The sequence below is a fragment of the Anolis carolinensis genome, chromosome 1, assembly GCF_035594765.1.
Source record: "Anolis carolinensis isolate JA03-04 chromosome 1, rAnoCar3.1.pri, whole genome shotgun sequence".
Lineage (NCBI taxonomy): Eukaryota > Metazoa > Chordata > Lepidosauria > Squamata > Dactyloidae > Anolis > Anolis carolinensis.
The window spans coordinates 309,086,017-309,374,374 of record NC_085841.1 but is presented as its reverse complement, the minus strand read 5'-3'; the positions used below and the strand labels follow the sequence as shown (position 1 = coordinate 309,374,374).

Here is a 288,358-nt window from a genome sequence, read left to right as displayed (position 1 = left end):
AAGAGACTTGAATCATGAGAACGCAAGCTGAATCTATGGCACTGTTGTCTGCTCTGGAGACCCGAGTAAGCATCACTTAATTTAAGCTCAAGCCTGACCAAGAAGCCATGAGGTCATGCCTTTGAGACCTGGGTCTCAAGGACTTCTTACAGAGTTTTTCTGAACACCTAATTAATCTATCCTTGACTCCCTCTGTGCAGAGGCCTAATCTGATATCACGGGGAAACTCCCCATCTGCACCTGCAGAAGACCCTGAAGGTCTGTTCCCAAGAGAAATGGATTTTTCCCTTGTTGCTAAGGAACTGACATTGGAATCCCAAATATATCTCCTCAGTTAGAAGGTGATGGGTCTGTGTGTGAATGCATGTCTGACAATATGGGCACACAACATTTAGGAATCGATACCTTTTAATAAATTTAGAAAGAAGGCCCAAATACTGAAAAAATTAAAAATCTTATAATTTAAACAGAGATACAATGTGTCTGACCTCAAGGTTCCTGCTTGCCCTTCTTAAGGTTCTTGGTCTTTTCACTGGCTCAGATTGGATAGCACTTTAAACAGAATACGCATGGAGAAATGCTGCTCCTCCAGATGCTTTGGACTGCAATTCCCCCAATCTTTTACCATTGGCTACACTAACCAAAGATTCTAATAGTTGTTGTTTAAAGCATATGGAGAGCCAAAGATTCCCAACCTGAAAATACGACATGCTTTCAAATAGAAAACTTTTATCTCTAAGGTAGGTGCATGGCTACCATGGCAAATGAATGTTCTGGAAGAACTTATGTAGATGTCTAAGCATGGGCTTCTTTCACATAAACTGGACCACTGGATTCACCATTCAGTTCCATTAAAGGAAAATAATCAGGATGAACTGCTAAGAATTGACAGGTTTAACTGTAATGAATAAGGAGATTTGTAGCTATACCATTTCCCTAGTATGTAATGCATGCATTATACTCTGAAGCCTATTTGCTATTGTGAGCAGGAAGACTCTCTTAAAAGTAAGTTTTAGCAAATAGCTAGCACAGTTGACTTCATCCCTCCTGCTGACAACACAGAGATGCATCAATGCTGCTCTTGGACAAGTCAAGCATTTTATTGTAGAAGGCAGGAAGATTAAACGTTTAGACATTTTTTTCAGCAGCAGGGGAAGATGGAAAAGAAATCCAGAGGACGAGAGCTATGGCCCAGATGAATGTGTCTGGAATGAGTTTGTCTATCTTTGATAAAGCCTGTTCTGTTGATTCCAAAAGCACCATCATGGTGTGCTCAGGGCCGACCCTAGGTAATTTTCAAGTGTAAGCGAACAGAATTTTGGTCCCCCCCCCCAACCAATCACTGAAAAATAAAAGCATTGGATAAGCGAAAATGTTGGATAATAATGAGGGATTAAGGAAAAGCCTATTAAACATCAAATTACATTAAGATTTTACAAATTAAGCACTAAAACATCATGTTTTACAACAAATCAACAGAAAAAGCAGTTCAATACCTTGCGGAGGCCGTCCTATTCCTGTCATATTTATGATGGCAGCATAATACCACGTCTGTGAAACGAGGTGACAAGATTTCCAAAATAGTCACTGACAGCTCTAGGGGTTGATTCCCCCCCCCCAGCTTCTTCTGCTCCATTCCATTCAACTGAGTTGGAAGACAAGTCGGATGGACTTCATAGTCAGGAACATGAACAAGACCAAGACCAAGTAGAACTGTGGTTCTCAAACTGTGTGTCCCCAGGTGTTTTGGCCTACAACTCCCAGAAATCCCAGCCAGTTTACCAGCTGTTAGGATTTCTGGGAGTTGAAGGCCAAAACATCAGGGGACCCACAGGTTGAGAACCACTGAAGTAGAAGAACACAGAATTCATCCATATAATGTCTTTAGTCCGTCCTTCAACAAGTAGAAACCATGCAGTAGTTCAGAACTCTCCAATATGCCTCAGGTTATGTCACGACCCAGGCTGCAGAGCACCAATAACCATACACAGAGGCCAGAATCTATCTAATATCTTTATTAAGGAAATATATAAAGTTAATAAAAACAAGTATAGGAAATAGTCCAGAAGTAGACCTTTCAGGAAAGGTCAAAATTAGTCCAAAAAAGCAATGTCCAATATGAAATATTAAGGTCCAAAGTTGTAATCCAATAACCGAAACACTCACTTGCCAAGCAAGTGAGCGGAGATGACAAGGTCCTTTAGTCCATGAACTTGAGCAAGGCTAGGAAATAACTTGATTCTTGGCACACAAAGCTTGATTCAAGGCAACAAGGAAACGAGGAGCAAGAACAAGATCCGTGGTAATTACTTGGCGAGGTCCGGAAAACAAGGCAAGATCCGGGGAGAAAACAAGGCTGAGAACGAAGGCTTGGAACAGGAACAAAGGCTTGAAAGCAGGAGTAGCTGTCCACACACGCTGCTCCGGTAGCTGACGAATTGACTCCGCAAGATTCCTTCGGGAGCAAGGAACCTAAATAGGCCTCGTTTTCCCACCAGAGAACACTTCTCTGGGGAATCAGAAACGAAAGTCAATCTCTGTGTCCAGATGTATGACTCCCTAAAATTTCTCATGGCAGCAGGCTTAATCATCTGAATGCTTTGCTGCAATTCTCAAGCTCCTGCGATTAGCTTGTTGCACTCCTTTTTGCTGGAGATAATAATTACGGCGCGAAAAAGGGGGAGAACTCGACTCAGGGCTTGTTTGGCAGATTTCTGGAAGACAAGCCTCCTGCAGGTGCAAAGGCTCAATTTCTGGCTGGGATAGTTCCTTTTCTGGCTGAAATGGTGGAAAACCCAAGTTTTCCTCTTCATCATTCACAGCAGCACTAGGAACGGGACTACATGGCCCATGAGTCATCACAGGTTATAGTACTCTCTCCACTCACACAGTGAATTGATAGTTTATATGCCGGTTACAAAAGTAAAGAAAGAAATGAAGTGTCATGTACAATCTTTTTATTTCTGTCTTGACCAAAGTTACACAGTACAGTAGACAGAGTGGCAATGATGAAATACGTATGCATACAAACACACACACACTTAAACATCTCAAAGTAAAAACACTCTTTTTGACAGGTTATCCTGCAGATATTCCATAATATCGATTGAAGGCAAACGTACTTGATGATACATGCATCTTTACACTACATGAATGTTTTTAGATCTGCTGGTAAAGCATGAGGCAGCAGTCATGTGTTGGTGGGCACAAGATATGCTGAAGTTATTACTATTGCTGTTGTCATTATATTTATTTATATCCCTCCTTTTTTCGCATATAAACTTTCAATTCACTGTGTGGGTGGAGAGTACTACAACCTAAGGCAAAGTACTACAACCTGAGGCATATTGGAGAGTTCTGAACTACTGCATGGTTTCTACTTGTTGCAGGACAGACTAAAGACATTCTGTGGATGAATTCTGTGTTCTTCTAAACAGATAACAGCTAAAAAATTTACATCATACAAAAAATTTAAATATAAGAAAGATATCAATAAAATGAAAAATAATTAAATTCATAATTATGAAAATGAACAAATAAACAATATCACTACTCTGAAAGCCACCCTGTCCTCAGGAATCAGTCATCAAAGGCCAAATCAAAAAAGTCTTCAGCTTTCTGGTAGCGGGGAAGGCCCTAGTCTAACCTCTTTATGAAGGGATTTCCAGGGTCTGGAAGCAGCACCCAAGAAGGCCCTCTCCCATGTTCCCATGAAACATGCTGGTGAGAGTGAAGGGCCTCCCCTGAAAGTTACCCAAAAAGTTGGAAGTGGAACCATCATATAACTTTTGTTGCATGTCATTTTTCAGAAGTTCATGGGTTTCTGAGCTTATCTTTTAAGCTTGACTTAAAAGTTCATATTCTTGATGTATAGTTCAGAAAGAAATAAAGTGAAATAAGATATCTCAGTAAAAGAAATATTTGACAGCATGTTCCTGCTTTGAGCGGCACAAAAATATTATCACAACTGTTTTCCAGTCTCTAGTTGTTCAGGATTCTTCAAAGAGGTGGACCGAAATGCCTACCAGCAATGTACAGTATCACTCCATTTGCAGGAGTAGAATTATGAGTAGTTTTGTGTGTGTGTGCAATTCTGCCAAGGAGAGGGGAGATGTAACAGTTCTGACGGTGGGAAAATACTAGGTATTGTGTGCCTTCAAGTCATTTCTGGGCAACTGCAAGGTTTTCTTGGCAAGATTTGTTCAGAGGGATTAGAAATTGTCTTCCTCTGAGGATGAGGAAGAGAGAGAGAGAAAGAGAGATAGATTTGCCCAAGGTTGGTTTTGAGGCTGAACAAGGATTCACTCCTTGGGCTCCATACAACACTGAGACACAACACTGTGATGCCTCCTGTTGTGAAATATTGCTTGTCTTTTCCCCTTCTACTTAAAAACAAAACAAAACCAACAGCTTTGTGGCAGATCAGTATACAGAAGCAGTATAATTAAGGCTTCAAAACTAAATGTCCCCCCATGTCTGCCTGATCAATACCCACGGTTTCATTTATCCATGTTCACCAAAATGTGACATCTTGAAGCATTTCCCAGGTCCTCCAGCATGACCTTATGTTATTCTTTAGTTAGAAGGATGTCATTTCAATAGGGTTCACTATTAGCCATAGCATTGTGTATCCACACAAAGTCCAGGAGTGTATCCCCAATAGACAGGGGGATTGTTTTGTACTGTACAAATATGTTTAGGGTCTGAGGATTAATGTGAAATAAACATTTAAGCCCAATAACTTCTAATATGTTTGGCAGAGCACTTTCTAAAGATCTGCTTTGCTTTGTCATGTCATATTTCATTCAAATGTCCCTAATACTGTTAGCAGAAGCATGGAATAAAAGAAAAAGTGAGATGGAACAGGGAGATAAGGAAGAAAAAATAATGTAGAATAAGTGATGGGTTCAGAGTGCAAGTGAAGTGAATGGTGGGGAAGAGGAGCTAGAGGAACAAGATCTGAAAGATGACAGAAGAAATGGAGATAAGGGATTTTCTTCGCCTTTGCAGTAAAATGTCTTCCATATATAGAATTGTGTTACATTGTGTAAATCCAGAGAGAAATTATCCTCTTATCATTTAGATGCACAAAGCCATCAGATAAATTCCTCCCTTGTCTCTCCAGTAAAATCTATTGTTATAACGGAGTGTGTTCAACATGCACCGTTCCCTCTGGAAATGCCTGTCAGGTCTTCAGTGATTGGCAAATGGAGATTAAATTGCCATAATGCCTTTGTGTTAGTAACTCTTGAGGGAAAATGCTCTCAGAGATAATAAAAAACATGCTGCAGTGGAAAACACAAAATAGTTGAATAGTGTCATATCAACTATTCTAGCAGGAGCGCAGTGGGTTAAACCCTTGTGCCGGCAGGACTGATGACTTGAAGGTTGGGTTGCTGACCTGAAGGTTGCCTGTTCGAATCCAACCCAGGGAGAGCGCTCCCTCTATCAGCTCCAGCTCCATGTGGGGACATGAGAGAAGCCTCCCACAAGGATGGTAAAAACACCAAAACATCCGGATATCCCCTGGGCAATTTTCTTGCAGAGGGCCAATTCTCTCACACCAGAAGCAACTTGCAGTTTCTCAAGTCCCTCCTGACACTGACACACACACACACACAAATTACACTAGCTTGATTCAAGTTATTAGATACAACTAGAGTAGATATACACTGAATCAATATGTATTTTAATTACAGTAAATACCTAAGTAAGTATTATTGATTCAGCATGTATATTCTTGTTGGGACTAACAATTGGATTATAGTTAGGAATAACAGTAGATCACTAGGAAAAAAAGAAGCTTTCAGTACCATGGATAAAGTGACACTCACATGACCAAATGCCCACCATATGACAATTATCTCTTGACAAACAATTGAGTGGCATGGAGATTATTACTCTATGAATTTGGAAAAAAAGACCAGCTTAGTCAGCTTAGCTCCTGTTGCACTCTATGTTGGTACCAGAGCTTGAAGAAGTTCCTTTTTTTGGATTATATTCTATGAATCTCCACATCCGCAAGGTCATTGTTGAATATACCAACACTGGCCATTTTAGGTAGAGGATTTTTAAAATTTTAAGGTTTAAGAAAAACTTTTCTGAAATTGACAAGCCATTTTTGTTCACCATTCTTCTCCACTTCTTCACATGCAGACAGCCTGCATTCTGAAGATCAGAGTGATAGTCACGGACAATTGGGAAGAGAGCTAAATGCTCACTTGTCTTCTTCTCACATATGTAAAGGAAGAAATTGCAGCTTTTCTTTTCACTTGTATGATGGCAAGATATCTTCTTCCGACCTCAAAAAAGTGCTCACATTTATGAAAAAATGCAAATATGTGATAGCTTCTGTCTTGTTTCAGTCTTTTTGGGGAAAAATGAGAAGCATTTGATGAGAAGCATTCTTTGGACCAATCTGTATATGTTTCTCTGCTTGCATGGTTTCAGCAAGGGAAAAAGAGATTTGCTGGAAGAAAAAAATGAAGAAGAAAGAAATATGATACCCCCGTTATGGGAAACCTCAGTTGGAGAAGGGTGCCTTTCATTCTATACAGAAGGGGTCATGGAGATGGCAGATTTCTTGGTGGGCTGTTTTGATATGTTAAGAAAACCTAGTTCATCATCAAGAAAGCATAATCTGCGGGAAATACTTCAGCTCCCTAACAAATGGATAACAATCCCCCAGTTCCCCAGAATCACATTTTCCTTTCTAAAAGAAAAGAATGATCTGCCTGTCCTTGAAGTTTGCAGCAGCATTTAGCTTTTTACATAGTTTGCTGCATTGCCATACATTGTTTATAAAACAAATGCATGAAACATATGAAACATGTGAACACAACCTCTGAGGAGGCCTACCATAGATATGGGGGGGGGGGGGACGTCAGGAAACTACAAATGGACTTCTGTATACTTACAGCTTCCCATCCATTTGTTTTGTGTCTGTACATATTTGTGTATTTTTAACAGTCAAAATAGCCCCAGAGGTTTCCAGTAGTATAATATAGTCTGAACCTGCCCACTTTAGACTAAAATAATGGCAACACTCCAGACATGGGGTTTTGTCTTGCAGAGCACCTTCATAGTCAACTGGGAACGTGCCCTGCATGGCTGGCTTAGGATAAGGACCCCGTGGGAGGAATTGTCTTATAATATTTCCATGTTTGAACACTGTCAACAAGCCTACAGATCTTAAACTAAAGCACCTAATCAGTTGCAGTCAGAAGAACTAGCACTGTTTTCATCACGAAAAGCAAACAGGCATGCAAGTAAAACCAGTATTAGCAGCTGTCTGAGTATTTATCTACTTGACAAGACCTTTAACACTATCATAGTCAGGGACAGTCTCCGACTTCGTGTTATTGATCAGAGCACAGTGCCAGTGTAGGGAGATGGATATGTTATACAGGACAGAGACTAATGCAGGTCTCGAAGGCAGAAACTTTCGGGCTTCTATGGAGATAGAAAATGTATTGCCTTCTTTTTCTGCCTTTGTTCTTGGTTACCTCGCAGCCCAGGATAGATTAACTTTTTTTTCCTGGGCAAACTTTGCTATTGCTAGTAACATCTCGAGCAAGGAAGGAAGAATTAGAGTTTCCAGGCACAAGATGTCTGTTCCTTTAATGGTTGGATAGAAGAGGGATTTGATATCTGGGAACTGCTCAAATTCCTGGGAATTTCACCTAACAATTCTAGCAAGAATAGGATAATGACTCTAATACCAGAGTGTTGGGTGGTTTCTGGGCTGTATCTGAAGATGCCAGCCACAGATGCAGGCAAAACATCAGGAGAAAATGTTGCTATAAATGGTTGCACAGCCCGGAAATCACACAACACCCCATGAAAGCCTTCGATAACACCAATACCATCATTTTACTTCCTCTGCATATTTTCCTGCCATATTTGCTAATGGATTTCGAGGGATCAGATAGCAACATTTGCACCTTCTGGCTGGCTTAATAAAGGATATCACAGCAAAGTGTACTTGGGTTTTGTTTCATGGTTATCCCTGAATTTTTATGAATTATTCAGGTGATGCCAAATGCCATTAATAATAATAATAATAATAATAATAATAATAATAATAATAATAATAGCATCAATGTTTGATTTATATTCTGCCCTTGTCCCCTAGGGGACTCAGAGCAGATTACAGCATTTCTAGCATTACAGCATTATAGGCAAACATTCAATGCTTTTACAGTCAAATACAAATGAGACATGCAAACAAAGGCAAAGGCTTCTCCTTTCATTTCCGACTTCTGGAGGCAGTGCTCATCTCTGGCTCCAGGGAGGTGTTTTTCTCAAATTTCAAGCCAAGGAGCCTGTGTTGTCACCTTCTGGTCATGTGAGCGGCAAGAAGCAGTACCTATTTATTTACTTATATTTGCATGTTTTGAACTGCTGGGTTGGCAGGAGCTAGAGCTTGACAGATGGGAACTCACCCTGTCCCATGGATTCAAACTGCCAAACTTCAGGTCAGTAGTTCAGAGGCACAAGGATAAGATACGATTTCACAGCCCCCCATACTATTAATAAATCTAATCTTAGGGGCCACACGAGTTGCGGACATTGTACGTGTTGCACCCAATCTTTTAAAGTGGAACAATTCTCACACTCCACGATGCAACTCAGCATACAACCCTGTTCGCTACTACTGCATACAGGTATGACCTCCAGACCTTTAAAAACTAGAATTCTCGAACATTGTTCCCTTATTAGGAACAAAACCACAGACTCCACTTTTTATTCCAGTTTCAGTGAGAAATCCCTCCCCCCCCCCCCCCACACACACAAGTTTCAGATTTTGCGTTTTAGCAAAGGTAACTATGCAACCTCACCAAGATTTTAAAAGAATTTTAATTCAGAGAGAGGCATTTTGGATATTCAGGCTACATACCATTTCCCCAGGTGGGTTGAATGACAGATTCGATCTCTCTTGTTTTCTGTAATCAATCTGTATCTTTATAAGGGAGGCTCCTCCATGAGTCCTTTGCTCACATTTGAAAGGCTTGCAGACTCACAGCTATTGAAAGTCCTAGAGCAGAGCCATTTACTCCTCAGGAGAAAGTAAGTGTTTTAATTTCATACATTGATTAGTTTTACTGTTTTGGGTGCTATATCTATTCTGTTGTCCTTTTGAATTTAGTCTGTAAATTCCTTTGAAGATACCATCTTAAATTGATGAAGTAGCAACCTGAGGGAGGAGAGTTTCCCTGAACCAAGGTTTACACTACCGGCAACCCTTGTCGTTGCTATCACCCCATACATCAAAAGAATCTCTACAAGAGCTATCACCACATACTTGACAAGAATTTCTACAACTACTTGAATCTACATAGGATTGAACTTTAATTACATAACACTCTATAGAAGATACAGAGTTTGAACTTTAATTTAATATCTTTCCAAAGAAGAAATAACAAGGAATTGTAGAGAACTCACAATTTTATGAACGAGAACTTAATGTTTAATATTGATTATGGTTGTTTTTCATGACTGAACAATTTGTGTCTATATGTATTTTTCCCATGATATTAACATGATAATAATCAAATTGTGCATATTACTAGCATTGTGTAAATCAGTGTTACAATAGATATAACTACAGAACTACTTAATACTAATACAGAGCACAAGGGTTTGACCCACTGTGCCACCATGGCCATTGTATCCATGCGTGCCACATGTCTCAATTTTAAGGAAAACAAGATCCTAGGTTAAAGGCTAAATAGCTTTGCAGGTAGGGTAAAGTATTGAGAACCAATTATGGGAATATGGGGAATGGGGTTATATATTGAGAAGCTGCATATTGTACCATTTAGAAATACCATTTTGCCCTGCCTATACTGGTTGCTGGTGCCTGTCCAACTGGACTTTTTCATATTTGATAACCTTCTTCAAAAATCATGAGAATTAGCATTTAGCTGAATGAAACAAATTCTATCTCCCAGTAAGGGGTACAATGGCAGCTAAGCCAGTTTGCAGCTACTATACTGAGATATTTTTTACCTGGGGGTGTGGGGTGGGACGTACAGTACAAAAGAAGCTCATTTTTCTCTTTTCATTGCACAGAAAACTAAGATTAGGAGTGGACAAAGATAGGTACAGTAAATCAATGCTTAGATATGTGATTGTCTTTGCTTATCAATTATCTTCCCCTCAGTACGTTTACAAGGTCAAACTTTATTCCTTAAAGGACACGATCAGACCATCTCCTTTGGGATTGGTTGCTTCCCATTGGTATTCAGAAGCAGTTGGTGCCCCAGTGGGTGAGCTAGTTGTTATTTATTATGTATGAAAGATTTATTAAGTATTAATGATCCCCTCATTCAAATATGTCACTTTCCTGTGTGCATCCATTAAGTTTCAGACTTTCCTGTACTTTCTTAGCTGAAGAAAGGAACAGGATGCAGCTTGCAGCATTCTTTTCGGATATGATTGGCAGTATGGTGATCCTTGTTTGGTTGCTCTAGCTTTTAGGCATAGATTCTTGATTATCTTCCCTTTACTGTGGGCCCTGCACATTTGCTGAGGTTAGGGCCTAAGGAACAATGCAAAAGTGAGAAAAGCATGGATTTTAAAAAGTATTTGGGGTTTTTTTTACACCAGAGAATGCCTTTCCAGGAATATCTAGGTCCTCCAGCAATCGGTTAGCTCCCATAGTGTCATACTAGATGACCTAGAGCAGTGGTTCTCAACCTGTGAGTCCCCAGGTGTTTTGGCCTTCAACTCCCAGAAATCCTAACAGCTGGTAAACCGGCTAGAGGTTCCTAAAGAGAAGATATTTTAAAAAGCCGTAAAAATTCAGATCTGCAAATGAGAAATGGGAGAGACATAAAGACTATCTTCAACAACTACAGGAACTCCTCTGAGTTTATCCAGAAGAGAGAAAGATGTATTGAGAGTTTCCAGAGTTTTAAAAACTTTTTGTTTTAATTCAACCTTCATATTCCCAGGTTTACATTCAAACATTTGAAATCTCAGCTTTTTCTCCTTCCCTCTCAACTTCTCCACTGATCACATGTTACATCTAGATCAGGCATGAGCAAGCTTCAGCCCTCCAGGTGTTTTGGACTTCAACTCCCACAATTCCTAACAGCTGGTATGATAAACCAATGGTCTGACCCAGTGTAAGGCAGTTTATTATGTTTTCTATGCTGAAATTCCAGCAATCCTTAATGGCTGGTCATGCCAGACAGGCCTGAGAGAAACTGTCATTCATCTAGAGAAGGCCAGTTTGCATGGTAGCACCAAAAAGAATCCCAGGCTAGATTCAAACTTTAACCCAGACATAGACTTTGGGTGAACGCTCCATTCATTTATCAGTGTTTATTGGTTGGCTCCATTCGTGGTGTTCTTTTGGACAAGTGAAAACATTTTGATGTAAAGATTTAAAAGCTTTTAGAAGATTTAAAAGCTAAAAAAGATTTTAGCTTTCAATTGTTGATAATTTAATTATATTTCAACAATTAGTATGTTTTACCTAACATCAGTTTTTATCTGTATCCCATTTAATTTTATGCCTTGAGTTCGAGGGTTGGAGGCAAGAAGATAATATCCATTGATCAATGAACCAGGCAACTAAACATGAACATAAACAACCAAATGTTGATCAATAACAAGAAAGGATGTAAATGACTTCAGAATGTTTTTGACAACTCCAGAATTAATACTGATCTACCAAAATATTGGGATACATTTCAGAATGCAGAATGAGTTGCACAATGCAGTTCAGAGTGGACTAAATGTGCCATGAGCGCACTCTTTAGCTTTGCAGTATGACTTCTTAGCTACTGACACTTTTCATAATTGGATAATTCATGAACAATTTTTGCAAAATGTGGCATACCTCATAGAGTTAAGTGTGAGCCTTCCCAAGTGTTTACTGGAAATGATGTTAAATCCTGTTTCTTGTCTGGGTAGTCTTTTAGCGCAGCATCAAAGTAGACTATAATTCTTAATCATTATTTAAAAATTGATAATGTATTCTGTTTGTAAGATGGTCTTAAATTGTTTCCGTTTATCATGAGTTTAAGGGGTTGGCTGAGTTTTTCATTCTAAAAAATGAAATAAAATTTGGCTCACAATGACATTAATGTTTTTCATATTGATCTCTTCCGCAAAAGCTAGGCTCCCCCGCCCCCCCCCCCCCCGACTTTCCTTCCGCTGGCAGTTGGAATGCTGTTGAGCATAATTTAGAGTTATGTGATTCTTTCATATTCACTCCTGTGTAGCCCCTAAATTAGGAGCTACACAGGATCAGGAAAGTTTTACAACTCCCAGGTTCCTTGATTGACAATGAACCATTCCCACATGGATCAGAAAGCAATCTCACATCCTCTCCTTTGAGTGGGAATTGTGACAGTGGTCTTGCTTCTGCTTGTCATACCAGAGATTTCTCATAGGAGGGGTGGGAATACCAGTCAGCTGCTTCATGAGGACAGGCCCAATGGGTGTCAGGGGCTGTTGCCTGGTAAGGGTTCAGGTGGCATTCACTGCACAGCACTGTAACTACAGTGTTTACATCCATATAAATCCCCAGCAGGATTCCATCCTTTTTCATTTGGTAATTAACTTCTTGTGGTGAGGGTCTTATAATGGGAGACAACTTAAAGACTTCTTTCAAAATGCACCCAGGATTCACCAACCTCCACTTTTCTTATGAATTCAATTTTGGTGGCTACATGAGGCAGGCATTGTAGATGTGTGCATGCCACTACTGGTTTGCCTCCCCCTGTGACTCTCCCATTGTTAGTTATTGACAGCTAAAAGCCATCAATAGCTCCCAGTTCCATAATGTTCCTGTTACCTGTCTTGGTGCAATGGGTTTTTTCCACTTCTGTGCCAGCATGCCATTGGTAACATGACTTCAGGGCCATAGTGGTGCAATGGGTTAAACCCTTGTGCCACTGAACTGCTGACCTGAAGGTTGGTAGTTTGAATCTGCAAGAGGGGATGAGCTCCCGTCTGTCAAGCTCTAGTTCCTGCCAACCGAGCAGTTTGAAAACATGCAAATGTGAGTAGATAAATAGGTACCGCTTTGGCAGGAAAAGGCAAAGAGATGCTCCAAACAATCTTACCAGCCACATAAGCAGGAGATGACAACACAGGCTCCTTGGCTTGAAAATGGAGAAAAAGCACCTCCCCGAAACCAGAGATGAGCACCACCTCCGGAAGCCGGAAATGAAAGGAGAAGACTTTGCCTTTGTTTGTATTTCTCATTTGTATTTGATTGTAAAGGCATTGAATGTTTGCTGTAATCCTCTCTGAGTCCCATAGGGGAGAAGGGTGGAATATAAATATAGTTGTAAGATGGTAATTTTGTCAGCGTCGATTGTGTTCAAGTGCAGGCCCAAGGTTGTTGTTATCATCATCATCATCATCATCGGGCTGGATTCTCCTCCTCTCCTCTCGTGTCATTCCCAATCAGGACATTTTCCTTTATGTTATACATATATTTGTCTTCTTTGAGGGGAGAATCATAGAGTTACAAGAAACCACAAATGTCATCCCGTGCAACCCCCTGCCATGCAGGAATACACAATCAATTTGGGTTGTGGTTTTAATGCTGAAATTGTGCAGTTGCAGTGATGATGATCACTGCATGATGATGATGGGACCACAGTAGTGTGGGGAGATAGGGTTATGAGGATATACAGAAGTGTGATTGTAAAACCACAGAATGATGTGTGGGCTCAATTGCGATATCTGAAGAGAGGTGCTCAACATGGTATGTATCAACTAAATCCACCAAATATATTAAAAACAGGGAAGCAATTATTGTAAAATTAATTGGTATAATCTTGGTTTTAAAAATCAATATATGTCAGTTGGGGTGGTGGTCAGAATGTAGCAAATTTGTCTTCCCATCCTCAAGATCACATTTTTAAAGCAGAAAATGGATACATTACTTGCTATGGGATAGGATTCCTACACATTCTTTTCAAAGATCAGCATATAAAATGGGGAATATGAGATTCAGAGAACAGAAGATAATAAACTAATGTATGCTTGTGACATGCAGATTCCTTATATTAAAGATTCCTTATTTTAGTAGTCTAAAAAGATTCATTTCCATTTTCATACTATTCAACTCAACAAATGGTAGTCATGCTATTAAAAGATTGTGCTGTAGAATCCAGATGAGGCCATGAAACAGTACTGTAAAATTAGCTTTCCTTGGTCCTAACAGAAGTTTAATGTGTGCAGCCTGGGGTAATAATTTCTATATAGCAGAAGAGGATTTTATACAGCAGACTGGATCTGAGTTTGACATACTCATATGAACTTTCTTTTAACAGTATACATCAGTGGTTCTCAACCTTCCTAATGCCGTGACCCCTTGATACATTTCCTCATGTTGTAGTGACCCCCAACCATAAAATTATTTTCATTGCTACTTCATAACAATGGAATTGAACCAAATTTGGCAAACAAAACTCCCACGGCCAACAGAAAATACTGCAACGGTTTGGTGGGTATTGACCTTGAGTTTTGGAGTTGTAGTTCACCGACATTCAGAGATTTCAAACAATGATGGATCTGGACCAAACTTGGCACAAATACTCAATATGCCCAAATGTGAATGGGTTTTCTGATGGTCTTTAGTGACCCCTCTGGCACCCCCTTGTGACTCCCCCCAGGGGTCCCGACCCCCAGGTTGAGAAACGCTAGTATACATCACAGTGGTCAATTTAGAAATGAGTGTTATTTCCAAGAGGGGTTTTTTTGGTAACTAGTTAATTTTTGCAGTAATGACATAGTAGTTGGCATAGTAGCTGGCATAGTAGTTGAGAACTAGTATGGTTTGACTATGCCTCTGGAGGCCAGGATTTGACTTCCTGTTCAGCAAAAAACCAAAAACAAACAAATTATTGGGTGACCTGTGTGAGTCACAGTCCCATATAACCCTGTGATAGGTTCACATTAGGATCACCATAAGTTGGAAACAACATAGGCAAACAACAATAAGATGGTGGTATTTGTTCACTGGTACTGGCCGTTGGTTTAACTCACTATTTTTCTATGTCTGTTACTTGTTATTGGGAGTGTTCTGACTCAGCTTGAGCAATGGGAGGCAAAGGTTACAACTGCCTTCTGCGGCTAGAGAGGAGCAGCAACAGGGTGGAAGGGACAGGCGTGGAGAAAACTCGGGTTGCACTACAAATTCAGGTTAATTGGAAATATAATTTTTTTTAAAGTTAACTTGCCTTTTCTGCTTGCCCTCATTCTACATCAATAAAAAACCTGATTCCACTGTAAGAACAGGGAAGAAGGAGTCAGTGTGAATGTATGAGTGCAAGGTGGAGGAAGACTGCTTTGTCAAGCTGGATGCTCCAAAAAGCAGCACCTGGCAAGGATTTGGACTGGCTGAGTTCATGTCAGTTGTAAGAGCATAGAGGAGGAAGTGCTTTTTTATACTTCTAAAAGCTGGTTAGTATTTTTAAAACAATTGTTTGTAAGAAAGGAAGAGAGATTAGGAAGCAGGATTAACAGAATGACTGCATCTGCTGTATTTATTGCACAGGCAGCTGCATGCTATACTCATCTGTGCCAATGTGGGAGGGTTGGCCAAGGGAGCTCAGAAAGAGAGGTCCACTCAGAATTCTAATTATCAGAGATGAGGAGAACAAGAGGAAATCTTTCTGTATGTTTCAGTGGTAAAGATAATAGGTTAATAAGGGGGATTTTTTGGAGCGTAATAACAGTCATAAGTAAATATCATAGTGAGGAGTAATGTAACCAATTCCTTTTAAAAGTAACTTCAAGGTTTTGGAAATTACTACAACTTGCTTACAACTTTGTTAAGTCATGGATTGCCTGCAATTCGCAGGTACACTTCCAACCACATATATGTGGTACTTGTGCACACATCCACAGACACAAATCCATGTTATCAGGTTGTCAATTATGCATTCTCAAAAAAGAGGACAAAAGAAAACTTAGATTTGTGTAACATGCACTTAAAAGGATTTATATGTATGGATACATCATTGTTATTTGGTGACTAGTCTATATCTATTTATGACCTGCTCACATCTTGCAAATGTAGGATCATGGCTTTCTTAATTGAATCAATCCACCTTAATGCATTCTTCCTATTTTCCTACTATCTACTATCTTTTCCCAATGAGTCATGTTGTCTCATGGTATGTTCAAAATACAACAGACCCAGCTTAGTCATTCTCACTTTAATTGAGAAGGCAGGCTCGATTTCCTCTTAAGACCTTTTTTTAGAAGGCCATCCATGGTGCCCTTATAATCCTTCATCAGTACCACATTTTAAATGCATTGGGGTTTTTTTTCACTCTCTCCCTACTCTCCATTTTTTATACCCACATAGAAATCAGAAATACTACTTGGGTGACTCTGATTTTGGAATCGACTTATACATTTTTACACTTGAGGATCTTATCTTTTTTCATGGCACCCCTTCCAAGGTTTAGGACCTCTTCACATGAAGCAAAAATGCCCTGTTTTGCCATCTTATTTCATGGCTTGAATGAGACCTGTTGTGCGCCATCACACAACGCATGGCAGGCCCTGCAGACTTTCCTCCCAAAGTTGAGGCAAAGGCTCTTTGTCCTCCACCACGGGGAGGAAAATGTTCAGGTAGCGCCAACAAAGCTAACCGTATTTTCCTCCCCAAATCCCTGTGTGATGGCAGAAAGGGTGGCGGGGCAACACGCATTGCCACCATTTCTGCCATTCTGATGAGAGGAGGGAAAAGTCACCAAAGCCTCTGTGTGATGAGAAAAGGAGGGAAAGCGTGTGGGGCACCGCGAGCCACCCAGTGCACCTTCCTTTTCGCCGGCCTTTTCGGGCCGTGTGAAGAGGTCCTTAGTCTTCTGATTTCCTGATAACAGCCTCTTTTCATTCATGACAGAGCCTCGGTGTACAAAATCTTTAGCAATTTTGATGTCTTCATTACCCACTTCAAAGTTGCATGCTGTGAACACATTCTTGAGGAACAAATGCTGTAGTTTGAAGCAGCTGTATAAGCAGAAGCCCGTTTTTTTTGTTTTTTGTTTTTGTTGTTGTTTTTGCACCCATGTGCCCCTGGCAGGCCACAGAAATCACATTTGAAATGAGAAAAAGTGATATGATGTGTCACTTTTGCAGACTCCATAGGAAAGTAAGTTCCATATAGTATGTGTATGGGAGAGACGAGCAGAGGTTATTAGAAGATACAGATACACTATGAGCAAGCATTACAAAGCAACATAGGTAAAGGCAAAAGTTTCTCCCTTGACATAAAGTCTAGTCGTGTCCAACTCTGGAGGGTGGTGCTCATCTCCATTCCTAAGCCAAAGAGAAGGCTTTGCCCAAAGACACCTCCAAGGTCATGTGGCTGGCATTACTGCATGGAGTGCTGTTACTTTCCCGCCAGAGCGGTACCTATTGATCTACTCACATTTGCATATTTTCAAACTGCTAGGTTGGCAGAAGCTGGGGCTAACAGCAGGAGCTCACCCCTCTCCCCGGATTTGAACCACCAAACTTTCGGCCAGCAGGTTTAACCCACTGTGCCTCCATGGGCTCCACAAAACAACATACTTGGAGTCATTTTGCAAATATCCACAGGGCTGTAGAGAACTACAGAGCTATTTCTCTCTGAGACCAGCATCCACCCTGCCAAATTATAGCAGTTTGACGCTACTTCACCTGCCATGATTTGATCCTAGGGAATCCTGGGTTCTGCAGTTTGTTGTGGCACCAGGCCTCTTTGACCAAGAAGGGTAAATATCTCACAGAACTACAAATCCCAGAATTCCATAGCGCTGAACAATGGCAGATAATGTGGTGTCAAAGTGCTATAATTCTGTAGTGTAGATGCAACCTTTGAGAAATAAAGTGATTCACCTACATAGATTGTCAAGTGCTAACCCGCAATCTTATTTGAGGTATAAGATACGCTTTAACCTATGTAATTTCCACATTCTTCTCTGCATTGAAAATATGTAATCCCATGTAACTTTGTTTCTGGGCATGAGATTCCATAAAGAATTGGTCACATGATACTGACAAATTAGTTCCTTGTGTTTACTATGAACAGTTTTCTTTGGAGAGTTTAAACATAGTGGTTTAATTAACAAAAAGAAATGCAGCTTCTGTTAGAACTGGCAACTGTTTTCTCCAACTTAGTTTTGCGCCAATGACCACCTATAGGTTTACTCAGCCCAGGAGGGTAAGAGACCTTCATGCATAGAACAATTGCATTGAATGCGCTCTTTAAACTTGCATAATGACAAAGAGCTTCATTTGGCTTATTAGGTAAAGAAGAAAACATGATTTAAATGTGATTATACTGTTTTACCAAGGCTAATTGGCTTTGAAAGGTCACTCTCATTAGGAGTTCTTCAGTGAAGAATTCATTGAAAAAAAATTACATGGCTTTTTTTAAAAAACATGTTGATTTCCTTCCTCTGTTTTCCACATTAACAGCTTAGCAGAGAAGTGTAATTATGGCGAGATGGGGGTACACTCCAGACTGATAGAAAAGCAAACTTATCTGGCTCTGTTTCCTATATTGTGTTCAGACAGCCTGCATTTGCACAACATCACTGCCTAGACTTGTATATATTGTGTGGGAATTTCCAGATAATCCATCATTTGTTTGAAAAAAAGACTAGTGATTAGAAAGATGTTGGGGCCAATTGGTTTGAGAGTGGAATCCCAACACTTCTGATCACTTTATTTTTCATATTAAAAATATGATTTTGAATTAGCCAGTATAAGACAAATGCATCTACACCAACCCTGCCTTTGGCTTGGTGAAGATGCCCTCCTTCTCCATAATGGAGGATTGACCTAAGAGAGCTATCGTCTTCATACAGTCAAGAGTATGGGCTTGTCTATCCTTTACTGCAAAGTGGAGCAGAAGTCGAACTTGGATGTTCAGATGACGTGCAGTTCCTTGGCACATAGTAATCTGGGCTGAACAGGTTTAGCCCTGCAATAAGCAAAATCGCCCTCCCTTCTTCCCAGTTACATGGGCACCTTTACTATTGTCACCAAAGGCACCTGACAATGAACAGGGGTTCTCTGGCTGGCTGCCGCAATGGTAGAGATGACAGGGCAGTTGATAGTTTGCTAGAGTTAAATTGGTTTTGGCCCCATTGGATCATTTGGACTCTTCCTGTACTATTGCTATGGGATGAAGGTGGTACGCCTGAACAGTTCCGCAAGATCCAGGGCCATTTCTGCTCTGGACTGACCCCAGATTTTGGGATAGGAGCAGACAAGCCCTATGTATACATACTTATTATAGCCACTGGTTGATTAGAAGGACTGCACAAGATGAAACATTTGGGGAAAAACAAGGATACTGCAGCCTTTTAAGTCCTCCATCTGTCAAAAGTGAAAAGTTTGGATTCTTCCTCACATAATGGAATCATAGAATCATAGAGATGGAAGAGACTATGTGGGGCATCTATAATTGTAATACTTTACTTATATTCCACCCTATCTCCCCAAGGGGGCTCAGGGCGGATCACAGTACACTACATGGCAAACATTCAATGCCATTTAGACAGACAGAATAGATAGAAAGGAGGTATGTTGTGTCGAGGTCCAGCTTCGATGCCTTGGTGGTTGTGTTTGGATTCAGCTACAGGGGTTTTTGTTGCTCCATTCTCTTTGACGAAGAGCCATCAGGACTTCCTCCTTCCTTTTGGTCACCGCATTTCTTGTATTTTTTAATTTTATGGTGTTGTAAAATACCTCTCCTGCTTAATTAGTGGTACCTAATTTCTCTACTTACAGCTCTAAGCTGTTTTCGCACTGCTTAGGTAAACAGTGAGCAAAGCTTGACAGTTGGGTGCTCATCCCGACCGGGCTTCGAACTGGCCACCTTTCGGTTGGTAAATCTTATTACTGCTGGTGATTTACCAGCTGTGCTAAATACCAGTTTAACCCCCTGCCATGCAGGCAAAGCACATTCAAAGAACCCTTGACAGATGGCCACCCGGCCTCTGTATAAATGGAAGGACTCTTTATCATTGCAGAAAAGTCCCTGACAAAAGTGCAAAAGTGCTTTTTATCCATTCCCTCCCTTTATATAGACCCCAAAAATGTATCCCAAACCTCTGGAACAAATTCTGAATGACCACAAGGAGCTGACAGGAGGAAAGGACAACCAGCAAAAATTTATGTTGGTGGGAGAATTCACTGAATAGACTTTCACACATAAGAACATAGAATCCAACTCATTGACCATCTAGGTATTGTTCATTTAGTTCAAATAAATCTGCTGTCCTATGTCAAGGGGTGGAAAGATCACCAAACTATATTGGAGGTGTTAATGCCCTACTTCGATTCTGAGGAAGGAAGAGAATACGAATAATTATGTCTTGAAAGAGGAGGCATCTCCTGTCAATCTTTTCTGACAAGAGGACTGCTTTCTGTCAAATTCTGCTTGAGTGATTGTCAGCTCAATTTGACTTTTAAAAAACCATTAAATTAAGAACACACATCTTTTTTTGGTTATAAAGTACCATGTTTTAGGGACATTCACAGATAACTATGCACTCTAAGAACCGTTCCTTGTACCTGAAACAAGAAAACATCACTCTTGCGCAACAAAGCTGCATGCCTATTTTTATCCAAGAATCTTATTTTTGGGCATAATGCTTTTTTAATGCAGGGTTTTATTGATCAAGATTGCTGCTTTTAGCACAAGACTTTTGTTGTACAAGATTGCTACATACGAGGGTTTTCTGTTTTTTGCACAAGATTTTGAGTAAGATTTTTGTTTCTCAAGATTGGGTAGAAAACAATCTTGCACGTGGGGCTGCCTGAAAACCTTTTTAGCTCAAACCCTCACAGATTTTACATAAAGTAACTCTCTAAATCACTTTAGGATATATGAATACAGGGCAAACGTTGCCCAAAATTCTCAGCACTGCATTATTCTTAGCACATGGGTTTTCCCAAGTGTTAGCAAACAAATTTTGCTGCCAATAAATGAAGAATGGTGAATTTTCGTTCCAGCTCTTCCATGGCACAATATCCTGTGGCGCTGCACTACCGTTTGCAGAACATGCTTTGAAAGTGGCGTGGGAGACATTTCCTTTCATTGGGCTTTCCTCTATCTGGGTGTTATATAAGTAGTGGGAACACTGATTGTCTGAAACTCATACAAAGCAATCGGCAGAGTTCATGACAAAACAGAAATTTCAAAGGGACTCTCAAACTTTTGTCAAACGTTTTTCCTTAGAAGAACTTTTAAAATAATTTCTAGATTTCAGGGAACATTGTAAGAAAAGTTATTATATCTAAAGTAAAAAAAATTATATATCTTTACAATTACAGGCAGTTACAAAGATACCACTTACAAATGACTCATAGATAAAGATGGGGGTGAGACAACAGGAAGTGAGAGAAATCTACTTCCAGGAAGGGAAATTCACTCCTGAAAGAGTTTTTATGGAGAAAAGGCATCTCAACTAAAGCTTTAGCAAAAATATACCTGTTCCAACCTATGTACAAATTCATCTTAAGACCAAACCTACAGAATCTATCTTGTTTGTAATGTGGGAACTGCCTGTATAATCTGTCATAAAACCTCCAGTGATCTCTCTTGGAATCCTAGGTTTCTCAGAATACTAGTTGAGAAAACCAAGGCATAGGCTTAAGACATCTATAATTGGCTCCCTGTTGAGCCATAAAACTCATTGTACAATTTTGGGCCAATTATTCCCACTCAGGCCAATATACTAGTCAGCAAGGCCACTGGTGATGCTGGGTGATCAATTCTCACAAACATTTTCCAAAAAGTGCAACCTTTCCAAGTGCAGGCAATCGTGAGCATATAATGGGGAGGAATAGAGTCATGTATCATACCTTAATCTCATTAGAAAAAAATATATAAATGTAACAGTAAACAGATACATGATAACAGCTGAAGAGTGAAAGAGATTCTAAGTACATTGGACTAGTAACAGCTAAACATTTTGGCAAATATGCCAAATGACTAGCCCTATATGCTACCTATATTTTCAAGTCAAGTTGAAAGCATAGGAAATATATAAGTAGCCTGCTCTCTATTCTTCCAGTACTTTGGTGTGGTCTTGCCTCCAGTTAGGAGTGGGCAGATTTGATGGGTCAAAGGTGTGTGTGTGTGTGCTTTATTTTTTTTGCCCTGCAATCATTTTTTTGCCCTTTCAAATACTGCCAAAAAAGGGGAGAAATCACAAAACAAAGTCAAATGTGACCATAAGCATGTGTCTGTTTTTGAAAATAGTCTACTTGATAATGTAATTGTTATATATTTCCCCATAAATTCATTTCCAGAAAAGGCATGGTTTGAGAAAGGACAGGGGAGCTGCGAATATAGCATGCAGGCAGTTGTGGCTGAGCCATGGATTTTGCCAATCTTTCTTCCAAAACCAAATATAGAAGAGCAAAACTCTCTTCTATATAATCGTGGTAATGCTTGACACTAACATGATATAATGAGACTTGTTTGTGAGAACTGTAGTTCACCATTATAGAGTAAACTGCTCCACTTAGTGGCAGAAATAGGGCACACACCAGGCTGCATTTGGGAGGAGAGAAGTGAAGTTAGAGATAAGCCTGGAAAGGAGACACTTTCCTTTCTCTATACCAGACATGGGCAAACTTTAGTGCTCCAGGAGTTTCGGACTTCAACTTCCAGAATTTCTAACAGCCTATTGTGGAAGTTGAAGTCCAAAACACCTGGAGGGCCAAAGTTTGCCCATGTCACCAATAACAGAGCAATATAACACCCCCAAAGGGTATCTGTAGGCAAAACCCATTCCTCTTTTTGGTTATTCTTATTTTAGATTCTGAGCAGCATAAAATGACTGTTAAAAGGCCACTTTTTAAACTTCCCCTAACATGTTGTGAATATGTTAAAGGATTGCTGGACTTAGCTGTCCTGTATGGCATTGCGCTCAGTAAAGTGAGATTGCCAAGGCCTGCTGATCAAACAGGCCCTGGCAAACCTGGAACTGCTTGTACACAGCCATTATGTTATTCTCACATGTTTGCAGTTTCCCCCCCAAAAGGAAATGAGTAACCCTTCTGATGCTAAGTTTGCAAAGAAATACATAACCAAGAAGGGCATTTCCAGGTAAATCCAGTACAACCTCTGAAAATGATATGACAGTATAGACTTGTTTTCTTAAAACCAGTAGCTGGATGGACTACTTGCAGTGCAGGGAACACTGAACTATACCAGGACCATAGCTTTCACAGTTGAGGGACATGAGCCAAATAATGCTTGTGAAACTTACATTTTTGTGAGGAGGAATGAGAAGCTCTGTGGTGCCATGCTGCTGCAAGCAGTAATTTCCCTACTATGAGAATCTGACCAATGAACGCATGGGGTCCAGCATGCAGTCAGTGAAAGATAGAAATGCCATCCTAAACAACCAATGATGTACACACTATGCCTAACCAGCAACCCAAGTCTTGATGGCTGTTGTCTATGGGTTCACTAGGCTAAAGTACATATCATCATCACCATCATCATCTTTATTTTTAACCCACCCTCTCTTCCCAAAGGCACTCAGGGCAGCTTCCAAAGGCAAAAAATGGTAAACATTCAATGCCATGTGCAGCTGCTGGTGACTTTCTACCTCTGTGTTCTCAAGAGTGTCCTAACCTACTGCATCTGCACATGGCCTGGTAACTGCACAGTGGCTATAGATAGGCAAACAGGTTATAGATAAGAAGGCACTCCAAAGAGTCATCACTTCTGCACAGAGAATTATGGATTGCCCTCTTTCTTCCCTTTTTGGGAGAACTTTATCATTACCGCAACCTTAAGAAAGCTCAGAGCATTTGGGGGGATCCGTCTGACCCGGCATATTCTTTTTTTGAACTATTACCATCTGGCAGGTGCTATAGGGTTACAAAGGGAAGAACAAACAAACTGAAAGGCAGCTTTTAACCTAGAGCTGTGGCTATGTTGAACTCTGTGGTTTCACACTGATGTGGCATTGGGGGCTGGGAGTGTGGATGAAAGGGTGTGTTGTTTTTGTGGTGTGTGCTGGGGAAGGCATCCCCTCCTCCCAGGTGAAGCTGACAGAAGATTGACTCCTGAGGGCTATGGAGAGCGGAAGCGACATTAGTGTTCAAGTAGTTCCCATCTCCCCCTGCCATTTGTTGTCTGTGTGCCTTATGTTCTCAGCCAAGCTAATGTAAACAAATATCAAAGTGACTAACAATTTTTTAGCCCTTTCATTGGACAGCTGTTAACATTTGGCCATGATACCAGCAAGTGTACTTGAAAACCCATCTGCCTCATAGCAATGGCAGAAATCACTACAGGGACTAGTATTCTCCAGTATTTATTTATTTATTTATTATTTACAGGATTTATATTCCGCCCTTCTCACCCCGAAGGGGACTCAGGGCGGATCACATTATACACACACAGGGCAAACATTCAATGCCCATGAACACATCAAACAGAGACCGAGACAGACAGACGCAGAGGCAAGTTAACCTTCTCCTGAGGTGATGTTCGATTCTGGCCACAGGGGGGAGCAGCTGCTTCATCATCCACTCTGATAGCACTTCCTCATTCCAACGTCGTAAATTAGTTAAACTTGCCAGGAAGCATTACTATATTTGTGTCCCTTTGCGTAAATTGTGTTTTTGCCTTGGAAACTTATCAAGGACCAGCACTGGTGCATGGACCAATAGTTCAAACATGACTAATCTGAAACATATATCCCCATATGAGCCATCCTAGGCTTTGAGTTCTTTGTGGGAATATTTTCCTCTACTTCCACTGAAGCCACAGATACATTTGGGCAGAGTCTTCACTGCCATATAATCCAGTTTTTGAATCCAGATTATCTGCTTTGAAATTGATTATATGAGTTTATACTGCCATAAAATCCAGATAATCTGGATTATATGGCAATGTAGATGGGGCCTTGGTGAGGACATAGCAGAAGTCTTTCTCCATGGCTACTGCTTCCCTTTCATATGAAGCAAGGTTGGGCCTCTCTCTGCTCTCCTTCTTCAAACAAGAGTTGTTTCTATAGGGGCTTTTAAATTGAGGGGCGCTATTTTCTACCTCTGTCTGCTGTGTTTTCAAAATGTTGTTGACTTGTTCTACTTTTAATGCGATTGTTTATTTACTGAATATTGGTTAATTAATAGGATGGAACTATGGCAGTTTATTTAGTTAATATTATGTTTGCTTTCTGTTTGAAATTGTGTTTGCTTTTGGGGAGGATTTTGTTCTCATCTATATTGTAATCCACTTTCAGTCCCACACTGGGAGACAAACAAATGTAAAATCAATCTATCAAACAGCAAAGGAGAATATGTTGTGTTTCTCCTTAATACGGGTAAGGACAAAAGGTTTTCCGCACTTAAGCTATATCTGAAACCTGGCATTTCATATCTCACTTCGCCTATTCCTCCCAAATCCTTGCAGAAATCCAAATATGTATGGCTTGGTGTCTAACTATCAATTCTTCTTCAGTAGGATTTTTCATGCACAGGTGTCCTTTTAAGGCCAGCCAGCCACAGATGTTGCCTTTGTTATAGCTGAATGAATCTTAAGCCCCTCTGGAAATTATGCTTCTGCCAGCATGTCATAATGTGCAATATGCTGTCCTCCTTCTGGTGAGATATGTCAGAGCTGAGTGTGAGCTCCTCCATATACAATAGCTTTCCATGATCCTAGAAAATTTGCATTTGGCAGAGTGATAGAGGGGAGCAGCAAATGGTTATGTTTTAGGCTGGATCTACCATATATCCCAGGATCCGATCGCAGATTATCTGACAGTGTAGATTTAGGCCCCTTCTACATTGCTAGATAAAATCCAGATTATCTACTCTGTACTGGATTATATGACAGTGAAGACTCATATAATCCAGTTCAAAGCAAATAATGTGGATTATCTGATTTGATCATCTGGATGATATGGCAGTGTAGATCCAGTCTCAGTTCCCTTTCACCACTGAGATCTTAAATCCAGACTGAAAAATATTGCCTGTTTACCCCATACTTTTTTGGAAAACCCAGGCTATTTTACATGTGAGCTCCGGAGTAAACTGCAGTTACCTTTGTGCCAGATTCATGACAGATACTTCTGCTAGAAAAGCAACCGTATGACATGTGGACTCCTCACAGCAGTTGCAAACTGAGTCTGTTTTATTTGTCCTGTATAAACACATCACTTCATCACATTTACTAAATTCCACTGAGTGCTACACTTAAAACCTGGGAAGCCACTGTTCTCATCACATTAGTATGGCTTCAAGTGTAGGATAGAGAATTCTTTGCATATTTTAAGTGTGGGGGCCAGCATTCTTTTCAAATGTTTGAGGAGATGGTAGGGAAGTGGATTTGTTGTAATGATCCGGATGTTTGGCCAATTCTCTAATGTAATGGCATTTGATGCTCCCAGGCTTAAAATGAAATGTTTCCTCAATTTGTGGGAGGGGGATTGTGTGAGGAACCAAAAGTACCCTTGTTAGGGAAAGTATTACTTTCCCTAACAAGTTTGCCAGAACAATTTCTTTTTAGTTTTTAGTTTGCCCGAACAATTTCTTTTTAGTTTTTAGTTTGCCCGAACAATTTCTTTTTTTTTAAAAAAAATAGCCTTTCCGGGTCTTTCCCTTCCCTTATATGTCTGTGTCTTGTGTTGCATGGGAAATCCGGGAAAGAAGGATGATGATGATGATGATGATGATGATGATGATGATGATGATGATGATGCCATCTCTCCATGCTGTACAGTCCTGGGAGTTATAGTTTCCCAAGGTCCATAGCCTTCTCTGGATGCCTCTGCACTGGAGAATAAATGCAGTTGGGACCCATTTTAAATGCCGTTGTTGTTGTTGTTGTTGTTGTTGTTGTTGTTGTTATGCCATGTCTCTATGTTGTGCAGTCCTGAGAGTCATAGTTTCCCAAGGTCCATAGCCTGCTCCTGGCGCATTTACAGTATGGAATGAATACCCTTGCACCCCACTTTAAATGCCATGGCTCCATGTGATGGAGTTCTCCTGGGAGTTATAGTTTCCCAAGGTCCATACCCTTCTCTTGATGCATTCACACTATGGAATGAATGCTCTTGGACTCCACTTTAAATAACATAGCTCCATACTATGCAGTTCTAGGAGTTATAGTTTCCCAAGGTCCACGTCCTTCTCTGTGGGACAGCCAAGAGAGAGAAAGAGGAGGAGAGAGGAAGAGAGCATTGCTGCTTTCCCTCCCTCCCTCCCTGCTTCCTTGCTTCCGAAATTGAAGACACGTAACAGCTGACATTTCAAAGAGAGGAGATTTTCCCCCCAACAAAGAACAGTAGGGGAAGGATGGTGGGAGGTGTCTAGCGATTAAAGTGTGATGGCAACTGTACTGAAAGAATGCTGAGTGCCACTGATACATTTAATAGTGTGATGAAGGTAGGGAAATCATCATTCATTCCAACACTGAGTCAGACTGAGCTCTACACTTCCCAGCTTCAATGTGATGAAGTGGACAGTCTGGTCAAGCAAACCTTGCTTAAGTAACCAAAAGCATGTAGAACCTTCTAGAGACCTTTGAAGACTTTTACTAAAATGCATCCAGTGAGGTGCTTTTTCTTCTCCTACTTTTCCTTTTCTATTTGGGTGGTCAAACTTAATAGAAGAGTTATACCTTTCTTAACTTGCAGGGATAGTTGCTGAGGCAGCGCCATTGTAGATCCTACACACAACCGTGATGGGATTGTCTATTGTATTATCCTGTTTTCTCCTAGCTGACCTCAGGGCTGTCAAATTGTAAACACCTTGAAGATGCACAAGAAGAAGAACAGTGAGTCAACACTTTATGAGTTTACTTCTCAGGAAACATGCACAGAACTGTGCTGTCAGTAGGACAGACCTGCACACACGTATACTCATGCTGAGATAAAACATACAGCTCACATATCCCTTATTCAAAATGTTTGGGACCAGAATTTTTTTGAATGTCAGAATTTTTTTTATTTTGGAATGTTTGTATTTTCATATATGTATAAAATGAGATATTTTAGACCCAAGTCTAAACATGACATTCATGTGTTTTTCATATAGATTTTATACACAGGCTGAAGATAACTTTATACAATATTTTAAATAATTTTATGCATGAAACAAAGTTTGAATGAGCAGAAAGCAAAAGGGTCACTGTCTCAGCCACTCATGGCAACAATGTCGGATTTTGGAGTATTTTGGATTTGGGAATGCTGGATTTAGTATGCTGAACCTGAATTTGCTTCTTGATCCCCTTGATGGATTGTCACCTTGTCGTGGTGAGGGGGCTTGTGTGTTCCAATGAACCTGAGGGCACAACCACTGGAGTCATGCACTTCCAGGAGTGGCCGCAGGGGAGGTTCCAGACCAAGCACAATCCGAAGACCCGAAGACCTCAACGGTGGAGCAGGCAGAGGATAACATGGTACATGTTACAACGGCTGTGAAGGCGGAAGAAGGCTGCAACAGACTGAGAAGCCACTCTCATTGTGTTAATCACACCACTGCTGGGACCTCAATCAGTGAAGACTGTGTGTTGACCGGCCCCATGCACTGACCTCCACACATTACAAAAAAATCACGCACAGGTGTCTTCCGAAGTGGAAGACCATCGTCCTCGAACTACGAGGGATCGCCTAAGTAAGTTGCTTCTTGAGTTTCCTCAGGAAGAGTTGTAATTGTGATAACCAATATCGCCATGAGGTGGTGCTAGCAACCTTTGCTTGGCCACTTCCTTCTCACTCTGTTGCCTCCTCGCTGTTTTCCATGGGGAATGAAGGGGAAAAGATTCCCAGAAGAATCACAGTGCAAATAGTGTGATTAAAATTAGCCTCTCTATGGAGAATTCAGAAAAGGCTTCAGTGAGAGTTACACGAATGGTCAAAGCCATTCTTTGTTGCTGTGCATAAATGCCCGTGCTAGTTAATTGGCCAGTCAATCCTTTGCTACTAGTCTGACATTGATTATTCCATTAATGATGAATTGTTTTAGGCTAACAGTCTTTTCATCATTTGTCTAAAGTGCCAATACTGTAGCAGATGGGTAACCCGCTGAGGCATAGGTCTTCTTCCCAACTGCAAGCACTGAATGGCTGCCTTAGAGGCAACTCAATCATACTATTGCAGATTCTCTCCTCCTTCCTCCTAAGCAATGAGACATTTGAAGGGTGCAGTACTTACCCAGGGAGCGTTTTTTTAAGGAGGAGAAGCTCCCAAGAAGCTCGTGACATTTTAGGAATATTTGAGTTTGACTCCTTTGATATCCACTGGTGTTTGATTCCAGGTCTCCTCATGTATCCATATGTGGATGCTCAAGTCACCTTATATACATATCCCTTATATAAAATGGGAAAATCAAGATTTGTTTTTGGACTTTTTAATCCATTGATGGTTGAATCTGTGGATATAGAATTTATGGATATGGAGGTCCAACTGTACACAAATGGAGGGTTGTTGTGTCTAGGGGTCTTCAAGTTTACTTCAGGCAACTCTATCACAGGAAGTTGGCATAACCTTCTTTCGGATGTATGGGGTGTTTCAAAATGATGGACCCAAGGTCTTATCCCCTTAAACAGCCTGTTTTCTCAAATTGTTGGTACCAATGACAAAATCTCTTTGGCACTGGTAGATCAATTCCAAAACACAGTTGAAATGCACAATGCACAACAATTACAGATTTAATCTCACTGAATTGCAGAACACAAAATGCCTAATGTTGCAGGGTCATCATCTTACAAATGAATACAGTAGTGCACTGGGAGGGGCATCTAGCAGTAATCATTTGAAACTCTATGCCTCACCCTTTAAAATGGTAAGTGTTTCATTCATGTTTGGTTTGTGATTGCAGAGATATGGCAATTTCAAATTGGCTTCATCATTTCGAAACACCTTGTAACAAACAGCATTTTGTGTTCTCTGGAGTTTCTCTTCTAAATACTAAGCATGGTCATAGAATAGACTCATAGAGCTGGAATAGACCCTAAGGCCCATCCATCTAACCACCTGCCATGCAGGAACACACACTCAAAGCACTTCTGATGGCCATCCAGCCTCTGTTAAAAAGAGCCTCCAAAGGAGGAAGCTCCACCACACTCCCAGGCAGTGTATTCCACTGTCAAATAGCTCTTACTGTCAGAAAGTTTTCTTATAAGTACCTGCAAGTAGCCAAAATTGGAAACAGTCTACCTTCTAATGTCGAGCCTCCTCCCACACACAAACACCTTGACAAACAGTTCCAGATGCTTGATTGTAAGATGAAGTAGAAAAATAAATGCAGTTAATACATGGTGTCCAAGATTATCAAAAGTTTGGAAAGCAAGTCGTATAAGAAATGGATTAGGAAGCTAGATATATTTAACTTGGAGAAAGCCGAGAGGAGACATTAGCAGCATTTTAAAATATCTGGAAAAATGTCACGTATGACATAGAGTACCCTTATTATCTGCTGCTTCAGAGATGAGAACATGAAACAATATGTTTAGATTACAAGATAATATATTCCAGCTAAACGATAGGAGAACTCTTTTACTGTAAGAGCTGTTTGATAGTGGAATAGACTCTCTTGAAGATTGTGAGCTACCCCTTTTTTTTTTTTGAGATCTTTAAACAGAAGTTAGATGATTGCCCATCTTTTGGGGGTGCTGTAGTTGTGTGTTTCTGCGGAACAGAGGCTTGGACTGAATGGCCTTTGTGATCCTTCCAATTCAATGATTCTGTCTATTCACAAGCGAAAACATAAGAGCCTTACAGGTTGAGACCAAAACTGTAGCACCTCCAGCATTCTGTCCATACCGTGGGTAAATCTCACGAGCAAGACATGAATAAGCAATACTTTCCACAGCAAAACTACTTCTCTGACGGTGTCCCATTTGGAAAAAAAAATCCCTCATAGTGAGTTTAAAAAAATAATTGGCAGAATCCTATGACAATAATATACTACATAACACTGGGATCTGTTCTCCGATGTTTCAAAAAATAACCATCTGATGTTCCCTTTCGCTCCCATGAGTGATTACTGCACAACAAGCAGAAAAATGATCCCAGTTGCCAATCCCTTCATGTCAGGAATCATTCATGTCTGGCTTGGGTCCAGACCATGCCTCCCAATATTAGTCCACATGAATTTTAATATTCTTAATCCCACCACCATCATAAGTATAAGGTGAGCTTATTGGAGAGACTTCCCAGACTGTGGGAAACTTTGCCTGTTTCTATTGTCAGATATGTTGTTGTTGTTGTTGTTTATTTGTTTAATCACTTCTGACTCTTCATGACCTCATGGACCAGCCCACACCAGAGCTCCCTATTAGCCATCGGCCACCCCCAGCTCCTTCAAAGGTCAAGCCAGTCACTTCAAGGATAACATCCATCCATCTTACCCTTGGTTGGCCCCCTTTCCTTTTTTCCTTCCATTTTCCCCAGCATCATTATCTTCTCCAAGCTTTCCTGTCTTCTACTTATGTGGCCAAAGTACTTCATCTTTGCCTCTAACATCCTTCCCTCCAGTGAGCAGTCGGGCATTATTTCCTGGAGTATGGACTGGTTGGATCTTCTTGCGGTCCAAGGCAGTCTCAGAATTTTCTTCCAACACCACAGTTCAAAAGCGTCTATCTTCCTTCGCTCAGCCTTCCTTATGGTCCAGCTCTCGTATCCATAGGTTACTACAGGGAATACCATTGCTTTAACTAGGCGGACCTTCATTGCCAGTGTGATCTCTCTACTCTTCACTATTTTATCAAGATTGGTCATTGCTCTCCTCCCAAGAAGTAAACATCTTTTTTCATGGCTGTAGTGTGCGTCTGCAGTTATCTTTGCACCTAGAAATACAAAGTATGTCATTGCCTTCATGTTTTCTCCCTCTATTTGCCAGCTATCAATCAGTCTGGTTGCCATAATCTTATTTTTTTATGTTTAACTGCAACCCAGCTTTTGCACTTTCTTCTATCACCTTGGTTATAAGGCTCCTCAGTTCCTCCTCTCTTTCAGTCATCAAAGTGGTATTGTCTGCATATTTAAGGTTGTTAGTGTTTCTTCCGGCAATTTTAACTCCAGCCTTGGATTCATCAAGCCCCACATGATGTGTTCTGCATACAAGTTGAATAGGTAGGGAGAGAGGATACAGCCCTGCCGTAATCCTTTCCGAATCTTGAACCAGTTTTTTGTTCCGTGGTCTGTTCTTACTGTTGCTACTTGGTCGTTATACAGATTCCTCAGGAGTCTGCAACGTTCTTGCAAATGGCCAATTCTCACTCTAGAAGCGACTCAAGTTGCTCCTGACACGAAAAAAAAGGAGTAAGACCTAGACCTTCTCAATTCCTCAAGGCATTGATAGCTAACTGACTGTATTTCAGTCATCATTATTTTAAAATATTTTACATAAAAATACATTTAAGTCTTTATTTAATTGGCTTTTAAGCATTGTATTATATATTGTTTTAAATTAATATAGTTTTTACTTCTATTGAGAGCAACTTTGCATTCCAGATTGAACAGAGAATGTAGGATTATATTATATTAAAACTACAGTGGGAGTTGCAGTTCAAAAAGACTTTGACATTCATAAGTCAACTGCCTATTATCAATTAATCCGCCTCTCCAAAATGTCTCACAACTTGATGAAAATATTACCTTATTGCAATGAAGTGGTCTGTATCGGCAGTAATAATAAACCTGTTATGTTAAAGGTGCCTTGTTGAATTCACTCAATTGTGATTCTTTGTTGCTCACATCCATTGCCATAAAAAAGATCAAAAGAAAAGACAGTCATTTGTCCTTGCGCGTTATACTGGATTGCCATTATAATGTGAGACATTTGTAGGATCCAATGCAGCCAAATATCGGATTTAGAAAGGGTCATCAAGCCTTTGTAAATTCAGCCATATCACCTCTAAGTATGTGAGGGTGGTAGTTATTTGTTCTGTACCATAGAAGAGTTTTTGACTCTTTCTGATTGCTTGGCTGCCCTTTTTTGGGTCCCATGCTTCCATGGGGGAATTACTGTGTATTCCAAAAGCATCTATTTTATTTCTGCAAACTGCTGACTATCCAAGGTAAAGAGTATGTGCAAACCATAATCTTGCTATAATTTTGAAGATTGCTCACTTCTTTCACTGAAGGATATAAAGCATCTTTTGGCAAAAAAGTGGGCAATATAGAAACATGGAATTAAATGCATGTACTAAGCCAAGGTTGAAAAATCCCTCCTAGCAGTAAACCGGGCATCAGTAAGTTTGTATGGGGCCCTTTAAAGCTTAAACTCAGGCTGTTGAATAAAAAATGTGGATAATGGAGAAAACATTACAATATTCTCAAGTGCCAACTAATTCCCTGAAAAGGGTTCAGAGATGTATCAGATACTAATGATGGATAAGACCTTATTACACCCACATTATCCTGGGGGAGTGCTCCAAGATATGTCAGAGGGAAGACCGCTCTGTTCCAATTATAGGTAAGTCAGCACTAATTATTTTCTTCATTCACTAAAAACTCTGAGAATACAAATGTAGGATATAAATGCTTCTGTACAAAGCAGTGACATTTATTTAATTCATTCATTCATTCATTCATTTACAGTATTTATATTCCACCCTTCTCACCACAAAGGGGACTCAGGGCGGATCACAATGTGCACATATAATGGCAAACATTCAATACCATATAAACATAGAGACAGAGACAGAGACAGAGACGCAGAGGCGATTTAACATTCTCCAGATTCCAGCTTCCTGATGGTATGCTCAATTCCGGCCACAGCGCGGCTGCTTCATCATCCATTGTGGCATCTTGATGGATACTTCCTCATTTCAAATGGGAGCTGGATGAGTTTTATGATGTCGTAAATTAGTTAAATTTGCCTCCCTGCAGAGCTGTACCTAAATTCCTACTTGATAGATGCAACTTTCTTTCGGTTGCTTAGGTCAACAATGAGCAGAGGCTATTTTTATTTTAAAATTTAATATCTAAGATTTTTCACGGAACCCCTATGATGCTTTTGCAGAACCCTATGAATACATGAAACAAGTTTGGGAACCACTGCACAACATGTTTTTCTTTACTTATGCAATGTCTACTTGGCTTAGTTGCTGAACTATGCAAAACTTCTTTTCTAGGGGAGGTATAAACAAATCAAAAATAAACCAATCCAATATACTTTGCCTGTTATTTTTGCCTCATGTACCAAATGTTCTATCAAGAAATTAATGCCCAGGAACACATTTGCTTCGTTAACTGGTTTATATTTTTACAAATCCGATCCAAGAGTGTAAAACATACAAATCCAAGAGGAAGAACACACTCAACTGCCTTAAATCAGTCAGACATTTTGACTTCTAGTCCAGACAGACAAACTAAGCTGGAGGACCTAGAAAATGCTTAGAGGATATATTTTGTCAGATATGGATGAATGAAACAGCAGATACCACTCCTGCAGATACCAAGGTAATACTGTATTTGAGTGACCTTGATTTAGCTACATGTTAGGCACTAAGGTGGACTATAAGTGTAGTAAATAAAATAAATTCCGAATTACTGGTGCTAGTAGCCCCTAATTGGCAACCGCAAGTAAAACAGCCTCACAAATCTCGGGTAATGCTACAAAGGAGCCTTGATTTTGTCAGAGCTATTTCAGCTTAGTGGCTAATGCTGCAATCCTGAGTCAGCTACACTTACCTGGAAGGGAGGCCAGTGGAACATTCTGAGACCAGAGCCAGGAAAAGTTGACCATCTTGGCCGGTGACTATAAGTAATGTGGTCCAAGAAGTAACTTTCTCAATCTTGGATGAGGCATCCAAGTAAACATGCACTATAAAGAAAGAAAACTCCAGCCAGTTGAAATCTTGCTTTTATAGTAATGTCAATTTGTGGATTTGGCTAACTTGTCAGAGCTAGTCGTGATATACAAGAGAGATGCAAGTCTGTGATCTCCAATGCTATGTGAAATCTGAAGTCCTGTTTTGAGGGGTTACTTTTTGAATCTTACTTCGTCATAAATTATATGGGTGTGAAATTGACTCCTTCCTCAATAATTACCTTCTTCTCTATGTTTCATTGACAAATGAAAAAAAATCTATTTCAGCAAACTTCTATCTGTATTTAATTTATTGATTAGCTTTGACTATGTTCTTGCTTTTGGCGGCAGGCAGTGTGTGTGTGTGCGGGGGGCTGCTGTTTGTCTGCTAACTATTTTAATGATACATTGTTGTGCCTGTGCTTTTGTACATTGCTTTGGGCAATGGCTTTTTGGGGGGAAAAGATAGCATATGTTTGTATACCCTCACCACACCCCACACTAATGAGAACAGGAAAGCATTAACACTGATTGCAATGGATAATAAGCCAGTAGGTGGGGAGGCTGCGGAGGCTTAAATTTTCCACAATAACAATTTTCTCATAGTAAACATCTACTCCCATCAAGATGCTAGCTTTATTTATTTATTTTTATTTATTTTGTGTCAAAAGCATTGCCTAATAAATAAGTTTAAAAGTGATTAAATAAAGGAATCACAAGCAGCTAAATAGTTTTAGACCAAAAGTGGGCAACAGCGACCACATTGTCCGTAGCTTTAAACAAGTCCTCCTCCATACATGAAGCAGGACATTGTGGGCAAGCATACATATGCTGAGTTGTTTGTTCTGCTCCATATTCATACAAGGTGGAGGATTCCTCCAGGTAGTGCCAACTTGCCAAGTTGTCTTTTGATCTGCCCACTCTGCTTCTGAGTCTGTTTAGGGACTTCCAAGTTGCCAGACACTAGCTGGAAGGAAAAATAAGCAAAGGAGAATCAGCAGGCACTAGAGCAGTGGTTCTCAACCTGTGGGTCCCCAGATGTTTTGGCCTTCAGCTCCCAGAAGTCCTAAAGATGGGTTGTTTAACTGTAACCATGTTTCTTCAAGTGGTCATCTGTGAAATCCGCACATATGGTAGAAAATCTCATGCATGCGCAGCAGTTCAGAACCAATAACAAGCTCTCTGGCTCTTTAACTACAGCCCCACCCTTCCTCCCCAGAGGATATATAAGAAACAGGTGGGGATGTAGGCTTAGTTCCTCCACCGTACAAAGGCAGAGTCACTGAGGTATGACGTCAGCGGGGAGGCTGGGTGGGGATGTGCAGATTTCACAGATGACCACTCGAAGAAACATGGTTACAGGTAAGCAACCCATCTTTCTCCTTCATGGTCTCTGTGAAATCGCACATATGGTAGACTGGCGATCTACATACTGTGATAGGTAGGCATCATGCCAGCGCTGAAAACAGGACCACTCTTCCAAAGGACGCGTGTTGCTTGGAGAGGACATCCAGTTTGTAGTGGGTAGCGAAGGTGAAAGGAGTAGCCCATGTCGCTACTCTACATACTTCTTCCAGCGGCACACTGCTGAGGTACGCTACCGAAGAGGCCACTGCCCTCATGGAGTGGCCTTTAATCATTACTGGAGGATCTTTCCCCGCCAGCTGATAAGCCAAGCGGATGGTGGACTTCACCCAGCCCGAGATGCGCTGGGAAGAGACAGGAAGGCCTGTAGTAACAACTCAATATTGCAGAAAGAGCTTCAGGGTTTTACAGACCCATGTGAGAAGGGGAATAGGAGGAAACATGTAAAGGAGAGGACTGTGCCAACTGAATTGGAAAGCATCCCCCAGACAGCCTTGGCGAGAGCCGCGAGGCATCCTTGTACAATAAAGTTCGCACTTTGCATTGTGTGGTGCTGCAAAAACATCTATTGCAGGTTGTCCCCACCTGTGAAAGAGAGTGGAGATCTCGTTGGGGTGCAACGACCAGTTGTGCGTTGATGGCAGTCGTCTGCTGAGCTGGTCTGCCAGAGTATTCTCTTCTCCTGGCAGATAGATGGCGGTGAGATGTATGTTCCTGAAAACACACCAGTCCCATATGTGTAAGGTGAGTCGAAGAAGTGAACGGGAGTGGGTGCCTCCCTATTTGTTGACATACCAACTCACAATTGTGTTGTCTGTCAGAAGCTGCACGACTTGACTGTGGAGAGAGGGCTCGAATGACTTGAGTGCCTTGAAGACCGCCAACAGCTCTAGGAAGCTTATGAGATCTGTGGCTTCTTGTTGGGACCAGTGACTGTGGGCAGTGAAGGTCCCCATGTGTGTGCCCCAGCCTTGCATCGATGCATCCATTGTAAACGGAACTGTTGGCTGCCATGGCCGAAATGGCATGCCACTGCAGACATTGGGGTGGTGCAACCACCCCAATGGAGTGACGTACACTTGCAGGAGTGACGTACACTTGCAGGGACACGCAGGATGCGGCAGAGGCTGTGACGAAGAGGGTGAAAGACGTGCAGAAACCACGACTGGAGTGGCCGCAGATTGAGACATGAGAGCGGAGTCCCTGATGTCGTGGAAGCCATATGGCTGAGAACCAACTGAATATGGCTGGCCAGCACCTGATGCTTCCTGATAATTTGAAGCAGCAGTGACCGAAGGGCCTCGAAATGCTGCTCTGAAAGGTAGGCTCGTGAGGTCATGGAGTCCAGGGTGGCTCCAATGAATTGAATGCGCTGAGCCGGTTGCAAGTGCAACTTGGCTTGATTTACGACAAGACCCAGATCCTGAAAAAGGCATAATGTAGTGTTTATGTCTTGGAGAAGATGTTCATGAGTCTGGGCAACTAAAAGCCACTCGTCAATGTAGGGGAACACTCTGATTTCCAGGAGCCTAAGGTGTGCTACCACCACCACCATGCACTTAGTGAACACCCATGGTGCAATGGACATCCTGAAAGGAAGAACCCTGAAGGAAAAGCTTGGTCGCCAATCATAAATGCCAAATAGTGGTGGTGTTCTGCCACAATGGCGATATGAAAGTAAGCATCTTTAAGGTCTATGGTTGCAAACCAAGCACCCCGTGAAAGAAGGAGGAGAATGGTAAAGAGTGTAACCATGCGAAACCGGCGTGAATGAATATGCCTGTTAAGGCCTCCGAGTTCCAAAATCGGGCATTGTCCACCATCTTTTTTGGACACAAGAAAATATCTAGAGAAATAAGCCCGAGAAAAAAGGAATGGGTGCAAGGGCTCAATTGCACCCTTCTGCAGCAGGGTACGGACCTTATCCAGAAGCACTTGGGAGATAGGGGTGGAGCGAATGCACCCAACCTTTGGGGCAGATTTAAACTCAATAGAGTACCCGTTTTGTTCTACACCCAGCACCCAGGCATCTGAAGTAATGGATTGCCACTTCGGAAAGAATGGCACAAGCCATGTTCCAAAATACACCACCGGAGGCGGTTGTTGTGGTGGAGTGGAAGGTAGAGATGCAGGAGGAGATAGATTCCCCAAAGAACCTGACACTGTGTGTGTAGAAGGTGAGCTTTGTGATGAAGATGATGAAGAAGCACTAAAATCGCTGCCTTGGTTTAGTCTGGAACTTGCCCTTACCAGGCTGCCGAGCTCTCCCAGACTGAGACTGTCTGCCCGTGGAGGGAGACCGAGCTCGAGGGAACGAGCGCTGTAATGTATATGAACGGCGAGAAGTCATAGGAGGTGGCTGTCAACGTGGTTTAGGCTGAAATGATGTTTGTGACAAAAAGCCATACTTACTGGCTGCCTTTCGTGCTTCCTGCTTGGTCTTAAGATTAGTATCTGTGTCCAGATTAAACAAGGTGTCAACACACCAAGGTAATTCTTCTGCAAGAGCCTTTCCAGGCTCAGAGAGAGTGGATGTCCTCAGCCAGGCATGTCTGCAAATGGCAGTAGCCATTGCAAAAAACCTTCCTGCTGTCTCTGCGGTGTGTTTGGCCATGGCTTTTTGGGCCCTGGCCAAAAGCAAAGCCTCTTGCTGGTACGCTCGAGGAAGAGCCTACTGATCTGCAGGCAGGAGATCTAGGTAAGGTGTTAATTTGGTCCAAGGAAAATGCTGGTATGCAGCCATGTAGGCACCATAATGGGTGAGGCATGCAACAAAGCCTCCGCCTGTGTGGACCTTCTTCCCAAAAACCTCCATTTTCCTCCCATCCTTATCCAGTGGAGTAAGGTAAAGGTAAAGTCCAGTCGTGTCCAACTCTGGGGGGTTGGCGCTCATCTCCATTTCTAAGCCGAAGAGCCGGCATTGTCCGTAGACACCTCCAAGGTCATGTGGCTGGCGTGACTGCATGGAACGCCATTACCTTCCTGCTTGATCTACACACATTTGCATGTTTTCAAACTGCTAGGTTGGCAGAAGCTGGAGCTAACAGCGGGCACTCACTCCACTCCCTGGGTTTGAACCTGGGACCTTTTGGTCTGCAAGTTCAGCAGCTCAGCGCTTTAACACACTGAGCCACCGGAGGCTCCCTATCCGGTGGAGTAGTGAGAGTCTTTTTGGAATTCTTTCCCTGGTGGACATCCGCCACAACAGAATTTGGCTTGGGAGACCTTTCTATCCATTGAGCCTCTGCCAGGTCAACACGATACATGGCATCATAGCGTCTTGCCACCGGTGGTACATTTCCAGGTGATCTGGCCAGCTTAATCAAATAAGGAAGCGATGGTACTGTGGAAGGTGGAGGCGCATATTCTTCCTGTTGGTCGGAAGGAAAGAGGGGATCTTGAACCACCCCTAGTGCCTTTGCTGCTGGCAAGTCTAAGGCTTGTGTAAGCCGAGTCATAAGGGCCACAAAAGATGAGGTATCTTCAGGAGGATTAGACTCTTTCTCTCCAACATTAGCCTCTGGCTGTGGAGGGGTATGGCATGAAGGCGAGGAACCCTTGGATTCATCATGAACTGTAGCATCTAGTACCATAGGACCTTGCCCTAAGGCAGCTGGTGTGGCCACAGGCTGGCGCTGCTTAACAGAAGGCTGGCTGTGATGAGGCACATCAATTGGAGGGCCAAAATAGTACACTCTATCACTAGGTGAGTGGTGGATGTACTGATGGCTCAACACGGTGATCAGCATTGTAATTGCCATGCATTGCAGAGGGCATCAAGGAGGCGTCTGGAATCCATGTGAAAGTAGGTGGGCTTTGAGAATAGGAGGAATAGGAAAGTGCTCCCGAGGAGCCTGACCTGGATCCATAGCCGGGCCTTGGTATCGAAGCCGCTGAAGACTGGGAGCCATGGTACCAAAGATCCTCCAGGGGGTCTGGCAGCGACAATGCCACGGAGGCAAGGTCCAGCTGGCCAGCCCCAAACTCCGGCTCTGCTGCCTCTATGCAGGGTGTAGCAGGCACAAGGAGTGTTGGTGGTGCCGGGGGGGGGGCTGTATCCACAGCGGGGAGCAAGGCCACCCCCGCACGCTTCTCCTGTGTTGCTCTCCGGAGTGCGTGTGCCATCTCGGTGGAAGTTGAAGGCCTCACTTCCGGTGAGGGCTCCTGGCTCCACCCCTGCTCTTCCGGCTGTTGAGCATCCAAGATGGCGGCTGCTACAGGCATCTTTGGCATCCTCTGCTTCTTACTGGAGCTGCTCTTCTGAGGTGAGGCTGTGCGGGGGACTTAGAGCGGCGGTGTTTTGCCGTCGCTGTGGGCGCCGACGCCGCCAATAGTGTAGAGACGGGAGTTTCTGCCTCTAAAAGCGGCAGCGGCTCTGAGGTTGCACAGTGTGGAGATGCCACAGGGAGAAGTGCCTTTTCATACAACAAAACTTTCAAGCAAGCCTGGCAGTTTTTCCTTGCCTGAGAACACGAAGGAGAACAGCTAGTAAAATGGCTGGGATAATAATAATAATAGCAACAACAACAACAACTTTATTTTTCTATCCCGCCACCATCTCCTCATAGGGATTTGGGGCAGCTAACATAGGCGAAACCCAAGAACAATAGGACATAGTAAAACAGATAAGAAGCATATTCAAATAAGTAAAACACAGTAAAATCAAGCATGAATACAAATGCAATACAATAACGATAAAAACCTATTTAAAACATGTAATAAAGAGATATAAGACCACCGATTTGGAGAAAAGAGTAACATGAGAGGGCAAATAAACTATAGTGCAATAATGAATTATATTATGAGGTGTGTTTGGGGTGAGAAAGACAAGGTGCAAACATTCTCAGCATAGGAGCGAGGCAGGATGGCCAGTTAGATCTAGGAGAGGGTGGAATAAAGTGTGAGTTGTAATGCATCCATGTAGGTAAGATTTGAGTTGTGGGGACTAGGTTATTCAAAAGCGCACTGGAAGAACCAAGTTTTTAATTCCTTTTAAAAAGATGTTAGGGTGGGTGCTTCTGGGAGTTGAAGGACAAAACACCCAGGGATCCACAGGTTGAGAACCATTGCACTAGAAGGATTAAGCCAGTTTTTACTAACCTACGTTCCTCCTAGATGGACTACAAAATCCACTTTCCCCAACCTGTATGGCTACAGTGAAGAGACTAGATTAGATACTCCCATTTTTCCCCTTGCCAAGCTCCCCCTCCACTGCTACATTCCTTGCGGGGAAGTAGGACTATATAGTGATAACATCTGCTTTAATCATTAGTAGCAGCATCTCCACAAAGAATGGGATAATAGCGTAGGAAAGAAATCCAGTGCCTTGCGTTCATTTATTTTCAGTTGCCAGTAAGCTGTATTGGAGACTCATTCATCAGAAGGTCTTCTCAAGTATCTGTTACGAGGCTCCGGGAGTCCCTCTGGTCTCTTTTTCTGCCGACTCTTTCCTTTGACTAAGTACGTACAGCCTATAATGCAGTGTCGAATTCTTTGAACGCTTCTATAATTCATGATGTTTATATACATACATTTATGTGTTGCTCTTTACACATTTTATTGCCCCCTGAAGGAGGCTTTGAAATATTAACCACTGAAATGAATCAGGCTTTTTAATAATAAAACACCATTTCACAGTGTCTTGAGACATGACTTTTTCACACTTGGGGTCCATTGGGTGCTCTCTGGTTTTGTATTTGATGTTCTAAGGATGACTAATTTGATGTATGTAAAGATCTTAGAACAGTCCCTGTATAAATAAAGACTGTGCTGCCTTAAGCACACTGACTGAAAAACACCGTCTGATTCAAGGAAATCAATTCCCATGTATTGTAAATAGGAGGACAGGGAAACCAGCTGCCCTTGAACAATGGCAAGGGTTTCTAAAATTATTACAGCTTTTAAAAAAGGATTTGGAAAATATAAACATGAACTGAGCAAGGAAAACAATGCAAATACATTAAAATATAAATAAAATTTAAAAAGCAATTAAACAATTTATGACATTAAAGCCATTAACATTAAAATTAAAAATGTATTAAAACTTTATACTCATGTTAAAATCCTAATCTTACCATCTTTAAAAGGCCAACCCTATAAATGCCTGATGGTAGTGGAACGCTTTTAATTTCGTTTCCCCGAAATTAAGACACACTCATAAAATAAGCTGTAGCAGCATTTCTAAGCATTTGCGCAATATAAGCCATACCCCGAAAATAAGACATAGTAGTAGGTATGGCTGTGCAGCATACAAGGCTGGCTCCCCATTTCAAATCCTGGTCATTCTGTGTGCGCTGAAAGCTGAGGCATAGAGGGAGACATAGAAGGTGAAAGTCTCCCCAGTGAAATGAGGAGCAGGATGCTCAGCTTTAGCTATTGTGTGTCCTCAGGGGGAAGAAGTAAAGCTGTGGCTCCCATTTTACTCAGCACTGTGGGTCTCTCTCCCCTAGCACCAACTAGCAACAGTCTGTGGGTCTCTCTCGCCTCTCACAAACACCAGGGGATCGGGGAAAAGCTTCAGCAAGAAGTCTGCTACTGAGCCCAGAGAGATCATCCCATAAATACATATTGTTGTACTATACTTAATAACAATAAGACATCCCCTGAAAATAAGCCATAGTGTGTCTTCTTGAGGAAAAATAAATACAAGACAGTGTCTTATTTTCAGGGAAACATGGTACTTGCTGATGAAAGGTGAGCAGGGAAAAAACCCTTTAAAAGGATGCTGTATTGTTTTAAATTTCAGTTAGTTACCTTGAGTTCTAGGAAGGGTTTGGGCCTAATTTGTTCCAAGACCACATTATTTGTCCTTTTAGCAGCCCATGGTATCCACAGAATTTTCCTCCAGCATCACATCTCAAATGAGTTTATTTTCTTCCTATAATTTTTTATTGCCCAGCTTACATAAATTGTATGTAGAAATTGAAAACACAAAGGCATGGATTATCCTAACTTTAGTATCATTCAATGTACTTTTCTGATTTGGCTACTTCCTTCAAAGCTGCACTTCCAAGTCCTACCCTTCTTCCGATTTCTTGATGCAGTTTCCATTGCTTGAGCCAAGATATGAAAAATTTTGAACTATTTCAATATCTTCGTCATTATTTTTTCCCCTAAAGATTCAACCGTCAACCTACCTATGTACCTTCTTCTTGAATTTCTTTAGTAATTGCTAGTTTCTGCTATCTTCTAATTTTTGCTATTTTTGAATGTTTGCTAATTTAATTTACACTTGCTTTATTTGGCAGAAATGAGAGAAAACAGCATTTTAAAACAAGAAGAAGCAGGATGGAGGATAAGAATAATGAACTCCAGGCTGCAAGCATGGAGATAAATCCAGTGCTACTCAGGAGTGTTTCATTGTTTGGATTTGGTGTTTGCAACTATAAATTACTATAGGCATCAACTATTAAGGTGCTACATAGGGAGTTTACACCTTCAGTACTTATCAAGTCCCAGAAGATGAATGGCTTTCCCAGAGTACTAAAAAAAATCGATGAGCCAAGGAATCTGCTTTAATTATTAGGAGCACCATCTGTTCAACATGTCTCACAGATGTTGGCCCATATCCACTGTAGGTAATGGAGTAAGCAGCAGAACTTGGGAAGAATGCATATTTTATGAAAAACAGAGCCAGTAGGATGACAACTGAACTTATGCTTACAACTGCATGTGCATAACTCCCCAAGGAGCATGTGTGTAAAGAGGCAGACTGTGTAGAATTCATCAGCAATTGTTTTCCATGCTTGTTGTAGTATTGGTTGCTGAAATTTTCCATATAAAAAATTAGTAATAAATAACTCAGGGGGGGGGGAGTGAATTTTCAGAACTTCAAATGTATTGGAAGTCCTTTATTACTGTATAGGAGTCATTCTGAAACTTGGATCTCTAGAGCAGTGGTTCTCAACCTGTGAGTCCCTAGGTGTTTTGGCCTACAATTCCCAGAAATCCCATCCAGTTTACCAGCTGTTAGGATTTCTGCAAGTTGAAGGCCAAAACATCTGGGGACCCACAGGTTGAGTACCACTGCTCTAGAGGGTGTTGAAACTGTTGCAATGAGGTCATTTAGTTCTTGATTCCCTACTAGACATGAAGTGCTGCATTAGCTAAATTTCACATGAGACAAAAATATCTGGTACAGGAATGAGGAAGTCTAAGTAACCCAAAGACTCCAGATCCCATCTGATCTAGAAAGCTAAACAGGATCAAGGCTAGTTGGGACTTGAATGAGGAATCACACAAGAATATGAGTTCAGAGGAAGGAAACGGCAAACCACCTCAGGGTATTCCTTGTGTAAGATTGTCTAGCTAAGCTTATCTACTATCATTTCAGTCAGACCCAGTAAACTAAAGGTTTAAGGAGATGATTCTTGGACCATTTCAGAAGACAGTCTGGGAAGGTGATTGATAAAATTGTTGACAACAAAAGTAGCTATGTTTGCATCAAGTATGATTTGCAGGGATTTTCTGAGGACAAAATCAATTGTTCTAAAGAAAGAATATTAAATCAGCCTTGTTTTAGATTTGTACCTATTGTTTGCTTCCAAGCATTATAGTGTTTGCTGGCTTAAAAAATATTGACCATCCAATTTTTAAAACCTACTGATCTACATGTCAGAGTGGGAGGAAAATCACTTGCTTTACCTAGATATTCACTTTTGTTTTTAGCTGACTGCTCAAAGGAATACTAGAAAAAAAAATGTGTTGAAAATAATCTGCCAGATAGGTGTAATGATACTGTCAGAGTTCCTGTCAATCAATGAGATAACCCATCTCTGTCAGGAAGCGCTCATGCTCCAATACACAAATACTCTTACTTGCAAAATGACATGAGAACAATGGTCTGAAGAACTGAAAAAAAAAGACCAAGCAGTCAAACAGCTAATGTCTATAAACGGGCGACACCTTCATGAAAAACCTATTTGCTTATGCAGTGTAATGCATACCATGATGGCAAGCCCCATATTCATCTATGTGGAACAAGCTATGATTTTTTTTACCTCTACTCTAGCCAGTGTATCAGAAAAATTGTTCTGTCTTGGGTAACGACACAAGCAGCATTCACTCCTTTCCCTAGTCAAGCAATAGCCCATTCTACAGGCTTTTAGTAAAGTGATAGAACATCAAGTGAACAAGAAATGCACCAAGACAGCTCTCTGCCATATAGAAAGAAGCACATACATCCCTCACCTAATGCCCAGGTTTATCTTACCCAGATGTGGTAATCATGTGACCCTTCAGAAGTCCGACAGGCAATATTCAACCTTCCTCAATATTATTACAGTTGGTTTGGGCTGTTGAGGCTTGGTCTGAAAACAAATTCAACTGAAACCAAGTGGCATCAAAAAACTGTCAGCTTCCCATTAATGTTATTTAATAAGTGCTCATCGGTGGTGAATATTTCATCAAAAAGCAAAATGAATATTAAAGAGTTATTTTAAAGCCACAAATAAATGGGAATGTTCTAAATTATAGAGCAGGAGACATGAAAGCTGACAAAATGGTGTATGTACTAGAATTATGCATTAAAATCACTTTTTAGTTCTTGTGTCTATGGATTCTGATGTGAATGTATGAATTCTGATGGTGAGAGGCTTTCACATGAAGAAAATTCAAAGAACAAAATCAAACAAGAGTATTCTTTCTAGAAGAACCTTTAAAATGAATTTTATTGTCAGTTTTTTACAAGTAGCCTTTCAGAGGCTTCATACAAGAACTCTGTTGCAAAACTCTAATAAATAGTCTGCCCAAAGTCCCAACATGTTTTTTTTAAAAAAAAACTAAAGAGAGAAAAAATAAGTCAAGATACTTAGAGATGTTAGCAATATTTCCCATTTACAAATTACATCAGGCATTATATAGTTCTCCTTCATACAAGTTACTGGAAAAAGAAAACTCTTAAGACATTCTAGCTTTCTGTAAAATCATTCCAGAAATACTTTCAAACCAATCCCCTTTCATGACTAAATATTAGAAACGCATCCCAACTACATTGTCAACACAAATGAAACTTTAGGTCAAAGCAAATCATGTGGATTCATACAGTTATTAAGAATTAAGAGAATGCATGTCAGTGAAGGGGAAGACGACTGGATGGCTGAGGCTAAGGAGATTTTTAATAAAGAAAGATGGCTGAAGCACAGAGAACAAAGGAGGGCTCATGAAATGGATAGACATAAGACAATTACTGTTGGATCTGGGAATGTTTAGGGAAGACTATCGTGGATGCATGCAGCGGAGCTTATGAACTAGGTTCACATCATGCCACTTGAAACAAAGCTTAGGCAAGCTGCAGCACACAGATGTTTCCCCCCAACCCCATATTCAGAGTGTATTCCTGAAGATGTGACATTTCATGGTAAGTTAACTTCCCAGCCCATAGACATGTCATGTAAGCCAGTTTTACTAGAAAATCCACACAAAGAACAAGAGAACAGGTTCTTTCCTTGATTCTATAAAGAAAGGGATGACTTTGTTCATGTTAATATGAGTCATTCAACTGTCTTTTTACCTGGGGCACTTAAAGCAAAGATATTAAAAGTTTACAGTACAGCCCCGTCTGTGGGGAATATATTCCTGAAGCTCACATAGATACGTGAAACCATGGATAATAGCACAGCCTATTATTTTCAACTGCATGAACAACAGAGGTACCAAGAAGAGGGTGTAGCTTGTACAGAAGGCCCTAAGTGAATAATAGATGAAACTGTATACAGTATATCAGTTCTGTGAATTTGGGACTCATACTGTGCTTGTGCAAGTAACTGCCCCTCTAACTTCTTATTGATAAGTAGGGTCCTAAAAGAGAATACCACAATAAAATTGGAATGTCACAGAAGTTGCTAGTATTCAGGCACAGATATCACTGTGTGCATCCTTATAGTATTATGCAATTTATAAGCTGCAGCCTGTATTTGCCACATTGTCGTTAATGGATCCAGCAATTAGTGAGAAGGCAACTAGTAATCGACGGTCCTTTTCAGGCAAAGTACATAGAAGGATGCTTGTGCCATTCTCTTGTGCTGTGTGCATTAGAATTGGGCAGGGAATGGCAGAGCATAGTGTAAACATTCTGCAGGTGGAATTATGTTACATCTCACTGGACTCATTTTATAATTGCTGCAGTTTCCTCCGGACATTTGGAGCCAGCTTGGTGGGAATAACAGAAACATCTGGCTATGTCTCCACAGTTAGACACAGCCTGGTTATGTTATCTGGTGAAATATGCCAAGGCCCTTTGGAGGACTTGGCAGACGATGTGCAGTGGAGCCTTGGTATCCTCAGGGGTTTGGTTCCAGAACACCCCTCCCCGCCATTATATACAATGGCATAGCCAAATGGTATTATTTATATAAAATGGCAAAATCAAGGTTTGGAATTTGAGAGGGAATATTTTCAGGCCATGGATCAGTGGGTAAGGAAGGTCAACTGAGATCATGTTGTGTCTGGTTAAGGGGAAATAACCAAATGCTGATTCTCCCTGGTCTCCAACAGCCAGTGACTGGGCTGGGGAAGGTGGTCTGTAGCAACTAAACAGTGAGCAAGTGGGGCTTTGGTCAATGTGGAGAAAGAGGATACCATCTTCTGCAACAGCTAAAGAAGTCATATGCAGGGACATACTGTCTTTACGCCTGCATAGGTCACTAACAGGATGCCTAGTTCTGTGTAACTAGGGGAAGACAGTGCAAATGTGCCTGAGATATAAGCAATAGCCAGGTGTCAGAAGCCTTTTTTGGCAGGCAGACAAAACCAAAGAGCTTCCTTCTTTAATGAAGTTTAGTGTCGTAGTAGATTTAGAGTTACAGATACATATAGGGACTGGCGCTCTTGGTGTTTAGGAAAGTTCAAATGTAATATGGACTTAAAAAGGAACGGATAAGAGAAAAGTCCCAAACTAGGAAGATGCCATTCTGAAAACTACACTGATTCTCTCAAGAAAGCAACGAAAAGATGTCAATTGAACATACCAAATTAATGCTGTCTGTCCTTTATGTAGCTGGAAGCTCTTTCATCTCCATGTGCAAGTACTATTCCAGAAAGATGTGCAAGAATGGAATAAGATAACTTGCCATATCTGGTTTCTGCTAGCTAGACTGTACACAAACTCATTCAATGAGCAATGGTTCCATACAAAAAATGGGGAGAAAGCACTACAGGTGATGAAGTGCAAATCATTAATGAGGCACCCAAAACATCATCTTGTTCCTGTGAAACAACAGAAAGGAAGCAGCAAAATAAACATCTTTCTAGTCTTCTAGAACTTGTAATATTTGTTAAAGCAGCAAGAATAAAGCAGATTAATCTGAAACCGATACAAAGTCTTGAAGAGAAATAAATAGAGGCAAATGGACAGTTATTCTGGTCCACTCTCCATGTCATTTTGTACAGAAAAGTTAAAGAGAATGTGCAAAAAAATAAAGACATTCACATTTTAGCGGTTAATTTTTTATTTTCTTTAAAATCACTTTTTGCTTATTTTCTACAAAAGGCAGATAATGATTGTTAATCTGGGTGTTTGCAGAGATGCAAAAAACAAAAACAAAAAAAACAAAAAAACAAAACCCCATGTAATCAGAGTATGAAACATGTGAAAGCACTCTGACTAGGCTTTCAAAGGTCATGGTTAGGGTGGTATTAAAGCTTCAGTCCCACTACAGAGATTTTATTTATTTTTGCCAATGTATTTGTTTCATGTGTGCCATTCTCAGTTCATATCAATTGTGTTGAAAACCCATTCAGTAAATTTCTTCAGTTTCTCAGAGGCATTCTGGGATTCTTCTTGCAACCGTAAATTGTCTTCACGCAAATGCTGCACTTCAGCTTGAAGGTTGGCTTTGTCTTCTTTTTCCTGAGAGATAAGAAAAGGGCACATGGATTTTTTTGGTCAAGAACTCTACCATGATTATCAGGTAAGACCTGCATTTATTTCCACCTTGCCTTGGCTTCTTGCCCTCTAATTTATTACGTGCTTGAAATGGTTTGACATTTGTACTCAACACAAGGAAATCCCCATTTTTCTGGATTCTATCCATCTCCCTATGACACAGAAATCCCACTGGTATTGGTTAAAATTGAAAAAAAGAATCAACCCAATGGCAGTATTTCCATGGGCAGCACTTCTCCTTAGTCAATGGGAAACTTATTGGAGGACAATAAGCAAGATCTCCCCTAAGTAGCAAGCAGCCAGGCTTTGAAGTAGTGAGACTATTCATTGCAATTCTACCAGCCCAAAAACCATTCCCTTAGAACGCAAGTACCCAGCCTTTCAAGCAGCAAGCCTATTCCGTTGTATTTCAGCTCATCAAACAAGGATTCCTATAAAAAGAAAAAGGCCAGGCTTTGAGGCTGCAAGGCTATTCACTGCTATTCCACCTGGCCAACAAAGGATTCCCATAAGCCACAGCAACGTGTGGGCGGGCACAGCTAGTAAAGAATAAAAAACAACCACGGTATTCTATGCAAGGAGTTATTATCATATTTGCTTTGAACATACCTTCTCTGATTTCATCCACTGTCTTAAAAGTTTTAGTTTTAGGGTTAAAAACAGCACTGGGTTAACAATGGAAAAAACCCAGAAGAGCATGTTTTGAAATCACGAGAACATTACATATTAGAGCTCATAATGACATTGCTATAACCTGGAATTTAAACAAAAGTGTTTCTTTTGGTACAAATATTTACCTTCTTTAAATCTTCCTGCAGCATTCTCAGCATACTTTCCAGCTGGTTCACTTTAGAAGCAAGAGGAGGCGACTCTTTTCTGTCAGAAGAATGAGATAGCTATCAAGTTAGAAGCTTTTATTACCAATCATTTTCTTTACCACCATATGCAGGAAAGTAATGGGGTTGTTTTCCTTAAAGATAATGCAGTGCATTGAGAAAAGTTATATATCGGACTATAACTTCCAGAATCCCCTAAAAGTTATTTTTCCAAGCTCTAGTAAAATGTAATGTCTGTACATAGGAAGAATAAGAGAGCAAAAGAGCCCTGTTGAGTCAAAGAATGGCCCATTTAAACCAGCATTCCTTTTCCGTGGCAGGCCAAACTGTAATAGCAACACCATTGTTTTCAGAGCTATCAGCAACCATGATGGTTCTGTTTCATTATCATTGCTAAGTGCTCACCATGATTTATTGAGCTTGTTCAAAAACAAACCAACCAAAAACCACCTCCTTGGGCTGGTGGTTGTTACCACATCCTTTGCCGCTAAACTCATGTAGGTTAATTATGCAATGTAGAAGAACACAATCTTTTGTCTGTTCTGAACCCACTGTGCTAAGCAAATTATGGTTGTATTATACCTACACTAAAAATAATGCAAATTGTCCAGCTCCTCTTTTTGCAAGGTGACAACCTGTTTTCACCAGTTCTGTTATGTTCTGAGGGAAATAACAGGAAACAAAACATCTTTATTTTATGTTTGTAAGCTTAACCAGGGCTAAGGCAATTCATATGAATGGGCTATGCTTATATTGGGCCTCAGTGAGTTTTAGATCAGCTGTATACACTTTCAGGAAAACTTGGCATTTGAGGACAACAAATTTGGCATTTTGAATACTTTTTTGGGAAAGTCTGAGTGAGCTATAAGTATATATAAGATCCCCTAAGAGTGGATCCATCTTGAGGACAGAATCACAGAATTCTATGCTCAAGATGGATCCATCCTTAGGGTATCGTAATATACTTGTAGCCCAAACTTTGGAATATTTAAAACACCTAATTTGCTGTGTTCCGTGCTGTAAACAAACAATGACAAGGGTTTTAAAATACAGTAGAGTTTCACTTATCCAAGCCTCGCTTATCCAAGCTTCTGGATTATCCAAGCCATTTTTGTAGTCAATGTTTTCAATACATCATGATATTTTGGTGCTAAATTCGTAAATACAGTAATTACAACATAATATTACTGCGTATTGAACTACTTTTTCTGTCAAATTTGTTGTATAACATGATGTTTTGGTGCTTAATTTGTAAAATCATAATCTAATTTGATGTTTAATAGGCTTTTCCTTAACCCCTCTTTATTATCCAAGATATTCGCTTATCCAAGCTTCTGCCAGCCCGTTTAGCTTGTATAAGTGAAACTCTACTGTATTACCAAAATACTCCAATGGAAAAATATTTCTTTTAATTTTCCAGAATTGAAGGCACCAGGGGAAAAAGTTGAAAATAACTGCCCTTGCTCCTATTTCTTCATATCTAGAATATACACATGATTCGACATTAACAAAGCAATAATTGTTAAAATGATGAATATCAGCTTCTTGAATGTCTGAAATCCGCCTAGGGAAAAAGAACCATCTGAATTATACTTCCCTACACTGTATGTTTTGTGGTTTGTAACAATGTGTGATATCCTACATTTCTATGTTCAACACTTTATTTACCCAGTGTAAGGCTTCATCTGTGCAGAAAGCTGGTCATCGCCATGATCATTATGAGAAGCAACACTGACAGGTCTGTGGTTTTCGTCACCAGTTGTAAAATATGAGGCTCGCTGAACTGGAGAGACAAAAACAAAACTAAACAAACTCAAACAAATGAATGTACATCCCACAAAATAATTAATTTTTCTCTTAAAGCAGGAGAACAAGCCTTTAAAGCAGGAGAACAAGCCTTTCTCTTGCAAGAATAAAAAACAGGAAAACATGAATGGCAAGGGGAACATTTCTAACACTAAACCAAGTAAGTGATGACACCTAAGATTACATGTGAATTGCTCATGTTGCTCCCGGGAGGGCATTCCTGGAATCAAAAGAACTAGTAAAAGACAACAGTATTTTATTGAAACACACACAACCAGTTAGGATTACATGAGCAAAACTTGGGCTCACCAGCAGTTCTCTTTTCTTCTCTGTCACAGCAATGTCAAGAAAACTGGAAACTTATAGTCACACAGGTTCAGCGTTAGGCTGAATTAAAGTTTACTGGAACAGACAACACTGAGCTTCGTAAAGTTGCCTTGTTAAGATTAACCACAATTTAAGATACACACTGTATTACAGTGTTTGAAAATTGAAAACTCAAGTGTAAATTTCCAATCTCCTCGCAAGAAGGATTGAATACAAACTCGAAGCCCACATTGATTCATTTCCAAGGTAACCTAACCTATTGTTAGGTCCCAACATGAACACTGTTGTTGTTTTTGACTAGCAACTGTGCAGAGTTCACAGGACAGTGGCAATATATTTCCTCCTTCTGTTCATCCTCTGAAACCAATTCAATAATATAAAGGGGGAGATGACTATTTTCTACTTAACATGGCTGCAGAAAAATGTTTCAGGTGAGTTTTCAAGACTTTCCTATGTGAATCTTCAATACTGAACAATTTGCCTGTTTCCACTTTATTTTAATTGACATTTTGATGCTTTATTTCAAACTCTGATCAAAGATTCACACTAAGATCCAATTCCTTTTGAAACCTTTTTTCTGCCTCTATGGCAAAAGGCAATGATGCAGGTCTCTTTAAATGCATAAGGATTAACTAAAAAGACTCAGATCCACAGCAAAGCAATGAAGATATGTTACATCTAGTTAATTAAAAAAATAGCAACACAAGAATGTAAATGGACATACAATTGATTTAAAGGAGTGGAAGTAACATGACAGTGGCAGGAATCCAACAATATGGAAGAATTTGGATTTCAGAACTGGCACAATCTATGCAGGGATAAGAACAGGTTATTAAAAGCTCCTTAACGAGGGTTTTTTTTAAAAGGAGGAGCTTCTCCAATAATGCATGGCAAATACCTACCCTCAAAGGCTTTGGCAGCATCTACCAAGTTTGACCAGTCTAAGTCAGAAGCAGAATCGGGTAGGGGCATAAGACCTGGGTCTGGCATGGGCTGCCTCCTCTGCTCTTGCATATCTGTGAGGGAGCTGTCAGAGGCAGAGAACTCTCCTAAGGCAACAAAGAATGCAAAAAACAAAACAAAACATGGAAAATAAATAAATAAACACCAACAATGACATTAAACTGGACAAGCATTCTATATAAATGGCCTGCCCACTTTTGGCTTAATACCGATTTAAGTATGGGAGCTACTCAAACATTAGCAGAATGCTGGCCTAAGGTGTCCCTTTGGTCAATGGGGAGTGGAGCAAGCACACTTCTCCTCCACAAAAGGCAGGATGAACTTGGCAGGCTTCCTGTTCTTCATGAGGAAAAACAACTTAGCTAAAAACATTACCCACTCAAGCTGCAACCAAAGTAGAATAAAACAAGTGGAAACACTGATACAGGTAGAGAAGAGGAGTTCAAGAAGTGTAAGAATATACATTTCTTGAATTTAACCATTTCAATGGCTGCTTTACACATCTATTGACAGAGAAATTAAATTTATTTGGCATGAGCACCATACAGTATGCTATATTTCAGAGGAAGTAACTGGCAGAACTATCTCTGAGCTGCTTTGCCTAAGAAAACCTATGAAATTCATGGGAGGTACCATAAGTCAACAAGTGACTTGAAGGCAGGCACGCACACGCACACACACACATCTATACCATATATTCAACTGTTAACTGGACTTTGAATCAAGAGGAGCTTCCTAAGTCAGCATTCACATAACTTGTATTGATTTAGAAAATCTACTCCAGTTGAGACCAACATTTGGACAGGCCTATATATTTGAGGATAGAAAATGCCTCTAGAGCAGCGGTTCTCAACCTGTGGGTCCCCAGATGTTTTGGCCTTTAACTTCCAGAAATCCTAACAGCGGGTAAATTGGCTGAGATTTCTGGGAGTGGTAGGTCAAAACACCTGGGGATCCACAGGTTGAGAACCATTGATCTAGAGATATTGGGCTTGTTCAGATGAAGTTCCAAAAGTATGCGTACAAGCATAATAACTGAGTGCAGGTTATTATGCTTGTATGCCAACTCCATTCACTGAATATAATTGGATACCATAGTTTTTGAACATGAATAACCTTCTTCTTGAAGCCCAGATCCCTTTAGAAAGCAAGTTTTCTAAGGAGTTAAAGCAGAGCTTTCCAAACATTAAATGTTGGTAACACATTAAATAGATCTAATAAGAATGCTTTGTAATGTTTCTTAAAATGAGTATAGATTCAGATGGAAAAATCTTGAAGACTTATGGAAGCTGCTGGCAATACTGTTATTTGCACTAACAAATTCCTTGGATTTGTCATATCTGTGATCTGGTCAAAAGAAAGAACATTGCTGAACTTAAAACCTGTTAAGTTCTTAATAGATTCTCAAGTATGTGGGGCACAAGCTATGTGGAGTATTATAGGTCAAACCAATCACCTTCAATTATGTATTGCATATAATAAGAGCCAAGCATATGCTAGGGGCACTGGATTAATGTGCTCAGAGTGATTAACCCTGTCAGATTCTGTGACAACTAAAACACAATAGGAGGAAGACCAAAAGAAAAAAACCCCAATGTAATACTGTATTTCATTGCATAATAGTTGCATCTTTCAAGGAAAAAAGGGGGTACAACTATTATGCAGTGGCGACTATTACGTGGTAAAAACGGTGCACAGGTACAGGGCTTCCCTTGGCTGCTAGTCAAGGGAAGCCCCGATGCTCTGAGAAGAGTGGTGCACGGCAGACGAAGCCTCACCCACTGAGTTACGCTATTTATTCACTCACTCAGGCACAGGTGAGTGAATAAAGGGTGTGACTATCGTACAGGGAATAGCAAAAATACAACTGGGCCTCTCCAAAAATGGAGGTGTGTCTTGTATGCAGTAGTGATGAAATATGGCATAGTTTCAATATTAGAATAGAAATTACTAAAAAATGGCAGACAGAATGTGTCCATGTGTACAAGAGTTAGCAAGTTGTTTTCTAAATTTATTTGACCATGCAAGTAACAACAAATAATTGAATTGATTTTCTTCCTGTTCATAGATGGGTTTTGAAAAATATGTGTTTTTCACAGACATTTTGCAGTGGGCATAAAGACTTCAGGAGCTGGACTGGGGATGTCCTCTGGTCTGCTTCTGTGTGACATGGGAAGAGCAGCAAAAATCTGAAAGTTATAGTCTTCCAGGATCCTCTCCTGGAATGTGATATTGGAAGGGTGACACTGAAGGGTGGGCGCAGCTATCCAAGGAACAGTAGGTCTTCTTGGATCTACTCCTGTTTTTCCCTGCTCACTTTGCTGCACAGTGCTGCATAATGGTAGGGGAAAAGTTGAGTACTGGGGAGGTAGAGCATTGTAGGATCCTCTCCTGGCATCCTCCCCACCTCAACCAATACATTGTGTGTGTGAGAGGAAAAAGCCAATCCAGGATCAGAAAACTATAGCTTTGCCATTCATGCTCTGCTATCCAGTTTACAATGATGAAAATGACATTGTGCTTTGTTTTTCCAATAGCTGGCTCATAATGATGGTGTCAACATTGTACTCCAGCTAATTGAACACATCATGTGATGATCCTCCTCCTTACTGGGCTGCTCTGCCTCCACAAGCCTGGGAGGTCAGAAAATGTGTGTCTGGAGTGGAGCAGGCAGCAGTGGCTTTTAAGGATGATATCACATTAGGGTTCTTAAGTGCAGGTCCCATTTTTCCAATCACCCAGTTTGCTTCTGCAGAAATCTGGGAAATGTAGTTTAGGGAAGCTGAGGATCTCTCTGGCTGAGAATTCCAAAGGTTCCACCCTAAACTACATTTTTCAGAATTCTGCAGGAGCCAGACATGTAGCCGGGGGGGAGGGGGGGGGGGAGGGGAGGGGGGGGCTGAGCTCCCCTCCCCGAAATTCTCAGAGTGGTCCGCAAAAAGGCCTTACATTTATTATTTAAACTGTTATGTTTATTGATATCATGATCTGATCACCATGCTCAATATATCCCATATGCATGGGGGTGTTGGGATAACAATACAAAAGGTTTGCTGGGTAGATCCTCCCTCCCCCAACTCAGCCCCCCCCCCCTCATGAAGCAAAATCCCAGCCCCCCCCCCCCCCCCCCGAATCAAAATCCTGGCTACGGGCCTGGCAGGAGCCAACCAGATGATTGGAAAATGGGGACCTGAGCTTTAGAGCTTGAATATGATATTGTACTTAGTCTATTCGATGACTGGAAAAACGAACCAAGAAAGGAGCCTGGGAAGGATTAATCTTATTAAAGTTTTTTCATTACTGAAAGAGCTCATTCCTGCCCCCCCCCCCCCCCCCCGGTTCGATTATTCAGATATTCATTCTATCTTTTCAAAAAAGCAACACAGAGATAAACTTAAAATTATGAAGGAAGCTTGATTACCCTCAGTCCATAGAACAAAACAAGACGGAAGGAAGACAAGAAAAACAATAGAAAAAAATACAATTTATTTACAGTGATATTGGAAACATAATTACCATGTAAAGATTTCATTCCTAATGTGTATGATGGTCTCCTTAATGGTAAGGACTTGGGGAGAGAAGGATATGTGCTGGTGAAAAGGACATCATTTGGAAGGGCTTGGTCCAGAAGAGAAGCTCGTGAAGGGAAGAAGTGATCCCTTTGACTGCTGTAAATACTCTCATCTGACAGAGTCCTGTGCAAGGCACGCCTTGAGGTAGGAGTGCTTGGAAATGGAGACTGAAAGAAGAGAAAAGAAATGTGAGAACATGTACAGTAATAGTTGAGTTATCATACTCAACTAAAATCCACTACAAATCAAATAAAATCCAATAAAAACATATGCATACATGCACACATGTCCATTTACGTTCATACAATCAGGTTATAATCTGTTAAAAAAACGGGAAGGTTTCTATTCCGCAGGGAAAATGTCTGAAGTTTTTATATGGGAAAATAGTTTACTAGCAGAGAAGTCCACCATTCAGAATTGTTCCTGTGCAGACCTTTGATGGTATCATATCCTCAGCAGGTGCTTTGCTTGCTGCTACAGCACATATGAATTCCCCGATTTCCTGTTTTGAGACTGGTAATTCCAGTAACAAAAGCCTGATTACTAGGTGAATCATTCAAATTAATAGCTACCTCACTTTCAAAAGTATTGCTAAATAAGTACACAAAGTATCAGCTGAAGTGCGTGGGATTAAAGCTAGTGAAATAAAGTTCCAAAACTATATTTTGGTCCCTTCCAAGGCTATGAGACTCAACTCTTTCCACTGAGCTTTTTCTTTCTTAACACATTTTTATAACTTTGGTAAGGTATCAGGAAGCCAGTGCATCAAAACCAGTTTTCAATTACAGGTCTATCTACACTGTAGAATTAATGCAGTTTGATCCCACTTTAATTGCCATGGTTAGTTACATTCTTTTTGGCTTGCCTATACTCATTATCATACCAACCCACTTTGCCAGAGGTCATTCTAGGCTGATGGACAATTCCAGTTAAAAGTAGCCTTAAGGCAGTGGTTCTCAATCTGTGGGTCCCCAGATTCATTGGCCTTCAGCTCCCAGAAATCCTAACAGCTGGTAAACTGGCTGGGATTTCTGGGAGTTGTAGGCCAAAACGCCTGGGAACTCGCAGGTTGAGAACCACTGCCTTAAGGCAACCCCCTCCCCTCAAAAAAACCCAACAGATAATACAGTCTACAGTACTTATTTAGCCTTTGACAATTTCCTGATACACACTCAAAAGGTAGAACCTATTTGGATGGTCCCGAATGTTCAACAAAAGAGGACCATTTTTAGTGGTTCCCCATAACAATTGTTCCCTCAGTTAAGGGAACATCTAAGAAACTAATAGATTGACAGAACGATAACTAAACAATCACTTTCTGGGTGATCTAAAATATAGTGGCACATTCTGTGGGACAATAAATTGAGGAACAGAAGATATAATCAATGGCATTACCTACTCTGTTGTTAAAAATGTAAAATATCAATTGGAATTATATCAAGAATTGCCCTGAAGGCATTTCAAACACAGACAGGACATTAACTAAATTTCACACCTTTGTTATTTACCATATTGGCCACAGAAAGTTGATAAGGTAAAAAAAAACACCCTAATTGTCATACAGTACAAAAGCATTTCCCTATGGCTGTCCTGGCATACTACATTTCAGAAAGATTCAGAGCCTCTTCCAATTCATCTCAAAAGAACCCTGAGCTCCCAGATGGACAGTGTATTTTAAACAAATTAAATAATCAATATCTGGCCCCAATTACATCTTAATAACACAGACAAAATGAAATTGCTTTTAGACTGATGCAACTTCAGAATGCAACAACCAATTTCACTGAAACTGAAGTAGCTCTACCCCCTGCCCCCCCCGGCTCTTCCCTTGTAAAAATTTGTTCCAGGGAGCAAACCCCCCCCCCCCAAACCCTTGTTTTTTTTAAAAAAAAGACACAACTGACATTTAGATTTCTTAAGACATAAAATGTCAAATGATGAAGGAAATTCCCCAAATTCCTGGTCCGCAATGTTATTCTGCCACCCAGCAATATTCTAAGATAAAACTGAAAAGGAAAACTGTGATTCTATAGCCTGTCTAATCTGGAAAAGTGGATTAATTGGCTCTTCGTAACAATACAGATAGCTTGGGTGTCCCCTAAACCTTCCTTAGTTTTTCCCTTCTTCTCAAATCAAGAAGGTTAAATTCTTGTCAAATTTATGTTGGAATCAAGCAATTCCATCAATAGGAGTATAGTGTCTAGATTGTGGGAAGTCAGTCTCACTTTATTCTGCTTTGGTGAGACCTCACCTGAAATACTGTGTCTCGTTGTGTTCACCAAAATTCAACAAGGATATTGACAAATTGGAAGGTGTCCAGAGAAGAGCAATCAAAATGATCAAAGATTTGGAAGCCAAGCCCAGGAGAACAGCTTAGGGAGCTGGGGTATGTTTAGCTTAGAGAAAAGAAAGCTGAGTGGGGTAGCCATGTTTAAATATTTGAAAGGATATCACACTGAAGATGGGGTAAGCTTGTTTTCTGCTGTTTTAGAGGCTAGGACATAGAGAGATGGATTCAAATTGCAGGAAAGGAAAATCTACCTAAGCATTAGGAAGAACCTTCTGACATTAAGAGCTGCTCAGCAGAGGAACTTGCTGCCTCGGAATGTGCTTGAGTCTCCTTCTTAAGCAGAGGCTGACTGACCATCTTTTAGAGTAGTAGTAGTAGTAGTAGTAGTAGTAACAACAACAACAACAACAACAACAAGTTTATTCTTGTATCCTGCCTCCATCTCCCCGAAGGGACTCGGGGCGGCTTACATAAGAAAAACAGTCCATAAATGTAAAACACAATATAATAACATAGTTATAAAACATAACATGACAATTATTAAAACCAAAACATCAATTGCCACGTACAGAGGGTGATTAGTGCACAAACTCTGAGTAAAGTCCATGAGTAAAATTGAGATGGGTGGGGAAGGACAAGGATCCGATCACGTTAAAACACTAATACAGTAGAGTCTCACTTATCCAACATAAACGGGCCGGCAGAACGTTGGATAAGCGAATATGTTGGATAATAAGGAGAGATTAAGGAGAAGCCTATTAAACATCAAATTAGGTTATGATTTTTTACAAATTAAGCACCAAAACATGTTATACAACAAATTTGACAGAAAAAAATAGTTCAATATGTAGTAATGCTACGTAGTAATTACTGTATTTATGAATTTAGCACCAAAAAATTACGATATATTGAAAACATTGACTACAAAAATGCGTTGGATAATCCACAACGTTGGATAAGCGAATGTTGGATAAGTGAGACTCTACTGTACCTATAAAATGGGGGCAATAATAAAGTGCAGCAGAGTTTGAAAACCAGATACATGGCTGGTGGCCTCTTCACTCAAAAGTGCACCGAAACATCCATGTTTTTAGACTCCAGTGGAAGGTGGACAACAAAGGAGCCAGTCTAATCTCTCTGGGGAGCGAGTTCCAGAGTTGGGGAGCCACTACCAAGAAGGCCCTCTCTCTCATCTCCACTTATTTAGTACTTAGGTTGTGTGTTCCTGCATAGCAGAGGATTGGCCCTTGTGGTTTCTTCTACCTTTAGGAGTCTAAGCCTGTTTGTATCTGAGGTGGATACTCCTTTGATGAATTCCAAAGGGAATCAAGGGATTCCCTGGAAAGTGAGTATACCTGGTGCCTCTGGCCCTTCCAGGAGACAGCGATGGCATTTGGGTAAGTTATATATGAAGAGATGACATTACTACAAATACTACCATTATATAAAGATTCCTTGTGAAGTGTGAGCTTTATTTGGGCTGCTCAAAAAAAAATGAGTAGCAACATTTTGTGTGTGCGTGTGAATAAGCAAATTTGGAATTTTGGCCTACAGTTTTGTTATCCCACTTAAAAGATACATATTCCAATGCTCCAAGTAGGCGAAAAACAGTCCAATGATACCTCTTATTCTATTTTGCCTCAAGGAATACAAACACAAACAGAGCAATCCTCCTAAATACATTCTTGAAATCCCAGCTTTTGATAATATTACAGATAGCACCTTTGTACTTTCTTTCCATGAATCATCTGCTTGCTTTAATGACCAATTAAATAGAGTCACAAAAGTCAGGCTTAGACTGAGATTCTCACTTGGAGAGGTTCTGATTAAAATCTTACTTGGTTAAAATTCACCCTAGAATCCTCACATCCAACTTCTAATCCATTCTGCTCCTAACTACATCTGCTTCATCAGTCTCCACTGTTTGATCCTTATGCCATTCACCTATAATCAGGTCAGGATCAGAAAAAAATAAGATCAGACGTTTAAAATATATCATGCTTCAATTCTCTTTTGTCTTGCTTACCAATCCAATTAAAAATTGCCTACACAACCCCAGCACTCCCCAAATTCCACTCATTACTGAAGGAAGCATCAGTCTGAAGGTCAACTGAAGCAAAGTTATCAAGCTCTTGGAGCCCCTGGTGGCGTAGTGGGTTAAAGCCTTGTTACTTGAAGGTTGGACCTAAAGGCTGCCAGGTTCGAATCCAACCCAGGGAGAGCGCAGATGAGCTCCTTCTATCAGCTCCAGCTCCATGCGGGACATGAAAGAAGCCTCCCACAAGGATGGTAAAAACATCAAAAACATCCGGGCATCCCCTGGGCAACGTTCTTGCAGACGACCAATTCTCTCACACCAGAAGTGACTTGGTACAAGTCACTCCTGACACGAAAAAAAAAAAAAATCAAGCTCTTGACTGAGCTGATCAGGTTGAAATTACCTTCCCCATTTCGGCCCATTTCGGCACATGTTGCACGCTGCCTGTGTTCTATGAATTAGTCTCCAGTGTTAATATTGTATGTTTTATGTTGATTTTAACTATTGTTTTTACTGTAATTGATGTTTTTATTGGATAACTGTTTTATTGCTGTGTTTTGATATTTGATTGTTTTATCGGGCAAGGCCCCATGTAAGCCGCCCCGAGTCCCTTCGGGGAGATGGGGCGGGGTATAAAAATAAAGTTATTATTATTATTATTATTATTATTATTATTATTATTATTATTATTACTGCAGCAGGGACTATTGTCAAAATCCCCATCAAACCCATTTAGACTTGAATATTGGCCTAAAGAATTCTTTCTTTAGGATATCCAGGCTTGGGAAACTTTTCTTAGTTTGAGCTGCAAGAAAGGATTTAAACACTTCTGCAAGGATTTTTCACTCTGCCTTTTCTGTATTTTATCTACAGATTGAGCCTGTGTGTGGCCTTGAGCTTGAGTTATCCTTACCAACATGTATTGTTCATTAACAGTTGATCTTTACTAACTTTATTGTTCACTAAAGAAACAAAATTCAATGCTTTGGGTGTAGTAGAAGCAGAAATGAAATTGACCTTACTTGAAATCTCCTTCATTAATATGCCTCTGGTTTTCCACTGGCAGCCAATATTTCAGTAAAGCCTTTTGTGTGCATACAGACACAGATTCTTTACATTTCTGCTGCCTTCTTTAAGTTCTGGTCACAACCATAGTTGCATGTTCTCTAAAAAAAACTCTAAACACACACTGCTTTTCTCAGAAGATAAGAAATCTGTTAAGTTCTTAGAGTCTTTTTCTTTCTTTTCCTTTCTCCACTAACATCAAGGCTATGGACTTTATCACTTCAATCCACTGTGCTGCAACAATTACATTAGTGTAGAAGTAATGTTCACTGTGTGGGTAACAGATACATATAGAATTGAACAATATTACATCTCTCTCATTTGTGAAACTGTGCTAGTTCACTAATTTTTAAAAATTATTTTTATGTTTAGCATGACTGCACAATTCTAGCATTAAAATGATTGGCAAAGATATGAATTTAAAAAAAAACAAAACCGTCATCTTAGGAATAGCAAGGGGGACAGGGAAGAGAAGGGCGGAATATAAATACTGTAAATAAATAAATAAAAAATAATAATAATTATGCCCCCTGATGTTACGTGACTGTCAGCTTACTGGCAAAGAAGTGGAAAAGACCAATGACACTAAGGTGGGTAAAGGAAACAAAGCAGTATGCGGAGTTATTGATGGAGCAGGATGCACATGACATGGTGTGATAGCAACTCTTATCAAAGGTGATGGTCCAGCTTGCAATGCTGATTTGCCTGCCTTGTGTGATACAGTCCTAAATGGCAAAATTATATTATAATTACACTTCGATCAAAGCAATGATTTTATGATACCCACTTTAAAAAACAGCCCTAGTTGCAAATTATGGTTTAATTATATTTTAAATGAGTTTTATACTGTTTTCACCCAAGTGTTTTTTAATATAATTGTTTAATTATTTTTTTAACTTTTGGAAAATATTATTTTAGCTGAACTTTCTTTTAAAGTGCTGCAAGTAGTTTTGGATTCTGTTAGGAGAAAGTCAGGGTACAAAGTAAGCAGGCAAGCAGAATTTAGTGTTTTACATCTGTTGAAGTATTTTCAGAGTTATTTCACTGCATGTCCAGAAAACTGCAACTCATCTGCACCAACCAAATGTTTACACGTGTCTGCATTTATCTGAATTTTAATAATACTGGAAATGGGTGGGTCCAACACCAGTGGAGGACAAAAGCCAGATACTTCCTCCCTTCTCATATCCCCTGTACTTCCATCTCTTCTTCCCCTTTTAGTGGTCTACTAGGAAGACCACTGGGTGGGTCCAACACCAGTGGAGGACAAAAGCCAGATATTTCCTTCCCTCTCATATTCCCTGTACTTCCATCTCTTCTTTCCCTTTTAGTGGTCTACTGGGAAGGGACAGCTCACAGTAACAAAGGTTGGCAAGGTCTTGGAATGGGTGGGCAAGGTCTTGGAGCGGGTGGTTGCCTCTCAGCTCCAGGGATTCTTGGATGATATGGATTTTCTGGACCAATCACAGTCTGGCTTCAGGCCTGGTTTCAGTACCGAGACGGCTTTGGTCGCCTTGGTGGATGACCTCCGCAGGGAACTGGACAGGGGGAGTGTGATCCTGCTGGTTCTCTTGGACATCTCAGTCGCTTTCGATACCATCGACCATGGTATCCTTCTGGGACGTCTCTCTGGGATGGGCCTTGGGGGTGCTGTTTTGCAGTGGCTTCAGTCCTTCCTGGAGGGGCGTTCCCAGATGGTGAAGCTGGGGGACACCTGCTCAGACCCCTGGCCATTGTCCTGTGGGGTCCCGCAAGGTTCTATTCTGTCCCCCATGCTTTTCAATATCTACATGAAACCGCTGGGCGAGGTCATCCGGGATTTTGGAGTTCGGTGCCATCTCTACGCGGATGACGCCCAACTCTATTACTCTTTTCCACCAAAATCCAAGGAAGCCCCTCGGATACTGGATCAGTGTCTAGCCGCTGTGTTGGCCTGGATGAGGGCGAACAAGCTGAGACTTAATCCTGATAAGACAGAGGTCCTCCAGGTCAGTTGCAAGTCTGATCGGGGTATTGGGTGGCAACCTGTGCTTGACGGGGTCGCACTCCCCCTGAAGGCGCAGGTCCGTAGCTTGGGGGTCCTCCTGGATTCGGGGCTGACTCTTGAGGCTCAGGTGTCGGCCGTGGCCGGGAGGGCCTTTGCACAATTAAAACTTGTGCACCAGCTGCGACCATACCTTAAGAAGTCTAATCTGACCATAGTGGTCCATGCCTTAGTTACCTCTAGACTGGACTATTGCAATGCGCTCTACGTGGGGCTGCCTTTGAAGACGGCTCTGAAATTGCAACTAGTACAACGCTCGGCAGCCAGGTTTCTAACGGGAGCAAATTACAGGGCACGTTCAACGCCTCTGTTTAAGGAGTTCCACTGGCTGCCATTTACCTTCCGAGCCCAATTCAAGGTGCAGGTTCTTACCTACAAAGCCCTAAACGGTTTGGGACCCGCCTACCTTAGAGACCGCATTTCCCCCTACGAACCCGCACGATCTCTTCGCTCGTCGGGGGAGGCCCTTCTCTCGCTTCCACCACCCTCGCAGGCGCGGTTGGTGGGGACGAGAGAGAGGGCCTTCTCTGTCGTGGCCCCCCAGCTTTGGAACTTGCTCCCTAGGGAGATTAGGCTGGCCCCCACCCTCCTCTCCTTCCGGAAGAACCTGAAAACCTGGCTTTTCCGTAAAGCCTTTGATGAGTGAATTCTGTTGGTTCAAGTTGTCTGCCTACATAATAATAGACCCACTGATTCGCCTTCTTATTGTCATTATTGTCATTTCTAGTACTTTAATGACTATGTCAATTACTTAACTACCTCCCCCTGATTTGACACATTCGCCCTTTGGCCTAGACTTGTGTTTTATATCTGTTCTTAATGCTTTTTCCTGCAATATTGTTTTTATGATTGTTTTACTGATATTGTTGATTTATTGTTGTAAATTTATGTGTTTTGATTCATTTTTATATTGTGATGTTGGGCAAGGCCACATGTGAGCCGCCCCAAGTCCCTACAGGGAGATGGGGCGGGATACAAGAATAAAATTATTATTATTATTATTATTATTATTATTATTATTATTATTATTATTGGCATGGACATATTGCTGCGAGGAGGTGAAAGGCCCATGTGAAACCCGATTAATGGTTGGCTACTGTCTGGCTGATGGCTGCTGTACATGCAATGATTAACTGAACTGTGTCGAACTTGAAATACTGGGTCTAAAAATTAAAGTGAATATTGACTACAACAAAAGTTCTGCTACTCACAGTGAATTATTTTGCTGAATGGTGCTAATTAATTAATGTGGTAATCTATTGCACATTAACACTAATGTTAATTCATTAATGTGTTAATCTATTCTGCATTACGGTGGGCAACAGAAAGAGATGAACAAATAAAACAATAATAATAATAATAATAAAACTTTATTTATACCCCGCCACCATCTCCCCAACAAAACAATTTACTGATTCATATAAGTAAATAGTTTTCAGTAGCCACAGGGTTTATAAATTGACCTCTAGAGACAAATATGGTTATTGGCTCTTTCCAAAGTGCTTTGTCATTTTAAACTTACCTTCCTCAACCTGGTATTTTTTTCCAGATTCACTACAGGGGATCTCATATTACAACCTATATTAGCATTGTGACTGTTTTTTATCTCACTTTTCTGGCCAAGTATAAAGTTAAAGAGGCAGCAGTTATTGTAAACTGTTGTGTATAACCATTTACAACAGTTCTGTAGAATGCTTGTGTGTGCTGACTCTTTAACCCCACATAAGCAGATGTATGAATGCGTACTTCCACCTCCTTCTGTTTGCTCATCTGATCTTGCCTTGTTTCATTTTATGATTTGTGTTGTGTATGATTTGAACAGGATAAGTCACATCCTCCAAAGTGAAAGTTGATTGAAACATTTTACAAACATCTTTGCCAACTGTGAGAGGTGTGCTATCTTGTTATGCCCTCCTGTAGTCAGGCATTTTGCCCAAAGGGAGGTCATGATACAGGTCTTCAGTTTTGAAGTGAAATACTTTTGCCTTTTTAAAATGAGATGCACAGCACAATCTGTCCTGCTTGTTTGGCAAAGTGGAAAGTGAGAATTTAGGGACAATTATGTGCTCCTTAATAAGCTTTTTCAAGGGGTCAGGGAAGGATCGTCATACTGTCCTGGTCTACTAAAAGCAGATGTTTCTAAAGAAAGAAATGGAAACAGTCTAAGATTCATACAATTTGGCAGATCATTAACCAAGTGGCAATCATCTATCATCTAAATAAGAATTACTTGAGAGAGAACAGACTCCATTGATCATGAAGACTTCCAAACAGAAATGCACTAACAGTAACTGGGATAATCAATCATTTAAATGGATAGGTATTTTGTGCAAAGACAACAGTCCTTGTTTGAAGAGTCACAAGAAAGGTGATCATCCTTTCCCCCAGCATCAGGCATTTGAAGGAGGGTGTGGAATAGAGCAATTTTCTTTTGCTTCAGCCTCAAAGGCAACACTAAAAAATAATCTGTATATAGAACCTCATACTTACACGTTTTAATAAGCCTCTTTGGGTTTTGACAAGCACAGAAAGAAGTTGCAAGTGCCCTCTTTTACATGGTTGCTGTGGAAACCATTTAATCTCTGACAACCATGAAATGTTAAGCAGTGTTTTCAGTACAGAGGTCTCAAAAATCAGGGCTCTCTCTTAAATATTATTTACTGGGTGTTTTAAGATCTTTAAGCCATTAGTACTTCTGGTGAAGATTTAAGGAATACATCTTTGTGGACTTACTTCATGTGCATATTCACTTTTAAAAGTTTGAGAGGCAATTTTGGTTGTTCGAAAACAAGGCACAAAATATGGTACAAAAGTTCAGTCAACAAGCTCTGTTCACAGGTGGAAGAAGTACTCAAGTGAATAAGTTGGCATTTGGAACTCAATTTTCCATGAGGAACAAGCAGCTCTTAAACAAGTGGTATCTCTCCCTTCCCTAGCTGCATGTCGAAATAAGCTAATTTTTGCAGCTGCTGTACTGAAACTTATCCTATGTAAACTTGTAAAATAACATGCTATGCTAAGTGACAGTGTTATTACTCAAGGGGGAAATTCACATATTTTCTGTCGCACTTCATCATAGTTGTCAATATACTGTATTTCTTCAATTCTAAGACGCACTTTACATAAACATCTCTAAAACAGAGTGCATCTCAGAATCATGAGTGTGTGTCTTACAATCCATGGCATCTAAGAAATACAGTAATAGAAAATACTGCTGAAAGTCTTCAAAACAAAGTAACATTACAATTCTTCCATGTAGTCTTTGGCGTGGAATCACAAATACATTACTCAGTAGATGCTACGCTATTGGTTCAGCTTTTGGTTTTATTCAGATTTGCATTATTAATATTATTTGTTTATAATTATATACTCCCCTTAACAAGCAAACGTTAGAAGATTACTAGGTAAAATAATCAGCAATAATCATGGAAACAATTTCTTTAAAAACAGAGCCTGAAAAGTCTGTGGAAATATAGCTTAGCCAGCTTTCTGCAGATTACCAATAACATTGTTAGCCATGTTTGGAAGGCCATTCAGTATTGGGGACAAACACTAATAAAATGGCACTTTCGGGAGGCACCTGCCATAGTGTATCTCTATGCAATGGGAATGCACTCATTAAAATACTCTTATCCAATGTCATGCAAGGCTTTTAAAGGTCAGAACTAGGACTTTGAATTGAGCTTTGGAAGTTAGCATAATTCCCTGAGTTAGCATAGTCTCTATCAGCAAGACTTGATTAAGAGTGTTAATCCTCCTTGCTGTCCTTCTATCAGCAGAAAAAAAATCTTTCTACTCAGACAAGTCTCTCATAACTGATCCTGTACCACTAGAAAGATATCCCATTCTGGGAGAAAGTATATTTCTTTTTTCTAAAAAAAATTCAGCTTTTGTGTTTTTTATCTGTAGTTATACTATTGTATGACAAACTGTCTTAAGTCCCATTCATGACAAAAGTCAGGATATAAACAGAAGAAAAAACAAATAACATGTACCTTAAAGTTTTTCTGAGATTCTGGTGTTGGACTGTCTAGATCTATCAACTTCTTCAATTCTTCTTCAATATTTGATTTAGAAGGTCGCTTTGGTGAGGCTCGAAGATCTCTGGCCGAGGCACGTAATCTAGGATGTGCCATTTCACTGCCATCACTCTGGTGACGCCTTCAAAGAAGGAAACATACTTGTTTAGAATTCAGAGGGCTTGAAGCAGAAGACTTCCAGTTATTCACAAAAGATTTAGAAGGGAGGCAAGTATTTCGATGAGTGAAGGTACTGAATGTAATTAAATGCCTGTTTAAAGGAATACACCTTCTATGCAGTGATAATAACCCCACTGCAAAAAGAAGCGAACCTAACCACATAATCACCAGAAGACTTGCTCAGCATCAATTGCGCTTAAATTGGAAACCTGTTTATCACTGTAAATAATTTGTCTCCGCTTTCCCATTTGCTAGGCCATCTATTGACTGGTCAATCAATCAATCAAAGTTCTGTCCAAAATTTTCAGCAAATACAACAAGGTACTTAATTTCCATTGTTTTACTATGCTCTCCTCTTTCCCCATGTTGTCCTTAGAACAAATCTGTCACTTTGACGGTATGATTTTCTGATCACACAGCTTTCTCACTCTATTAGGCTTACATCCCATATTGGCATATCAGTCCTCTGTTCACTTTAGCTTACTGTATTTTTAGGGCTTGGCCTACTCATTTCTGACTGCAATTACATTTCATGTATATTGACTGTGTATTCCTGCATGGAAGGGGATTGGACTTTTATGATTTTGTATGAACCTAATTTTGACTCAGTTAAGATGTTGCTTCTTATAACTATGTCATATTTGATATAAGACTTATCTCAAATAAATAAAACACTATTTAGTAAATTCTTTTCAAGTAACAGAAGATAATTGCCACAATGCTTTTGAAAACCCATGCTTCAAAACACTGTTGCTATGATGTATTTTGCTACCATTTGTCTTGTGCTCAAAGGGGAACACCTTTTATCTGGGACTGTTTCTCTTTAGGAGGCATCTAGAAATCCACCTGCTAGTTCTGATGAGTAGGGAGGCTAGCAAATATGAATTCTCTCCTCCCCTTTTGTGTTGTGGTTTGGAGAACAGAAGAGATGACATGTCTAAGTACAAATATTCTTATATTCTCCAAAACATAGCATTTTTCCTATTCTCTGCCTAAGTAAGGTACATTTGCTGGTAAATTTACCTTGTACACGACTAACATTATTTGAAACACTACACACTTCATTTAATTTAATAATGAAAAGCAAAAATACAGATCTTCTAAACGAAACTGCTCTTCTCAAAGGGCTTGTCATCTCATCTTTCACCTCCGTACAATGCACCTTTCATTTTATAGCTAGAGGAGGGGGCCCAAACACTGGTTCAAGTTTTAGAATGTTTTAAGTTAATTTCAAAATCCTTCCATAGCAAAAATGAAAGAAAGAAGAGAGGTTTTTTAAAAGATTCAGCAAATTAAACAATATAATGCAAACACCTCAATAGGCTTCACAGACCGTAACACAATTTCTGTAGAATTCTTAGATTTTGTTCTACAATAAGTTTAATTGGCTTAAATCACTGCTGCACTTAAATTTCTTATTTTCTGTAAGCAAAATGCCTGTTATGCATAGTAGAAGCTCTTGTCAAAAATTAACACCCACCAAAATAGAACCAAAATGCTCTTACTTTCTTGAATCCATAAACCCCACAGAGTTTATTGTCCCTTCAGGCTTTTTCCATCCAATCAGGTACTTGCTAGTTGCACCCTGCCGTGGATAGAAAGTCCTAGGGCCGGAAGAGGATGAAGAGGAGGAGGGGAAAGGTGGTGCAAGCTGTGGAGAAGTGGCAGAATGAAGCTCTTCTTTAGGTGAACTTCTGGCACTGGTGAAAATAACAGGGCTGGCAGAGTGTCGGGAACCCACGGTACTGGGAGAGAAACATAATAAAGACAAAGCTTGACTTAAATGTACATGTTGAGACTGTGTACAATTAATTTCAAGGCTGCATTTTGTCATGTGGTCAAGTCCTTGCTAAGTGAAATTTAACCTAAGGACTTCTTTTTCAGAGTTATAAACTAGAGCATACACTTTATTAAAATAGGAGAACAGAAAGATGTTCTTAGCAACATTTATTTTGAAGAGATTTGTTGTTGCTTTTCTATGAGGCTGGGAGAAAATGATTTGCCCAAGGTCAACCACTAGGTTTCCATGGCTGAGTGGAGATTTGAACCACTCAGACGATTACACCACTGTTCTTTCTTTTATACAATCTTATATAAAATGCTGCAATGTATCTGGGTAACAGATTGTCAGCACTGAAAGAAAAGCATTGCTCCCTACAGTCTGCCAAGATGCGTAGTTTGCCCTTTCCTTCCTGCTTGCATTAGAAGTAGATTTGACATTATAGAATTAGTGCAGTTTGGCACAGTTTTAACTGCCATTGCTCAATGATATGGAATCCTGGGAGTTGTAGTTAATAAGGCACCAGCATGCTTTAGCACAGAATGCTAAAGACTTTGTAAAGTAACTTCAATGGTTCCACATAATTGGGTCACTACAATTAAAGATGGGTCAAATTGGATTCATTCTACAGTATAGAGATGAACTCTTACTCTACAAAAGTTTATGCTACCAACTTCATTCTCTCAGTCTCGAAAGTTCTACAAGACCTTTTTACATATTAATATTCCATACTAACACAGTTATGTTCTTGAAATTCCTTCCTGCTGTTAGCAGTGAGGAAGAAAGCAGATGAGGTGATGGAAAAGATAAGTGATCTGGACAAAGAGCATTATTCCAGACTGAATGACCACTGGTAGAATAGCAGAATCTGGTAGAAACTGGAGGGGATATTCCTTGCTTTCCTCTTGAACTGACATATGCCCCCAAACTTGGCTCAGGAAAACAGAGAAACCCTTAGAACTGCTATTTTTGGGCAGTGGAGAGAGCTCCAGGTGGGGGAGACAGAAGAGGTCCCATCATATTGGTCAAGGTGGTATTGGATTTAGGCCCACAGTATTCAAATATTAGATTAAAAGTGTTCTGTATTGATGACAAATTCACTAACACAATCAATATTCTAAATATGTGCTTTATATATGTACAGAGATGCACTGCTTTTAACTAAAGTCCAAGGATGGGGAAATAGTGTCATGAACACTTATTACAAATATAGATAGAGCTATTACTGTTAATAAAAAGCAAATTTACATTTCTATCTTCCAGTTTATTATTTTTAAACATTCAAGAACAAATTCAGACTGATGGATTTATCTATCATTGGTTAATTTCTAAAAATGTAATTGAAGAGGATAACGGGATCTTACTGACACATGGCGACAATTAGTGTTAGGTTTCAAAAGTACTAAATACTGTACCATTCTGCCATGTTCACATCAACAAAATGAAATTAAAGGAATATATATATTAATATTTATGGATAGGATATGAATAGGCATAGACATTAATTTTTTATACTAAAAAGCACCTTGTATGAATGGCTGGTCTGTACCCATAATCCCAATATCCATAAATAAATGACATGGGAATTATGTTGCAGAGGAGTATTAATTCTGCTCCCCTACCCCTACCCCACTCCAAAGAATAGATTAATGGAAAAATTATTTATGTGTCTTAAATATCAAATTCATGGAATGGAACATTGGTACCCAATGTGGCAGTTCTTTTTCTGCAGTTACAGGAAGAGAATCCATTAAAATGGGTCTGGTTCCTTCCTCATGCTTCACAGGAAGGCCCTCAACTTGTCAACCAACCTAATAAGCCTAAGAGAGAAGGTAAATCTCACCTTCCCAGTGATGGTATGATTAAGCTCCAGACATCAAAACACAAACCACCAAAAGTCAAAACAAACCTCAACGAAATAGAGTGGGAAGCATTCTTTCTCCACACCTACAGAAAATGAACCTTCATGGTGAATACCATTCTTCTGCAGTGTGAGGAATCGATTCTTCAAGCTGGGACCTACACAACTGGTCACCTCACTATTTGGGAGGGCAACTCTTCACTTACAATGACACAACCTGTTGCAGAACACACCTACCAAAGGTTTTCATTCATGGAAGAAAACTTGTATATAAAATAAATAAATAAATAAATAATCAATAGCATCTAACAAAAGAAGTCAGGAAAGCACAAATGGTTGCCCAACAGATTTCCAAAAAAGAAGCAGAAGAACCAAAAGCTAGCAGTATGAGTGGGTCGTGCCTAAATCCCTAATACAACTGGTACTGTAGTACAGTACCATTGGAAACAAAACCTCAAACACTGAACCAAAGTGGAAGAAGACATGTCTTTCTTAAAAGGAAACAAACAATAAATTTTACAATACTCCTTTGTCCTACTGAATCCTATCAAATTAAAAATTAAGATCTCTCTGCTTATCTAACCTATGGTACTCTTTTTTCCTGCAATGCCTTGAGATTTGGACTAAAAGAAGGTAGAATAATCTCCTGAGAATGATGGACAGTAAATTCATTTTAATGATAAAAGGAGGGTCTAATTTAAGTAAAACCAAATCCTTGCGACATATATACAATTCCCTCTCACACTGACAGAGCCTTCAACTCAACACTCTGTGAGCTGAAGTAACCTGCAAAACAAGGAATTCCAATTAACTAATCACAAGGATTTTAACTTGCTTAAGACCTAGGATTACATGCAATCTCCATGAATGGAACTGATAAACTTTTCCTGATCAAAGGCCACCCTCTTTTAAAAAAATCTGCAGACCTTCCAGAAATGATCAGAAGGTTTCCATGGAACTTGTGGTTGGCCTTGTGAAGATTCAGAACAGCCCTCCAGACCTTGTTTTTCATTAGAATCAAGAGGAACAGAGTAAGAGCCTAAAAATCTCTCCTGAGAGGGAACAGGCTCCACGGCCCTTATATGAAGCTGTTATTCTATTGCCTGAAGTAGCAGAGAGTGCTTCTCTGCAGACCTGATATTGTGAAAATAAAAAAACTTGGAGGCTTTTGAATGTAATTGATGTGTAGGCCTTTCTTCAGTCCTGCCCACTCACGCACTGAAAGGTGTTTCGTTACCAGTGATGGGCAAAATGTAGAAGTCCTTACAGAAAATTGCCTCAGTTCAAAGAGGACTAACTGGTTCTTACTCAATCCTGCAGACTGCTGTGATGAGAACTATGAGGAGGCTTGCAAAGGTTTTCAATACCTTTTTTCTTGACACTTAATTCACCTGCATTTTGAAAGATCAACTGACTTATTGCCGTTTCTCCTCACCCCTAGCCTGCATAGTCTGCTTGGTTAAATCCTTCCTCTGGTCTTGCAAGGTGGTGGTTAGCATGGTGGCAGCCACATGAATGGATGCAATGGATGCTCCAGCTTCCTTCCCATGCTACCTGTTAATATCAAGATGGATTATCCTTTGCACTCATTCATGCAGCTGCCACCATGCTAATCATCTCACAAAGCTTGGAACCACAATGCCCTCTTCCATCAACTTCTCAGTATGCACAAGACCTAACACTGGATACTCTAGGACAGGGGTCCCCAAACTAAGGCCCGGGGGCCGGATGCGGCCCTCCAAGGTCATTTACCTGGCCCCCGCTCTCATTTATAATATAATATTTTTATATCAGTTTTAATAATATAATATATTATATATACATATGATATTGATAATATTATCATGTTATACAATGTAATACTAATACCATATAATAATATTAATTACATGTTATATATTACATATAATATTACAGTATAGTGGTATAGTTCAATATAGTAATATATAATGCTAATATTGTGCTATACTAATAATATATTGTATATACATACAGCTGCTCTGAGAAGGGTGGGATATAAATGTAGTAAATAAATGTAGTAAATGAATAAATAAATAATTTTAGACTTAGACTCGCCCACTTGACTTGAAGGCACACAACAAAAACAACAATCCTAATTAACTTGACTATCTCATTGGCCTGATAGGTTTATGTTGGTTAAAATTGTTTTCATTTTAAAATATTTTATTGTTCTTTCATTGTTGTTGTTGTTTTGCACTACAAATAAGACATGTGCAGTGTGCATAGGGATTTGTTCGTATTTCTTTTTCAAATGATATTTTGGCCCCTCAACAGTCTGAAGGATTGTGGACCGGCCCCCTGCTTAAAAAGTTTGAGGACCCCTGCTCTACGAGAACTGAATGGTCTTGTGAACCCTGACAATACCTCCACCGCCACTCAAGTTTCAATGGACTTCTCATCAAAGGAAAGCTCTGAGCTGTGTATACATTCTACCAGATAGATTAATCATTCACATTAGGGTGGCAACATTCAGAAAACGGCTCTAAAGCTATGCTCATTAGGGTAACACCATTAACAGTAATTATTATGTTAATTGTTATGTTTATTTATAGCCTGATTTTTCTCTCTACAAAAGAGACTCAAAGTGGCTTACAATAAAGCCAACGCAATACAATTTAAAACCTAAAAAATAAACATTAAAAGAGAATTAATGTTTGTTAACTGTTTTAACAGTTAAAATGCTTAAAACTGATTAAAAATGTATTCAGAGCTAAAAATGATCCTTGCACAAATCAATTTAGTCGGTTCACTAAAGCCTGTCCTAATCTCAGGAAGAAAAAGAAAGAGGGACTGGCCCTTTTTTAGGGAGGTTAGATTGATTAATAGAATCAGAGTGTTGGAAAAGATCACAAAAGTCATACAGTCCAAACAGGATTGACAGGCTGAAATCTTGTCTGTGAAGCACAAAGAAAAAAAATCAGAGTAGCTTGAAGAGCTGCATCCTCCACTGCAGATACTGCAGGAAAACACCATTTTGGAATACTATCTGTCCTTGAAAATAAATATCTGCACTATGTGGATAGCAGCACCATTATCAATAGGGGAAGCTGCTTTGAAAGTGAGGGTGATATGACCAATACTTTACCACCACTAATTAGTTACAGGGTGCCAATAAGTTCTTTACTAACACAAACAACTTTCTCCCATTTATTTATAGATTAGCTTGGGAACCTGGCGATGCCCGGGTCATTTGAGAATGTTATTTTTGGCTTTTAATGTTATGTATTCTGTTTGGAGTGGGTGAACTACAATTCCCAGAATCGTGGCTGAATCCTCCCCAAACCCTGCCAGTATTATGTTGGCCATTTTGGGCGTGTGTACCAGGTGTGGTGGAGTACTCTCTGGATGGGGGTGAACTACTGCAATTTCTAGATTCCCAGGGCAATTGTCCCGAAATATCTATCAGTATCCACAGCAGGCAATGTTCAGTCTGTGTGCCAAGTTTGGTCTAGATTTGTCATTGGCTGGGTTCAGTGGTCTTTGGATGGAGGTGAACTACAACTCCCAAAATCAAGGCCCCTTCCCACAAATACCTGCAGTATGTTCAGTAGGTCATGAGGCTTCTCTGTGTGAAGTGTGGTTCTAGTGCATTGTCAGTGGGGGTCAGTGTTTATCTGGCTGCAGGTGAACTATAACTCCCTTTTTCCCAAACTTGTCCAATATGTTGTATTGGTTATGGGGGCTCTGTGTGCCAAGGGTGATGCTCACTAATTGCAGGTGAACTATAAATTCCAGTACCTACTACTCCTCAACTTCCAGTCCAGTTCCCCTCCAAACCCAACAGTGGTCAAATCTGGGCATATCGGGTCTGCATGGCAAGTTTGGCCGAGAGCCATCATTATTTGGGTTAATAGTATTCTGGGTGAAGGTGAACTACAACTCCTCTATATTCCCCAGTAGGAGTGACAGTGCTCTGACTTGATGCAGGGTGAACTACAACTTCCACCATGTGGAGTCAATCCCTAAACTCCTCCAGTAAGTTTAGTTGCAGCTCAGTTGTGCTCTGTTTGTTATGCAGAGAGATTGGAAAGGAAAGGGTAGTGGGCGGGGCCATGCAAATTCCACAGCAATTGAGAACCCTGGGATGCCTGCCTGTGGTCCAAGAAAAAGCAGAATCTAGGATGAAATGATCCCCAAACGAAAGCATTCCTTGGGTGGTGGGCTGTAGTGTTTGGGAAGGACATTGGCAGGGGCTGGGCTGCATGTTCATGGCGCTCGCTGTAACCACAATGTCAGTGGAAAAGAGTGACTTGCTAGATTCTTAACCCTGGGAACTATAGCCTGTTTGTGGAGGCCGGAGGCTGTCTGTGTGAGCAGACATCCGTGCCACATACACACATACAGGTTTTTGCTTTTATTATAGATTTAGATTAGATTTAGACTAGCTGTGCCCGGCCACGCGTTGCTGTGGCGAAGTCTGTGGTATGGGAATTAAAGTATTGAGGAATTGGTGGTAGTTAAGGTAAAGGGTAAAGCTTTTCCCCTGACATTAAGACCAGTCATGTCTGATTCTGGGGGTTGGTGCTCATCTCCATTTCTAAGCCGAAGAGCCGGCATTGTCCGTAGACTCCTCCAAGGTCATGTGGGATGACTGCATGGAGCGGCGTTACCTTCCCGCCGGAGCAGTACCTATTCATCTACTCTCATTTGCATGTTTTTGAACTTGTGGGTTGGCAGAAGCTGTGGCTAACAGTGGGAGCTCTCTCCGCTCCCCCAATTCAAACCTGCGGCCTTTCGGTCCAGAAGTTCAGCAGCTCAGCGCTTTAACACGCTGCGCCATCAGGGGATATTATTTCCTAAAGGTTGTGAATATACAATATTTCTGATTGGTTTTTTTTTCTGTTGGAGGCAAGTATGAATGCTGCAATTAGGAAAAATGATTAGGATGTAATGGCCTTGCAGCTTTAAAGCCTGGCTGTTTTCTCCTTGAGTGAATTTTTTGTTGGGAGGTGTTAGCTGGCCCTGATTGTTTCCTGTCTGGAATTCCCTTGTTTTCAGAGTGGTGTTGTTTGCGATATTTTATGTGCTTCTACTGTCTGTGGCCCTGAGAAAACAGAGGATTTGCCAGACTTTGATGATGGGAATACTTTGTTGGGAGATGTTAGCTGGCCCTGATTGTTTCCTGTGTGGAATTCCCCTGTTTATTTACTGTCCTGGTTTTAGAGATTATATTGTTCTGCATTATTCTATCCCAGTAATTATTTCATATTAAAGTAGAATCTCACTTATCCAACATTCACTTATACAATGTTCTGGATTATCCAACGCACCAAAACATCATGTTAGACAACAAATTTGGCAGAAAAAGTAGTTCAATACACAGTAATGCTATGTAGTAATTACTGTATTTATGAATTTAGCACCAAAATATCACAATGCATTGAAAACATTGACTACAAAAATGCATTGGATAATTGTAATTACTACCTAGCATTACTGCACATGGAACTACTTTTTCTGTCAAATTTGTTGTATAATATGATGTTTTGGTGCTTAATTTGTATAACGATTACCTAATTTGATGTTTAATAGGCTTTTCCTTAATCCCTTCTTATTATCCAACATATTCACTTATCCTGCCGGCCTGTTTATGTTGGATAAGTGAGACTCTACTGTTTATTGATAATCTTATATTATCTGCTTAGAACTGGATTATATGAGGCCCCTTCTTCACAGCTGTATAAAATGCACACTGAAGTGGATTATATGGCAGTGTGGAGTCAAGATAACCCAATGCAAAGCAGATGATATAAGATTATAAATGGGTTATATAGCTGTGTGGAAGGGCCTTGAGTCTACACTGCCATATAATCCAGTGCAAATTAGATAGCCTAAGTCTGCCTGTCCCCTAACTGAACCCTGGCTGTCCCTTGGCTTGCTAGGAGTTGGTTGCTAGGAGACGAAGTGGGCAGAGATTAGCCCTCTAAACTGGCAGCAATTGGATAAAAAAATTATTGCTCTCCCTCTAATTAGGAGTTTGTTTTTCTTTTATTTTTGTTGTATCAACCTGGAGGCATGGATGATGGGTTGTGTGGTCAAATTTCGAGGTTGCGGGGCCTGTACTTTTGTTGTTTTGTGAGTCGCCGTGATGCCATCACTCTTTTATATATATAGATTGGTAATCGAGGGACCAGGTAACTACTTCTTACAAGACCTCATTTGGCTAAGGACCTGTCTATTGACTGTTAGCATAGAATCTGTAAAAGATGTATCACCTAATTTATATATGAATGATGAAAAACCTAAATGACAAGATATTTTTTTTAAAAAAAATACATCAGTTGCTTTAACATAATTAACACAATGTCATTTGAGGATAGGTACAGCAGTGGGTGCATGCCTATCTGAAGGAGTGAATCTAGAAGACGGTAATAGAGAATTCCTGTTTTAACTCTTTGATCAGTGGCTTGTGAGGTTTCAGAAGGATCTATTTTGTCTTAAATGAGATGAGCTAAAGAGGGGAAACCAATGGCAGTGGCTGTCTCCGAGTTTTGGGTTCTGGTGCCATAAGACTGGTGATTACATTCAACTCTCTCTCTCGCCTTGTCACCTCCATCCAAAAACGCTATTTCGGTTCTAAATCAGTATGCAAGGACAGTAATAGACTGGATGAAGGCAAATTGAAACTTAATCCAGACAAGACAGAGTGTTCTTGGAGAGTCACAAAACAGATCAAGGAATAGACACATATATTTTAAGAATCTTTCTAAAATACTACAAGATATAGCTCATTTTGTAACCTTTGGTCTTTTGGAACATGTGGAGAGCAATTACTGTTAAAGTGCTTCAAATTCCAATAGACCAATGGCTACATATCTGCTATATATATATGTTGCTAATTTAGCTATATATTTAACTTGTTTGTTAAATGCGTGGGAGCCTGCAACCCTAATCACATCATTAAAAAAGCATTATTGTAACAGAGCATAGAATTTGCCTGTTGTAATAGAGCATAGAAATTTAACATTTGTTCAACTGTACTATTCAAAGATGGACAAAAGCCTTCTTACTTCCCTATCCTCTGTACTTCTCATAAATATATTCCGATGTTCATATATTTTTCTACTATCTGTTAAAGTTGGTGCCTTGGAAATGATTTTACTGAGATTATATAGAAACTTATAGAAAGGAAAAGCCACAGGAAATGTGAGTGTTGAATCTTGTGTCTTTAGAAGACATTAGTAGCAATTAAAGAGCACATCTGACAAGCTATGATAGTGATGAACAGCTGTCCTGTTCAGTTCTAAATTAATCTGAGTTATTATCTTGAATGTCCAAAAATTATTTGGTTTTCTTTCCCCTAAAGGAGTTTCAAACTGAAGGATGCACTTTGACCTCATTGGTCTTCTGATAGGAAAGACAGCTATCAGAAGACCAATGTTCAAGCTTGATTTGCTCACAGGCTCTTTTATGTATCTTTTTGGCCATTCTCTGGCTCCACATTTCAAATGAATTGATTTCCCCGCATCAGTTTGTTTGAGAGTGTCTACTTGCACATCCATACATAGAAAGTGGAAATACCGTGGCATGGATAATTCTGATTTTGGTATTTAGTGACATTTCTTGAGACTGGGGAATCTTATCTAGTTTCTTCATAGCTGCCCTTCCAAGTCTCCTCACTTCATCACTACATTCTCTATTTTGATAAATATGGAACCAAAATATATATATGTTTAAAATTTTTGATTTCTTCATCACCTGGTTTAATATGATATATTTTGTGGCCATTTTTTTTCTTCAGCCCTAACTTTGCTTTTGGTCTGTCTTTTGTTTATTTCATCTTTTTGTGATTTCTGCTAGTAAAATGTGTCAATGCACACCTTTGTTAATTGTCAAGTCAATTTTGACTTATGGTGACCCTATGAATGAGAGACTAAATCCTCAAAAGTCTTGCTCAGATGATGTACTCAGGGATGTTGTATATTCATCTGTAATGAATCTCCCTCTTTTCCTATAGCTTTCAAGCCTTATCCAAATGTTGTTGTGGTTTTCGTAGTGAGTCATGTCCAAAGTACAGCTGTCTTAATTTAGATATCGTGGCTTCTATAGACAGTTCTATTTCCTCAGTGCATTATCCAACAACTTAATCTCGCTCAGTCCCAAAGGTGCTACGAGATCCCTTTGCAAACTAACATGGCTATGTCCTTGAATTCTACCACTTTATTTATTACTGGAGCAAAATACTAATTCCTTGTGCATATGTAATATACAGTAGCATGAATTTTTCAAACCCAGAATACCTGTTTGTACCAGTGAAAAATCTTACTTTTAATATCTTTATCTTCTGTGTATAGAATTTTGGGAATGAAACACATAAAATCAGTGTTACAGCTACCATAACACTGTTTTCCATGAGATAAATGAAAAAAAATACTATCACAAAAGTAAATAATCTAAAAAATAACTTTATACTGATGCATATCAAATGTAAGAGAAGCTATGGAAGGAGTAAGAGTAAAAGGGCCAGTACATTTTAAGACATTCAGAATGAAAGAATGATTATGTGATTAGCTTTTGTACAATATGTCAGCTTAGAGACAAAGTGTTCTTTAGGGGATAAAATCGTAGCAACCTATGGATTTTACTTGTTTTGGTTTCATGTCCAGATACAGTATCTTACTGAATGGGAGGAATAATGGGGGAAATTGCACCAGAAAGTAAAAAGAAGATAGAATTCCGTAGTCTATTCAAAACTCCTAAAACCATGTCTAAAAGATCAAGAATGTCATGTCTGCACTGCCTTACACATATAAAATGTGTGTGCACTGCTGTGGGAAGAACCTAGAACAGCCAGTCCCCAAGTTACAAACAAGATAGGTTCTTCAGGTCTGTTCTTAACTTGAATTTTTTTGTAAACCAGAACAGGCACCTTTTAGGTGTAACTCCAGCCTATCTATCTGTCTGCCTGCCTGTCTATCTGTCTGCCTGTCTATCTACACACACACACACATACAAGCTTTGGATAACATAGGGAAGGGTTAACACCCCTTTGGTGATTGTTTTGATGTCTGTAACCCTCTTCAGAAGATTTCATCTCATTTTCTGTCCCTGTGATGATAGTCATTCTTAATTATGAGTCATTTGTAACTTGTGGACTGCCTATACCCATCTGCTCTCAGCTCTCCCACAAGTTTCTCATCCACAAAAGCAAATATCTAATCTTCTATTTTCAAATTCTCTGCAGAGTGCTGCTTTTCAAAGTAAAGGACTGCCAAGAAACATGAGGATGTTATTTTCCATAACACCCACTCCTCACATCTGCTAGAAAGATATAGAAAGTGACATCCATTATGATTCTAAAGAAAATTACCTTGCATGGGAAACAGCATCACTAAGGCTATAAGCACTGTTCTCTCTTGATAAAGGGTTAGAAGCTGGTTGACTTTTGCTATGAATGTCCAAGCTTAATGAAGATTCTGTCTTTCTGTCCATCATGTGACTCTCTTTTTCTAAAGTCCGGTCTGCAAGACAGACGACTTCACTGGAACTGTGCCACAGTGGGGACACTTTCTCTTTCATAAGTCCTGATCGGGGCGATGTTGCTGAGTTGCCCAGGGAGACTGTGCATCCATGGTTGGGTCCATAGGAGGTGGTATCGATGCCACTGTCAGCAGACGTGCCTTGAAGATAATTATAGCTATTCATCTCTGACTCTGTCCTGTCTCCACTCTCATACCACTTCTCATCACTATGGATGCTAGAGGCATTGCTGGACAGTGTATTACTGCTTGAATGGCTGGAGTAGTGGCTATCGGACTATATATATAAAAAAAATCAGATTCTGCATTAAATTTAAACTGGAAAGGAAATAAAGCTATTCATTAATGATGAGCTTATGTGCATACATTACTGAACATAAAATTAAGACAGACAAGATGCATAAATACTCAGCTCAAAACTTATGTTACATAATTAGTAATCTGCCATAATCATCCATGTACTTTATAAAAGAAAACACCATTCCACTATAATTTTCCATTAATTGGCTTTCAATATACCCATTCTAAATTTGTCATGAAACAAATACTAATTTTAGAACATCACAGCAGAAACGTTTGTCACAATTCATAATATACTTACAGATGTAAAAATCATTACTGAAAGCTAAGTGAAGTGAAATGAATCAGAACGATGTGAAAAGAGAATGCAGATATTTGAGATATTCTAAAGTCTACATACAATGGTCATCCTCCAAGTTTTACTGGAGTGCATAGTAAGCAGCTAAAGCAAATAATTAATGAATTAATTCAGTAAGCAGCAACAGAGTGCATAGGAACCTACAATGTATGGAAATATGCAATATGTACCCAAAAAACAGTTGCTTTGTGTAAAAATGTTAGATTATATTATCAGCATCCCGATTTCCCCCCAAAATTGGGACTACAAGTCAACTGGTATTGAAAAGTGCCTACCATTTAAAGCAGTGGTTCTCAACCTGTGGGTCCCCAGGTGTTTGGGTCTACAATTCCCAGAAATCCCAGCTAGTTTACCAGCTGTTAGGATTTCTGGGAGTTGAAGGTCAAAAACAACTGGGGACCCCCGGTTGAGAACCACTGATTTAAAGGCATATACACTTAAATCCCATAAGGGGTTAAGACTTGGCCTATAAACACAGAAATACAGTAGAGTCCCACTTATCCAACATTCGCTTATCCAACGTTCTGGATTATCCAACGCAATTTGCCTCCCGCCCCGATCCACAGCTGTTTCTCTAGGCAGCAAGGATTGAACTTTTAATGGATTTGATTTGCAACAATGTTGCTACTGTAAGTTCATTTTATCCAATTCATCTTTATATGTAGTCAATTTGTTAGTAGCCAATGTTTTTGTAGTCAATGTTTTCAATATATTGCGATGTTTCGGTGCTAAATTCATAAATACAGTAATTACTATAAAATGTTACCGTGTTTTGGACTGCCTTTTCTGTCGATTTGTTGTAAAACATGATGGTTTTGGTGCTTAATTTGTAAAATCATAATGTAATTTGACATTTAATAGGCTTTTCCATAATCCCTCCTTATTATCCAACATTTTCGCTTATTCCCACATTCTGCCGGCCCGTTTATGTTGGATAAGTGAGACTCTACTGTATTAAAATTAATGTATCTGGACTAACTGCATCAGATCATTCAACTTTTTGATGTAGAAAATGGTAGTAAGTCACCGATATTTTGCATGTGGAATATAGTACTGAGTAGAATAATTTGAACAACACTCTTATTTCTGGAACAATCAAGGTTCCCATGAATCCTTAGCCTATCACACAGTGCTTTGTAGCAAAGCTTTGCTTCTGAATTGACAAAAATTGTTTCTATTAATGTTAAAGTTGCAATTAGCCTTAAACCACCGGGAGCAGCTCTGTTGCTGCCGCCTCCATACTCTAACAAGGAAGTACAGTTCAGAAGAGTACAAGCTTCTAAAGGATATCTTACCTTTTGAAGAACTGCTGAAAGAGCAAAGTGCTTTAAATAGCAATTTTGAAAGAAAACTTACATGGCCCTGCTTATTTGGAGACAAGTGAACTACTGGATCCTGCCTCATCAATCTTCCAGTGGGGCTCTCTCTGAAGGATGGCAGCACCTTTGACATTGCAGGGAGATGGCAAGTTGGTTCTGCAATATAGCATGGAATACATTTGCCTTCAGGAAGCTCACTTTATCCACTGCTCAGCATTAAAAGAAAGTTGAGATACTGCTGTAGGTCTGCTGAGAACCAAAAGCAGAATATGACATTCTTTCACTAATGTTGCTGACCTACATTACTGCTTTTCATAAGCTGAAGAATCTTAATTAGTTTTAACTGCATAGGATTGTATCTAATTGGTGTCCTTCTGCAGACAACATGCAATTTGATCCAGTTCTGTCAGTGTAATATGGAGGGAGGTGATCTCTGGTAATTTCCCCTCTCCATCCTGTTTTTCCTTCCATTGTTTTCTTATGGATCTCTCATTTGATCAGAGAAAACGTGTGGCTGGGTGGGTGGTGGAAATGTGTGGCTGGGTGGGTAATGGAAAGGGAAAGACTACGGGGAGGGGGGGGGGGGGAGAAGTAGCAAAAATTGCATTTCTCCCGATTCTAGTAGTATAAGTGCCCACTGCATCAAAGAGCCTTCTGTCAATGCAGGCATACCAACTGGACACAATCCATAATTACTACAGTTGGTAATGTAATTTGTTACGAATGTGAAATAATACTTGTAACTGCTTTAAAGCTAGAAACTACTCAAAGTGAGACTGACAGGTAGTACCTTTCTACCCAAACCACAACTTTTCCCCCCAACCATTTCAATTTTCTCCAAGTTGGTATTAGGGCATTTTACTTTCACAACATAAAAGCAGCTATGTTAACTGCCAGCATCAACACACAACAGAGGATCTGCAAAAGTAATTATGAAAAGGATTAAATGTACACGTGTTGTTATCATCTCAACAGTATGAAAGCATATGTGATTAAAGTATTTTGCCAGAATGGAAACTAGAAATCAGTATAATCACAGGTTTTTCCTTTTAAGCAGATATGGGGGATGGGGAAATTACCAGATGGCACCAGATACCAGATAAAACACCACTCACTGAGCCTCTGAAATGGCTAGAACAAAAGTGTATCTTTATATCTTTTGAATCTCAGAATTGTATTTCATTTCACCAACTTCAGAGACATATGCTGAATACTTCAATCTTCATATTTATACATATATTGTGATGACAAGAAAAACAGTAAGAGCTGAGCATCTTCCCTTTTTTAAAAAAGTCATTTTATAACATTAAGCTAACATAGGAGGACAGAACCATCAACAGTCCAATCCCTCCCATGACAACTCTAACTGGTAATTATTGATACTTGACAAATCATAATTACTCCAGAAAGTCACAAAAACTTTTTTGCTTTTCATGGCAGCATCATGAGGAAGTTAACTCGTTGTTGGTATCTGACCTTCTAAGTTCTACATAGAAGCTGAGTCTGCTTTCTGCCATTTATTTTGGAAATATGGCTATTGTTGTATCAAAATTCCTTTGGCTTTGTTTCTAAAACATCCAAATCAAAAATCTCCCTTTGTTGTTCCTTTGTCTATACCTCCACTGTATGGTACAGGATATTACGAGACCATTTAACCTGAGTATTGATGATACTGCAATGGACCTCCCAGGCCCAACAGATACCAAAGCTGCCATCCTTGATTATAGCTAGTCATCCTGCATCAGAATCACTACTGTGTAAAATTCTTATCAACGCTTCAGTGGGACCTACCCGTGCCAGGTCACTGCTTCAGTGCACAGCAGCTACAAATTAAGAAGAGGTCTATGTGCCGAAAATCCAAATGAGGACTTAACAGTCTAAATTACAGCTGAATGCCAAGGATTTGCATTGTTAAGCATGTCTCTTTCAGTTAACAGCTTAATGGCAAAGTGCACTGAAAAAACCCCTCACAGGTGGAAAGTGATTCTCAAACAACGATAGATTCATTTACACATATTTTGTTTACACTCTTAAGGTTTTTTGAGGTTTTTACATCTTCAATGATGAAACGATTAGTTCAACTGTAGAAATTGAATATCACAAAGGGAACTATAAACAAAGTGAAAATTAAATTAAGCCGATGCAATATTGAATGGAGTCGAGGACAATCAATCAGCAACACCAGGTAGTAACTGCATTTTCTTCAACAGTGTCGTAAAAACCTATTTTATGAACTGGTCTATTATTGTTGTTATTTTATTGGTAATAAACCCCCCAATGCAGTAGGTGGTTTGAGATTTTTTGGTCGAGATCTTTGATGTTAGATTGCATATAGCCCCGAAAGAAAACTTTAAAGAGTACACAACCTGAAATGTGTTGGGATTTTTTCAGCAATAAAAGATCATTAGAGCATGTTTCCAGTTTTTCTCGTGGATTTTGTCAGATGGTTCCTGCTTTTGCTTTCTACATATGATGCTCATTACTCTTAAGCATACAAAACACGGAGTAAAATATAAATGAAATGATTAATAATTCAGATTAATTTTTAACAACAAAGGAACAATATACTGTAAGAGGTTATTTTGACGGAATGGGCTCCCAATGTCATATTGTGATGTCATTTAATTTCTGAAGTAGATGTTTACTTACCCATTTGGTCAAGAATACTGTCTTCACTTCTCTGCCAACTTGGAGTAGATTTGCCACTTCCGCTGGTATCAGTGTTCTGTCGGTCAATGGAGGCAGGGGATCTTCGACTCATTCCAAACCTGTGTAAAAACATCACAGCTCCTATGAAATCTTATAAATGGAAAGGAAGGGTTGCTTACCTGTAACTATGTTTCTTCAAGAGGTCATCTGTGAAATGCGCACTGATGGTACCTCCTCTGCCAGTGCAATGTGCTTCGTAATCTTCTAGCAAGCTCTAGAAGTCTTCTGGCTGCAGCCCTCCCCACCCTCCCCAGAAGGCATATAACTAACTAGTGGGAGGGCCTGAAGCCTCTGTTCCTATGCCACTGACATCAGCAGTGACAGAAACCAGGCATGACGCAAGTGGGGAGGAAGGGCAGGGATGTGCAAATTTCACGGATGACCACTCAAAGAAACATGGTTATAGGTAAGCAACCCTTCCTTTTTCTTCATGGTCTCTGCGAAAATCGCACTGATGGTAGACAAGCAACATGCTCACCTAGGATGGCGGGAGACATGCCACTGAAGATAGCAGGACAGTTCTGCTAAAAACTGCATCTTTCCTGAAAGCAACGTCCAGCTTGTAGTGTGTAACAAAGATAAGTGGGGAAGACCAAATGGCTGCCCGACACACCTCCTCCAGCGGAATGCAGTTGATGCAACTATAGCCCTGGTGGAATGACCCTTGGACTGTGAAGGTAAGTCCTTTCCTGCCAGCTTGTAAGACAAGTGTATGGCTGACGCAATCCATGAGGATAGTTTCGGAGAAGAGACAGGAAAGCCTCTAGAATCTGCCCTGTACTTCACAAGCACCCCGGGGGCTTTTCTCACCTCAGCTGTTCTCTGAATGCAAAAAGCCAGGGCTCTCCTCACCTCAAGGAGCTGCAACACTGTCGCTGACTTCTGAAAGAAAGTGGGCAACACTATGTCTTGGGACATGTGAAAAGCAGAGGCCACCTTATATATATTGAATACCTTCAAGATACCTGAAAGTTATCTGACAAGCCAGCATCTTTTGAGAACCGCAGCTTTAACATTTTAGTTACTATCTTGAAATCTTACGTTAGATTTCAGAATGGTAGAAACGTAATGTCTCTGTGCAAGACAACTTTATCTTTGTGGAAATGCAGGTAAGGCTTGTCTACCCTTAACACACATAATTCACTTGCTCTACATGCCAATCTAACGAGAAAAAAGTCTTCCAAGACACATAAGACATGTCTGTGGTTGCAAGCGGTCAAAGGAGGGCCTAGTCAACCCTGAGAGAACTATTTCCAGACTCCAGGGTGAAACCGGTGGTACAATCGGTAGCCTACAATTCCTATATCCCTGAAGAAAAAGTTTCACCAGCATCAGCAAAACACAAGGGGAGGCCTACCCTCTTCCTATAAAAGGAAATAACAGCGAAACAACAAATAAAGAGAAAGACATGTTTGTGTTTGAAAATGAAGTGAAGTCCAAGATGAGCAATGTTTGGGCAGTAAGTGGTTTTGCTCCTTTCTGCTCCATGAAGGTGCTAAACCTCTTCTATTTGTATTCATATGAGTATTAAGATATGCCGGGGAGGCCCTTCTCTCGCTCCCAGCACCGTCCCAAGTGTGGCTGGTGGGGATGAGAAACCGGTGGCCGCCCGGTTTTGGAATGCCTTCCCCAAAGAGATCAGACAAGCCCCTACATTGCCCTCTTTCTGCAAGGAACTGAAACCCTGGAGGTTCTGGGAGGTCCTTGAGCAAGATTAATTGGCTGTTCTACATGTTGACCTTACTCTATACACTATCCACCCCCGGGTCCTATAATACACTGAAGTCAAGTCTTTACCTATCTTTTAATTGATAATGTCTACCTCGCAGCCCCGATTACTGTACTGGACTCCTTCATGTTGATTGGTATTGTAACTGTGTTCATTTTAGACTGAACTGTTTTTACTGCTGTTTTATGATATTGTTTTTATTATGTTTGTTCATTCATGCCGTTGTACGTTTTGACAACTTCATGTTTTGTAAATGCTGGAAACCGCCCTGAATCCTCTAGAGGAGATGGAGTAGTATATAAATAAAGGATTATTATTATTATTAGGTGGGTGCTCTCTGTACCGCATTGAGGATTGCCCTTACTGTTGTTGGCAGGGAGGCGGGGATGGAGCAGGGTGCCCCTTTTCTTTTCTTTGAAGCCTTCTTTCCCCCTTCCTTCTGACACTGTGGACTGAAAGCCATAGAGGGTTTATTTTTCTTTGGTAGGGAGAGGGAGCTGTCTGTTGAAGCCCGGTAAGTTTGCCAAAGGCTTAGAGGCTTCTCGTTTCTTTGAGTAGGGGAAAGTAGCAGTTTGTCCTGATTTTTGTGTGTTTGAGGAACAGAGGTCCCTTCCCCCAACACAGCAGACACCTATCTTGCCCCCCTCCCTCGTGTAGTTTTCCTCCACAGGAGGAACAAATCTTACACTTGGGAGTAGCCATTAGAGATAATCCAACCACATCAGTGCAAGGAGGGCAGGAGAGAAAACGTAGCCAAGCAATCCAAGTCAATATTCCAAAGAGAGCAGTCAGAGTAAATCCCAATTGGGTACAAAGGAAGAGGAGGCAAACAGTCTCATTTAAGAAGCCAGAAATGCAACATGGTCAAACTAGTCCAAGGTCAACACCAGTACAACACAACGTAGTCAAAGTTAATCCCAAAGTCAACAAGCCAGACGACACAAACATAGTCAAAACACGAGCCAAGGTCAAATTTAAATATGAAAAAAAAACAACCAAGCATGGTAATCTCATGGTTGAAGAGAAGCTGCTGAGATAACTGAAGCTGCTGTGATGTCAGCGGATCACAGGAACTGAAGCCTCAGCCCTCCCACTGGTTATATGCCTCCTGGGGAGGGTGGGTGGGGCTGCAGCCAGAAGACTTCTAGAGCTTGATAGAAGATTCTGAAGCACCATGCGCATGCGCAAAAATTACCATCAGTGCAATTTTCACAGAGACCATGAAGAAGAAATAGTGTTTACACCAAACAGCTCTACTGAAAACAAGTAGAAAACAAAACAAACAACCAAAGCCCCAAAATGTTTTCTTTACTTTCAACTACCCAAAAACCTATATGATATATACTAAAATATTGAACATAATTATTAGATACAACAAAGGCGGTTATGTAATAAATGATATTCACATCTTGTAAATTTTGGTCTTTTCATGACTACAGATTTTAGAGGGAGATCATATCTGATTGTTAATATCGTTAGTCACTGAAGTGGCTGTTCATGTAATAATTTCTCCTGCCTGCTTTAGTAACTTGACAGCTACATTCATTGTGTTTTATTCCTGTTTGTATGAAACAACGGAACTCTATTTGCTACATGCAAACAGATTAAGCGTATAAACTTGTAACCACTACATTTCAATGACTTTAGCCATTCAGAGCTGTTGTTTGCAATCAAATGTATCATTCATTTCAACAATTACATAATCCCCTGAGAATCACTGCTGCAACACTAGTCATTAGTCACAGATTGAGATAGGATGAGGGCAAGCAGACACAAGCCGGATATAAAGTAAGATGATAATGGACCACAGTAGATACTTCTGCCACTGACAGCATACCCTGGTTACTCATCTGTGCAGGCTTATGAGCATAAGGGACCACACAAAAGCTTATCTAGGATAGCACTCTGTTACACTCTGTGGCCAAGCAGCTGCTCACTGGAAAGACACAAGTGAGAAGAGGGCAACAGATCTCTTTCTTGCTAATGTTCACCAACATCTGGTATTTAGAGACACACTGCATCTATTTCTGGAGATAATATCTAGCATTTATGGCTTTAGTAACCACTAATATGTTTAAACTTCCATGAATATGTGTGATCTCCTTTCAGAGGATCTGCGAAAGTGAATGTCATATGTGTTGTTAGAACAGGCATGGTTTCCTACTTCTATCTCGAGGTTCTTCATCATCTCTTAACTAATCTGTATCTGTTCAGAGGTCCTTGTTAACACGAGATGACTGCCTGGACTTCGCAACTCATAAACCTCAGTAAAGTCCAAATAGGCAGAATTACCATCAACACTCTACTAAAGCAGCATTAAGTCTCAGAATCTGAGGATATTAATATGGGGAAACAAGCAGTTCCTTTGCTGTCCTTTACTGTCATAGCTATATAAAATATACTCTAAGAAAAAGAACAGATTTTTCTGGGTCTGGGCACGTTACATTGCAAATAGGTAAGGTGCATCTTACATAAAGCTGGGGTGTTCCAGCCTATTTACCATCAGTGGTGGATGCATACAAGCATGCATGGGAGATAATATATTTGGGGATTGCTAGACATAGCAACATTTGTTATATATTTATAAACATCCACAACGGGCACCCATCATATATATGTAATGGACATTTATCTAGCTAGGTAAGAATTATATTCATGCTGGATAGCCAGGCTCTTATCAGCTAGGAACAGCCTTATCAGCATTAAGGCTGTTATGAACAGCTGTCTTCGTACATGGGAAACACTCAGGTCAGTCTGGCTTCTGTCTCTCCCGAGCTGGTTTTGTATCCTTCTTAGCCTCCAATTGCCCAATCAGTTCAGAGCGCTCAACTGATCTCTGCTTATGATATATTCTTCTGCCTTCCATCAGACTGCCTCAGCCATCCGAGAGTAGTAACTCCTTATGATTGGGATTGTTATAAGCTGGTCATTTGTTTACACACCCTTTCAAGTTATAATTTTGTTTCTGTCAGGTTGGTTTCCCATCTGGAATAAGTTACTGCCTATGCTCTTAATATTACACAAAAACATTTTGCTTTATAATAATTTATGCTACCTTTATAATTTACAAACCGTTATCAAGGCTTCAATGACTTCAATTTTGTGAAATGTAATTCCAAAAACATTCTATCCATGCATAATGCTACACATCTCTAATATGCCTTTGTTTTATGCCTCCCACCCACCACAAACTGAATTAGACCAAAGACAGTACACTTTATTGAGTGGAAATTATTCCAGCTTCTTTTCAGTACACTTTGTTCTATTCTACATCTTTTAAAAACTGTATTCTAAGCATGATCACATCATATATTTGAAGAGACATTGGCAGCTAGTGAAAAATACAGGCTTCTGAGCAGTCACAGCTTACAAGTTAATGTTCTACATTTCTTAAGAAGTTTACGATGGTGTTTTAAATTCAGACATAGTAACTGTTATCCACATACTCTTTCATAATCTTGAACATGTACTACCATTGTGAGGTGACATTGTAAATTGAATGAATAAAAAGCTGGGGAATACAAGCAGCCCCTAAATTAGGAACAAGATCAGAACAGATTTACAGAACCTAAGTAGAAGAGGTACTTTTAAAAGTGTAACTCCAGTCAGATATATAAAAAACTTTGGATAGCATGGGGAAGGGTCAACATCTTTGGTTTTTGTTTTGCTGTGTCCCTGTTCCAAAGATTTCACTTCACCTTTTGTCCTTGTGATAGTTGGCTTTTGAAAAATTTGGTCTGTTAAGGAAAAAGGAATTGGTGATAAAGCTTCAGTAGAGACACCTTTCCCCCATGTTAACATTTCCAGGACTGAATTTCTCTTCCTTGGGGTAGATTTCACTCACCTTCTGTTGTCTCAACCCTATTTGTAACTATGAGTAATTTCTAAGCCAGATGTTTGTAATTCAGAGACTGCCTGTACTGCATTTGCTTCTCACTGCCTTATTTTCATCTGAAATCTTAAACTACAATGTGGAAATGCCAATATCAAACACACAGTTCCAATAGATTATTCAGGATGGAAAAAAGAACAAAAATGTGAGAGGTAACTCTGAGCTATTTTTAGTTTATGTGGCTCTTAACTATCTTAGTTTATTTAAAACATTTTACTGTTTGAAACCTCTTTAAATGCTGTTTTAAACATTTAAAATGCTTAAATGGGGACTGCCTGTATTCCACTGCTTTTTATTCACCCCATTTACAGTGTAACCCCACAATTGTAGTACATGTTCAAGATTATGAATCTCTTGATTGTGGAAGACTGTGAAACAGAATACAAATATTTCATAAATAAATGAATACTTCTGAGTAAAAGCAATATCAAGAAGCAGCCATCTGCTAAAAAAGACTTAAATCAGTCTGACAAGTGTTTTATTCCAACACTTGAAGATATATATCTATATCTTTCTCTCTCACACAAACACAAATATACACAATTGAAACAAACTTTGTGTGAACTTACTCACCCCAAATTGTGATAATATGATAGATATTAACTGTTTTCCATAGTTTTCAATTAACATTTTAAAATCTGTGAAGACAATCTTATTCCTTTCAATGAAGATGGCCATTTTGGATACGCTGTCTCTGTACGATTTGAATCTCTTCATTTAAAAAAAAATATAATGGCTACTATTTAGTTTGTGAAGTCTCGTGTGGAGTTTGCACAGGACAAAGGCTTAGAAAGTAAGTAAAGAACTGGTACTGTTTTATTATCTGGGCAGAGGCCAAAAGGGGACCTGGACAGACAAGGACAGTCCATTTTAGGGGAGGAGTTGAAAGATTGAAATCTTTCCCCACTTTTCCCTGCTATTCCCCCCCTCCCCCATGCTGCCGTCGTGGAAATAACCCTCGCTTATGAAATGAGAAGTGGGGGGAATAGCCAGCAAAAACATGGGAAATGGTTTTCCCCCTTCAGCTACCCCCCTCCCACCCAATAAAATGGACTGTTCTTCTCTGTCTAGGTCCCCTTTTGGAGTCCGCCAAAATAATGGAATAGTACCAAAGAATCAAAATGAATTAAGGAAAAAAAAAAAGATAAAGTATCCTTCTAACTAATATAAAATACAAAACTTGCAAAGCTAATTGGAGGCAACGTCTGAAGGAGTTGAGTCTGATTGCATGGGTTCGGCCCTTTAATTGGAATAGATACATCAAATGCCCCCTGCTTGCATGATTTCTCAAACACACTTTAAGCCTCTTACATAGGAAGACAGGACTATTTAATTCCAACAAGTTCTCAGACAAGTATAAGGACTGCAGCACAAGCCTCAGTAAGTATCATCAGGATACAGACTTAGGGAAGCTTCTGCTAGATGGTTAAAGATGGAAGAGCCCAAGCTGGGATAATTGGATGTTGGCAGAGCTTGCAGGAGCCAGCAAAATAATCAGCAATTGAATCCCTCTCACATATCTGAGAAAGGGTGCTTCATTTCAACTACTCGCAGTCTATTTTCCTGGCTTCTTAGTAGGGCCTTCTCATTGGGAGTAACGCCTGTCCTCTTCCAAGTCTATCTCAGGGCTATCTTGAAAGACCTCTCAAGTACAGTAGCCTGAAAAGCCTCAGCCCACTTGATACATGTTTCCATGAGACTATTCCATTACATACCTTGGGCTCAGGTCCAAAGGAGATACCTGCAACCCATCTCCTATCATGTAGTTTCTACTGTCCAGCCTCCCTCAATCGTTTCCTGATATTCTTTAATTGTCTTCTTATCACACCTTTCAGAAAAGCTTTAATTGGGGTCAGCAACTGGTCCTCCTTTGGATGTTAAAAAAACAACCTTGCACATGCGCAGAGCTAAACTGCTCCGTATTACCCTCTTCTAGACCTTTACATTTTAAATACAAAATTTGCCAAAGATATGTAGCCACATTCTATTCAACGTGCTTAGAGAACTTCCACGATCCATATCTAATTTATGGGAGTATCAACAGGTGAGGTACACACATACACTTTTGCCCAAGTGTCCTCCCTGCCTTTGGCTCTAATTGAATGCCTGCATGGGGCTAACCAGTTTGGATTAAGTGAGATTATCCTGTACGGACAAAAAGAAGAAAGCCTTTGCATTGAAATAATGCTGTTATTACAGCTATACTTTTTGTAAAGATTGTCTCTGCCATAGGAAGACAAAATAAGGAACACCTAGAAAGAAAAACAGCAATTCTGATCACCTGCTAGAGCAGAGGTTTTTGACCTTCAACTCCCAGAAATCCTAACAACTGGGATTTCTGGGAGTTGTAGGCCAAAAACATCTGAGGACCCCAGGTTGAGAACCACTGGGCTAGAGAATTACCTAATGTCTGGCCTTTGAGGAGAAAATAGAGATTCTCGAGGTTAATACATGCAAACCATGAAAAACCATGAAGTGGCTCTGAACCTGTGAGTCCCCAGGTGTTTTGGCCTACATTTCCCAGAAATTCCAGCCAGTTTACCAGCTGTTAGGATTTCTTGAAGGCCAAAAACATCTGGGGACCCCAAGTTGAGAACCACTGGTTTAGAGCTTCCTTGAGTCCCATAGCTGGAAAAAAGGTGATATAAATAAACATAATGATGATGATGACAGTAGCAGATTGTTGGAAAAACATCTGAGGAATGAAAGTATTGATGTCATGTATATCAAGTGTAGATGGATATCTTTCCTTGAGTGTCTGAAGCACAACAGGAAGTAGAACCCAAGTCAATATTCTGGGAGTGAGACCTGTCTTATATATCTTGTCAGCCAACCGGAGAGATTTTTTGGTCAAATCCAAACCAGGAAAAATGACATGGGAAGACTATCCCTGGAAGGTTGTGAAATCTTAGTTTTGTTATGTTCAAACACTAGTGGGTCCAAAGTGACAGAATTCTATAAAAGCAGAAAACTGTCAAAGTGGATAGAGACATACCTGAGTTTATTAATTATTATTATATTTATTTATACCCTGCTTTATCTCTCCCAAAGGAGAGTCAAAGCTTCTAGCACAAACATGGACAAACTTTGGCCCTCCAGGTGTTTTGGCTTCAGCTCCCATAATTTTTAACAGCAGGCTGTTAGGAATTGTGGGGGTTGAAGTCCAAGACACCTGAAGGGCCAGTTTGCTCATGGGTGTTCCAGCAGAAAAAATCCTTTTATAAAGAAAAACGCAAGAATATGTGCTCCCACCACCATTCACACCTAGCAAAGTGAGCCCAATGGGCCATGCAGGAAGGGAGGATTGCTCTGGTTCTTTAATGTTTGGGTTTGGTGATTAGCTAGAGTACCGTCTCAACATTTCTCCTTATAATCCTGGACACAAGATTGCCATCTGCACAACAGTGCAGGCTTTGTAACACAGCTGACCCTGCAGCCTATTTCCAGATTACTAAGCATCGGTGCACAATGAGATTTAAACCTTCCCAACTCACTACTACCTGTCTGCTTTTGTTAGATGTACACAGGACAGAGACCTCAGTAGCAATATGTATATACTGGTAGCCTTGGAGCACCTGCCTGTCATGGCAGATCTCTTCTATTAATATCTAGCTATTGTTGCAATACTAATATACACAGCGATTAATGTGAATTTGTTCATTAATAGTGGTGAACCCAAGTTAATCAAAATGGCAAGGAAAGAATTACTCTACTTAAGAAACCAAAGAGAAAAAAAAAGTTCCTAAAGAACTCAAAGGGAATGGAAAAATATCACCAGTAGCCATCTGGATTCCTGATGGGGAGAAAACCAGGATAAAGATAAAGTGAGTAAATAAATAAATAAATAGAGAATGCGCCTAATTATGCACAGAAAATACATCTGAATGGGAAGGTGATTACACAATGTTTGCTTTTTGTATGGTTGGTCTTGGGGTTGATCACTGAATGTTCCAGAGTAGCTCTGTGTAGGTGTGGAGCCCAAAAATGGGATGGTGTGGACATTAAGCGGTCTGCAGATGAAAAGAACACAGATATGCCACTCAAGTACAGCAGATACAGTGGCAATGCAGGGTTCCTTTTCTGTAGAACTGTACTTTGAGAACCACCAGAGACTTTGAGTGCACTAGCAATAAAAAGAGCCATAAATTACTTTCAGAGGTCAGATGACATTTAGGGCAGCATTCAGTCCTTGCCAAATGTAGATGTGTGGACACCATTTTCAGGAGAAGCAAGCCACACAAGAAGCTGCTTATATCAAATAGTAGACAAGTTGCCAGATGAAATCAGTACGGCTAAGAGTATTTGGTGTGAGAATGGAGCAAGTACCAGTCACTCAAATGAAAGTAGCAAAGAAAAAACAAAAAAGAAGTGTAAGGAAATAAACACATGAGAGCCTACCCTTCAGGCATAGATTTTTGCCTATAGGTGCCACCACCAGATCCAGTTTCGCTGGAGCATGACAAGTTGCTGGGGGAATTACGGCACTGTTGTGATCTTGCTAAGGCAATTGATGAGACGGTGACGTAGACATCAGACCCAGGAGATAATCTGTTCAATACAAACAACACGAATTCTACATTATTAAGGAAGTACCACAATGCAAAGCTCAATAAAGCAACAACACTAATATAGGAACTGCCACATCAGCAGTGTCAGTTCACTAAGGCAGTAAAAAAATGAAGCCAGCTGGAAGGCAAGATGTATTTTCCTGTATTAATCTACTCCCTTTGGAACAGTGGCAAAAGATGGGGGAGGGGGAAATAAAAAGAAATGACTGCTTCCAAGGATTTCCAGAAATAAACTTGCTGAATTGCTTTTGCTATTTGCAAGGAAAGAATATTAACACAAAGCATATGCCATAGCATATTCCATCCATATTCAAAATAAATAATTTATCCATCTATTTCAGCAGAAGCTTTAGCATACATTTTAAAGAATGTATTGATATGCAGTACAGTCTGTGAAACTCTACACTTTGTGAAATGAAATATTGGCATTTTAGATTAACTGGATAGCCAGAAAACAAGTAGTATAATATGTACGGATGTACCTATGCACAGTACAAGCCTATTTCAGACTCAACACCCCCAAGACATATTACACAACTCATTTTGTTTCAAACGAATGCAGTGTGGCATAGTGGCCTCTTCACACAATCAGCACTGATGGAATGACAATGTCCTGAACTCACTGCAATCTCTTGAATTAACTATATCAGATTCCGAAAACAATCAAAACCATTGCTTTTTTATTTTTGTGAACCATAGTGGTAACCTCCTAAGCAGAAGAAGAGCGGCATACATATTTTTTATTTATTTACTAGCTGTGCCCTGCCACGCGTTGCTGTGGCGAAGTGTGGTGGTATGGGACATAAAGTATTGAGAAATTGGTGGTAGTTAGTATATGTTATTTCCTAATGCTTGTGAATATACAATATTTCTGGTTGTTCCTTTTTTTGTCTATTGGAGGCAAGTAGGAATGCTGCAATTAGCCAGAATTATTAGAATGTAATTGCCTTTCAGCTTCAAAGCCTGGCTGATTTCTGCCTGGGGGAATCCTTTGTTAGAAGGTGTTAGCTGGCTCTGATTGTTTCCTGTCTTGTAGCTTAAAACCCTGGCTGATTCCTGCCTGGGGAAATCCTTTGTTGGGAGGTGTTAGCTGGCCCTGATTTTTTTTCCTGTCTTGTAGCTTCAAACCCTGGCTGATTTCTGCCTGGGGGAATCCTTTGTTCGGAGATGTTAGCTGGCCCTGATTGTTTCCTGTGTTGTAGCTTCAAAGCCTGGCTGATTCCTACCTGGGAAATCCTTTGTTGGGAGGTGTTAGCTGGCCCTGATTGCTTCCTGTCTGCAATTCACTTGTTTTCAGAATGTTGTTCTTTATTTGCTGTCCTGGTATTAGAGTTTTTTAGTGCTTGGAGCCAGGTTTAGCAGGTTTTGTGGGAGCCAGTGGGAGTTTTGTGGGAGGGCGCTAAGTGGAGCCGGAGCAGCCAGGGCGAGGGAGAAGGAAAGCACTTGGCACCCTGGCCTTGTCACAGAAACATCCTCACACGCGAGTGCTTGGTGGCCAGGCCCAGCTCTCAGTGCAGAGCAGCAGCGCCACCTACCCCTGTCGTCCTCCTCCTCCCTCTTCTGCCTCCTCCTCCATGCTCTCGTTTGGGCCTGGGCACTGAAGGACTTGCCTGACCTGGCCGAGTATGCCTCAATCAACCGGGCCGAGCAGCAATGCCGCCTCTCTTGTCATTGTCCTCCTCCCTCCTCCGCCTCTGTTCTGGGCCTGGAGGACTTGCCCGTCCTGGCCGAGTATGCCTATATCAACCAGGCCCTGCCAGAGATGCCCAAGGGCATGGAGAAGGAAGAAGAGTCGGTAGGTGAGAGATAATCAAACCCCTCCCTGCACCATCACAGCCTCTGAGTAGGCATGATATGGCCACTATTCCCCCCCCCAGTAGTATGTCTTTGTTGTTTTTTCCCTTTTTTGCATGCTGGAGGCAGATGGGGTAAGTGGGAGATTTTTTGTTTGATGGTCACTTCTTGGCTAGTGATTAGTTTTGTGTCCAAATTTGGTATGATTTGGCCCAGTGGCTTTGTTGTTAACTCGGTCCTACAAACGAACAGTACATTTATATACATACATATATATATATATATATATATATATATATATATATATATAGAGAGAGAGAGAGAGAGAGAGAGAGAGAGAGAGAGCGCTTTTAACTATACTCAAAGTAAACCTTCTAGGGCCGGGCTGTGGCGCAGGCTGGAAAGCAAGCCAGCTGCAACAAATCACTCTGATCAAGAGGTCATGAGTTCGAGGCCAGCCCGTGCCTACGTCTTGTCTCTGTCTCTGTTCTATGTTATGGCATTGAATGTTTGCCTTTATGTGTGCAATGTGATCCGCCCTGAGTCCCCTTCGGGGTGAGAAGGGCAGAATATAAATGCTGTAAATAAATAATAAAATAATAGTCATTTCTAGTAGATATGCTACCTCCCTTGGGCACCTTTAGTAACTAGCTTGCAAAAAAAAAGACAAGAGGCAAGAAATGGACATGTATTTATAGACACTGTAAAGTTCAGAAGTCATTAATATTTTCACTGAAAAATATCCCTAAAAGACAAATGTATATGATATTCCTCAGAGACACACTGTCATGCACCATGCTTTTTCATTAGTCCACTGCATTTAATTTGCAAACTATTCAATTTCCCTGGAAAGACAAACATCTTAAAATATTTGCTTTCAATGAAAACATCCCAAAAATGTAAGAGCTTGAAATCTAAGAAGATGGTCCAGGCAGATTAACAATGCTCACTGTAACATTGCCAGTAGTCTTTTCATATCCCCTTACCACTCCCTGAAGAGCTAGGCAAGTAATTGCTTTTCAGTGAAATTGACATATACGTATACATTGCCACACACAACTCACAAGAAATGCAATGTCAATATTTATGAAGGTATGACCTTCTCCCATATCATAGTGTATTTTGGTAAGGGTTCATTATGATTACATTTCTTGTTCACTGTGATTATATTTTCCCCGGCTGGAAAATGATATTTTTTGCTGTTTAGATAAATGCTTTTACCCCCACTAGGTCTTTTTGCGGGGGGTGAGGTGGGGGTCATTTTTGTCTAACTTTTGTGATAGTTTCTCATCTTTCTCCACACTTATATGAAACCAAAGTGCCCAGAACTACCAAAAACAGGATCCTATCTGATTAGTGGTTGAATCATATGGTTATTTGGAAAGTTCTGGACATCAACTAGATAAAGATGGAGATCCTCAAGGCCCCAAGCATTTGAGCTGATGTGTGTGAGGCTTTGGTTGTTACAGTGGCAAGCAAAATCAGAAAGCTAGTTAATGCTGCCAGACAGTGACATAATTAATGAGCTTTTATCATTAATATTTGTACTTGTGATGTATTTTAACAACTTTCAAAACCCCTACTTGATCCCTGCATTGTAGTTTGTTTTCAATTTATCGATTCTCATGGAGTTGCTGACACACGATGTGTCAACATACTGATGTCCGTGTGTAAATTTAAATAATTTACAGCTGCTAACATTAAATGTGTAAAGAAATATGTGGCCAAAAAGTCCAGTAATTAGCCCTGACCAGAATGAAACCATTGAATCAACAGAACCAAACCGCTGAACTATTCTGTTCCCGAAGTCTTCTATCTGCAATAAAAGGCAACTCTTTTGTTGTGAATTTATGGAGCCCCGGTGGCGAAGTGCGTTAAAGTGCTGAGCTGCTGAACTTGCAGACCGAAAGGTCCCAGGTTCAAACCCCGGGAGCGGGGGGAGCGGCCGCTGTTAGCTCCAGCGGCTGCCAACCTAGCAGTTCGAAAACATGCCAATGTGAGTAGATCAATAGGTACCGCTCCGGCGGGAAGGTAACGACGCTCCATGCAGTCATGCCGGCCACATGACCTTGGAGGTGTCTATGGACAACGCCGGCTCTTTGGCTTAGAAATGGAGATGAGCACCAACCCCCAGTTAGACATGACTGGACTAGTCTCCAGGGCAGTAGAAAACAATCATGCTCCCTCCTCCCTATGACTTCCCCTCACATATTTATACATAGCTATCATGTCTTCTCTCAGCCTTCTCTTCTGCAGGCTAAACATGCCTAGTTCTTTAAGCCGTTCCTCACAGGGTTTGTTCACCAGACCCTTGATCATTTTGGTCATCCTCCTCTGGATGCTTTCCAGCTTGTCAACATCTCCCTTCAATTGCGGTGCCCAGAATTGGACACAGTATTCCAGGTGTGGTCTGACCAAGGCAGAATAGAGAAGGAGCATGACTTCCCTGGATCTAGATGCTATACCCCTATTTATGCAGTCCAAAATCCCACTGGCTTTTTTAGCAGCTGCATCACATGGTTGGCTCATGTTTAACTTGTTGTCCACAAGGACTCCAAGATCTTTTTCACATGTACTGTTGTCGAGCCAGGCGTCCCCCATTCTGTATCTTTGCACTCCATTTTTTCCATTAGTTTCAGCTTTAAAACCTAGCCTTTTGAGGGGAAGAGAGATGGTAAAAAAAAAATCTTATGGCACTAAAATGAATCCAGGTTTTGCTGGAATTTGGGGCAGAACATATGACAGTTGAGAGTGTACCATCTTGTTTATATCGCTGTCAAATGAGCTCTACTTTTAGGCAAAGATTGGTTGCATCAGATATAGTCTGTAGTAGTAATAAGTGCACCTGGATAGTATCAAGATATCAAATGGGGTGGTGATGGCATTCACTAGACAGTCTTGATTCTTTTTTGTGTGATAGAGAACATACAGAATCAACGACATATTTTTGGAGGGGGGGGGGATTAGTTTTTCTAAGTTGGTCAAACTTCCTCAGAAAAAATAAAGAGGGAAATATCTGGAAGATAGCTTTTTGTATATAGGAAAAACATGGATCGTGGTTCTAATTACAACAAAATTTGAACGTTGTCATTCACTTTGGCTTCACAAAATGGAGGTGCAATCAGGGGATATTTTCGATGATATATTTTCCCGTAAGGGGTGTGGGGGAGGTAGTGGAGACCCTAAAAACTGTTTTGTAGACCACATGTAATCTGAGCAACATCTTCTCCACTCATGCTCCACTACAGTACATAAATACCTAAAGTCAGCTGTAATCTTATATTTCACCAACAGCTTTACTGGACCTCAATCAAAGGACACAGCTCATTGAAAGGAAATATATTTTCTTTGAAAAGTAGGTAGAAGACCTAAGGTAATAAAAGCAAGAATGACCTGGATCTTTGATCATACTGACTTTGTATGGAGACCTTCTTTCCACTTGGCTGCTTTGCTTATGTATTATGTATACACTAATTTCAATGCATTCAAAAGTATTCAGAGGAAAGCTTCAGAATGCTGTGGTAACGTGATCACAAGTAACAAAGATTAAAAAAAAACTCTGTGTTTTTAGGTCATTCTTGAATTTCGGCTCCCCACCCTTTGATATTGTTATAGAAAAGAGATCAGAAATTATAAATGTGTAGACATGCTGAAAAATTAGTATATCCAACTTCTGCATGCTGCAAAACTGATATGACATGGCTTGAACTGGTACATTTAATAGCAGTGGAAGGAGGAGACGTCAGTATACATTGACTCCAATACATATAACTCCTGGCAATTGGTTTAGCATGATTTATTTTAGATTCTGAATACTTTCTGAAATGACAAAAAATCATTTTGGAAGGATGGTTTGCTTAAGGAATGAATAGCTACAGCTTCTGTTTGGTGCTGCATGTTTTCACTGTTGCTTTAATAGTTCTTCTAAAATCAACTTCTGAATTAGTTTCAAAACGGTGATTCTTGCTAGTAGGAGAAACAACAAACATTTACCTTCTACTCTCCAGAGGACGCCCATCGCTAGAAATACTGCGTGGAATGTTTGCTGTCCGTTCTGGAAGAGACATTTTCCCTTCGCCTTTCCCTGAGGCAATCCTTGTGGGAACTGGACTTTGCATCTGTGATGGCATTTGTTGTCCATGCGACCCCTGTCCCTTATTAGCATTTCGCTGCCATTTGTTGTTATTTCTGAAAGGGAACTTCAGCTCATATGGAACTGCACTATCGTTCATTTTGTATTCCATCACGGGCAAGCGATGAGTTTCTGAAAAACTTCTGAAATATAAGAAAGGAAGGTAAGGTAACAGGGAACTCTAGAAGGAAAGTTTTTCATACTACTTCATACTCTCACCACTTCTGAATATGAACAAATCTGGTGAATCATACAATTTCTTAAAATTGCTGCTCTGTGTCCCCTTCGGGTGACAAGGGCAGGATATAAATATAGTAAATAAATAAATTAAAACTTTCTCAAAACATAGTTCTAATTTATATGCTAATTTAATATTTTTGAAATAATAATCTGGTCATGTATAAATTGCATTCCTGATCTTTAAAAGTCTACATTTTCCACCACAAAAACTAATTCAATCAACTTATGTTTGAGAAAACATGCTAAGGATTGCATTATAAGCCATTATTTTTTTTTTGAGATTCTGTAAGCCAAACTACATTTACAGGATAATCTCACAAGTGGAGGGATGTGTCTTGGAAATCTTTTCCTGAAAATCTTAGAAAATTGGTTCTGGAGACTGATTCTTTGGAGAAAGATTTTTCAGAATACAGGAAGTGCTAAAGGGAAATTGCACTAAGTTGTTCTGCCAATGTAGACCTTGAGACATTTTAATCCTTAAAATAATTTGAAATAAATATATAAAGTAGGTAAGTTGTTTTCTTTCTACATGTAGTGGGAGGGCTACACTGGATTGAAGGTTTTTCTGTAAACAAAATAAGATTTTGTTTTCAATGCAACTTCTCTGGACCAAAGCCAAAATAATGCTATACATATTTACATAAACATTATGACCCATTATTCAGTTCACCTTACTTCCAAAACACTTGAGTACAGAACTGCAGCCTATGTAACATACTCCAGTTTTAGAGAGAAACTGAATATATGGTAATTAACAAAAGGACTTTTTCATCTCACTATTGCACTTACTTGAGGAGTATGTCAAATAAAAGGATTTTGACAAAATAGGAGCAACTGGTGAAATAGGTTGAGGTATCAGTGATGTGACACAGCACTACTGTCATGTGGTTCTGACAGAAATATTAATAACCTAAAGGGGCATACCAACCTCTTCTGAAGTCTATCTTATTGTCCAAATTAATGTAATTGAAAATTGACTTTTTATATAAAGCAGACTAACTCAGATAACCAGATATCCCAGCATTCTGCTGCGGAGGTTGCAGGTAGGATTTTGGAGGAATTGTGACTTTTAAATATAATTTTAATTGTATTCATTACATTTTAACTGTATTTTAACCTAAATACACACAGTACTATTTTATTTTATTTTATTTTAATTTGCTTTGTTTTAAACTGTGACCAGATTGTGTGGCTGTTAACCTCCTTGAATTCCCATGGGGAGAAAGGTGAATAAATAAATAAAATAATAATAACAATACTCTAGTACAAGCTTTCAGAATGTAAAATATGCATTATATGTCTCTGAACTGGAAATTAATTTTTATAGATAGATTGCTATTGGTTTGAAGTGGTTGCAGTGCTACTGTATGGAGGTATGATGAACAAAGTCAACAGCAGATACTAACTGATCCATTGCTCCACCCTTCATACCTTCGTGGGGTACAATCTTCATGAGGCGGGATAATGACAACTTTCACAGTAACAGAAGTTCGTAGGAGATCTATCATTTGCTCATGACTTAGAGTAGCTACAGCCACTGTGCAAATTTCCACTAATCTGCTCCCTTGCCGTAATCCAGCCTGCCAAGCATAGCCATAGGGTTCAACATCAGCTACAATGCCTTCATAGTTCACATGGAAACCGAGTTGGCCTAATCCATTTCGACGTAAAGTCATTTCCACCGACTCGCAGCCCTTTGTCACAAGCTGGAAATGGGGGGGGGGGGGGAGAGAGAGAGAGAGAGAATTTGGGAGTACAATTGAAATAGTTTAGTATAATGAATCATATTCAGGAAAAGATAAATAAATGAGATAGCTTTTAACAATAAAGCATGAAGCAAGACGAGAAAATGAGACCCCTAATTTCTACAGCTATTGTTACATTTAGATTCAGTGTAACTAATTTCCTCAGCAGTTTGTTTTTATATATATGATCAGCTGTACTCCAAAAAAACTTCCTTAAAGTGTTACATTACAGACACATTAAGGTAAGCAATATATATTGAATACTCAGGGAGGAGTTTCATATCCTTGTTTCATACGAAAGACACATTATTTTGTCTATTTCTATCCTTTTTCCAAATGGATCCTGCTAATGATATTTTTAAATGCAATCAACAGAAAATGCAACTTTCTTTTCATGGTCTCAATAATGTTATTTTTTTATGATGTTCACAAGAACTTTTCTTACAACAATCTCTAGGAATATAGTTAACATTAATATTATAATATTTAATGGTTTCACTAAAGAAGTAATAGTCAACAAATATTTCCTTGCCCTAGTCTTTTTACAACTTCAGGTAGGTGAGAATTTGACTAAAAAATTATGCTCTTGATATAACAAACACAATGACAATGCAAATAGTAGATTTTATTTCAGTAGTCTACAATTGGAATCCAAACATGCATCCAACCCAGTTTTTAATTTACTCAGTCCTGAAGTTGAGAGAGTGAAAAAAAATAGAGGAGGGGAGAAAGATCTCTAACCTCTAGCCTTTTGACAATGTCTTTGATATCTTCATGGTTTTTGAAACTTTCCACAAAAACACATTCACCCCTTTCATAGAAAATTTTGACACTTGTGTTTGTTGATGTCCAGCCTATTACATCTCGGCAGGAACAATTGAACACAACACTCTTTGTATCATGTTCAATGATAACAACAAATTCATTAGAAATGCCAAGGAGAGCATCTATATCCATGCCCTTGCTATAGTCTTTAGCACGGAGACTCCAAATAACGGCACCAGAACTGTGGAGTTCTACTCCTGGAGGAGGCTTGGATTTTTCCTTCTTCTTAGAGGCTAATGAGATGAAAGGAAATTTTCCAGAAGGATCAATTGGTGTATTTGTGACATTCTTTTCTGCCAAATCTTTCAAGTATTCCTGACGGGTTCGGGTGGCCATGGCACGGAACTTCTCTGATTTATGGGCTGCACTCTCAGCATTGATCACTTTGGCTAGTAAAAAGTCCCTGAATACATTTGATTTGGGGAACGTGATGCCTTTAGGTATTGGTGGTCCAAAAGATGGTACATCTCTGGATCTTGTAACAGCAACGCTACAAAGTTGAAAGAAAACATGACTTAACATTATTGTTTACTGAACAGAAAGAAATAATCTTTAAGGATGCCATATGCCATTATTCATAAATTACACAAGTTTGTTCTTCAGCAGGAGCTTATTAATCAATAAACCATTTACTTATAATCTTTGAAAATGTAATTGAACTCATGCTCCTTCAGTTAGAAAGCTTATCTAAAGATCTGGTGTGATAACTGTATGGGAAAACGACAATAATATACATTCAAATATATAATAACTAACTTAAAAACAAGGAAAAGAAAACACAAACATTAAAAACAAACAGTTAAATTATAACAATTACAATAACCTTTAAAATCAGCTTACAGGTCAAAAATGTGACTAACAAAAGCATTTTTGCCTATGAAAGGTCGTCAAAGGTCATCACCTATCAGGCCTCTCTTGGCCATAGAAAAGAACTATAATAGAATAGGAGCTGACGTACACAAGGAGAGGTAGCCAGAGGAAAAAATGCAGAATTAACTGATTGAAGGAAAGATTAACAGAACAGCATTGACAAGATAAGATGTGGCTACGTATGGCCTCATTTTCATATATACACAGTCTAGTTGCTTGTTAATCCAGCAATTGCATATATTTCTCACAAACTATTTTAAAATAGTTTATAGCAGTGAAGTTTTAAGTCTCTAGTTATCTTGCAATCTTCTATATGAACCTTGGATTCCAGGTTTGATGTGATCTCTTTGCAACTGATTAGTTAAATAAGAAAACCAGGGTGGCATGTACTAGCTGTCCGAAGGAGAACAGAAAACACAGCCTTCGCCTCTTCAATCCAGGTCAAAGGTCTTGTCTCAAACAATAGTGCAATTGCTTCTTTGGGATTTTCTGCCTCTAATTCTCTATCAACTTCACATGAGAAACAAATGACTCACATAAGCTATCAACAGCAATTTGGTTGTATGGACATTTCTCAAGTGAATGGTTGCTACTAGAGGGCAATTCAAACCCTTTCTGACAGACAAAGGGTGGTCTGGAAGTGTTTGTTGGCTGCAAAACCAGTCTTGGGTCTGCACTCTGTGAAATGTATCATTTCCAGTAATAGGAAGCAACTGCCATGAAGATGGTGCATATTGTTCTTAGGCTTTCATCCTGCCTTTCAACTTTCTGAACTTTAATTTTTCAAATTTAACTTTAAAAATACAATTAACTCATGCAGTCCGGTACAAAATTCACTATGGCTGGATTTTAAGTCCAGTGGGCCCCTGATGTCCAAGACCTCCCATGGATATCAAAATCCATGGATAGTCAAGTCCCATTATATACAATGGTATAGTAAAATGGTGTCCCTTATAAGAATTGGCAATAGCAAGCTTTCAGTTTTGGGTGATTTTTATGGTGGTGAATATATTTTACGTTATGGGTTATTGAATATGTGGATAAAGAGGACACACATGCTATCATTCCCCCATGCTCCATGGTTTTCAATCTGCCAAGTGCTTGATTTAATTGTACCCAAAATTATTTTACTAAAAATTATCAACACATTTTATAAACGTCTGCCCATACAGACCTGCTACTATGAGCTAACAGTTACACCAGGAACCCTACCTGTAACAGACATTATCAGTGCAAGGATTGTGCACTCGAACAATAACAAAGACGTGCTGAAAATGAGAACGAATATTCTTTGGGCTGAATGGTTCTGCTCCAGGTTCTTGGAAAACGATGGTTACAATATCATTTCCAATATGTCGTTTTCTTAACAGCTGTGTGGTAAAGAGAAGACTTTTGAGAAATCAGGTTCACATTGTATTATTCTTACATCATATCATTCATTATTACAGTTAATGTTTTTAAATTTCATAACAAATCATTGACTATTTTTCCATTCAAAAGCTGTTCCAGCATTAACACACAACATATCTGAACAAATAAATGAGAAATTTGCCAATATCTGACATGCTGAAGCAAACTCTTGGAACTCCAGCTACCATAACAACAGGTTCAGATCTATTTTCATATAAAGAATTATCTTGCTATTTTTATATTTATATTTTTATAGCGTTTCTATTTTCTTTCAGTCATTATAAAATGCTAGAGGTACTAACCTAGATAATAATCTTCACTATATTGAAAAAAGTATGTTCTTATTTAACAAAGGCACTATCAAGAATTAAATTATTTTTTTTACTTTCCCATCAACCTTGTATTTGTTTCAAATAAGTCTCCTATGGGAATGAGAAATCCAAATATTCTTATAATGATTAACATTAGGTATAGTAGCTGAGATAAGTAGCAACTGTGACTCAAACTAGTTACATTTTAAATGAACATACAAGCTTTGAGCAAATCATGGTAATTTCATAAATTAATAATAGTTATAATTCTACTGTTCAAAAACACAGATACAGATTCCAATGTAGGTTACCTGTTTGGTTCTGATACTTATGCAATTTTTTAACATGCCATTGCACCTCAAAATAAATGAAGAAGGAACTAAGACAAGTGTCACTGCAGGGAAAAAAATACAGTACAGCATTCCTCTAGAGCAAAAGTGGACAACTGCCAGAGGTTCAAGGGTTTCACTGGCCTATGGTGGACCACGGCTTCAATGCTCTGTAGTAGGCAGGGGAGTAATTTCACCATTGTCTTGGTTTCCCTTAGGCTGTTTCTACAACAGGAAGTGATATGGAAGTTCCTGTTAGTAGAAAATGCCTCTACTGAATATAAAAAGGTTTCTCCTGCCTAGGATGAAAGCAAAATTGTATTTAGAGGGCAACAGGCACCATTTAGGTAAAAAATATTTTTGAAGGAAACTGGGGTACAGACACAAAAATGGTTCTGGAGAACTTAAGTGGCTCCTAAACCAAACTAGAGTTAAGGAGAAGAGGAAGTGTATTTGCAAGTGCAAGATCAGGAACTTGCATTGCCCATCTTAAAATGTCTACATCTATAGTGCAAAGCCCCTGTCCCAATGAGCATGTATGGGTCAGCAGAGCACACATTCCTCAATTGGTTTTGCCATGTGGTATGGTTTACATCTACACATGCTGATGCATTTTATAGACCTCTATTTCGAAGTATCACCAATTTTGCCTATCCCTGGAGTAATTATTACCTATAGATTTTTTGTTTAACTCTGTGTAAAGTACTACGGCAAATGTTAATTAACCATAATTTATAACTGAGGCTTCTTAACAATCTATAACTTAATCACGGTTTTCTTCAACTTAAGACATAATGTAAAACTCTGGTTAGTTTAAAACTTGAAATAGATAATTCCCATCCCCAATTCATGGCTGCAGCAAAGGAGGTGATAGGTAAAGGAGTGTAAGAGTTTAAAGCTTGCTTTTGTTCATTCCCATGGTGCTAAAACATGGTTAAGCATTATGCCTGGAAACAGCAAATCAAATTCTGTACATATTGAAAGTGGATCCTACCTGTTGCTTGTTGTTAGGTGTGTATGGCAGCATGGTGGAAACATGGAACATGATTTCATAGTCCTTGTAAGTTGTATAAAGAGAATGAGTTCCAGTTGAATCGGCTGCAATTAAAATAATATAAGAAGAAAAATCAAATTTATCCTTGCAATTTACATTATGTCATCTTAAAGTTGCATGGATATGGATCAGATGCATTCTGAGCCCTGCTACATGCACAATGGAGGACCTTCTAACAGCAACACCGGAGGCATTCCAAGTGGCCAGCTACTGGGCAAAAGACATTTAGTATTAATGCCAAGTTTTTTTTTCTTTAAAAAATTTCTATGTTTGCAAATTTATTACAACTTGTACCCCCGGTTCACTTCTGACACAAGAAATAAATAACATCCAGAAACCCAGTCAGCATAGTTGAGGACCAGCTATTCAGATATCCATTAAGAAGAAATGTGGAGGACCAATAACATAGGGTTATTTTCCTCCGATTTCTATGAATTCAAGGACGAAGTACTTATGAATTCTAACTGCATATGGACAATGAGAAAACTATATGTTACATGTTTGAACAAAGTACAAGGGTTATTTCTAAACCATTGTGTTGATTTATAGTAAAGAAAAATGTTTAACACGGGGGGGGGGGGAGAGTAAGAAAAGTGTTAGGCTCAGAAAGATTGTGGCATTTTTTGAAAATTATTATAACATTTCTAACATAGGAATTTTGGTCTAAAATTGTGTTTCAAACTCATACCTTTAATATAGGCATAATTTTGAGTATTGATATTTTTTTAAAACTCTGTTGTTTAACACTTCACTGTTTAAAGCATGTGTGTGAAATTTAACTACATGAAACTTAATATTAGACCAAGAATTAAAAGAATTACATAAATAGAGTAAATTGTTCTAAACTTATTGGTTTATGGGGCCTTATTTTTTTTTGCTTTTGCATAATACTATATATTACAGGAAAAGGCCCAGACTTGTTAATTTAAAGCTTCTATTAAGTATCTCAGAAAACTGGGATGAAATTACCTTTCCTTAAGATACTGACTTTGTTATTAAGTCAGAGGAATGTAAACCGAATTAGCCAATACCATAACTTCATATAAAGCAGATAGTGAATTTGCCAGACACCAAACAGGACACATTAAACAAGATACACTCATTAAAGTAATTATCTTGTGAAAAAGGGAGCAAAGATTTTTTCATTGGGTCCATGTTTTTACCTAAAACAAAGTTCACATGTGTGTGCTTGTATGTTTTCAGGTCACTCACTGATTTATGGCAACCCCATGAATGTCATAAAACGTTCTTAGGCAAGACTTATGCAGAGGAAGTTTTTTTCTTCTGAAACATAGCCAACAACACATATTCCTTGGCAATTTCCATTCGAATACTAGCCAGGGCTATCCCTACTAAGCTTCCACAATCGCACCTGGTGCCTCCAGGATTTAGGCCCCTTAAAGTTCAATTTTGCAAATTAATGGCTTTGCAAAATTAGATCAACATACTAACTTGAAATTTGGGATTATCTAACAAGTATGCACATGCTTTTACTGTCAACAGTCATTTTCAAAAGCAGTGCACAAATAATAACTTTTAAAATCCCACAAATTGAGTACCTATCACACATGTTAATACAATTTGTATGTGTATTCCCTATATACATTTTTCTGCTGTTCATATAGTAATTTAAAAAAATCAATAGTTCTTATTAAATAGTTCAAAAGTGAATAAATTAGGTACACTGGGGTTTTAAAAACAAATCCTATTTCAGAAAAAGCTAGGAAAAAAGCTTTTCAACAATCACCTGAAGAATGAACAGTATTTCCCTTTTCCCCCTTCCCACTCTGCTAAATATTTTCTTGCATAAGACCCCAAATGTAGCAAGAGAAAAAGCAAATTCAAAGGCACTGACTAGGGATACAGAAAGGTCATTTTAATTGAAAAGAAATACAGTAATTTCAATTTTGCACTTTTGATTTTGACATTAGAGTTGCTAAATATATACAATCAGGTTTTAATATTCTACACTATTTCATGTTTAATAGTTTCTCTCTACATTGCTTATAGTTAAGTCATTGGCAATAGCAAAACCATGGCAACAGGAAATTCATTGCACTGTTTGCAAATGCTTTTCTACTTTCCCAGCACATTCTTTATTTTAATTTCCTAAACCACAAATGACATAACTGTGGACCTCAATATGTATGGGTCAATCTAAGCAACACACAAAGAAAGGCTACAGGTGTGGGATTTTTAAAAACAAGAACTTCACAGGGAGGTATTTATTGCATGTTAAATGTCAGTTTTAAAAGTTACTTCATTTTACCTTTTTCTAAAGTGTTTTGTATTTCGGTTTCTCGTTTCAAGATCTTGGCAAAAAGGTTGTGTGTATATATATATATATATATATATATATATATATATATATATATATATATTTCCATGAATCAATGTCAAAACCATGAAATTGTGACATTGCTTTAAAGAATTCAATTTGCTAATGTGGAACTATATAGATATTCAGCAAGAACAAAAGTAACAAATCTTGAAAGTTTTGTGGGATCTTATATAGGGCAATACCCAATGTTCACATTCTTCAATCAACTTACCTCTTGCAGGCTCCCACTTTCTTTTAAAATTGGACCTTGCAGCCCCAAAAGCATAATAAAATGTTTGCATTTCAGAAACGATTCCATAAAAAAGACAAGTTGTCACATTGGCGTTTTTCACCAAACGTCCATTATTCTGCTATCAAGTCTATTGGTTGACACGGTCTTCCATATTCATACATTCAGCCATCCAAGGGTTGAAAATATTTTTTAATCCAAAAACACAAACCTTGATTTTACCATTTTATATAAGGGACATCATTTTGCCATTGTATACAATGGGGCTTGAGTTTTCACAGATTTTGATATCCATTGAGGGTCTTGGAACCAAATCCGAGTGGATCCCAAGGGCCCACTATACATAGCAATGGTGTCTTATTAATCTTAATTAAAAAAGGTTGACGTACTTTTTGTGTCTAGCTGGGCACGGTACTTTTCAAATCCCTTGAGCCGAACCCGTTCTCCCAGTAACTGAAGAAACTCTTCAAAGGCAGGGCCTGCCGATTCATTATTATACATTTCCTCTTCTGTACTTTGTCCAGACTTGCAGTACATGATCCCCACTTTAAGTTGATAGCTTAGCTATAAACACAAACAGAAAGTAAATATTTGCAAACTCATCAGATTTTATAGCATCTATGCTGTATTAGAAGATCTAGAAATCTTTTAACTCTTTCCAAAAGTTCCCACTGTTTTCTTCTTTAACAAAGATAAAAATATAATGAATACACATGAAATTGAGTTACATCATGCATCAAAGCTGTATTTCAAATTGCCGCACTAAGTTTTTCAGCTACTACTTTCACTCTGACAAAGGATACAAAATATACAAATACAGTAGAGTCTCACTTATCCAATATTCTGGATTATCCAACACATTTTTGTAGTCAATGTTTTCAATACATTGTGATATTTTGGTGCTAAATTCGTAAATACAGTAATTACTACAAAGCACTACTGCGTATTGAACTACTTTTTCTGTCAATTTTGTTTTATAACATGATGTTTTGGTGCTTAATTTGTAAAATCATAACCTAATTTGATGTTTAATAGGCTTTTCCTTAATCCCTCCTTATTATCCAGCATATTCGCTTATCCAACATTCTGCCGGCCTGTTTATGTTGGATAAGTGAGACTACTGTAATTGAAATTTCTTATGCATGAACCAAACAGGCTCTTGTAGACTTAACAAAAAGCATGGAATCAATGAACATTAAAAGCAAACATTAAAAAGCAGAATTATTAATCAAAATAACACAGAAAGATGAAAACCAACAAATATTAAAATTATAAAATCTCTGTCAGTTATAGTATACAACTGAAATGTAACTCCTCAGTAAGACTCAGAACAGTTAAGTTAGCAACTAAAACAGGAACTGAAAAATATCTCAAAAACCCCAGCTCTGTAGAGACAAACTCCATATAGTGTTACCCTCAGGCAGGAATAACAACCACCGGAATTCAAGGACAGATAAAAAGATGACACAGGTATTTCTTAGACCAAGAGAAAGACATTTATCTGGGCTTACAGAGAAGCAAAAAATAAAATAAATCAGAATTCACATGCATGTGAGGTGCTTAGCCTACTTGAATAAGAGGGACAAATATGTGTCTTTCAGAACAATACTTTTATAATTTACTTTATTTCTACCAGATAGCATTATCTCATGACCTTTCTGTGCAATGAGATGCCTACATTTGTCTCTCTCTGACTACTCTGATTAGGAGGGGATGGCTTTGCTTGGTCTCATCATTTCCTGCTCTCTAAATAATATAGACATGTGGGCATTTCAGGTAGAAAGAAGCTACCAATCACGCCCTTCCCCCTATTTGAGCATATGAGAGGAAGGAGGCCAGAACTCTGAGCATTCCTTGCATAACTCTGCAATTTTTGCACAATGGTCCTTTGATTTAAAAAAAAGACATACCAAAAGTTTGATTTCGATCTCGAAAAGCACAGCTAGGAAATGTGTACCACACAGGTTGCACACAGCATGCCTACTGGAGTTTTTCCCCAGATTCCAATCCCACACATATTCCCCAGCTGGAAAAAAGATTAAATGCTGCTCCTGCATAATTTTCTAATGAGCGCTTCTGTAAAAAATGCAAAAGGATGTCTGGATGCTCTTGCTTTTGGGGGGCAGGCGAGATATGCATGCAGATATGTGGCTTTTGGAGAGGACTGGGCACAGAAATCAATCCACTTGTCCACGCCTGCTTTAATACCATATCAGACCAGCTTTGCCTTATGTTTTCCTATATTTTCCATTATTGTCTTTGGATATGAAAATCATTTCAAATTAAAATCATTTAAAAGTTTAGCCATAATGATGATTATAATTGACTGATGATGAGGCAGCAAAGCAATATTTTTGGCATCACAAGACTTATCAATATCAATATGATGCCATACACTGTATATTCTCGAATATACGCCGAGGCACCAAATTTTACCACAAAAACCTGGGAAAACTTATTAACTCGAGTAGAAGCCGAAGGTGGGAAATGCAGCAGCTACTGGTAAATTTCAAAACTAAAAATAGATACCAATAAAATTATATTACAGACTTCCTCCAGGAGGGTAATGTCGAAACTGTAATACATGTACTTTTTATTTGTACAATTTATAAAGGTGATAGACTAAGGTTAATATCCCCTCTACCCACTAATTGGCCAGGAAGAACCCTAAATCGGTACTGCAGTTATTTACTATCTGATCTTGACAAAAGGGTAACGGAGCAGGTGGCCAAATTTCTCTTTTCAGTGGCAAAAAGCCGTAAGTGCTTCATGAAAAATCTGTAAGTGTTGAGAGTGTAACAAAGAGTATCTAGGGGACGTTTTACTAATCGGTAATCAGTTTTTGTTTTAGATTATAAAGATAGCCAAATAAACAATAGAGAATGGAGATACTTGTTATAAGCCAAATGCAATGTCATAAATTACTCCAATGTTGTATTCCATCATTGAACTGTAACTTGATCCTAGCCAATGGTTTGTTGACCGAAATAAAGGCTACTGACTGACTGACTTCCCTCAGGAGGGGAAAGCCCCCAGCTGACAGGAGAAATGGGTCCGAGGCACTGCCCTTCAGAGCGTGCCTGGCAAGCAACTGAGGTGAAACTCAAGGAAAGCCGCCACTTGTTCTTTTCTCTCGGTTCTTCTGTATTCCTTCTCTCTGCCCGCTCACCTGCCAGCTCTTGCGTTTTTGCACGGCTCCGGCCGGAGGAAGGGAGGACGGATGGAAGAGCTGCAAAAGAGGCATGTGCTGGGAAGGGGAGGGGGCACACTTCGAAAGAAAAGCGTCTGACTGAATTAAGACAAAATTTTAAAAAGCAGGAAAGGCGAAAAGCGTCTCTTCACACTTTTAGGGTGGCTCATAGGGCTTCTGACAGACAGCGGCAGGCTGGTGAGCAGCTGGGTGCCCCCTCCCAGAGGGCAAGACTGAGGGAGCTTTCCTGCCTCTGGGGTGTATGTACACGCGTCTCATCTAAATGCCCTTGGCGGTCCCCGTCCCCCCTCCCCCAGTGCTGTATCATCTTCTTTCTTTCTCAGGTCTTTGTTGCTGTGTGTTTATGTTTTTTTATTCATGGTGGTCACTCATAGGTTTGGTAGGCGTTTTGTGGCCACCAAACGCCAAATGGTTTTGTTGTTTACTCGATCCTACAAAGAGCAGTACATTTATATATATATATATATATATATATATATATATATATATATAGAGAGAGAGAGAGAGAGAGAGAGAGAGAGAGAGAGAGAGAGAGAGAGAGAGAGAGAGAGAGAGATTGCAAGCAATGGCCTCCAGGCTCCACTGCCTTGCCTTGACCCCATTATAAGCCGAGGGAGGCTTTTTCAGGTCAAAAAAGGGGCTGAAAACTCAGCTTATGTTCAATACGGTAACCTGAATTCAATCATGACAGGTTTAGCACTTTCACATGATTGAAAATTGTGCAGCGTTGTACTGGTATACAGAGAGTTAAGGTGCTTGATTGCAGTGGGTTTTGGAAGAAACAAAACATGGCAGACAGTCATAAAAACAAATGATGCTTGTCGAATTAACAGAGGTCTGAACTGCAATCCAACTTCCCAGGCATTACTGATATTAAAGGATATTTTACAACTAAATGCAGTAGGGAATAATACGTAACTCATCGATTTGAAAGGCATGATTTAATCCTACATTACATTGCAGACACCACCCAAGAACTGGAGCAACCCTCAAGGGGGGAAACTGACTCATTAAACAAATGGAGCTCAGTCAGTGATAATTTTCTTCTTAGCAGACATTTTTATAAGCTTCAGTGATCAACAAATCCATTTCTTTATATCTTTGTAGCATCTAAGATAACAATCCTTTTGTTGAAATCATATACTGTGAAATTAAATATAACTAATTTCGGCACCCCCTTTGCTCGCAAAACATACTTCAGCTCTTCTTTCTGTGCCTTTTACTGCTGCAATATGCTACATCCTTAAAGAGGCTGACCCAACTAGTGTTTCCAGTTCCATCCATAAATAATGTTAAAGAAATACATATTTAGCAAAATTAACATTTATCACAACAATAGTTCCTGTTTGAATAACCACCAAGTTTTTTCAAGCATGGAGAGAAATATGAACTTTACAGGATGAAAGTCTTTTTTTCAACATGGTCTATTTTGCTTCTGTATAAACATAATACTTTGCTTCCATGTAGCATATTTTTAATATTTAAACTCTTCTTCCTAAATTCGCGTGTTTAAGCAACAAAATCTAATTTCCGAGATCTCAAACAAAATAGCTGCCTCACTTTGCAGTAACAATATTCCTTGAAAATCCATAAACAGAATAAACATAAAGTATTGTACACATGTTTGTTAATGTAATGATAATCCATAAAAGGAGTAATGTTTATTACACAGTGCTTACCCCTTGTTCATCTAATTTCATTAGCTGTTCTGTGACTTTAGGAGTGTTGAAGGCCAGCCTAAGGCAATGTATGTTTAGTTCAGGGACCACATGTTCAAGCACTTCTTTCAAAGGCAATCCTCTGGCTGTGCAATGCTTTGCAGTGGACGGTATTGCATCTTCTAAGACAGAACCTCTTAGTGTTGTAAGCTAAAAACAACAACAAACATATTCTAAAATATACACATAAATTGGGGAACAGGCTCAAGGTAACTGTAATTTCCTGTGCTTGGTTCTTGAAACTGAAGATAACCTTGTGTTATAAGACAAGCAAGAGAAGCTGATATCTAAATTAGTGAGCTGTACAGCCTTTTCTACATGATACTAAAGGAAATTACTGCATATTAGAGGAAATATTTTACTTCCTATAGATCCAGGAACCTCCCCTTTTGTTGTAAGTTATCTAAAATTATGGATGGATTTATGTGTTCCCTTCTGTATTTTCACAGTACTATGCAAAATGGTGCTGATTCACCTCTGCATCATAATTAAGACAGCACTATGGCAAGAACAATGCTATTCCCCAACACAATATTTAGCACAATTCAGCCTTCCATCTTTATATTAACATTTTGTCTTGCATTTTAAATAAATAAAAATGGAAGATATTTTTGTAAAGTCATAGCAAGAGAATTTAAAGATAACTTCACATGAGCCATGCAAACATATAATTAATTCAGACACATATTCTATTAATTGCACTATAGTTAAGAACAGTTTTACATTGTTTTAAAATATTAGAATAGGTACCTAGATCTAATGAAACTACAAAACAAAATACAGTATGTAGTTGCAAACAAAGAAATTGTATTAAATTCAGTGTATCGCCATCACACCACTTTCCCAAACCACTTCCTTAAGAGAGAGTTTAAAAATCTGTAGACTGTGAATTAAGATAGAAGACTGCATTCTCATAGAAAGTACAATTCCCTATAATATACTAAGCCTAATCTATTATGGCTGTAAGAGCTGAAAAGAGATTTGGAAGCTGACAGACATTTTTAAAAAGCTGTCTTTACAGCGAATGTTTCACTGAGATACAAAAATGCTTTTTTTAAAAGAGAAAAAGAAAAATTGTTTGCTTTTTTATTTAAGTGGCCTGTTGCTTTCAGGCATTGGATACTTTAACTGTGTCTATGAAGCTCCTTGGAGAACTTGAATCCAGACAGTATTTCAAATTTTGTGGAGTGATTTATTTTCAAATCTAAAGATAACAAAGATCTGAACATAACAAAGCTGGACACATTTCCAGCCACTGTTTATTTGCTTTTTAAATTGAGAGTTGGAAAGATGAAATGTGAAATCCTTTTCAAATGTATGGGCTTGCTTTTTGCAAGCTAGATAATCTTTTCAAAAAGATTGCTGGGATGGTTACTTCATGCTCCACATGCAGAGCAGTATGAAAAGTTGAGTGTGCTTTTTTTGGACGTGAGTAAGCAGAAAAATCAAAACCTGACTATATTGCAAGAACAATTCTACTAACAGAAAATTAACTTCTCTCCCCCCGCGCAGCTGGGGGTGGGAAGTGTTTTGCCTCCTCCCCCATGGAAGAGGACGCTACATTCTTCTCAGTAGAGGAATCTTGTAATACTTGAAGTTGCTCAAAGATCAGCAAGAACTGATTTACGAGATTAGAAATGATCTTTGCAATATTTGAGTCTAGTATTCGGTTAGCAAACATTATATCCTTACACAGCATTCAGTTAGCAAACATAATATCCTATTTGTATGCTAAACAGTGTTCAAGATGGATGTATGAAGCTGAAGTCTGAAATGGTCAGCAAAGTGTGATTTAGAGTGACTAAGGAAATTGCAGCATAAGAGCAAATGTCAAGTAGAATAGACGAAAAAGCAATGCATTCGGCAGGAGTGAAAGATACAGTTCCAAAAACCTAGGATAATGTGTACTGTTAACAGGGCCGGCCGGACATATTTTTTAATATAAAGCGGGGAGGGGAAATTGCGCCCCCCCGCCTCCCGCGCCCTGGCCCCGCCTCTCACGCAGCGTGAGAGGCGGGGCCAGGGCGTGGGGGGCGGGGCCAGGGTTGGCCCCGCCTCCCACGCAGCTCAGCTTGCCAGTCTGGCCTTTTCCCCTCTAAAACCCTCTAAAATCAGGACAGTAAATAAAGATCGCGATCGCGGCCTTTGCTGCAGTCTGGCCCCCTGGAAAAGGCCAGACTGGCAAGCTGAGCTGCGCGGGAGGCGGGGCCAACCCTGGCCCCGCCCCCCACGCAGCTCATCCTGGCCCCGCCTCTCACGCAGCGTGAGAGGCGGGGCCAGGGCGCGCAGGCCGGGAGGCGAGGCTCCGCCCAGACGGGGCCTTGCCTCCCTTCCAGCGCGCTCTGGCCTTTTCCAGGGGGCCAGACTGCAGCAAAGGTCCTTGCAGGCTGCGATCGCGATCTTTATTTACTGTCCTGATTTTAGAGGGTTTTTTTTAAATACTGGGGGCCAGATTCCCTTTCGGTGGCCTTTTAATTATCTGCCTTGATATTCTGGGTTATATGGCTGTGTGGAAAGACCCTCACTGCTCTTCCACACAGTTATATAACCCAGAATATCAAAGCAGAATAACCCACAATATCTGCTTTGAACTGGGTTATTTGAGTCCACACTGCCCTATATCCTAGTTCAATGTTTGGTGCTAAATTCGCAAATATAGTAATTCCTACATAACATTACCATGTATTGAACTGCCTTTTCTGTTGATTTGTTGTAAAACATGATGTTTTGGTGCTTAATTTGTAAAATCATAATGTAATTTGATGAAAGAATGCATTCTCCACAGCTGTTAAGCTGTGGATACTGGAACTGGTTCAAAGAGAGCCTCTGCAGTGCATGTAAGCATCGCCAGTCCTCAAAGCTGTTCCAAGTTTTGCAATGAAATCGGTCACACAGTGAAATCACTTCCCTTTATGCCGATTTCACCTCAGATTAAATGGTCACTGTAGATGTGTGGTCAAAGAAGCCATGGGTCTGGGTCTGTGAGACCTGAACAGGGTCTATAATAATACGAATGGTTTCTCATTCATAGGATTGCCATAAGTTGAAGGCAACCTCACAGCACTTAATTACTATGAAGATAGATTTAGAAAAATAAGATGTGTTATTGGATAGGTACAATTTCACAGATGAAACTTCTAAAATACTTATTTAAATGAAAAAGATATTCTTGTTGCTGTAACTATGGTATCTTGCTTTTCTCCCACATTTGGGACTCAAAGTAGCTTACAACTTTAAAATGAGATGCAATTAAATGTTGGAACTCAACCACATCCTGCACAAGTTTATAGTCCTCATCAAGGAAATAGATAGGCAGATGAGTTAGCTGGCAAGAAAAGCCCCACTCATTGTTCTCTTTGTCTGCCTATCTCTCTAGTCTCTCCTCCTACTTCTGTTTATTAGACTGATACTTGTAAGGGACATGCTTCTTTTTATTCAAAGTATCTGAGCACATGGAAAGCCCCTAAGTCCTCAGTTTTGTTCTTCTCCTGTGAGCATAGAGAGAGAAAGAAAAAGAAAGAAAGAAAGAAAGAAAGAAAGAAAGAAAGAAAGAAAGAAAGAAAGAAAGAAAGAAAGAAAGGATGTCTCCAGTAAGTTAGATAGTTAGCTAGCTTGGCCCTGATTTTCCTATATAGAAATTTAGTTCTTTCAATAGTCTTTTATAACTTCGAAAGCTTAAATCTGCTCCTGTATTGCTGAAGCTGATTCGTTCTACTGCTATGCTCTAGAACAGTGGGTTCTCAACCTGTGGGTCCCTAGATGTTTTGGCCTACAACTCCCAGAAATCCCAGCCAGTTTACCAGCTGCTAAGACTTCTGGGAGATGCAGGCCAAAACATCTAGGGACCCACAGGTTGAGAACCACTGCTGTAGAAGCTTCTGATCTACTAAACTGCTATTAATGCTGTTGTTGTTGATTTACTTTAAATGCTTTACCCTTTTTGAAATTACCCAACATTAAAAACATACAAAAAGTGAACATTAAAATAGAATTAAACTTTTTATAATAGTAAAACCATTCAGATTTTCAGTTAAAAATCAAAACAGCAATTAAAAGTTGAAAAATTATTTAAAACAGTTCAGTTTAAACAATGTTAAACACCTCCCCTGTTCATTCCCTACCCAGTGAAGTAATGGTTTTCCAGTTCCTACTATTTTATCTTTTTGGGTTGGTTCCTAGAGCTTTAAGGATCAGAATGTCCTGTTGCTGTGGAAACCTACTCTTCACTTCTCCAACCTACCTACTCTTACCAACTCCATCTTTCTGCTGTGTAACTGAACCAACATTTCAAAATGATTATTTAATACAGAAATTATTCTTCTAACAATTATTACAATTATATTTCAGCCAGGTGAGTCTTCATTAGGACAACAAGGAGCGGGCTATTTTGGGAAGAGAGTCCCAGGGCCTAGGGGCAGCCACTGAGAAGGCTCTTTCTCAAGTTCCCACCAATCTTGCTTGCACCATGACGGACAGTTGAAGGCCCACTCCTGATGACCTCAGAGCCCGGGCGACTCATACATCATGAGAGTTAAAAGAATGAATGGTAATAATGAGGGATGGTGTGAGGCATTTCTCTAGCCCAAGTTAAAGACATTTCTCTAGAGCAGGTCTGCATTACCTGTCGCCATTCAGGTGTTTTGGACTTCAGCTTCCAGAATTCCTGACCACTGGATAAGCTGGCTAGGGTTTCTGATAGTTGGAGTCCCAAACACCTGAAGGACCACAGGTTGTGCAAACCTGGTCTAAAGGTATATAGGGAATGTAGGTAGAGGCAATAAAACATAGCTAAACTCTATCAATGCAAGAACTTGAGATGAATATAAAAATTGTAAGAAAGGCTTTACACCATTACTTATTTTTGACAAAAGGTTTACCAGTAATGTGTCACAGAATTTTTTTTGCTTGTCATGGCCTAATTGAAAATGAGGAGATTTTTGGTCTTCCGTAAGGATTTTTCTATTTATTGATTGATCCAGCACCAATTATAAAAATTGAGATTTGCATACTTTCCCTAAGAGAAAACTGTAAAGAAAACCTTGTTCTAATCTTTGTTGTCAAAATGTCTTTGAGAAAAATGTCAGTGTCAAATTGCTTCACAGCTGAGCTCACAGTCTTCACAGTCATCAACAATTTGGATCAAAACTATAATCTCCATATTGTTTACTTTATTACTTGACATGAATTGAAGACGACTGACAATGGTTTATGGTTCGAGCAAAAAATGAATTATCTGAATTTTGAAATAGACTTCCATTTAATGTTAGCCTTCAATGTGAAATTCAAATACAGTGTTCCCTCAGTTATTGCTGGGGTTAGGTTCAAGGATCACCCGCAATAAGTGAAAATCCGCAAAGTAGAGACACTATATTTCCTTTAATATTTATACATTATTTTAGTAGTTATACACTATTTTAAGTCTTTATCAACCAATCGTGTTAATAAATCGCCTCCTTCCTCCCTTCCCTAGGCTGTAAATTGTAGTTTTTTATGATTTATAATAGTATTTTAGAGTTTATTAAAAAACCGCGAAACAGCAAATCCGCGAAAAGTGAACTGCAAAGTAGTGAGGGAACACTGTAGCTAGATTTATATCCACCCTCAATCCCACTGACTAAAGTTTTCCCTATCTGTAAAATGATGAGTAATAGCTCCATATGCCAGCTATTTCTCATTTTTATTCTCCCTACTCTTTTTTTTGTGTTCTTTTTCAATATGAGATAAATGGAAAACTATTCTGTGTAAAAATACAATCAAATCATTACAACCTTCCTTCCAACATGGAACTTTTAAATGAATAACAATACCAATCAAACTTATTTTAAAATCCAAGCAGCTAACGATTAGGACTAATGAATAAAAATGTTGGAAATGTGGAATAGTCATTAGCACAATTACGGAAATTATTTTTATGTTAACTCAATGGAGCCTTATAGGATATTGAAGAAATTGGGTACTATAAGGCAACAAGATACAAAAAACTTTTCTTTGTTCAAATAATATTTGTAGGCAGTATGTATAAAATATTTTGAATTTTTATTTTTATATTGGTTATAGATTGCTTACCTCACTAGTTCTGAAAATGATGCGGTAGTTGTACTGAGAGCCATTGTCTTTTATTTCTTCAGGTTTTTCCCTTCTAATACTCACAGCTACGGGACCAAGGTTTTCATCTGCCCCAAAGTAGTTCCAGTGTTCTTATATGTTAAGTAAGTAAAAAGAGTGGAAGAGAGACATATTTATACCAGATAAAGTCTTTAGAGTTAGTTCACATGAGGCATTTTTCTTTATGTAAGGAAATTCCAAACACCCATCATAGGAGGTTTGCAGACATAAATGTGACATGTGAAGAAGACTATCAGAGATACGGTTGGACAGAATTTCTAGAATTACTGGAAATACTGTAATGTCAGCTCCTGGCAGCTGTTAAACATGATTCACATATATCATTGCAAGGCCTCTATACAAAATCAAATTTGAGGTGTAATGTACATTATTCCAACCTACTTTTTACTTATTGACAAAACATTTTTTTCTAGCTTTTGAAATTGTCATTATAAAATATTGCCACGTAAAGCTGTATACTGCATAAAAGGTATAGCAGGCATGGCTGGCGGGGACGAGAGACAGGGCCTTCTCGATGGTGGCCCCTTGGCTGTGGAACTCCCTCCCCAGCGATGTAAGATCAGTCCCCTCTCGTTTGGCCTTCAGAAGGAAAGTGAAGACCTGGCTCTGGGATCAAGCTTTTGGATAACTACAGTACAAGAATGGATGTCTGAAATGTATAATGATCTTGGAATGGCTTTAGACTATGATTTTTTTGGTTGGCGTGATTTTTAACTGTTGTAATGTTTACATTTTTATGTCTAAATTTTTAAATATTTAATATTTTAAGCTTTGATTTTATATGTGTTTTGGGGCATCAAATTGTGCCATGTGTAAGAGCCTTGAGTCCCCTCTGGGGTGAGAAAGGCAGGGTATAAATGGGGCAAATAAATAAATATGTTCACAATATTCTCATCAGAGCAGTTGAAAATAAAAAATGAAAACTGTTCTAAAATGCATATGTATAACACTTAAAAACTGTGTATGTGTATACACACACACATACACATAATATTCAAGATTCTTTCCTAAAACCCATTTTTTTTCATATGGTTGCACTCTAGTTAACAGATCAAACCATGGCTAGCAAAATATGAACAAGCATATCCTATCATATAAAAATGTTGTATGTTTCCATTACTTTCCAAATATTTTAAATTACCCACAGCATGTTTCTGTAATCTTTTCCTTTTGGCATGCTCTGTTGCCCATACAAGTTACAAAGCTTTGTGTAAGGAAAAAAGTTGAGTACCTCTTATGCAAAATGCTTGGGACCAGAACTATTTTAGATTTTTTTCAGATTATGAATTACCAATATAATGAGATATTTAGAAGACAGGACCTAAGTTTAAACATACATGCATAGTCTGAAGGTAATTTTATACAATGCTTTTAATAATGTTGTGCTTGAAATAAGGTTTGTGTACACTGAACCATCAGAAAGCAAAAGTGACACTATCTCAGCCATTTGGACAATTTCAGATTTTGGAGTATTTTGGATTTCCAAATTCCTGGTAAAGGATGCTCAGCCTGTATATGCTATTAAAAATCTTTTGTATATGTATTAATGAAAAGGGAATAATTTTGCAACAGAACAATATTTTCAGAATCTTCAGTTTACAGCAAAGAACAGTTGTTTTAATTAATAAATGCCCACTCACCTTTTTGATAAAAGAATTTTCGAAAATAATATGCACCAAGATCCACATGTTCAACAATGTATCTTTTCACTCTGTCCAAGTGTAACATCAGATTTTCCTTCGGTATTTCAAGTACAGCGACCCCAGCATTTGTGCAATGAGAGCTAAGAGTAGACTCAAAAGAGGCACTTTCACAGCCACTGAAGGATCCCGAGTTAGATTTGGTGAGGCTGATCTTTCTTTCTCCTTCTCCACCAATTTCATTACGAAAATAAGGACAACTCAGCACAAGATCATTACTTTTATCATCTCCCTGGTCCATATTGAGACTTCCTTTGGAATTCAGATCTTCTGTGCTGCCCATTGGGGAATTAAAACTTGCAGAATGGGATAATGGTCCAGAAGCTAAGGATGCAACTGCAGCAGCAGAAGCTCCAGTTGTTGTATTCCTTCGTTTAATAACATTGTGCCTGTTAACCGCCACCTCATTTAAATCAAATAATATACTTTGTACATCATAATGGGCAAAACACTTTGGGCAGATCCAAGGCTTGATGCTATCTTCTGATCTGCCATCCTCAAGGTCTGAAGATTTCCCGAGTTCCCCTTCAGCTTTGGCATTACGGAGCTTTCGAAAAATGGAAGAATCTCCAGTTTCTGATTTTGAACGCCTTTTCAGTGGTTTTTCCCTTTCTTTAAATAATCGGAGGTTCTCCCTCTGAGTAATAGGTCCATCAATCACATCCAAGGAAAACCCCGAACCCTTACTTCCACTCGCTATAAGGATTTCACTAAATTTGCTGCTGCCTAGGATCCTCTGGTCAGATTTTTCATCTTTATAATCTTTTAATAGGTCAAAAAAGCTGTCACCCGAAGTACCCTGCTTATCTATTGATGAGGTACTGCCATATTCTCTGTGCAGTGATGGTCCAGATTTATAACTGGGTGAGATACATTCATCAAAGCTATCAATGTCAAGCTCACTTAAGGTTATGTCACTATTACTACGCTGTCTTATTCTACGAAGAGCTTTCCTAGGAGAACTGTGGTAACCATCAGGTGTAAGAAACCTAGAATCTAGGTTATCAGATTGTCTTGTTTTGTTTTTAAGTGTGTTCTGGATACTTTTCAACATGGCAGAGTCACTGGCATTCAAATTAATGGAACTTCCCTGACTCCCAGGACTACTTTTTGAAGACATGCTATCAAGGCAGCTTGATGTATCCATATCTTGACTTGATCTATTATTTTCTTTGATGTTTTCCTTCCTTGGAGGCCAGTCAGCAATCCTTGCTCTAACTCCCATTTTAGGAACTCCAGGAGTAGAAGTAAGATGATGAGACCCTTCACTGCGTGTAGGGCCTACTGGAGCCATCACTGAAGATCCCAAACTACCATTCTGTGACCTAAAGCGTCTCATGTAAAAGTCATCTGAGTGAACTTTAGGAGTTCCATCTGATACTCCTGTGGCAACAGCCCTTTCAGTCTGGGACCGCTTCAAGCTGGTCATTATTGGAAAACGTATTTATCCTTAGTAAGCTCCAAAAGAAAACACAGTCATCTCTGCCTTTAAAATTTATAACACACTTCTGGAGAAGGTTCTCCAGAAAATACAAAGGTTGCATGAGATCCCAGTTGTGATCATTTAATGTAGTAGCAAATGGTCTACTGATGCACTTTGTCTAAGAACTAGTTTTGTTCAATCAATTCTGACTTCTTAGAAGTCTCAGTCCATCCATTTTAACAAGGCCATTTTTCCACACATGCCCAGAAAGAGGTCGATACTTTCAGTACACTGAAATAAAGACAAAGACGGAACAATCAATTAATGCAATGCACATAGTGATATAAAGCCCCCCCCCCCCCCCAAATTCCACCCAAAATGAAAACCAGAACATGTATACACATAGTAACTACTTTCTCTGGAGGTTTCTTCAGGTTCACATAGTGCGCATCTGTGTCTTCCTTTCACACCCTCTCCTTTTTTTGCATTTGTTTTTTACTGCTGCAATGCCATTCTGTCACAGAGGTTGTCCAACCCTAAGGACAACAGACTTCTTGGAGGACAACGAGCTACAGAGGGAAACATCATGAAAGTCCAATTCGATATACAAAGCTTTTCTAACAGGGAACTGCAATTACAAATCAAGCTATTCGGCATCCTAAATTACCGTATATCGAAGATAAGCCGAGTTTTTCAGCCCTTATTTATGAGCTGAAAAAGCCTCCCCTGGCTTATAATCGGGTCAAGGCCAGCAACAGAGTCTGCAGGCTATTGCTTGCAATATGTGATATATTTCTTTCTTCTACCTTATCTTAATCAAGGGAATGTTTTGATAAGAGAAAGACACCCTTGCAAGTCAGGAAGAAGAAAAATATATATTCATTAATCTTATGAAAGCATTTTCCCCTGAAATATTTATTAAACTCTCCTACAGATATATAGGCATTAACCCCTTGTAAGCTTTTGCCATCTCTATGTACCTTTATATGTGTATCTATCTATATGCATTAATTTTATATATGAATTCCCCCTCATATGTTTGCAGGTTTTTGCAAATCTTTTATACATATAGATCCATGTACCTGTGTATCTGTAGCCATACATACACATTATTTTTATATATGAATTTACCCTCATATGTTTGCAAGTCTCTGCAAATATCTATATAAAGAGAGATGTCTGGATAGATATGAATATATTCTTAACTACCTATATATAGGGCTTGCAAATATTAAAGGGGGGAAATGAATACACAAATATATATAGACATGTCTAGATAGATATGAATATATATATATATATATATATATATACACACACACACACACACACACACACACACACACGGCTTGCAAATATTGTAGGGGAAATGCACACACACACAGGAGATTTGCAAATGTTTCAGGGGGAAATGCATATGTGAAATTAGTATCTATAATTATAGATCTATATCTAGCTCTGCATTGTTTATATAAGCATTGAATGTTTGCCTGTTATTACCGTGTTTCCCCGAAAATATTGTGTCTTATATTAATTTTTGCTCCCAAAGATGCACTAGGTCTTATTTTCGGGGGGGTGTCTTATTTTTCCATGAAGAAGAATTCACATTTATTGTTGAACAAAAAATGAACATTTATTATATACTGTACAGTAGTTGTCATCACAAACCAGCATAACCAGACAAATTGTGAATCCTATCAAGAATTTCTTGTTACTACCAATATTTCCATGTACAACACTCTGCGATACGTACATTTACCAATCCTGCATGCTCTGGTGTTCTGTTTGATGGGCATGTTTCCAAACGAAAACTTTGCTAGGTCTTACTTTTGGGGGAGGCCTTATATTTAGCAATTCAGCAAAACCTCTACTAGGTCTTATTTTCTGGGGATGTCTTATTTTAGGGGAAACAGGAAGCCAGCCTGAGTCCCCATGGGGAGATAGGGTGGGATCAAATGAAATAATAATAATAATAATAATAATAATAATAATAATAATAATAATAATGTTATTGTTGATACCCATATTGTTTTTGTTGACCCTACTTTTCCACTTATAGAGCTAGTTTATTGTTTTTCTTTGAAATATGGTAGATATTCAAAAACATTTAACCTACTGATGCCTCAATTAATGAAATTTTATTGGCATCTATTTTTATTTTGAAATTTACCCATAGCTGCTGCATTTACCACCCTCGGCGTATACTTGAGTCAATAAGTTATCCCAGTTTTCTGTGGTAAAATTAGGTGCCTCGGCTTATATTCGGGTCGGCTTATACTCGAGTTATTTTTCCTGTACTTATTTATTACTACTATCACTTCTATTGGTATTATAAAATTATTTTTACTGAAAATGCACAAAGCACATATAATAAAATCAACCAAAATAAATGTTGCAACAAGTCTAATAGAACAAAAGAAATATATCAAAAGTCTGTAGCAGAGCTAAAGCACTGTCTGCAAATATTTTCTGATGGTCAATCTATACATTGTGTTAAATATATGAAGCCATTTTTGAAAGGCAAATATCTGATATTGAAGGAGCAAGATTTGGATCATTATGTGAAGGGATTTAATCCTTTCCCTAGCACAGTTCAAATGAAAATCCCCTCAACTGATAAAAGCGGTCTGGAAAGAAAAGATGCTACAAAGGTAGCCTCCCCTGCGTAGAAAGTTCCAAGCTGTGCTGGTTTTGAGAACACATTGCTACCAATTTCATCTAGAAAATCGGTGCCAAGTCTAGGTTCTCTGGGGTCTTTGGAAAAAATGGGCTCGGTTTGAATGTGTGAAGACCGAATAATTATTAGGATTGGCAGGAATGGAATCAGTTCAGGTAGAAATGGGAGTCAAAATGACCCGATCTATCAATAACATTGGTAGAGTAACTGCACCCAGTTTCTTTTGCTCTGCCATCTGATATAGAGGCTATATTTCAGGTGACAATGAGACATGAAGAGATCAAATGGGGCTGATCTCTCAGCAAAACCAATGATATGGCTCTGCCTTTCATCTCAGCTGTGATGGGAGTCACCAACCATATATTGTAGCTCCTTCATCTTTGCTATGCCCAAGCAGACAGCAACAACAGGTTTAACCAGAGGCCCTGCTATTCATGGCTACTGTAATTCAGCTGGAAGATTTCCAAATTATGCAAAACATAAATATATACCATTTATTTGGCTAACATCCATAAATATATGAATATCCAAGCAGGTATTGTTTAGAATAAACTGTCATGGCTTTTCTCCCTCTAGTAGCTTGATTCCAGGGAAAATAAGAGAGAAATTTTGAATGTGTGACTGAGTTTTTCATAGAATCATAGAATCATAGAATAGTAGAGTTGGAAGAGACCTCATGGGCCATCCAGTCCAACCCCCTGCCAAGAAGCAGGAAATCGCATTTTCTTATCTGCCTCTCATTACAGCATATTCTGAAAAAAGCTTGCTTAAGTCAAGAGACCTTACAGAACAACATGTGATGCGACACAAGGCCTTCAGAAAGCATAAAAACAGATATTCTCCTTCTTTATTGATGGAAACAATCTCTCTTTCTAAACTCAACCTTGTATATTAATATCTCAGATACTAAAATGCTTAAAATCTGAAGAATAAAATGCAGATCAATGTATCTGAAGCATTTTGACATCTTTTAAGCCAGAGGTTCCACAAAAACGCAAAGAAAAAAATCTACAAAATGTATGAATGTCCTGTGATTTCACTTCCTATGTGAATTAACATTTTCTACTCTCTGGCATATTACTATACAAAAAGTATTTGTAAAATCTGTAAAAAGATTATTTCCACACCACACTTGCCTGAACGAATTAGAAAGTGTTATATTGTCCTTTCGAGGGCCTTAACAACAACACCTCCACAAATGCACCCTGGCAAGGAAGAAACAAAAGCAAGGGAATGTCAGCACAAAAGCCTGGATTGTCATGTACACCCTTTAATACAAAGAAGAGGATCCTATTCATAGACTGAACCAATTACACAAAATGTGACATTTAAATGCTTGCCAAGTCTGTGCATGCAAGGATGCTGCTGAACCAGCACCATGTTCACAGAGCAGTATTGTATACCAGTCAAGGCTTCTGACAGAGGGAAACTAGCACTTTCTACAGTTTCTTGTCTGAACTAACAAGAGCTTGCTCCCACAGTAATTAAACATCTAACTGGCTACAATCAGCAAATGTTAATGAAGCATCACAGAATTATGTATGGAGAATATGCCTGGCTGAGAACAATAAACTGGAGTACTGCGGATCCCATTTGCCTAACCAAATAAACTTACCTTTACTTATTTTTGTAAGTACAATAAAATACATCACAGACTTGTTACAATATTCACACCCTGTCCTTCAAATGTTCTATTACCCACTTTAATAGCTCAGGTTATATTTAAGGAACTGTGATACCTCAGGCACCTTTGCCCCCTGACCCTGTGACTATTGCTGACCAGGACGAAGACAACTTTGGTTTTCTTCCAAGTCAGCAAGATTCAACTCCTTTCCAGATGCCTTCTATTGACATTGCTAAGCCAGCACCAATTAAGGATGCCCTTGAAACAGTGCCGGCTCTCCCAGATTCTCCAGACGGGTTAGCGTTTGAGCGCAGGGCCTTTTTGAAAACAGCAAGATCGCAGAGACAAAGCTTGAGGAGAAGCGCCAGATTAGCGGAGCGTGGTGACTATGGCTAAGCTTAGTTCTCTTAGAAAGAATTAGAGAGTCAGGCACCTGGCGCAGTGACTATGGCAAGCTCAGTTCTCTTGGGAAGAATTGGGGAGTCAGGCACCTGGTTTGGGGGAGCTTATGAACTGCAATAAAAGTATTGCGCTGGGAACTTTCCTTTGTGGTGTCAACTTTACTTCTTACTGAGAAGCATCATCGTCTCTAGCTCTTGATATCCAAGCGGCCTGAAGGTGAGCTTACTCTTGAGTAGACCGGGCACCAGTCTACCTCCTTGCCCAAGTTTGGACTGCCTTTCAGCTCCTGCACATCCCGTTCATGCCTTGCCCTGAAATCCTGCTTTTGGACAACTACTCCAGAGAACTCTTCTTTGCTACTTTGCTCCTTTTCCCCACTCAATACTCAAGCCGAGTTTGAGTGTGTTTCGGTTTCTGGACTTTGGACTTTAATACTGGACATAAGACTTTCATTTATTGGACTAATTTTGATCTTTCCTGAAAGGTCAATTGCTTATTCAACTTTGCTGCTTATTTCCTTTTGGAACTTTATTTGCTTTAATAATGATATTATATTTTTATTGGCCTCTGTGTTGGTTTTCAGTGCTCTCGCTGCCTAGGGGTGTAACAGGAACTGAGGAGCCTTATCACCAAAGTGAAAGAAGAAAGTGCAAAAGCTGGGTTGCAGTTAAACGTCAAGAAAACCAAGATCATGGCAACTACACCTATTGATAACTGGCAAATAGAGGGAGAAAACGTGGAGGCAGTGACAGACTTTATATTTCTAGGTTTTTGTTTTTGTTTTCGTGTCAAGAGCAACCGGAGTTGCTTCTGGAGTGAGAGAATTGGCCGTCTGCAAGGACGTTGCCCAGGGGATGCCCAGATGTTTTGATGTTTTTACCATCCTTGTGGGAGGCTTCTCTCATGTCCCCGCATGGAGCTGGAGCTGATAGAGGGAGCTCATCCTCACTCTCTCCAGGTGGGATTCGAACCTGGCAGCTTTCAGGTCAGCAACCCAACCTTTAAGTCACTTAGTCCACTACGCCATCTGGGGGCTCCATATTTCTAGGTGTGAAGATCACTGCAGATGCAGACTGCAGCCAGGAAATCAGAAGACGTTTACTTCTAAGGAGGAGAGCAATGGCCAACCTTGACAAAATAGTGAAGAGCCGAGACATCACACTGGTAACGAAGGTCCGCATAGTCAAAGCAATGGTATTCCCCATAGTAACCTATGGATGCGAGAGCTGGACCATAAGGAAGGCGGAGCGAAGGAAGATAGATGCTTTTGAAATTTGGTCCTGGAGGAAAATCCTGAGAGTGCCTTGGACCACAAGAAGATCCAACCAGTCCATCCTCCAGGAAATAATGCCCAGCTGCTCACTGGAGGGAAGGAGATTAGAGGCAAAGCTGAAGTATTTTGGCCACATCATAAGGAGACAGGAAAGCTTGGAAAAGATCACGATGCTGGGGAAAATGGAAGGAAAAAGGAAGAGAGGCCGACCAAGGGCAAGATGGATGGACGGTATCCTTGAAGTGACTGGGTTGACCTTGAAGGAACTGGGGGCGGTGACGGCCGACAGGGAGTTCTGGCGTGGACTGGTCCATGCGGTCACGAAGAGTCGGAGATGACTAAACGACTGAGCAGCAGCAGCAGCCATGTCTTATCTACTTTGCCAACATAATATTTAGATCATTAGCGAAATCAACAATTCAAAATAATCCATGTTTTAACATGCCTTTCTTTCATAATTGAGATTCAGTTTAAAGTAATGGGCAAGAAACTTCAAAAAATTATACTGTTAATTCCACAAAAGTTATTGTTTTCTACTATACAATTAAGATTATTAAAACACAACTCAACTCATCATTAAAGACAACAAACAGACAAAATGTACATAGTTTTAAAAAAATCAAACTGTCACTCCTGGCAATAAAAATATGTGACTCTGAAAGGTGTGTGTGTGTGGGCATGACTTCCTTAGAAAATCTAGCATTTCAAAATGGTTCTTTAAATAATCATGAAATCATAGAGTTAGAAGAAGAGACCAGGCAACCAGTTCAACCCCCTGTCATGCAGGAAAAGCACAATCAAAACACCCCTGACAGATGGTCATCTAGTCTCTGTTTAAAAGCCTCCAAGGAAGAAGCTTCTTCCACTATACTCCAAGGCAAACAGTTCCATTGTGGAACAGCTCTTACAGTCAGGAAATTCTTCCTAATGATAAGGTGGAATCTGCTTTCCTATAATTTGAGCCCATTGCTCCAAGTTCTGTTTGTGTTTAATTCTGTTTCAATGTTTGCATATTTGTGTATTTTAAGTTGTATACTAATACCTTTATGTTAAGCCACTTTGAGTCCCCTTTGGGAGAGATAAAGCAGAATAACAACAACAACAACAACAACAACAACAACAACAACAACAGTCTCCAGGGCAGCAGAAAACAAGCCTGCTTTCTCTTCCTTATGACATCCTTTCACATATTTATATATGGCTAACATGTCTCCTCTCAAGTTTCTCTTCACCAGGCTATATATCCCCAGCTCATTAAGCCACTCCTCTGAGAGCATGGTCTCCAGACCTTTGATCATTTAAATTGCCCTACTCTTGACATCTTCCAGCTTGTCAATATCTCTCCTAAACTGTGTTGAACACAGTATTCACCAAAGTATTCCAGGTGATGCCTGAACAACACAGAGTTTCTTTATAGAGCATGGAGAGGGATTCTGGGAATTATAATCCAATAAAGCAAATTTTCCAAGCTCTGAATAATGTAGTTTCTCAGAATGCCTTGTAAGTCCATGAAGCTACCAATCTCAAAATTTCTGAACTTTGGAAACTGTACACAACTGAGTTGGTTGAGGGTTTGAATCTATATATATAAAAGAGTGATGGCATCAGGGCAGCGGACAAAACAAAAAAAAACTACAGGCCCCCCCAACCTCAAAATTTGACGACACAACCCATCATCCACGCCTCTAGGTTGATACAACAAAAAGAAAAGAAAAATAAAGTCCTAATTAGAGGGAGAGGAATAATTGTTTTTATCCAATTGCTGCCAGTTAGAAGGCTAAGCTCCGCCCTAAGCTTTAGCTTTTACCTTAACTACCACCAATTCCTCAATACTTTATTTCCCATACCACCATACTTCGCCACAGCAACGCGTGGCCGGGCACAGCTAGTATTATATACAATCACTTGATTGAGGACATAATTAGCCAATGCTCCCAAAATGAACAAAACAAACTATGCCTGGAAGGACATTCACGACTACTACTCACTTTGAAATTCTATGTAACAGATAAAGCAAGGTGACCCCCCTTATCCAACTTTAGGAATCAAGATGGATGACCTATCACTCAAAAGGACAAGCCAGTCACTTCAAGGATACCATCCATCCATCTTGCCTTTGGTCAGCCCATCTTCCTTTTTCCTTCAATTTTCCCCAAAACTCAAAGTTAGACTTCTGCAATTTGCTTTACATTGGGCTACATCGGTACCAAATTCAGAAACTTCAATTAGTTCAAAACACGGCAGCCAAACCAGTTACAGGAACATCTATGAGTTCCCCCATACTAAAATCACTCAACTGGCTGCCAATTAGTTTTTGGGCAAAGTACAAAGTGTTGATTTTAACCTTTAAAGCCCTACTTGGTTTGGGTCCAGGTTACCTACAGGATTGCCTCTTCCCATACAATTCATCCTGGACAATTCCTCCAGCCTGCCAGAACCCACTGGCAACTAGTCTTGTGAATTTGTACAGAATCACTATCAGTTCCTGTTGGTTTCAATAGTAAGGCCCCATTTTCATGCACCACCTGCCAGGGCCTACATCCGAGCGCACTGAGCACCAAAGAAGAGGAGATTAACTACCAGGGCCTACATCTGAGCTCACTGAGCACCGAAGAACAGGCGCTCGACTGCCAGGGCCTACATCCGAGCACGCTGAGCAGTGAAGAATAGGTGCCTGACATTCAGCTGTAAGCCCTGCCAGGGCCTACAGCCGAGTATGCCAAGCTCCAAAAATCTGCTGACCAAACGGTTACCATTCCCACTTTCCTTTCGTTTCACTGATATTTCCGTACCCGGGGGGGGGGGGGGTACTGTTTTGTGCATTCCGAATTAACAAAACAGCACAAATTAAATGGATGAGACAGTAACCAGGCCCTTGACTACTGGCAACCATCACTTCCACCTGACCCCCTAGGGTTCTACAGAAAAGACTCTTGATGTAACTATAAATCTATCACCAAAGTTTGCTTTGGGCAGAATTTGGAATTGCTTCTAATTAGATGGAATCTCTGATACTGCATTTTTTTTCTTTAACAAGGAAGTATATGCAATGCTGTGTGGCTGCCAATGGATAGCTTTCCTCAGAATGTTCTCCTTTAATCATTCATTATGGTCAGTAAAGAAAAATATTCACATATGTTCAAGTCAGCATTTTTGCTTTTTCGCACAATTACATAAGCAATTTGATTTAAATGCAAAAGAATCACAAGCTTATTACCATATGTAGGCGTATGCCTGTTCCTCTCCATCAAGCTGCTTTAATCAGCATTCCCCACTATTTTTACTGCAGTTTCTTATGTAAACCTACTTGGGTAACAGTCCTGAAAAATCCAAATTTAACTCTCTCTTTGGGAGAAAAAAAGCTTCTTTTATGCTCACTTTGCAATACATGCCTTAGTCATTAACAACTTTAAAAAAAAAACCCCAAAACCTTACATACATTGGAAAATGCAAAGACATATGGCTATTGTAAACAAATGGATGGAACTCAAGCCCTTATAACTTTTGAATAAATTAAATGGGGAAAATAATTCAATTCATATTTCTCTAATAATATGAAAATCTTAGCCACGTAGCAGAGCTGATACTTTGATTCAGTTGCATAGGAATCAATCATAATGATTGTTTACATTTACGTAAAGTATTATAGAATGGTCATTATTTTATTGCTAAGAAGTCAAGATAAAAGGATGGATCTCATTACAGATTGATTGATTTAATCAAAGATGCTACAGCCTTTAGTTTGGAAGAACTGAGCATGCAGCTGATGACCAGGAATTTTGGCAGTTTCGCTTTCATAAGGATGCCATAAGTCTAACTCTGTCTAATAACAAATAAGAACACAAAGGGTTTCTTCCTTCATTAAGAGGTATCAAATGCAAATACAAGAATTGCTGGAAATAACAACTTTCTATAAGCCTCCTATACTAGTTATTTGTTATGTATATAATTGAGATTGCTTACTATATTGTATGTATATATTGGTATGCAGTTTCCCCTTAACTCTACGTTGTTTGAGGTTGTGAGAGGGGCTACAGACCATGTGACTCAAATCTGAGACTATTCAGACTGAGACTCCGTTTTAGAAGTCTGTATGAGTCAGTTTGCATCAGTTGATGTTGATGTATAAAGTCAATTGAGTTGAGTATAGTATGCTGCAGTGAGTAGCTAGTTTATATTGAATCAATGTTCAGTAATGTATTAGACCAGGGGTCCCCAAACTTTTTAAACAGGGGGCCAATTCACAGTCCCTCAGACCGTTGGTGGGCCGGATTATAGTTTTTTAAAAAACTATGAACAAATTCCTATGTACACTGCACATATCTTAATTTGAAGTAAAAAAAAAAAGGGGGGGGACAAATACAGCCTCAATGTTAATCATCATCATCATCATCATCATCATCAAAATAATAAATAGGGTTGGAAGAGACCCCTTGGGCCATCTACTCCAACCCCCTTCTGCTTTTGTGCACCAAAACATAATCAAAGCACCCCTGACAGATAGACACCCAATAATAATAATAATAATAATAATAATAATAATAATAATAATACCACCACCATAATAAAAATGGTTGGAAGATACCCCTTGGGCCATATAGTCCAACCCTCTTCTGCCTTTGTGAACCAAAACATAAAGCACCCCTGACCAACAACAAAAACAACAAGAAAATCAATACTGTAATAATCAGGGTTGGAAGAGATTGCTAATCTTCAAGAAAAATGAATCCAGACAGGGCTGCAGAGGAGGGAGTCTGTTTGGCAAGATAAGACGGGAGGCCTCTTCCTTTTACCATAGGCATGCCTCCATTATTGTTTCCCCTCCTCCATCGCTGAGGAAGGCACACACCAGGTGAGGGAGGAGGCGGGAAAGAACCGTGCAAGGCGAGCGAGGAGGCAGGAAAGGCACGCAGCTTTCCATCCTCCCTCGCCCCATGCTCGCCTTCCTTGGCGGCAATGGGAAAGCTGCTGGCTGGGCGATGGAGGACAGGCGCACGCCTTTTCCTTGCCTCGTGTGCACCTTTATCAGGAGCGGCAGCGGGAAAAGTGTGCGGGGGGCGAGGAAAAGGCATGCACCTTTCTCTCCTCCCTCACCCTGCATGCACCTTTCCCACTGCCTTCCTCGGCAGTGATGACGGGAAAGCTGTGTGTGGGGTGAGGGAAGAAAGGCGCACGCCTTTTCCTTGCCCCGCGTGGCCCTTCTTCGACAGCAGCAGCGGGAAAGGTGCACGCGGGGCGAGGAAAAGGCGTGCGCCTTTCTCTCCTCCCTCACCCCGCGCGCACCTTTCCCTCTGCCTTCCTCAGCGGCGGCAATGGGAAAGCTGCCCTTGGGACGAGGGAGAAAAGGCGCACGCCTTTTCTTCGCCCCTTGCGGCCCTTCCTCAGCGGCAGTGGCAGGAAAGGTGCCCGTGGGGGGAGGGAGACAAGAAAGGCGTGCGCCTTTTCCCCCTTCTCCTTCACGCTACATGCACCTTGCTTGGTGGAGGAGGAGGGAGCCACTGCCTCCGGGGGCCGGATAAATGGCTCCGGTGGGCCGCATGTGGCCCGCGGGCCGTACTTTGGGGACCCCTGTATTAGACTGAAGAGAGTGTTAGTCTGTATGCAAAAGAGAAGAGACTGAAACAGAATGGAGAATGTACTGTTTAAACTGTCAATCAATAATAAATATACCTGTATACCGAATACATGAAGTTTGTAAGTAAAACAACTATGTTAGCCTTTAACGAAGACTATTTATTTTTGGTCTCTTGAGAGCATGATTTGAAAGCAATATATTTTATGGGAAAGTAGTTTTTTTTGAGCAACTGAAATAACATTTCTGAAGATCTGCTATATATTTTATGTATTGGCGTATATTTCCTAACAGTTCAAAGAGATAACCAGGGATAGCAGTCTAACAACTGAGAAACTAAACTGCCTTGTATGAATACTAGTGGATATTTACCACTAAGGAGAACATTGACTCAAGCGAGTTTTTAAATCTTAGCAGGAAAATCTTACTTTACAAAAGGTTGTGATTGTTCCAAATAGTGTAGATGCCAATTAATCTCCAATAAGAGTCATGCTTCTAAATGGCTTGAGATGTTGGTTTTCCAAAAGGTTATGGTCTAAAAAAGGTCATGCCACTCTAAAAATATATATATTATATTCCAGCATATGCCCACCATTTATTTGGAAAACCATTGTGATGCTTAGTCTACAACAAACTCAGTATCTCTCAGCTGAAATTCTAGCTCCTTTAATTAACCAAGGACAAGACTTTCTCATGTGCGACACTAAAAGCATTGAAAAGAAAACTTAACCAATAGTGTAAGACTGCTTTTGCCTGCTCTTTTTAATGCAGTATGGGTTCTATAACACATTGCACATGAAAGAAAATCCAGTCTCATTAAGGAAATGGGCGTTAACACTAACTGATGGAATGCTTTAATGCTTTTAGTGATATACAAGGTAAATATAAAACTGCAGAGTTATGCAGACTATTTCATCCATTTGTAAACCCCATGCTACTTCCCAATATTAAGGTATGCTCTTTATTTCAGAGTTTTAATGCTAAGTTTGTGATTATTTATGATTTCCTGACAAATGATGTTTATGCAAACATTGCAACTAAATTAAATGTTTAATATGTGGTGCAACTAAAGGTAAACAAAGGAAGTAAGAGGCATGGGGTTGTTTTCCCTCAAATTTGGCTTCAAGTTACTAGTAGATACTTTCATAATTAATGTAGTTAAGAGAGATAGAATTAAGTACAGAGACATCTACAAGTACAGTAGAGTCTCACTAATCCAACATAAACAGGCCGGCAGAACGTTGGATAAGTGAATATGTTGGATAATAAGGAGATATTAAGGAAAAGCCTATTAAACATCAAAATAGGTTATGATTTTACAAATTAAGCACCTAAACATCATGTTATACAACAAATTTTACAGAAAAAGTAGTTCAATACAGAGTAATGCTATGTAGTAATTACTGTATTTACGAATTTAGCACCAAAATATCACGATGTATTCAAAACATTGACTACAAAAATGCGTTGATAATCCAGAACATTGGATAAGCGAATGTTGGATAAGTGAGACTTTACTGTAATAAAAAAGCTGACTGGGTTCTGTAAAGCACAAAATAAGGCAGTGGGTAAATTCAATGGTATTAGTTGAATTTTGGTCACCTGTTATTGCACAGCAGAATGCCCTTGTGTAGGCAGCCAACTTTTATAACTGCATCACAATATGACATCTGATCACAAAGGCAAAATGTTGCAGATCTTTCCTCTTAAATTTTGTAAGAATCAGAGACCAAAATCACACTACATATGCACAAATATACATAGTGTATTGAAGGACAAGTGTATTTAGCTATCTGAAGATCTCAGGGTATTTACAATAAAGTCAATTTGCAACAAGAAAAATAATAATTTTATAATACTAAAAACATGTTAAATCATTTATCAACCAAAACTCAGGCCATTTATACCTTTATTATAGATATGTATGTGCACATACATAATATACCTGTATAGCTCAAATACAGTGTTCCCTCACTACTTTGCGGTTCACTTTTCGCAAATTCACTGTTTTGTGGTTTTTCAATAAACTCTAAAAGACTATTATAAATCATAAAAAATTATAATTTACAGCCTAAGGAAGGGAGGAAGGAGAAGTCAAAGGGAGAGAAAAGGAGCCCAAGCAGCATCGGGAGGAGAAGGAGGCAACTTATCAATACACGATTGGTTGATAAAGACTTAAAATAGTGTATAAATATTAAAATAAATATAGTGTCCCTACTTTGCAGATTTTCACTTATTGTGGGTGGTCCTGGAACCTAACCCCCGTGATAAGTGAGGGAACACTGTACTTGTATGTATCTGAAAGGAACAATTCCTGAAAAGATAACTACAAATGGCCTTGTGAGCCACATATTTTATCAGTTTCATAGAAAAACGAATGCAATATATATACACAGTAGAGTCTCACTTATCCAACATAAACGGGCCGGCAGAACGTTGGATAAAAGTAGTTCAATACAGAGTAATGCTATGTAGTAATTACTGTATTTACGAATTTAGCACCAAAATATCACAATGCATTGAAAACATTGACTACAAAAATGCATTGGATAATCCAGAATGTTGGATGAGTGAGACTCTACTGTACTCTGATAACAGGTGCTGTCTTCAGAAACAGTTGCTATTGTCTTTAAGATATCTAAAAACCTACTGAGAAAGAATTAAACTTCCATGTCTACATAATGTCAAATGAAAACTAATGTAATTTCCTCTCTCCCATACGTGTCTTCTCAACTGCTACAGTACAAATATATTCTGTATTATATTTTCCATCAAAGTATAAAAGCACAGCTGAAAAATCTTTCCAGATGAAAATACTTATTTAGCAACATAGGATGGACACAGATCATTATTTATCAATTTGTCCATATAACTCCTACACAAACTGGTGGTCATCCTACCAAGCAGAAAAAAGAATTATTCATCAGAGGCAGAGGTAATCTGTAGCCATCCATCCTTACCCCCAGGATCTAATTTCATGAACATGAAAATGTGTTTAAGTTAATTAACTCCATAAATCGGGGAGGAAGGTGGCTTTTTTCATATGACTTGACTGTATTACTTCTTGTTATCACTCCAGAATGTACAGGTTCTTCCCTTGCCTCAGGACAAAGAGTAGAAAAAAAAGAAGAAATATTTGTCATAGTTAAGATTGAGGTCCTGCACAGAGAAAGGTCTGCAAAAGGAATCCAATGCAAAAGATAGTTAAATCAAAGAGCTCCATGACTTCTGGCCATCCTGTATGCCTTGCTGCTTTAGGTGCAATATGTTGCCTTGTGTTCCATACTGGAAGGAAGGCTGGGTGCAAATTAAAACAATAAATATTGAGAAGCAAGGGTACTCTGTGACCCTTCACAGCAGATAATCTCTTTTTGTAAACTACTAAGCTTACTCTTATCTATTACAATCATTATTTCTCCCAGTGATTAAGAAGCTGACTTGCATGGCAAGCTTTTTTTCCATTGATATTGCACTGAGAAGATCATCTAGATAAAGATGTGTATTGTCAGCACTAACAGGTTAATGAGGAAAAGGCACCAAAGGACAAGACATGATATTGAGGATGCTAACTCTTAAAGCAGATATGGAGAAATCTGAGTTTATCTGAATATGTTCTCAATGAATGAGAGATTCACATGTGAAAATGTTGAAGTCTGATATATAATCTGATAGCTAAAATAATCCTGTAATCTTCAGGATGAGGGAGATCAAGGGACCAATTTCACACATTCCCCCCTAGTCCCACTGCAGGATGCATACACACACATTGCCAGTACACATCATAAAAACTCTGGTTTAGTCTAAAAGAAACAGACAAACATGTCTTGCTTTTAAAAAAAAATGGGAGGATACAAAGAAAGAAGTAGCAAAAAATAAATGAACATTGTAGTCATGCCATGGTGCCCACTTGGTGGGGAATGAATACAGCCACAGCCACATACTACCTATTCCTGTTTTAGGGGAACCAGTAAAAACAGTACAGAATAATAAATACAAGTATCTTTCAGGCTAAAATTATAATAACTTGCACTCTCCTCATAATTATAATAACTTTGATACATTCTCCTCATACTACCTCACACTTAACACAGCCTCTGGAAGCAATGGTCAGAAAACATTTCTCTCTGAATAAACTTTTTTCCAATTTACATCAAAGTTAGTTGGCTTCTTTCCCAGTGAAACATGGTGTGGTCCCTGCCACCGTGTAAGATAGGGCTTAATTTTCTTGTATGGAGATAGCTAGTTTGATTAAGGAAGCACAGACAAGAATTTCTAGAAAATGAAGGTCCAAGAAAAGTAATTTCTCCATTACCATAGCTTCACATCTAAACGTTTCTTGAATTACGTAAAATGATGGGCCCTGGAAATATCACCTTCCACGTCCCTGAAAAATCTCTGCATCTATGAATACTATATGAAAAAATAGACACTGTATTTCATTGCATAATAGTAACTCCCTTAAAAAAGGGAGGGCTGCAATTAATATATGTACAGACGAGCAAGGTCTACAGGACCTCCTGTACATGGCAACAGCCAAGGGAAGCCTCTTAGATCTTGTGCATTAACCCACCCACACACCTTCTCCTCTGAGCTATGGGGGCTGCTCCAAGGGGAAGGCGCATGGGCAAGAGGTGTGACTATTATGTGAGAAAAAACTGGGACCCAAAAAATAGGTGTGTGACTATTACATGATGACAACTATTGTGCAATGAAAGGGGCATTTTGCTGATAATGTGGCAACCATTCCCTCATCATAAAACTGACCTGATATGAAAAATGAAGGAATGAAGATCTCTGTTGAAGCAAAAACTTGTTCAAAAGCTACCCAGGTTTTAAGATCCTTGGGGAGGGCTTTCTCTTGGTTCCACTGGCATCACAAACTATTGGTGGGGATACAAGAAAAAATACCCTCAGTGGCTGTGAAATTCACTCTCATAGGGAACTAGGGCGACCCCCTATCTACTCTCTTTCCACTGGTAGGTGAAGACCTTTACTCAATATTTTGAACATTAACAGTATGTTTCAGAAGGTTCATTTTCTGTGGGTGAATCATTATATTTTACCATCACTCTATTTTATGGCCTTTAAAATATTGTTTTAAACAAATTGGGAATTGGGTTGTATGACAGCTGTGGTTTCTTCCTATTCTTTTGATTATATGCATGTTTTAAACATTTTTAATATTTATATTATCCATTTTAATGAATATACTTTATTTTTCTATCCCACCACCATCTCTCCGGAGGGACTCGGAGTGGCTAACATAGGGGCACAGCCCAAAACAGAGACAAAGTATAAACAGTTTAAAACACATGGCAAAAATTAAGAACAAAGATACAAAAGTCAAATAAAAAGATCAATTAAAAACATCTATATATATAAAAGAGTGATGGCATCACGGCAATTCACAAAACAACAAAAATACAGGCCCCCCAACCTCAAAATTTGACAACACAACCCATCATCCACGCCTCAAGGTTGATACAACAAAAAGAAAAGAAAAATAAAGTCCTAATTAGAGGGAGAGCAATAATTATTTTTATCCAATTGCTGCCAGTTTAGAGGGCTAATCTCTGCCCACTTGGTTGCCTAGCAACCAAGGGACAGCCAGGTTTCAGTTAGGGGACAGGCAGATTTAGGCCTCACTTAGACTTCTTCCACAGATGATCTAATTTGCACTGGATTATATGGCAGTGCAGACTCAAGGCCCTTCCACACAGCTATATAACCCATTTATAATCTTATATTATTTGCTTTGCACTGGATTATCTTGACTCCACACTACCATATAATCCACTTCAGTGTGCATTTTATACAACTGTGAAGAAGGGGCCTCATATAATCCAGTTCTAAGCAGATAATTTAAGATTATCAATATACAGTAGAGTCTCACTTATCCAACATAAACACCCCGGCAGAAAGTTGGAAAAGCGAATATGTTGGATAATAAGAAGGGATTCAGGAAAAGCCAATTAAACATCAAATTAGGTAATCGTTATACAAATTAAGCACCAAAACATCATATTATACAACAAATTTGACAGAAAAAGTAGTTCCATGCGCAGTAATGCTATGTAGTATTTACAGTAGAGTCTCACTTATCCAACACTCGCTTATCCAACGTTCTGGATTATCCAATGCATTTTTGTAGTCAATGCTTTCAATATATCGTGATATTTTGGTGCTAAATTCATAAATACAGTAATTACTATATAGCATTACTGTGTACTGAACTACTTTTTCTGACAAATTTGTTGTCTAACATGATGTTTTGGTGCTTAATTTGTAAAATCATAACTTAATTTGATGTTTAATAGGGTTATCCTTAATTCATCATTATCCAACATATTCGCTTATCCAACGTTCTGCCGGCCTGTTTATGTTGGATAAGTGAGACTCTACTGTACTGTATTTACAAATTTACCACTAAAATATCACAATGAATTTAAAACACTGACTACAAAAACATTGATTATGAAAAGGCAGACTTGTGTTGGATAATCCAGAACATTGTATAAGCAAATGTTGGATAAGTGAGATTCTTCTTTAATATGAAATAATTACTGGGATAGAATAATGCAGAACAATATAATCTCTAAAACCAGGACAGTAAATAAACAGGGGAATTCCACACAGGAAACAATCAGGGCCAGCTAACACCTCCCAACAAAGTATTCCCATCATCAAAGTCTGGCAAATCCTGTTTTCTCAGAGTCACAGACAGTAGAAGCACATAAAATATCGCAAACAACACCACTCTGAAAACAAGGGAATTCCAGACAGGAAACAATCAGGGCCAGCTAACACCTCCCAACAAAGTATTCCCATCATCAAAGTCTAGAAAATCCTGTTTTCTCAGGGCCACAGACAGTAGAAGCACATAAAATATCGCAAACAACACCACTCTGAAAACAAGGGAATTCCAGACAGGAAACAATCAGGGCCAGTTAACACCTCCCAACAAAAAATTCACTCAGGGAGGAAACAGCCAGGCTTTAAAGCTGCAAGGCCATTACATCCTAATCATTTTTCCTAATTGCAGCATTCATACTTGCCTCCAACAAACAAACAAAAAACCAATCAGAAATATTGTATATTCACAACCTTTAGGAAATAATATCCCCTGATGGCGCAGCGTGTTAAAGCGCTGAGCTGCTGAACTTCTGGACCGAAAGGCCACAGGTTTGAATTGGGGGAGTGGAGAGAGCCCCCACTTTTAGCCCCAGCTTCTGCCAACCCAGAAGTTCGAAAACATGCAAATGTGAGTGCATCAATAGGTACTGCTCCGGCGGGAAGGTAACGGCGGGAAGGTAACGCGTTGCTGTGGCGAAGAATGGTGGTATGGGAAATAAAGTATTGAGGAATTGGTGGTAGTTAAGGTAAAGGGTAAACGTTTTCCCCTGACATTAAGTCCAGTCATGTCTGATTCTGGGGGTTGGTGCTCATCTCCATTTCTAAGCCGAAGAGCCGTCGTTGTCTGTAGACTCCTCCAAGGTCATGTGGGATGACTGCATGGAGCAGCGTTACCTTCCCACCGGAGCAGTACCTATTGATGCACTCACATTTACATGTTTTTGAACTTCTGGGTTGGCAGAAGCTGGGGCTAACAGTGGGGGCTCTGTCAGTTCCCCCAATTCAAACCTGCAGCCTTTCGGTCCAGAAGTTCAGCAGCTCAACGCTTTAACATGCTGTGCCATCAGGGGACATTATTTCCTAAAGGTTGTGAATATACAATATTTCTGATTGGTTTTTTTTTGTCTGTTGGAGGCAAGTATGAATGCTGCAATTAGGAAAAATGATTAGGATGTAATGGCCTTGCAGATTTAAAGCCTAGCTGTTTCCTCCCTGAGTGATTTTTTTTGTTGGGAGGTGTTAGCTGGCCCTGATTGTTTCCTGTCTGGAATTACCTTGTTTTCAGAGTGGTGTTGTTTGCGATATTTTATATGCTTCTACTGTCTGTGGCCCTGAGAAAACAGAGGATTGGCCAGACTTTGATGATGGGAATCCTTTGTTGGGAGGTGTTAGCTGGCCCTGATTGTTTTCTGTGTGGAATTCCCCTATTTCCAGAGTGTTGTTCTTTATTTAGTGTTCTGATTTTAGAGATTGTATTGTTCTGTTTTATTATACCACATTAATTTTTATATATTCTGATTTTAGTGTTTTTGAATACTTGGAGCCAGATTGTATTCATTTTCACGGTTGACCGCAACACAATAATAATAATAATAATAATAATAATAATAATAATAATAATAATAATAATAGTAAGGATAGTAATAATAATGACTTTGGTAATACATAGTGCTTCACTGCCTTCTCAGCTTCCTTTCTGGAAGAATCCTTTCTTGGGAGGTGTTAGCTGGCCCTGATTGTTTCCTTTGTGGAATTTCCAATTTCCTTGCTTTATTTACTTTCTTAATTTCTTTATTTCTTTATTACTATCCTGGTTTTAGAGATTATATTGTTCTGCATTATTCTATCCTAGAAATTATTTCATATCAAAGTAGAATCTCACTTATCCAACATTCGATTATACAATGTTCTGGATTATCCAACACAGTCTGCCTTTTCATAATCAATGTTTTTGTAGTCAGTGTTTCAAATTCATTGTGATATTTTACTGGTAAATTTGTAAATACAGTACAGTAGAGTCTCACTTATCCAACATAAGTGGGCTGGCAAAATGTTGGATAACCGAATATGTTGGATAATAAGGAGGCATTAAGGAAAAGCCTATTAAATATCAAATTAGGTTATGATTTTACAAATGAAACACCAAAACATCATGTTATACAACAAATTTGGCAGAAAAAGTAGTTCAATACGCAGTAATGCTATGTAGTAATTACTGTATTTATGAATTTAGCAATATATCATGATATATTGAAAACATTGACTACAAAAATGCGTTGGATAATCCAGAACGTTGGATAAGCGAGTGTTGGATAAGTGAGACTCTACTGTAATTACTACATAGCATTACTGCTCATGGAACTACCTTTTCTGTCAAATTTGTTGTATAATATGATGTTTTGATGCTTAATTTGTATAACGATTACCTAATTTGATGTTTAATCAGCTTTTCCTGAATCCCTTCTTATTATCCAATATATTTACTTATCCTGCCGGCCTGTTTATGTTGGATAAGTGAGAGTCTACTGTATATTGATCATCTTATATTATCTGCTTAGAACTGGATTATATGAGGCCCCTTCTTCACAGTTGTATAAAATGCACACTGAAGTGGATTATATGGAAGTGTGGAGTCAAGATAATCCAGTGCAAAGCAGATAATATAAGATTATAAATGGGTTATATAGCTGTGTGGAAGGGCCTTGAGTCTACACTGCCATATAATCCAGTGCAAATTAGATAATCTGTGGAAGAAGCCTAAGTGAGGCCTAAATTTGCCTGTCCCCTAACTGAAACCTGGCTGTCCCTTGGTTGCTAGGCAACGAAGTGGGCAGAGATTAGCCCTCTAAACTGGCAGCAATTGGATAAAAACAATTATTGCTCTCCCTCTAATTAGGACTTTATTTTTCTTTTCTTTTTGTTGTATCAACCTAGAGGCATGGATGATGGGTTGTGTTGTCAAATTTCGAGGTTGGGGGGCCTGTAGTTTTGTTGTTTTGTCCACTGCCCTGATGCCATCACTCTTTTATATATATAGATTCCCCCTCATATGTTTGCAGGTTTTTGCAAATCCTTTATACATATAGATCCATGTACCTGTGTATCTATAGCCATACATACACATTATTTTTATATATGAATTTACCCTCATATGTTTGCAAGTCTCTGCAAATATCTATATAAAGAGAGATGTCTGGATAGATATGAATATATTCTTACCTACCTATATATAGGGCTTGCAAATATTACAGGGGGGAAATGAACACACAAATATATATATATATACAGACATGTCTATATATATATATATATATATATATATATATATATATATATATATGGCTTACAAATATTGTAGGAGAAATGCACACACACACACACACACACACACACAAAGGGGATTTACAAACGTTTCAGGGGGAAATGAGTATGTGAAATTAGTATCTATAATTATAGATCTATATCTAGCTCTGCATTGTTTATATAAGCATTGAATGTTTGCCTGTTACTATGTTGGAAGCTGGCCTGAGTCCCCATGGGGAGTTAGTGTGGGATCCAAATGAAGATGATGATGATGATGATTATTATTATTATTACTACACAGCAAACAAGATAGATATGCTGGATTTCATATCACAAAATCACAAGTCGAACACTTCCCAAGTGTCTAGGACTGTGTGATGTATTTTCGGATGATGCGCACAGATCCCAGCAGGAGGGCCTTTTGCAGCTGGCAGATCGTAATTTTGTCAATGTCTATTGTTTCCAAATGCCGGCTGAGATCTTTTGGCACGGCACCCAGTGTGTCCATCACCACCGGGACCACCTGCACTGGTTTCTGCCAGAGTCTTTGAAGTTCAATCTTGAGGTTCTGATAGCGGCTGAGTTTTTCCTGTTGTTTTTCATCAATGTGACTGTCACCTGGGATGGCAACATCAATGATCCAAACCTTTTTCTTTTCCACAATTGTGATGTCTGGTGTGTTGTGTTCCAGAACTTTGTCAACCGGCAGGTCCAACCAAGCCAGAGAGGCCTCAGCGGAGGAATGAAACCAAGTGCACCTAACCAATTAGCATTATGGAGAATCAAACCAAAACGAAGTCTATACTGGCTCGGTCGTCGCCCAGGATAAAAAGGACCGCGGTGGATGCTGCTGATTCTGGACATCCATCGACAAGTGGGCTACGGAATCATCAAAACCCAAATGAACAGTCACAGAAGCGGCAGAAATATACAATGCCAGAAAACCGCACATTATTATTATTATTATTATTATTATTATTAGTAGTAGTAGTAGTAGTAGTATTAGTATTATGTTATTGTTGATACCATATTGTTTTTGTTGCCCCTACTTGTCCACTTATAGAGCTAGTTTATAGTTTTTCTTTGAAATAAGGTAGATATTCAAAAACATTTAACCTACTGATGCCTCGATTAATGAAATTTTATTGGTATCTACTGGGCCAAATTTTTCAAAATCCAATTATCAGTGAGGTGAAATCTTCTGTGAGGTGAAATCTTCTGAACAGGGACTCAGAAAAACAAATACCACAGGGGTGTTAACCCTTCACTATGCTATCCAAAACAAACAAACAAAATGCCTGGAGTTACACTTTAAAATGTATCTGTTCTGACTAACATACAAATTCAACTTAAGAACAAACTTACAGAACCTATCTTGTTTGTAACTTGGGGACTACCTGTATACACCTAGATATGACATGCATAGAGCTATACAAACACACTGACCTGACCACCCAAGCCAGTGGTTCTCAACCTTGGGTCTCCAGATGTTTTGGCCTTCAACTCCCAGAAATCCTGCAGCTGATAAAGTGGCTGGCATTTCTGGGAGTTGTAGGCCAAAACACCTGGGGCCCTACAGGTTGAGAACCACTGATCTAAGCTAAACACAGTACTGTACACTGCAGGACCTGTAAAGGCAGCAGCCAAGAATGATAACTCTAATGCCCAAGGCTGCTCTAAGTTTCTGAAAATATTCTCCCCCACCAACATTAACATCTCAGATAATTCCTTAAATCTCACTTAAGTCCCTTCTTCAAAATCAATTGTTCCAGACTTACCCACAGATTAATTTTTAATAAGAAATAGAATCACTCTGAAAAGGAATCATGAGAGAATGCTAGATTGCCCTCAAGAGAATGACAGGATTCATGATCTGAAGATAGAAATATTCCCCAAAATAAGAGAAGGAAATAAACATGAAACACCTTTCTTTAGGGAGTTTCATTATGCTATCTTTGCAATAAAAAAAAACAGCACTTATAAGATGATAAGTTGAAGGCGATTCCTCTCAACACCTGCTGTGGCAGTTGGCTTAATAGCAGTCCTTTTGCAAGATTTGACAATTACACCCACATTCCCCTGGGAGGGATTAATTGTTTGCTAAAAATAAAAAGGAGTTTTGCATCTCGAGTAAATTGCCTGAGCAATGTGCTATTTGATAGAAGGTGAAATTAATCAACCTCTCAGTTGATGAGCCTAGATTTTATTTCAAATGGCCAGATTTAAATCAAACTGCACTAAAGACATATCCTACAGAGTCGTAGCACGATACACAATACAATTAGTGAAAGACGATGAATGAAGGCAAAAGATTTAAAGGGGAGGGAGAGCTGGCTAATAAATGTTTAGAGGTAAAATGAGAAATAAAGGAACACCTACTATAGTTCCAAAGCATCTTGGTAAATTGATGGATGTGTGCTTCAATACTGCCATACTGAAATGGATAACCTAGACAGAAAATGAATCACACAATTACAAAATGTATGAAGACAAAAATCAATATTGTCTCTATATAATATGACTATTGTAGTTAATGGCTTAAAAAACAAGTTGAAGTCCCAATAGAAAGTAAAATTATTTCACTGTAGGTAAGGTAAAGGTAAAGGTTTTCCCCTGACGTTAAGTCCAGTCATGTCTGACTCTGGTGGTTGGTGCTTATCTCCATTTCTAAGCCGAAGAGACGGCGTTGTCCGTAGACACCTCCAAGGTCATGTGGCCGGCATGACTGCATGGAGCGCCGTTACCTTCCCACCGGAGCGGTACCTATTGATCTACTCACATTGGCATGTTTTCGAACTGCTAGGTTGGCAGGAGCTGGAGCTAACAGCGGCTGCTCACTCCACTCCCGGGGTTTGAACCTGGGACCTTTTGGTCTCCAGCTCAGTGCTTTAACGCACTTCGCCACCGGGGCTCCATTTCACTGTAACCAACAACAATTTATTTTACAAAAGCCTATATTTTTCTTGAACTTGTATGCATATGCAAATGTTCACCCAGAATACACACTAGAGTGGCAGGAAGGGTAAGAGAAAGAGATTCTCCTGAAAATTGATGCCTAGTTGTTGAAAAACTATGGCACATGGCTTTCTGTGTGTACTGGTAGGATGGATTTTAAAAAGCCCACAGGAGAGTGTAACTACTTTGGATTGGAAGGGCTGCATACTTCTCACATAAATGTTGCCGCTACCAAAATCAGATTGATATTGGTGCACACTCTCAAAATATGTGCCAGACTTCGCTTGCAGGTGGCAAAAGGAAAAGATGGCTGCTAAGAGCTGTGCAGCTCTCTGTGGCAGTCATTATTTCAGTAGTGTAGTTTATAGCACGGATATAGAGTAATGCAACAGGGATACAGAATACTACAAAAGTGGGTTCAAAAGTTATACACTATATGGATCATGGGCCATTATTTTGCTTACCCTAGGTCTGATGGGCAATTGTGCCAGAGACTAATTAATGCTTAAGATCATTTGTTGGAAACAGATATGTTTGGAATTGAATTAACATATATGTGCATGTCTATATCTCAATAAAGATACGTTTCAAGGGACCTTATATCAAGAGGAAATGTGTGTATGTGTCTATAAATTATTCATAAAATTAAAATACACAAATTCTGATTCATCAAACAAATGTATTGCAATGTAAAAAATATATAAACCTCGAAGTACAAAACTGAATTATTGGGTTGTTCTTGCCGGAAGTTTTATTCTTACGTAAACTAAATGAGAATAATCAGAAGTCTCAATTCATTGTGGGATATCACATAGGTTGTCTCAGAAGCAAAACTGAAGTGGATGTCTTATAGCTTTATGATCTATAGATACAAAGGAATACTTTACATTATCTGTAAGAGTTAGCTTTTAAAAAACAGGTTTCATGTTGTCTTGATTTTGTTTAGAAAGAACAATAAGCTTTTGTATCAATACATATTCACTTTCACAGCTTAAGGCAGGACAAACTGCACAAAAATGCAACTTGATTTTTCAAAGACCATTATGAATACACTGAAAGGATGATAATTCATCAAGGGCAAATCACAAATAAAAGCTGAAGGCATGTTAGTTAAGGACATTTTTTTTTCATTTGGGCTTAGGTCCCTTGGAAACCTCTTAAGTATACCTCAGCTTTGAAATTTATGTAAACATACAGAAGCAGATTTAGCATCATATTAATTTTACTTGGCATTGAGAAATCTGTTGCTTTGTGTGGCATATATAAAATGTCACTAAGATTACAACACAAAATGCAGACTCAGAGAAAGATGCCTGTAAGACTGAAACAGAACTTGGAAAGTTACTTCCACTGAATACCGCAACAACTAATTTAATTTGTTGTTGTTATTATTAAAACTTTTCTGTCCTCTAGGACACTCAAAGTAGGACACAATAAAACAAATATAATATTTAAAACTGATTAGAAACTATTTTTAAAAGCCAAAAAAAAAAAAACAATTGACAAGTATCTTGCTATGAATAACTTTTTGCATCAATACACTGAACAGACAATATGCTGAAACTGTGGTATAAAGCAGACTTTTTAAAAACTGTACCAATTCATAATTTATTAAGCTTGGCTTTCCTGACACCATGAAGCATAATTCCAGGATGGGCAACAGGAAATAATATTGTGACTGAAACTGTAATAATAATAATAATAACAACAACTGCTACTCAGTCATTTAGTCGTTTCTGACTCTTCGTGACCTCATGGACAACAATATAAAATATAATAAACACAAATACTGTGATAATTAAATAAAAATGTAAGTATATTATAAAATTAGGACTATTTTACTAACTGGAGTTCAGGGAATTAAAATCCAGGATAAACAGACAGGCAGGACAGACTTAATTCTTATTTCAAAGAGTTACAAAATTAATCAGAATGTGTTGGTATGTGATAACGGTCCTATTCAATTAATATATGAGCTCAAAGCAGTTTTAACAGAAACTGTTTCTTAAATGTTGTACCATTTTAGAACAGAGTGGGTTAGATTTCCTTTTAGTCGTGAAAAAAGACTACATAAAGAGGAAAATCAGACCATTTATTAATTACATAAAAGCTATATTAATTTCAGGAGCTACAAGTAGAGAGCTATCAATTATGTCACATTTCTGAAGTCACATCTTGCACTTATTAGTAAAATCTCCTTTATTGTATCTAACATCATCTTTTAATACATGTGATCTGAAATACAAACACAAGCAAAAGGACAGCCAATGTATTGATTTAAACTCAAGAGTACAATTTTAACATGACTACGCCTGTGATCAGCATCCTTAATCTATCCACCCCACCATTCAAGTGTTGTCTTCACATCCTTAATTCGTGAATTAGTTGTTGGATTATAGTTGTATGTGTATGAAATGTAAATCAAGTGTTTCTGCTGTTTTGCAAGAGTGTGTGTTTCAGTAATGAAACAGTTAACAGCAGGCTAGTTTTGACTGACAGCCTGTTGTGACTGCTGTATGACCTATCAGGCATGATTTCCGGCTTTGGAGGTCGGGGACTTTCTTCGGACTGAGGAATGTGCTTCTTATCTCTGAGTGTGTTGAGCTGGTGCTTGCTGAGCGAAGAGGCTAAAGAAAAATGCCAGCTCAGAGCGATGGCTTTTGCTATGCTTTGTAAATATGTTTATAGATATTGAAATAAATGTTTGGACTTCAGACTACTGATGTGTTTGAGTCTGACATTGAACAGAGGAATTCGTGTGGCAGACAATTGCAACCAATTCATCAGGGTGCTGGAGAAGATGATTGATGGTGTTTGAAGAACCCCACCCAGCACGCACCCCCGACCTCCTTCGCTGACATTAGTATATGCATAATATGCCTAAGTGGAATCCTGTTGGTGATGTGAAAGTGCAAGTGTGGCTTTTGTACATATATGTCTCTTTTTAGACAAAGCACTAGGTTTTCTTCTGTAACACATATTCTTTCTGAAGCTGCCAAGTCCCAAGAAAAGTAAATTCTGTGGCAGCTACAGGAAAGGGAAGAAAAGTAAGAAGTAATTCAGAGAATGTAGTTCTAAGCGGAAGTGATAAGAACGTGCACTCCATATATGTCACTTCCTTTTCCCTGTTAGCCAAGATTACCTAGTTTTTCATTGTCTGACTTGTCTTCATTCTCTCCCCCCCCCCCGCCCCCCGATAAACAGCAGCATCACAATTAAAGAAGTATATTGACAGTAAATGATGGTAGTTGGTGATGTTTTATACCCTAGACCAGTGGTTCTCAACCTGTGGTTCCCCAGATGTTTTGGCCTTCAACTCCCAGAAATCCGAACAGCTAGTAAACTGGAAGGGATTTCTGGGAGTTGTAGGCCAAAACCCCTGGGGACCCACAGGTTGAGAACCACTGCCCTAGACTTTTCCAATAATGAAAATCAAGATTACATACATTAAAACTCAAACAAAAATCACTATTTTAAACTTATTTTAAAACAACAGAATAATCAACAGAATTAAACCTCTTTAAAATTAATTAAAATAACAAATCCCAGGAGCATCGTCTGGATCTTTCAAGATATGAAACTGGATATGAAACTGCTAAGGAGGGTTTGGATCCAGCAGTTGGCATAACAGGGATGTACAATTTTGGATTGCCAATCCCCACTACTCAAGACTGTGTCACCCAATTTGACTAAGAGACGAATCCTAGTTAAATTGGTGCTACTATAAAATGGAGATTTAAATAAATTTTCCACATCTCATAGTGAAAAAGCTATACTTTCTGTAACAAAATAAATAATATAAAAAGCACACATTTTGTTTTAGGGAATAATCAAGTCTTGAGGAGGCTTCCAAGACTGCCTTTTAAAAAAAGCAAACATGCTGCTGTAAAGTCAAAAATGCAACAGGAAGAGGAAGCTTGAAGACCAGGTGCTCCCATTCCTGATATTCAAAGAAAGGGCAAAACTAATGCTCTCACATCTACAGAGCAAAAGAATTTCATATCTCTTGTTAGCTCCAAAACAGCCAGGGGAACTTTTCACTGCCTCTCCCAGCTGTTACACAAGGACAGTAACACTGCTTATAGAAGTCAGGTTATGCTTCCTTTGTTTTATAGGCCCTCTGCCTAGAGCATTTGGAACTCAAATTCTTCTGTCCCAATGCCTCTGTAATGGAAGATTTACTAATTGCAATGGTCAGCAACAAGGATACTGATGGAGAGCAAAGGAAATTCAGACATGCAACTGAAGAAAACTGGCACTGGGCCAATAAAACCGGCTTCTGAAACCACATGAGACCAATTTCTAAATGTGACAAGACGACAAATACAATGGTTTCAGCAAGACTGCTGGGACAATTGTTGGTAGTGAACACCAGTCCTCTTCTCTTAAGGAATAAAAGGAATAATTATGGATAATCTGACATCAGTTGTTTGCTCTGTAACTGCTGCCGGTGATTCTGCCACTTCTATCCCTTCATCCACTTTGCCAACAAAATATCACATCTTCAAAAAGTCACTAGTACAGTAGAGTCTCACTTATCCAAGCTAAACGGGCCGGCAGAAGCTTGGATAAGCGAATATCTTGGATAATAAGGAGAGATTAAGGAAAAGCCTATTAAACATCAAATTAGGTTATGATTTTACAAATTAAGCACCAAAACATAATGTTTTACAACAAATTTGACAGAAAAGGCAGTTCAATATGCAGTAATGTTATGTTGTAATTACTGTATTTACGAATTTAGCACCAAAATATCACAATATATTGAAAACATTGACTACAGAAATGGCTTGGATAATCCAGAAACTTGGATAAGCGAGGCTTGGATAAGCGAGACTCTACTGTATGTGCAAACTTCAGTTATGTCAGCCATTTATGAGATATGAGATGGACACCTAAGAACAGGACAAAAAGTACTATGGAAAAAAATACAGAAATTAAGTATCCAAGCCTCACCCCATCCTCAAGAATAGAGAGAGGAAGAATTAATTTGCTTGGCTTGAAAGAGAAATCAGGAGTGTGGTCCTTTCAAACCTAATGCTGTTCTAGTAGTCAAATTAAAGGGGAAAACACAATCTGAGATGAGAGGGTACTGGATCTTTATGGGGAAGAGGTCTTTGCCATGTAAAAAGCTTAAGTTCTATTTTCTGAACAAACACATATATTTTATATTTATTTATTGTGTTTAGTACTAAATAAATTTAACACCAAAAATTCTCTGTTAACCTCACCGCTGTTCACCAATACAGACATTTATCATAAAGTATCAAGCTAGTTATAAGAAAAGAAAAGAAACCCTGAGAAAAGATTGTGATAATGTTGTATTTGGTGTAAAATTTCCAGGAAAATATTGTACTATAGTCACTTACTGCTTCAGCAACCATTTTACATTCTTTCCTCCTTAACTCATATATATTTGTTAACTTTGCTGATCATCAAGCATACATTAAATACATATGTGTATATCATTATCACCTCCTCAGTCCATCTGAACAAGGAAACATTTTCTCACAACAGTTTCTGATGGTATCAAAAGATTAGTTCTCTTACTGGAATGTTTAAAAAATGGAACAGATTTATTTATGGTATTTAGAATCACGACTTTCTCCCAACACCGGATACTGAATATCTTATTTAGAAACGCTAACCTGAAATCAATACTTTTAAACTTTAAGTGTTTAAACTTTAAGTGTTGTTATTATGGTAACTGTATCTTCCACTCATAAACAAAAGGGGGTTGAAGGAAATGAAATAAAGGACTTTCAGAGAAGAGTGGCATTATTTAGTAGGACAGACTCCTCGGTTTCCTTAGAACTTTGAGGATTTGTTGTTCTTTGCCTTCATGTCAACTTCTATGAGTGACCCCAAAGTCACCCTATCCTCAAGAGCCTTGTTCAGATCTCTCAGGCTCAGGGCCCTCTGGCTTTGTTGGTAGGGTCTATCCATCTGGGATGAAATATTCCTCTTTTCCTGCTAGAGTCCAATTTACCTAGTATTATCTTTTCTAATGAGTCATGTCTTCTCATGATATGATCAAAGTGCAATACAGCAGAGTCTCACTTATCCAACATAAACGGGCCGGCAGAACGTTGGATAAGCGAATATGTTGGATAATAAGGAGAAATTAAGGAGAAGCCTATTAAACATCAAATTAAGTTATGATTTTACAGATTAAGCACCAAAACATCATGTTATACAACAAATCTGGCAGAAAAAGTAGTTTAATACGCAGTAATGTTACGTAGTAATTACTGTATTACGAATTCTGCAGCAAAATATCATGATATATTGAAAACATTGACTACAAAAATGCGTTGGATAATCCAGAACGTTGGATAAGCAAGTGTTGGATAAGTGAGACTCTACTGTAGTTGTAGTTTAATTCATGTGGCTTCTGGTGAGAGTTCAGGTCTGATTTGTTCTAGGACCCACTTAACTTTGTCTATATTGCTGTCCATGGTATCACTGAATTCATCTCCAGCACTACATTTCAAATGGGCTGATTTTCTTCCTATCAGCTTTTTTTATTGTCCAACTTCCACAACCATACATAGAAGTTGGAAATATAATGGCATCATCCTATGATTCAGTGACATATCAGGATCTTGTCTAGTTCCTTCATAGCTTCCTTTCAAGTCTAGTCTTCTTCTGATTGCTTGACTACAACTTTCTCTCTGACTAATGATTGTGGCAAGATAAAGAAAAATTTGAACTGCTCACATTTCAACGTCTTCATCGTCTACTTTACAGTTATCTAAATTATTTGTGGTCATTATTTTTGTTTTCTTAATGTTCAACTGTAAACCTGTCTTTGCCCTTCCTCTACTTTCTTCAGTAGTCCTTCCAAGTCTTTCCTATATTCTGCAAGTAGTACTGTAGCATCTGCATATCTTAGATTGACAAAGTTCTTTCCTCCAATTTTCATCTCTCCTTCCTCCAAATTTAATACTGCTTTACATATATTTTCAGCATTTAGGTTAAACGAATAGTGTAATAGTATACATCTCCATCTGACCCCTTTGCCAATTGGAAACCATTATATTTCTCCATATTCTGTTCTAACAGTAGCCTCTTGTCATGAATACAGGTTATGCATTGGGACAATCAAATGTTTTGGCACATCTGTATCTTTAAGAGCAATCTATTCGAGAAAATCAATTTTGTTATTCAACTAATACAGAATTTAAAGAGATAAGCATTACATTCCTGTTATTCTGCTCTGCGTTGCTAGTTTTATACATGCTAGATTTCAAAATAGAGGCCCTTAACTAACATTCTGTTTAGGACATGTGTGTATGGGTGAATTACCTGCCATAGTGCAAGAAATGCTTTCTGCTGACAGTTGCAGGGCTGTGCATACAACAATGTTATGCACTGATACAGTGAAGCCTTCTTTCAAATGCAGGTTCTATGCAAATGTTGGCAGAATAATGTCTTGGTTGGTGTGGAAAGCTGACATAACCTTAGCCAAAAAGGTAGCACTGGGGCTCAAAATAACCCAGTTGGCATAGAAAGGCAGGTATGGACATGAGGAGAGAACAAAGCTTACCAGCTCATCTGACCCAAACAACAGCCAAGAGGAAAGCAGTTTTCCGCAAAAAAAAAAATCACAGGTAATCATAAGTTCAGAGCTGGGACAAAACAAGATTAAAACTCCATTGTGATGCCAGGTCTAACATCACAGGATGGAGGTTCTTATAACCTTTTAGAAACTTATCTGAACGCTCAGGAAATAATTAAAGCAGATTAAGATAAACTCAACCTGTCCTGCTGAAACTTTTATGCATCCTAGTAAACTATTATGAGCACTGAAGTATGAAGTTGAATTCAAATGAGTTAGCAATTTAGCTCAGAACCAGGGGGTAAATTTATTCTGAACCAATTAATCTAGACTGTTTTATAAACAAGTTTAGAGCTCCAAGATAATGTAGAAGGAAGGTTGGAAGTGTGAATGGACCGAATCCCATTTTAAAGCAGGCAATCTGCAACATTTCCATTCTAAAATGATTAGAAGTGTGCTATTTTTGCTGGAGGAGAATGTCATCTCTTTCAAGGCAACATGCTGCAGCAAAGTTTTTTCAAACTGAGTCTCTTATCTAAGTGCTAAATCAAGAGCAAAATGCGTAATGAACTGAACATATCCTATGGACAGCTACTTGGTAACTTTACAAATCTTTGAAGCTGAAATATACTCAAGATTTGAGTAGCAGAACTCAAACAGCTGCATTATTTTTAGTAATAGACCATAACAGCAGGAGACAATCCAGGGAATCAAAAGACATTTTCTTGTTTTAAATTGTGTGCACCCTAGTACAATTTGAGTAAAATCCAACATTGCTCTCCTCAAACCTGTAGCCCCTCAAGTTTACAAATCTGCTTTCAACCCCCCCCCCCCCCACAATGTTAATGGGATCACTTTTTTCTGCAGTCCCTAATGAAACCTACATATTGTATTACAAATGAAGAAGAGAGGAATCACAAGACTAAAAAAAATCTGCTAATTGGTCCATGAAGATAAAATATGGGGTATAATAGAATGTAATTTTTTGACAAAAATATCCTGGTATCAAGCTGGTTTCCAAAATATATATATATATAATCACTTGCTAAGACTATCTTCAGCATAGAATTTACCAGAATGTCTCACCCAAGCATTTGGAAATTCCAGAAGTCATTAATCTAGCATGGCAGATTTGTGAATGGTCTGAGAAATATAATCCAAAAATATCTTTTTCAAGCTTTTTTTAAAATCATTTTTACATCTCAACAGAGGAAATGCTAAAAGAACATGATTGTATGAATGGGATTCCAAAGATAATACAAGATAGATCTCAATTAGTTTCTCATCATATGGTAGATGATGTCATAACAATAAGGGGAAACAAGAAAAATTAAGATAGTGCAACTTTAGCAAGTTTTCAGTAATTTATTTAGACTACACATATTTGCCTGGCAATTTTTTTTAAAATGCTTCCTTTGTAAAGTGAAAAAAATAATGGACATGGACTATGCTGTTGCGGATGGCTTTCGGGTGATTAATAAGCATTTTCGTAAGTCATTATGCTCTCCATACATAAGACAATCAAATGACAATATGGGAGTAACACTGGTCTCAGAGGACTGCTGGGATGTCATATGTGAATCATTCTGAATATCTGAAACAAGCTATAGAAATTTTCTGTACTGTTACATTTTCAGTAAAACTGTTGTGAGATAGATGAGAACATACAAAAATGCCACGAAGGTGACTTTGCACCAAACTGAGGAGTCTCAGAGAAGTAGAAAACATGCAGCTCTAGTTGCTGTGTCAGCATGGCATAATCAGCTATTAGATATCCCTTAGCGATAGTGCTTGATGCCATTACACAGCAGCAGTTCCTTTCAACTCCTTTTAAAGGAATTAACACAGCACTGCACTACCTGTATTTGTTTAGTATCTCATTGACCTACATGTTTTCTTTGTTGAATCAGAAATCTTATTAATTTTCACACTTACGCCTGTATTCTGCAACCAAGAAATATCCGACTAAGCTTGATATAGAATTTCAAATAAATATGCAAAAGTATTTTTAAAATAACAACATATTATGCTAAGGAAAAAAGCTTTTAAAAATATTTTTCAGTGAAGTCCGTTTGAACTATAAAAACTCTGTTAAAATAATATCTAGCAATCAGTAAGACACTCCCCATAAAAACCCTTGGAACCCATATCTGTCATTTCCCTTATTTGCTCCTGAGGGAAAATTGTCTTAATGACTTTGCTAGGTCTTCCAGCATGACTCCATGATATGCTGGAACTGGAAGCCAGGTAGTTCAATGGTACTCAGTCATAACCACAATTTCAGGTACCTGTGGTCAGGCTGGGGAGATATCCTCTGCGGATATGAGGATCTTACTGTAAATCTGAATGGCAATAAATTCATACCACTACTATTCTTAATGTGTATGGATAGGCTAAATCAGGGGTCCTCAAACTTTTTAAGCAGAGGGCCGGTCCACAATCCTTCAGATTGTTGAGCCGAATTATCATTTAAAAAAAAATGAAAGGCTTACATGAGGATGAGCCCAATCAAGATACAGTAGAGTTTCACTTATCCAACATAAACGGGCCGGCAGAACGTTGGATAAGCGAATATGTTGGATAATAAGGAGAGATTAAGAAGAAACCTATTAAACATCAAATTTGATTCTGATTTTACAAATTAAGCATCAAAACATCATGCTATACAACAAATTTGGCAGGAAAAGTAGATCAATATGCAGTAATGCTACATAGTAATTACTGTATTTATGAATTTAGCACCAAAATATCATGATGTATTGAAAACATTGACTACAAAAATGCGTTGGATAATCCAGAACGTTGGATAAGTGAATGTTGGATAAGTGAGACTCTACTGTAGTTAAAATATAAAATATGAACGTATTATCTTTTTAATTTTATTTTTTCTGTCTAGACTTCCATCAAGTACCCCATTAAAGTCTCCCAGGATGACTAGTTCATCATATTCTTGTTCCATTATTTTTACATTCCAATTGATCAATGAATTTTGTCTTTGTCCCATTTGGGGCATAAATATTGCACATTAATATTTTCTTACTGCTCCATTCTAAACTAACTCCCAGCATTCTGCCCTTTTGATCTTTAAATATCTGTTTAGATGGGATTTTTTCATTTAAATATTTTACTACACCTTTTTTCTGCACTCGAAGCATAATATGCTTTGCCTAGATTTTTCTGTTAGATGTGTCACATGTTTGTGCATGATGTGTGTTTCTTGTAAAGAAATGACATTATAACATCCTTTCTTAAGTTGATACCATTGTTTCATTCTTTTATCTGGGCTGTTTGAACCATTCACGTTAATTGAAAATATCTTAAGAAAATATCTGTCATTTTCTTCTTCTATTTCTTTGTCACTATCCTTTTTAACCAGAGGGCCGGTCCACAATCCTTCAGACTGTTGAGCCAAATTATCATTTGAAAAAAAAAATGAACAGCTTACATGGAGACGGGCCCAATCAATATAGTTAAAATATAAAATATGAACATACTAAGTACACACGGTACATAGAAGTGCATAAACAATATCATGAAAACAGGAAAACAGGAACATTATAACAAAAATAAAACAAATTCCCATGCACACTGCACATGTCTTATCTGTAGTGCAAAATCAACAACAACAACAAAAACAATGAAAGAACAATACAATATTTAAAAATAAGAACAATTTTAACCAACATAAACCTATCAGGATTTCAATGGAAAGTGTGGGCCTGCTTTTGGCCAATGTGATAGTCAAGCTAATTAGGATTGTTGTTGTTGTGTGCCTTCAAGTCATTTCAGACTTTAAAACTGAGGGTGGGGGGCAGGTAAATGACCTTGGAGGGCTGCATCCGGCCCCTGGGCCTTAGTTTGGGGACCCCTGGGCTAGATAATAATTATATTATCAAAAAGTCTGATAATATAGCATGTATGAAGTTATGTCATTTTTGTAGTTATGATATTGTGGTATTATTGACAGTGATATCATTAAGGTACTTTGTTAGGTTGTTTAGAATTACTCTCAGAATAACTGTTACCAGCAACTAGTAATTATCACTATTACTACTAGTAATTTGTCCAGCCCTGACATTCAATGGAGATTAAAAATATTAAAACAGATAAATGCACCCCTCAAATTACAAACATTAAGTATAATGAATAAAAAAGGAAATTTAAAAGTATAACCACTTATAAAAACAAACACAGAAAAAACAACACATTATTAAAAGCCATTGCCCCTAAAGTACTCCAGTTCCCAAGGCCTGTCAAAACAGCAAATCTTTCCCTATTGCCACAAGGACACCATGAAGGGGCCAATTTAGTCTCCTTAAAGAAGGGTGTTTCAGGGCCTAGAAGCAATCCCCAAAAAGGCAGTTACCTATGTACAATGCGTATGTAACTTTTTATTTTTCCATTTTCCTTGAAATCTAATTTACAGATTGAATCATTTCTAAATTAACTCGAACACTGGCTTAGTTCAGATTATCCTGTGTTGACCTGAATCTCTTTCAACTGTTATTTAACTTTCAGTGTTTACAGAAGTAAAGTTTTAAGGGAAAGTGGTCCAGAACAAATAGTTCTGTCTGTTTCTTCAAATCAACATGCAAAGACTCTGCTATAGCAAAATGCTTACTTTCTATTTAGCACCAGATTTTTAATGTGCGGTAAAAAGTTATCAGCTTCAGAAAAAATTACAATTTTAAACCTTGGATTAAAGTTGGTTTAAGATCCTACCTTGTACCAAAGCCAGGAACCATTTCCAGAAAACTAAAAAGGATCCTCAAGACCCCTTGATATGACCAACCAATTGAGCCGTTATATTTACAAAATGGCAGGTGTCCTGGGTTAATGTACAATTTTAAAACCCAGTATAGATCACAGATCCTGAACTTAATTCAAAACAGACCATTTGTGGCCTTGGAATATGCACCTGAAGCTTAAGACAAATGCATCTCAATTTGCAGATTAACTGATTTTTGGGTTTAGAGCAAACATATTTGAAGTGCAGCCTACACTATGGCTTAATCTGTTCTGCTGACACCATAAAAGCAGAACTATAAAAAGGAGGGTCAATCCTATAAAAACAGCTGGCTAAAATGATGTAGTAATTTGATCTTTTAGATGGCTTCCTTTAAACTGAAGTGGATCTTTATTATATTATTCAGCTTTTCATCACTTTTTTTTATCCAAGCTGGACTCTGCTGAATGAAAAGGGTCATTGTTTTATTTGCCACCTATGACTTACATTGATTTTAGTTTGGTTTCTTCATTATGAAAAAACAGAGCCAGTAATGGTATTTTTTGCATGCAAAAGCATGTTGGAGCTGCCAAGCTAAAATCATTCAATTATTACTGTCCTGATTTTTTAAATGTACCTTTGGCAGACATTAGATAGGAATGTTACCTTTGTTTTCAGGAGAATTTGCTTTTCTCTAAGTGTGGCCCAGTAAAGATAACAAAGCATATATTCAAGGAGCATTCCAGAACCAGTTTAATTTGTCTTATGGCAAGTATACACAGAAATTGTCATCTAACTACTACAACAAACACTTTTCTCCACCCTATCTGCAGTTAAATGCTTTCCCCACAATTGTGTTTCAGAATAAAGCAAGTTTGCATGAAGTCAAACCTTCATTTTTCATGGTATATTTTAAAAATCCTGCCAAGAAGCAAAGAAGCATAACAGTGTTATTTTTGCACCTTGATTTGAAGGTTTGAACATGAAGCCATTATGGCCTTTTCTCTCTCTCTAAAACATTACATACTGCAGTAAACACTGAAAGTTAAATGAGAGATAAGAGAGATTCAGGTGACAGTAAAAACAAAAAAAAATAGTACAAAAATTGTTTTGTTACCATAGAAATATCAGATAAGCTCTGAGATTTGCAATTATTACTGCCGTAAGAAGAATGGTACTGCTAAAGACATATTTTTTGTTCTAAGAAATCTTCAACATCTAAAAATTATGAAATTTAGACCCTTTGGAAATATCCGTCTGTTTACCTAATCTATCTATCTATCTATCTATCTATCTATCTATCTATCTATCTATCTAACTAAAGAGAATAGTCAAAGCGTATTTATAAAAAGAATAGCTATGTGTGGCCAGTCTTAGACCAAAATTAATCTCAGCTACGAAGTCCACTGTCTGATCTTGGGCATGGCACACTCTCAGCTTTAGAGGAAGGCGATGGCAAATCTGTTCTGAACAAATCTTGCCAAGGAACCCTTTGACAGGATCGCCATGTGGTGGAAATGACTGAGCCACACAGCAAATAAAAGGCATTTATAGTTTAATGCTACCCTTTTCACTTGGTGTGGATTAAATATTCATAACTAAACAATTCTACCTTCTATTTGCAGAGGAACAGTAATAAACTATTCCTCTACCAGAGCTGAGGAAAAAAGTACAACTCCTAAGGCATTCTTACTCACTAGAACAAGAAGAGTGTCTTTCCTTTTATAGGAGCTGTTTCCCTTGGTGAATTCAATATTAGTAATTGGGTTCTACATTTTTATTGACATAGCTTCAGAGCACTCGTGTTTCAAAAATTTCTGCTTATGGACATGAAAAACCATATGAAATATTTTCTCCATTGGTGTTTACCAATTTTACACCATTACATAAGTATTAAAAAGGAGGAAGAGAATAAGCGGGGGAGGAAGGAGGATAAGGAACCTATCCATGCCTTTAAGGCTAATTGATTTTATTTTAGCAGGCACTTTGAAGGATATAAATCCACTTTTTCATATGTAATACAGTGTAAAAAAAGTGGTTATACATTCATGAAAATTCATGCTAAAATGCTACACTTAAAGATGTTGCAACATTCCTTCCTTTCCCGCCCTCCCCTTTTCTTCTTCCTTTTCATGCTGAAAGAGAGACTAATACACCTGCTTTCTGTAAAAATTTAAATGGCTTTTATTCTACTACCCTCAGGATTTTAGCTCAGACCTGGATAGTTGATAACAATGGAACCTACTTATATTTTAAGTACATGTGTGTTTTGAAAGATTATTGGGTTGTTGTTTTGGCTGAATCTCAAAGTCTCCAGAAAGAACAAAAATGTCAGCAAAATCTTCCAAGGTTCATAATCTCTGATTATGCTTTTGTATTTCTTTATCTGGTGCTCTGTACTACGCATTAGAAAAATGCAGCTACATTTATACACCAGATTAATTCTTACCTAAAAAGAGAGCTTTATTTCCTCCATGTTGGTTTACTCTATCCTAAAAAAATAGTTCTGTGTTTTACTGTAAAAATGCACAACCAAACAGAAAACTAGCAGATGATGAGAAATACTAACAAGTTTGCATCAAATTATATTTTACAGATTAATGACTAGTGTGGACAGAGTAAAAACCCAAATGGTTTTTACCAAATGGTAAAAACCCAAATCTACAGAAAATATCCAACAAAGAACTTTAGTGCCAATTTTCTACTGTTGTAACATTTTTCTATGATATTATTTCCATTCCCAAGATATATTCAGCAGCAAAAAGCTAAAGACTGAAGTTGTTTAAAAGATACAACAGTGGAAAAACAATCTACCTTATATACTCTATGTATAAATCTAGAAATGTTTGTCAAAAAATCAACCCAAAAACCTGGGTTGACTTCTTCATAGGTCAATGTGAGTACTGTAACTCAACTCTTTTTTTAAAAAAAGGAACCATAACACTTCCTCTGAGTGGTGAAAGGAAAAATGTTCACCACTCTTTTTGGCATAGTGAAGCTTCTAGTCTGGATGGAAATGCTAGTAGTGGGCTAATACTACTAGTAATAATGTAACAACTTCTGTTATAGAACTCCAAAATGCTAATGAGAACATAATCTGTGCTCATTCAGAAGGCGACCTGCAAACCACTTTAAAAACCTTTGCAGAAGAATATGAAACGCTTGGCTTCTCACTGAACATTGAGAAAACCAATGTGCTCAACCAGAAGGCACTAACCAATCCCTCTGCAATGCCAGCAATAAAGCCTAATAGTGTAATCCTAGAAAATCTTGCCTATTTCCACTACTAGGCAGCTACCTCTCCACAAAAGTCGATATCAACGCTGAAATACAATACTGTCTGAGCTCTGCGAGTGCACTATTTTTTCAAATGAAGCAGAGAATTTTGGAGATTGGGACATCTGTAGAGATACCAAGATGCTTGTTTATAAAGCCATTGTCCTTCCAACTCTATTGCGTGCTTGCAAAATATGGACTGTTGACAAATGTTACTCTCAACTTCTAGAACAATTCCATCAGCGTGACCTTCAAAAAATCCTACAAAACTAAAGTCAGTGTTCTGCTGGAAGCAAAGACCACCAGTACTGAAGCAATGATTCTCTGCCATCAACTTCGCTTTGAATGAAATTTTCCTGCTTCTTGCAGGGGGCTGGACTGGATGGCCCGTAAAGTCTCTTCCAACTCTATGATTCTATGACTGGTCATGTTACCCGAATGCTCGATCACCATCTCCCAAAGCAGTTATTTTATTCTTATTTAGTGCTATGGATTTTGAAGTGACACAAATATAGGGTGAAAGAGAGAAATGTGCCAAGAGGAAGGTTCATCAAACAAATCCTTGTTGGGAGCCCTTCCACCTGGAAATGTATGTACTACCTTCAAAAAGACCATGCTGATCTAGAATAGGTCTCAAAAGTCACTTACGACCTACCACCAAGACTCTACCCTTGAAAACAACCATACTCAGCTGCAAGTGATAGCCTATGATGATGATGATGATATGATGAGTAGTGGCTAGGAGGGTTGGCCCCCTGAGGTAACACTGGTGCTTTCCTTTATCTGTGAAATGACCCTCAACTTAATCCATGATCATATCAAAATCTGTAACATTTATCCAAAACCTGTCCTTGACTTATACATGAGTTTGATTAAAACATGAGTATATATGGTGTGTGTGTGTGTGTGTGTATGTATATATATATATATATATATATATATATATATATATATATATATATATATTGATCTCCTCACACAAGTAGGAAAATACCCTTTTGCTCACAGACTTGTAAACATCATCAGGCGCACTTTAAACTAGGTCCGCCAGGGGAGGGGGACAATAGCCTTGCGAACAGTATTTTACCCACGACCACAGGGAATCGCCATAAGTCTAAATGGAGGGTTGCACAAACACAACAAGGACCAATTACCAAGAGCACAATAATCCCAAATAAACAGCCCAGGTGAATGTCCCAGGGGTTTACACGTCTTTATACTAATGCACAGAGCATAGAAAATAAACAAGACAAACTCCAACTTTTAGCACAACATCACAGTTACGATGTCATAGACATCACTGAAACCTGGTGGGATGACTCCCATCACTGGAATGTAGCCATTGAAGGCTATAACCTCTTTCACAGAAACAGAACAAAGGGGAGAGGAGGGGGAGTAGCCATATATGTTAAAAACATTTTTGTTGCCAAAGAGATGCAGGACTGCAATCCGGGGAACCAGCTTGAAAGCATCTGGATAAGAATCAAGGGAACCGGGACTCAAAAAGATCTCATCATGGGTGTCTACTACAGACCTCCGAGCCAGGATGAAGAATTCGATGAAGCCTTCTGTCAGCAGTTGACTAAACAGGCACAAAGAAGAGATATAGTAGACATGGGCAATTTCAACTATCCTAACATCTGCTTGAAAACAAACTTGGCAAAGAGTACAAAGTCCAACAAATTCCTCGCTTGCCTTGCAGACAATGTTATGGTCCAGAAGGTAGAAGAGGCAACAAGGGGATCGGCTACTCTCAATCTCATCCTAACAAACACGGAGGACCTGATCCATGCAGTTGAAGTGGTTGGATCCTTGGGGGCAAGTGACCATGTGCTCCTGCAGTTTGCGATACAAAGGAAGGCCGAAACTAAGACAAGTCAAAACCGCATTCTGGACTTTAAGAGAGCTGACTTCCAAAAAATGAAGGAAATACTGAGTGATAGTCAGTGGACGCCAATACTAAAAGACAAGGGAGTTCAGGAGGGATGGGAGTTTTTCAAAAGTTAAATACTCAAGGCGCAAATGCAAACAGTGCCAACAAAGAAAAAAATAAGACAAGTACAAAGAAGCCAGAATGGATGTCCAAAGAACTTCTAACTGGGCTAAGATGCAAAAGAGACATGCACAAGAAGTGGAAAAAGGGAGAAATTACCAAAGAAGAATTCAAACGAATAGCCAACTCCTGTAGGAAAAAGGTTTGCAAGGCTAAAGAAGAAAATGAGCTCAGGCTTCCCAGAGACATTAAAAACAATAAAAAGGGCTCCTTTGCTTACGCCGGTAGGAAAAGGCAGAACATGTAGGGGCTCTGCGAGGAGAAGATGGGGTAATGCTGACAGGGGAAAGGGAAAAGGCAGAACTACTTAATGCCTTCTTTGACTCAGTATTCTCACAAAAAGAAAGCCGTCCTCAACCTTAGCAACATGGAGTGGACGAAGGGCTGGGCGAAATACAACCCCAAATAGGGAAACAAGTCGTTCAGGAATACCTGGCTGCTCTAAACGAATTCAAATCTCCAGGGCCAGATCAACTACATCCAAGAGTATTGAAGGAACTAGCGGAAGTTATTTCGGAACCACTGGCAATAATCTTTGAGAGTTCTTGGAGAAAGGGAGAAGTCCCAGCAGATTGGAGGAGGGCAAATGTCCCTATCTTCAAGAAGGGAAAAAAGGACGACCCAAACAATTACCGTTCGGTCAGCCTCACGTCGATACCAGACAAGATTCTGGAAAAGATCATTAAGGAAGTGGTCTGCAAACACTTAGAAACAAATGCGGTCGTTGCTAATAGTCAACACGGATTTATCAAAAACAAATCATGCCAGACTAATCTGATCTCTTTTTTCGATAGTTACGAGTTGGGTTGATACAGGGAACGCTGTGGATGTAGTCTACCTGGATTTCAGTAAGGCCTTTGACAAAGTCCCCCATGACCTTCTGGCAAGGAAACTAGTCCAATGTGGGCTACGCAAAACTACGGTTAGGTAGATCTGTAATTGGTTAAGCAAACGAACCCAAAGGGTGCTCACCAATGCGTCTCCTTCATCCTGGAAAGAAGTCACGAGTGGAGTGCCATAGAGTTCCATCCTGGGCCCAGTTCTGTTCAACATCTTTATTAATGACTTAGATGAAGAGTTAGAAGGCATGATCATCAAGTTTGCAGACGACACCAAATTGGGACGGATAGCGAATACTCCAGAAGACAGGAGCAGAATTCAATACGATCTTAACAGATTAGAGAGATGGGCCGAAACTAACAAAATGAAGTTCAACAGGGACAAATGCAAGATACTCCACTTAGGCAGAAAAAACGGAATGCAAAAACAGCAGTACGCATCAAAAAGACCTTGGAGTCCTCATGGACAAGTTAAACATGATCCAACAATGTGATGTGGCAGCTAAAAAAGCCAAAGGGATTTTGGCCTGCATCAATAGGAATATAGTGTCTAGATCCAGGGAAGTCATGCTACCCCTCTGTTCTGCCTTGGTCAGACCACCCCTGGAATACTGTGTCCAATTCTGGGCACCGCAATTGAAGATGCTGACAAGTTGGAATGTATCCAGAGGAGGGCGATTAAAATGATGAAGGCTCCGGAGAACAAGCCCTATGAGGAGCGGCTTAAAGAGCTGGGCATGTTTAGCCTGTAGAAGAGAAGGCTGAGAGGAGACATGATAGCCATGTGTAAATATGTGAGGGGAAGTCATAGGGAGGAGGAAGCAAGCTTGTTTTCTGCTGCCCTGGAGACTAGGACGCAGAACAATGGCTTCAAACTACAGGAGGAGAGATTCCACCTGAACATTAGGAAGAACTTCCTCACTGTGAAAGCTGTTCGGCAGTTAAACTTTCTGCCCCGGAGAAAGTGTGGTGGAGGCTCCTTCTTTGGAGGCTTTTAAGCAGAGGCTGGATGGCCATCTGTCAGCGGTGCTTTGAGTGTGATTTTCCTGCTTCTTGGCAGGGGGGTTGGACTGGATGGCCCATGAGGTCTCTATGATTCTATGATTCCATCTAGGAATCAGTTTCATACTGTTAATCAACTATAAAAGTTGCAAGTGACAAAAGTGGTAAATTACATATTTTGCATGTAGAACATTTCCAATTCAGTCTTTGACATTTCTAGTAAAAAGGATAAGGAAACAGTGAGGCAGTATTAGACTAGACAAAAAGCAACATTAATCCTGGTATAGACTGGTTTCCGGTCTTCCTGGATATGAATTTGAAACAGGCAGCTGTCCAATTTTTCAAAGGGGGAATAGCTCGTTGTCATCAGGGACGCCTGCAGTTTCTTCACTTTTTTGATATCTTCTTTCAGACAGAGCTGGTTTGAATACCATTACAATGTTCTAAATAATTCCTCCTGATAAATAGTCATTCCAAGATTTGGGGTGCAGATAGTGGCAACCTTACATTGAAATAAATTTCAGACAGTGGGTTAAGTAGCAGAGCTATTGAGGCGTAACTGCTAGCACAACTGTTAAGTCCTCTAAAATCTACCAGTAAATTTGCACTTTAGAGGGAGGACTTAAAGCTACTTTCTCACAATTAACTGTATTGGTATCACAACATAGCCTTTAAATTTATTTATTTTTCTTGTTTAGGTCCTGTCTCAGAGCCTATAGCCCTAAAAACCAGTTTTATACACAACAGTGAAGAGGAAGAATGTGATGACTGTTAATTCTTTCATGTTTTTAATTATGTTTATTTATGACTTGTTTAAAGTGTTTCTATTATGATGATGCTGTATAACTGATGACCTTATGATGTTAAATATGATTGATTGGGCCTGGTCCCCATGTGAGCCGCTCCGAGTTCCTGTTAGGGGAGATGGAGGCGGCATACAAAAATAAAGTTGTTGTTGTTATTATTAAGAAAAATACTGAGGAAATGTCACAGTCAAAGAATCCCTCTCTTATTTTACAAAATGTATTCATGCCATTCAGGCTTCCCACTTGTATTTCCTATACTTTACATGTAAAAAGTTTACTTTTGCAACATATAAGAGCAACCGATTCTATCCAACTTATAACATACAAGTGTTCAAAACTATTACTAAGGCCATTTAATTATACAAGCATTTTAATTACAGCATGCTTTACTCTAAGTAAAGAGAAAATATGCTTCACCATCTCTGAATAATATTAAATATAATCCCACAGAAAGAGTGAATTCTATTTATGCCAGCAGACTACCATGAATTCTTAAAGTAGAAATATGGCATGCAACAGGAATGCAGTAATTCACACTAGAAGAAAATTAATTTATGAGAGTATGAAAAGAATGCAAGCCCTTCAATCATTTCACTGTACTGCTTCCAAGAATATGAGGAGGGGGCTATGGAGCACAGAATTTGCAGACAGTTCAGTCAGCATATAAAATTTAAAGTTTAAATTTTTGCATTGTATATTTGTGTAAGCTTTCGCTCCATTTTTCTTTAATTTGATAAAAGTATATTCACATACATAAAACTCTTTCTGGCTTCCATGGAGACTTTTTTTCTCTTGCTGGCAGTCCTGAAACTAGAAACCAGCCACAAGAGAAAATGTGTAGAAAGGTCCACCTCCCTATCTGGCAATCTATATATATAAAAGAGTAATGGAATCCTGGCGACTGACAAAACAACAAAACGAAAGGCCCCCCAACCTCGAAATTTGACAACGCAACCCATCATCCACGCCTCTAGGTTGATACAACAAAAAGAAAAGAAAAATAAAGTCCTAATTAGAGGGAGAGGAATAATTGTTTTTATCCAATTGCTGCCATTTAGAAGGCTAAACTGTGCCCTCTTGGTCTCCTAGCAACTTACTCAGCCCAGGGGACAGGCAGAGTTAGGCTTCACTTAGCCCTCTTCCACACTGCCTATAAAATACAGATTATCAGATTTTAACTGGATTATATGGCAGTGAAGACTCAAGGCCCTTCCACAGAGCTATATAATCCATTTATCATATTATCTGCTTTGAACTGGATTATCTTGACTCCACACTGCCATATAATCCAGTTCAGTGTGGATTTTATACAGCTGTGTAGAAGGAGCGTCATATAATCCAGTTCTAAGCAGATAATATAAGATTACAAATATAATATATTATAATTACTGTGGTATAATAACACAGAACATTATAATCTCTAAAATCAGGACAGTAAATAGAGCAACACTCTGAAAAAAAAAGGAATTCCAAAAAGGAAATAACCAGGGCCAGCTAACACCTCCCAACAAAGGAATCCCCCAGGCAGGAAGCAGCCAGGCTTTGAAGCTGCAAGGCCATTAAATGCTGATCAAGGTGACTAATTTCAGCATTTATATTTGCAGCACTGAGACTATTCATTGCTATTCAACCTGGCCAACCAAAGATTCCACAAGGTAGAAAGCAGCCAGGCTTGCAAGCAGCAAAGCTATTCAGTGCTGTTTAACCTGGCCAACTAAGATTTCCCCTAGACAGCAAACCCCCAGGCTTTGAAGCAACGAGGCTACTCCGTCCCATTCAACCTGGCCAACGACGGATGCCACTATGTAGAAAGCGGCCAGGCTTTGAAGCAGTGAGGCTATTTAGTGCAATTCAAGCTGGCCAAAAAACCATTCCCCCAGAACGCAAGTACCCAGCCTTCCAAGCAGCAAGCCTATTCCATTGTATTCCAGCTCACCAAACAAGGATTCCCATAAGAAGAATGCGGCTAGGCTTTGAGGCTGCAAGGCTATTCACTGCTATTCCACTTGGCCAACAAAAGATTCCCATAAACCACAGTAACGCATGGCCGGGCACAGCTAGTTTTATCTAAAACAATCAAGTCTAATATCTATACTTCACAGTGGCCAATAACATCAGCAAGGACACTCTTTAAGTAGCACGTCCCCTACCTTCAGATATGTGTTTGACAAGTAGAAACATGCTCTTTTTATTTAGAATTCGGAGCATAATTTTGTCCTAATCTACACATGTACATAGTATTAAATGTTCTTAAACTGGGTTTAGATTATTTTAAGTACAGCACTAAACACTTTTTCTATGCTTTTAGACTATTCTTATTGCTTTGTTATAAAATATTTAAACTGTATGGCAGAGAATAGGCCTAGAGGATCCTTATGGTTACTTTCATGTTATGATTCTGTGAAATTGATTCTACTATGCTGCCATGAGATCCTTGGATATAGGGCAGTATATAACAATATATATATAGAAAGAGAGGGAGGGGGGAGAGATAAGATGGTTAAACTGCTGAGCTGCTGAACTTGCTGACCCAAAAGAGTGGTGTTTTGAATCCAGGGAGCGGGGTGAGCTCCCACTGTTAGCTGCAGCTTCTGTCAACCTAGCAGTTAAAAAACATGCAAATGTGAGTAGATCAATAGATACCGCTCTTGCAGGAAGGTAACGGCGCTCCATGTAGTCATGCCGCCCACATGACCTTGGAGGTGTCTACAGACACCACCAACTCTTTTGCTTAGAAATGGAGATGCGCACCAACCCCCAGAGTCGGACATGACTAGACTTACTGTCAGGGGAAAATTTACCTTTACTACCAAATCAGAATATGCTTATAGCCTATCATTTTTCAACAGCTAAGTGTTTACAAAGAATTTACGGAGTAATGATCAAGCTGGGAACATGTAGAAAAGTCAGAGTTTGCTCTTTGGTGACTTAAGGGAGAAAGGGAGCTATGAAGAGTGTGTGGGTGTGAGAAAAGCAAGCTAAACAGATAATAATAAAAAGCAGGTGAGTGCACCACCTTTTCTAAGGTGTGTTTTTGTTTGTTAATCTTTTATCCTACTCTCCTGAAAGAGCAACTACAGATTAGTTTTTTTTAAAAAAAACTTGGAACAAGCAATGTTCCTGGGCAGTTCACTTGAAACATGGGTACTAAACAAAAAAGGGTGTTTGGGAAATCTTGTAAGAATAGGATAGCAGTACAGCTTTTTTTGTCCACACCCAAGAACATATAAATGAAAACGTATCACTGAATAAAGCTTAGAACTGTTAAACTGCACGTTAGCTATATAATGACCGAAAAGGGAAACTGTAAATGTAACATCTGTTAGAATTTATCATAATAAGAAAATAACATTTTTTAAAAAGTAGCAGGAATTTGATATTCTCTATTTCTTATCATTTTCTATTTTGATTAACTTCTTTGTGACTGTAATTTTGCTTGCCTGTACTTCTTTACTTTACATCTTGCCAACATCTTAATTTTTTTAAATACATAAATTCCAGCATTAAGTAAAATCAAATCTTTATGAAGTTTATATATAAAGAAATAAAATAACTTCTGGCTTGAGTGAATATCACCAATTTCTTTAAACCGATATGCCAGTTTAAAATCATACATAACTAGTTTTGAAAATGTCCCTAAAATTTACTATCCTCAAAAATGTTTTATTACTCCACCAACACCTATCCTGAAAAGGAAATAAGAACCAATCTTATGGGAACTTCAAGACTAACAGGCTCAATTTAACATTAAGTTCATCTTAAAATGTGACAAGATTCCTTTCTCTGTTTTATGTGCTTTGAATGAGATTTTCCTGCTTCTCGGCAGGGGGTTGGACTGGTTGGCCAATGAGGTTTCTTCCAACTCTACGATTCTATGTTTCAGGATACTAATATGGCTATGTCTTTGGAAAACATCCATGCTAATCATTCCAAGCCTTGCTACTCTTAGTCAATTGATACAAATTTTCCAAGTCAATTGATGGATTATTTATGTAAATATTTTATCCTGTCTTTCCATTTATATCTAGTTGGTTCACAATTTTAAAGCCATTTAAAACACACACACACACACACACACGATATAAAACAAGCAATTTTTAGACAAAAACACCTCAATGAGTTTTCTATTATTTCTCCTAAACTTGGGACTCAAGGTGGCTTACAATTCCAAAAGAAAAATGCACTTAAAAACATACAAAAAGTGAATATTAAAATGCAATTAATCTAATAAAGTATGAAACTGAAATTAAAAGATATAAAAACTATTAATATTAGTCTAGTTTAAAATAGTATAGCACCTTTAGCCCATTCTTTAAAAACCCTGCTAGAATAAAAACGGGTTTCTTTTGTAAGCTTTATTCCAGTATTTTCTCTTTTATGAATGTAAAATGCTCTACTGTTCTCTCCCTAACCTGTACATAACTTTATGAATTTTACATCAGATCTTCTGACTCTTTTTTGTCTTTTCAAAACAGTTTCATTTTTCTTAGCCGCTTCTCAATTCCTTAACAGAATGTCAATGATAGGAACATGTTACTCCCATGAGATAGTAAAACAGTTTAAGTAGGACAGATATGTTATATTTGTTACAATAATGGTATTCCTAAAAAGATTTTTTTTGGTAATTTTTATTTGTTTCTGTGCTTCTTAACCATTACCTCAGCAATAACATTTATGCTCTAAAGTATTATTACAATCTTATACTGTTCATGGAATTATTTTGTGTGTGTATGTGCTTTCAACAGTACTATAAAAGTGAACTTCATTAACACTTTCATAAACAATAACTATATTAATGGAATCCCTGTAAAATATAAATCCCTGTAAAATATAAATTTGGGGGGTATTGTTTCTATCGTTGTGGAATAAAGGTCCCTGCATTAAGGATTTCTATCATTTTAATTTCCCTCAAACATTAAATAAAACAAAGACTACAATACTACATTCTTTTAACTAATTCTGAACTGAGGCAGTGATGTCTAAGTATTTGTTTAAATTGGCATTTAACTGCCAAAATAAGTGACAGTGGAAACAGGAGAAACTTGAGTAGATATAAAACCTGGCAAAGGGTCATGTGGAGCTTCTGCATCATGTGCTACAATATTCATTTTTACTGCATCAATCCTACACAGGAAAGATAATTTCCAATTTCCTATCTCAAAGTCCAAAATTTAGCCTATCAAAATTCATTGCTTGGACATATTTATTGTTTCAAAAAATACAGTATCTAAATATTTTGCTTAGATGTTTCTTCTAGTGCATTTGTTGTTGCTTTTGTATCTGCTGTTGTTAAGTGCGACATAACATTAATGATGACATTCATCACAGGGTTTTCTTGGCAATATTTATTCAGAGCGGATTTGCTATAGACTTCTTCTAAGGCAGTGGTTCTCAACCTGGTGTCCCCAGATGTTTTTGGCCTTCAACTCCCAGAAATCCTAACAGCTGGAAAACAGCTGGGATTTCTTGGAGTTGTGGGCCAGAACACTTGGGGACCCACAAGTTGAAAACTACTGTTCTAAGGCTAAGGGAATGTAACTAACCCAGGTCAGAGTGGACTTCTAAGGCCAAGTCAGCTATTGGGCTTCAAAAAGATTTCACTCCTAGTCTCCCAGAGTCCTGGTCCAACAATCAAACTACTACACTATACTGACTTTCAGTATCACCAGAAAAAGTGATGAAAATATGTTCAGAAATATAAAAACTGAACCCTGTGTTTTCTTTCATTGATAATAATATCTATTACAAGGAGTTTCATTCAGAACTGGTAGAATGGGAAGTGAAACGTTTCCAACTTATTTCACAACTCGGTCAGTATTACTATTTTTTCCAATTTATATTTTTTCAATGCAATGCTTTCATTACTGGAGACACCTTCCTTTTGTTCTCATGCCATCAATTAGATAGTGGATTCACATTAACTAGTAAATCTATACTAGAGTGCTAGCAGTGTGGCTGAAGTATTGAAGGATACAGTTGATAATAAACTTAGTCCTAACATTGCAGAAGCCATAATGTCAAAGCTATCTCTAAAGAGGCATTGCACATTCTAACAGTGAAGTTAAAAAGTTGCTGAGAGGGAACTTACATTGCTTAGTCCTTTAACCAGTCCGCAGAAGATGCCAATGTAGTATAGAGCATCAAAAATCTGGGTCTGGACATAGTAAAATCTGTGTCCCCCTTCTCAAAGAAAGAACACTTTGAGACACAATGCTCTATTTTTTGCATGCATATCATGTGCAAGTATACATACAATTTAACAAGGGTGCACATGAAACTATTCCAGAAAGCACATAAAGTGAACAGTGTGGCTGTTAATTACAGCAACAGAAAGGTTTAGAGAGTAATGTCAGAAAAAAACAGCAACAACTCAGAAAAAAAATAAAAAGAAAGACAGAGGGCACCGAGAACAGGGCCTTCTTCGTGGCTACTCTCAGGCTGTTCAATTCCCTGTCAATTAAAGGAAGAATCAGAGAGCTGGAAGAGACCACAAGGGACCATCCATTCCAACCTCCTACCATGCAGGAAAATACATTCAAAGTACCCCCAATAGATGGACATCCTCCAGCCTCTGTTCAAAACCCCCCAGAGAAGAAGACTCCACTACCCTCCGAGGTGGCATAGTCCACTTCAGAACAGCTCTTACTGTCAAGTAGGATTTTCCTAATTTTTAGGTGGAAGTTTTTCCCTGCAGGCTGACCCCTTCTTTCACTGTCAAGTATATGACAATTGATTGATTGTGCATAAGTTTTTCTAATGGGGTTCATGCTGTCTTTTAATTTTTATAGTTAAGCCTTTCAAATGATTTCATAGAGTTTTAGAATGTAAACACACTAGCTATTTTAACTGATTTTATTAAAATATTTTAGCAAGTTGTTAGTTGTATCATATCTTAGGCATGCTTTAACCTGCCTTAGATCCCAAGGAAAAATATGAAAATAAATAAATATTAGAAACACTAGAAAAAAAACTAATAGTCAGAAAATACTATTTGGTTTTTTGTTTGTGTGTTTGCTTGCTTAACTCTAGTTCACCTTACTGTCATGATTAGGAAAGGACTGAGTGTTGGAAGCATGTCTCTACTTAGTGATGGTATAGTGGGGATAGACTACCTGTCCAAAATCTAGTCTAGATATAAACGGTTTCATAAAATTAGACTTGAACAGGAGCAGAATGTATATGAAGACTATGAAAATACGAAGTGTTTGGATTTGACTATCCAAAAACTAGATAAATGCATACCCATGTGTTTCCTGTAGACTCTGATTTAATAAAAGTTGGAACCTATTCAAACTCTATGCTAGAGTCTAGAGTACTTCCTTTTCTATAGTTTCTAAATCCTCCTCTCATGTAAGAATCTGTGCTTTCAATTTGTGTCCACATTTGGACTGTCTGTTCCCAGAATTCTAATGCAGAAGGTTCTGTGTGTATTTGGCTGCTGAGCCAAATACACACTAGTCACACACAACCCCAGCAAACCACTCTGCTTGGTAAAATGATTCAGAAGCAAAGTCATAGGAAACAAGACAACTTTTTAAGGTTTAGATTCTGAAGTAATATAGGATTGTTTTTGCATTAGTGCAACAGAAAACTGTGAGACAGAGAAGTGTGAATTGAAAAACTTCCAAAGATAACAGTTTTCTTCTATAAAACCACAAGTGCTGGCTGAATTTTATGTCCCTGTGTTTGTTGACGTAATGTTTTTATCACCAGAATGCTAAGCAATTTTGACCAAATGAATTCTCTTCCTACTGACAAGGATATGGAGATATAAGAAGGGAAGCTACAATGGTCGATCCCAACCACTGACCGCTGGTTACATCACAATGTAACTTAGCTGCCACCAATCTAAATGTCTTGGTCTACGACCACACCATTCACTCTTCCCTGTCCCACTGGCCCACCGACCACTGAAATCAGTTCACAGAGCCACTCAAAAATGAAGGGAAACTCCAACTTAAAGGGTGATGGCTGTTATGTAGATAGGCCCCCTTCTTATATTGATGCACAGAAAGACACTCTGAATAGCTGTGAAATATGAACAGATTTGTGAAGTTTATTTGAACTAGAACAAGAAGATTGCTCAGATATTAGGAGAGGTTCAGACACGTAATGGTTTCAGAAGACTATCAAGCTGTTTCCTTAAAAGAAAAGGGTTCCTTAACTTGTCTTCCACAGAACTGTGTTCACTCACATATTCAGGCTTTTCCAAAACCCCTCAGTCCTCCCTTCTGGAGGCTCCTAAAATCAACCCTCTGTCACTTAGAGGCTCTCTAAAAATATATCACTTTCCCCCCAAAGCTTTTTTTAAATTCCCCCCTCAAAAAGGTTCCTTTCTCCAAGCTCGGAACACCACCTTTTTTCTCCTCTCTATGGACACATTTCAAACGGACAGACTCAATCAAAGAAGCCATAATGTTGAGTATGCAAGACTTGAATAAGGCTGCTGATGGCTGAGTGTCATTCATGAAGTCACCATACGGTGTGATTATTTGATGACAATTAACAACAGGAAGAAAAAGGTGCATCTATTTGGATAAGCTCTCAAAATCACATCATGTTCCAGAGTGCGCTTGAATGAATAAGCCCATCAGACTTGTTATCTGTTTATGTTTACAAATCCGTACGGCACTTTATCACTGTTCCTTCATTCTATATGCTATAGCACTTCAATGGAATTTGTTCCCTTGTTCCTCTCCTACTCGCTCTGATTTTATCTATGGACCTTTCTGGAGCACTACACTAGTCACCCTCTGCCGTGCGTAGTAATTGATGCTCAGGCTTTTAAAGTAACTGTCATGTTATGTTGTTTTTATTTTGTGTTGTAATGTTGTTTAATTACTGTGTATGTAATGTTATGCTGTGTTGTTGTTTGGACTTGTCCCTGTGTAAGCCGCCCTGAGTCCCTTCAGGGCGATCGTGGCGGGATACAAAAATAAAGTTGTTATTGTTGTTGTTGTTGTTGTTGTTGTTATGTATCAGGAAGTGAGGCAGGGAACAACTGAGGGTCTAAGTGATCCAGCAACGGTGCACAAGGAATGCTCAAGAGATGCAGGCAGAAAATAACTTCAATATGGACCAGTGAGTACCACACAAATAAAGTTGCATTGCTAAGAGTCTCTCTTAACTCAGTCCACATTGTTCAAACTTGTTGTGCTGATCCATAGTATTCTAACTATGGGTCAGCACAACAGGGGAAAAATGTCTGCTCATCACCATATCATTTGCTAAAGCTAATTACAGTCTGATCTCAAACTCCTATCTTTACCCTGTCTCTCTCACACAGGCACACAGTACTCACTAGACTGTTTTTTAAAGGAGAGGAATGTGCCAATCTTTTTATCCAACTGTGTAAGATATGATCACATCTTTCAGAAACATTCCTTTTCTACAGATACATTGATAATGGAAATACATTGATTGACAGCACAACAAAAAGAAATGAAACACAGAAGTACAAACTAAAATATCAATCTGAAAAAAAATATCTGCCCACCTTAAAAATTGAGGTGAGGGGACTCATTCAAAGGATTTCACTTCTACCAGGAAAGTTGCCTACTAATTTCCTCCTAAAACATATGCTTCTAAATATGCAAACATCTCTTTCCAGTAAACAAATATATATTCTAAATGAAATTTTGTAGATATGCTGTTTGTGGATATGTTCTGTTGTGCCCAGTACAACAGAACATATATTGACCAGTTCTTGACCAAAATAAAGAAAGAGGAAAATTAAAATTATGCACCAGATAGAGTAATTCTGTGAATATGAAAACAACTCTATATTACATGGAAAAAATTACATAGTTTACAGGGAAAATACAGTCACCCTACATATTCTTCATCCACAGTTAGAAAATGCTTTTAAAAATCCAAAAAGCATGATTTTGTCATTTTATATAAAGGTCACCATTTTATATATATAAAAGAGTGATGGCATCACGGCAACCCACAAAACAACAAAACTACAGGCCCCCCAACCTCGAAATTTGATGACACAACCCATCATCCATGCCTCTAGGTTGATACAACAAAAAGAAAAGAAAAATAAAGTCCTAATTACAGAGAGAGGAATAATTGCTTTTATCCAATTGCTGCCAGTTAGAAGGCTAAGCTCCTCCAACTTGGTCTCCTAGCAACCCAATAAAAATTAATTAAAAACACTAAAAAATTAATACAATAAAATACTATAATAACAGAAAATAACTTAAACTAATACAAGAAAATAATAAAATATAATAAATAAAAAGATAACTTACAATAAAATTAATTAAAAAATACAAATAACGTCAAATAAAAATTACACAACAATTTTAACCAATACCACCACCACTTTTCCACAGCAATGCGTGGCCGGGCACAGCTGGTTTTATATATTTGTATATATTATTATATAAAAGGAGATTAGCAGATTTTAGTATCAATGGGGTGATACCAAAATATGGGAGTAAAAACTCACATATTTTGAACATTCAACTCTAAAGGGAAATCTTAGGCAAGTTACATTTCTCAGGTACAATATCCAGAGACAAAATTACATTTAAACCCAGGCATAAATTAGCTGAGAAAGAGGCACGGCTAAGGAAATCTGGACAGACTTTATGAAGATTCAGGTGGAAAGGTATGGTGGTTAAAATGGTTTGATGTATAATTTGTTTTAAATTATGTTATTAAGTACTTTGCAATTTTTAAGTAGAAAGTTGTGATAATAATAAGTGGAATAGGATTTCTTAATGTTACTGTCACTTTGATCATTTACTGAAGTTAGTAATATTTATTTATCATGTCAAAAGCGAATCAAGGGAACAAGTTGTAATGTATTTGAAGTTAAAAAAAAAACTTGGCATGATACTAAATGTCCTTTGACCAGTAGCTGGACACTTGGAGTGCCTCTGGTGTTGCTGTAAGAAGGTCCTCCATAGTGCATATGGCAGGGCTCAAACTGCATTGTAGCAGGTGGTCTGTGGTTTGTAGTTCTCCACACTCACATGTTGTGGACTCCACTTTGTAGCCCCATTTCTTAAGGTTGGCTCTGCATCTCATGGTGCTAGAGCACAGTGTTCAGTGCCTTCTAAGTCGCCCAGTCTTCCGTGTGCCCAGGAGGGAGTCCTTCATCCGGCATCAGCCACTGATTGAGATTCTGGGTTTTAGCCTGCCACTTTTGGACTCTTGCTTGCTGAGGTGTTCCTGCGAGTATCTCTGTAGATCTTAGAAAACTATTTTTTGATTTAAGGCATTGGCGTGCTGGCTGATACCCGAACAGGAGATGGGCTGGGGATGTCAATGCCTTGGTCCTTTCATTGCTGGCTGCTACTTCCCGGTGGATGTCAGGTGGTGCAATGCTGGCTAAATAGTATAATTTCTCCAGCAATAAACATAAATTATTGTAATTGGGAATAAATACAAATGACTAAATATTATTATTCTAATAAGAAGGTGTAGTTTTCTTACATTTCTAGTTGTCATGCTTTCCTTAACATCCTCAAAGAGACACTTAAGATTAAGTACACAAATTTTAAAATGGTGATAATAAAAAACCATATCACTGAGCAACTAAATTGTTTAAGCAAAGGTCAATACTAGAAAGCAAAATTTCAGTTTTGTTTTGCAATATTAACCATCTGTGATCCAATGCAGACTAGTTTCAGGATTGTACTTATTCATTTCTGATTAACAGAAATAAAGTTCTATGCTATCTTGCACACTATAAATACCAAGAGCCTGAAAAAAGATTCAAAGAAATAAACAAGATTTTGAAATAATTTTAAAACATTTCCAGCATTGAAAATTTCTAAAGAAATAAAAATGGCCCCACCCTCCTCTTCTCTAAAAAAAACTCTTGAAAACGGACTTATCCATTTTAGCATATGGAGAGGAGGAGGACTAGGACACTTTAAATTAATTTCATCAGATCACTGGCTAATCTCATGGCGGCTATGACACATTTTAAATCAACACCTGTGACAGCCATTTCTAATGTATTTTAACTGTTTTACAGGGTATATGTTTTAATGTTAACTCATGTTATTAGTGTCATCATGTCTTATTGTTTTATTTTATTCTATTTTTATTTCGATGATTAGCTATTTGTTATATGTTTACTGTTATTATTGTGTATTACTTTGGATGGTTGATGTGTTTGTATTTATTTTGGGCATTTAATGTTTGCCTTTCTTCTGTGTGTAGACTGCCCAGAGTCCTACTGGGGAGAGAGGGTGGTCTAGAAATAAAGTTTTACTACTACTACTACTACTACTACTACTATAAAAGCATGGGACACACATGAACCAAAATGGCCAATCAAATCACAAAAGGAAAATGTAAGGTTTCCATCTAGGGCAATGTCATCCTACCTTTGGTCCTCCAGGTGTTTTGGACTTCAGCTCCCAGAATTTCCTATCATTGTGCATGCTGGCAAGGACTTCTGGGAGTTGGAATCCCAAACACCTGCAGCACCAAAGGCTGGACACCACTGATCTAGGGGAATTCAACCTAAATGAAAACCCAATGGGGGGACTTATTCTCGCTCCCTCACATGGAGAGTAAGCAAATCTCTGGCTGCTGCCACCATCACCTGTCATTCTCAGCATACAGCCCTGCCATGGTGAATTATCTTCACTAATGTCTTTATTTACATCACATATTTTCCTCCAAAACTAGGGTTCAAGGCAGCCTACTAGTTTTTTCAAAAGGCTGGGAAACCTTGTGCCTCCCCCTTGCACACAAATGGGGTACACTGTTTGGTGCCATCATTATTTCACCACATCTCAATATTCACCAAAAATGTTTCCAAAAATCTAAGTCTTTAAACTTGGGTGAACCTTAAATGAAAGAAGGCCATTCCTAAATCTTAGATAGGACAGATATGATAATTGATGATGACAACTACAACAGGCAGAAAAGCTGCACCAGAGCCATAAAATGCAGAAAATGTTACTGGAATCAGTTCCACAAATGCTATGAGCCAGAGCTCTTTCTATAGTCCACTGTAAGTTCTACAGATGTTCTTGGTCTCCTTTAAAAGATTTGTGTAAGTGTAACTTGCAAATTTAGTTTCACTTTGTGCAATGCCCCAGTGTTTTTGTGACTATGTCCACATGGAGAAGTATATTACTGGAACTTAAACACTGCAGATTGATCAATCATTATATGAAATTGGAACTCCAGGTTCAGAGGCAGTATGATCCTGAATGAGTGATAGGCAGTTAGGATCCATTTGCTTTTGAACCATTTTTCGGGGGGGGGGGGGGGGGGAGAAAGAAAAGGAAACAGTATTCCTGCATGTCAATGGAATTACGTATCTTGATTTCTCTTTATGGATGAAAAGAGTTAAACACAGGACTTTTGTTTCCAATGGTGAAGCACACTACACTAATCTACATGATGATGATGAAGACCTGTAAGCCTTTCGAACCAATTAACCATTTCCTTTCTCAAGAGTTTGCTGTTGCTTTTGAATCTGAAAGGAACTGAGAAGGAAGAGAAGAGTCATCAGTCACACCTTAATATGGAATTGAACAGGCAGGGGTCACAAAAGAATGAAACGTTCTAAATTCTCATAAGGGCACACATTCTAGGTTCTTATCAATTCTCAATTCACAGGTTTCACTCTCACGGTTTTGATTATTCACAAAGTATTTCAATTCGACCTTTACCACTACAGCACCCTGAAACTCCTTGAATGTCATATTTGCCATAGGGGCAAGGCAAGCAGTGAAGCTGAGTACTATAATGCATGTTTTATTCATTGCAACTAATCTATCTCCAAAATTAGACTGTCATTAAATAGATTTGCTGGAAGAGCTAAGATTATCAAATAAGATTATCAAATTACTGCCATCTTGGCCAGTTGCTGACCATACTGCTGTCATCAACACCTTCACTTTTAAAATATTGCTGTTAGTGACAGCAATGTAACAGTGGAAGATTCATCTACTTGTACACAGAGACAAAGCTTTCTGCCCCCTCCCCCCTCTTTCTTCACTGTATTTCAGATAATTCCAAAAGGTGTGACAATTCTCTAGAAGTTGGAGGTGTCTCAGGAGCTACAGTAAGAAGCAAAACAGTGGAAAAATTGATGAAATGGCCTGCAGCCAAGAAGCTGCAAGCTGCCCACCCTTCCTCTATGCATTCAGAGACAGCTTTAACATTTTTTTTTCCGTGTCAGGAGCGACTTGAGAAACTGCAAATCTCTTCTGGTGTGAGAGAATTGGCCGTCTGCAAAGACGTTGCCCAGGGGACGCCCGGATATTTTGATGTTTTTATCATCCTTGTGGGAGGCTTCTCTCATGTCCCCGCATGGAGCTGGACCTGATAGAGGGAGCTCATCCGCGCTCTCCCCTGGTGGAATTAAAACCTGACAGCTTTCAGATCAGCAACCCAACCTTCAAGTCACAAGGCTTTAATCCATTATGCCACCGGAGGCTCTGCTTTTTTTTTTAATGCTTTAACATTAAAAAATGATCATCCAAAGTTCATCAGCACCCTTATAGCCATCAAACATTTAAAACTACAAGTAGATTATATAATAGAAAAATATACCAATTACAAAATCAGTCCTTAGACATTTCGTAAGTGCATAAATATCTCCACAACTGGTCTCAGTGATCTTATAATATGGACAAATCAATACCATATAAATGATAAGGGTCTGTGAAATGACAACTGGAACACAGAAATAATGAATGTTGCCATGTTAGGCAATGTGACCTGCTTGGAAACATACTCTTTAGCATTTACATGCGGAAAATAAGAAAAAAGGCAGACAAACTCCTTCTTGAGAAAAAGCTTGTTCAATGTGCAGCACCGTTTACTTATGACACCAACTGGTATTCTTAACTCTCTAAAGTGGACAAGTCAGAACCTGAAGTTGATTAACCTGTGTCACTGTATACAAGAAAGCCAAGTTCATTACAAATTCTTGCATCACTATTAGGAGCTAAATATATAAATGCTCCACAAAATCTAGTAAGAGACTTTAAAACAAGATGAAATGACATACCAAATAACGTGTGTATGTTGTGTATATTAATACGTATTTTATAGAAATACGTTTTAATATGTGCTTGTTAAAGAAATAAATGTTAATATGTGTATTTGTTGCATTTTTACAATGTTTATGTGTTTTAATTATACTGTAATCTGTCTTGAGACATAAGGAGAGGCAGGTAAGAAATAAAATCATTATTATTTGCTCTTAGACTCTAAAAATAGTTTTAAAAACCAAATCAATCCAAATCTAAATGACTAATTTTTATCAATAACTGTAATGAAAATGATGAAATACCTATCACATAATATATTAAAAATTAACTCAAAAGCCATTTGTGTTTATAGTATGTTGGATTTAGCAAACTAATAATTATTTATTTATTTACTTGCTTACTTTACACTTCACCCTTCTTACCCCGAGGGGGACTCAGAGCAGCCTACAAGCTGGCAACTATTTGATGCCGCATATACAAACACAGAATAAAAATATAAACATTGCATTTAAAACCATAAAATTAAAACATCAAAATATTAAAACCAAATATTAAATAAAGCTAGCAAATATAGCAAATATTAAAATAGCCTAGTTTTACATTTACCAAAGTTCCTGTTGTTACACATAAATCAGAACCACAGGCCTTGGGAATACAATTCCATTTTTCATTCTTTGTTTTGCTTACATTGTTATAGCATTTTTATCTTTGAAAAAACAAACAAATAAGGAAGGAAGGATTTTTTTTTTACATATATAAGCTAATGGTGGTGTCTAAAGTATCTCAAATACGTATTCCTATAAATGTTAGGATTTTCTTCTTCCCTTTTCCTTTTCTAACATTAGTATTCAATGATATATCTTTACATTTCAGACTTTTGTGTAGTTCCTTCATAGCTGCTCTTCCAAGATCTAGTTGTCCTCTGATTTTGTGACTGCAGTTTCAATTCTGATTAATGACTAAGCTATGGAAAATCTTGAACTATTTCAATGTCTTTGCTGTCTAGTGTGGTCGTTATGTTTGTTTTCTTAATGTTTAACTGGAAACCTGCTTTTGTACTTTATTGATTTTTTTCAGTAATCATTTGAAGTCTTTGATACTACCAGTAGAATCGTGTCATCTTCATATCCTTACTTGTTAATGTTATTCCCTCAATGTCTAATCCTGCTTTGCATATGATATGTTCAGCATACACGTTAAACATGTAGGATGATAGCATGCAGCCTCATCTGACCCCCCTTACCAACGGGAATCCATTCTGTTTCTCTGTCTTCTGTCCTGATGGTGCCTCCTGTACTGCACACGGGTTACATATCAGGACAATCAAATGTTATTGAAAACCCATTTTTCTAAGAACAACGTTTGCTATAATCTATAGAGCACAAGTTGATTTTGCTTTGAAATATTTTGGTGTGCTCCATTATCAGGGGCTTGAAAAACTTTGATAAGTTACAAAATAGCATATGTCATATTCATCCAATATTAAAAGAAACGTAATTCCTTAATACATATTTTTGTATAACCCACAATTTATAGCCTTTCTGACTAGAACTGAAATATGTCAAAATTCTGAATTTATATATTTTCCTTTTTTATTAAAGCTAAATTATAGATATGCAATATAAAAAAGGTTTTACATTTCTTACAAAATTCAAGTATGACACAGGCAACCTCCAACACAGCAGTTAAAGTGATAAAAAATTGCATACATGCAGGGGGATACAATGGTGTAGGAGTATCTAGAAGGGAGAAGAATGAAAAGTAAATTCTGTTGTAGCCCCCTGCCCAAAAGGACTTTGCAAGAATAGACAACCGACTCCTTTGAGACAAAAAGAACTATCCTTCACTCCAAGCAACCATCACTTACCACACTTACTATATCCTCTAAGTCAGTGGTCCGCAAACTATGGTCCGCGGGCCACATGAGCCCCCTCGAAGGCATTTATCTAGCCCCCACAGTCTTCCTCCTCTGAGGAAGGTGCGTGCTGCTGCTGCCTGTCCTGCCTTCTCCTCTTGCTTCACAAGCCTTGGAGCTTTGCCTTTCAAGCCTTTCCCTCCTCTGCTTCACCGCCTCCCTCCTCGCCCAGTGCGTGCCTTGCAAAGCTTTGCTTTATGTTTATAAAGGTATTTTAATTATTATTTAATTAATTCTTTATTAAGGGGTGTTTTGCTTGTGCTTTTGGTTCACAAAGGCAGAAGCGGGTTGGACTAAATGGTCCAAGGGGTCTCTTCCAACCCTCTTTATTATTTTATTGTGATTGTTAACATTGAGGCTGGGTGGCCATCTCTCAGGGATGCTTTTCTTGTGATATTGGTGCACAAAGGCAGAAGGGGGTTGGACTAAATGGCCCAAGGGGTCTCTTCCAACTGTTGTCATCATCATCATCATCATTATTATTATTATTGCTCAGTGGACAACTATAGTCCGGCCCTCCAACAGTCCGAGGGACAGTGAACTGGCCCCCTGTTTAAAAAGTTTGGGGACCCCTGCTCTAAGTCATAATGCCAGTGAATGTCAATTTCAAGCATATGAAGGAAATGGAAGGAATTCAGCTGTCCACAGATACAAGCCTTGGAATCCTATTGTCACCATACTAGTTCATCAGATACTATGCACTCCCAAGCAGTAAAATTCAGAAGAAAAAGAACAGCAGGTCAAACTATTTAGAATGTAACAGCTCTGACAGCCCTTGCTCTGGCATCCATGGTAACACTAAGTTAAGGCACAGTGGCAAGGCAACATCACCCCAGCAGATTGTAGACTGATAGAATTTCCCTCACTACCATCCCTGAATCTCCAGTGACCAGAACTGTACAAAAAGAACAATGAACACCAATGGACACCACAGTGTCCAATCTTCAATCCAACTACAATGAGGAAAAACAGCAGGGAAGGCAGACAATCCTTCAATGCTAAACATCTAGAACAAAGGAATTATAACATAATGAAAGCTTGTAACGAAATAGTATCAGAGACCCAGTTTTTCAAAGCGATTAAATTAAAAGGCTTGTAATGCCTCCTACCTAAGTAGGAAATTATGCCCATAAATGCTATATAACGGTAGCAGAATAATTAATAATTCCCGATTTAGTATGGCTTCTCCAGTACAATTCAAAACATACTTCTTCCACATTTCTCATCAGCAATATGCTCCCTTATCTGTGTTAATGATATATGATATCAGGTGAATCAGATAAAGACAAACTCCTTCCTGTCACACATGCTATAATCTGATTTATAGGTTTACTAGCTTATGGGAATCATTTGTTGGCCAGGTGGAATAGCAGTGAATAGCCTTGCAGCCTCAAAGCCTGGCCGTTTTCTGGAGTAACTGGAGTAGCACCCTCAATCAAAGAGCCGCTTTGAAGCCTGGCTACTTCCTTAGTAGCGGAATCCTTGTTTGGCCAGCTTGAACTTCACTGAATAGTCTTGCAGCTTAAAAGCCTAGCCACTTTCTACATAGGGCATCTTTTCTAGGCCTGGTTGTATGGGACAGAGTAGCCTCGTGACTTCAGAGCTTGGGGATTTTCTATCTAGGGGAAATCTTGGTTGGCCAGGTTGAATAGCACCGAATAGCCTTGCTGCTTGCAAGTCTGGCTGTTTTCTACCTTGGTTGGCCAGTTTGAATAGTAATTAATAGTCTCAATGTGGCAGGTATGAATGCTGCAATTAGCATTTAATGGCCTTGCAGCTTCAAAGCCTGTTTGCATCCTGCCTGGGAGAATTTTTGTTGGGAAGTGTTAGCTGGCCCTGATTGTTTTCTTTCTGGAATTCCAAATTTCTCTGCTATCAGAGTGTTGCTCTTTATTTACTGTCCTGGTTTTAGAGATTATATTGTTCTGTATTATTATACCACAGTAATTATTTCATATTATAGTAGAGTCTCACTTATCCAACATTCGCTTATCCAGTGTTCTGGATTATCCAATGCAGTTGGCCTTTTAGTAGCCTGTTTTTGTAGTCAATGTTTTCAATACATTGTGATGTTTTGGTGCTAAATTTGTAAATACAGTAATTTCTACATAGCATTACAGCGCATTGAACTACTTTTTCTGTCAAATTTGTTGTATAACATGATGTTTTGGTGTTTAATTTGTAAAATCATAACGTAATTTGACGTTTAATAGACTTTTCCTTAATCCCTTATTATCCAACATATTCGTTTATCCAACGTTCTACCGGGGTGTTTATGTTGGATAAGTGAGACTCTACCGTATATGTATAATCTTATATTATCTGCTTAGAACTGGATTATATGAGGCTCCTTCTACACAGCTGTATAAAATGCACACTGAAGTGGATTATATGACAGTGTGGACTCAAGATAATCCAGTTCAAAGCAGATAATATAAGGTTATAAATGGGTATTATAGCAGTGTGAAAGGGCCTTGAGTCTACACTGCCATATAATCCAGTTCAAATCAGATAGTCTGTATTTTCTAGGCAGTGTGAAAGAGGCCTGATTGAAGAGGTCCTGGCCGCCATTAAATGGCTGAGTGGGTTACTAGGAGACAAAGTGGCTGGAGCTTAGCCTTCTAACTGGCAGCAATGGGGAAAAAACAGTTATTCCTCTCCCTCTAATTAGGACTTTATTTTTCTTGTTTTTTTGTGTAAAAACACAGACCAGATGACCACGTCTTTTGTGGCCAAATTTGGTGTTTTTTGGTTGTGGTTTTGTTGTTTAAGTTAAGGGAAAAACTATCAGAACATTTATATATAGAGATATACCCTAAAAGGTGAGGCATAGTCAGAATCCCATTCCTCAATGCAGGAGTACAGGTAGGATGGATGGATGAATAGGGCATGGTATTCTGGATCTCTTTTGAGTTCAATTTAAGTGTTTTAATTTATATTACCATTTTAGCTCCAGAATGTGACACCACCATAGAGATCCAGAGCAGGGCTTAGAATTCAAACTATAATCCACCCTTCCTCTAATATAATATACCCTTGAAGCTGCTCGGTTTCAGTCTCTCCACCAAAAGATTGTTTTATTTATATAAATTTATATCCTTCAATATTAAGCATTTCTACAATCAGTGGAGCAACATCAATAATAGAGAACAAAACATTATACTTCTAAAACACATGAATTCATTAAAAAAAATATTCCTAAGGTAAAGGCTTTCTCCTGACATTAAACCTAGTTGTGTCCAACTCTGGGGGTTGATGCTCATCTCCATTTCTAAGCCAAAAGCCAGCATTGTTCATAGACAGTGGCCAGCATGAATGCATGGAATGCCGTTACCTTTCCACTGGAACAGTACCTATTGATTTACTCACATTTGCATGTTTTCGAACTGCTAGGTTGGCAGAAGCTGGGGCTGACAGCAAGAGCTCACCTCGCTCCTCAGATTCGAACCGCCGACCATTCGGTCAGCAAGTTCTGCAGGTCAGCAGTTTAATCTGCTGTGCCACTGGGGTCTCCATAAATAATACTATGCTAACTCAAATTGGGAGTTTTCTGGATATCATTGGTTTTTACCAAGTAACTCAGTCTCTGTGAAAAGCATACTCAAAAATCCCATAAAAACCAAGCTTTTTCAAAAAGCATCAAGACAAGCCACCTCAAAATTGAATTCCAATCATTTTTTAAGAGGGCAAAAGCAAGACATTCAATAATCCTCAACCAGATGAAACAATTTAAAGGTAGATCCCATAATGGCTATTATAGTGGTTTACAAAAGCTGCTATTTAGATGTTTCACAGCCATTTGAAATTATCTGTCATTGTCAAATCAGAAGACGTAATCTAGTTTCAAATTTCTACCATATGTATGCTGCAGAAAATGGTTGGAGATATAAACCTGCTAGAATTTCGAGGACTTTAGAATGCTCTTCAGAAACACGTCCTGAAGAAAATATTTACTGCAAAAGGCTTCTTTCAATCAAAGTGTCAAGCTTTTCCAATTTTTAACACACTTGAATCTGTGTTGCAGGAAGAGCTCTTTTATCTTAAATAATTCGTTTTGGTTTTATTTGTGCTTCTACAGCTAAGAACACAGTATAACCCATTTGGTACAAACATTCTTACCTGTCTGATTTGTGTATTTAGAGTAAATCTACATTAGTTCATCATGATAAACCTAGGAGTACTGCCATACCTTAAAAGCACTGTGATTTCTTGAAACGTTTTTAAAAACTGACAGGCCAATAAAGACATGTCTTCCGATTTTGACAATGTGAAAGAAATGAAAACATAATGCACAAAATTGGGTACCAGTTGTTCCTCAAAAAGTGACTCCCACGTGGTTTCTACCCAAAGATGTCAGCTTGCCATTCCTGCTAAGCAAACCCTTTCTTTCAGATACTTTATTACTACCACCACAGAAATGGCTTTTCCATTGTATTTCCTTTTCTTGAGATAGAAGAGTAGCTCAGAGATGCTGATAACATCAAAAACAATTGCATTTGGGTGTGAGGACAGGTGTTCCTTCAGCTACCCAGATCCAAAGCACTGTAATGCTTCATAGCTCCCTTGGACACCAGTTCATGGAGAAAGACAGCATGTAACTCGAATAACATTGTGGATCTGATGAGAGACTATATTATGAAGCCATTAGCCCACACATTCTTCTTAAAATTAAAATTTACTGAATATACTCAAGACTAAGGATAGAGAATCAGTGTGATATAGTGGTTTGAGTGTTAAACTAGAGCACTAGGAATCCATGATTTGAATTCCCCCATGACCATGGAAGCCCACTAATTGCACTGGACAACTCAAACTCTCAGCCTCAGAGGAAGACAAGCGCAAAGCTCCTCTGAACAAATTCTGTTATGAAAACCCTGTGATAGGGTTGCCTAAAAGTCGCCATAAGATCAGAAATTATTTGAAGGCATACAAGAACAAAGAATAAGGATAATGTCAAGCAAGTTATCATACCAATTCCTGAACATTTTGATCAACCCACTCTTCTTATATATAATCTTTTATGCAAAAGGTAAGTTATTTAAAACAGAAATGCAACTGACCATTATAGCTAACATTCACATCAAGTATATTTTACATCCACCTGCTTATACAGTATTTCGAATAGTATAGCATTACTGGTGCAACTCATTATAGTAACAAAATTTCAAACCTTATTTTCTACCACATAATGCTTCTAATATGGCATTACACAGCAAACCCTTTTTAGGAATAGAAAGTTTAACCTGGCACTGAGATAACTATTAACTTTCAGGAAACAGTAGGAGTAATAGCACTATGTTATAGTGATCTATATTTTATGGTAAAAGTTCAGAAGAGTATTATTTACTATGAAGTGTTGCATTCCACCTGTGTTTGTTTCATTCCACTTCACATTTATAACCATTGCCTCTATCAATTATATGTTCTCATTCTACAGCAGAAAACAAACATAAAGCTCAACTAACTTCTCACTCTGTATAAAAAAGAAACAGAAAATAAATAGAATACTCTAATAATCTATCTTCAAATATTAGAAGCTCAGGAGACATGAGTTAAACTAAAAAGAAATACCATTAATCTAATGACTCCTAGTATGGACAACAAATAAAGCATTTTCTGCTTTACAGTCAACTGTCTACAAATTTGAAGGAGCTCACCTTTTTTTTCCACTGGCTCAATTAAAATAATATTGTGATATTCTATATAAATTAGCAGATAATTCCATTTATTGGTGTCTTCATCTAAAGATAGAAAGATGTTAACTATTCACAATTTCCAGCTCATTACCAGTGAAGTTCCACAATTTTGAAATCAAATTCTTAAAAGTTGACCTATAACATACTGCTGCTCCATTTCTTCACTGTATGATTCCAACAACACAGGAAATAAAGAGTCCAAAGAAAGTACTACACCAGGCACTAAAGTAGCGGTTTTCAACCAGTGGGTCCCCAGATGTTTTGGCCTTCAACTCCCAGAGATCCTAAAAGCTGGTAAACTGGCTGGGATTTCTGGGAGTTGTAGGCCAAAACACCTGGGGACCCACTGGTTGAGAACCACTGCACTAAAGACTTCTTTTTGGGCTTGGGATTTTCTTATCACAATACATACTGTGGGATGTGACTAGCTCTGCCTCTCAACCACACCTTCCACTGCCTCCCCTTCTTCTTGTCCTTCAAACATCTGAAGTAGGAATTTAAACTATGAGGATCCTTCTACATATCTCCAAAACTGTTGCAGTTCCTTTCTGCAGAGCTTAGGCGGTGTTGTTTTTCGGCATCAATTTCAGCTTTTGTGAAGAGGTGGCTGCCTAGGCAGTAGAAATTGTCAACATTTTCTAGCTTTACAAGATTATTTATTTTAGGCATTGCAGAGGAACTGGTTGGTTGGTGCCTGCTGGTAGGACTTTGGTTTTTTCGATGTTTGTGTTCATATGCTTCTGGCAAAGGTGCTTAAAGTGGCTTGTAGGTCTTCCTCAGAATCAGCACAGACTACATTATCATCAGCATTGTGGAGTTCTTGTGACCTTTATTTATTTATTTATTTATTTATTTGCAGCATTTATATTCCACCCTTCTCACCCCGAAGGGGACTTAGGGCGGATCACATTACACATATAGGCAAACATTCAATGCCTTTTTAACATAGAACAAAGACAAACAAACATAGGCTCGGAGCGGGCCTCGAACTCATGACCTCCTGGTCAGAGTGATTCATTGCAGTTAATTGCAGCTGGCTTGCTCTCCCGCCTGCGCCACAGCCTGGACCTTACTCTTGGCTTTCAGCCTTTTGTGTTTAAAAACCTTGCCATCTGTCCAATAGGTGATTTCCACATTGGTGGGAAGTTTCTGCAAATTATTTGCAGATAATCATTACACCTTGATGTGCAAATGAAGACGAGGTAACATATTGTCTTGGTAATCAACACCATAATATATGTATGGAAATATGTTTTATTAGCCAATAAAAACATACATAACCTGTTATGCTACCTTAATGTCTGAAAACCTAGGCAACAAAATTAATATATTCAGGAGACATGAGTTAAACAGAAACCTATTTAAATAGCAAGAGCCACAATCTAAAAATGGATTTTATGGTACTTAACACTAAGAAACTGAACTTAAGACTTATGTAAGGTGTATCTTTTTAAAAAGGGTATATCACTACCATTTGGACAATATTTGCATATTATTACTCAAAAACTGTTTTTGACCTTTTTAAAAACAATTCAAGGCAAAGTTTCATAAAGAACCAACAAATACTATCACAAACTGCAAATTCTCTCGTGATTTCATTCTTGCCACCCAAGGCCTCAACTGCTTGAATACTGGAAGCACCAAATTGAGTCTCCAAGCCAGGTTTGTAAAATCTTACCTCAAAAAAAAAAAGAGAGAGAGAGAGACTAGCCTTTGAATCCTCAAGTATCTAAAGCAGATAATAATTTCTGTCATTTACCTCACCTGTCTAAGCCAGTCCTATTTCATCTCTATATGGGGATAAACCCTACCCCGACTGAGAAAAATATATTCCCTCTCTCTCCCTTCCTTCTCTTCTGCTACTGCTAAAAAAAGAAAAGTTTTTTGCTTCCCACTTTTTCCATTGACCTGACATTCTGAATTGAAGCACGCCAGTATGTAAAACCTGGAGGATGAGAATTCAAAATGTGTTGGTTTTTACCAGAAGTAGTACTTATTCATTCAGTTCTGCTCTCTGTATTGGCAAACATGTGTGCATGTTTGTGCGAGTACATGCCCCTGCTCCCTCACACATAATAAATAATAATAAAATTTTATTTATATACCACCCTATCTCCTCAGGAGGACTCATAATAAAATAATAATACTAAGGTAAATCTAGTTATGTCCGACTCTGGGGGTTGATGCTCATCTCCATTTCTAAGCCAAAGAGTCAGTGTTATCCGTAGACACCTCCAAGGTCATGTGGCCGACATGACTGCATGGAGCGCCGTTACCTTCCCGTCAGAGCGGTACTTATAGTTCTACTCACATTTGCATGTTTTCGAACTGCTAGGTTGGCAGAAGCTGGGGCTAACAGTGGGCACTCACTCCACTCCCCGGATGCAAACCTGCAACCTTTTGGTCCTCAAGTTCAGCAGCTCAGCGCTTTAACATGCTGCACCACCGAGGCTCCCAATTATTATCTTAGAGGACATAAAATTTGCAGTATATTTAAACAGAACTTTACTAATGACCATGCTAAAGAAAATGTTAGAAAAACACTTCTGTAGAGAATAGACACCAAAAATCACCAATAGAATAGAACCCATAACTATCACATTTTAAATATTTCAGGTTTTTTCCACTATCAGTGACAATGGCACAACTTGGTAACAGAAACCCAATGAGTGACCATGGACAAGCAAGGGCAAGCACCATTTGAACAAATATTACTGTGACAATTTCGGAATATGTTGGTATTAGGGTCACTTTAAGTTGGAAATAACTTGAAGGCACACAATATCAGTAACACATACCTTTTCACATCATGTAATTGCTATATTATTAAGCATACATAGCAGGCTCACAATATGCAGATTCAACTCACTACAGATTAAAATGCACACAATAAACTGCAGTGGGGTAACTAACTGCTAATTGATATGCAATTTTGGTAATGCATTTGGTAAACTGATTGCAATGATCTGGCACATTTTATAAATGAGTTACGATAAATTCAAAGTTACTAAGCTGATGACATTCTACAAAGGAACAAGGGATAAAATAGTATTAATGAAACTGGAATTGATTTATAGTTTCCTGGGATAGAAGATTTAAATTAGAATATATCCCAGAAACATTGATATTTTGAATGAAAGATTCAGGAACTAATTTGCTCATTTAATTAGTGAAATGTCAAAGGATAACTTTAATTTACATGTTTTATAAATCCCATCATTAAACTTTATTTACAACCAACATTATTACATTTTAGTCTTAATGTATAATATTTGTATGAAATTTTGGCTATTGAATATTTAAGGAAAAATAAATGACTACTGAAGATGAAAAAATACATTTCAACCACTTACTGTGGTACTAGGAGGGGCAGAAAGGATTATATGCAGTATAACTAAATGCAGACTTTAAGAAAAATACTGAATGACATGAGTACAGTAGTGGCAAGATACCAGTACTAGCACGCCCGCCCCCCCCCCCCCCCCCCGCCCCGGCCCTCTCCGCTTGATTGATGCTGTGGATTATAGACATTTCATATGACAGGTTACCATCACCGATAGTTAGAATTATTGATTTGATTTTCTTCCCTTAACTTCGTAATATCCAAGTGACTCTCCACTAGAACACAAATTCAGCCATAACTATTAAGTGCTTGACTGTCTATTAATGTAAGCAGCAGACACAAGTGTTAACCTAAAATGTATCAATAGGGAAAATAGTGATAAAAATCCTTTTTAAATTTTGAATGACTGCACATATTTGTGAAAATTCAAATGACGAAATGAAATAAAAGAAGAGTTTAGGCTTAAAATTCAAGAGCCCTGCTGGACCAGGCCAAAGTATTTGACCATAAGAGTCAAAGAGATGCTTATGGGAAGCACACACGTGGGATCGAATGCAATCGCACCCTTGTTTTCTACAGCAATGTGTGTTGTTAAATACATTATCCTTTCAAACTGGAGATAATGTATCATCACGACCAGACACAATTCATAAACATATTCTTCATCAATTTGAACCATTTTAAAACCATCTTAAGTTACTTATTGCTACACCACACTCTTTGGCAACATAGTTCACAATCCAACTGTTAGGAATCTACCATTCTGGGTCTACAATGTATCCACTTTCTCTGTTCAAAGTATTGTTTTCCAAATCTCCTATCATATTCCAGCTTTCTCACAATTTTTCCTAACCTAAACAGCACCCAAAACTGCAACCTTTATATGGAAGTCATCCCAACCCCTTGAAACTGTTTTGGATAAAAGCTTTGAATTCGGTCTGTGTTGTTGTCTATGGTGGTTTGACAAAACTCAATAGGAAATGTGCTTTCTTTGCCCTTCAGCTAAGGCACACAAGACCATGAACCACTTGTGAAAAGGACAAAATCAATCCATTCCTGTCACAAGCATTTGGCATGTTTTGTTCATGAAAACAATGTATAGAAGCATGAAGAATTTTCCTAAGATTGTCCAAATGTTAGACCATCGTGTTTCAGATTTTTATTCAATTTATACATATTCAATTTACAATTATTTTATTAAAATCAAATATCTCTTGTTCTTTTTACCACCAAATTTAAATTTGTATATAGGATCCCCAAGCAACTATTAGCAGGCTGCTGGTTTTCCTCTTGCAGCAAAATCAACTATAGAATTTGACATTGACTCATCAGGATGTGTGTCTCAGGTAAATGAATTCCTTAGGTTTGCAAAGAGGGGCTTTAAATATGAGACTATTATTAAAGAAAACACACTGATAAATCTTTTTTAAAAGGCTTTATCATGTTAACAGGGAATCAAGTAATCTAAATCTTTCTATTGTATCAACCTGTGCGGTGGAGGGTTCTAGCCTTTGCTCTTTATAGTCAGGGAAGAAAAATCAGCTGCAAATGACCTCAAATGATTTATTTTTCGCATTATATGCTTAGACTAGCAGAAAATAGCATAGACTTGGAACAATTACTGAAAACAGTCAAGGAATGAAGTGCAAAGCCAACTGAACATTAGGAAAACATATAACTTTAAAGTAGACAAGGAGACACTGAAACAGTTCAAGATCCCCCTTACCATGCCTCAGTTATTAATCAGAATGGAGACTGGAGTCAAGAAATCAGAAGATGATTGGAACTTGGAAGGGCTGCTAGGAAGAAACTACGCAAAATACTAAAATTAGGATTGTTCATATCATATTTACCATTAGAATCATAGAATCATAGAGTTGGAAGAGACCTCATGGGCCATCCAATCCAATCCCCTGCCAAGAAGCAAAAAAAATCACATTCAAAGCAGTAATCCAGACGGGATGTATAGTCATTTAATAAGCTCAGCACTTAAACAAAATCCCTCAACTTTAAGAATGAAATTGATAAATGGAAGTATTGCCACAATGTAGAACACAAACAAGGTCAAAAATCACAAAACAGGACATTATAAATCTTGGGCATATCTAGAAGCACTTCTTTTGCACAGATCTCTGCAAATCGTCCAAACCAGCTGACAACAACTACATACACTTGTTGGATAGGAATACAAATCTAACACATATAAAAACATTGTATTTACAACTTCTGCTTTGTATGAAAAAAGCATGGAAAATAGACCATAAGACAAAGACAGGACATCCTTTTCATAACAAAACTAGGCAATACAAAATTACCCACATAAATAGATATTTGTTTACAACTCATAATGCAGGGGCCTCCTGTGAGTGTTTATTTAGTGAAATGTTGATAATGAGAAAAGATGGTGATTAAAGTACAATGACCTCAAATACAAGGTAAGCAAAAGTATAATTTCTGTATGAATCCAAGACATATGCTCAACATACACACCTATTACTCGAGCCTTGTGACTTAAAGGTTGGGTTGCTGACCTGAAGGCTGCCAGGTTCGAATCCCACCCGGGGAGAGCGCGGATGAGCTCCCTCTATCAGCTCCAGCTCCATGCGGGGACATGAGAGAAGCCTCCCACAAGGATGGTAAAAACATCAAAACTTCCGGGCGTCCCCTGGGCAACATCCTTGCAGACGACCAATTCTCTCACACCAGAAGCAACTCAGGTTGCTCCTGACACAGAAAAAAAAACCTCGAGAGGAAGTACAATCTCATATACTAAAAGCTGAAAACCATATTCTCAGTTCCATGAAACTACCTACCTACAGTACCTTAATCTCATATCAGGATTTAGCACCTGTAGTGTTTATTGGTCTCCAGACCTCCTGTTACCAGGATGAAAGTGTAATTCATCACTTCAACAGCATCAACTGATTCAAACAACACTCAGCACTTTTTCACATAATAATGATGCCTAGCTTCAAATACTTATATGAATCCAATAAAGATGTTGACACTCCAAATTTGTTGTTTTTTTTAATCTGATAAAATCTAAAACCTTTCTATGCAACATTGCTTGAGAATGAAATTGAACTTGGGAGCTCAAGACAGAACAGGATATCTTAGTTGTTGTAATTCATTACCATCAACATATCTATAAACTACAAATACATTAATATGAAAAATCTATTCTTTTAAATGCATAACACTGAAGATAAAGAGTTGGCATGGCTGTAGTGAGGAGGAGCAACAACAAGTTTCTTGCACTATGTTTACCACACACAGTTATTTTGTGCAATTAATGTTTATTTGTTATTTGTTGTATACAGCTTGAATAACTTCCCTGAAGGGGTGTGCTTATGTTGCTGAAATACTGTCATTTCCTGTGCAGTCAACAGACAACCTTTTTGTTCCTGGGAAAATGTGATACCAAACCATACTGAAACAGATAGCATCCTTTGCTATCGTAGGTGCCACATGGAATGTAGTTGCACCAGTATCGTGGGCGCCAATTTGCTGTAACCAAAAATACTCCTTCAATATCTAAATAAAACATGAGATGACATGCAACAGAAAATCCAAAAATAAACAAGAACTACTACAAGTTTTCAATTTGTCAAGAATATATGTTGGTACTATCTTTTGTTCATTCTCAAACTTACCGCATTCAAATATTGTGGCTCTGTGTTCTACCACTGTACAACCTCAGGACAATGTGCTTATCTAAAATTTACACCAGAGAGAAGCAGGATGATTCCTACTCCCAAAAATGCTTTCACTTTTTCTTTCTACTGACTTCCAAAATGTTTCTGCATACATGTGTGTAATGAATGCAGAAACATTTTAGAAGTCCATGGAGGTTGATCCAGAGCATAGTTACTGTGTGAAGCCAAGATAATGCTGCAGTGAATTGGGCCTCTGTCACTAGACAGATGGGTTTTAGACTCTGCTAGAATCCTAGCCAAATATTAACAGCTGTCCACTATAGAGAACAAATCAATTTGTACTAGTGACTTCGACTGATACTTCCTGCATCAGCTTAGCATTTTGAAGCTGATAAAAGATATGAAAGCTGAGAACTGATTGGGGAAATGTATTTTGCTAACCAGCTTGCACAATTCTAATAGCTAAGTGGGGGAGAGAATCAGGATGGATCATGCTTGCACACTTAGATTTTCTTTGTTTGCTTTTGCACTACACCCTGTTTCCCCTAAAATAAGACATCCCCAGAAAATAAGACCTAGTAGAGGTTTTGCTGAATTGCTAAATATAAGGCCTCCCCCAAAATTAAGACCTAGCAAAGTTTTTGTTTGGAAGCATGCCCAACGAACAGAACACCAGAGCATGCAGAATCGGTAAATGTACGTATCATAAAGTGTTGTACATGGAAATATTGGTAGTAACAAGAAATTCTTGATAGGATTCACAGTTTGTCTGGATATGCTGTTTTATGATGACAACTACTCTACAGTATATAATAAATGTTCATTTTTGTTCAACAATAAATGTGAATTCTTCTTCATGGAAAAATAAGACATCCCCTGAAAATAAGACCTAAAGCATCTTTGGGAGCAAAAATTAATATAAGACACTGTCTTATTTTCAGGGAAACACGGTATAACCCTTGGGAGCTCATCTTCCATCAGCCTGACCATGGAGAATGTACAAACCAGTCCAGGACCTCCATTTTGTCAGCAATAGGGAATTTGATTTACAGACGTGATAGTCTGAGTAGAATTCATTATTTGGGGACATAGTTCTACCACTGAGAGAATGCTGGCCCCATCCACAAAAAGGCTGGAATGTTTCTCTGCTTCACACTATCTGCTGCATTATTATCTTTTAAGGATTATTTTATTCTTTTTTTTTTAAGGAATGCATGCAATATTTTGGCACTGAACGGACTTTTGGGAGGCCTAGAATATACCCAATTTGGCACAGAACACATGCCACTATGTCATGTGCAATTCTACAGGGCAAATTGATCAAGTCAGGTATACAAAGGCATATGTGAGATGTCTCATATTTACTAAGATATTGCTGGATTATATTTTGTATTGCTGAAGCACTTAAGAGATAATTTGCATGCATGCAGAATAAATGTCCCTATACATGACATATAATACAAGAGATAATGCAAGTGAATGCTATAGAAGCCTGAATATATTTTGTACATGAAACTCCAAAGCTTTTATAGGATATCCTACAAGTAACATTTTTTTTCTAACTTCAATATCTTTTAACCACCACTTAAACAGAATAACTGATAAGACTGCATTATGGAATCATCGCATCCATTCCAAAAAACAAAAATGATTCAGTTCTTTTATTCTAAGAATTCTCATGTCTTTTTTTCTAGGAGGATATTTGCAAAAACAGTATCTCACCCGATCCAAAAGAAAAAGAACCACTAGATCCATACATTTTCGACTGCAAGAACTAAGGCACACAATTCGTGTTGATGAAAACAATTATTTGTGTAATTGATGGCCGAATACATAATAGGCTCACAGATATTATATAATTTCCAAAACCGGACATGGAGTAAAGACAACACTACATCACCATAACTATTGCCAGGCTAACTCTCATAAACAAGGAGAACACTACACCTATTTGGTGTAATCACTGCAAATCAACAACAATAACACTGTTCATTTTTTTATATATTAAACTTACATCAACATACTATCCATATACAGTAGAGTCTCACTTATCCAAGATAAACGGGCTGGCAGAACCTTGCTGGGTTTGGTCCCCATGTAACCCGCCCCAAGTCCCCTCAGGGAGATGGGGCAGGATACAAGAGTAAAGTTATTATATTATTATTATATTATTATTATATTTACTTTTACATTTAAATTCTTCAGTGTGTTCAAGCAGTACACTCCCTGCCCCTCCATAATTTTGCACTATGAAAGGAATATACTTATTGCACAATGAACCTCATGACTAGACAAGCATTTATACCTATGACTCTAGTCTTAGAGTGACATGAAGTCTACTAAACCAAACTGCTTACAAAAATTTGAATCAGAAATGAGTAAAATTGTTATATATTTCTATAAGTATGCCACAACAATTTTCTCTTTCCAGGTTTATAGATTTAAATTACCCTAAGTCACATTAAAAGTATTGTTTAGTAGTCTATTCCCTTAACTGAGCAAATCATGTGTTAAAAACCAGTCCATATGTTTTATTTGTTTTCAAACAAGATGTTCAAGAAACCGTTCAGAGCTCAAAATGAATTTCAGTTGGTCAGACTTATTTTTCATCAACTGATATAATCTAGGATTTGCTTTAGCTCTGAAGACCACTGTCACAGGAAGATTCCAAATAGTTCATGTCATTAAATAGTTCTGAATTACATAGTCAGGCATAACCAATCACATAGGGTTTCCCTTGTTTTCAAAAACATGTATAGAGAGCCTTTTCAGACCACAATGTTCAAGGTAATAAGACTGGAAAGAGACTAAGAGCTGGAATTTTTTTTGTTCAGACATAATGAATGAACTGAATGCTAAAAGACCAATCGCTCTTCAGAGATCATAGAAAACTAGAAACAGTAGAGAAACAATTATAAGACATTGCTGATATGGTAAAGAAGGCAGTCATCTTGTAGTAGAGAAAATAACTATTTTAGGTTGAGTCTTAGATTTAAAATGTGCAGTTTAGATTAAGTCTTTGGGATTTTCACAAGTTACAATAATGTAATTCTCGGATCTCGATGGTACAGATTTATATAACTGACATACTTCAATGTTTAATATCAGCAAGCAGATAGTGATGTTGTGCATAGTTACTGTAGAGTTCTTTTAAAATGCATTCTAATACCGTCCCTACAAAAGAATTGTGTTGAAGGAACAAGCTAGTCAGAAATAACTACAATAAATCACCCACAGCTACGCCCATGGTAACTACTAGACCAGAATAATTAAAAGCGTCTCAAAAATTAAAAACATTGCAATTCAAATATCTAACTTATCAGGCTGTCTAAATTGGTATCTCCATGACCTACATCAAAGTGTTGCATTGTCTGACAGCAATCCAAATAAATCTCAATCTGATCTATCAATTGATTAATTTAATGCCCATTGCTTTTTGAATATGGGACCAATGGCACAGACAACATATTAAAACAAAACATGACTAAAAACCTATCATAATAGTAAAAATAATTAAACAGCAACTAACCAAAGCATTATATCAAAAACAACATTAATATAGAACAGTCCAAGAGCATTTAAAACATGGTAATAAGGACAAGAGTACAGCATTCCCCACCGAAGCCCACTGAAAGGCATATCTACAGCAACCAGTGAATAATGAAGAGTCAGTCTAAAATGAAAGAGAACATATTCAGGGATACACATGTTGGTCATGCAGCAAAGTGCATTAAAATCCAAAATCCACAAAAGTGCTAACTTTATTCTTCAGCTGAAATATGTAAAATGCTGCAACAACTGGTTGGCTAATAAATGTATCGAAGATAACACTCTTTTATGGCTTTTGAATTTTGTTGAATTTTGCTCCGTGGTTCCTGGATTTCAAGACATAGCATGACCCCATATCCATGGGGGATATATTCCTGAATTCATTGGTGAAACAGGAAAATGTGGATAATAGTTAACTCTATTAAAATGAAGGGCTTTCACCAGAAGCTATCACAGAATTGCCTGGAGAACCTAGAAAATTCTTAGAGAGGTATCCTCTTTTTAAAAAAATTGCTAGGCACTCCAGGGTCTCTATGGTAAGTTCCAATGGAAGCATACCATAAAATCACCCAGAGGATCTAGATAACTCCTAGATTTGTCAAATGTGAGTAGATAAAGAATTTGTCAAATGTGGGTAGGTAAAACTGCAGATACAGGGGTTGTATTGTACTAAATGTAGCTGCAACAGGAATTCTAAACAAGAGGGAGGTAAGGACTGGGACTGAATTCTCTGAGATTTCTACCTACAACAAAAGTAAAACATTTTAATTTGGATTATAATTGCCAGGTTTCTCTAATGGAAGATCTAGAAGTGTTTCTGGATGTAGCAGTACACAGCCTTCTTGAGAAATTCAGTATTTACAAAATTAGCCTATGTCTTCGCAGATGTAAGGCACAACCTGGACCCCAAGAGATGCTACTTTATTGCTGCTAATACAAATTTTGTAATCCCTTATCTCAGTTTCCATATGAACAAGAAAGGGAGTGGCTTCTGCCTGCACTGAGACTTGTCCAGAGCAAGTGAACTACAACAGAAACAATACCTGATACAAAATGTAGGCCTGTGACTCTTAACAAAATCGTTTTTCTTCTCCTGTATATTTTTTAACATTGTTTGCCTGATGTTAAAGTCAGTGAAGCTTCAAACGCTGGCATTATGCATTTCAGTAGGCCAATAAAGATTTTGCTCTTTTCTATGTCTAAAATCAAAATGTCTTCATTGGATAGCAAAAAGTCTGGAAGGTCCTCTCACTAATCTTCACAATGTTTTTGATGGTGGTGAAGCTAACATAAGGCCTTCCCTAAAAGAACCCAAAAATCATACAAGTTCAAGTTCATGTAAGACACCACATCTTTCAGATAAGTCTTGGCTCAAGCCATATATAACTTTATAGTCAACATCACAGACTCCACATTATTTTACTCTGAAAGCATATAAAGCTACTATAAATTAATTTAGCTAGAGAAATTTAGTGTGCACATATTAGGGATAATTTCAGTCAGTATAAGAACCTAAAAGTGCTGAGTTATTTCGTCTCACTTTATTGAAGAATTATACAAGTATTCACTCAGTGGCTTAATCAGAAATGTGAAAGTTATGTGAACAGCAATCAACCAAATACTCCTGCTCCATAAACTTAACTCTTCTGCTATCAACTGTGCCTCCTTCTAAGTAAAGTCTACTAGGCAGTAAAGAAGTGCTCATTCCTCTAACTACAAATGGTGCTTCTCTTCATTTACATCTACACTCACTGGACAATGATAGAACATGAGGGAAGTCTTCTGGATTCATACCAACAGTCTCTTCTCATATAATCAGGTACATTTGATGCAGTTCAATTATTTTTCTTAGATTTTACCATGGTGAATCTTCCAAACATGAATCACTGTAAATGGTTGAATATTCACAAATCTTAAAGTAAACAAAAACCTTTGCAGAAAAAAAAAACATTTGTTATACTTTAAGGTGTGTCAAGATACTTGTATGCTTTTCCTGCAACAGGCCAATCCACTTGGGAAGCATTCTTTTTTTTTATCCATAAACAATGAAGTAACTTCACTGAAGTTTAGGCAGTAATACAAGTTTACCAGCATTCCCCCCCCCCTCCAATGTATAACTCAAAGGATATCTCATAACCACAGAAGGATTCTTACTTGCACATACACATGTTTCTATGTAATGGATAGGATTCCAGCAATAAATAATGAACACTGAAGAAGACTTCTAAAATAGGTATGCATGACAATGTGCAAAGTCCTCTGCTTTATATTTTTGAAAATGTGTATATCTAACTATTTGGCAGTGATAATAAATACCTTAGGTAGGTAGTAAAATTTAAAAAAACCACAACAATGCTTTTAGAATACTTCACTTTATCATAGCCTTATCTACATCTAAGAGCAGAGCTTTAAACACTGCTGAGAATCTTGTTTCTTCTTCAAAAATCTCTCTGCAATGCTTCACCCAACTTGAAATTGTCGCCCCTTCCTCATTTCATTCAAAAAATAAAAAAATCAAGGCTAACCATAAACACAAACGTTGAGGCACTGGTGCAATCTACTGTATACCGCTACAAACACAATTTTTCTGAAAACTGTTTTTGAATAATTTGCTGCTTCAATGTTTACATTCTTACCGCAAGTGATTCTTTTAATCATTCACTGGCATAGTTTTGAAGCTGCCGTTTCTTTTGTCAGCATCACTGCACCATATCCATGATACACTCCAGCTATAAATAAGAAGGGAATGGAAGAAGAAAGAGGTGAGAAAAGAGCAAGAATTTGTTTTATAACAATGTGACAGGTTTTTCTTACTTCATGCTAAATTTTAACTTTTAAGACTCAATCCTAATCAGCCACATTCTTCTGGTACTGATATGGTTGGACTTTACAAGACATTCAGTTATTCCACACTATATCTAACTTGTCAAGACTGATTTTGTGTGCAACTCAACTTTCTAGAATATGACATTCAGCTAAATTTGAGACACAAGAAATCTTCCTAACTTTTTGTTTAAGGTATCTTAATGACACTTTCCCCTCAATGTTGATATACTGTATCATTAATAGTGTGGCATATAGTCTGCACAGGAACATCCACACCACCATGACATTTAAATGATCCATATTGATAATGACATTCTTATACTGTAAACCATGTTCAATAAGATTTTAAAAGATACAGTTTGGGTGCCTTTGCAGTTCCCTAAGACATTTCTAAAATATAAGGAAAGAGGTCATAGTAATACACTGCCAAAGACTTCAGGTTTATGCCCTGGTGATTCAAGATGGGGCTGGAAAAGTCTGCACTCTAAAATCCTGGGGAGTGCCTGCAAGCCAGTGTCAACAATGACACTGTTGAGCTACATGGCACAATCTAAATCAGTATGCGACAGCTTCCAAAGGTCACACAATTGAATGATAGACAAGAGATGTGAGAAGAGCATTGAGGCTGAAAATTATGCCTGTAATATATAGTTCTATATGATCATCTAAAAATCAGCTATCCATTTATATCACAACATGACCTACTCCAGAAACACCCATAGGAAATACTAGCTGTGCCCGGCCACGCGTTGCTGTGGCAAAGTCTGGTGGTATGGGAAATAAAGTATTGAGGAATTGGTGGTAATTAAGGTAAAGGGTAAAGGTGACATTAAGTCCAGTCGTGTCTGACTCTGGGGGTTGGTGCTCATCTCCATTTCTAAGCCGAAGAGCCGACATTGTCCATAGACACCTCCAAGGTCATGTGGCCAGCATGACTGCATGAAACGCCGTTACCTTCCCACCGGAGCGGTACCTATTCATCTACTCTCATTTGCATGTTTTCGAACTTCTGGGTTAGCAGAAGCTGGGGCTAACAGTGGGGGCTCTCTCCGTTCCCCCAATTCAAACCTGTGGCCTTTCAGTCCAGAAGTTCAGCAGCTCAGCGCTTTAACACGCTGCGCTATTAGGGGATATTATTTCCTAAAGCTTGTGAATATACAATCTTTCTGGTTTTTTTGGAAGCAAGTATGAATGCTTGCAATTAGGGAAAACGATTAGCCTTGCAGCTTTAAAGCCTGGCTGTTTCCTCCCTGAGTGAATTTTTTGTTGGGAGGTGTTAGCTGGCCCGGATTGTTTCCTGTCTGGAATTCCCTTGTTTTCAGAGTGGTGTTTGAGATATTTTATGTGCTTCTACTGTCTGTGGCCCTCAGAAAACAGAGGATTTGGCAGACTTTGGTGATGGGAATACTTTGTTGGGAGGTGTTAGCTGGCCCTGATGGTTTCCTGGGTGGAATTCCACTGTTTTCAGAGTGTTGTTCTTTATTTAGTGTTCTGATTTTAGAGATTGTATTGTTCTGTTTTATTACTTATTTAGCCTTCTAACTGGCAGCAATTGGATAAAAACAATTATTGCTCTCCCTCTAATTAGGACTTTATTTTTCTTTTCTTTTTTGTTGTATCAACCTAGAGCCGTGGATGAGGGGTTGTGTTGTCAAATTTCGAGGTTGGGGGACCTGTAGTTTTGTTGTTTTGTCCGCTGCCCTGATGCCATCACTCTTTTATATATATAGATTCAACATTTTTCCAGGTAAGCACTGAAGTACTTAAGAGAATCTAAAACAACAATAGAGTCTCACTTATCCAAGCTAAACAGGCCGGCAGAAGCTTGGATAAGCGAATATCTTGGATAATAAGGAGGGATTAAACATCAAATTAGGTTATGATTTTACAAATTAAGTACCAAAACATCATGTTATACAACAAATTTGACAGAAAAAGTAGTTCAATACGCAGTAATGGTATGTTGTAATTACTATATTTACGAATTTAGCACCAAAATATTATGATATATTGCAAACATTGATTACAAAAATGGCTTGGATAATCCAGAAGCTTGGATAAGCGAGGCTTGGATAAGTGAGACTCTAGTGTACATACAAACATGTTAGTTGAACAAAACCATCTGCAGCAACTCATTCCTTAGTAGCCATGGGTTGAGCAAGAATCCCCCAATGCCACTCTCTTGAACCTCCTTGTAGATATCGTAAGAGTGTTGTGTATCCCCATTTGATAAAGTCTATCTGATAAGATACTGTGAACAATAGTATCAAAAGCTACCAAAAGATCTAGTAATATCAAAATGGTATAATATTATTCCCCTGCCTCTCCGTCATGTACATTGTTAAGAGTAAATAAGAGAATTCCAGCACCACATCTTGTCTTAAACCAGACTGAAATGAGCCAGGGCAATCTGATACCTCCAAAAAAGTCTGAAGTCCAGCTAGGGCATACTAAAGCACTTTGCCCAGGAGGTGCTGTTGTTCTTATACAATTGCATCCAGGAAGGTCCTCTTCAGGAGAAGATGCACCACAGTCTATCTCAGAGTAGGAGGTACTTCCGTCTGATGTCAATCAGAACAATTGTTGCAGTAATACAATTAATATTACTGTAAGAATTATTAATTTGTTGAGAGCTCGAACAAGCAATGAAATATTGCAAGTTACCATACTTAAGCTAGTGCCAAGTTCAGATTTTTTTAAACTAATAACAGAGAAAGTCTATAGGAGGAAATGTATATCCTAAGTGCCAGAATGGTATTGACAACTGTCTGTAAAATCAGTTACATATATAGGTAAATATATTCACCGGGAGAACAATACAGAATCATAGAGTTGAAAGAGACCACATAGCCATCCAGTCCAATTTCCTGTCATGCAGTAATGCACAATCAAAGCACCCCAACACGTGGTCATACGGCCTCTGTTTAAGGAGCTCCTGAGGAGGAGACTCCACCAAACTCCAAGGCAGCATATTCACTGGAATAGCTCCAAAGATCACTACAAGGCAAAACAGAGTCTATGTTGTCCCATGTATGCATCCTTAAAATAACGAACATGCCTTTGGCATCCCTTTCTGAACACGTGTGACCAGGAAAACAAAATATAAGAAAGGGGATAAACCTAACCAACTATCCCAATATTTTAAAAACAACATAGATCTATATGTTTGGCCACCACTATAGAAATTATTGTAAAAGTGAACTGTTGAAAGAAAGAAAAAAATCCATCCCTCAATTCATTTTGGAAGAAGTCTTCAAATGGTCTATAGGAGACTCCAGATGTTTTTATTTACTCATGCAGTGCATACCTGAACTGGATTTTTCATTTTACATGCACATATCTTTAGTTCTAAATAAAAGGTTTGTTGAAACATTCAAACTGCTATTGTTTTTGTGGCGTAGCAACCTATCTCTTTCAATGTTATTTTCTGCATGTGATATGAAAGTTTTTGTTAAGGCAATGCCCAGGAACACATCTACTTATTTAATCAAGGTATGCCTGTGTAGAGATCCAGATCGAAACGTTTCTTGACTTGAACAATAAACATACGGTATTAACATTGTGGCATCTGAATAATGAATTTGGTTGTTTATTCACATACAGAAAATATTTACTGCTTTCCATACAGAAGAAATTTCACTTTGATCTCCTAGATGGGCAGATTAGAATTTATTCAGGGATTGCTTTTCTACATCATTAATTCATCCAGTTGCTTTCTATATTGACTTTTTTTTAATTGAAATCTGTTACATTTCAGGAGGTTCAAAGCAATAAAAGATAGGTCCATAAACCATAAATCCCTACAAGGTTTATATGATAAGCAGTAAGGCTATTACCCTTCCACTCACAGTAGGACTTGGTAGGAAATGGGCAAAAATATGTAAGCAATGAATACATGTGCTTAATATAGCAAGAGAGAATTGCTACAAAAATGAAAAAGACATGGGCAATATATGTGAAAAATGAGTATCTCTGTAGAACTGGAAATGTAAATCAGAAGTTTGTATAATTCTTTTTTTCTAGATGAATTTATATATACAAACTATAATGCATTCAAGATCATTCTCTCTCCAAAATAATACTAGATAATAACCTTACTGCTGTAAGTTTTCCTAATAATCTACGGACCAGACTGACAGAAGCCAACTCTTCCTACACAATGATATATTTTTAAGGGATAGATGTATAGCCTTGTGTGCCTGTACAAGAAATGCATTGTATCTCTATGCATTAAGTCTGCATACTCAGAATAAACCTTGAGGGATTCTTCAAATATTCAATTGAAGGCAGGAAGGCCATAACAGCAGCTCTCCTTCCTGTGCTTTTCTCCCCAAAGCAAAGTAAGACTCATGCAAGAAGGAAGGAGCACCAAGCAAAAGAGGCCTAAGGGATAACAGGAGAAGCTGCTATCTGGCCTATGTGAAATGGAATATGATGTTCAGAACATTTCTTCACACAGTGGAAGAGGTGGCAGAATACTTGGGGAATACTGTAATTGTGATCCACGGAAGGGCCCAATAAGTCATAAAAAGCTATCAAGGCATTATTCAAGGACAACATTTCTCATTGGGACATATCTCAAGACCATTACGGAATTCTGATATTGTCTAAGAAAAGCACAGGTTTTATTTAAAACCCAGGATTTAATACCATCTCCTCCACCCGACACAGCAAAAGTATATGGAAGAGGAACTGTGCAAGGTACATTCGTACTACTGTCAGAAGAAAAGCGGCAACTATAAGCTGTTATAAACTAAGATTTTTTTCTTCCTCATATCAGTTCTAATTTGGTGAATATTTAGTGAATATACCTGGTTCCAACAGGTGTGAGCAAGATGGGAATGTGGAAAGGCACTAAACCTGAATGTTAATCCGCCTAGAAGAAGGAAATGCTTAATTCCTGACTTTCAACAGGCACCATTCCTTCTTGAGACATTTCCCAAATCCTACAGCTAACAAGCCCCTTCATCACTATAGCATGTACTGTGAAGTATTCCCCAGATAACGGTCCCTGTCTCAGCAATCTGTTCCAAAAGTTCATCCAGAGCTAATTTCTATATACAAGCAAGACCATAGCTTCTGATGTGGCAGTTAAAATAGCGGCAGGGCTCCTACTAATCATGTATCTACAAATCCTACATTCTGCCACACAGATCCTCATATACACCAGTGAATGACACAATTGTATTCAACCTCTGTGCATTCAATCTAATGAGCAGAAAGTTGGCACAGATTCTATGTGTATACCAAACGATGTGTTTATATATTTTAAAGCTTATTCATCATGCTATAACAACTCCCAAGGTGTCATACAATAAAATTATAAATAAAAGACAGAATCATAGAATCATAGAATCATAGAATCATAGAATAGTAGAGTTGGAAGAGACCTCAAGGGCCATCTAGTCCAACCCCCCGCTAAGAAGCAGGAAATCGCATTCAAAGCACCCCCGACAGATGGCCATCCAGCCTCTGCTTAAAAGCCTCCAAAGAAGGAGCCTCCACCACGGCCCGGGGGAGAGAGTTCCACTGCCGAACAGCCCTCACAGTGAGGAAGTTCTTCCTGATGTTCAGGTGGAATCTCCTTTCCTGTAGTTTGAAGCCATTGTTCCGTGTCCTAGTCTGCAGGGCAGCAGAAAATAAGCTTGCTCCCTCCTCCCTATGACTTCCCCTCACATATTTGTACATGGCTATCATGTCTCCTCTCAGCCTTCTCTTCTGCAGGCTAAACATGCCCAGCTCTTTAAGCCTCTCCTCATAGGGCTTGTTCTCCAGACCCTTAATCATTTTAGTTGCCCTCCTCTGGACGCTTTCCAGCTTGTCAGCATCTCCCTTCATCTGCGGTGCCCAAAACTGGACACAGTATTCCAGGTGTGGTCTGACCAAGGCAGAATAGAGGGGGAGCATGACTTCCCTGGATCTAGACGTTATTCCCCTATTGATGCAGGCCAAAATCCCATTGGCTTTTTTAGCTGCCGCATCACATTGTAGGCTCATGTTTAACTTGTTGTCCACGAGGACTCCAAGATCTTTTTCGCACACACTGCTGTCAAGCCAGGCGTCCCCCATTCTGTATCTTTGATTTCCATTTTTTCTGCCGAAGTGAAGTATCTTGCATTTGTCCCTGTTGAACTTCATTTTGTTAGTTTCGGCCCATCTCTCTAGTCTGTCAAGATCGTTTTGAATTCTGCTCCTGTCTTCTGGAGTGTTAGCTATCCCTCCGAGTTTGGTGTCATCTGCAAACTTGATGATCGTGCCTTCTAACCCTTCGTCTAAGTCGTTAATAAAGATGTTGAACAGAACCGGGCCCAGGACGGAGCCCTGCGGCACTCCACTTGTCACTTCTTTCCATGATGAAGACGACGCATTGGTGAGCACCCTTTGGGTTCGTTCGCTTAGCCAATTACAGATCCACCTAACCGTAGTTTTGTCTAGCCCACATTTTACTAGTTTGTTTGCCAGAAGGTCGTGGGGGACTTTGTCGAAGGCCTTACTGAAATCTAGATATGCTACATCCACGGCATTCCCTGTATCGACCCAACTCGTAACTCTATCGAAAAAAGAGATCAGATTAGTCTGGCATGACTTGTTTTTGGTAAATCCGTGTTGACTATTAGCAATGACCGCATTTGTTTCTAAGTGTTTGCAGACCACTTCCTTAATGATCTTTTCCAGAATCTTGCCTGGTATTGATGTGAGGCTGACCGGACGGTAATTGTTTGGGTCGTTCTTTTTTCCCTTCTTGAAGATAGGGACCACATTCGCCCTCCTCCAATCTGCTGGGACTTCTCCTGTTCTCCAAGAACTCTCGAAGATGATTGCCAGTGGTTCTGAAATAACTTCCGCTAGTTCCTTCAATACTCTTGGATGTAGCTGATCTGGCCCTGGGGACTTGAATTCGTTTAGAGTGGCCAGGTGTTCCTGGACAACTTGTTTCCCTATTTGGGGTTGGATTTCCCCCAATCCTTCGTCCATTCCATGTTGCTGAGGTTGAAGATGGCTTTCTTTTTGTGAGAAGACCGAGGCAAAGAAGGCATTAAGCAGTTCTGCCTTTTCCCTATCCCCTGTCACCATCACCCCATCTACTCCTTGCAGTGGCCCTATCGCCTCCTTTTTCTTCCTTTTTCTACCAACATAAGCAAAAAAACCTTTTTTGTTGTTTTTTATGTCCCTGGCAAGCCTGAGCTCATTTTGCGCTTTAGCCTTGCGAACCTTTTCCCTACAGGAGTTGGCTATACGTTTGAATTCTTCTTTGGTGATTTCTCCCCTTTTCCACTTCTTGTGCATGTCACTTTTGAGCTTTAGCTCAGTTAGAAGTTCTTTGGACATCCATTCTGGCTTCTTTGCACTTGTCTTATTTTTCTTCTTTGTTGGCACTGTTTGCATTTGCGCCTTGAGTATTTCACTTTTGAAAAACTCCCATCCATCCTTAACTCCCTTGTTTTTTAATATCGGCGTCCATGGAATGCCGCTCAGTAATTCCTTCATTTTTTGGAAGTCAGCTCTCTTAAAGTCCAGAATGCGTGTTTGACTTGTCTTAGTTTCAGCATTCCTTTGTATTGCAAACTGCAGGAGCACATGGTCACTTGCCCCTAAGGATCCAACCACTTCAACTGTATTGATCAGGTCTTCCACATTTGTTAAGATTAGATCAAGAGTTGCTGATCCCCTTGTTGCCTCTTCTACCTTCTGGACCATAAAATTATCTGCAAGGCAAGTGAGGAATTTGTTGGACTTTGTACTCTTGGCTGAGTTTGTTTTCCAGCAGATATCGGGATAATTGAAATCGCCCATGACTACTATATCTCTTCTTTGTGCCTGTTTGGTCAGCTGTTGACAGAAGGCTTCATCAAGTCCTTCATCCTGACTCGGAGGTCTGTAGTAGACACCCACGACAAGATCTTTTTGAGTCCCGGTTCCCTTGATTCTTATCCAGATGCTTTCAAGCTGGTTTCCCGGATTACAGTCTTGCATTTCTTCTGCAACGTAACTGTTTTTGACATATAAAGCTACTCCCCCTCCTCTCCCCTTTGTTCTATTTCTGTGAAAGAGGTTATAGCCCTCAATGGTTAAATTCCAGTGATGGGAGTCATCCCACCAGGTTTCAGTGATGCCTATGACATCGTATGTGTGGTGCTGTGCTAGGAGTTGGAGTTCGTCTTGCTTATTTCCCATGCTCTGAGCATTAGTGTAAAGACATGTAAGCCCCTGTGACCTCCCCTCGAACTGTTTATTTGGGATTATTGTGCTCTCTGTACTTGGTCCTTGCTGTGTTTGTGCAGCCCTCCGTTTAGCCTTACGGCGGTTCCCTGTGGTCGTGGGTAATATAGTGTTCGCCAGGCTGTTGTTCCCCTCCCCCAGTGGATTTAGTTTAAAGTGCGCCTGATGAGGTTTGTGAGTCTGTGTGCAAAAAGATGTTTTCCTACTTGTGTGAGATGCACCCCATCGCTTGCCAGTAGTCCATCCTCTTGGAAGAGTAGACCATGGTCAAGGAAGCCAAAATGCTCCTCTTGACACCATTTTCTGAGCCAGTTATTGACCTGTACTATTTTTCCGGCCCTTGTAGAGCCATGTCCTACAACGGGGAGGAGGGATGAAAAGATCACATGTACATTATACAGTTTTAGCTTTGTTCCCAGAGCTCGAAAATCATTTGTGATCTTTTGAAAAGTATGCCTAGCGGTGTCATTGGTACCTACATGAATCAACATAAGGTGGGGAGGGTGATGGGGCTTTAGGAGCCTGCTGAGCCTCTGAGTGATATGGTGTATTTTTGCCCCCGGGAGGCAGCATGTTTCTCGAGCCATCCCATCCGGTCTGGAAATGATGGCTTCCGTTCCTCTAAGGAGGGAGTCACCTACTACCAAGACCTGTTTCCTTTGAGGATTGACAGGGTCCCTTTTGTGCAAGACAGTGTGTATGTCCCCTGAAGAGTGTTCCTGTTGAAGTGAATCATGTAGGTGTAAAGTGTTGTCCTCCTCCTCAACATCCCCAGTGCATTCATCAATGACAATCCATTGAGATACATCCGAGAGCCCATTACTCTCCCAAGGATGTTCCTGTTGCTCCTGGTCTATGATTGGGGATGGAGCATTTGCATGATTACATAAGTGTGACTGTGGTGATGCACTGTCCCTGTCAGGGCTATCCCCTGCGCATTGATCCAGGATGGTCCACTGAGTGGTATCTAAGAAACTGTGGTCCTCCACAAGATGTGTTTCCTGATTGTATGTTAATGATGTAAGAATTTCAAATCTGTTGTGTAAATGCAGCTGAGCAGAGGAGTTCTGTGGAGGCTGCCTGGTCCTGCGTCTCCTTCTATGGGTGACCTCCTTCCAAGCCTGAGGGTTGTCTACCTTTGAGTTGATCTCCCCATAAGGTTCCTGATCATGGTCTTGGTGGTGTTGGTGTGATGCAGGCTGCTGATCTACAGCAGCGTGTTGTGCAGTGTCCAAGAAGAGCTCGAGTGCCTGAATGTCCTTAAGGGTCTTAATACGGTGCTCGAGCTGTTGGATCCTCTGCTCCATCAGAGTCATCTGTTTGCATTTGGAGCAGATGTAGTTGTCTAGTTTTTGTGTGAAAAAGAGGAACATGCCACAGCTGGTGCATGTGATGGGAATGTTTTGCTTTTGTTGCATCTCTTGGTGAGCGTGGTGGCCAAGTGGGATCTTTGTACAGTTAAGAATTTACACAGATGAGATCAAAAGCAGAAAAATAAATCAATTAAATCCAGCAGAGGCTTAAACATCAGGAAAATATGATTCGCAGCAGGAATATATTAAACATATCACACAAATAATACTGAAAAACTCCAAATAGCAAAAACCTTATTGAATTACAGTATATTGAGCAGAGCTTGATACAGTCATAATTGTTTTCATTAATAATAATGTAATATGTCAAACAACAATATTTCATTTATAGGTTATTTTTTAAACCTTTATGAATACTATAAAAGATCCAACTTTTCTAAAACATGACCGTATGTTATGTTCTAGAATAGCAAGTCAACATTACTAATAACAGTCAAAACAAAATTAACATTATAGATTGCTAAATTAAATTTTACATATTGTTCACATCTTATTTTTTAAGGAAAGTGTTACCGACAATTGTTATTTTCAATGTGTTGTTACTTACAAGCTTAAACTGAAACTTTTGAAACAAAAGTGAATCAAGTGCTTTATAAATATAACTATTAACTGTCAAGGAGAGCAAATTACAGTGAGACATTAACTGCATTTAATTTTGTACAACATACTTTAAAATACTTTATATAATCTATTGAATACAATTTTCAATCTAACCATGCCATGAAAATCGCCAGGCAAAAAAACTGTATCATGCCAGACCTCATTTTTCAAACCTGTGACACAAGCAAAAATATATGAGCAGACACAATGTTCTGAGGTCTGAAAACTGAAAAACCTCATGGCTAAGTTAACACAATATATTCAATACACAGTGACTGAACCCCTCTTTCCTGTTTATTTTCAAGCAAGAAGGAAGGTCTCCTGTTCAGAAAGGCTTAAACCTTCCATCCTTAATCACTCCTTTCCCAGAATGTACCTCTAATGTGGATGGGAAGTACTGAAATCCTGCTATTGGTGCCAAATGAAGCTTTTACCTCTCTTTAAAGATGCTATGCAAGAGGGTGGTAGTTAGGAATCATCCACTCAGGGGATTAAATAGCAGTTCCATCTGCTTATTTGAAAGTAAAAATGTAATGAGGAGCACTTAGCTGCACACTACACTTTTAACACATCATGTAGTATAATCCCCAATTCTAGCATAGCAGGAAATGTGAAGACCAGGCTATCTCAACCAGGGTCCCTTTGAAAGGTTGCTAGGGATTCCACAAGAAATCATGATCTAAAAAAATAAACATTTTTTGAGTTATGGATATAATATTTTTTATTCCTTAGTTCCCTGACACTTGAAAATTATTTCAAGGGTTCCTGGAGTAAAAAGGTTGACAAAGGTTGCTCTAGACTAGTGGTTGCTTGAGTATCTCCGGAGAGATGGTGGCGGGGTATACAAATAAAAATTATTATTATTATAGTATTAGTATTATTCCCAACCTTTGGTCCTCTAGTTGTTTTGAACTTCAACTCTCAGAAATCCCAGCCAGTTTACCAGCTATTAGGAATTGTGGGAGCTGAAGTGCAAACACCTGGAGGACCAAAGGTTGAAAATCACTAATCTAGACTAATTTTAAATTTTTATTATAACTTTTCCCTTTTCTTAAGCTTAATTCTTGCAGATAAAAACATTGATCATGAAGCAGGATTTCCTAAGCAAATTTCTCCTTGAGTTTATATCCACTGAAAGTTCATATCTGTTTACTGATTAAGCTCTCACTCTCATCCTTAACACCCCCTTGTTCCTGTAGCTTTTACAATAGATGGTCCTAAGACTATACACCCATTCCACTAGACCAGGGGTTCACAAACCTTTTCAGCTGCAGAACCCTTTTTGAAGTAAAAGTTTCTTGTGGCCCCAGGAAATATGTATATATTATATTATATGTAATGTATATATATCAGGCATGGGGAAACCTTTTGACACATTGTGTTTTCAAATTTGACAGGCAAGCCGGGCTTGTGGCAGATGGATGGAGAATGTTTGTGTGAACTAATTGGAAAAAAATGAACAAATTCCTATGCACATATCTAGCTTGTAGTGCAAAAAAAAGGAATGAAAAAAAAAATATTTAAATTGAAGAACAATTTTAGCCAACATAAACTTAAGTGTTTCAGTTGAAGACCTCAAGGGCCATCCGGTTCAACCCTCTTCTGCCATGCAAGAAAAGCACAATCGAAGCACCCCCAACAGATGGTCACCCAGCCTTTGTAATAACAACAGCAATAGAGGCAATTCCTGGTCCATCCAGTTCAATTTGGTTCTGCCATGCGGGAAAAGCACAACCAAAGTACTCACTGAGTGGTGGGAGGGAAATAGGGTTTTGGAAACAAGGAAGAAGAGGGGGAAAGGATCTGGGTGGCAAGGGAGGCAGGAGGGGGAGGAGCAGGAAAGATGAGGGAAAGCTTGGAGGGGGGACAACGGAACTGTGGAACCCATCAGTATACTTTGCAGAGTCCCAAGGGCTCCATGGAGCTCACTCTGAGAACCACTGCACTAGACCAAATGTATGTATTTATTTACTCTGTAAATTTTTGTATTTTTTTGTAAAAATGTATTTTTACTCTGCCTTACTCAACTCTGGAGGGGACTCAAGGGGGCTTTTTCACATGTACTATTTGAAAAAGAAATTATAGACTTGTCTCGCAGAAGTCAACAAACCTATGCAGGAGTATTTTTAATCCCACATAGGAGAGGGCTAGTAGGGCTGCATCGTCTGCAAATAACAGGAGACGAACATGCTTTGGGCCAATCTTGGGGGAATGCCCATCTACTTGGGCCAGGGCTAGAGAGAGATTGTGCAGAAAGATGTTAAATAGTAAGGGGGCTAGTACGCACCCTTGTTTGACTCCCTTTTTTTACCTGGATCGGGTTCGACAGGAATCCCGTGATCTTTTACCTGGCATAAGTTTTGGTTGTGCAGTTGCTTGATCAGAAAAAAGTGTCTTGGGTCAGTGTTGAGGGCAGCTAATTTTCTCCAAAGCTTTTCTCTGTTTACAGAGTCAAATGCCCCCCTAAGATCCAAGAAGGCCACACTTAATTTGTTAGGCTTGTTTTTTTGAGTATTTGTTGGCTAAGTGGGCCAAGACATGGGCCTGGTCGAGTGTTGATTTCCCCTTAGAAAATCCCACTTGCTCGGGGCCAATTATTCTTTTTGTTTAACCCACGACTCTAGTCAAGAGAAGCTTAGCATAAGTCTTCCCTATGATAGAGAGCAGGCTAATAGGTTGGTAGTTTGCTGGATCATTTTGAATATTGGGACCATTACGGAGGAAGTCCATGCCTTCGGCATTATCCCCGTTTCATTTATCCTTGTGAAGATATTTGCTAGTAGGTTTGCCCACCATATTGGGTTTGCCTTCAATATTTCAGGGATAATAGCATCGCTACTTGGGGCCTTGTTTGACTTTAAGCTCTGTATCAGGTGGATGATTTCTTGACATGTAACCAGCTCCCAGCTTCGTCCCACTGGGACTTCACTTTCGCCATTTGCTTGGGGAGAGTTTTCTTCGGCAAACACTTTCGAGAAGCACTCGCCCCATCTCTCAGTTACTATGAGTTAATCTGGATTGGAATTAAATCAGAAACACAATAGGAACTGGTAGCCCAATCTCTACCATTTCAATACTATATTCCTAGATTTCTCTACTCACTTCTATGCAGACTTTCCTTCCTTCTGGACATTTAAAAATGGTGCCTCATTGTGATATAGGAAACAATCTATCCAGACTACGAGATAATTTTCACACTCACTTTCTTATCTATATGTTTGCCTTCTTGTGCTTTTTCCTCTTAGAAACAGATAGGGACAAAGTAATATGGCAAAACCAATAGAGGAAGTCTGTGCAGAGATAATGTCCACTTCTTGCTCTCTCTGTGTCCCTTGTCCTTTTATTCAGGGAGTATTTCCTACTCACTGCTAGTGTGATCAGTAGTGTTCTGACATCTCCTAAAGCGATAAAGTCACACATCCTTCTTCAATGGCCATTTCTACTCAACATATCAACTTCCCTCTTCCCGATTTCGACCTGCTTTTGTTTCCCAATACAACATTCTGAAATTACTGTGCATACCTAGAGCTCATTGTTCTAATGTGTTTATTCTGAAGTTTTGTGGTAGTTTTTCAAATATTAGTTTTTTTCCCAAACTGCTCGTGTATTCATCTTAAGAATGATTTTGTTTATACAAGGACCAACACTTAGTGCCAAACTTTTAAAATTGAGATGATGGTGATGATACTTCACTGGTTTAACCACCAAAAATGCCCATCTAATGCAAATCAGCTAATGCTAACAGCTACTTACTGTTCAAAATCAAAGAACCTCAAACATATTGATTAGGATTTTGAAAGATTTTTTTCCAGTATCATTCAGTCTGTTTTTCAAACTGAATCAAAAGAATCTGAACTCTGAAAAGAACCTGAATCTGAGAATAGGAAAGAATAGTACATGTGAAAAAGATCTTGGGAGTGTTAGTAGACAACCAAATAGTCACAAACCAGAGTAAAGCCACTAAATCAATTGTTGAGCATGTACAAAAATCCAATTTATTCAATCAGTTTACTCAACCAGGATCAACAATAGAATGCATACAATGACTTTCAGGATACTAATGTTAACATGTTATTCTGACACCACAGAACAAAATTTTTATTCTATATGAAACACTTTGAGAGTCAGATAAGTTAAAAAAGCTATATATATAAGACTGTGTTTAATATGGAGTCGATCCACACAGCTTCATTTACGACACTTATAAAATCACACCTTACATGCACTCTCATCTAGCTGTTGAACATCTACCTTCATTAATCCGCTGTTTACCATCTTCACTCCAACAATTTTTAGCAGAATTTTAAGAGTTTTTCAGGATTTAATATGTTGTAATTGTGTGGATTATATTATGTCTTGTTTATTTAAGTTGCTTTTTATAATATTTATTGAGCTTGTTTTTATTTATATGTTATTCTTGGCCCTGAATGTTTATTACTATTCACCCTGAGTCCCTCGAGGGAGATAGGGTGGGCTATAAATAAAGCATTATTGTTATTGCTATTCTGTTCATGTTACAAAGTCTTTGTCATACCCTACTGACTGTTTTTAGGATCACCCATCCTTGTACATTGTCGCATTTCTACTCTCCCATAACTCCTTCCCACCCTTGCATGTGTATAAATCCCTGACAAAGGGAGTTATTTCCATACATTAACCAAGTGGGTTGCAGTTGTGAAAGTTTCTATATAATGAAATATGTCAGTCCTTAAGAACTTTCAATCTAAATCTTATGGTTAGCCCTGACTAGAGCAGAAATTGTAAAACTTTTTCTTCCATTTGTTTTGGGAAAAAATGATATTTTGGGGAAAACCGAAAATGAAGTATTTGCAACCTTACATAAAGTCACTTTTTAACAACAGGAATATAAAGTAAATTATACATAACTTGATTTTGCACGTGTCCATCATGTTTCACATATTAACAATACAATTTACTCACAATTACAAACTGAGTTTTTGTTAAAATGGAGATATGGTCCTAAACTAGTAGAACTATTAGAACTATAAGAAACCTATTTGGTTTTGCCATTTTGTGGAGTAGGTAAAAAATCTATTAAAAACAAAATAATTTGGCAGTATCAGTAAAACAGAAATGTATTTTCCCCTCATAGTTCTCCATAGTATCAGGCAGGTATAACACATTCATTCCCATAAAAGGAACTGAGGAAAGGAAGCCAAGAAAGGAATTGTCATTATCTGATATTGGAAATGGTGTTAGTGGACGAACTTAACTATATATGCATTTTAAATTTTAATTCATTTGTCTGATTTTTTCCCCCAGATCGTTTTTGATCTTGGCCACCTAACAGCCCTAAGTTACTATTGCCATCTAAATAACACACCTGATTACCAGAATGTAGTCTGTCTAGAGAAGGAGGAAGCTGTGGTGATAAGATTTCTCCTGTTGCCTTGGAACTGGAGACACCTCCCCAGTTCCAGAGCAAGAAGAAAGTTATGACTGGATCTCCAAGAAAAGCTACAAATCTCCCCCAAGCATAGTATGAATAAGCATTATTTGTATTATTCCAAATGTTAGTGAATCTAGGATATCTTTAGATATAAAGCAGAAAAGCCTTTTTGCATATTTGATCAGTACCCTGTCGTTAAATTTTGATCTGTTTGACATCTGAAAACATATTCCATTGGAGATTATATCTAAGCAGAAGCAGCCTTTTCTAGACAAACATCCCAATATGTACAAACTACAAATGCAAATAGCTATATATGTGCAAAGGCATGCACAAATATCTGGCCTCCAATTGTCCAACATACACCTGATGCTTGGCAACAAAAACGTAGTGCACTCCTGCTCCAGGCAGTCACGGAAAGAATTAAGAATACAATTCATTGTTTTATAAGGCTCCTTAGCTACAATGTGCTACTGCTACTACTTTCATAATAAATAGGTTCTGTAGGAAATAACATGCCAGCAATTTTCTACAGCCAAGAAGTAGGTTTTGCCAAGAAATTGTTGACTTCAAAATTACAGTAGTCTCGCTTATCTAACCTTCTGGATTATCCAACGCAATCTGCCTCCCGCCTGGATCTACAGCTGTTTCTCTAGGCAGCAAGGACTGAACTTTTTAGGGATTTAACTTCTGACAATGTTGTTACTATAAGTTCATTTTATGCAATTCTGTTTTTATTTGTAGTCAATTTGTTAGTAGCACTAGCCAATGTTTTTGTAGTCAATGTTTTCAATACAGTAGAGTCTCACTTATCCAACATAAATGGTCCGGTAGAATGTTGGATAAGTGAATATGTTGGATAATAAGGAGGGATTAAGGAATGGCCTATTAAACATCAAATAACGTTATGATTTTACAAATTAAGCACCAAAATATCATGTTTTACAACAAATCTGCCACTTTTTTGGGAGCGTGGCTGCACTTGTGTTGCTGTTGTTGAATGTGTTGGCCCATTGCACGTTGCTGCTTAGAGAAACAGGTGTGGATCTGGGCAAAAGGCAGACTGCATTGGATAATACAGAATGTTGGATGAGCGAAGGTTGGATAAGCGAAACTACTGTACATTGCAATATTTTGGTGCTAAATTTGTAAATACAGTAATTACTACATAACGTTACTGTACATTGTACTGATTTTTCTGTTGATTTGTAAAACGTAATGTTTTGGTGCTTAATTTGTAAAATCATAACATAATTTGACATTTAATAGGCTTTTTCTTAACCCCTCCTTTTTATCCAACATTTTCACTTATCCAACATTCTGCCGGCCCATTTATGTTGGATAAGCGAGACTCTACTGTACTCAGTATCTTTCTAAAAGAGTTAAAAGAAGAAAACCATCTGGTGGACTTACATATGAAAATATTTAAAATAAATCTAAGTTTATGGAACCATTTGTTTATGGCCCAATCTGTAATCAAACTTAACATTCTAGAAATCCATGTCAAATCAGAGATGCCTTTGAAGCCTTCCTTGCCACAATCTTTTTAAGCCATCTGACAGTGTTAAAATTCTTCTCAATTAACATGTAATATAGTATCAAAATGGAGAACACCGAATCCATGTAATTTAATAACAAAAGTATAGAAAAAATATTCCTCTGAAAAGGAACAATCTTTGAACAACCTTTCTGGAATCATATGAATGTTTTGGCAGACTAGAAGGCTACACAGTCTTACAGCTCTCTTAACTTTTTAACACTGGCACCTTATCACACTAGCTAAAACAGATGTTTGGGTATAGTATGAATAATGAATGTTTCCTGAACACAGGTGTTCAGAGTAGCAAACTAATTTGCACTGCTCCAACTATTCTAACAAAATCAGTAGGGGAAGGCATTACACATAAATAAAAATCTTCAAGTGCAAGTAAAGCAACATAAATATTAATGCACAAAACACAATACATTTATCTAATACAGGTTGAATATCCTTTGGTATTCAAAATACTTGGGACCAGAATTATTTTGAATTTCAGATATTTTTCAAAATATATTTGCATGTATGTACATAATGTGATATCCCAAAGATGGGACCCAAGACTAAATATCAAATTAATTTATATTTCATGTAAAACTTATTCACATAGCCTGGAAGTAATTTTATATATTATTACTAATGTTATGCATTAAACAATGTGTACATTGAACCATTAGGATGCAATGGTGTCACTATCCCCACCACCCAGGCAGACCATTTCGGATTCTGGAGGATTCAAATAAAGGAAAATCAAGCTGTATATCATGGATCTTCCTCTTTCTGAATGTCAGGAGGGATTTAACTAGGGAGGGAGTTCCATAGCTGAGAGGCCACCACTGAGAAGGCCCTGTCTCTCGTCCCCACCAGTCACACTTGTGAAGAAGGTAGGAATTAGATTAGGGCCTCCTCAGAAAATCTTAAATCTTTTCTATTTTTGAAATTATACAGCGGCTATATATCCTGTGACTAAAGATGAGGCATAGTGAGACAGCATGGTAATCAATGGCTCACAAATCGTTAGGTAGACTCCAATTCAGAAACACAACCCGTTGTAGGTGAGGTAATGTTCTCTGTTACATATAATTTCTCTGTCATAAAGCAAAACACAGCCATGTACTCTTTTCCAAGTGGTTCTTGTATGCTAATTGAAGGTGCCACATAGTTCCAATTCACTACTTTTGCAGAAGAATGTCTGATCGTGAAATTTATTTTGCTTTTGCTTCATTCAGCAGATGGAACAGCTTTGCTCCTTGACACAGTGAAACCCAGTACGGCAAGTTTAAGAACTTATGCCCAGATCCAGTCTCACTGGATAAGGTGACATTCTGCAATCACATATATAATTAATCTAAAGCAAATCATGTCTTACATATATAAACATCAGATATTATTACTGATTTATTTTCCCAACTTTGTTTAGGTACGGAACACTTGTTAAGGTCTACAATGGTCTCCCCAATTTGGTAGCACTGGACTACAACTCCTAACCAACTCTTCTAATCACTAGCTGTGCTGGCTGGTTATTGTGATGTGCCTTCAAGATGCCTACTAACTCTATGAATTTCACAAGATCGAGACATCTAAAATCCACATTGGGAAAACTTGCACCAAAATATGCTTAGGGATGGCTTCTATTTCACTCACCTTGTACCCGAATGACTAATTTCTCCCATTCTTGCATGAGTACATCTGACAATATCAATTCTCCACATGTGCTGAGTTTAGGAGCACAGAACCCAACTTCTGAGTGTATGTGAAAAACTGCAGATAAAGAAATTGCCCTTTTTACCTAAGAAAACACTTTTCTTGGATTTTATAGGTCCTCTGGAATGACTCAGAGTATATTGGATTCTCCTTCTCTAGAGGTCTTTAAGCAGAGTCTAGATGACCATCTGTTGGGGGAGTGCTTTGATTGTGTGTTCTAGCTTAGCAGGGGCCTGGACTGGATGGCCCTTATGGCCTCTTCCAACTCTATGATTCTCAGACTCTACGGTCAATGTCTGCTGGAAGCTGTTCACAGAATCAAATTAGAGGATATAGAGATTCTGTTCCCCCAGTGAAAGCAGGGAAATCTGACCAAAGAATCACCTGGAGGATCTGGAGATTTCTAAAGAGAACACATTAATCAAATCCATGAATAAACAAATCCACAAAAGTCGAACACACAAATGTAGAGGGTCTATAGTAGATTCCCCTGCAGTCCTTCCCACCCTTTTATAAAACCTACCACCACAAAGAAGAGATTGCCAGTGATACAGAAAAATGACCTGAAAGTTGTACACTGCTAACATTAATAAGGCATGAATGTTCTTATAAAGCATTCTCCGCTACCAAAAATGAAAAATTCCAGCCTAACATCATCAGCAGTCAGGTTTTGTGAACCACATTTCTGAATGAGTTAGGAAATATTAATGACTGCTTTAAAATAATTTTAACTTTAGTATACACTGTGATGGCTACCTAGAGTTAGCAAGAAACAAGAATAACAATCCATTTTTAAAAAGCCCACAAATCTCCACATTTGGAAGGAAGGGACAAAGAAAACAATCTGTTGTTGAAAAACTAGTGTTCAGTAACTAAAGAAGAACAGCTGTTACAAATTTTATCAAAATACACAACTCCAATTAGCTAGGGAAATAGTTATGGACAGCAGCCTTGCTCTATGCCCGCCACTTATCAAGCAAAAATAATCAGGAGATTTATAAACAAACTAAATGCAATTTTAGTAGTTGATACAGTTCTCGCTGAGAATATAGGGACTACTACAAGGGTAAAACCTGCATTCACATTACATGTTGAAAATAATACAGATATAGCCTCATAACCAGACTTAATTTTCTGGAGGTGTGTTCATTTTTTAAAGAAACTGCACTATTGTATCTTCCAATGAGAAGGAAAAGCCTGAGGCTTAAAGGTTGGTATTGAATTCCATCTGCAGTGAATTAGACCAATATAGAAACAACTAATTCATAATCTGATACACTTCATTAGCTTCTCTGTATCAAAAATAAAGGTATGCCAACATGCACACACTAATTAGCATATGACACATACCAACAATTAATTATGAAAATTATATGCTTTGACGTAGATAGATAAAACACACCACCCACAAAATGTGATCAAATAGACCAGTCTGCAATGATGTATAGTACTAAAATATGCATATCTACCAAAATGTCCTATCACATTCAGTGGAGCTTACAGGCTATGTAGTATTCTTTTCAATGTCCTCTTAAGTCCCAAAAAATTAAAGAGGCACACAGATTCCTAAAGGTAGAGTATTTTCAGAAGGATCTACTAAATTTGACTATCCATTGTTTGAGGCATATGTTGGCTGCTAAGCTCAGCTCTGACCAACACAGGTTATGTCATTACATGGAACGGTGCCTTTTAAGACTGGAAGCACAAAGATGAATGGAGACTTATCTTGCCTTCTTGGTAAAGTCTGTACTTATGTGTATCAGCAGGTTTTAGCTACCTTGCCATTGTATAAAATTATGTCCTATATTATCACAGCTCGTGTAGCAAAGGAATACATTAGATATTGTTAACATTATCCAGAAAGCAGAATCAGTTCAATCTTTTATCACGGATCATCTCTATCTGCTTTGACAAGGGATTCTGCATGCCAGTTTACACAATGGTAAATACATTCAAATAACTCATTTTCAAACATAAATATGTTGTCTGTTAAAAAAATGAATATGGCACCCAGAACAGAGATAAGATCGAGGTGAGAGAGATACAATGTCTTGTATACCATGCTGCCTGTAGTGCCGGGGGTTCACATGTACAAACCCAGTAACTGAAGCCCTTTAATCAAATATCTTTCATTAAAGCTCTATAGCCTTTGCATATGTATGTATGTATGTATAGATAGATAGATAAATAACAAAACAAACAAAATTATAAATACTATTACAGGCTGAGATTCCTTTTACACAATTTCAAAATCTGAAATACTCAGAAATTTGAAACTGTCCACATGGGTAACTGAGGTAACATCATCTTTGCTTTGGATCAGTCAATATACACAAACTTTGTTTCATGCACAAAATTAGTAAAAACGTATAAAACTACCTATGTGTATAAAGTATAAATGAAACATAAATGAATTTTGTGTTTAGACTTGGGTCTCATCTCCAAAATATTTCTTTCTTTCTTTCTTTCTTTCTATATATATATATATATATATATATGCATGCAAATACAAGTATTCCAAAAACTCTCAGAATCTGAAATCCAAAATACTTCTTGTCCCATGCACTTCGGGCAAGGGATACTCAGCTGGTATTATACATCTATGATATATTGGATAAACATTTCTAAAATTATTTGTATACTTTACTTTTACTTTCTACAATCAGCAACTTTGTGATATGAGTGTCTTCAACCAAAAACAACAAATTTAACTGAAAATCTAGATTAAATATTCAGAATTATTTTAATACATGACACTTTCTAATAGTTCTTTTAAAAAGGTAGAAGCTTTTTAAAACTACTGTATTATACATTCTTTGTTGTCAACAAAACCATGCAACTATCCCAATTGATTCAAATGTCTGATCTATTTGCACGATCAAATGTACACAATCCATGCACTGAGGAGCACTGTTACGTGTTTAATGTTCCAGCCCTTAACTGCAAGAACAGGCATGAAACTCCCACGTACTGAAGCACAGCCAAGAACTGCTCCTGTGCTCTATAAAATGGTATTTAAATAGTATCCACTGCACCACAAGATGTGGGGTGTGTTTCTCCATCAAGCACAACAGGGATTTTATTGCCAAAAATCAAACTTTTTAATAAGCAAGATAACCAAATTTATGTGTAATTATGTAGTCAAATTACATTTTAAAGTCTTTTAAGAAATGTCTAAATTTCTCTGAAAATATATGATCAACACTGATGTTTACTACTGCTAAAAAGAAGTAGGAGCAATGATACATAAATGACATACCATATTAAAGAAACAAAGACCTAAAAGGAAGCAAGGTAATTGATAGGGATACTACTACAGTAGTACTCCACCAGCTACTTTTGAAGAGTTTGCTAGCAAAACAACTAGCAATCATCTTGTTACCTTGAATACGTGGTACTTAAACTGATACAGTGCTGGAAAATATGTAATTCTTCTTCCCTATTCTCTCTAGTTTGAAGCAAGGAATTCACAAGGCCTTAGAACCACAATATTTTATTATTTAGATTGAAAATTATATTATATAGTTAAAAATAAACAGCTAACAGTGTGTCCTCTCCTGAGGGTTGCTGCTGGAAACTGTATCGATATTTCTCAACTATAGTAATTTTGTAAAGAATTTGGTCACAATTTTGGGAGGGGTAAAATGTAACAGTAACTCTTTTCCCGTGTGTATATCCTCTTAAAAATGACATTCTATAACAAAGTAATAAGGGGAGAAGGACCATTCTTTGGTGTTGAATTCTCTCTTCAAGCATTTTATGTTTTTGTCTAGTGACAGAAAAACAAATGATTCATTGTAATTTATTTTATGTCTCTTATGCAATTAAATATGTAATTAAAACTTTATACACCTCTTAGGAGGGCAGCTGCCACATTGCTTTATAAGAAAAGCCAGCCAAAAAAATCAAACTTATATTTACATAAATTATTTTTGGCCTGCAAGGTCTGTTCTGAGAGGTGAGCATCCTACTTTTATCACAACTGAGTATTACAACAGCTACATGACATACAGAACTGATGCCTGAAATTTTCTTATCCTTTTCCCTCTGTACCTTGTCTTTTAGACTCTAAACATGGCAACAAGGTCTTACTAATCCACCTGAAAGGTTTCCTCACTGGATATAAATTAAATAAACACTAGTTTCTGAACTGATCTTTCAAAATCTTATTGTTTTCCTTGAATTACCTTTCATGGTTTTCCAAAACGTTCCTGAACCTTTAGGAGCAGCAAAGCAGAAAAGATCCGCTCTATGAACTGAACGTGGATTACCATGTCCAGAATCCAGGTTTCTGAGGGCACATAGGGTTTTCTTGGCAAAATTTCTTCCGAGATTTCCCACTGCCTCCCTCTATGGCTGAAAGGACACAACTTGCCCAAGATCACCCACTAGGTTTCCATAACTGAACAGGTCTCCTAGAGTCATTGTCCAATGTTCAAATCATTATACCACATTGGCTCTCACTCAATTTTCTGAGTTCTTGATAAGTGACTTTTCATTTAAAATGCTATTTTACTGAACACATTCTATTTTCAATATTTCTCAGTATGTCCCAGTAGCATATTTCTGGTAGATCGCTACCTGTAAGTGATGATATTGCACACCTCATAAAAGGTAAAGATAAAGGTTTCCCCTGACGTTAAGTCCAGTGATGTCTGACTCTGGGGGTTGGTGCTCATCTCCATTTCTAAGCCGATGAGCCGGCGTTGTCCGTAGACACCTCCAAGGTCATGATAAACATTACAGTGGAATACTGACTCCTAGAATTGCAGGCTTATAGGAGTTAAGGTGACATGGAAATCCACTTGTGCCAAAGGACGGGGATCTCCATCACCATGGAGATCCACCTATTTGAGGTTCCAGTTACCTGAGGAAAGCTCTATTTGTGCTTTTTCTGCCACAAGGAGGTCATGAAAAAGCGTTAGATGAAGAAGTCCTTTCTCCTCTGGATCCAATACATGACATTCCACAGTGAGGCCCCAGGACCAAGTGTAAACCTGTACAACTCTATAGGTATTTTCCATCACATTGTAATCAATTAAAGTTTGATTTCTAAAATTGTTTTAAAAACTGCACAACACACACTGGTCATTGATGTGTAGCTCTCTATCGGGAGGTGGGGTAGTATTGGCCTATTAGCTTCTCAAACTGATATAAAAGAGCTACATAATAACATATCTTGACAGGTAAGCTAGCATATTTTTGCAGGCAGGCTTTTAGTAGCTACTGAGATTGTCCAAAAAATCGTTTTGAATCTTATATTGGATTTATATCGGATTTGTCTCGCTTTTTGAGACGCGTTCCGAGATGTGGTCTCACGGCGCAACCGGCATTGTAATTTGAACTAACGTTGGCCCATTCTCTAATTGTCTCTTAATGTCTCGTTAATTTTTCCCAAAAAAAATATTAATATATTTTTTTAAATATTTTTTTAAAAATTTGTTACTGCAACCTACCTTGAATGGGAGCTTAGTGCAGCCTAACATGGCTGCCGCTCCCCATCCAATCAGAAGCTTCCACAATGGACGCAAAGGTGGGGGCTAATCAGGGCCGGTCGGAGATAAATTTAAATATTAAGCGGGGGCGCTGAAAAGCGACCCCCGCCGGCCCTGCCTCCTGCGCCCTGGCCCCGCCTCCCAACCAGCGTGCCCTGGCCCCGCCTCCCGCGCTGCGTGGGAGGCGGGGCCAGGGCACGCTGGGTGGAAGGCGGGGCCAGGGTTGGCCCCGCCTCCCATGCTATTCGCCCTGGCCCCGCCTCCCACGCAGCGTGGGAGGCGCGGCCAGGGTTGGAAAGAGGGAGGCTTCGCCGCCCGGGGAGGGAAGGAGGGGATCTCTCCTCCCCTCCCCGGGCGGCGAAAGAAGCCGGCTTCGCCGCCCGGGGAGGGAAGGAGGGGATCTCTTCTCCCCTCCCCGGGCGGCGAAAGAAGCCGGCTTCGCCGCCCGGGGAGGGAAGGAGGGGATCTCTCCTCCCCTCCCCGGGCGGCGAAAGAAGCCGGCTTCGCCGCCCGGGGAGGGAAGGAGGGGATCTCTCCTCCCCTCCCCGGGCGGCGAAAGAAGCCGGCTTCGCCGCCCGGGGAGGGAAGGAGGGGATCTCTCCTCCCCTCCCCGGGCGGCGAAAGAAACCGGCTTCGCCGCCCGGGGAGGGAAGGAGGGGATCTCTCCTCCCCTCCCCGGGCGGCGAAAGAAGCCGGCTTCGCCGCCCGGGGAGGGAAGGAGGGGATCTCTCCTCCCCTCCCCGGGCGGCGAAAGAAACCGGCTTCGCCGCCCGGGGAGGGAAGGAGGGGATCTCTCCTCCCCTCCCCGGGCGGCGAAAGAAACCGGCTTCGCCGCCCGGGGAGGGAAGGAGGGGATCTCTCCTCCCCTCCCCGGGCGGCGAAAGAAACCGGCTTCGCCGCCCGGGGAGGGAAGGAGGGGATCTCTCCAACCCTTCCCGGGCGGCGAAAGAAGCCGGCTTCGCCGCCCGGGGAGGGAAGGAGGGGATCTCTCCTCCCCTCCCCGGGCGGCGAAAGAAACCGGCTTCGCCGCCCGGGGAGGGAAGGAGGGGATCTCTCCTCCCCTCCCCGGGCGGCGAAAGAAGCCGGCTTCGCCGCCCGGGGAGGGAAGGAGGGGATCTCTCCTCCCCTCCCCGGGCGGCGAAAGAAACCGGCTTCGCCGCCCGGGGAGGGAAGGAGGGGATCTCTCCTCCCCTCCCCGGGCGGCGAAAGAAACCGGCTTCGCCGCCCGGGGAGGGAAGGAGGGGATCTCTCCTCCCCTCCCCGGGCGGCGAAAGAAACCGGCTTCGCCGCCCGGGGAGGGAAGGAGGGGATCTCTCCAACCCTTCCCGGGCGGCGAAAGAAACCGGCTTCGCCGCCCGGGGAGGGAAGGAGGGGATCTCTCCTCCCCTCCCCGGGCGGCGAAAGAAACCGGCTTCGCCGCCCGGGGAGGGAAGGAGGGGATCTCTCCAACCCTTCCCGGGCGGCGAAAGAAACCGGCTTCGCCGCCCGGGGAGGGAAGGAGGGGATCTCTCCAACCCTTCCCGGGCGGCGAAAGAAACCGGCTTCGCCGCCCGGGGAGGGAAGGAGGGGATCTCTCCTCCCCTCCCCGGGCGGCGAAAGAAACCGGCTTCGCTGCCCGGGGAGGGAAGGAGGGGATCTCTCCTCCCCTCCCCGGGCGGCGAAAGAAACCGGCTTCTGTGCCTTGCTGCTTGTGCTTTTATGCCGCTTGGCTTGCTTATGTCAAAAGCGCCGCCGGGCAGGGAGCCCTCTGCCCATGCTCCTCATCGGGAAGCAGCAGTGCTGCCGCCAAGTGCCACAGCCTTCGCTTGGCAGGGAAAAGCCCCAGCCGACAGGAGGAGTGGGTCCGAGGCGCTGCCCGTCAGAGCACACCTGGGAAGCAACTGAGGTGAAACTCAAGGAAAGCCGTTGCTTGTTCTTCCCTCTTGGCTCTTCTGTCTTCTTTCCACCTGGCTCACCTACCAGCTCTTGCCTTTTTGCACGGCTCCGGCTGGAGGGAGGGAAGGGGGACGGAAGAGCTGCAAAAGAGGCATGTGCCGGGAAGGGAAGGGGGGCACACTTCAACAGAAATGCGCCTTACTGAACTAAAACAAAACAAGTTTTAAAAAAGCAGGAAAGGCAAAAAGCACCCCTTCACACTTTTGGAGTGGCTCATAAGGCCTCTGACAGACAGTGGCAGGCCGGTGAGAAGCTGGGTGCCCCCTCGTAGAGGGCAAGGCTGGGTGAGCTTTCCTGCCTCTGGGGTGTGTGTACATGCGCGTCTCATCTAAATGCCCTTGGCGCACGTGCAGGAGGGGCGGGGCTAGGGGAGTTTTTATAGTGTTTGCACTGTATCATCTTCCTTCTTTTTAAAGGTTTTGTCACTGTGTGTTTGTTTTTTTGTTCATGGTAGTCACTCATTGAGTTGGTAGGCTTTTGTGGCCAAATTTGGTGTCATTTGGTCCAGTGATTTTGTTGTTTACTCGGTCCTACAAACGAACAGTACATTTATATATATATAAATTGATAGGTATGAGAAAACGTTACATTCATATTCTCTATATTTATTACTTTAATTTTTGCTTTTGAAAACAGTGGTCATAAAGCCAAGACACAAAATCTTTTTAAAAGGAAACAAATTCCACATAAACTAGAGAGGATCAAACACCTTCTCTAAACCACAGTACTGCAGCATGCAGCTGAATGCCAAGCAGGGCATAAATATCCCCATGTTCAAACATTCTTGTTCTGTGACTTCAGGCAAGATGGAAAACCAAGTATAGCCTAAATTATTTTTATATAAATATTTGTTCTTTTTTTCATTCACTCCATGTTTTCTGTTCATTCTAAAAGCTGGTCCTCCCAACCTCATTTCTTACTTCAGCGACCTGATTTATTCATATTAACACTCATATACATACATACATACCTCAAAACAATATAAAGCCAGAGTAATAAATGTTTTTATCAGTTTAAGAAAAAGAATGCAATACTGTAGATTAAACTGCAAAGACTACAATCCTCAAAATGTGAACTTTCAAAATCATGAAAACACATACTAAAAAGGCTAGCCTCATAGTTTTATATAATATTTTATTTTGCTTGGAAACTGCCTCAGGTTATCAAATGGAAAGAATTCCTAGTTTTGTGTGTCTCCGCACACATTACCAATGTCAAACCATTTAATGTCTTATAGAAGGGGAAATGGAGGAGGATAGAAAATATTGCTGCTACTAAGTGAAACATTATCGGAAAAGCTCAAGTGTATTAAATGACAACGTAATATATACCGGTATGTCTTAATTCACACTCCCTAGAAGAAAGTGTGGTCCAAAATGGCTCTTACATCCTATTGAGATCATGGGCACGATTTCAGTGTGCACATGCACACACATTCTTTTGAAAAGAAAATGGACCTTAAGTCAACTTCTGGTTGAATTGTATTTTAGGCTGAGTATCTTCTCAACCTAAAATAGCCTAGCAACAAATATGGTGCTCCTTACTTAGCCTAGGTTTTTGTTTTTTTGTTTTTTGGGGGGGGGGGGGGCACAGGGCGCAACCTGGGGCTGCATTTAAATTGCTTTCCCCGCCCTAGTGTATACATATGGAATCTCTATAAGCAAAAACGGAGACCAAGAATACTGAGTGATTAAGGAAAACCTTAGTTAGAAATCAATTTCAAATTTTCCCAATATACATCAGGAATATTATTAACAACTATACTACATCTAAAACAATTAGTACTACATAATACATTAATATACATAAGAGATCCTCAGAGAATCAGAGTTGGAAGAGGCCTTCTGAACCATTGAGTCCAACTCTTCCACTCAGAGTAGAAGCTTTGAAGCAGTGATTCTCAACTTGTGGGTCCTCATATGTTTTGGCCTTCAACACCCAGAAATCTTAACAGCTGGTAAACTGGCTTGGATTTCTGGGAGTTGTAGGCCAAAACATCAGGGGACCCCAGGTTAAGAACCACTGCTCTAGATGTTTTTGTCTAGTTTGAAGGTTATTTTACAGAAAAATGGAACATCTATTCCCAAATGAGTATACAGACTGAATCTATTGGAAGTTAACATTTTCTACTTGCTAGTTTTTTATCTGCCGTTCGCGGTCTCATATTTTTAATGACTGTATAGTATTTGACATTTTTATGGGCTTTTTTACCTATCCTGGGCTCTTTGAAAATCTATACAAAATGTCTTAACATATATTTTTGAAGATGACTATGCAATAGTTTATTAAAATGTCTTATCAATTTATAGAGAACATTAAAATGACCTAAAAAGTCAATTACTCTCAACTACTAATTCATCAGAAAGGAAAACAGGAAGCAGCCTTTTGTCAAGTCAGATGATGAGTCCACATTATCCAATACCATTAATACTTACTGGCAGCAGTAGCCCAAGATAAATACTCCCCGTGCAATATTTATAGTATGCCTTGGAACTTCTCTGTAAATCTTAACAATAACAATCCCTTCTTTTAAAGATAAACTAAAAACAAATTACAAATCTAATCAAGAGTAAGGGTCATCACAACTTTAGCTCAGTAACTAAAGACCTGGTCCAATGCCTATTTATATGCTAATATTAATGTAATCCTAAATAGGTTTTAAAATACAGTAGAGTCTCGCTTATCCAAGCTTCTGGATTATCCAAGCCATTTTTGTAGTCATTGTTTTCAATAGATCATGCTATTTTGGTGCTAAATGCGTAAATACAGTAATTACAACATAGCATTACTGCGTATTGAGCTACTTTTTCTGTCAAATTTGTTGTATAACATGATGTTTTGGTGCTTAATTTGTAAAATCATATTAATTTGATGTTTAATAGGCTTTTCCTTAATCCCTCCTTATTATCCAAGATATTCACTTATCCAAGCTTCTGCCGGCCCATTTAGCTTGGATAAGTGAGACTCTACTGTATTTAGCTTGGATAAGTGAGACTCTACCCATTTCACTATAATTCTAGCAACTGTTCCATCACATGAAGCAGGACCAGAGGATGAAAGCAGATCCATCATCAACCCTCTCAAGCTATCATCTGATATACTACCCTCTGATACTTTGCCTCTCCTGAAATATCCAGACGCCATATCTGTAGAAGGAGGGAGGAAAGACTATGCCAATTCTATTGATTCAGTTGAGAAACCAATATTTCTGGCTCCTTTCTTTGAATTGTTTCCAAACTAGAGAGTGCTGCTATGAACCATCTACCTGATCATTATGAAACTTTACATTCAGAACTGATGTCCACATTTTCTTGTTTTCATTTTCCTCCCCATCCCTTTCCTTTATGTATCATGCCTCTTTGTGTCATAAACCTGAAAACAGCATCTGTCTTTGTTCATCAGCAAGCTGCTCTATGAACATTTAGATTAATTAAATACATAATATTCATGTATTTAATGAACCTATTATTCAAATATTTTACTCAACTCATTTGTGGAACATTCAAAGCATCCCAGCAAACAACCCCCTAATCAGTTACAAAAAGTTCAGATTTTTAGATTTTTTTTTCCTGGAAACACCTACACAATTATGGTGCATGGGTGGACATAATTTTCACAATTAAAAATGGACTTGTCTTTTTTAATCTATGAGAAACCTTAGGGCTAAAGGAACAAATTACAGGTTTCACCATCATCAACTTAGGCTCAACTATCAAGAACGTAATAATAGAAACAGTGGTAGAGGAAGTTATTTCACAATGCAGCCTGGATAAAGTTAAAAACGGATGCACGGTGCACATACTAGTTCTACATTACAGAGCAGCCTAGATCTTACCATTGGTACCATCATTACCACGGCTCATTTAGGTCCATTACTCACACAAAGTTAAAGTTATTAAAGCACTGCTATAAAAAAAACAGCTGCACTTTTCCAATGAGTAACAGAATGAAGCCACAACCTGATATCAACTGAAGAATGTTCCATAGATTAATAGCTATTATTCTGAAGAAAAACCACTGAGACGTATCACCCTGGTAACGTGAAACTAAGAACAATCTGGCATATGTCTTCTCCTGGTTATAAAATCATAGTCTTTTTTTAAAAAAAAATTCAGAATAACCAACAGCCATGGAACATTACATTCAATTTCTCTAAAATTAGGACTGAACAGACACCTAACCAAGAAAAGTGACAGGTAGGCCCCTTATATATACAAGGTTAGTCAACAAAATCTGGGATAAAATATCCTAAAATTAAAAAAAAATGCATGCCTTTTTCCAGCTAATAAAAGCTAATGGTGATTTAGTTAAGAAACTGCATATCTAATTTCTTAAAAGATTTAAAAATAAAAGCCAACAAGGTTAAGATGTTTTAGATGCCCTCTCCACTGAGGGAGGGGGAGGAAGCACTATCAAAAATTAGATGCCAGTCATGTCCACCAGACAGTGTATTTTCACCAGCAGAAGCCAAGGAATGCTATAATAGCCCCAGGATAAGGGGCCAATCTATGACAGTATCTTTTATATCCTGATGTTTTCCTGTTCTACTAGCAGTAGAAACACAAGAAACTACACTTAGTCTCTCTCTCTCTCTTTTTTTTAATGGGGAAAGGTATAGATTATTACTTACAATATGTTTAAGAACTCCACAAAGTGTAGACTATATATTATGAGGGACTAGGCTTTCTTATAAACTGGGGACCATTTTGAAACACAAATAAAAAGTTTTTTACTTACATATCCAAAAGTAACCCCAACTTTCAGTAGGAATAGTTTTAGAGGTGGCACTAAGAAAGCAACTCTTGGAAAGCCAACCAACCTGCAGGATTTATGTTTTTTAAAAGAACACCCAGGCTTGTTCTACATCCCAGTGGGTATCCTGCATATCCTGTAAGCAGTGAATAAAAAGCAGCAAGTCCCTTGGTGCAAAGACTAAACTATTGATATGGAGAAAACTGTGCCTCTTTCTTTCATAGAAGAGAATACTATAGCACTATAAATGAAGATGAATACAAAAGGAATTCAAAGGGGGCCAATCCCCCTCCCTCTTTCAACTCTTGCAGACTGTCTAAATCAATGGTTGTCTCCTAGCTTTTCAGTTTGCCCTTCTCCATATACAATACCAAAAAACCCTGAGTTCAACATACAGCAGCATTAAGCTAAGCAAAAGATGGGAAAGCTTCTAGTAACATTAAATATCTCAATATTACAATATCTGCAAAACTGCTTATTTATCTAGTACATGTGCTAGGTACCATTTATATATATCACCCATCAAACAGTAGGCCCACAGACTGTTTAAGAGGGATTTTTAAGAATAATAATTTTATTCAAACATGTAAAGGAAAATTGTGGGTTCCCACTTGAAAAACAGTTGATCATAACTTTGAGAATGTACTTGGGGGACTTGTCCTCTGTAACTGCTATAATACCTTGTTAATGATAGTGTTGACCAGGGGTCCCCAAACTAAGGTCCGTGGACCCTCCAAGGTCATTTATCTGGCCCCCGCCCTCAGTTTTAGACTTAGGCTCGCCCTAAGTCTGAAATGACTTGAAGGCACACAACAACAATCCTAATTTACTTGACTATCTCCTCAGCAAGAATCAGGCCCACACTTCCCACTGAAATTCTTGTAGATTTAGGTTGGTTAAAATTGTTCTTATTTTTAAATATTGTATTGTTCTTTCATATTTTTTTGTACTATCAATAAGACATGTGCAGTGTGCATAGGAATTTGTTCGTATTTTTTTCAAACTATAGTCCGGCTCCCCAAACTCTGAGGGACCATGGACCAGCCCTGATGTTGACTTTGGTTATAGGAGCTGTAGGCCAAAACAGAAATCAGAAACTACTAGTATCTACTCAGTACTTTATCCACTCACTTTAGTAAACTGACTGTAATGGAAACCAGCTACCTAGATGAGACTTGTTGGCTGTTCTCTAGATGCCTTGGACTACAACCTAGCTGTGCAGTATGGCCAAAGTTCAGGAATGATGGGAGTTGAGTTCAAATGACCTGGCGGGGACCAAGTTGGTGAAAATTCACACAGATAGTTGAGAAAAAGAACTTTTGTTAGAATGTGCATTTTTCTTTTGATCACAATGCATTTCTAAACCATTGAAGAAAACAGAATGTCAGGAAGTAAGTGATTTTTATGGATTTTTCATTCCCTTTTCAGGCCCATACACTGCTGGCCCCCATTGCTTGTGTGAGGATTCCAAGTGAAACTCTTGCTTGAGGAATACCAATAGATTAAAATATTATATCCCATACATGCCCTCATAAACACACATATATAATTTCTGAAAAACTCATATAACATAGGTTAACTTTAAATGTATCCAAAAACTGACTGGCTTTAATTGATGAGATTACCTAGCATTATAATCCATGAAGCTTTTTGACTTTCATATATAAATGTCAAGAAGTACAAAAGGCTGTTAAACAAAAAAACAATAAGATATATGCATAGCAAGCAAAGCAATAGGAAAAGCAATTGATAGGCATTCTTCATCTGTTCCACATCCCAACAGGTGATAAACTCTGATTATTTATTATGAAAAGGATAGGGGAAACCTCTTCTAACAGTATGGCAAGCACATGAGCCTTTTGCTGTATTACTGTACTAGACCAACAGTATTTTAAATATAGTAAAATTAACTAAAGTTATACTGTGCTCTATGAATTAGTATGGTAACAGAAAGATAGGGGTAGCCATTTTGGCCTTGCAACAAAAGCAATGTATCTTTATTAGGCCAAGTCCATAGCATTCTTCATCAGGCAGATGTTAAAAATCATACAGGAGCCAAATAGTAATAATGTTAAAGCCACAGGCCTATATTCTGTCTGAGATGTTGTCCATTAAGATGGTATGGAGGGAATTCAATACAGGCAGAGGTCAATCCCCTTATTCACCATGTGAGAACTAAAGACAAAGAGCAATAAAGGGCAAGTAAAAAAATTTCACCACCATTAGCAACAGAAAAGTAACTTCACCATAGATCTAGCTCTCTTTGACCTTTGCAAAACTACCTGTAGAAAAACTTTTTCCAAATGTAATAATCCAAAGACACAATGTTCTCTGCCTAAGAAAGGAGCAGTATGCTTGGTTCTCATATGATCAATAAGGGAAGGGGGCCTCCACCTGCACTGAATTATCTCAGTACCATCTTTACTGAGTCACTGGCCTGTGACTCTAACATCATCATCATTTCTGCCCGTGTATGACTTTTAACATCTCTGCCTAATAATAAAGAAACCAGCAAAGCTTTGAAAGTTTGCATAATATATTTTATGCCTTGGAGTTAACCCCAAAAAGGCATCACTACTTGTGGATAATATGTTAACAGTACTTTATGAAAAGCAAATATATTTTTGCAATTAGGTATTGTTGTCATAATAAACTGTCAAAAACCTAATTCCCACTTTAGCTAATGCTTCAAGAACAGAATAAGGGATAGTACTGCTGACCTACTCACATCCAAAATCAATTAAAAGCATTCAATTCCAAACAAATATACAGTCATATTGCACAACTATTGAGATGCAGCATCCTTTGCAAAACTTCTTTACATTTTACATGCAAAAAAGCAAACACACACACCACATACAACATTCATTGTGATGAAGGAGGCAGTGTCTGAGTCAGTTTCATCAGAAAAACACTAAATTAAAGAACCACCAGCCTGCAATCATCCAAACAAACCAGGAATCTACTGAAATTCAACACCTTTACTCAGAAAGCAAATTGTGCACTGCAGGAATTCAATCTTAGTGTTTCTGAAAACAAAGATTTACTAAAATGGCACCTTAAAAATCCATAAAATCATCCAAGACAAAATGGTTTTTTAAAAAAGAAGTCTTGAGTTTGTTGAAGAAAAAAACAGCAGCAGTAGTAGTCAAGGTTAGACAAGGAGAATTTCCTGTTTATGAACATCATCTGCCCTGTTCTCCCCCCCCCCCCCCCCCAATGCAGACAAATGTACTCCTCGGCAAATAAAAACATTCCACAATTACCCATTGGATATATGCATATTAATGCCTAAAATGGACCGTGTAACCTCCATGCTATTGAAACGGGCCATTTTAAAACAGAAAACAAAATGCAGTTGTGTCTCATTTTATGGTTTTGATTTAAATATAAACAGCCACCTCCTACCTGTTCTACAAGATCCAGTTTTAAGGCATTGCTTGTTCACTTCTCTGAACTCCAGGGACAGAAACTACCATTTGTTCCTCCACTCCCTTTCCCCACATTATAAGCATGCAAAATATCCCCCAAGGCATTACCTTTGAATTCTCTAATTATTATTGCAATGTCCAAGCTGACTTGGAAAAAACGAGAAACAGCCAAGCTGGCCAGCAAAAATGCTTGCACAAATATAAACGAAAAGTTGTGAGATGGGATTATACCTAATCCCTACCGCCCACCCTTTAAATACAAGACAGAGATGCATCGCTCCTATGCAACATTCTCCCTTTCTCCCAGTTTTGGAGTTTGGCTTGTGTTTGATTCAGATTGTTTTCCGCAAGTAACTTACCCTTTTCTCTCCTGCATAAGGACTGTTTCGACTAATCCCCTCCTCCCAAATTCCTTTCCTGGGGGAGGAGGCACGTAATGCACAAACCCTACTGCTACTGCTGCCCTCTTCTTTCCACTGCAGCGTTTCTCAGGAAAAATAATCAACTTGCTCAATAAGGTTTGAGGGGATATACAAGTCCTTTTCTCCTCTTTCCTTTTACTGGGAAAAGAAGATGAATCAATCTCCAGACAGGCTACAGAAAGCCAAGCAAATATACTGCTGATCCTCTTTCCCTTGTTTAAATTGGGGGCAGGGTGCACAAGTCCTCTCTCTTGCACGGAAAGCTATACTTTATGAGCTCATTACTGACGGACAAACAGGGAATATTTGGGGCAAAGAGTGAGAGGGAGAATCTTCCCCTCTTTTACAATAAATCAAAGGGGCAGGTCCTCCCATTTTAACAAATTTTGGGACAACCCACGATGCAGCAAAGGAAAACATTGGTGATGAATAGAAGGTGTGGGAGTCCATATAACACAGAGTACCGCAAGGTCTCTGAAGTCCAATTAACAGGGGGATGATGATAATTTCTATTATTATTCTGCTTTCTTCTGTTAAACAAGAACCAAAGCAGCTCACAACACTAAAAAGTACAAATTACAATTTAGACCCTACAACATACAAACATTAAAATAGAATTGAACACAGAAATAGTAAAAACAAATAGTTTAAATCACCTCAAAGTGACTGAAAGGCAGAGAGAGGTGAGGAAAAACATTTTTATAAAGGATGCTGGGTAGTGTTTCAATTATCTTAATAGGTGTCAATGGTTTTAGGTGAGTTCAACTATTTAACAATAAATAAATAATTTTATTGATTGTTTATGTATCATGTTATAATTTTCTAATTTGTACTTTGCATTGTGTTTTTACTTTTTGTAAGCTGCCCCAGTCCTGTTTGGAGAGAGGACAAGATATAAATAAAGTTTATTATTATTATTATTACCCCTTAGGCCATATCACCAAACAAGAAGGCTTCATACAACTTAATAAAACTCTATGTAGTAAATTAAATAAGACACTTGTAATAATGCAGTAAATAAGTATGACAAAACTGAATATACACATATTTCCCGATTCCCCCTACAGTTTGCCTCGATCAGCCCCACATATGTTTTAACAATTCTATATCTACTTTAATGTTGATAAAGGATGGGCCAAAGGTCACAAAATCACCTGATGTTTGAATAACTTTTTGAAAAACATTAGGCTGTTTTTAGAGTTGTGAGCCGCTTCAAGTCTCGCTTGAAAGAAGGGAGAAAGCGGGATATAAATAAATGTAATATAAAGTAATATGTTGGCTCATACCCTGCTTTCCCCTCATGGTGAAGATCCTAAGTGACTCCAAAAAAGAAGAGGGGTCCCTTTCCATTGTAGTTTTATAAGGTTTTAGATGATTTTAGCAATTCCATTTCAACACTGATAGCTTGAAGTTGTAATTTGGGCTGCGTTGAGTATTAAGAGCCGCTCTGAGCGCCCTTCCACACAGCCACATAACCCAGAATATCAAGACAGAAAATCCCACAAGATCTGCTTTGAACTGGGTTATTTTGAGTCCACACTGCTATATATTCCAGTTCAAAGCAGGTAATGTAGGATTTTATTCAGCTGTGTGGAAGGGGCCTGAGTCCCGCATGAGAGGAGAAAGCGGGATATAACTAAATATAATATTTTGATTTATACCCTGTTTTCTCTCCTGATGGAGACCATAAGCGGCTCCAAAAAGGAGGAGGGGACGTGTTCCTTTCCATTGCAGCGAGGAGGACAGGGGTCTTGTGAGCCGCCCTCATGGCATATGGCATGTGGAAGTGTGTGTGTGCGTGTTTGTGTGTGCGTGTTGTGTGTTCCTCCTCAGCTTGAGTCACTCTCAGGGCTTACTGTGAGGAAAGATGAGACTTCGGCTGAGAGAAGGTCCTGAATGAAGCCTCGGCCTTCACCCCGCTCCCAGCCCTGTCCTTGCCTCCCAAAACTCACCCAACAAACTTGCCGCCGCTCCTGAAGGAAGAGGAGCTGCTGCTGCTGCTGCTGCCTCTCTCTCTCTTTCCCTCCGCTTCGCCAATGCTCGGGATGAGCTCACCCACCCACCGCGGCTCCCCGCTCCGCCTGCAAAGTACCACTCCAACTCTCGCGAGAAGTCGCAACAGCTCGGCGGCGGCTTCTCTCCCAGGCGAGAGAAGTGGAGGAGTGTCGGCGTTGCTATAGTAACTGCCAAGCGGCGGCCTAGCAGCGGGTGACGAAGCCTGCCTCCAAAGGCGAAACGGTCGCCAAGCAATGGCTGGCAAAGTCCGACTGATCTCTCTCTGCCTCTGTGTCTACAGGCCTCTGCCGTGACCGAGGAGCAAAGGGGTTGGTTTCTCCGGCTCTTGCAGCTGAGGGTCTTCTGCGGGAAGGAAGGACTGTGGCGGCTCCTCAGAGTCAGGCCCTTGAGCTCCTTGCCAAGAACCCGAAGTGCAAAGGCCTTTCCGCAGTCAGCAGTGCCTCCCTCCCTCTGCAGGGGAAATGAGCAGAGCAGGAAAGTACAACGTGCCTGTGCCTTCGAGTCGCCCCATTAACGACCCCATCGATTTCGTTGTAGTGTTTATTTTTAGGCAGAGTAGCCTAGGAGTGCATTTTGCCACTGTGCTTTGAAGAACGGCGACACATACTCTTATACAGCAGGCATGGGAAAACTTTGGCCCTCAAGGTGTTTTGGACTTCAACTCCCACATTGTGGGAGGGCCAAAGTTTGCCCATGCCTGTTATACAAGCAGCCCCTAAGTTACAAACAAGCTAGGTTCTGTCGGTTTGTTCTTAAGTTGAATTTGTTTGTAAGTCAGAACAGGTCCATTTTTAAGTGTAACTCCAGGAAAATATATAATAGTAGTAGTAGTAGTACAGTAGAGTCTCACTTATCCAAGCTTCTGGATAATCCAAGCCATTTTTGTAGTCAATTTTTTCAATATATCATGATATTTTGGTGCTAAATTCGTAAATACAGCAATTACAACATAACATTACTGCATATTGAACTACTTTTTCTGTCAAATTTGTTGTATAACATGATGTTTTGGCGCTTAATTTGTAAAATCGTAACCTAATGTGATGTTTAATAGGCTTTTCCTTAATCTCTCCTTATTATCCAAGTTTTTTGCTTGTCCAAGCTTCTGCTGGCCTGTTTAGCTTGGACAAGTGAGACTCTACTGTAGTAATAATAGCTTTATTTCTGTACCCTGCCTCCATCTCCTCGAAGGGACTTGGGGCAACTTATATATGACATACAGTGCTGAAAACAATGCAATAAAATAAACACAGAGCACAATAGGAAGAGTAAAACCAATCTTCTATACGCATCTTCTATCTTCTATACACATAATGTAGGTGTGTATGTTGCACAGGTGTCCATTCTCCAAGGACATTTCAGGTTACAGCAAGTACATCCCAGTGTTCCTTTCTCTTTTCATTTGCACGACCCCACCTACTGCCCCTCCCTTAACCCCTTCCTACCCTTTCCTATGGCGCACAGCTAACAGCGGAATTGGTCAGCAACTGAACATACTGGAGAGGTTTGGGGAGAATTCACTATGATTTATAGGAGTTGTAGGGACTGGGATATATAGTTCACCTGCAATCTAAGAGCACTCTGAACCGCACCAATGATGGACCTGGAACTAACTTGGCAGACAGACCCAACATAGCTAACTTTGCATACTGGTGATGTTTGGGGGTGATTGACCTTAACATCCAGGAGTTATAGTTCACCTGTATTCAGAGAACACTGAATACATCTGATGACGGATCTGAACCAACTTTGCCACACAAATTCAACATGGCCAACTGAGAACACTGGTGGACTTTGGGGGTGATTGACCTTTAACTCTGGGAATTATAGTTAGACTATATTCCGTGAGCCCTCTGAACTCCACCAATAACGAATCTGGGCCAAACTTAGCACACAAACCCAACATGGCCAGCTGTAAATACTGGCAGGCTTTGTGGGTGATTGACCTTGGCATCAGAGACTTACAGTTCACCCGTATTCAGAAAATACTGAATCCAGCAAGTAAGGGATCTCGACCAAACTTGGCACACAGACCCACCATGACAAACTGTGAATACTGGCAGGTGTTTCGGGAAGATTGCTCTGGGAATCTGGGAGTTGTAGTTCACCTGTATCCAGAGAGCACTGAACCCATCCAACATTAGATTTGGACCAAACTTGGCACATAGACACAACATGGCCAACTGTGAATACTGGCGGAGTTTGGGGAGGGTTGACCCAAGATTTTGGGGAATTGTAGTTCACCCACATCCTTATGCATTTTCTAATGGCATCATTCATTAAAAAAAACAATAGGAAAGACTGTGTTTTTTTCTAAGACATAGTGTAACATATGACTTAACTGATATTACCTAACATCCAAAAACAAACAAGGCCCTTTTCAAATAACCCGGGTACCCAAGCTAGTAGTACAGTGTTCCCTCACTACTTTGGGGTTAACTTTTAGTGTTTTCGTGGTTTTTCGATAAATTCTAAAAGACTATTATAAATCATAAAAAATTACAATTTACAGCCTAAGGAAGGGAGGAAGGAGAAGCCAAAGGGAGAGAAAAGTAGCCCAAGTGGCAACAGGAGGAGAAGGAGGCAAACACATGATTGGTTGATAAAGACTTAAAATAGTGTATTACTACTAAAATAATGTATAAATATTAAAATACATATAGTGTCCCTATTTCGCGAATTTTCACTTATTGCGGGTGGTCCTGGAACCTAACCCCAGCGATAAGTGATGGAACACTGTATATAAAACAATATAAACTCAGAACAACACCCAATAACCTGTAGTGACAACTGCCATAAAACTCAGCCAAACCGTAAACAAAAGCAAGGGAACGGGATAGTGCAGTTTGTAGCTAAGGAACAAGGGCAAGGGATGAAAGTGCAGTGCTGCGTTATTAATTACAGATCATTGGGGCTAGACATTCTCAAAGGGCTTGTTTAAACATCCAAGCCTTCAAACCCCTCTGGAAGGAGGACAGTGTGGGGGCCTGCCTGATCTCCCTGAGGAGGGTGATATATCTACAGTATATCTATGTATCTATCTTTGGATAGCATAAGGAAGGGTTAACACCCCCCCCCCCCCCCGTGGTGTTTGTTTTGCTGCCTATGCCCCTGTTCAGAAGATTTCAGCTCACTTTCTGTCCCTATGATGTTTGGATTTTGAAGAATTAGGCTTGTGGAAACAAGGATGGGTGAGGAAGCTTCAGTGAAGACACCTTTTCCCCATGATAATAAGAATAATAATAAACTTTATTTATATACCACTCCCTCTCCACAAGGACTCAGAATTAAGTTATAAGCAGAAACCAAAAAGACAAGACATCATATATAACCAATAATAATAAACAAAAAAATTAAAAAATGATATCACAATAAATACACGTGTTTATTTATTTATTTAATCTACTTATACCCCGCCCTTCTCACCCCTGAAGGGGGACTCAGGGCAGCTTACAAACTATGACAATAATTCAATGCCAGATTCAGACAGTAACAATAACTGTAAAATACAATATTATAAAACTGTAAAAAACATATAAATATCCATTATAAATATTTTTTCAATGATTAAAACATATCAAAGGTCTAGCACCAAATGCTTTGTAAACATTAAACCAATTGCTTTCGCTGTTCTTATACAGATTCCGTCATACTTATGGGTCATATTAATCCCCAAAGGCTTGCTTAAATAGCCAGGTCTTAAGATTTTTCCTGAAGCTTAAGAGTGAGGGGGCTATTCTGATGTCACTGGAGAGGGAGTTCCACAGCCACGGGGCCACCACCAAAAAGGCCCTGTCTCTCGTCCCTGCCAACCTCCCCTGTAATGGGGGCAGGACTAAGAACAAGGCCTTCCCAGAAGGTTAAAAATTGCACTGGGTTTAAAAAACATATCGGGTTTTAAAAAAACATAACTCTTCCAGGAGTAAATTTCCCTTCCCAGGTGAAAATCTCTCTCACTTCCTGTTGCCTCACTTCCTTGTGGGAATGCTCACCTCCCACCAACCAGGTCCATCAACCACTAACTCCTCCACCCAACTCAACAGCCAAAGCAATGCCACCTGAAGAGACATCCATATGCTTAAAAACTAGATTTTCTGTAAAACCTCAGGTAAAAAGCATAGTATCTTGAAACAAATACCGTGTGAACATTAAAACTAAGATAAAAACCTAGAGCTTTCGCTACCACTTATTTGGCTTAATTAAACATTTTCTCAAAAAGGAATGCCTTCACACCCTTCTGGAATGTCATTTAAAAAGGGGTCGATCTTGACACTTCAGGCAGTGTGTTCCATAGCATAGGGGCTCCCCTTCCCCCCCCCCCCCCCCCGAAAATGAGCCTTCATTGGTCTCTTAAAGTGCATGCCAGAAGGTGCCTGGGTCAGTACCAAGGTCTCCCCGTTGGACCTTAGCTGTCTGCCAGATTTGTATAAGGGGACACGGTGTTTCAAGTAGCTTGGACCAAGCTGTGTCTACAAGGGGACTACAATTTTTATTAGTCCATATACACAAGCCCTTAGAACAGAGCTTTGCAACCTCTGTGTTGGACACACTAATGTGTTGCCTATAGTCCACAGGTGTGTCGCATGATACATACGCCCCCCCCCCCCCCCCCCGCAAACAAAGCCTGCCTGGTGGATGAAGAGGAGAAAGAAGAAAACATAGATGAGAAGGCAGGTAGAAAGACACAGTCAAAGCCCACCCCCGCCCCCCGCCAACAGACAGCCACCCAGCTTCAGTTAAAAACCCCCAGAGAAGGAGACTCCACTGAAAGAAACCCCCAAAAAGTGTTTAGCCCAACCCCCTTCAGCCAGGCAGGAATGCACCGTCAAAGCCTCCTGGATGGCCATCCAACCTCAGCTTCAAAACTTCTAAAGAGATTTAATCACCGCAGAAAATGAGTGCTGATACAATTTGGGTATAGGTACTACTATAATTTATTTATTTACTTACAGTATTTATATTCCGCCCTTCTCACCCCGAAGGGGACTCAGGGCAGATCACAATGTACATATACATGGCAAACATTCAATGCCATATGACATACAGACAGAGACGAAGACACAGAGGCAATTTAACATGTTTCAGCCTCCAGGCTTCATGGGGGTGTATGCGATTCCAACCATGGGGGAGCTGCTGCTTCATCATCCACTGTGACACTGAGTCCTTGATGGATTACTTCCTCATTCCTTTCCACACGCTGCTGGACGATTTTTATGGTGTATAACATGTATAATTTGACAATTTGTTGATTGAGTTGAGTAATTATCACTAAATTGGATAAGTTTTCAATTAAAAAAAATTGTTGAAAATGATGTTTCTGAATAACCACATAGAGCGGCTATAGAGGAACCTACACAAGAATCAACTTTGCACAGTAAAGATTATATGAAACATATATGTGAGGGTATGTGTGTGTGTGTGTACACACTAAATACTATATTAGGAATTGGTTTAATCTCTGGTTTGCTAGTAAGACTGAATTACCATGTTGCAAAAAGATGTATGTCTTCCTTCAGGAAACAACTGAAGACTTGGATGTTTCGGCAGGCCTTTGGTGAGACAGTCATTAATCAATCAGCCCCAGAGGGTTTTTAATAATCTATCCTGTATTTATTATGGTCTTACCATTTATGTGTTTTAAATGCAATTTTTTTTTATCCTTGTATTGTTGTTTTGATATATTGTATTACTGTTTTATCATTTTTATATTGTGGGGACATGAGAGCAAGCCTCCCACAAGGGGGGGAGGGGGCGCGTATTTATCGTGCAACACACCTGTGGACTCCACAGATGATTTGGCTACATAACTTCAAATAATACTTTAAATTGAACTGAAAACATGTAAAGATTAATCCCCCCTTTAAACAGAATGACCTCATTGCAGTGCACAAGATTCTCCTTGTCTTCCCAATAAATAGCCCACTGAAAGATTTTTAGTTGTGACGTAATTTTTTTTTAAAACTGGCTGTGTGGATGTGTACAAACTCCAAGTAATTATTTTAAAGACATAAATAAAAGCAGCATATGGTGCAGAGAAAGTGGGGTAGTTGTCGTTCACCACTGTTTCTCAAACTGACACTGATGCAACCACAACCTACACAGTAATCATGATAACACCAAATACACTCTGTGGGAGAAGCAAATTTATTTTCACAGGTACAAAATAGTCTACTGAGAGCACCTGGAACACTATCATACCCATATCCACCTTTGAGGGATATGTTGCCTATGCACCTTTTATTTCAGCTGTCACCACTGGTAGCCGTTCCAATATGTAACAAAAGGTGGAAATGCAATGTAATAAGATCATAACATCAGCTATACAAAATTACTACTAACTTTCCCCCCATCTTTTCTCTCCATCGCATTTTATTCTTGTGCCTTTTAAATGTGCAAGCCAGCAGACAGTTACTTTCTTTAAAAAAAAATCCATATATTTTATGTAAGCTGCACCAAGAGTCCTTTTGGCAGAGAAGCAAAAATAAAAATGTCATAAATAAATAATAAGTCTAACAAAATAGAAAAGATGTGCACTTTCAATATATAAAACATGTCAAAGTTTGTAAACTGAACATATATATTTCCTCCTCAATGCTTCAAAATGTCAAATCTTCCCCAATATTATTGTTATTACTTAATGGCACAATCCTAACCATGTGTAGAAAAGAGACTCATCTGGGTTTTTCCCCAATAGGAATTATTTTCATGTAAGTAACAAATCCTGCTAAGCAGGGTCAGCTCTGGTTAGTACTTGGATGTGAGACCATCAATGGCTACCAGGTTATATTTCAAAGGAAGGAACTGGCAAGGCCACCTATATGTATTCTTTGCCTAAGGAAATCCTGTGAACTTCCATAAATCAACAGGTAGCCTAAAAACACATACACACATGTAAATATGCTTAAGGATTACTACCAAAGTAAATGGTGCCTTTCCTCCAGTATAACAGATGCTATTGGCAGAACAGATTCTTCTTATGGGATGCCTCCAAGATGTTCTGGAGAGTTGATTTGAGGACTGCTTTGTTATGTGAGCACAAATGTACTTCTGACATTGAATATTACCATTAATCTATTAGAAAATCAAAAGACTCATAAACTGAATATGGGGTGCATGTTGTGTTTATTATGGAACTCTTCTTGGTTCCCCTTCTTGCAGCCTACTCTTGTCCATTTGATTAGAATTTACCATGTACAATTCAGTTGTCAATAAATATATATGGAAATATTAATGTTAGGGGTCATACTGGAGGAACAGACTGCCTAAACACATGCACTGTAAATAATCTGTTTAAGCATACTGTCAAACAAGTATACTGCAGTGCAGACATTGCCTATGAAGAAAAGAACACATGTTCTACTTGGTTCAGTTCCCCCCATTAGTCACATCTGACTTTCCCTCTGATCTGAACAGTCCACAAATCAAAGACCTTCGCTAATATACCAACATATACCTCAGCGAAAATAAATGTTCTCCCTTTTAGAAAAGAGTGCATTTCAACACAAGCGTAACTCTCAAGATTTAGAACAGCACTGCAACGTTCTCTGTACATTGAAAATGTGATCTAATAAAACAATTAAGAATGTTCAAAGGAATTTCCAAACATAAAAAATCACAACAAAAAAGAAATAAATATCTACAAGCAGGGCCGGTTGGACATATGAGGCTGCTGACGCGGCGGCCTCGGGCGCTGGCCGCTAGGGGCGCTGTCGAGGTGTCGACAGCAGCCCATAGCGCCACAGCAGAGATTGCCCAATTCTCCCTTAGTTCCTGGACGCGGCCGCAGCTCGCCCTGGCGACCTGCGGCCGCGTCTAGGAAGGGAGAATTGGGCGATCCCTGCTGTGTGCATGCACACAGCAGAGATCGCCCAATCCTCCTTTACTTCCTGGACGCGGCCGCAGCTCGCCCTGGCGACCTGCGGCCGCGTCCAGGAAGGGAGAATTGGGCAAGGAGGAGGCAAGTGGACAATATCAACAGAAAGGAGGAAACCATGAAAATGAACAAAATCTGGCAAACATCATTTTAAAACTCTAAAATCAGGACAGTAAATAAAGAAACACACTCTGAAAAAGGGAATTCCAGACATGAAACAACCAGGTAACACCTCCCAACAAAGGATTCCCACAGGTAGGAATCAGCCAGACCTTGAAGCTGCAAGGCTTTTCGCTCTAATCAAGGTGATTAATTGCAACATTCACACTTGCCTCCAACAGACAAGAATTCTTTCTCCCACCCTGGACCTTCCACAGATATATAAACCTCTCTTGCTTAGTTTCCAACAGACCTCACAACCTCAGAGGATGCCTGCCATAGATGTGGGCGAAACGTCAGGAGAGAATACTTCTGGAACATGGCCACGCAGCCCGAAAGACATACAACAACCCTAAAGGGTAAATGTTTTCCTCCTGACATTAAGTCCAGTCATGTCTGATTCTGGGGTTTGGTGCTCATCTCCATTTCTAAGCCAAAGAGCCAGCCTTGTCCGTAGACTCCTCCAAGGTCATGTGGGATGACTGCATGGAGCGGCGTTACCTTCCCGCTGGAGCAGTACCTATTGATGCACTCATATTTGCATGTTTTTGAACTTCTGGGTTGGCAGAAGCTGGGGCTAACAGTGAGGGCTCACTCTGGTCCCCCAATTCAAACCTGCTGCAGCCTGTCAGTCCAGAATTTCAGCAGCTCAGCGCTTTCACATGCTGTGCCATCAGGGGATATTATTTCTTAAAGGTTGTGAATATACAATATTTCTGATTTTTTTTTTGTCTGTTAGAGGCAAGTATGAATGCTGCAATTAGGAAAAATGATAAGGATGTAATGGCTTTGCAGATTTACAGCCTGGCTGTTTCCTCTCTGAGTGAATTTTTTGTTGGGAGGTGTTAGCTGACCCTGATTGTTTCCTGTCTGGAATTCCCGTTTTCAGAGTGGTGTTCTTTGCGATATGGTATGTGCTTCTGCCGTCTGTGGCCGTGAGAAAACAGAGGATTTACCAGACTTTGATGATGGGAATACTTTGTTGGGAGGTGTTAGCTGGCCCTGATTGATTCATGACTGGATTTCCCCTGCTTTGCTACACCCATTACAATGGTCCACGCTGGCGTGGCACTTCTGAAGGACAAGAGTTCACTTCCTGAGAAAGGAAGTGTCTATTCTCCTGGGGCTGCGTTCTCCCAAACAAAACTGATCTGAAGCTAGTCTGAAGTCTGAAAAATCTTCTGAAGAGATATCATGACCAGGAAACCTTTGTGTAGTACTTGTAGACTAGAAATAAAAAAATTAAAATTGTTGCAAAGTTTATTAAAATATTTATTTATTAAAATGCAAGATTGGTGTTAATTCTATGTAATGTTACTATATGAACATAATGTTGTTAATAAACTTCTGGTTGTAAGGTAAACTCTTTTATCCATTCTATTCACCTCTACCTTCTACCTTTTATTTCTCGGTGATTGGGTTTTTTTTGGGGGGGGGGGCACCAAAATCCTGTTTCGCTTACACCTGAAAATTTCCTTGGGCCGGCCCTGTCTACAAGTGACCTTGAGTAGACAAGATCATAGTATGGATATAAATAGTCAAAGAAACAGAAGGTGTTAAAAACACAGTGATAGAATGATCACATGCTTAGGTTTCTGGCAAAACACAAAAGAAAGAGAATATTAGCAAAGCATTTAATCCTCTTGTCTCATTATGGAAAAGTCCTTTGTATAGCTTGATAAACAGTGGAATTTGAGAATCACAGGACTTAGGAAATCTTTATTCACTATAGAGATAGACATTTTCCTTTCCTCACTTAAGGTACTATGAGATCTTCTGACAATACTAGAAAAATTCCTCTGTCTAGTGCCTGTGCAAGGACTCTTTAAGAGCAACAGGCACCTAGCTAACTTTTAGCAATTTACCTGTCATAGGTAACCTATGAGAACTAAGAGCACTCTGTATAATCCCAGTCTGTTGACATAGTTTACAAAGAAGTAGCCATGTTATCCTGCTGCACCATCAAAGGCAAAAAGGAAGGAGGAGAAAACACAATCTAACAGAGGTATGGGCAAACTTTGGACCTCCAGGTGTTTTGGACTTCAACTCCCACAACTTTAATAAGCAACATCTTTAAGGCTTATTGATTTTTATTCTGCCACAAACTTTTGTGAATACAATACCCAGTGATATTAAAGTCTGAGGTTATTAAGTGTTATACACTTGTGTGGGATAGACTATAATAGGAACCAAAAAGATGCTAATTGTGGCCCTCATCCTAAACATTAAAAGAACCAACTGAGACAATGCAGCGTTTTCAGATTTTTATAGTGGGCAGTTGGTATGAAAAAAAATCAATAAGTCTACTTACCCAAAATCTGTTGTCTCTTGACACAATTCCATTCGCTCTGGAAACCTAGGTGTCAAATATTACTGAAAGATTCAGAGAATATGAATGCACCTTTTTTTTTAAAAAAAAGTGATTAATCTGCTTTCCTATTTCTGAGGACTCTACAATTGCACTCAAACATACCTCCTAACAATTCTTAATGAATACCTCCACCCTCAGGTGTTGCATTAGCAAGCCTGAAGAATTCCACAGCCTAATGATGGTATATATATATATTTATATATTAGGGTTAACTGTCTTCCCTGAAATCATACCTCCTATAATTCCAGATGTGTAGACAACTCCTAGCTAAACAATACAAACTCCATATCCATGGGGTGATACAACCCAATTGAAATGAATGACTTTCAGTGGAAGCATACTCTAGAATTGCACAGAAAAATCTAGAAAATGTCTACAGAGAACAACTCTCTAGCATTTCTAGACCCTCCAATGAAATCCTATGGTCAAAGTCTGGCAGAAGTATACCACAGAATCACCCTGGAGCATCGAGATTATGACTAGAGTAGGTTTCACTCCCAAAACTATTTGTGAGTAAGTGAAACTGTGGATCCAGATTCTGCAGGTACAGGGATCATACTTCATGAAAAGGAATAAACTGTACATTTTTAGAGACATTCTTACACAGTGCTGTTCTACCACAGATAGCATTAGAGAATTCATTAATAGTGTAAGCAAAACAATATTCCCTTTTATTGTTTGTACACTGTGAATGGAATTTAAAAAATTATTTATTTATTTACAACATTTATACCCCGCCCTTCTCACCCGAGGGGACTCGGGGTGGCTTACAAAAATTGGCAAAATTTAATGCCCAAAACACAGTTATAAAATCAAAACAATACATACAAATCAGTTAATATTATTAAAATACATTATAAAAACTTTAAAACATATATATAATTAAATCCATCCATCCAGAACCTCTGATAAAATAACAGATCAAAGAATCTGCAAAAAGCCAGAGTGATATTGGATATAGACTTGCTAGCTCAATGGTTCACAACCTGTGATCCATGGACCACCAGTAGTCCCCAAGAATTAAAATATGGTCTGCGGCCACACAGATACTACACCATTGCAACAAGAGTGACTGGTCTTGCAAAACCCTCTTATAGTGCTGAGACAACGGGGAGGCTGACTACCCACGAAAGGCACAACAGCAAGCCTCCTGGCTGCTGCTTCTCCTCCTCCTCCCTCCCCCTGAGCGGAGTCATTCCATGTGGCGCCTGGAAGCGAGGGCGCCTTGGTGTTTTCATTTTTAGACCCGTTTCTGGGGTTATTTGGGATGCTGATTCAGAAAATTGCATTGGATAGACCACATCGGCTCTAGATTATTAAATATGGGTTTTTTTGTGGGCGAGCAGATAGCCACTACTGGATGGCATATGTTCTGTATCAGAAACTAGAGCTGATGTGGTCTATCCAATGCAATTTTCTGAATCAGCACCCCAAGTAACCAAACCAAATCTAAAGTTGACCAAAAACTGATTTGTAACCCTTTGGTACTAATGTTGGAGAGTGGTCTGTGGTCAAAGTAGTCCCTGGTCAAAAAAGGTTGAGAACCACTATCCTACCTGCTTGAGCCTTTCTAAATGGAAATATCTTCAGTGTTGCTAGTGTTTATCTTAATTCCCCAAATCAGTTTTATTACACTGTATGAAACATTCTATTTTGTTTATATTTTTACTATTAATTTAAAAATTAGAAAAATACTGAGTGTACCTTTTGAAAACAAAGGACGCACATTAAAAGGTTGAAGAAAGCCTATATGAACATTCCTATCTTCAACCTTCTACCTTTTCTAGTTTGTAATTTAAGAATATTAAACATATCATAGAATTAAACATTTTTAATGTATACTAAATTATTTTAAATCAAACAATTTATTTTCCAATTTTTATTTTCTTCCCCTTGCTGTGGTTTGCATACTTTAGCATGATGGTGTCTTGTTTTCTAGTTTTCCCTTAAGGCTTAAACAATTCAATTCACTATTTACTTTTGAATTTTACTCTGCAGTGGACTCATACAAAATATGAATCGGATTGGATGCCTGCTTGTGATATACATAGGGAAGGAAGTAATGAGTCATTATACTACCAAACAAAGGAAGTAATTGAAAGATCCCAGCAAGGTCTTATAGATTTCCAGACATCTCTTTCAATGGCAGTATTGAAAAAAAGATTAAAACTTATCAAGCATCATACTTTGAATCACTGCAAATACCGAAAGCTGCCAAAACTCATTAACTGAGAAGTCCAATTTCACCTTGCTGTCAATATTGGCTTCACTCAGTTTCAAGTGATAAAGCTTACAGCAGCAACCACTTTAAGTCAAAGGACCTTCAAGTACACCAGCTAAACCTAGGACTATCACACAAGGTAGGCAAACCGGCATTACTGCTAAAAGAATGATAACACAATGCCATGTGCATCTTGCTGCCAATCTGCCGTCCCATGATTATCCTATCCCTAGTTATTAACAGATTAAAAAACATGGTATCAGGAGACAGGATACTTCTCTCTATCTTACTACCTTGCCATTTTCAGGCTGGCTGTTTTCCTTTTATCATATATTTTACATTTATATTTGCCTTTTTAAATTTACACTAAAATACAAATTAAAAAAATAATGAATAAGGGTTGTAGGTTGTGTAGAAGTACAAATGTGGTATCACAAATTGGCAAATTAACACAATTGTACTATTGAAGAGAGGTGTGATATCAAAGATGCTCAATGAAACATGCATTTGGCATCAACAATAGTATGATTATACTGGAATAGTGGGTATGTGCAATAAGGTCCTAAGAAACTTCCTCCAAGCCAACTCCATTTGTTTGTTTGTTGTAATGTGTAGATGAGTTAATCAAACAGCAGGGATGTCAATCATGCAGCCCTCCTCTAGATACCGTATGCTGACTGAGGCCCCATCTATACTGGCCATTTAGATCAATGTGAGGACAGATCAGTCTGCAAGTGGCCACAAACCATATGTGAGCTCATCTGGTTTAACCTGGGATAAGACGCTTAACGCGGCTGAAGCCAGGGTTCATAGAAAATTTGGCACCAGTTGGGCCCCATTCAGTGGCATTGGACCAGAGATTGGTCCTCTGTTTCAGATGCTAGTTCCAACCTGCTTCATGAAACCATCCTAAGACTGAAAACAGTTGAAGTCCAATAGTATTTGAAGATCTGCATGATTGCCATCTCTGATGTAGATCTTTTCCAATGTGCTGAGTTTATAAGATCTTGTTTGAGTTTGAGAATGCTTTGAATCATTCACTTGATCTATAAAAGAGCAAAAATAATTTACTTATTGGAGTTGTGTTTATATTCTGTACACCTTTGCGTCACTGAAAAACTTCAGGATTCTCTCCTGTAAATGTTTACCAGCCATAACGCTCATAACACTCATAATTGTCCTGTTCTCTTCAAAACCCTATATTCGGTTAGACCAGGCATGGGAAAACTTTGCCCCCCCCCCCCCCCCACAACCAGCTGTTGGGAATTGAGAGAGTTGAAGTCCAAAACACCTGGAGGGCTGAAGTTTGCCCATGCCTGAGTTAGACGGTATTCTTATTAAGGCATAATAATAGGCTGTCACTTGTTCTTAAAGTGAGAGAGAATTAAAATTAAAATGTTTTAATGGTTTTCACTGTTTATATTTTATAGTCTCTGATTCAATTCTATTTTAGTGTTTATATGTTTTAGGTTTTAAGTTGTGTTGTTTCTAGTGTTGTTCTCGTGCATTGTTTCTAGTGTCGTTCACTTCTTTGAGTTTCTGTTAAGAGAGAAAAAGTGAGATATAAATATAATAAAGTACATTAAGAATTGAATAGCTGCTACATTTCAGAAATAGCAAAAAATGCATGCATAAAACACTGTGAAGCGGAAATTAGATATGTAGCATAGTATAGAAAGATGGCAAGATATACATATACTAAAGGATAATTTTTAGGAGCCATCTGCCTGAAGGAATTCATTAAGATGAATGCAGACAGCCTATATCATGTTAATACAGATCAACATTTGATTATCTTCCTAAATATTCTATAGTGACTTTTCCTCTTCTAACATGTTTCTTGTTCCACCAGTTCTATCCTGCTTGTGATAAGGTTTTTGGTGCTGTTATGCTTTTTGAAACAATGTCAAGAAAAGGCATCTACCACACTCAGCAGGTTAAAAATGGATGTATGTGGGTAATGTTCTTGTTGTGTCAAGTCAGTTCCAACCTACAGTGACTCTAGGAGTTCTCAATTTTTTTCAGCCGCAGACCCCTTTTACGCATTAGGTAAAGTAAAGGTAAAGGTTTCCCCCTGACATCAAGTCCAGTCGTGTCCGACTTTGGGGGATGATGCTCATCTCCATTTCTAAGCTGAAGAGTCGATGTTGTCCATAGACACCTCCAAGGTCATGTGGCCGGCATGGCTGCATGGAGCGCCATTACCTTCCCGCTGGAGCAGTACCTATTGATCTACCCACATTTTACAGATTGCGTTTTAAAATTTGACAGACGGATCAGGCCAGTGGCACATGGATAGAGAGTGTTTGTGTGAACTAATTGGGAAAAAAAACATGAACAAATTCCTATGCACACTGCATATATCTCGTTGATAGTGGGGGGAAAAGGAAAAAAGGAAAGAAAGAACAATATAATATTTAAAATGAAGAACAGGTTTAACCAACATAAACTTAGCAGTATTTCAGTGAAAGACCCCAGAGGCCATCCAGTCCAACCCCCTTCTGCCATGTAAGAAAAAGCACAACCAAAGCACCCCCAACAGATGGCCACTCAGCCTTTGTAGTAATAGCAATAATAATAATAATAATAATAATAATAATAATAATAATAATAATAATAATAATAATAGGAGCAATCTCAGGGGCCATCCAGTTCAACACCCTTTTGCCATACAGGAAAGGCACAATGAAAGCAATCTCCCATCCAAGTTGGGCTGAACCTGCTTAGGTTTCAAGATCTGACAATATCTGATGCTTTTAGCAGAACAGTTCAAAATGTTTTGGCCAAAGTTTTTATTCGGAAATAACAATAATACACACATTAAATTAAACTGGCAGCTCAAACAAGCCTTTAACAAGTAATCAAAACTATTTTGAACTATCTACAAGCCACTTGATGTCTTCTTTCAAAATGTATTCAAGGCAGCCTCAACTTTTCTTATGATTCCTATTTTGATGACCATACTTATAGATTTATGCTGTTTTGTAGCATGCTGGGGTAAATAGTTACCACGTTTATACATTTTCCCATTTTCTCTGCTCATATAGGGAGGCAAGTACTGTCTTACCTTGCCTGTTACACACAGCAACAATAGGCTTCAATGGAATAGCTGATGTTTTATTGCATTTTAAAATACAGCCACATTGCTGCAGTGGCATCAAAAGTGTTTGGTTCTTTGGCCTCTCTTCTAATGCCATTGTGCTAGAAAAAAATTCCAACAAGATAGAACACAAAGAGGAAAAGTGGACTGATTGGGAATAAAAAGCTTTGTAAAAAGGAGATTTCACTATCAGAAGTTAATTAAAGTGTGTCTGTACTATCCTTGGTGACTTAACACTACAGGAACAAGGAAAAAGAAATGAGGAGTATTTACTAATAGGCACAAAAATAAATAATAAAACTATGAGATAATAAATCAGCCTCCAGCTTCATAATATAATATAAATTCTAATTTGAGATCGTCAGAAGAAATAAAGGTACTTAGAAAAGGCAATTGGTGTTCTTTGCCTTGAATCAATCTTCAGAGAAATATACTGTAATTAAAAATGACTGTCATATGCAATTGAACTACATAAAAGTGGTCTTATCACTATTATTATTCAAAATAAAATCTTAAGATTAAATTATGAAGAAATCCCTAATTTTCCACATGGCTTTTTTTAATAGGCCATCGCTGCTTGACAAGCTTGCTTGTCAAATTTACTTTCCTAATGCTGAATTGGAATTATAAATTGGTTGCAGCGGTGTACTCTTGAAATTAGTAGTGTAGATTAGTAGCTTTTCTGCATGATAGGAATTATTTATTCTATTTTTATTTCAAGATGGCTGTATTACCAAATATGCTTGTTTTAGTTCCGTTTTAAAAATGTTATCAGCTTGTAAAAACCTGCAGTTGCTATTAAACAAACATCAAAACATCACAATATTTTTCCCATGCTCATTTTTGCACAACCTAGTTTGACATTGGAATGAATACAATGTCACAGTATTACTGAAGTATCGCAACTTTATTTGCCTCCCTCTTAAAACTCTTGACGCCACCTGAAAACTAACTTTTAAAAGTTTCCAAATTTTTTTGCAGAAGGCATTTAGGAGGCTGCAGTGAGAAGGGGAACTTACTCCCTAAAAAATTCCATTGATAGAAAGAGTTTGATAGAGGTGTATCTATGGTGGGTGGCAGTAAATAAAGTTACTTCTAATAAGAATTCTGCCTTCCTCAATGAAAGTTTTCTTCAGTTTCTAAATTCCTAGCATTACAGTGGGAGGTGGGGATATTTTATTCTAGCATATCTTACTTTTAATGTGTATATGTAATGTTTAATCATTATTACTATTATTTAAACTTCTGTTGAACCTTCAGAAATAGGCATTCAAAGAAAAAGAGTCATGCAAGGATATCAAGGTAAGCAGAACCGGCCCGAGTTAATTACAAGTAGTAAGCGAACCTACTACTTAGCGCCCCCCCATTTTGGCACCCAACCTCCCCCCCAACAAACCAGAGGCTGCGGCTGCGGTGCGGTGGCGATGGTGCACAGCGCTCACACGCTGCCCGGAAGGCGGGCCCAGGAGAGCGTACACACTGTGTGCCAATGCACGCTCTCCTGGGCCTGCCTTCCGGGTGACGTGACAGCATGCACGTCACCCAGAAGGCAGGCCCTGGAGAGCGTATGTCGGCACGCAGGGTGGGCGTACACTCTCCTAGGCCCGCCTTCCGAAAAAAAAGAGAGACGGGGACGGGCAGCGCTGCCGCCGCTGCGGCACCATGTTTACATGGGGGCACCTCGAGAGCGCCCCCTGTTGGTGTGCGCCAGCGGCAGGCGCTGACTTCGCCTCGCTGTTAGACCGCCTCTGAAGGGAAGGTGAACACAACAAATTTGAGAGTTGACAATTAATTATTTTACATATTTTACTCTCTGCAATTCTAGAAATGCGGGAAATGAAGGAAAAATGCATGGGGTGATAAGATTTTTATTTTTAGGGGTATAGTCCTATCTGGAATTAGGAAAATTATCATCATCATCTCACTTTCCTCAAAGTGGCTAAAAGCAAAATGAGATCTGTTGTAATTTAGTTTGCTCACTTATTTGTCAGTATTATACAGCATAAAGTTGGCTTAGGGTTATAGAGATTTCTTGAAATAAGAGATATCCAGGGTCTCCTCTTCTTTACAGGGCTATGGCTTTCTTGAGTGTAGCTGCATCTACACTGCCATATAATGCAGTGTGGGGATTGCATTAGCCAAGTGCATCCATACAATGCACAAAGGCTAATGTGATTTAACCTGGGGTAATCAACTTACTATCTAGAGCCCAGGTTAAAAAAACACTGTGAAAGGTGAAAGAATCCTGTAGCAAGATTCGGACCTTTCCCAAATTTGGGACCTTCCCCCAATGCAGGATCAGGCATGCCAAATTTGTGCAAAGGCAGTCCGTTCCTGCCCCCAGCATGCCTATTCGGCCTTGTGTGTTCTCAGTGCAACTCAGAACTTGCATTTTTATGCTGGTTCAGAGCTGCATTATGTACTTGTATAGAAGGGCCCTGAATCAATCCACCATTAATGAAGTGTTCCACTTTTTCCTACTGCCATTTTACCAAGCATTATTATCTTTTCCAGTGAGGCATGTTATCTCACAATACGTCCAAAGTATGCTAGTCTCAGTTTTGTAATTTTGGCTTCTGGTGAGCCAACTTTTGGCTTGATTTGCTATTTGCCTTTTTGGCAGTCCATGATATTGATAGAACTTCCTTCCAACACCATATTTCCAATTCGTTAATTTTTTTCCTTTTAATTTTTTTCATGTCCAGCATTAAGTAGCATACATAGAAGTCAGATATACTGTCCAGCATTTACAACCATATATAGAAATTGGAAATATTTGATGATTCTGACTTTGGTATTAATGATATTTCTTTACACTTGAGGATCTTGTCTAGTTCCTTCCCAATCTTAAGCCTTCCTTTGATCTTTTGACTATGGCTTCAATTTTATTGATGATGATTGAGCCAAGGTACCAAAATCTTTAACAAGTAAATGTTGTTCTACACAAATCATATAATTAATTTTCTAAAATCGCTAATTATTAAATTAAAATATCATGGAAATGGAATGAGAATTAGTTTTTCAATGGCAAAAAGGTGCCCAGATATAATACTTTCCCTCCCCAAAACTGGCATGTCAACAATAAATTCTCTACTCATTTTAGTCCCTTTCTTCTCAGCTATAATTTGTTACTGGATGTGCATTCATTTAAAAAATAACAGCACATAACAACACAAATATGTTGAGATATGCAAAATACTCAGTTCCCCTTACTTGCACATTAATCCCCACAGCTTCCTCCTCCTCTGTGACAGTCCAGCCTATTGTGAAGAAAGCTAAATCAATCTGTTTCAGGTAACCCAATATGTGGGTGGTGGGTGGGGAGATAAAGGTATAACTGGTATCAGAGGTGCATCCATACTGGTTAAATGACCAGGAAGCCCCAGATTTTGTTCCTATTATTTCTGATTTTTTCTTAGAGATCCCACACGTTTCAGTTATGCCAGATTTTTTCCGTCAACTCCAATTACAGTCTGAGACTTTTGATAACACCTCTCCAAGTTGGTTTATTTTTACCCAGCATAAAATTGGAAAGAACAGGAACAAAATCTGGAACTTTTCATTCAGTCTGCATGTGTCTTGGGTGACGCAGTTAGAGCTTTCCCAGGGTTTGAAAAATGCTACCTATTGCAGAAAGGGTTGCCTTTTAGTGGATTATATGGACTGCTTCAAAGAACACAATTTGTTCAAGCAAATCTGTAGTTGAGTAAATGTTTGCCTATAAAATGCTAAATTACTAATAAATCAAATTAAACTGTTAAATTTAGTAGGTAATAACTAAAATTACATTAAAAATATAAAACAAATAATCTGATAAGAATAAAAAATAAACCTTTACTGGGTTTTTATATTGTGTCAGAAGCGACTTGAGAACATACTGCAAGTTGCTTCTGGCGTGAGAGAATTGGCCATCTACAAAGACGTTGCCCAGGGTGTTGCCTGGATGTGTTAGATGGGAGGCTTCTCTCATGTCCCTGTAAGCTAGAGCTGACAGATGGGAGCTCATCTCGTCTCGTGTATTTGAACTGGCAACCTTCAGGTCAGCAACCCAACCTTCAGGTCAGCAGTTCAGCTGGTACAAGGGTTTAACTCATTGCACCACCACAGTTCCTTTACTGGGGAATTGCTGAAGGAGAAGACAGGAAGAACATAGGATAGATCAGGGTTCCCCAAACTAAGGCCCATGGGCCGGATGTGTCCCTCCAAGGTCATTTACCTGGCTCCTGCCCTCAGTTTTAGACTTAGGCTGATCCAAAATCTGAAACGACTTGAAGGCACACAACAACAACAATCCTAATTAACTTGACTATCTCATTGGCCAGAAGCAGGCTCACACTTCCCATTGAAATCCTGATAGGTTTATGTTGGTTAAAATTGATTTTATTTTTAAATATTGTATTGTTTTTTCATTGTTGTTGTTATTTTTGCACTACAAATAAGACATGTGCAGTGTGCATAGGAATTTGTTCATTTTTTTTTCAAATGGTAATTCGGCCCCTCAACAGTCTGAAGTATTGTGGACTGGCCGTCTGCTTTAAAAGTTTTAGGACCCCTGGGATAGATAATACAAGAAGATACAAAGATCAGACTTAAGGTTAGAGGACAATATTTCTCCTCTCTTTGTTATAGAGGATATACAGTGTTCCCTCACTACTTTGCGGTTCGCTTTTCGCGCTCTCGCTGTTTCACAGTTTTTTAATAAACACTAAAATAATAGTATAAATCATAAAATAACATTATAAATCCCTCTTTCTACTTCCTTCCTAAGGAGAAGCCTAAGTAAGGAAGGAAGGAAGGAAGGAAGGAAGGAAGGAAGGAAGGAAGGAAGGAAGGAAGGAAGAAGATGAAGGAAGAAGATGAAGGGAGAGAAAAGGAGGCCGAAGCAGCTTGTTTTTGCCTCACAAGGCATGCTTGAGAGGCGAGGAGGGGACAGAGGCGCTACTTACCAGTGAGATTGTAAACAACATGAATATGGCGTCCCTACTTTACGGATTTTCACTTTTCGTGGGTGGTCCTGGAACGTAACCCCCACGATAAGTGAGGGAACACTGTATAGAATTTTAATACTTTGGGTAATGTGTGTAAATGATATGAAGAAGCAGATGTATCAATTTTAACTTTGTACATTGTTTTCCCCCTCCCTCCGTTCTCCCTCTGTGTCACACTAGATATTTGTTAAGACTTTATTCATTAACAATAACCACATTACCCTCATTTTTTATTCTTTTCCCCCCTGATTTTCCTATTCCTCTCTTTTTGTGTGGAAAAAAATTGGAAATGTTCAATAAAAACATTTTTAAAAACAAAGAAAAGATGTTGTTCTCTACTCCGTATACAAAAGCCAATCATACTGGCAGCTGAATTATACTTTAAAACTGGTGACAAGATAGTATTGCCCCACCACACCTGAAAAAGCCATGTGGTACACCTAATTTACCTTGTTACTCTCCACCAGCATCCTGGGTAGAACAAGCAGGCAGCCTCAATCTGATTACCGTAATCATAATCCTACTTGGATGTTAAGATTTTTGCTCTTCCACTTTGTTGAACAGAAATCCCGATTCCACATGGGAAATGGGGGATGAGAGTAATGGCTTTTTAAAAAGTTTGTGGTGTGACATATATGGGTTTACTACTTACAGAGCAATTGGGGGAAATCCCACTAGGCTAGCATAAGCAAATAGCTCAATGTAATAATGTAAGAAAAGCCATGCAGAATTAGCCTGAAGGCCTATTTAGTGCAGCATGCTGAGCTTTCCACAGTGGGAAACTAGATGCCTCTGGGAAGCCCACAAACAGGATACGAGGGCAATAGCTCTCTCCCACTGTTGTTCAGTAGCAACTGCTATGACTTAAGCACTCAGATGAATGTTGATCACTGAATTAATCTGTCCGACTTATACTAATAGAAAATGTGTTTATAAATATGAGCTTCTAAAATTAACTGTGCTTTCAGCTCTGCTGTTTCTGAGCAAAGCTGGCTATAAAGGGATCTGCTCAATCTACTCTGCCAGAGCACTATCCGGTCTCATTCTGTGGCTGTTCTTTCTTTCACACATGCAAATATCCTGATGGCTCCATCAAATTATAGAACCGCTTTTGAGATACATTATAATTATAAACTGTCGTCCTTTGAAACTGACTGTAGTCTTTTACAGTGTTGGATGATCTTTGTATTAACATTCAATGCAGTGATTAAATCACCAGATACTTAATCCACTTAGTAGTACAGGCTGAGCATCCCTTATTCAGAATTCTGACACACAAAATACTCAAAAATCCAACATTTTCCACATGGTTAGCAGAGATAGTGATACCTTTGCTTTTTGATGGTCCAAAAGGCATAAACTTTGTTTCACTAATTTAGGACTCAAACATCTGCCCTGGATCAAGGTAGTTCCTTTATGTCTGTTCTCCCATGTCTTTTTCCATATGGCTATATCTATATGTGTCTATCCATATCTGCTCACATGCACATGTGCGAGACACTAGTCAGAAAATGGAAACAATGTTTTTAACCTCTTCATTAGAATATAACTAACATGATTTGACTGTATCCTATCCCTCCCCATATCCTCATTAATAAATATAGTTGGGAGTTGCCTGTTTATTGAGGCACCAAAACTCTAGGTAACCTCACCCTCCTGCAGCCTTCAGCATCTTCCATAAACCAGCCTGGAATTTCTTGCAACCCTCTGGAGATATCTGGGGTTGATGAAGGGTACAATGAAGAGGGGAAATCGCCCCCTTATGATTACAGTTTTGCCAGTGGAGGCACCATTTAGAATCCTGGCCTTATATATACAGTATTCTCCACTGGGCTTTAGCACAGCTGATAAATCACCAGCAGTAATAAGATCTGCTAACCGAAAGGTGGCCAGTTTGAAGCCTGGTAGGGGTGAGCACCCAACTGTCAAGCCCTGCTCACTGTTTACCTAAGCAGTTCGAAAACAGCTGAGTTGTAAGTAGAGAAATTAGATACCGCTAATTTGAGGGCGGGGGATATTTTACAACACCATAAAATGCCGGTGATCAAAAGGAAGGAAGAAGTCCTGATAGCTCTTTGTCATAGAGAATGGAGCAACATCACCCTCCTAAGGCTGAATCCGAGCACAACCTCCAAGGCACAACCTCCAAGGTACTGAAGCTGGACTTCAAATACAACATACCTCCTTTCTGTCTGTTCTGTGCTGTTCTGACTGTCCAAACAGCATTGAATATTTGCTGTATATGTATACTGTGATCCGCCCTGAGTCCCCTTGGGGAGATAGGGCGGAATATAAATAAAGTTGTTGTTGTTGTTACAAATACTGTTGATTGTCACTGGCTTTCTCCTTCTATAGTAATGCCACTAAAATGCTGGTTCCTGAACCAATATTAACCCCTAAACCACTGGTATCCAGCTTCCAGAGAGCCTCCAGGTAAGAAAGAAAGAAGCAATTCTACCCTGTGAGCACACTATAATGCCAGTCTCCATCACATTAGAAACAAAATAACTGTAAACCCTCAACATTAGTTACAAAATCACAGTTTTATAGTATGCCAGCCAACACCAAAAAGGTGCCCTAGAAAATGAGCTACTAACCGTGGTAGGCTACTGGACAATCATGTTAAATTAGTTGCACACAGAATGACAAAGATAACTGAGTTAAATGTTACCTTCAAAAAGAATCCTGAATATAATTTTCATAGTCAAACACAGAATGGGTTACTCAACTAACAACAGAAAACTCCTGGTAGCAGTTAAATCTGCACATTGCCTCAATGAAGCTGTACTCCTATTTACAGGAGTTAATACAGTTGCTGCTGGATAGCATAACCTTTACCTGAAGATCTGATAAGAACTGTGAAATGATATGGGCATCTATTATCCTCTGATTTGCAACCATAACTGGAAGATCAGAACAGCCAAAATTTGAACATTGCATGTCATAAAAGGTTTTTAATAAAAGACACCAAGTACAAAAGGCATTTTTGAGGGAAAACAGTTAAACTATGACTGAACTTTATGAGTACCTAGATGGTGCAGAAGTTAAGCCAATATTGTTTTATGACAGGAAGTGATTATGATCTCTATAAGAGTTTCAGATGGGGTGAAGTAGAGCTGTGAGCAGTATTTGAGAATGACAGACATAAATAAATAAACCTAAATCGTATGTGGAAGGAGAATTTACTAGTGTATGGTAACTTACCACAGAAGTCTCTATTCACACTACATAATTATAGCACTAAGATTTCCCTTAGATTGTCATGGCTGCATTTTATGAAATGCTGGGTTTTGTAGTTTGGGGAGGGACTAGAGCTCTCAGGATGATAATGATAAATATCCCTGCTTAAACTGCCAATCCCAGGATTTCTCATCATGTAACCACGGCAGTTAAACTGGAAATGTAGTGTATAGTGGAAAAGAGCTCCAGATGTCAGTCAATTCTATTTCATTCAATGAGACTTTCTCTAAGAATAATACCTTGATTCTGAGCAGTACTTACACCTGAGAAGAAATATAATACAGGAAAAAGTGAGTCTATTTCTAATGTTTTGCCACTTAGTACTGTTTGCTTCTTGTGTTCTTTGGGTAGTATGCTGGTGATTCACTATGTGAGATGGGTTGTAACTGGTCTGCCAGGGATGAGAAGTAAAGAAGGTACAGTAGAGTCTCACTTATCCAGCACTCGCTTATCCAACGTTCTGAATTATCCAACGCATTTTTGTAGTCAATGTTTTCAATACATCGTGATATTTTGGTGTTAAATTCGTAAATACAGTAAGTACTACATAGCATTACTGCGTATTGAACTACTTTTTCTGTCAAATTTGTTGTATAACATGATGTTTTGGTGCTTAATTTGTAAAATCATAACCTAATTTGATGTTTAGTAGGCTTCTCCTTAATCTCTCCTTATTATCCAACATATTCGCTTATCCAATGTTCTGCCGGCCTGCTTATGTTGGATAAGCGAGACTCTACTGTAGCGTAAAAATTTTGTGTAATGTACAGCAATGCAGAAATTGAAACATATCAGCTTGGACTGCTATTCAAGCAGATCAGTTTTTCACAACCAGTTCTAACAGGGTCTCTCAAGAAATGTCACACTCGCTCAGAAAGCAGAGTTATTTTTATTATTAATACCTAATTATTTTATTAATGTGCTTTAACCAATGTTGTTTTTATTTTAAATATAAATTTAATATGATTTTATAATACTGATGAGAATATCTTCATATTAACAGTATTTAAATAAACACAGAGACAAAACTCCCTGCAAAGGTGAACCAGAATGTCCAGTCACATAAAGCTCTGCAACAGCACAGTCGACCATATTTAGACAATAAAGATATGATTGCTGGCAAGAGGCCAGGAAAATAAAAGTAAGAATGCAACTATAAAATTCTAGCTAGTTGGCAACTAAAAATCCACAATACACACACTCTGATTGTGCTATCCAAACAATACACATTAATGGACAGTTTGTGGTTGCAGAGATATAACACTTTCAAATGGGGTCCAAATGGGATCCACCCTGTATTAATCTGATTTGGAATCCTATGTTTATAAACTTGGATTCTACACAAAATGGATTCTGTGCTGTAGTTCTAAAGCTGATGTTGAAACTGAGGGACCCACGACATTGCTGCTATTCCAGGATTCTTCCTTTAATCAATCACATTCCCATTTGCTTGAATTAGGCCTTGAAAAGATGAGCTCACCATTCAGAAATAGACTCCTCAAACATTCTGGTGACCCTTTGCTCCAAGCAACGATGCGAATTTGTGGGCCGCCTGTCTGGCAGTCTGCTCAGCCGTGTGCAGAATTTAGCCAGCACACGGAAAAGAGAAAATGCTCACAGGATATCCTTGTTGAGGAAAATAAAGTCTCTGTTCTTCCTAGTTTATTTACAAAATCTTGTCCTGCCAAAGAGCACAAACTAGGAGAACATCTCCACCTACATTTTCTTCTTGCTAATTAATACAAGGGTACACAAACCACAAGCCAAACAAAATTCCTTTATAGGACCTTTCTCATGTCTGGAGAATACTTCTCTGGGTTCTGGCCAATAAACGTCTGTCTCTTTCCTGAAACTGCTGCTATGACTTCAGCCTGAGGAATTCTAGTCTTAAAGAGATCATTTCTGTCTAGTCCTGCCGATCATAACCCTGGAAGGTCAGGATGGCAATAGCAATACAACTGGCACTCCTGTGTGCTATTTTGCATGGCCCTCAATAGTTAAATATTTCCATTTCAAGAAGAATACAATTTTCAGGGGGCAGTTCACTCTTTGAAGGGTTATGAGAGTATCAGGCTGTTTCAAGATGTCTTCTGAAGGTTTATCTGGTCCAATTATAAGATAAAATACCACAGAAAGGCAGAGGAAGGTTGCTGAATAGTTGAATAGGAGTCTTAACAGGCACAAGGTCTTCCAAGGGGAGGAATGTGGCACATCTGCAATTTGTTAAACTTATACTGCCACCATGGACCCTGGAATGGAGACTCAGAGGACTTGATCGGGCAAAATTGGAGTACCAGCACTCCCATATAGTTGAGTCTCCACAGGAATTATCAGAAGTGTACTTAATCATCAAGAACTACAAATATTAAGTTGGCTGTTGTCCTTGAGCCCCCTCAAGAATAATGACTAAACCAAGACTGATACACATATCACAAGAACATATGACTCACTGAATACTTGGTAAGGTAGAAGGCAGTAGGAAAGGCGAGAGACCACATTGTAGATGGATAGACTCGATCAAGGAAGCCACAGTCCAGAGTCTGCAAGACCTGAGCAGGGCTTTTAAGGGTAGAGTGACTTGGGGGTCTCTCATTCATGGCATCACTATGTTGAAGAAGTTAGCAATAGCAAAAGAAGAATTAAGATTGCCTGTAGTATATTTTACTCCCTTATTTGGGAGTAAGCTACATAGAACAAATGAAAGGGATTTCTAAGTGCACACACATTGTGCCAGTAAGAGTCATCATGGTTCAAGAAGTTTCAATGACAATGGATAGGAAAACTAATTTGCTCCCACTATCATCACTGCAAAGAGAAAAAATAATAGTAACCTGCCACGATTGAGTCCTCCCACCTTAAAAACAATTCCAAGGGCCTTGGTTACAATAACATTTCTTTGGAGTTTTATTCTTATCCCAGACTTTGCCAGCTCATGCTAACAAAAGCAGAATAATGGTGTAGGGAGCATTTTGTGAAGCTTTGCAGCCTAGTAGATCTTTTCATTTGAGATGTATCCCCTAATTTGAAGTGAAGAGGGAAATCAGCTGTGACATTTCCAGGATGGTGGAACTGAGGAGACTGATCTGTTATGGGAATTGATCCAGCAGATCCAAAGCCAGATATGGTGCAATTTCCCACACCTCTGGGATGCTCCATTTCTGTCTGTGAGCAGAACTAGACTGCTGGAATAGTTGGCCAACAAAATTCCTCTGAGTCATTGGAATATATCATGAATAACCCAAATCTGGGGATTTGGGTTATTATTTTAATTACTGAGGAGTCATATGGACCTACTTTTTCATATGAATACTGAGAGCTGTACATGTAGTAATGCATTATGAATCCTTCTTTTGAAGAGTTTCCAGGGGGAAACATGCATAACTTCCACTGATAAAAGCTCACAGGTATTTTGCTTTGCTTTGATGCAGTATTCTTGCTCTAAAATGCCATAAAATGAAGGAAATCTCCTTTTAAGTCTTTGCAAAGACATGGGTGGCATGATGATGTTTATGAGTCATATGAAATCTGTTGATAACCCCTAAAATCTCTGTATTTCAACACTGCAACAATTCATAAAGGTTGAATGAAATAAACAAAGTGCATTAACAGATTGGAAACTGCATGCTCCAGTTTGTCATTCCCTAGTCTTCTGAGGGAGGGAAGTATAAACTAAAATGTGACAAGCTTGAGATGTTTAGACATCTTGGGGGATTTAATCATTGCTGATGATTAGATGGACACTGACGGGTAACTTAAACCAGCCACCAGCAAAATCTATCCTTAGTTTTGATGTCTGCGTAAAGACTGTGCCAATTGAAATGTATGCTACTGGCAGCCTGATTCATTACTAATGGGACAGACATGAGGGCCTGCTTTGGTTTTTGCTTGGGAAGAGTGTCCATTCGGTGGGTTTTGGTTGACTGTGCTTGCAGTATCATTGATGTTTAACATCTTGAGTCACTGCAAGGCATCTTCAATTTCACATAATAGAGTACTGGGAGTGCAGTTTACAGGTCATGGCAGCTAGTGGGATAAGGTGATTGGCATTTTGTAGTGGCATTGGTTCCCCTTGCTTCTTCCCAGAAGCCTACACATTTCTGTGGGCCTTGGTGGGAAGGCAGGAAAGCTGCCCAATATGATCAAAAGAGAGGAGGCAAGAACAGCACTGTTGTAGCTTGATTCCAGTGACTGAGGACCCCAACCACTTCATCCGCTGATGGACAGAAGAGCAGCCATCATCTACCACACTTAATCCCTTATGCACTGTTACCCCTTTTTTCTGGTAGTTAATGTATTTTTAGATTGTAAGCCTGAGGACAGGGAACTGTCAAATCAACTATAGTATTTGTAAGCCACTCTGGGGCCCTTTTGGGTTGAAGGTTTAAAGACTACTACTACTACTACTACTACCACCACCACTACTACTACTAGGAGCAAAGTGGGATGAAAAGGGGGCAGACACAAACATGTCATGCAAGTGATTCACTCAGGTGTGCTATTCAGTTAAATAATCCAGTATACAGTGGTCTTCACCATCAGTCTTCATTAAGACTTCAACGCACCTACCTATCCTGTGTGAATAGACGTTGTTTTTCACAAGGAGGGCTCATTTTTCCATATGTGGTGAATGTATTGGCCTAAGATTAACAAGTTAATCCCTCAAAATATTACAGGTAGATGTTGCAATGTCACCAGAAATGTTTTGCGGTGCATTATGTATGTATGTATGGTTGTTGTTGTTGTTTATTCGTTCAGTCACTTCTGACTCTTTGTTACCTCATGGACCAGCCCATGCCAGAGCTCCCTATTGGCTGTCACCACTCCCAGCTCCCTCAAGGTCAAGCCAGGCACTTCAAGGTTACCATCCATTCATCTTGCCCTTGGTAGGCCCCTCTTCCTTTTTCCATTCATTTTCCCCAGAATCATAGAATCATAGAATCATATAATAGTAGAGTTGGAAGAGACCTCATGGGCCATCCAGTCCAACCCCCCGCTAAGAAGCAGGAAATCACATTCAAAGCACCCCCGACAGATGGCCATCCAGCCTCTGCTTAAAAGCCTCCAAAGAAGGAGCCTCCACCACGGCCCGGGGGAGAGAGTTCCACTGTCGAACAGCTCTCACAGTGAGGAAGTTCTTCCTGATGTTCAGGTGGAATCTCCTTTCCTGTAGTTTGAAGCCGTTGTTCCGCGTCCTAGTCTGCAGGGCAGCAGAAAACAAGCTTGCTCCCTCCTCCCTATGACTTCCCTTCACGTATTTGTACATGGCTATCATGTACAGCATTCTCCAAGCTTTCCTGTCTTCTCATTATGTGGCCAAAGTACTTCATCTTTGCCTCTAATTCCCTTCCCTACAGTGAGCAGTCAAAAACCATTTCCTGGACTGGTTTGATCTTCTTGAGGTCCATGGTACTCTCAGAATTTTCCTCCAAAACCTGCAAAGGATCGTTTCCTTGTTGCGGTGCTAGAGCTTGGGCACTTCAATAAGTGAAACCATGAAGGGACACCCAAGACGGGAAGGTCATGGCAGAGAGGTCAGACTAAATACGATCCTTGGGGAAGGTAATAGCAACCCACTCCAGTATTCTTGCCATGAAAACTAAATGGATCAGTACAACCAGAGATATGTCAGTATGCCATCGGAAGATGGGACACCCAGGTCGGAAGATGGTCAAATGCTACTTGGGAGGAACAGAGGATAAGTTCAATTAGCCTCAGATGTGATGACATATTATGTATAAAGGGCTGAATAGCAAATATGGGCTGTTTTTCCAATATACAATAACAGCAGCAAAAATAATGGAACTTGGAAATGGGCTGAAGACTGGAAACCCATTATGGACTTTTTGAGCAATAAATGTAATGCTGTAATGATCTGTACCTATGTTTATTAGTAACTTCAGTGTGATTATTTAGTTGGATATAAATATTTTATTTTTCGGTTTTTTCTTCTTTCTTTTTACTATCATTTGGACTGGAGCAGTCAGAGGCCTTTTGCATTTAAACTGTATGTAGTGTTTTAGTTTAGTGGTTTAGTAGTTTAGTAATTGTGTATGGTATGTATAGGTATTCTTAGTATATAATGTACGTTTCTCATATATGTATTTTCTTCTTTTTATCCTCCCCCCCTTTTCTTGAATCTTTATTATTTTGGCTACGAGTTAAACCATTTGTGATAAAATTAATTAATCAATCAATCATTTAAGACGTTGGCTTTCATTACTGGATATATTGTCACACTTTCACCAAGAGAAAACAATTTTGGCATGGGGATACGCTCATGACACTGGAGCCAGTAGGACTGTTAGACCCAGCTGGGGGAACTTAGTGTAGGGAAAATAGAGGCATGTCCAACTTGGGAACAGTTGACTTTACCTGCATCCAGATGACAAAAAAAACCAAAAACAAAAACAAAAACCACAGAGTGGCATCTTACAATGCAGATTCCCATGTCTGTCACTGTGGAATTTCCCAGCAGTCAGGCTGGGTAATTGGTTTTATTGACAGGAAAGTAGGCTATCCTGGATCCAGCCTCATGCTGGGGACAAGCTTCAGCTGTAACCCATAAAATTATGGGGTTTTTTTCCTGCCAAAAAGCAAGGTGTTTTAATTTCTCCCTTGTGAAGCTGCATGTCATTGAACCTGTTAATGCCACAACACCATGCTCTTGAAGTCAAATAGAAATATGAGGGGGTCTTAGTAAAACAAGCTTCAGTCTATAGTCTGATGGTACAGATAACCCGAGGGCCATATGTATGCTATCAGTCACCCTGTCATGTGTTTATAAATAGCCACCACAGTAGGCACATTCATCTGAATGATGACCTTTCACAGCTTCATAGTAGTAAAATTCCATCAAGTCATGGTTCAAGTTCTACTTCAGTGCTGATATAATTTGCCTCACTCCAAATATTTTCCATCACATATTGTGAGATTGATGGAAGGAAAGATTTCTGGAGTGACTTAAAGCTTCCTTAAAGTACTTTAGAATGAAACACCCAGCCCAATGAATTATAGGGGGAAAATTCAAGCTGCATGTCCCTCAAGATAATCAAACTTGAAAGGACTGATCCACTGGCAATCAGAGTTGTGTCAAGGAGTAAGACTCAAGGAGGAAGCCTACAGGCAAGATCTAAGTACAAAGATAGTGCTATAGCAAAGCAGCAGCAGTTGATGGTTTCTGTCCTTTAGGATGGTGAATCCTTCGTTCAGACATTAAAGGCACTATCTGAGGTTCTGACCTCTAACTCCAGAATATATATGTTCAGCATTTAGGAAAACTTCTTTTGAAGTTTGGATTAAAACTTGGAATAAATGCACTGCCCACTGATACTGAAGTCACCAGTTGACACTGCTCCAAAATTCAAGCAGAACCTGCTGCATGTCTAGGTCGAGCCAAGCAAGATTAAAAGAATACTTTACTGCCTAGGACTAAGTCAAGGTTGCAGACTGAAGCCGGGTGGCCATTGTGCATAGCTCCAGTATTATGACCCTGCTGCCATAAAGGATTCTGATAAAAACAAAACTATTTCCTTAAGGGTAGATGAGTCAGTGATCTGCCAGCCAGATTCATGCATTATAGTCTGATACAGAAGATGTCAAAAGCAGTCTTTCCATCTCCCAGTTTCATAGAGTTCTTAAGCTACAAATTAAGCAAAGAGATGTTAACAATAAAGTGAATTCCTCCAAAACGAGTTGTTTGGCTTTTATTATTGGGAGGCTGCTTTCATGCATTTTTTTCTGGCACAAACCTTGGTAAAATTCAGAAATTATCATTTAAAACATGTCTCCCAGAATTACAAGCTCTCTCCAAAGCACTGGTAAGGTTGAAAACAAGGTATATGCTCCTCATGCATCTTGCCTAAAATTTCAGCAGTGCAGCATAATGGTGACTCCAAATATAGGATATTAATACTTTAAGGCTTAGGTCATTTATACTTTACTGGTAGAGAAAAGCAAAATTGTTTGTTGTTTATTCGGTCTGTCACTTCTGACTCTTTGTGATTTCATGGACCAGCTCACGCCAGCCCCCCTATCGGCCGTCACCATCCCCAGCTCCTTCAACATCAAGCCAGTCACTTCCATCCATCCATCTTGACCTTGGTCGCCTCCTCTTCCCTTTTCCCTTCATTTTTCCCAGCATCATTATCTGCATAAGCTTTCCTGTCTTCTCATTAAGTGGTCAAAGTAGTTCATCAAAGCAAAATTAGAAATTACAGAAAAGGAAAAAAAAGGAGCTCAGCTTTGTATTTTGAGCAACATGCCTATATGATAAATGTTTGCAAACATCTGTTTATTACAGTCACCCTTTAATAGTTAGGAGAGTCTATATAGATTATGTAGATGTGGGAAGAAATCATAACATACGAAGTAGAAGAAAATCCACCGTTAAGCCCTTTCCCTAAATGAATTCATTTGCAGTATATAGATGGTGAGAATTCTGCAGCTCTTTAGATGTTGGCTTACAAATCCCAGCAGCTCTAGTTACTGTAGACAATGGTAAGGAATGCTGGGAGATGCAGTCCATCCACATGTGGATGAAAGAATGATCTTCACCCCTGACATACATCAATCATCTGCAAGGTATTACTTCAAGATACTATGTCACTCAATATGGCTGTGATTTATTTTTATACCAACATATTTCTCTCCTCTTTTTTGGCACCTCAGATATCATTTCAGTACTCATGAGAGAGGTTGCGTGATTTCTGGGAAAAAAAGATTAGTCTTCCTGCAGAATGATGCCATCTAACAGCCCTTATCCTCCACGTTTTCAAAAATAGCACATTTTCCAGTTAAGAAGAGTAACTGAAATCTGAGCATCATCCAATCAAAATGGGGTTGTTCTGAATAGAAATGATCTTCTGTAGCCTTCTATCTCCCTCCTTTACTTCTTCTATTCTTCTTGCTTTCCAAGAAACAGAGAGAGAGAAGGAGGGAACTGCTCCATAAAACCCATTACTGTTACATAAATGTACAATGCTGTGTAGAAGTGCTTGAGATCCCCACCATTCAAATCTGGCTCTGGGAGTGGATAACATATTTGGCACAACTAGCAGAGTGTTTCAAATTGTGAAATGTATTATCTTTGCTTTTAAATGAATCTCAATTGTCCTTTTAAAATGATAAGCATGTAATTAGAGCAAGTGCAAGCAATAAAAAAACTTTTGGTTTTCTTTGAACTGCCATTAAAACTAGAGTCTTCTTCATTGTGTGCAGCCAGTAAATAGTGCCTCACACAAGTGGTGTTTCTGACTCTAATGTCACATTGGGCTTTTGTCCACATTTTCAGGGAGGGATCTACTCTGCTGAACCTGTTTTGAGGGAAAGGACTCAGAACTTTGGATGGCTCCCTTCAAGTTCTGTCCCAAGCTCAGATCTTCTGACTTATTGGATTTGGGGCTTTTAGCCACCACTGCCTAAATATAGGAAAGACTGAATCAACCAATTTGTATATATTAGGATTTTTCATATATACTCATGCATTAAGTCAAACTCATGTATAAGTCGAGGGCAGGTTTTGGGGCCAAGATTATAGATTTAGATATATACAGTGAGACTTCTTATCTGCTACAAGAACCCCTGTGGATACTTGAAACTCCAGATAATAGCTAACTCAATATTCTCGCTATACTTGGGCTGGAAGCACCCCATTGTGTTACACTGGAGGACCATTGTATGAGAAGCCCACAATAATTTCTAAAGGGGATACTTTTTGGAGTACCGGTAAGTGAAACCAAGGATGTGGAATCTGTGGATAAGGGGGTCATGCTGTATCTGCAAAAGGCTAACAGAGCTTTTTAGATCTTACTCAAAGACATGCTCGTAACTGTATCTCCCTATGAATTCTACACCCAGCTTAACTGCTGGTTATTCTACAACAGGGTGTCCATTGTAACATTTGAAGAGATGCCGATGCAAGTAGGAAACAGGAACTCCTTATTAATAAACAATCATGGTCTAATTTTGGCATGGAAGAAGAAAGACAGATTGATAGTTGGCAGGAAAATTAAACTGGGGAATTCTATGCATTCTTAGACATGCCTAAAAGGCTTTTATACATTATTAACACTGAGACAGCATTGACCACTATCAAATCATTTGCCCCATGGAGTCCCCAGCTTCCTGCCTTGAAATTATATTATACACTTGCTTCTCTGAGAAACACAGTTAACTTTTTCAGGCAGCTCTCTCCTATTTCATCAGACATAAATGCTTATTTGCAAGTGGTTGTGCATATCTAAGCATTCAATCAACACACCTCACTCTATGCTAGCCTTTTCCAGTCTAGTGCCATCAAGAGGTTTTGGGCTCTAACTCCCACAGCCAGCCATGCACCAGGTTGGGCAAAATTGCCTACGCCATAATTTACATTGGATCTATCCCCTTACTTGACCTTATAAAGATGCTCCTTCTGTCCTACTAATCTTTGTTGTGTTACCATCAAGTTGTTTCCAATCTATGATTACTCTAAGGCAACCAATCATTGGGTTTTCTTGGCAAGATATGTTTAGAAGATTATACCTTTGCCTTCATTTGAGACTGAAAGAATATGACGTTTTTAAGGTCACTTAATGGGTTTCCAGGCCTTGGTATCCAGAGCCATTGTACAATGCTGAAACTGCTACATTAGGTAAAGGTAAAGGTTTTTCCCTGACATTAAGTCTAGTCGTGTCCGACTCTGGACTTTGGTGCTCATCTCAATTTCTAAGCCGAAGAGCCGGCATTGTCCATAGATACCCCCAAGGTCATGTGGCCGGCATGACTGCATGGAGTGCTATTACCTTCCTGCTGGAGCGGTATCTATTGATCTACTCACATTTGTATGTTTTTGAACTGCTAGATTGACAGAAGCTGGGGCTGACAGCGAGAGCTCACCCTGCTCCCCGGATTCGAACCGCTGACCTTTCAGTTAGCAAGTTCAGCAGCTCAGTGGTTCAACTCACCGCACTACTGAGGGCTTTAGGTAAACAAGGTTGACTCTCCTTATTAATCCCGCATGCCGGTTATTATTTCTTGTGCTGTGTTTAAAGAAATAAACTGGTTTATTTGGGAACATAGCCTCTCCTTCCAGATCCTATTGGTGCTTTGTCAATATATTTTAGGAAATCATAACTACATCAACCTTTTGCCATTCCAGGTCATAGGCAGGATTACGTGGTATCGTGGCACATTTTGAAATACAGGCACAGAACATGACCTTTCCTCCAGAAAATTTTCCAAACTGAAATCTTAATAACCCCTGCAAATCCACCAACAAACTGTTTCTGGAAATTTTCCACTTCACCTGGAGAAGGTTTTGGCAAGCTAAGACAATCTCCTGCAAATAAAGAAAAAGAAAAAAGGAAAACAAGACCCTCACCCCAATATATTGTAGCTGTAGAAATTCATATTTCCAGGGCTGAAGCTAACCTTGGAACAGGACATTATCATCCATGCTAATGAGAATGTCCTGATTTTTTGTTCTACAATCCCTGATATGTAACACTATCATTATCAGCATGTCTTTTGTGAAAGCCATCCACTGCATGGCTGTCAGCCTCCTCCCAGTAGACTCAAATCAAGGAAAAGGTTCATGAGAACCACCACTCCTCTGAATGTTCCTCCAGCAACAGCAAGAGTATCCCTATCGGCAGCTAAACCAGGCAATCCCAAATGGATGGCCTTGCATGAGGGTGTGCCTCCAGGGGCAAACCAAGAATGGGCAACTTGGAAGTCCCTGAACAGACTCAGAAGTGGAGTGCGCAGATCAAAAGAAACCTGGCAAGATGACACTACCTGGAGGAATCCTTCACCTTGTGTGACTGTGGAGCAAAACAAACAACTCCGCATACGTATGCTTTCCCACAATGTCCTGCTTCATGTACAGAGGAAGAATTGTTTAAAGCTACAGACAGTGCGGTCGCTATTGCCCACTTTTGGTCTAAAACTATTTAGCTGCTTGCAATCCCTTTATTTCATCAGTTTTAAACTTATTTATTATGCAATGCTTTTGACAGAAAATAAATAAAATTATCAACATCATGTCCAGAAATATGAGAACCATTGTAGCTTGACAGTTCCAGATGGATTAATTCGCTGGGGATTAGTTTCCAACACTTGCCAATGAAACCTCACTGCCATGGCTTTTACTGGACATGGCTCCCAGTCATTCCAGTTATTTTGGAAAGCATTGACAGGGTTTTTGTTTACTGTTCTGGAATAGCCTTTCTGAACAACACTTTAGATGAAAAACTGGACCTATGAAGTATTTTTTTTTGGGGGGGGGGCAACAAGTGCACAATGCTGGGTATTTGAAAAGGGGTCCAACAAGGTTCACACAGGATTGCTGTGAGTTTTCTGGGCTGTATGGCCATGTTCCAAAAGCATTATCTCCTGATGCTTCACCCACATCTATGGCAGGCATCCTCAGAGGTTGTGATGCCAGGAAAAAATGCTTCTGGAACATAGCTATACAGTGCATGAAAATCATAGCTACCCAGTTATTCCAGCCATGAAAGCCTTCAACAACACAAGGATCACACGGTTTCTACTCCTGGGATAGGCTGGTTGTAGTGAGACCTAAAACTCATGTAATTTGCCAGGAGTGAAGGTTTTCCCTAGGAGAGGGGGACAGATTAAGATTTGATGTTCTTCCTCTTCAACAGGGAAATACACAAGGGAAAGATAATTTCTTACTGCATATGCATATCCATTAAAGAAAAAAGACGTGTATTTCTGCCTGTTACTTAGTCATTGTGAGCCTAAGGGCAAAATATATAAGACTTCTTTTTTCAGAACAGTGATGCGAGGTCTTCAGCAGACAGAAGGGGCAACCAAATAGCAGACTCACCTTGTAAAGCAGGTTTCAGAATTACCTAAAACACACACACACACACACAATGACCTAAAAAGGGCAAAGGTAATGAAAACCTGCAACAACAAACTTTAGCTACCAGTACTTGCTCTGGCCTGGTTTTGTAGTGCTGTAATGGAACCTGTTCCCTGAAGTCCCATAAAACAGTGGCAGCTTTCCAGCAGAATGAATGTTATAACCATTTCTCCTGCTTACCAATTACAAGAAGAGTAGACAGTTATAGGACACAGCTAGGTGCACTTAGATGATCAGCCCTTGTGCTAGGAAAATCCTCCCTGGAACAGCTCCCTTTGCCATTTGAATAACATTTTAAAAATTAGAACAAACCCATGTAGGTCATAGCTAGGAAAATTGCAAAACAGCCCTTTTGTTTCTTGGCCATAGTTTTGTTGCATTAAAAGCAGAACAAAGTTGCATTTTCAAATGTATCAGATGTTTTCTTAAGTGATGATCTTAGCGAGGGGAAGGGGAATTGTGCCATCTATGCTTTGCTTCAGGCAGCAAAAGATGTTGGCCCTGCTGTGACTTCCAAGATGACTTTGTGTATATTCATCTTTGCATGCCAGAGGATGAGAAATGAAGCCCAACAACTGCATTGCAGTTCTGGCATTTCAGCACCCATGAGTTTGCAATGCCCATATGAACTGCAGTTAGCTAATCTTAGGCTTTAGACTTACTGTTCAAATGGGGTGGGGACTCTTTTGACTGGTAATATGTACGATTTCACAATCAAAATGTGGTAAGTCCAGTTGAATCTGAAACCTGTCCTGCTCAATTCTGTTTGAAGGAGCCCTGCATCTGTCCTCCAAAGTCCTTCCCTGACACCATAACAGCTGCCTATTAAAGAAATACACTGTGGCTCAGTCTAAGATCTGTAAATGTAGCAAATGACTGACATGAGATTTGGATGGTATATGGCTAAGCACTATTATATTCTAACTAGCATTTGAAATTCAGACACAAACTATGTGATGAATTCATCCCTCGTCATAACTGTATAATTGATTAATTTGCTTTCTTCTGTTTGATTAAAAAAATTAATTAAAGAGTGTTTCATTGAATCAGGCATTAACTTCCCTTGGGACAGCGTCTGCTTTATTCTTTTGATTCTTGGGCTTTAAAGGCATATCTGTTAGCCATCAGAGACACAAGTGAGCACAGCATAACAAATTCAAACCTGAAATGGCAATTCCAGCAATGTGGTTTGCTTAAGAAATGATATTTTTGTTTTACTACAGCTGTAGAAAGGTTTGCTAGTTAGTCAAGTCCTCCCTCCTGCTCCCATACCTCTTTGGTTTTAAGAGCTCAAAAAGAGGCAGCCAGGGAGTCTGAGGAGGGGACCTCATTTCTCTCAACCCATCAGCACACCACAAGCATTAAAATGAGAAACCGGCTTTGGTTAGTTGGAACTGCAGCTCTCCTATCATCTGTTTGCAGAAGTTCATTACTTAATTCCCATTCATATCGCCTCTGCAGAGAATAACAGGCTGATGACATTTCAGTTAATCATAATCTTCCCCTTCTGTGACAGGCTGCCAGAAGCCTTTTGGAAAATAAACTTGTGGGATTGCTGGAAAAGAAGGATATTTCCTCCTCAGCCTTGCAGAAGGAAAAACTGACAAGATGACTACGTGATATGATTCCGCTGGATCTTTATTACCTATTCACTGTCTTACTTTTTCGTGCTAGGCCAAAATTTGCTCGGCATTATTCTTCACCTCTGTCATTCTTGTAACGATATTTCAATTTTTATTATTACAGTATACTTAAAAGCAGAAGGGGCAAGGGAATCATACATAGTACCCATGTGTTGATGAGATATGAAATATATTTGGCTTGTAATAGATGAGCAGCCAAGAGCCTTTTTTTTAAGAAAAAGGTGTCCATGAAATGGAGTTAAAAAAAAACATAACAGAAAAAAGAGATTTGTCTTGCCTATCATTATGTAAGACATTGAATGACACCACTGTAGTTAAAGATTTAAATCAGTGGTTCTCAACCTGTGGGTCCCCTGATGTTTTAGCCTTCAACTTCCAGAAATCCTAACCGCTGATAAACTGGCTGGGATTTCTGGGAGTTGTAAGCCAAAACATCTGGGGGGCCACAGTTTGAGAACCACTGATTTAAATGGTGGTGATAACTTTATGACACAATGTGCAAACAAGGTCATAGTGAGGCAGGCTGGCAGTGGAGCCTTTGTTGCCCTCTCTGAACCACGAAGGCAGCATCATCCCAGCAAGAGCATCCAACCATTATATATGTGGGGTGAAGGGACCAAGTAAATGTTTCCCTGGATTAAAATTTCTAAAAACACTGTTGAGGCATCACCATTATGTCATTATTTCAATAGTGGAGCAGACAGATGACAACCTTGAGATAGATGCAATGTTAAACTGTTTTATGTTTATGCTTGATGGTTCATAGCTTTCAATGGTCTAATTTATAGTCACATGTAATTGTTTTAGATGTGTGATATATTGTTTTTATTGTATGTAAGGCATTGAATTTTGCCATTTATTTGATGTGAACCGCTTTGAGTTCCCCCAGGAGTGAGAAAAGCAGTATATAAATGCAATAAATAAATAATAAATGTAAGGCCTAGAGATTCGTAACTATTATTCAGATTGTGCTGAGATAGTGTTACAGGCACGAACTGGATGGTGCCTCTCACTCTATTTATAGTTACTGACTTGTTTTATCAGTACAGATTGAGCACCCCTTCTCCAGAACTCTGAAATCCAAATTACTCCAAAGCAGGCCCATAGCCAGGATTTTGATTCGGGGGGCGGGGGGGCTGAGTCTGACTGCGAGAGGATCTACCCTAGCAAACCTTTTCTATCGTTATCCCAATACCTCCATGCATATGGGATATATTAAGCATGGTGTTCAGATCATGATATGAATAAACATAACAGTTTAAATAACAAATGTAAGGCCTTTTCGCCGACCACCCTGAGAATTTCAGGGGGGGGGGACACTGAAGCCCCTCAAGCCCCCCCTCCCCCCCGGCTACATGCCTGCTCCACAGATGGGTGGCTGAGATAATGACATTTTTGCTTTCTCATGGTTCAATATATACAAACTTTGCTTCATGTACAAAAAAATTTGAAATATTGTATAAAATTCTTTCAAAGTATTATATAAAGTTCACATGAAACATATATGAATTTTGCATTTAGGTTTAGTCCCATCTCCAAGTTTTATGTACATTATGTACATATATGCAAATATAGGTATTCCAAAATCTGAAAAAAGCCAAAAGCTAAAACATTTTTGGCCCCAAGCACTTGAGATAAGAGATACCACCCAGCATGTATTTTTAAAGATAATCTACAAAGAACAAGAAGAGAGGTTCCTGTTCTGATGAGTTTATAAGCTAAGACTTGATACACAGTGAACAACAAAGTATGGATATGAAGATTTCAGTTATTCACACTACAGCTCAGTTACAGGTATGGCTGGCATTACAGAATTGTGTGTGTGCATGTGTGTGTGTAGATACCATCAAGTTCCCTGTTAACTTATGGCAACTCCCTGAATTTCTTATGCAAAGAAAAATAGAGGTCATTTTGCCAGTTCCTTCCTCTGAAATATAGCCTACAGCACTTGGAATTAATTGACAGCTTCAAGATCAGACAGGATCTGGTGCCTTTAGAATATTTAGGCCAATCACAGAATCTTGGAAGACACTACAAAGGCCATCTAGTCCAACCCTTACCTTGCAAGGGGTTGGACTAGATGGACCTTGTGGTGTCTAGGCACAACGTTTTATGGGAAATGGAAATAGGGGAAGGATGAAGGCACTGACCCCAAAATATTAATCCTCCCCCTTAATTAATTTTCCCTTCAATTCTCAAATTTCTAGCATTGGTTGTATCAATCATAGGTCCATAGAACTCATTCTCTTGGGAACTTCACTTGCCTCTTTTCTTTGGATGTCTAAACTGTATTTCAAAATACTTGGCTGAAGTTTATTGCTATTTCAATACTAGAAATTTGGGGACTGAAGGAAATTTTCAAAGAGGGAATGTCTTCATTTTGCTCTGCTCCACCGTAATCACACCCTTGGACTATCAAATGAATGGGGCAAAGTTTAAATAGTTTTCCAGCTACACTCTGGGTACTGCAGTTATATGCAGAGTTGGCCCAAGGTTATTTTGAAGTGTAAGCGAACAGAATTTTGCCCCCCCCCCCCCCAACCAATCACTGAAAAAAAAATAAATTAAAAAAAACAGTGGAAATCCAGACAGGAAACAATCAGGGCCAGCTAAAACCTCCCAACCAAGGATCCCCCCCAGGGAGGAAGCAGCCAGGCTTTGAATCTGCAAGGCCATTAAATGCTAATCAAGCTGTCCAATTGCAACATTCACATTTACCTCCAACAGACAAGAGTTCTTTTTCCTACCTTGGCAGGAAGGCCGCTGCGGCAGGAAGGCCGCAGGCGCCGAGCCTAGGAAGAGCGAGATGGGCGGGGCACTCCCTCCGACCACTGCGCATGCCAGGGGTGCACAGTTGAGGCCCCCGGGAGGATGGCACCACCCCCGCCTCCTTTGCCTTCCGGCGAGTGCTGGGCCTTCCGATGAGCGGCGGATGGCCCAGCGCTCACCGGATGGCCTTCCGGTGGTCGGAGAGGGCGCCCCGCCCATCTCACTTTTCCTCGGCTCGGCGGGGCTGCTGCCTGCCTTGGAACAGGACTCCAAAGGCCCCTCCAGGCCGTGGAGGCAGGAAGGCCTCTTACCTGCCAGCAGGGCCTCTGGAGACCCATTCCAAGGCAGGCAGTGGCCCTGCTGAGGCGAGGAAGAGCGAGATGGGTGGGGCGCCCTCTCTGATCACGGCGAGTGCTGGGCCGTCCGGCGAGCGCTAGGCTGCCTGGCGCTCGCTGGAAGGCGAAGGGGGGGGTAGCGCCATCCTCCCTGGGGCCTCAACTGTGCGCTCCCGAGACGATGATGCCACAAGCGACTGCCTACTTCACCTCTTGGTCGAACTGCCTCTGGTTATATGCTTCCACCTGGACCCCTTTACACAATTATAGCATTATGATTCTAATTCAAATGCCATGGCTGCATCCTATGGAATCCTTGCATTTATACTTTGTCAAGCGATTTGGAATGCTCTGGATGAGAACTCTAAAACATCCTTCCCTAAAATTGCAGATCCCAGATTTCTATAGGAATGAATTCTAATAGTTAAAATGGTATCACAGTTGGATTATTGTATATTGAGACTGGGCACCAGGTAGTTCTGTCAGGGGTCGCTGATGAAGGAAGAAGCTCACTGGACTGTTGCTCAGGGTCCCCTTCAATCTGGAACTCCCTCCGGTGAACCTGGAAGACAATATACAAGCCCCTCCCATTACTACCTATGAATCTTAGTATTATCCTGACATGAACTTGCATAACTCCCCCTGCACACATCTCTATTGCACAAATTTGGGGTCTCTCCAACTGGTGGAATATAACTTTCTATACAATACGACCCTTGCATCCTTGGACAACACATTCCCTGACTTCATGTGAAAATATAAAAGCAAAGATAATAGTGAACTCTTTTGAAATGAAGGACTTCTGGCTCAAGAATACCATAGAGTTGTTCTGGAGGAGCTAGAAAATGCCTAGAGATGATACATTTTATGAGATATGGATAAATGAAACTCTGTTACAAGTTATGTGGAAATAGGAGCCATATAGGACATGGGAAACAGCACTACACACGTAAGGCTCCAACTCCCATTTTTTATTAATACTTTCTGGAACACACAGAAATATTTGACTTTAATAAAACATAAAATTATCTAGCAAGTTCTCTTGGGTTGCTAATAAAGCAAAACAGGAGGTAATGCATGTCCTACCAATGTCCACACACATCCCTCCCCCCCCCCCCCCGGCCAAAGGGAACAACATCCTTATTCTCACAAAGCTTGCTAGCCATGGTTGCCTTTTCAGTTAACCTCTTAAGGATGCAGTAGACAACAGAAATGCTTCCAAAACCCACTTATTCCCCTGAAGCAACTCTCATTATCCATGCTAACATATTGCCATTTTCCTAGATATTAGCATGGTGATATTACTTGATCTTCACCACTAGTGAAGTGCTAATTGAAAAGATGCTATACCCCCACCCTCCTTAGCCTTGATCTGTGTTGACCCAATGTTAGTGCAATGGGAATTGCTTCCGCAGATGAATGAAAGAAAAATAGTGAATGGAAAACCACAGAAAAACTGTGAATGACTTGAAAAAACCACAACACTTAAGAGAAGGCTGTGCCCCCAGGCAGCAATGAGGCCATTAGTCATGTGCTGGGCTAAGGTCAAAGAAAGTCTGAAAGGGAAATTGTGGTGAAAACCCAGAGGGAACACTAAAGCAGAAGATATTCTGCTAGAGGTTAGAATAAAAAATAGCTAGATAATCCTATTGGAAAAGTCTTGGAGTGCATTAAATAGAGGTATATATGAGACTTTTGTTTCAGTTTGTGTTCCATATCTCTTCCTATCTGGAATGAGGGGGAAATGTCATCTTTTAAAAAATGGATTGCTGAAGGAAACAAAGGACTGATTCTATCCAGGTCTTGGGCCTTGACGGCCTGGCTTTTAAAAGTCTTAGTTTAAATCTCTGTATTAGAACTCAAGTGGGGTTACTGCCTCTACATTTCTCCTGAGAGGCTCCTCGTGTTTAGCCCCTTTATGGCAAGCAGATATAACAAATTGGTCTTCTCCACACTGAGAATAGCTGCACTTACTCCAGCTGATGAAAGTACCATTTTATTTATGTACACTTTTAATAAAACCATAGACTCATATAGATGGAAGGGGCCCCATAGGCCTCATGTCTGGAATACTGTGTCCAGTTCTGGGCACCAAAAATTAAGGATATTGACAAACCGGAAGGTGTTCAGAGAAGGGCAACCAAAATGATCAAAGGTTTGGAAGCCAAGCCCTATGAGCCATGGCTCAGGGAGCTGGGTATGTGTCTTGGATAAAGGAAGGCTGAGAGGGGGTATGATAGCCATGTTCAAAGGGTGTCGTTATCATTTAAAGGTGTCACATTGAAGGAGGGGTAAACTTGCTTTCTGCTGCTTTACAGACTAGGATTCAAATTTCAGAAAAAGAAATCTCATCTAAACATTAGGAAGAATTTTCTGATAATTTTCTGTTTTGCAATGGAATATGTTACTACCCAGGAGTCTGGTTGTCTTCTTCTCTGGAGGGTTTTAAGCACAGTCTGGATGACAATATGTCAGGAGTGCTTTGATTGTGTATTCCTGCATAACAAAATGGGGTTGGACTGGACTCTTCCAACTCTAAGATTCTATGATTCAAAATTCAACTTCCTGTCCAATGCAAGATCTCCACTTAGATTATCCCCAGATAGAAGCCCAGTGAAAAATACTCAAATAACTGTTTATGCAATTGATTCCTTTGTTGAATAACTCTTACTGACAAGAAAACCCTTCTAATGTTCTATCCAAATCTATCCTTAATCTGGATCTCATCTATAGAGGCATGTTAATTTGGGGCCAGTCTGGAACAAGACGACCACATTATGGATGGATTGACTTGATTAAGGAAGCACAGTCCTCAGTTTGCAAGGTCTTAAAAGTACTGTTGATGACTAAGGGCTCTTGGGGGATTTCTCATTCATAGGGTTAACGTAAATTGAACCCACTTATGGGGAAATAATAAGTGCTAAATTCCTCAAAAGACAATTTGTAGGTATGACAAGTTGTAGACAAAGGCAACTAAAATGATCAAGGAGATGAAGAAGCAACATGAGGAAAGGTTACAACATTCAGGACTTTTTCTCCTAGGAGGAAAGGTGAGTGATAGGATTATTCATAGAGATTTTCTGGAACATAGGTAACATTTTTTCCCTATCTACTGGTAGTGGATACAGGCTAAAAACTTCTTCGCCCAGGAAAAGTACTGTAATTCACTACCAAAAGTGTAGGGATGTCATCAACTTGGAAGATTTTAAAATTCAATTTGACAAACCCAGGGAGGATCCTCCTTCCACTGCTTAGTTGTTTGGATCAGTGATACTCAAAGCGATGCTCCCTGGAGCAGTACTGGTCTCTAAGCTGTTGGGTGCTGGTTTCTGCTGTGTTTCTGGCAATAAACAAATATGATCCTGAGAATAATAGGAAAAACTAATTGCACATCTTCCAGATTTGATATCCCCAAAAACACTGATTTAGATTATCTTAGGCATAGGTATGATACCACTCTGATGGCCGAAAGTGAGGAAGAGCTGAGGAGCCTTATCACCAAGGTGAAAGAAGAAAGTGAAAAAGCTGGGTTGCAGTTAAATGTCAGGAAAACCAAGATCATGGCAACCACACCTATTGATAACTGGTTT

At 39.1% G+C, this 288,358-nt stretch overlaps 1 protein-coding gene across 5 annotated transcripts; it reads right to left on the bottom strand.

Annotated features, from left to right (window-relative positions):
• Nucleotides 1-45,788: 45,788 nt before the first annotated feature.
• Nucleotides 45,789-243,296, bottom strand: sipa1l1 (signal induced proliferation associated 1 like 1). Of its 5 annotated transcripts, XM_008103800.3 has the most exons (23): nucleotides 243,138-243,296; nucleotides 206,117-206,209; nucleotides 149,499-149,567; nucleotides 124,153-125,926; nucleotides 122,453-122,583; nucleotides 116,348-116,536; nucleotides 111,847-112,021; nucleotides 108,828-108,931; nucleotides 106,996-107,153; nucleotides 104,830-105,403; nucleotides 103,775-104,049; nucleotides 101,965-102,246; nucleotides 96,008-96,157; nucleotides 85,929-86,047; nucleotides 83,317-83,435; nucleotides 81,134-81,579; nucleotides 69,667-69,906; nucleotides 67,958-68,123; nucleotides 56,470-56,692; nucleotides 52,893-53,039; nucleotides 51,526-51,640; nucleotides 49,819-49,897; nucleotides 45,789-48,985 (listed from the first exon to the last, which is right to left on the bottom strand). In XM_008103800.3, the coding sequence occupies exons 4-23, from the start codon at nucleotides 125,639-125,641 to the stop codon at nucleotides 48,842-48,844; spliced, it is 5,325 nt and encodes a 1,774-aa protein (XP_008102007.2). In that variant the 5' UTR covers nucleotides 125,642-125,926; nucleotides 149,499-149,567; nucleotides 206,117-206,209; nucleotides 243,138-243,296; the 3' UTR covers nucleotides 45,789-48,841. The 5 variants fall into 5 exon arrangements, with proteins under 5 accessions (XP_008102007.2, XP_016847356.2, XP_003214567.2 ...); XM_016991867.2 differs by lacking the exon at nucleotides 52,893-53,039; XM_003214519.4 differs by lacking the exon at nucleotides 149,499-149,567.
• Nucleotides 243,297-288,358: the final 45,062 nt, after the last annotated feature.

Bases quoted from the DNA above. Each gene is read 5' to 3' on its own strand.
- sipa1l1 (XM_008103800.3), bottom strand. From the start codon at position 125,641: ATGACCAGCTTGAAGCGGTCCCAGACTGAAAGGGCTGTTGCCACAGGA. The intron at 112,022-116,347 runs GTAAGCACTGTG...TTGTGTTTATAG, and splicing joins TGAAATTAGATGAACAAGGG to CTAAGCTATCAACTTAAAGT. The intron at 107,154-108,827 runs GTAGGATCCACT...TTTACCACACAG, and splicing joins CACCTAACAACAAGCAACAG to CTGTTAAGAAAACGACATAT.